Raw genomic sequence first — 288,358 nt, 5'->3', positions numbered from 1 at the left:
GGCACCATTTTGAAAAAATCTAAAACAACTTTATAGAATCATTGATTTAAAACTGCAAAGCAATTGTAGAGATCTGATTGTAGCCTACTCATCTTACATTTATATTTTAAAGAAAATGAAACCCAGAAATGTTCATAAGACTACAGAAACTCAGAACTTAAGTACTGGCAATTTATTCCAATCTATACCTAAAAGCATCCCTAGTATAAAACACATTTGGCATTCGATTATCCATTCTCTGTATGGATGCTTCCAATGAATAGTGTGGACTCACCACCTCTTAGTGAAAACCTTTCCATTTTTTTGAACATATCTAATTGTTAGTAAGGAGTGTGTGTGTGTGTGTGTGTGTGTGTGTGTGTGTGTGTGTGTGTGTGTGTGTGTTTTCCTCCTTAAGAGGTTGTCACACCAAAGTCATCATACATCTAATATTATTTTAAACTATTAGATTAATGTATTAGAATAAATCATATCCATGTGAAATGAACTTCATTTTTTTTGCTCGATAAATATAATGCAGTATTTCCCCATAAATGTTTCAATAATGCATTTACTGGATAAATTCATAAACACTTGGTAGCAGATAATAGGCTCTAAGGACCCTGTTCCCCAACAAGACACAAGTAAATTGATATCTGATATCACAACTATCAATGTGAATAGATGATTCTCTGATTAGCTTTCTATATTTTTGACCCTCCCCATAGACTTTGCTTTTGAAAGTCAAGGCATGCCATCTAAAAATAAAAGGCATGCCTCTCATACTAAAGTAGAAAAGTTGAATCCCATTTGTTTCCCTCAACATGTTTTCTCATTGAAATCCATTTTCCTTTCCACATAGGTGAATAATAATGGCATGAAAAAAGAGTCAGTACAATCTTAGCATTATTCATCCATGTTAATGTTTGTTACACTATGAATGAGAATAGGTTAATAGGTCTCTTTGTCAGGTGCAATTAAATTGGTGTGCTGAGAACCAAATAATACAAATCATAAATGGTAGCTGATGTTGGCTTGTAGCTAAGAAGGTCTATAAAGGTTTATGGAAAACTTCCTTCCCAACTTGTAGTTTTGGAAATAACAGTATAAGACTTTTTTTTCCTTAGTTGTAAACACAAAAAAATGTGGTGAAGAAAAGTGTGGGGAAAGAATGAAGGGAATGTTGGCAATCAGTTGGCAGTCTTGTATATGCTAAGTTGTAATTTCCAAGGAAACCCAAATCAAAAAATACATATGAAGGTTTTATAGACCTGGGAGAAAATGAAAGTCTTAAGAAAATAAGGCTAGGTAAAAAGTACCAGGAAGAGAGAAAAAAAATCTACGTTTAGAATTAGAGGACTTAGGTTCATATTTTTCCTCTGAAACTAGCTGTATGACCTTTGTAAAATTATTCATGCCTCTGGGTCTTGGTTTCTTTATCTGTAAGATAATAACTGATAAACCAAAATATATTCTTATAGTGTAAAGTGTATGTTGGACACAATTATGATGTCATTTGATCCTCCCACTTACCCTTGGAGATAGGTAGCTACTGTTATCCTCATTTTCCAGAAGAAAACACAGGCTTAATGACTTGCTCAAGGTCACACAACAGGTATTTGTGACTGGATTTAAATTCAAGTTCCAGATTTCAGGCCCAGCACCCTATTCACTTCACCACCTAGCTGCCCTCAACTAAACCAGATACCACCTAAGGGCTCTTTTTTAATATTAAATTATTTATTATTCCAACAACATGCAAAGATAGTTTTCAACATTCATTTTAGTAAGATTTTGATTTCCACATTTTTCTCCCTTCCTTCTTTCCTTCCCCTTCTCCTTAACAGCAAGTAATCTGATAAAAAGTCATGCATGTATAACTATGCTAAACATATTTCTATATTAATCATATTGTGAAAGATGAATTAGGACAAAAGTGAACAAAAACCCTGACTGGATAAAAAAGCATAAAGTACATAACAAAAATTTTAAATGAAAAATAGTATGCTTTGGTCTGCATTCAGACTCCATAGTTCTTTTTATGGATGTAGATGGTATCTTCCATCACAAATCCTAAGGTCTTTTTCAGCTCTAAATTAATTACTTTGTTTTTGTTTTTAAGTATGCAAATTTCCATGTAACATTATAAATAGATTGTTAAAAACTCATGGTTTATGGCATTTTAAGTCAGACACAGATCTTATTATAAAAAGATGTGAAAACTGAGACTTAAAGTTTCCTGGCCCCTGGTTATTTAGCTATTAAGTGTGAGAAGCAGAATTTTTCATCTCACTCTTCTGATTTCAAGATATATTTTCAATTTCCTATTTTAATAGTTTTGAAAAGAGTTTATTTGTTTACTTTTTTAAAAAAATACTGAATTTATAAGACACAAAATAATAATACTTTTCCATATAATATACATTGTAGAAAAGAAAAAAGGTATTCCATGTGAATGGCTCTTGTTTTCTTTATTCTCTCAAATTGTCATGAGGCCACATTTAACACAATTTAGATCTTGTATTTAAATGACTGTGATTGCATTAACTGAAATAAAGTAATAGTCCAGTAATACTTTGCAATCAAAAAAAAAACTTCTGTCATGAAGTTTTATAAATGTAGAATTATTCCATTGCTTCATTTAGTCATGAAAATATGTTATTCTTTAAAATAAAATAAAACACAACACCAGTGTCTTAAATTGATGAAGTCATGACATCCAATATTATGGAGGGTAATAAATGAGTTGGTGGAGAGACTGAAGATTGTTTTTGGATGTTGAGTTTCCTGCATTATGACCCCGGATAAGGCAATGAACTTAATTTCCTTATCTGTAAAATGGTACATAGATAAAGGACAAAAGATCCTTCCATTTCCATGATTTTATGAAGATCTACTATTTTCCTACATGTTTTTTGTTTAAGAAATTTCTCCCAGTCCCACAATAATATTTCACCTTCTTATTGATGTTTTCTCTACCCTATAACAACCTGATGTTCAAGGAAGCATGTTTTTGGTATTTGTTATTTGTTTAATACTAAAGTCCAAATTGCGTAAACAAGCCGATTCAGGTAAAAAACACATTTATTAAATGTCTTTTATGTACCAGACATTGTTATAAGCATTGAGATACAAAGAAAGGCAGAGAAAGGCAGAATTGAAACATCTCAAAGGAAATGTGACATGCAAAAGTTTAGCATACCCACTCCAGGTATTCATATGGACTATTTGTGCCTGACCTGTGATAGAGCATTCTGAACTTATATTGGTCTGATCAGCCACAGTCAGACACACTGTAATTTGTCTCAAACATAGTGATGTCATTTTGGCCTTCTTTGATAATGAAGGACAAGAACCAACTAACCAAACCATATACAAAGAAATAATAAAATAGTCCCTTCTCTCAAAGAACTCATAATCTATCAGAAAGAGACAACAGGTAAAACATCTATGCATAAACAAGATGTGTTTGTGTGTGTGTGTGTGTGTGTGTGTGTGTGTGTGTGTGTGTGTGTAGTATAAATGGGAGATAATCTCAGAGAGAAGGCACTTACATGGATGATGACTAGGAAAGGCATCTTAAAAAAATGCTATTTTAGTTGAGACTTGAAGGAAGGCAAGGAATGGAGATGAGCAAGTACAGAATTTCAAACTTGGAGGGCAACCAGTGAAAATACTAGGAATTGGAAGCTATCTCCCAATGTTCCAAATGTTCTTTATGTTAAGAACAGCAAGGAAGCTGTGTCACAGGATCATAGATTATGTTGTTTAATCATTTATTATCTCAAGACATAGAAGAAATGTTTAAGAACAGTAAAGATATTATCTATATATCTATCTATCATCTATAAAATTAAAAAAAAGAAAAGCTAACCAGGACTGCAAGATAACTTCCTATGTTGGGGGGGGGAAGTAAAATAATCTTTGCCTGAAAAGTATTTTTCTAATTCTATGTAAGGTCATAAAACCAAAGACAAACCACACTGGTCACCCATTCTATCCTATTATGATATTTTTATTTTTCTCAATACATGTACTTTTTTTGGTAAATGGAGTTTGGAGTACTTTATTAGCAAAAATGTTAATTTGCTAGACTTTAGTACTTTTATGAGTCCATTTCAGGAAGAGCAAGAAGAATCTAAATTTTAGGCTTTGTGCAATAAACACAATGAAAATTTGTAATTTTCACTCAAGTGAATAAAAATAATTGGAAAATTTTTTTCTTTTTCTTAGGATCCCTAACACTTATCACAATGCCTGAAACATAGTAAATGCTTAATAAATGTATAATGATTGATTGATGGACTTGTGGAGAAATGGTACAGTTATTCATTTTTGTAAGAATTATATACCTGAAGTTTTGTAGTGAATTATTAAAAAAATTATTTAAAAAAATTATTAAAAAAAATAAAACTGATCAATTGTTCAATTAATTGACATGAATTTATTAAGTACCTACTCTGTGTCAGAGATCCCAAAAGTCAAAAATTCAGCTCCTTAAGGGGCTTCTGTTTTTATTATGAGACAAGAAATACATTTAAAAGTATGTATAAAATGTGTATAAAGTAATTTAGTCTATTTTTTTACGGGTGATACTTCTTGAAGTTATGGATCGTGTAGAACATTTTCTTAAGTTTGAACTGAAGGAAACTAGTCATATAGGAATGTAGTAAATTGAGTAAAGAGGAGTAAAATAGAAAAATAGACTATAACCAATTTTGTTCAGCATTCTGAATGTCAAATAAAAGAATGCCCATTTTTTTGTAGATGCAGTAGAGGTTGGGCAAGATGCCTTCAAAGATCCCTTTTACCTTTTGATCCATGAGAATACTAGGTCAAAGTGCACAAATACATTTGTCCTTATTGTATAATTCCAGAATGATTTTTTTAAAATTGGTCAATTCAAAGATGGTGTTAGAAAATCACTCTCTAATACTCATGAACTCCTAGAAGGTAAACTTGAGAGCACATAGTGTCAATTTATTTTTGCTTTCTTCACGACACTGTTGTTGTCCTTAAATCCTCAAAAACTTTCCAGAGTGGTGTTGATGCTCTTGCTGACTTTGGTTGAGGCTACCATCTGTCAACTCTCCTGCTCACCTCTCCTCCACTTTTCTCTGCCATCTGCCAACTCTCTTACCCATCTCTCCTTCACTTTTCTCTTTCTGAAAGGATTTTATTATTCACTTATTTGTCCACTGTGATCTGATTATACCACATGCCTCATAACCTTGCTTTTAAGGAGACAGAAACCAAGTGGAAGTACAAAATGGCCTTGAGGCTTTTCCCTTACCCATCTCATTTCTTCCATAGGCAATTGAAATGAACTTCTAGTTCAAAGTGGTCAGCAATAGTGTTAGAATAGCAAAGATAGATATTAGGTAGGTAGCTATAGACATAGATATACAAACACATATGTACAATTTCACAGTGTGTTTATTCACATATATATCACATGTGTTGACATATATAAATATACATCTTCATGCAGTAATACATTTTTGTATATATACACACATTATAGCACATAGACAATATAGTAAATGAATGATACTGTACTGCTTTTACTTGTTCAGTTCTCCTATATTAATTATAGTTATAAATAGTAACTCAATTTTAGAGAAAAAAACCTTTAAAATTCTTTAAGATAGAAGTGTTCATACAAATCATGAGGTTAATTACATATTCTAAAATTATGCAAATGATCATTTCAGTGGTGAATTAATCAATGTTCATCACTTGAAAAAATAGCTTTTAAATTATTTTCCCCCATAGAGATGTGTCAGAATAGTTGAAATTCTCATAGTGAGCTTCCCTTTTTAAGATTTTTTAAAAATGGCAGATGAAGACTCCTTGAGTTATTTTGGTGTTGAGCAACAGACACAGTAGGCTATTAAATTACACACAGGTGTAAAATTCCTAAAGGGTATTCCAGGTTCTGCTTTGCCATTACTTCGGAATTATATGTCAGCCATAAGTGGCTCCCATCCTTTGTTGAAACTTGGTGACTTAAAGAGAAAAAGTTGCTAACATTAACTGCCATGTAAGAAGAGAAATCAATAAAGGAGCTGTCAGTATTTTATGGGCAAGATATAGCACACTTGGGGCAGCTAGGTGGCACAGTGGATAGAGCACCAGCCCTGGAGTCAGGAGTACCTGAGTTCAAATGCAACCTCAGGCACTTAATAATTACCTAGCTGTGTGGCCTTGGGCAAGCCACTTAACCCCATTGCCTTGCAAAAAAAAAACAAAAACAAAAACATGGACTGTTCATAAATAGCAAGTATTCTTACCTCCCCATCCACCTCAATTTCCTTCAATAACACCTGAAGCATCATCATTCACCTCAGGCCTCTCCTGATTCCCCCCACTACTAGCATCTTCTCCTCCAATAGCATTTATGAACTTTTTGTGTATGTATATTTTAAACATTTATATGTGTATACATCATCTCCCTTCTTAAGGAAAGGAACTATTTCATTTTTGTCTTGTAGCCTCAGAAATTATTCTTAGAAAACAAGTGCTTATTAATTTGTATTGATAAATTGTCAAAATAGATGTTAATCAGTATTATACAAGATCAATGCAATGAAGCAGCATGGGTTCTATTTTCTTATCAGTAAGCAGTTTGTGTAGTCATTCTTGCTCATTTAAGGTCATGAAATGACCTTAATCCAATGATTCAGGAAGTTGATTTACAATCTAGAAAGGTTAGATTCCAAAGGCCCCATACTGAATGGAATCTGCCAAGTTGCCTCACTCAGCTTTCCTAGATATGCTAAAGAAGTTGACTCACAGAAATACCTCCCCTCCTCTCCTCACTAATAGATAGATTGGGTCTTGTGTAATAGTTATACTTAGAGACTATGTTTTGGGGGACAAAAGTTGTCTTATTTTCTCTGAGAAATAGTTGGTGTTAGTATGGTGAAAAGAATGCTGGCTCTGGCATCAGAGGAAGTGCCTAGGTTCAAATTCTGACTGTCACTTACTATCTGTGTAGCTCTGGGAAAGATGGTTAGTTTTTCTGGATCTTAGTCTCCCCATCTATAAATAAAAGGGTCAGACCAGATGACCTCAAATTCTAAATATTAAACCAAAAAGTCACAAGCGATACATTTGCTTTCCCTCTTATTGAATGGGCTTATATTTTATTGTTAAATATGGTATTTTTCTCAGTTTGTATGATTTGTAACTTTGAATGATCACTAGATTTGGAAACATGGATCAATAGTTGTTCAGAAATATTTTATTTCTTCCTCTATTGTCCTTCTAAACAGGAAAAGACCTTATATGTTTTTGGATAATTCCTCTTTGATCAAACAGAATCTTGTAAATGCATTTGAAAATTGTTTTAAAATCTAGAATCTAATAAACAAAATTGAGCAGAATTTACTTCATTCAAAAGTAACTAAATATGAATAGATTGTTATCTGTAACTTCCTTTGCTGTTTTTGATTAATCATGTCTAACACTTCATGACACAATTTAGAGTTTTCTTGGCAAAGACATTAGAATGGTTTGTCATTTCCATATTTTACAGGTGAGAAAACTGAAGAAAACTAGCTTAAGTGATTTACCCAGGGTCATATAGGTAATGTGTCTGAAAACAGATTTGAACTCTTGAAGATTAGAATCCAGTTAAAAAACTCATCCACTGAACCACCTAGTTGACCCTAACTTCCTTAGCAAATAGGGACCCAAGAGACTCCAGAGTGGTGCTGATGCTCTTGAAGACTTGAAGATAACAAGTAACCATGACAAGGACTCCAGTGAGCTCTCCCCCAAACTACTAAAAATACATTTCAATAATGACTCTAACCAGATACTAGAGTGGCAGAACCCCCCAAAAAACTGAGTGAAACAATTTCCCAGCCTAAGACAACTTGGAAGATCTGTGGGGAGGGTCTGTTGCATCAGAGTTACAATGAACCTGCAGCACAGCCCAGATCTCTCTGGAGTAAACAGGTTCCAGTCATCCAGTAACAGATCACAGACACCTGATCTGTGGCAGCAGTGGAGGATTTTTATACCTCTCAGCTCAGGGATTGCCAAGAACAATTGTTCTGTCACATCATTGTGAGAGCAGAGCTCAGTTCAATGCAGGCTTCAACAGACCTGGCCCCAAAAGACCAGGAGCTGGCCTGGGGAGTCACCTGGCAGGGAGCCATCTCGCAGCTGCTTCCAGGGTGCTCAACCCAATGATGGTAAGGGGGTCAGGGGAGATTGCAGAGGTCTCTTTGCTAGCACTGAGGCTGGACTCTATTGCTTTGCCCATACTCAGATCCAGGTCACAATATGGGACCCCAGTGTCAGGAAAAGGAGCAGAAACAGAGCTCACTACTTGCAGTGGAGTGGGGACTCTCCTCACAATTCTAGGGAAGAAAGGATTACTTGTGGTTATCCACAAACTAGAGCACAGGCCAGGAGAACATTTAGAATCTCTCATAAGACCTTGGAGGAAAAAAAGGTAAAAAAAGACCTTGGAGGAATTGAGGTCCAGGGTGGGGGGGTGGGGTAGAGTTGGTCACTGAAAACAACAAACCCTCAAAACTTGGGAATGTATCCTCCACCCTGGAAGCAGAACTCTACCTTAATAAAGAGTTAAAATCAAGTCAGAGACTGGGGAAATGAGCAAACAACTGAAGAAAAAAATGCAACCATAGACGATTGCTTTGGTCCAAAGGAGGATCAATATACACACTCAGAAGAGTTATCACAAAATCAAAACATCTGCATCCAAAGCCTCCAAGAAAAATATGATTTGGTTTCAGGTTACAGAAGAGCTCAAAAGGGATTTTGAAAATCATGTAAGGGAGGAAGAGGAAAAATTGGAAACAGAGTTATGCAAGAAAATCATGAAAGTCAGTATCTTGATGAAGGGAGATACAAAAAATTTACTGAAGAAAATACATCTTAAAAAATCATCTTGGATCAAATGGAAAAAGCAGTCCAAAAGGCCAACAAGGAGAAAATTGCCTTAAAAAGCAGAATTGACCAGATGGAAATGGAGATACAAAAGCTCTCTGAAGAAAATAATTCCTTCAAATTTGAATGGATGACTGTGAGAAATCAAGAAACAATAAAATAAAACTAAAAGTTAAAAAAAACCTAGAAGAAAATGAAAAATATCTCATTTGAAAAACAACTAGAAAACAGATCCAGAAGAGATAATTTTACAATTATTGTACTATCTGAAAATCATGACCTAAAAAAAAGAGCCTCGACCTCATTTTTCAAGAAATTCTCCAGGGGAAAACCTACCTGATATCCTAAAAGCAGAGGGTAAAATAAAAATTGAAATAATTCATTAATCACCTCCTGAAAGAAATCCTCAAATGAAAATTGCCAGGAATATTATAGCCAAATTTCAGAACTTGCAAATCAAGAAGAAAATATTGCAAGCAGTCAGAAAGAAACAGGTCAAATATCATGGAGTTATAGTCAGGATAACACAAGATTTAGCAGCTTCTATATTAAGGGATCATAGGGATTGGAATATGATATTCTAGAAGGCAAAAAAAGCTTGGCTGTACAACCCAGCAAAATGGAACAATCTCTTTCAGGAGAAAAGATGGATACACAATGAAATAGGGGACTTTCAAACTTTTGATCTTCAAATATAAGATTCATGTGAAGCATAAAAAAGATAAACAGAAAAAGTAAATCATAAGGGACTTAAATTATGTTGAACTGCTTATATTTCTGCATGGGAAGATGATAATGATAACTCATGTGAATCTTCTCATTTATTTGGGCATTAGAAGGAGCATGATAGACAAGGCACAGGTATGAGTTGAATTTAAAGATATAATTTATTTAAATTACATTTAAAAATAAGTATTTTAAAAATAAAGATATTAAAATAATATATAAAAGGATGGGATTAATGGGAGAGAATTGAATATAGTGAGGGAAATGGAAAGGAGGGGAAGAATAGGTAAGTTATTTCACATAAAAGAGGCAAGAAAAGCTTTTCCAGTGAAATGGAAGACGGGAAAGATGAGAGGGAGTGAGTGACCTTTACATTCATTGGGATTGTCTCAGAGAGGAAATAACATATACACTCCAATGGGTATAGAAATCTATCTTACACTAGAGAAAAAAGGAAAGGGAATGGATAGGAGAAAGGGGACAGAGTAGGGAGGGAGAGTTTAGGTGAAAGAATGGAGGAAAGATCATGGGAGAGGGAAATGAGATGAAATATATTTTGAAGGAGGGACAGAGTGAAAGGAGAGAGGGTATGGGGGAATAGGATGGAGAGAATTACAACTAGTAATAGCAACTGTGGGGAAAAATATTGGAGCCAGTTTCTCTGATAAAGACTTCATTTCTCAAACATAGAGAACTGAATCTAATTTATTAAAAAAATTAAGAATCATTCACCAATTGAGATATGGACACTTTTCAGATGAGGTTATCAATGTAATCTATTTAAATAATTTTTAAATGTCATACCTCACTATTAATGAGAGAAATGCAGGTTGGAGTAATTCTGAGGTACTACCTTTTACCTATTGGACTGGCTAATAGCACAGAAGGAGAAAATGATAAATGTTGGAAGAGATATAGGGAAATTAGGACAATGATGCATTGTGGGAGGACTCATTAAATGATTCAACAGTTCTATAGAGAAATTTGGAACTATTCCTAAAGGACTATAAAACCATGTCTACCCTTTCTTCTAGCAGTCCTACAGTTGGGTTTATATTCCAGAAGAGATGAACTATAGGAAGACAAGAATCTGTTTAGGGATATTTATAGCTGCTCTGTTCTGGTGGTAGGGAGTTGGAGATTGAGGGGTTGCCCAGTTATTGGGAAGTGGATGAATAAACTGTGGTACATGATTGAGATCAAATGCTCCTCTATTATAGGAAATGATGAACAAGAGACTCTCAGTAAAAATCTAACACAAGAGGATGCAAATGTACCTTATACAAAGCAACAGCAATATTGCAGGATGATCAGCTGTGAATAACTTACCTTTTCTTTCTTTCTTCTAAATTGGTATTTTATTCTTCCAAATACATGTTATAAAAGTTTTCCAACATTCATCCATCTGCATATGTATATTTTAAATTTCATAATTTCCTTCCATCCTTCCCCCCCATCCCTTCAATGGTGAACAGTAAGGTTAATATTGTAAATACACATTTGTGTTAAAAAAAATATTTACAGATTAGTAATTTTCAGTGTGAGGAATTAGGATTAAGAGAAAGAACTAAATAAGAGAAATTTTTAAAAAGTGAATGCAGGGACGGCTAGGTGGTGCAGTGGATAAAGCACCAGCTTGGAGTCAGGAGTACCTGGGTTCAAATCCGGTCTCAGACACTTAATAATTACCTAGCTGCCTTGGGCAAGCCACTTAACCCCATTTGCCTTACAAAAAACCTAAAAAAAATGAATGCAGTGTTCATCAGAATCTGAAGGGTTTTTTTTTAGTTTTGTTTTTCCTCTTCTGGATGGATTTAGCATTGTCCCTAACCGTTCTCCTAGGGTTGTCCTTGCTCTCTGAACTGCTGAGAAGAGCTTCATCCATCAGGGTTGATCAACTCACAATGTTGTTAATATGTATAATGTTCACTTGATTCTACTCTCTTTGCTCAGCATCAGATCCTGTAATTCATTCTATGCTTCTCTAGAGTCTGACCATTTATAGTTTCTTATAGAACAATATTAGTCCAAAAAAATTCAAATATCATAACTTGTTTAGCCATTCCTTAATTGATAGGCATCCCCTCAATTTCCAATTCTTTGCCACTACAAAAATAACTTCTATAAATATTTTGTAGCATGTAGGACCTTTTTTCTTCTTTTATGATTTCTTCTGGATATAGGCCTAGTATTGGAATTATTAGGTCAAAGAAATGTTCAGTTTTATTGCTCTTTGAGCATAATTCCATATTGGTCTACAGAATGGTTGGATCAGTTCACAACTACACCAGCAATTCATTAATGTCCCAATCCTCCCACAACCTCTCCAACATTGATCATCTAAGCCTATCTGATGGCTGTGAATTGATATCTCATAGTTTTAATTTGTATTTCTCTAATCAATAATGATTTGGAGCATTTTTCATAATATTACATATCTTTAATTTCTTAATTTGAAAACTTCATATTCTTTGATCATTTATCAATTGGGAAATGACTTGTAACCTTATAAATTTGGTGCAATTCTCTATATATTTTAGAAATGAGACCTTTATGAGAACCTCTAGCTATGAAAATTATTTCCTAGCTTACTGTTTTCCTTCTAATTTTGGCAGCATTTGTTTTATTAGAGCAAAACCTTTTTAATTTAATATAGTCAAAATCATCCATTTTTACAATTTATGATGTTTTTGTTGTGGCTAGGTAGTGCAGTGGATAGAGCACTGGCCCTGGAGTCAGGAGTACCTGAGTTCAAATGTGGCCTCAGACATGTAATAATTACCTAGCTGTGGGGCCTTGGGCAAGCCACTTAACCCTACTGCCTTGAAAAAACTAAAAAAAAAATTATAATGTTCTCTATTTCTTGTTTGGTCATAAATTTCTTCCCTTTTCATAGATAGAGTATTTCTTCATCTATTAATTTATCTATGGTGACTCCCTTTATGTCTAAATCCATACCCATTTTGACCTTATTTTGGAATAGGGTGAGAGATGTGAATCTATGCCTAATTGTTGCCATACTATTTTTCAGTTTTCCAAACAATTTTTGTCAAATAGTGAGTTCTTATCCCAGAAGCTAATGTCTTTGGGTTTGTCAAATGTATTATTGTAGTCATATACTACTGTTCCTTTTGAATTTATCCTAATCCACTGATTCATTACTCTATTTCTTAATCACAACCAGTTTTGATGACTGTCCCTCTATAGTGCAGTTTTAGATCTGATATAGGTAGGCCACCTTCCTTTACATTTTTTTCATCCATTCCCTTGATATTCTTGACCTTTTGTTGTCCAGATGAAATTTGTTACTATTTTTCCTAGCTTAGTAAAATAATTATTTAGTAATTTGATTGACATGGCATGAATAAGTAATTTAATTTGGGTAGAATTGTAATTTTTTTCATACTAGCTTGACCTAATCATGAGCAATTGACATTTTTCAGACTTTTTAGATCTGACTTTATTTGTGTGGGCACATTTCTAAATTTGGGAATAGTTCTGTATTTCTCTCCAGAATGGGTAACTCAGTTCACAACTCCACCAGCAATACATTAATTAAAGAATTGCTTTGTGATTGTGTTCAAATGGTTTCTGGGTTTGTCATGGGAGGTTGATTCCCAAGTATTTAATGTGGTCTGCAGTTGTTTTAAATGGAATTTCTCTATCTCCTACTCTTGGGCTTTGTTGTTCATATATAGAAATATTGATGAATTATGTGGGTTTATTTTATATCCTGCTACTTTGCTGAATCTGTTATTTCAAGTAGTTTTATAGATGATTTTCTTGAGTACTCTAAGTAGACCATCATATCATCTGCAAAGAGTGAAAGTTTTGCTTCCTCATTGCCAATTCTGATTCCTTCAATTTCTTTTTCTTCTCTTATTGCTAAAATCAATATTCTTAATACTATATTGAATAGTAAGTGAGATAATGGACATCCTAATCATGATGTATTATCCTAGTAATTACTTGCTATAATCACTTTGCTAAAATTTTATTTAAAATTTTTGCATCAATGTTAATTAATTAAGGAGATTGGTCTATTATTTTCTTTGTCTGTCTTGGCTTTTCCTGGTTTAGGTATCAGCACCATATTGGTGTCATATAAGGAATTTGGCAGAACTCCTATTTTTTAAAAATAGTTTATGTAGAATAGGAAGTCATTGTTCCATAGACGTTGAGTAGAATTCCCTTTTTTTTTTTCAGTTTTTGCAAGGAAATGGGGTTAAGGCCACACAGCTAGGTAATTATTAAGTGTTTAAGGGCAGATTTGAACTCAGGTCCTCCTGACTCTAGAGTTGGTGCTCTATTCACTGCACCACCTAGCTGCCCCTAGAATGAACTTTTAAATCCATCTGGACCTGGAGACCTTTCTTAGGAAATCTTTGATGGTCTTTTTTCAATTTCTTTTTTTTTCTAAAATTTAAGTAATGTATTTCCTCTTTTGTTAATCTGAGAAGTTTGTATTTTTGTAAATATTCATCTATTTCACTCAAGTTGTCCAATTCATTGGCATTTAGTTCAGCAAAGTAGCTCTGAATTATCTCTTTAATTTCCTTCTCATTGGGGGTTAGTTCACCCTTTTCACTTTTGCTGGTAATTTGGTTATCTTCTTTCTTTTTTTAAATCAGATTAACCAAAGGTTTTTCTATTTTATTAGTTTTTTCATAAAAACAACTTATAGTTTTAATTATTAGATCAATTATTCTTCCAAATTTAATATTTATTTATTATTATTTATTCCAAGTTATTGATTCTTCCAATTTAATTCCAATTCTTCCAATTCTTCTTCCAATTTTATTAATCTCTCTCTTGATTTTCAGAATTTCTAACTTGGTTTTAAATTGGAGATCTTTAATTTGTTCTTTTTCTAGCTTTTTTAGTTGCTTACCCAATTCATTGATCTATTGATACGTTGATCTGTTATATTCTTATAAGCATTTAGAGATAATATTTCCCCTCAAAACTGTCTTGGCTATATTCCATAAATCTTGTTATGAAGTCTCATTGTTATAATTTTCTTGGATATAATTATTGATTTTACTTTGATTTGTTGTTTGATCCAGTCATTATTTAAAATTAAGTTATTTAGTTTCCAACTAATTTTTGGTTTATCTTTCCATGACCCTTTATTACATGTATTTTTAATTGCATCATGATCTGAGAAGCATACATTTGTTATTTATGCCATTCTGCATTTGACTATAAGTTTTTATGCCATAGTAAATGGTCAATTTTGATGCACTGCTGAGAAAAATGTGTATTCTTTTCTATCCCCCATTAAGTTTTCTCCAAAGATCTTGCATATCTAAGTTTTCTAAGATTGTATGCACCCTCTTGACTTCCTTCTTGTTTATTTTGTGATTAGATTTATCTAGTTTTGAGAGAGGGTGGTTGAGGATCCCCATTATTAATGTCTTGCTGTCTATGTCTCCTTGTAAATCACTCAACATTTTCTTTATGAATTTGGGTGCTATACCACTAAATGCATGCATATTTAATAATGATATAGCTTCATTACCTATCTTTTAAGAAGATGTAGTTTCCTTCCCTATCCTTGTTAATGAGATTGATTTTTGCTTTTGCTTTATCTGAGATCAGGATCACAATCTCTGACATTTTTACTTCATCTGAAGCATAACATATTTTGCTCCACCCTTTCATCTTTCCCTGTGTGTATCTATCTGCTTCAAATGTGTTTCGTGTAAATACATATTGTAGGATTCTGGTTTTTAATCCATTCTGCTATCCTTTTCTGTTTTATGGAGAGTTCATCCCATTTACATTTACAGTTAAAATTTATTAATTCTGTATTTCTTGCCATGCTATCTTTCCTCATTTATATTTTTTCTCTTTCCTTTTCTCTTACTGCTCTTCACCAAAGTTTTACTCCCTTTCCCCTATACCTTTTCTTTTAAAATTTCACTTAGAGTTTATTTTTCACTTAAACCTTCACCTTCCCTTTTATCAGTCTTTCCCTCCTTATCTTTCCCTTCTCTGGCCCTTCCCTGTAAAGTAGGATAGATTTTTAAATCCAAATGGGAATGTATTCTATCTCTGGGTCAAATGTATTGAATAGAATTTACTCAGTGTTCATACCCTCTCTTCTTTCCCTCTAATAGATCTTTGTACTTCTTCACCTGGCTTTAGTTATTAAACAAGTACTATTAATCAGGTACCATCAATCAAGTTTTGATTAATTGCTTGATTGTTTGATATAGTCCAATCACAGGTTGATTGCTTGATTACTTTATTGTTTGGTAAACAATATTACCTCATAATCTCCAAATACCCTCCCCTCCCCTCTTCTATCTCATTAGAAATACACTTCTCAAGAGTCTTGAATTTCATCAAATTATAATAATTTTTATACCTCACTCCCTTTTTCCAAGTACCCTCCAAGGACATAAAATCATTATAAATCAAAGCCAAATCATTTCATGAACCATTTGTACCCCACCCCCAAGCATACTCTCTTCCAACTCCCCTCTTTAACTCCCCTACTAGGGTACTTAAACCCTTTTTAACGGAAGGATGGATTAAATCTAATCCTTCTAGGTAGATTCTCACCATACTACCTCATAGTTGCTTCTGATTTAATTAACTACAGAGTCTCAAAGTCCTCTAAATATTGGATCACTCCAAAGATCTTTCTTAAGAACTTTACATTTGATTGAAAGGTATGTGAGACAATGGCTGTCCATCTCTCAGAATATTATGCTTTCATCACAGAAAGTGTTAAGCTTTGTGAGCAAAGCAGAATTGAAGTAGGTCAAAGGAAACTGAGACATAAATTTAGAGTAAATATCCTTCTTTTATTCAAACATAGGATGTAATCTTGATCCTCTTCAATGGAGAAAGAAGAACCAACCATACTCATATCCTCTAAATCCAATCTCTTCAATTATATTCAACCTGTTCTCTATCCTAAGAGAAATACAGTTTTCAAGAAATTCAAGTATTATATCTTCCCTTAAATGGGTTGTATACCATTTAATGGTATTGACTAATATTTGTTTTGTTTTATTTTTCCTTTCCCTTTTCATTTACCTTTTTATGCATCACTTGAGCCCTGCATTTGACAATTGAATTCTTTGTTCATTTCTGGTCTTTTTATCAAGAAATTCTGATTTTTTTTTGCTCATCTTGAAATATTTGAGCTCTAATCCTGGGGTACAGGGAGTATAGATACAAGCTTTTTCTGTTGGAGCTGGGATCTGATCTCTGGCTTGTCATTGGCTAAGATGTTGCTTATGCAGTCCAGGCCTTGCATTTGCAGAAGTTTATTTCCTCCTTTATGCCCAGGTTTGTTCCCAACTCAGCCCTGTCTTTTGCCTTGGTGTTCCCAGGATTCAGATTTTGTTTGGGATTGGGACCCCTCCCTACCATTTTGCTAACTAGCTGCTGGGACCTATGCTGTTGTCAAGCCATCAGGACCTGAACTACAATGTGATTAAAAGCCCCTCACTGACTTTCCTGCTCCCCCACTTTGCTGGACTTTACTTCCCCTTTTCCCCCAAAGAGACAGACCTTCACTGACTTACCTTTTCTCAGTAATTCTGTGACCCAAGAGAACTCTGATGGACTTATGATAAAGAATGCTATCCATCCCAAATACAGAACTAATGATGTCTGAATACAGAGTGAAGCAAATTTTTTCACTTTATTTTTCTTGAGGTTTCTTTTGGTGGGGGGGGTGGTTATTTTTACTTTCTCCACATGACTATTAGTAGTGTTTTTCATGGCTACATATTTTAACCTATTCTCAATGAGGAGGAGTGGGGTGGGAAGAAGGAAGAGAATTTCAAACTCATGTTTTTGAAATGTAGCTTTTTTTTGCATGTAGCTGGAGGAAAAAAAAATTCTTTTTGCAAGTCATTGGGGTTAAGTGGTTTACCCAAGGCCACACAGCTAGGTAATTATTAAGTGTCTGAGGCTGGATTTGAACTCAGATACTCTTGACTCGAGGGCCAGTGCTCTATCCACTTTGCCACCTAGCCACCCTGGAAAAATTTTTTAAAAAGATTATAACCTCCTGGGTTATGGAACTTTGGTTTAAATAGTATAAATAGTATAAATAATTAAATATTATATTAATATACCATAACAAATAACATATTGGAATAGCAAGTCAATTTAAATAAGTGGGCTTGTATTAATTCATAACCGCATTATCTGACAGAACATAATCTAAGTTTTCCAAGTTAAAATGTAGAGGAAAAATGAGTGCCTTATTACTAATCTAATCCTCCACTGGATCTATGACCTTGAATTGTGAAAACTTTTTGCAGTGATGTATATCACAATCTATTTCTGCCTGGTCAATTTGTGTCCATGGCCTCCTATATTTCTATCATGGAGTATAAATTCAACATTCTAGGTATTCCTCATGTTCTTTTTGATATCTCATGCTCTATGGAATTGACCTATCTTTTTTTTCCCTGATTGATATTCTTCTATTATTAGCTACAGCTAGATAACAATGTCTAATATCTAGTGCTTTAAGAAGTTCTAATTAATTTTGTTTCTTGAGCAACTTTTTAAAAAAACTTCTGGAAAACATGACATATTTAAATTCTATCTTTTGATTAAACATTTGAGTTATTCTGAGAACCCCAAGAAGAGATTTTAAAACTGAGCCTGAAAAGAACTCTCCATGTTCTACAAAACTGACTGATTCAATGAAAACTTGATTAATTGATACCATGGGATTTATTTCAGCTAACCTGGATACTGGTATGATCCACTATCCCAAATACTTTATATTTCCTCTGATGGCATAATAGAAATCATTTCAGAAGTAAAAAAAAGATTTAATTTAATTATGTGCTATCTTTCCCTAAAGTCAATTTGACTAATTAATTTAAAATCTTCCAGGCTTACTTATCATATCAACTTTAGATTCAGGTATGTTTCATGAATTCAGTACAAATAAAATTTAAAGTACAAGATAGGAATTTATATTTTTAGACATTATTGAATGCTCACAAATATTATCTATTTTCACTCATATATAGTTTTTAACTTGCTTCATTTTATTTAAAAAAGATCTTACAATCACAATAAAAGGAAATATTTCATAAGCTACATTTTATTACAATGTTATTGATTATACAGACTATGAAATAATTTTTTCAAGTTAGTGAGGTACATGAAATGGCATATTCAATAAGCAGATAAAAGAATGTTTAGCATATTTTCAAAGGCAATGTTGGTAGAGTATCAGGCCTAGAGTTAAGAAGACTCATCTTCCTAAATTCAGATCTGGCCACAGATTTTACCAGCTGTGTGACTCAATCCTATTTGCCTCAGTTTCCTCATCTATGAAATGAGCTAGGGAAGGATATAGAAAATCATGCCAGTGTCTTTGCCCAGAAAACCCCAATTGGGGTCATGAATTGTCAAGATATGGCTGAAAAATGACTGAACAATAACACTTTTTCTGAGAATGTAAATTCAAAGACTCTTAGCAAGTCCTAGACATTATAGATGTTTGAATGAACAAGGGAAGCAAAGGGACATGCTCTGAAAAAGTTACTGTAGCTTTTGATATATGTCATGATATATTGCTTCTCATAAGAATAGTTTCTGAATTGTGTTACTTATGTCATGATGAGAAATGCCATTTAAATGTGTTAGGAAATTAAGTAATGAAATGATTTGACACATGAAAGAAAATTTAAAACTGTAGTTTTTCTTTCAGCTGTCACAACTCATTTAGATAACAATTGTCTACAATTGCAAATCTCTGATTCAAAATGTCAGCAAATGTCTTACTGAGGAGAAAAAACAATGGCTCTAAGGTGAATATAAATATTAACAGCTGGAGTTTATCTGTCTCCAATATGCTTATTGGTTCCTTGTTCTACTAATTTTGAACAAGCGTACAACAGTGTTGAAAGATAGGACATTGAGAGTGGGAAATACTGAAAAGGCATGAACTAAAAATATTTACAAGACTATTCTGAGTAAAGTCTGATGCTATCCTGAAGACTTGTCCCTTTGCCCCAATATTACATCACATGTGCTCCATAAATTTTTTCATTACTCTTCTTGAAGTATTTTTAATATATCTGTGAATAAAGGAACTAGATAAGAAGGGAATTCCAGGTTTTTAAAATTTCCTTGCCTTTGTCCATTTATGTTACAGTCTCATTGTTACAGAAACAGCCATTATATGCTTTAAAATGTCATTTTTTTCTTTTAGTATAATTTTTGTAAAAGAAAAAAATCATTTAAGTGTTTAAGAATTGTCATGATGAATCTTGATGAATCAATTCTTTCATGATCATTATGGGGTATAGAGATAGTCAAAGAGATACTCCTATCTAGACAGGTACTTGTAGTGAAGTTATAATGAAAAAGAACTACTTTTAGAGTTAAGTATCAGCAGAATGTTACATATGTATATGTGTGTGGATAAATATGTGCAGCATGTATATATGCTATCTGTCAATAACTTAAACAAATGGAGATTTATGTTAAAAACTATAAACATAAGAAAGAGAAGATACACATTTAATTTTAATTTGTTCTTTAGCACACCCTATTGAAGAGTAAAACAGTCTTGCTAGATTGCTTTTAGTTTTATAAATCAACCTGAGGCAACACATCCTTGAACAAACTCAATTCCAGAGCTGCTTGCTTATTGATAAATAGGATGTTGATCTTGTGTTCTAATGTATTTCCTTTGTTGGGAAAATAAGCCTTTTTTGGTGGAGAAAGATACATCAGATACATTTGCAGAAGATTAGATATACTAAAAATGTTAACCAGATCCAAGTTACTGTGTTTTTATAAGAAAACATAAAGTAGAAAAGAGATCATGGCAAGAGACACAGGGGATGAATTAAACCAAAATATATATTCAGAAATTTAGAACAGAATTATAGGCCAGAGCCCAACAAGAAAAAAATATTAACATTAAAATGGAATCATGAAATATGTAATAAAATAAATAAAAACAAAATAGAACATACATAATGTCAACATGTATTTGTTAATTTGGTTTTTAAGTCAATATGAACCTATAGAGATCCTTATGTATAGTTGCAACCTTCATTTCTACTTGTTTGACACCACTTTTCTATAAGACAGCAATTTTTCCATATACTTAGATGCTGTCATATAGAATTATAAGGAAGAAAATTATACTTTCTTTTGATATTATGATAATTTCCCAATATATTTCTGCCACTTCATCTTCCCAGGCTCAGAATTTAATTCTCCCTAGAACAAATAAAAACAGTTAAGCAAATCTAAGGGAAACCTTGGTAGAAAGCATCTTATGATATAAAGACTAAGTAGGACATGAAGGGATCGAATCTTAGGAGTTCTCTGATAAAAACTCATAAACTAAGGACTATAAACTTTCGAGAGACAGAACCCACAAAGGGACCCAGTGAGGCAGTTTTCCTACTCAAGGTAACCTGGAAAAGAGCAGAAAGGCTCTGCTCCCCCGGGGTCAGAGGGGCGGCCTGCCAGAGGGGTGGCCTGCCAGAGCCAAAGAACTTCAGCCTCCTGGAGGCATCCCCAGGGCGCTGGGAGCCTGCTCACAGCAGCAGGGAGTCTCCTGAGCTGCACCTCGGGGAGCACCCGGCACAAAGTGGGGGAACAGCAGGGGACCTCTGCCAGAGTGAGCACATGGAGCCCAGCCCTCAGGGCACACAGCTAGCAGCTTGGTCTTTCCACAGCCTAGACCAGGAAACAAAAGCAGGTGGAGCCAGTAAGCAGGAGCCCCCAGGGCATGAGCCCATTGAGCTGAGGGAGGGGAGTGAAGAGAGAGAGACTAAGGAGCTCAGTCCTCTGCCCCTGGAACAGGACTCTGGGGCTCTGACCACAATCAGATCCTGATCACAATCTAGGCCCCCCCCATAACAACAGGGCCCCCACCACCTCGGCCACATGGTAGAGGGGGAGCGCTTATGGTCATTCACAGACCAGGAGGGAGGACAGAACCTCACACACTGAGACCCTTGTGGGAGTGTCCCAAAAGCTCAGGAAGCACCCCAAAAAACAGGCTTAGGCTGGGAAAATGAACAAGCAAAGAAACAAGAGGAAGACCATTGAGAAACATTTTGCAAATGAGCCCAAGAAGGATCAAAATACTCAGTCTGAAGATGAGGAAGCACAAGCTCCTGCATCTAAACACTCCAAGCAAAACAGAAATTGGGCTCAGGCTATGATAGAGCTCAAAAAAGACTGAAAATCAAATGTGGGAGTTGGAAGGAAAAACTGGGAAAAGAAAGGAGAGAGATGCAGGAAAAATGAAGTCAGCAGCTTAATCAAGGAAATCCAAAAAAAATGCTGAAGAAAATAGCATGCTAAAAACCAGCTTAGGTCAAATGGATAAAACAGTTCAAAAAGTTATTGAGGAGAAGAATGCTTTAAAAAGCAAAATTGGCCAGATGGAAAAAGAGATAAGAAAACTCTCTGAGGAGAACAAATCCTTCAGACAAAGAATAGAATTCAGGGAGATTGATGAATTTACCAGAAATCGGGAATCAATACTTCAAAACCAAACAAATGAAAAATTAGAAGAAAATGTGAAATATCTCATTGAAAAAACAACTGATATGGAAAACAGACTTAGGAAAGATAATTTGAAAATTATTGGAATACCTAAAAGTCATGATCAGGAAAAGAGCCTTGACATCATTTTCAAAGAATTACTACAGGAAAATTGCCCTGATATTCTAGAAGCAGAGGGCAAAATAGAAATGGAGAGAATCCACCGATCCCCCAGAGAAAGAGATCCCACAAAACCAACCCCTAGGAATATTATAGCCAAGTTCAAGAACTCCCAAGTCAAAGAGAAAATATTACAAGCAGCCAGAAGGACACAGTTCAAATATCGTGGAGCTGCAGTCAGGATCACACAGGATTTAGCAGCAACTGCAGTGGAAGCTCCTAGGGCTTGGAATACAATATACCGGAAGGCAAAAGAGCTTAGAATGCAGCCAAGAATGAACTACCCAGCAAGGCTGAATGTCCTCTTCCAGGGAAAAAGATGGACTTTCAATGAACCAGGGGAATTTCAAAGGTTCCTTTTGGAATGGCCAGAGTTGAACAGAACGTTTGATCTTCAGATACAGGACTCAGGTAAAGCATGGAGATTGGAGGAGAGGGGGGGAAATATGAGGGACTTAATGAGGATGAACTGCATGTATAGAAAAATGATACTGATAATATTCATATGAACCATCTCAATTAATAGAGCAGGTAGAGGGAGCTTTTATAGTTGAAGCGCAGGAGAAAGCTGAATTCAAAGATAAAATATGGTGTAAAAATGGAGTCAATAGGAAAAAAAAGGGAAATGGAATGGGAGAAAGAAAAAGGAGAGGGAGAATAGGCCAAGATATTTCACATAATAAGATTTTTTTTTATTACAATGAGCTATTGCAATGATATGGAAGTGGGGAGGCAAGGGGGAATGAGGGAACCTTTGCTCTCATCAGAGATGGCTAGGAGAGGAAACAGCAAATATACTCAATGGGGTATAGACAACTGGAGTAAGAAGGAGGGGGGAGCAGGGGGGGGAAGGGGTGGGGATGTGAATAAAGGAGGAGAGGATGGACCATGGGGGGAGAGTGGTCAGATATAACACATTTTCTTTTTCACTTCTTGCAAGGGGCTGGGATTGGATGGCCTGCCCAGGATCATAGGGCAAGGTGGATTCTGGGCCTAAGGGGTAGTATGGGGGCTCAGGGCTTCTTGGCCCCAGGACCAGGGATCTGTCTGCTGCGCCACTCAGTGACCCTACAGCAGAGTCATAGTGAAAGGAGAGAGAAAATAGAGTACATGGTAGTGGAGAAATAAGAAAGGAGGGAGTTGCAATCAGCAATGGCAATGTTGGAAAAATATGGAAATAATTTTTGTGATGGACTTATCATAAAGAATGTGATCCACCCACGACAGAGTTGATGGTGTTGGAACAAAGACTGAAGCACATTTTTTGTTATTATTATTTGGGAGAGGGTGCAGGGCAAGTGGGGCTGGGTGGCCTGCCTGGGGCCACATAGCAGGGTGATCTTTGGGTGTCTGGGGCCAGATTTGGACCCAGGTGCTCCTGGCTCAAGGGCCAGTGCTCTGTCTGCCACCCCTACTATTATTACTATTTTATTTTATTTTGGGTCTTTTTTTTTTTTTTACTTCTTTTTGGTTTTTGCAGGGCAGTGGGGATCTGGTGGCTTGCATGTCACATGGCTGGGTGATTATTGGGTTTATGAGGCTGGATATGGGCTTGGGTGCTCGTGGCTCCAGGGCTGGTGCTTCGTCCATTGCACCACCTGGCCATACCTACAATTATTACTATTTTTTTTTTAATTTTAATTTTTTTTCTCTCCCCTTTACTTTTTCGCCCAAGCAAGTCTATCTAAATTCATGGGGGGAGGGGTATTTTGTTTACTTGTAAACAAATATATTTTATTAATGTAAAAAAAACATTTGTACAAAATGAGAATAAAAATAAATTTAAAAAAAGACTATGTAAAAAAAATTTTAAACAAATATCTAGGAGCAGAATCAAAATGGTGGCATGAAGCTAGGAAGCTTCCAAAGCTTTTCCTGAAACAACTCTAAATGAAGTCTCTACCCTAACATGACAGAACCCATTAAAAAAAAAACCAAGAGAGCAATAATTTCTTAACTCAAGACATTGTGGAGGAACTTTGGTAAAGGTTTGTCTCACATGATTAAAAAAAAGAGTATAGCCCAGCATAGGGAGAACTGGAAAGACAGAATGAGGCTATTAGCCACAGTGCAATTCAGCTTGGGGCTCAGAAAGCCAGTGGTACAATAGGCCAGCAGTGAGGGTTCCAACAGCAGCTTAGAATACAAAGTTTAAGCCCCAGTGATATAGGGGCAATAGGAGAGAAAGGGTTGGGTTACTCTAATATAAGGTACAAACTGCTAGGACCTGAGACCAGAGGCAAGCTGTAAGTCAGGGACCAGAGCCCTGATTCCAGCAGAAAAAGTTTGGAACTGTGCCCCTTTGCCTTAGGAGCAGAATCAACTATCAAAATGAGTAAAAAAAATATAATTACTAGCCATAAAAACTACTATTCTGTTAGGGATGATAAAAATGCTATCTCAGAAGAGGAAAGCAATAACAAAATACCTACATATGAAGCCTCAAAGGGGTTTATGACTTGGTCTGAAATACAAAAAAAGATCTATTGAAAGAACTCAAAAAGAATTTTAAAAATTAAGAGAAGAAAAATAGAGAAAAGAAATGAAAGTCATATAGGAAAATTATGAAAAAAATTGATTGAAGAAAACAATAACTTTAAAAGTAAAATTCCAAATGAAAAAAGAAATCAACTTCTTTAAAAGTAAAATTAACCAATTGAAAAGGAAAAATAAAAGTTAAATGAAGAAAACAAAGTCCTAATAATTAGAACCAGACAAATGAAAACGAATAACACCATGATATTCCAAGACTCCATCACACAAAACCAAAAGGCTGAAAAAATAGAAAAAAGTAAAGGACATATTAGAAAAAAAGTGACCAATCTGGAAAATATATCCAGGAGATAAAAATTTCAAATTATTGATCTACCTGAAAGTCATAATCAGAAAAAGAGGCTACATAACATCTTGCAGGAAATGACCTGGGAAAAGTGCTCTAATTTTCTAGAACAAGAAGATAAAATAGTTCTTGAAAGAATCCATCATTTACCCTGAGAAAGCAACCCCTAAATAAAACCTCCAAGGAATATTATGACCAAATATCAGAATACTCTGCTAAAGGAGAAAATACTTTCAAAAAAGAAGCAATGAGCCTAGTCAGGAATACACAGGATTTACCAGTTTCAATATTAAAGGATCAAAGACCTGGAATATGATATTCTGGAGAGCAAAGAAACTTGGATTACAACCCATAATCAACTACCCTGCAAATTCAGCATATTCATTCAAGGGAAAAGATGGATTTTCAACAAAATAAAGAATTTTGCAACTTTCCTGATATAAAGACCAGAACTGAACAGAAAATTTGATATTCAGATAGAAGACTCTAGATGTGTAAAAAGGTAAACAGAAAGAAGAAAAATGATAGCTGATAATACTAAGAAAAACATTAGGTAAATAAGACTAAATGGTAAGACTGTAACTCTGAGAATTGTATTTCTCTTAGGATAGTTGAAAGGAAGGCAATTAGGCAGAGGGTGTGGGTATAAAGTAATCAAGATGCAATAATTTATCTCATGAAGGTTGCATCTCTATCAGAATAGTGTGTTCTCAGAGTGTATGGGGATAAATTGATCATGAGGTGATGGTACTTTAGCTCTTGAAGGTTATATTTCTATAGGAAAGTTTAAAGGAGTATACTGGAACACAGTGTGTGAGTACAAATTAATTATGGCAATAATGCTAATGGTTCTTGAGAATTGTACTTCTATCAGGTAGTTGAAATAAGTTTACTTTGACTGAGGGTGGGATTACAAGACAGACATAAAACTAGACATGAAAAAAGTGGAGAAGGTAGAGGCATTAGAAATAATTACCACATGAAGAGGCACAAAGGAAGAAAAGAGAGTGTAAACACTGAGTAAGTCTCACTTTCAACAGAGAGAATTCTCAAAGAGAGAATGATATACATTCCTAATTAGATTTAGAAATTTATCCTACCTTGCAGGGAAGTAGGAGGAAAAAGGGAATGGACAGTTTGAGGCAGGTAGCAATCAGAAGCAAAACAATGGCAAGGAAAGATAAGGAGAAAGAAGAAAGAAAACAACTGGGGGAAGATAGAATGGAGGAAATTAAAAAAGATTTTGACGTCAATTTTTCTCTCTCATAATATTTCCCCCCATGCCTAATATGAAAGTATATTAAATAAAATTATAAATATACAACTTATATTAGATTGTTTACTGCCAGGGGGAAGTTGGAGGAATGAGAGGGAAGTAGAAAAATGTGAAACACAAACACTGGCAAAAAAATGAATGTTGAAAACTATCTTTGTATGTAATTAAAAATAAGAAAAATCATGGAGTTCAGATTGAATTCATGCAAAAACAATTGAGCAGAACCAGGAAAAAATTGTACACAGGAACAACAATATTGTAAGATGATCTACTGTAAATAACTTTGCTATTCTCAGCAATACAATGATCCAAGAAAATTCTGAAAGACTTATGATGAAAGGTTCTATTCATCTCCAGAGAAAGAACTGATGGAGTCTGAATGAAGATATTTTACTTTCTTTATTTTGTTAAGGTTTTTGTCCATGTTTTCTTTCACATCATGACTTAAAATTTGCTTTTCATGGCTATACTTAAATAACTTACGTTAAGTTTCTTCTTCAATAGGGGGAAGTAAGAGAGAGACAATTTGGACTCAAAATTTCAAAAAAAAATGTTAAAATTATTTTTATATATTTTAGAAAAAAATAATGAAAATTTTAAAAACTTTTAAAACTTTTAAAAACAATTAGATTTCTATATCAGGAAGCAAGTTCTTTACCAGAAAATTTATTTGACAGAATTTATTCATACTTATATGAGACAGAATTTATTTGATAGTAAATTCTCATGTATTTCTATAAAGTTTCCTATAGCTTTAGCAAATATGTGCTTCTTTTTTATTCTTTTTTTACTACTACTACTACTACTACTACCATTTTGTGTTTTCTCTATCAACTTTCAGCCCAAATCAATATCCAGAAATTCACTAGCTTTGCAATAAAATTCTATTGAGTTATAAATGGACCAATAACAGAAATCTACATCTAACCAAGCCCCAAAGAACATTTATCTAAGGAGGCCCCCATCACTGGGGCAAAGAGTGATTAGTGATTTCAGTAACCATTGTCTGCTTGAGGAGTAGAATTGGCAAAGTTGGGGGGAAGAAGAGATTCTTGGTCTTTGACTTCCAGCTTTGAGAAAGAAAATATAGTTTTTCATTCTCTTCAGGGAGAGATCCCAGAAGGAAGAGAAATATTCTGAGAAGAGGCTGATATGTAGAGAAGCAGGTACCTCAATTATATCCCTAACTCCAATTTATTATTATCAGATACTTTGGGAAATTTCCTTTGTATGAAATCTGGAATTTTTTTAGATTAGCTGATATATTTCATTACTAATGGAATAAATCATTTACTCTCTGTATTGTTTGATATATTTTCATCTATATAACTTCCCTGATTTCTTAGTTTGGAAAAATAGGGTTTATTTGCTATTCACTATACTGTGGGTTTTATTTCACTGGCAGTTACTCTCTGAGAAAAGAGTAAATTCTTAGATATGTAGTATAGGGCAATACTTTCCCATTAAGAGGCATTGCTGAGGATATCATCTTGAAATTAAAACTATTTCCTTTAGAGTAGCAATATTTAGGGAGGCAGAGAGACACAGATGCACAGTACAACCTCTGTGAGCAAAGTAAAATGATCATCTTCATGGCACCAATCTCTTGTTCCCCTCCTGGATTTCTATGAAAAGATTGGCAGAGGACTGTTTAGAGATAGTTATCCATTCACACCTCAACGGAACCGTTTGGGAAAATATAAATATGTATACATATGTATATATATATATATATATTCATATATGCATACACTCATACATCACTTATGTGAAACAGAAAACTTTGAACTGATAGAGTGAAGTAAACAGATTCTCCATAGGAGAAATATACACAATGACTACAAATCATGTTAAATAAAAATAAACATTAAAAAACAGCAGGACTCACATTAACTATAATAATAATAATATTGACTGTGTGACTTGTTCAAATAAAGTACCCTCTCAGTAATGTAGGTAATTCTCAATTATTGTAATAAATTTCAGAGTATCTGTTAAAGAGTAGCTGTTGGAGTAGTGGATTTGTTAGAGTGTTTGACATAGAGGCAGGGATATCTGCATTCAAATCTTACATCAGAAGTCTACTTTTGGAGTAAACCAAGGCAAGTCATTTCTGTTTGTCTCGGTTTCCTCAGTATAAAATAAGCAGTATAATAGGAGCTACTTCACTGGGTTGTTGAAAAGATCAAATGAGAAATAACATTGTGAGATGAACAACCTTGATGGAAGCAGCTCCTCTCAGCAGTTCAGAGAGCTAAGACAACTGAATTAGATGAGATATGGACAATGTTATCCACATTCAGAGGAAGAAAAACCAAACCAAATCACACACACACACACACACACACACACACACACACACACACACACACACATACACACCCAACCCTTCAGAATCTGATGAACACTTCATAAAAATTATTTCTTATTCATTTCCCTTAATCCTAATTCCTCATACTGAAAATGACTAATCTGTAAACATGTCTATCCAAAAGATCAAATGAGAAAACATTTGGAAAGAACTAAGCATAGTGAACTGGTACAAAATACATACTTTTTAAATACTTATTCCCTTCCCTCACCTTTAGGGAATTTCCTCAATTGGAATTAAAAGTAGAGGTCCAGACACACACATACATATATGTGTACATCATTTAGTCAATTATTACTCTATGTCCACATTTTATCCAGGATTATCCTTTGCTCAGATGGAGCAAGTTCAAACAGACTCATGAGCGTCAACTGTTAAGTTTTTAGTGTGAACATTTAAATAATGCTATTAAACCAGTGTTTGATTTGACATTTTGTTAATTGTCTAATTTATACATGAGAAATTGTGAATAAATATTAATAATACAGATTAATATTATCTTGAGTTTGTCATATGCATATGCTATTTTCTTTTCATGCCAGTTGTTGTTAAACATTTTATCAACACACCCTTGCCTCAATCATTTTTCTTAAAAAGACTAAATAAAATGGATGTTGATTTATAAACTAACATTAAAAAGGTAGATTAGCTGATATATTTTTAGATTAGCTGATATATTTCATTACTAATGGAATAAATCATTTACTCTCTGTATTGTTTGATATATTTTCATCTATATAACTTCCCTGATTTCTTAGTTTGGAAAAATAGGGTTTATTTGCTATTCACTATACTGTGGGTTTTATTTCACTGGCAGTTACTCTCTGAGAAAAGAGTAAATTCTTAGATATGTAGTATAGGGCTTTAGCTGAGAATGGCAGCAAATAGCTATCTGACCCCATAATTTGTTGCTGTACTAAAAAAACTAAGCAAACATCAATGGCATTTTCAAATGGAGAATAGCTACCAGACTCACCAAAAGGCTCTTTGGGGATACTGCATAAAAATTTGATTAAATATCAGATATTGAAAACTAGAATTCTTCTTTATATATAATATACTTCTAGACCTGGAAGAGATCTTAAAACTCAGTGTCAACATTTTCTACATAAAAAAATAAAGAAACTAAGAATCCACAAAGTTTAAATGTCTTCTCTAAGTTTACAAACATCTTAGCAGCAAAGAGATCTACCAGATCTCTTTTCACTATATCCCACTATATCCCATTTTAAAGGGTTCACCCTTTAAAAACATATTTATACTAATAGGGTCTTGCATCTCTTTTTTTCCCTCTTTTAAAATTTTCATCCATATGTGCATGTATATTTTTAAGTTATAAAATTTTCTTCCGCACTCCCTTCAAACCTTCCCCCACAGCAGTGAATAGTACATACACATTTTGATAAACATGTTTACATATTAGTAATTTTCAGTATGAGGAATTATAATTAAGGAAAAGAGATACATAAAAGATAATTTTATAAAGTGTTCATCAGCTTCTGAAGGGTTTTGTGTGTATGTGTGTGTGTGAGTGTGTGTGTGTGTGTGTGTGTGTGTGTGTGTGTGTGTGTGTGTTTTGTTTTACTTTGCTTTTCTTCTTCTGGATAGGGATAACATAGTCCATAGTCCATAGTCTATACAATTGTCCTAGTTCTCTGGACTGCTGAGAAGAGCTGCTTCCATCAAAGTTCTTCATCTCACAATGTTGTTATTGATGTGTATATTGCTCTGATTCTTGCATCTCTAAGCTTTGCTTGTACTTTTGATGGAATTAAATGCTGCCTTCTTGCTGTGAAACCTGGACAGTCTATCAGTGCCATGCCAGGAAACTGAATTGCTTCCATTTAAATTGTCTTAGGAAGATTCTGTAGATCACCTAGCAGGAGCTAAGCTTCCTAGCATTCTAACATTACTACAGAGAGCACAACTATGATACACTGGGCATGTTGTTAGAATGCCAAATTTTCACATGTCAAAAAGACTATTTTATGGAGAGCTCACATAGGGCAAGTGCTCACAGGGGGGTCAGAAGAAGCCATACCAGGACACCCTGAATTTCTCTTTTTAAGAACTTTAGAATTGGGGCTGGCTAGGTGGCATAGTGGATAAAGCACTGGCCCTGGAGTCAGGAGTACCTGGGTTCAAATCCAGACTTAATAATTAACTAGCTGTGCAGCCTTGGGCAAGCCATTTAACCCCATTTGCCTTGCAAAAACCTAAAAAAGAAGAACTTTAGAATTCATTATGCTGCATGGGAGACACTGCCTAGCATGACGTGCCCTCATCAGTGAGGTGCTGCACTCTATGAGCAAGGCAGAATTGAAGCAGTTCAAAGGATACATGACATCCATAAGTTTAGAGTACCCGCCCCAGGTGTTCACATGGACTATTTGTGCCCAACCTGTGGCAGAGCATTTCAAGCTAGTATGGTCTGATCCAGCCACAGTTGGACACCATATAATTTGTCTCTAGCATAGTGATGTCGTTTGGTCTCCTTCAATAGCAAAGGACAAAAGCCAACTATGCTCATAGAAACATTTTTAGGAAAACAACTCGCATTAAATTGGTAGGTTAAAGAAAGCAAACTAAATAAAGTCAATAGAAATATGAAGCTAAAATGTTTATCATTTTTATAGTAATATTATCTGAGAAGTCACATAATAATGGGTAACAGAAACTCTTACCATTTTATATTGGGAATTTTTCAAATTCTCTCCAATGTCAAATGCTCTAATATCAGATGAAGAATTTACTTCTGCCTTGAATTAAAGCTTCAATGTGTACAATGGTTAGATTAATAGAATTGTTATATACTTTATACCTCAATTCTTCATGGATTTAGGGCTTCATTCATAAGGTTACCTGTGCTCCTCATTCAGATTGCAACTATCTTGACCTTAATAGCTGTCTTCATGAATTGCTCTAGATGAAAACATCCCCATTGTTAATTTAGTGGTTATGAGACTGAATTTTGCTAAGCTAAAACTAGAGAAATGGAAGACATATAGTCTTCCTACTTTTCCAGTATGGTAGGACATGATGGAGCTTTTTCTAACTTTTACTTACAAGGCTGCTTTTTCCTTTCCCTCATTTTAGAGAAAAAAAAATCATTGATTTTGCTTTGACACAGGAGTCTGTTTGAAACAAATTCCCTAACTCCTTCCTGCTTTTGAGTTCAGATAGGTCTATGATAGAGTACTGAGCCTGCAGTCAGGAAGAGCTGGGTTCAAATCCAATCTCAGAACATTTTAGCTATGTGTTCTAGATAAAGCTATTTTTCCCCTTTGCAGTTTGTTCTCTGAAATGCCTGCAGCATAGGCATCAAATTCACTTAAATCATGAATCATTTCCTTTCCCACTTTTTTTCCATCTTTGACTTTCACTAAGTCCTGACTCCCTGATGATAATATAATCAGTATGGTCTCCCTTTTTAGTTCCAAGCAAACTTGTAGTCATTCACCTTACATACCATAAAGAGGGTAGGAAGTTGGATCACTTACCATTGGCACTTCTAGGTTCTTCTTTCATTCTCACTTCATAACCAACTCCTCTCCTTCCCTGTGGTTCACTTAACCATATCTATCACCCAATCAATTGCTTTTAATTTTCTGCTTATTTGTGAGTTAATAAAATGTCGTTTGGTTTCTTAGTTCCTTTTAAGATACCCATCTATCTCCTCCACATCACTATCCCAGCCCAATCCCTGACTCACTGCCTCTATAATTAGATATTTTCCCCCCTTTGTTTACTCAGCCTACACAAGAGTACAAGTCACAAAATCTTCACATCTGCTTCAGCTATGATTAAATTATATTCACCTGCTGTACCTGATTTTAATAGATACTAAATCCTCTCCTCTTCCTACCCTCTCCTGGCTTTCTTTTTTCTTTTAAATATATAGACCTCCTAGTCTGTTTATACTTCCTGGTTGCTCTAAAAAGCAAAGTACACCTCAATCTAACTACACCTCTCAAGGGATAACAATATTCTCTACCCTTTTCAGAATATAAAGAAAAGAATACCTGGGGGCTGAATTAATAGCAGAGTAGAAGAAGCACTCCACTGAAACCTCCCAACATTACCCTCCCAATAATGTGAAAATAATGCCTCAAATTAAATTCTGGGATGACAGGACCAACAAAATATTGAGTATGAGATACCCAGTGTTCAGTGTGAGAATGTGAAGGTGAGGCATTCTTCCAGCCCAAGATCACCTAGGAAAATAGGAGAGATCTGTGACATTGAGAGTTGGGGGGGGGTGGAGTAAGGAGGATATTCTGGAGCTCTGTAGGTGAAAAACCAATTTGGGGAGTAGTGACAAGATACAAAGGCAGAAAAGAAGGACAATGGTCAGAAGCAGAATAGACTTTAAAGGAGGGACAGAACAAAAAGAGAAAGAAGGATAAATTTAAGAATATAGGAAGGAGGAAAATGCACAACTAGTTATCATAAATGTGAATGTAAATGAAATAAGCTCACTCCTAAAATGAAAGCAGACACCTGAATGGATTAAAAGTCAGAATAAAATAATATGCTGCTTGTAAGAAACACACTTGGAACAGAGAGACACAGAAATTAATTCAGAAATTAAAGAGCTGGAAGAGAATTCATTATGCTTCAGCTGAATTAAAAAAGGCAGGAGTAGAAATCATGATCCCAAACAAAGCAAAAGCAAAAATAGACCTAGTTAAAAGGGATAAGATGGGAAACAACATTTTGCTAAAAGGAATCTAGAAAAATAGACTAATATTAATACAAAATGGCATAAGATCCACATTATTAAAGGAAAAGTTAAATGAATTATAGAAGGAAATAGTAATACTGCACCATAGTTGATGATCTCAACTTTCCCCTCTCAAAACTAGATAAATCTATCCAAAAAATAAATAAGAAGGAAGTTTGGGAGAAGAATAGACTCTTAGAAAAGTTAGATATTAAAGCCCCCTGCAGAAAACTGAATTTGAAAGTCATATTTTTTTCTCAATGAAACATGACACTTTCACAAAAATTGACCATAAAACATCACAACCAAATGCAAGAAAATAAAAATATTAAAAATGACCTTTTCAGACTACAATGCAATAAAATTACATTTAATAATCAAAGAAACATAGAGTAAAACATTGGAAACTAAATAATATAATCTTAAAGAATGAGTGGGTCAAAGAATATATCATAGAAATAGCAATTTCATTAAAAAGAATTACAATAATAAGACACCATATAGAAATTTGTGAGATGCAGACAAAGTAGTACTCAGAGGGAAATCACATCTCTAAAGGCATAAATCAACAAAAAGAATACAAAGTAGCTCAATGAGTTGATATTCAATTTTAAAAAATCTTTGAAAAAAGAGCAAATGATATATATATTTACTTAAATGCCAAAATAGAAATCCTGAAAATAAAAGGAGAGATTAATGAAACAAAGTTTAAAACATGAACTCATAAAAACCAGTAAATAGTTAATTTTTTAAAAAATCCAATAAAATAAATAAGCCATTGATTAACTTTTTTTTTAAAAATGGAAAGAAGGAAACCAAGTTGCTAGTATCAAAAATTATGGTTGTCCTTGGTTTTTTTCAAAGACCAGGATATCAAGGAAATGATGCCATGATAGGCACATGAATTGAGATTTGAGTGAAAGTCATGATGTTCTAATTCACCAGCTTTACTTTCTCAGGACCAGATGGATTTAAAAGTAAATTCTACCAAACATTTAAGGAACAATTAATCCCATTACTATATAAACTATTTGGAAAAATAGATGATGCAAAAAATCAAAGAAAGCAAAAATAAAAGATCAATTTCCTTAATGAATATTGATGCAAAAATTTTAAATAAATAACAGAAGGAGATTACAGCAATATATCACAGACATCAAAGGATTTATAACAGGAATGGAGTACTGGTCCAATATTAGGGAAATTATTAGTAAAACTGGCCATTTCAAAAATCATATATCTGAATAGAGAAAAAACTGTTAACAAAATATAACCCCCATACCTATTAAAATATGAACAAGCCTAGCAATTAATGGAGCCAATTTTTCTTTTAGTCTGAGGACTCACTTTTATTGATAATTAAAATATCTGGAAATTTCATTATCTCTTTCTAGCCTCTGAACAACAATAATAACAAAAATAGAACCTTCTCATGTGATGAAAGAAAACCAGTAAGAAAGTGATTCCCAAGATAGCTAGGGTATCTTGTCTGACAATATATACCACACCCTGCCCTCATGCATTTCATTATGTGTTCTCTAGGACTCTTAGTGGTATTTCACTTAGAGAGTTCTTCATTCACATTTTTATTATTTATTTTACTAATTATATATAAAAGTAATTTTCAAGATTCATTTTTGTTCAGTTTTCAACCCTCCCACCTTTCAATTCCCTCTCCCACCCTAGGACAGCAAGTAATCTGATATAAGTTATACATGTATAATTGTACTACACATATTTCCCTATCAATCATACTGTGAGAGAAGAATCAAAATAAATAGGGAAAACTACAAGAAATAAAAAGCAAAAAAAAAATGAATTCAAAAAGGTTTAATGTGCATTTAGATTCCTTAGCTCATTTTCTGGATGCTGATGGCATTTTCATTGCAGGTCTTTAAGACTTCTCTTTGGTCACTGTATTGCTGAGAAAAACTAAGTCTATCATAATTGATCATCACACAATGTTGTGGTTTAGGTGTATGATGTTCTTCTGGTTCTGCTCACCAAACTCAACATCAGTTTATGTAAGTATTTTCAGGTTTTTTCTGAAATCTGCTTGCACATTGCTTGTTTAGAATGATGATATTCCATTATAGTCATATACCATAACTTGTTTAGTCATTTCCCAATCAACTGGCATACAATTGAGTTTTTTCTTAAAATGGTTAGCAGTATTTACCTAAAATCAAGAACATTATCTGTAATAGGGGATGAGATTGAAATCTTCCTGAGAAAATCAGAGATTAAACAAGGCTGGTTTATCATTGCTATTATTCAATATTGTATTAGAAATACTAGCTATGGCAATAGATAAGAAAAAGAAATCAGAGGAATAAACATAGACAATGAGAAAATAAAACTATTGCTCTTTGCATATGATACTATGATATATTTAGGCAATCACCTAAAATAGTTAAAACTATTAACAACTTTAGCAAAGTTGCAGAATATAAAGCAAATCCAAATAAATTTTCAATATTTCTACATACTATTATGCAACTCAGTAAGAAGATATAGACAGCATAAAATATGTGACTGTTTACCTACCAAAACAAATCCAGGGGCTATTATGAACATAATTTCAAAATATTTTTCAGTAAAGACATATAAACAATTGGAAAAATATTGATTACTCATGGGACAATTCTACATGAGTTGATTTATTTAGTACTATATTGAATACCAATCAAACTTCCAAATAATTATTTTAGAGAATGAACAAAAAATTACAAAATTACAAAAATTTGTGGCAGAATAAAGGTAAGGATTTCAAAAGAAACAATATGAATCATTCCTCAATTAATAAATAAACTGTCAAAATATAAGAACAGGCAGTTTTCCAATGAAGAAATCTAAACAATTTATAGTCATGAAATGCTCTAAATCATTACAGATTAGATCATTGCAAATTAAAACAACCTTGAGATATCATTTTATATGTATCAGGTTGACTAAAATGATTGCAAGGAAAAGTGACAAATTTTGAAAAGGATGTAAAAAAAATTGGAACACTGGTTCATAGTTGCAATAATTGCAAACTTATGCACCCCTTCTGGAAAGCATTTGGGAATTATGTTGAAAAAGTTATTAAAGGGGTGGCTAGGTGGCACAGTTGATAGAGCACTGGCCCTGGAATCAGGAGTACCTGCGTTCAAATCCGGCCTCAGATACTTAATAATTACCTAGCTGTGTGTGCTTGTAGATAAATATATATATTAATGTGTGTGTGTGTGTGTGTGTGTGTATATGTGTGTGTGTGTATGTATATAATGTACATATATGTGTACGTGTGTGTGTATATGTTTATGTGTCTAATGGTAGCCATCTCTAAGACAGGGAGAGCAAAGGAAAAAAATAGAAATTTAAATCATAATATTGTTCTTTTTTAGAAAATAATAGAAAATTGTACATAGAGGGTTTACAGTATCATGTGCAATCATATTTTTATTGTACTATATTATGGAAATGCTTGTTTTATTCCATACATTTAAAATAAAATAAATTACAATAAAAAGAAGAAAATAGATAATTTTATTACATGAAATTAAAAAAGTTTTGTATATACAAACAAATGTAGCAAAATTAGAAGGAAAACAGAAAACAGAAAAACAGCAAATTTCTATAATAAAGTTCATTTTTCAAATATGTGGAAAATTGAAATAAATATTAAAAATAAATGTAAAAAATAAAGTTAAAAAACATTCTTCAGTTGGTAAATGGTCAAACTGGCAGTTTTCAAGTAGTCAAAATTATTAATACTCCATAAAATGCTCTAAATCACTATTGATTAGAGAAGTGCCAATTGAAACAACTCTCAGGCACCATTTCATACTTATCAGATTGTCTAACTTGAAAGGAAAAAGACAAATGATGGGGAGGATATGGGGGTTGGAAATGGGAATCTGATGCCTTGTAAACGGAATTGTGAAGTGGTTCATCCGTTCTGGGAAACAATTAGGAACTATGCCTAAATGGCTACAAAATTATGCATGTTCTTTGACCCAACAATACTACCACTAGGTGTGAATCTTAAAGAAATTAAGGAAGAAGGGAATGGAACTATTTTTATCAAAAAAAAATTGTAGCAGCAATTCTTTTTGTAGTGGCAGAGAATTAACAATTGAAGGCATGCCCATTGAATGGTGAACAGTTGAACAAGTTTTGTGCTATAAGAGGTTACTCACATTTTGGTTTCAGAAAAAAAAAAAACTTGGGAAGATGTATATGAACTGACACAAAATGAAGTAACCACCACTAGAAGCATATTGTTCACAATATTATAATAGTAATCAATTGTGAAAAACTTAGCTACCCTAATTAAAGCAATGTCCCAAGATAATTCCAAAAGACCCACAATTAAAAATGCTATCCACATCCAAAGAGAAATTTGATGAATTTGAGTGTAAATTGGAACATAGCTTTTGGGGTTTTTTTACTTTGTTTTATTCTTCTGGGGTATTTTAATCTGTGTTTTTTTACAGCATTGCTAATATGGAAATATGTTTTCAATAACTCTGCATGAATAATTGATATCATTTTGATATCAAGATAGGGAAGAAAAAAGTGGTATCTCCAAATTGAAACAAAGTTTTTTTAATTGAATGTTAAAAAGGTTTTACATGTAATTGTTAAAAATAGTTAAGCATAAAATAAAATAAGATATCTAATCATTGAGTTAATAAATTGAATTTACCTTTTTTTATGTTTATTATATCTACTTCACTATTATTTCAAGGACTCTGCCACACTTGTTTCCTCTATAGAAATGTATAGAAGTCATCAGCTCTGTTAAAAATGCTTTTTTCCTTTCCATTAGTTTCTGATCCAGTTTTTCAGGACAAGTCTTCCTTGTTTTTAGAGCATTTCCATACACACACACACACACACACACACACACACACACACACACACTCACACACACAAACACACTCTCACACACACACAAGTAAATCTACATGCATATATTGGGGGGAGAGAGAGAGAGAGAGAGAGAGAGAGAGAGAGAGAGAGAGAGAGAGAGAGAGAGAGAGAGAGAGAAGAGAGAGAGAGAGAGAATTTTCTTTCAGAAATGTTCATTTCTTGCCAGTTGAGTAATCCTGAATAATTTTTACTGGCTTCTTACTATATGATATGCCTTTTGAATTTTTGTAGTAATTTCTCTTTAACTCCTGTATTAAAGTGTTTTGCAAATAACATTTTTGTGTTGGTTAAACCTCAGATTCTTCTTTGGAATTACACTGTAAATTATGACAGCTTTTTTTTATACTTTCAGTTTTTTAAGTCTTTAAAAACATTTATGATTTCCCAAATTATAATTTTTAGTGTTTTATTTCATTGTCATTTTTTGATGGAAAGTGAATGTTTCTTAAATTATCTCTCTTTAAAATAATTTTATTTTTGGTTATTAGCTTAATATCACAATAAAAACTCTGCATACAGTCAATATATAAAGTATAAAAAAGAAGATTGTATGTGAAAATGTGAAATTCTATTATTTATAATAGAGTTCTGAAAACTATTTTTAATTTCTTTTTATATTAGAGAAAATACAGTTTTTAGTTTTCCTTTATTTTGAATTTGTTACAATAATTCTTGTACCACTTTAATTTTAAGTTATATTTCACTCTTATTTTTTCTATAGCCTCTACTACTTTCTTGGTTTTTTTTTTGTTTCATCTTCTAAATTATTGACATTCTTTCAAATATTTTAATATAGCATCTCATTTTACTCATCTTTCCTCTATATTTTTTCACTGGGCTTTAAAGGATCTTCTGGAGTCTTCACTATGATGCAATTCTTTTTAGTTTCTAGTTATAGTTATTGCACAATTTTTCTATTCATATGGTGCCTTCTAGTATTTATCTCATAAAATGAGAACTGGTAGGGACCTTAGATGTCACCTAATCCAACCTTATTCAGAAAGGGAGTTCCAGAGAAATGATTGACTTGCCCACAGTAATGGAAGAAGTAGGTAATTTTACTTTATAACTGAAATTAAGATTTCTGGGGCAGAACCAAGATTGCAGTATGAAGCTAGCATGCTCCCAAACTTTTCCCTACACAATGTTAAATTATATCTCTACAAAGACAGTAAATCTACAGATCTCGCTAAAAAAGGATCAAAAAAATTTTCAACTATGGACGTTGTGGAGGATCTTAAATGAAGGTAATGGAAGGAAATGGGGAAGTAAAGTAGATCTAAGCAGGAGAGTTGGAAAGTCAGCTCAAGGCTTTAAGCCATTTTGCATTCTAGGTCCTGGCAGTTAGATAACAGCACAGGACCTGACAGCTAGATAGCAAATCAGTAGAAAGGGTCACAACCCCAAATCAAGTCTGAATCCTGGGAACATGGGGGCAAAAGATAGGACAGGATTGGAAACAAACCACTGCAGACCCTGGAAATAAAGGAGGAAATACAACACCTGAGCTGCAAAGGTAATATCTTGGCCAACATTTAAGCTGGGGATTAGACTCTAACTCCAGCACAAAAAGCTTGTCTCAACATGCCCTGTACCCCAGGAGCAAAGGTCAAATAATTAAAATGAGCAAAAAACCTAAAAGAGTGCTAACCATGGAAACTATTATGCAGATAGAGATGACAAAAATGTTACTTCAGAAGAAGGAAGCAGGGGAAAATTACCTATATGGGAAGTCTCAAAGGAGTCTAGCAATTCAAAAATCCAAAAATTCAAATTTCAAAATCTAAGAGATCTTTAAAAAAGAATTTAAAAACTAAACAAGAGATGAAGAAGAAAAATAGAAAAAAAAGAAGTGAGAGCCATGCAGGAAAATTATGAAAAATTGACCAAAGAAATCAACTCCTTTAAAAATAAAAATAGCCAACTGGAAAAAGAATGCAATTCTTCAAAAAACAAAATTGATTACCTGGAAAAAGAAAGCAATTCACTTGAAACTCAAAGTGAGCAACTGGAAAGGGAATGCAATGCAGCAAAAAAGTAAAATTAACTGACTGGAAAAAGAAACAAAAAAAAAGGTAAGTGAAGAAAATAAAATCCTAAAAATATGAATTGGACAAATAGAAACCAATGAATCTGAGATACCATGATTCCATTAAACAAAGCCAAAAGCTTGAAAACATTGAAGAAAACATAAAGTATCTTTGAGAAGAAAACAACAACCTGGAAAAAATGGTCCAGGAGAGATATTTATAAATCGTTGGTATACTAGAAAGCCTAGATCAAAAAGAGTCTGGAGAATATCTCTGAGGAAATTATCAAGGAAAACTGTGACTAGATCAAGAAGACAAAATAGCTATTGAAAGAATATATAGAACTCCTTCAGAAAGAGACCCCAGAATAAATCTCCAAGGGCTATTATAGCCAAATTTCAAATTTCTCAAATAAAGGAGAAAGAACCACAAGCAGTCAAGAAGCAGCAATTTAAATACAAAAGAAACATAATCAGAATTACAGAGGACTTATCAGCTTCAACACTGAAGTAGCAGAGGGCCTGGAATATGATTTCAGAGGGCAAAGGACCTTGGATTTCAACCAAGAATTTACAATCTTGCAAAACACAGCATATTCTGTCAGGAGAAAAGATGGATGTTCAATGAAATAGTGAACTTACAAAATTTCCTGATAAAAAGATCAGAACTTAAGAGCCTTCAGTCTTCAAATACAAGCCTCAAGGGATACATAAAAAGGTAAACAGAATGGGATTAAAAAAATGTTAGTCAAGAACATTAAATTATATACAACTCTATAACACAAGAAAGCACTCGTAACTCTTGAGAATTATATTTCTCTTAAGATTGTTAAAGGATGGAATTTAGCTGAAGTGATTGTACTTGTCCTTCCTTAGAAGACCAAAATGACATCACTATGATTGAGAAAATTACAATACATCTGATTGTGATTGATTGATCAGCCCAGTACAAACTCAAAATGCTCTACCACAGGTTGAGCATAAAATAGTTCAGGTAAACACCTGGGGTATTTACTCTAAACTTATGTGTCTCACATTTCCTTTGACCTACTTTAATTCTGTCTTGCTTATAGAGCTCAGTACTTTCTCAGATAAGTGCATCCTAGGACTCTCATATCTCACAATCATTTGTAAAGTTCTTGAGAGACCTTCATTGTATTCCAGTACTTAGAGTACCTAGAGGCTCTATACTTGATTAAATAAGAAATTACTTTACTAGATTACTTTATTAAATGACTTTACTAAATTTGGGGGTTTATAGTACCCTAGGGACAGAGGGTGGGAATTTATTTAGAAGGATTAGACATAGAGCTTAAGAAATTATTTTATCTTAATCCATACTGGTTAATAAGGGTTTAAGTGTCATGATTGGGAACTAAAGGCTGAAAGTGTGGGAGAGTTTGGTTTGAGTACTATAGAGATGGAGGGAGAGAGTATATTTATAGGGACTGGAAAACATCATAAAATGATTCTATTTAGCTTGACAGTTTGGCTACAAGCAGAGAGAGTATGCTTGGGGGGGTGTTAAAAATAGTTCAAGAAATTATTTGACTTTGCATTCTGCTTTGGTTCATGAGGATTGTGTGTTCATGGAGAATACTTGAAAAGGGGGTAAGGGATAAAGTAATTATAATTTGATGTGATTCATGACTCTTGAAAAGTATATATTTTTTCAGATTTTTGCAAGGCAGTGGGGTTAAGTGGCTTGCCCAAGACCACACAGCTAGGTAATTATTAAGTGTTTGAGGCAAGATTTGAACTCAGGTACTCCTGACTCCAGGGCTGGTGCTCTATCCACTGTATCACCTAGGTGCCCAGAAAGTGTATTTCTAATGAGACAGAAGATAGTTATTTAGTGATGATGAGGCAATGCTGTTTATCAGTCACTCAATCAACTTTTGATTGATTGCACTTTGATTGTTAGTACTTCTATCAGGTCAGATAAAAGGAGTATAATTTGATCAAAGGAATGCAAGTATAAGAAAGGGTTAAAACATTGGAAACATAAAATGAAGGAGGCTAGACATTAGTGTATAAATAACACCAGGTGTAGAGGCACAAAGACCTATTATAGTAAAATGGAAGAAAGAAGGGTATGAACACTGAGTAAATCCTATTCAATAGATTTGGCTCAGAGAAGTAATAATATACAATTGGATTTAAAAGTCTATCTGACCCTACAGGGAAGAAGGGACTGATAAAAGGGAAAGTGAAGGTATGAGTGAAAGTAAACTGAAAGTTAAAAATTTAAAGAAAAGTTAAAAGGGAAAGGGAGCAAAACATTGGTGAGAAGGAATGAGGAAAGGAAAGAGAAAAGTGCAAATGGGAAAGATAGCATGGAAGGAAATAAAGAATTAGTAATGTTAACTGGAAATATGGATGGAATGAATTTTCCCATTAAACAGAAGCAGATAGCAGAATGGATTAAAAATCAGAATCCTAGAATTGGCTGTTTACTAGAAACACATTTGAAGCAGAGAGATACATATAGTGTAAAGGTAAACAGCTGAAGCAAAATATGTTGTGCTTCAGCAGAAATAAAAAAAAAATAAGGGTAGGAATCCTAATTTCAGACAAATCCAAAGCAAAAATAGTTCTCATTTAAAAGCATAAGGAAGGAAGCCACATCTTCTTAAAAGGAGCCATAGGCAATGAAATTATATCATTATTAAACATATATGTACCTAATGGTATAGCATCCAAATTCTTAGAGGAGAAGCAGAATGAATTACGAGACCTAGACACCAAAACTTTTAATAATGCAGACCTCAACTTGCCCCTCTCAAAACTAGATGAATCTAACCACAAAATAAATAAGAAGGGAGCTAAGAAAATGAAAAAAAAAATCTTATAAAACTTATAGATGATAGCCCTCTGGAGAAAATTGAAAGGGAATATAAAAGAACATACCTTTTTCCCCTGCAGTACATGGCATCTAACAAAATTTACAAAGAACTAGGATATAAAATCTTACAATCAATTGTAGAAAAGCAAAAATACTAAATGCATACTTCACAAAACATGATGCACTAAAAACTACATTATTAAAGGCCTTGGAAAGATAAACCAAAGCTTAATTAGAAAAATAAAAAACAATTTTAAAGAATAAATGGATCAAGCAAAAATTATAGACATAATCACTGATTTCATCCAAGAAAATAATAACAATGAGGCATTATACCAAAATTTATGGGATCAATCAAAACAACTTTAGGGGAAATATTATATCTCTAGATATTTCTATTAATAAAATAGAGGAAGAAAAGATCAATGAATTAGGTATGCAACTAAAAAAAAACAAGAAATAGAAGAAATTAAAGAAATTAAAGATGCTCAATTAAATACCAAATTAGAAATTCTGAAAATCAACAGAGAAAGATTAGTAAAATTGAAAGCAAGAAAACCATTGACCTAATAAATAAAACTAAGGGTTGGTTTTATAACAAAACCAATAAAATAGATAAACCTCTGATTATCGGATTGTAAAAAAAAAAAAAGATTACAGCAAGCTATTATTAGAATAATACACCATACACCATTATCAGATAGAATTTATACCAGGTAGACAGGGATAGTTCATTATTAGGAAAACTTTCAACATAATTTAACATATCAATAAAAAAACAAGAGAAATCATATGATTATCTGAATAGATACTGAAAAGGTCTTTGTCAAAATACAACATTCATTCCTATTAAAAACACTGGAGAGTATAGGAATAAATGGAGTTTTCCTTAAAATAATAAAATCTATCTAAAACTATCAACAAATATTATATGTCATGGGGATAGACTCAGAGCTTTTCCAATAAGATCAGGGATAAAACAAGGATGCCCATCATCATTATTATTACTATTCAGTATAGTATTTATTAGAAATATTAATTTTAGCAATGAGAAGAAAAAAATTGAAGGAATTAGAATTGGCATTGAGGGAGCAAAACATTCACTCTTTGAAGATGATATACTTAAAGAACCCCAGAAAATCATCTCAAAAACTACTTGAAACAGTTAACAAATTCAGCAAAGCAGCAGGATATAAAATAAACCCACATAAAATATCAGCCTTTCTATAAATGAACAACAAAGTCCAAGGGCAAGAGAGATAGAAGGAGAAATTTCATTTAAAGTAACAACAGACAACATTAAATACCTCCCAAATCTACCTCCCAAGATAAAGCCAGAAACTGTATGAACACATTTATACTTTTCACCCAAATAAAGTCACACCCAAATAAGCCCACAGTAGAAAATTTTCAATTCTACTCAGATTAAGTTCTATTCAAAAATGACACAGTTCTATTCAAATTAAATTACTTATTCAGTGTCATACTATTCAAACTACTAAACAACTATTTTACTGAGCTAGAAAAAGTAGAAAAAAAATTCATCTGGAGTAACAACAAATCAAGAATTTCAAGGAACTGATGAAAAAAATGTAAAGGAAAGAGACCTTGTCCTTCTAGATCTAAAAGAAAGCTATAATGTGGCAGTCATAAAAACTGACTGGTACTGGTTAGGAAATAGAGTAATAGACCAGTGGATTAGGAAAGGTTCAAAAGAAATAGTAGTAAATGACTATAGCAATCTACTGTTTGACAAAATCTAAAGATATTATTTTCCAGAATATGAATTTACTTTTTGACCAAAATTGTTGAGAAACTGGAAAATAGTTTGGCAATAACTAGGCCTAGACCTACACTTCACAACCTATACTAAAATAAGGTCAAAATGAGTACAGGATTTAGACATAAAGGGAGATACCATAGTTAAATTAATAGATAAAGAAATACTCTGTCAGATCTATGGAAAAGGCAAAATTTATGATCAAACAAGAAATAGAGGACATAATAAATTGCAAAATGGATGATTTTGACTATATTAAATTACAAATGTTTTGCACTAATAAAACCAATGCTGCCAAGGTTAGAAGGAAATAGAAAGCTGGTAAATAGTTATCACAGATAAAGGTTCTGATCAAGTCTCTCTAAAATATATAGAAAATTGCATCAAATTTATAAAGTTACAAGTCATTCTTTAATTATAAATGGTTATAGGATAGGAACAAACAGTTTTCAAATGAAGAAATTAAAGCTATATATAATTATATGAAAAAATGCTACAAATCATTACTGATTAGAGAAATACAAATTAAAACAACTATGAGATACCACTTCAACCTTTTAGATTTGCCCAGATGAGAAAAAGGAAAGATGATTAATATTGGAGAGGTTGTGGGAGGATTGGGACATTAAGGCATAACTGGTAGAGTTGAGAATGGATCCAACCTTTCTGTAGAGCAATATGGAACTATGCCCAAAGAGCAATAAATTGTTCATACCCTTTGACTCAGCAATACCAATATTAGGCATATATCTAGAAGAAATGATAAAAATAGGAAAAATCCCATATGTTCCAAAAAGTTCCTAGCAATCCTAGCAAATATGGAAATTGAGCAGATACCCATCTATTGGGGAATAGATGAACAAATTATTGTATATGAATGTTATGGCATATTATTTTTCTACAAGAGACCACAAACTCTAGAGTAGCATGGAATGAATTAGAGGATATGATGCTGAGTGAAGGGAACAGAACCAAAAGAACATTGTACACATTAACAATAATATTGTCAATTGATAAACTTTGATGGATGCAGTTTGTCTCAGCAGTTCAGAGAGCTAAGACAATCCTGGGAGACCTGTTATAGATAATGCTATTTACATCCAAAGGAAGATAAATAAAACAAAACAAAAACCTACAGAATCTGAATGAACACTTCATTCATGTTCTTAAAATTTCTCTTATGTTTTTCCTATCTCATTATCTTCTTTCTTTTCCTGTAGACCTAATTCCTCATACAGAAAATGATTAATCTGTAAATGTGTTAAACACAAATGTATGTACAATGCTCACCAGACTGTTCACTGCTAAGGGGAGAGGGGTGGGAAGAGAGGGAATTTTATAACTTATAAATATACATATACATGTGGAAGAATGGTGAAAACTTCCATCTCATGCATTGGAAAAATAAAATAAAATATTAATTGGGAAAAAACCCAAAGGACAAAGGACAAAAAAAATTTACTTTAGGGTATTTTCCATTGTAATGCATACTTCTCCTTATCTACTCATTGACCTGGGTTTTTCTCCTGGTTGTCTGTGTAGATTGTCTTATGAGCGTTCCTTTTCTTTCTTTTTAACCTTGCAGTGCTTTTTTACATCATTTCGGCAGGTCTTATTACTTGAAGTGATGGGGAAAACTGGTCTTATTTACAATTTCTCTCTCAGTCATCTTTTACATTCAAGTGACATGTGATTAATAAAAGAGAAAAAAACAAGACAAATTATACCAGGGAGAACTTCAGTGGTATGATTTACAGGTGTTTTTGTTTGTTTGTTTGTTTATTTTTAGTCAGAATTTCTAATTTCTTCTCTATAAAGCAATCCCCAGTCAGGAAATTTATACCAGTGAAGACTGAGGAATAATCCTCAATTTAAAAAGTGTTGCCTAGGCACCTGAAAAGTGAAGTGATTTATCCAGTGTCACAGGGTCGGTTTATATTATGGTAGTACTTAAAACTTGATTTTCCTTACTCTATTTTTTGAACTATTCTTTCTTTCTAATAAAAATGGTATTAATCATTTGTTATATGATTACTTTAAATATTTTGCTATATTCATAATACATTTTAATTAGCCAACGAACTGTATCTAAGATACAAATGAAGTTTTGAAAAGTGAAAAAAATAATTCCTACTAGTGAATTTTTTGTCAATTAAGCAAATAAAATGGGGGTAACTAGGTGGTGCAGTAGATAGAGCACCAGCCCTGGAATCAGGAGGACCTGAGTTCAAATCCAGCATCAGAACTTAATAATTACCTAGCTGTGTGACCTTTGGCAGGTCACTTAACCCCACTGACTTGCAAAAAACCAAAACCAAAATAAAAAAAAAACACTCCAAAAATAAAAATGGTTACTCAACTGAGTTCACCATTAAAACAAGCACACACACCCCCACACACACACACTCACAAACATAACCCAAAGAAGCCTGAGTTCATTTTAACTTGATCCTTTTGTATCATTGCAACCTGAAAAGCTTCAGTCTCTTCTTTGTCCACTTTAGCAGTAGGGGTGAAATGAAACACTTGTAGTAGCACATTTTAGGATGGTCTGAGTTATACAATTATACATTATACAATAACAGTCATAAAAAATAATTCATCCAATAAATCACTTTCACAGAAAGTCCCAATCAAATAATCAATTAATATATACAATGGTGTGTAAGGCACTGTTATACATGCAATTCACAAAACATAATACTGTCAAGGTAAAGGATTATTTAAGGGCAGCATAGAGTTTCAAAGTGCTTTATTTGGGAAAGAAAACACATTCAGTTAGGGATTATCAGAATATGCTATAAGAACAAGATAGTACTTAGACTGAGTCTTCAATGAAGAAAAGCATAGAGTAGAGAAAAGACAAAGAGAATATAGAAAGAAATAAAACTGGATTCCTGTCTTCAAAGCAGTTCAGTTGAGTAAGGGAGATAGAGCATTTATACAATGAAAATAGGGAATAGAATATAACAAATGAATGAAAAGCACAAAGTAATGCTTTGATCAGCTCTCTCTGGGGATGACCTTATAAAGGAAGTGGCATTTAAGTTGGACCTTGAAGAATGGGATAGACAGATGAGGCTGAACAATTTATGAGTAATATATTTTTGAAAGAATAAAGTTTTCAAAACAAACAAAACTTCATGGCCATTGAGCATAAAGCAGATAGTTATTTACAAAACTGGAGTTCTTTCTGCCCTTTTCTGCAGAATTCATTACAAGTCCAAAACCAAATTACTCACTCAAATATCCAAATGCCAAGTTCTGCAGTAAATGCTATCATCAAATTCATCTTTAGCCATTTGGCTTCAGTAACACTGGCATAAAAATGCAGATGACATGTGAAAATAAGATGCCAACTTTTTGAATATTCTTTAGAGCAATGGTATAAAACTGAAATATAAATAGGAGCTATTAAACCATACATAATAGTACCTGAAGGCCACATATTAACTTAATTTTAAAAAATTTTAAATAAATTTAAGAATGCTTGTTTTATTTATTTTTATTTATTTTATTAAATATTTCCTAATAACATTTTAATCTGGTTCTGCTTCACTTGGTATTATTATGAGATGCATGTTTGACAGCTCTGCTTTAGATAATTGAACATCATGATGCTGAATGGGCACTTAATACTTTCCAGCCATCTTTATGTTGTGCTGCCTTCTGAGGATCTTTCACTTTATTTCATCTTCTTTCCTCATGTATGCTTTCTGCTAGTTCTGGGATGAGTAAATAAATAATCATCATTACTAGTCCTTGAAAAACCAACAATGAAATGTTCTCTATAATAAGTCTAAACATCATATGACTTCCCAGATAAAAATATAGTGCTCTGGTCATCATTTCTCTATGTGTATGCTTTTTTTTCCCTTGTTAAATTTTAAGCTCCATGAGGTTAGGGACATTTTACCTTTTTTTGATTTTTGTATCCACAGTTGTTAGCATAGTTCTGGGCACATAGCAAACAAATATTTGGTGTTTTTTTCCATTTATTCACTTTTACAAGCAATAGACAAGATCTAATGCCTAGTTAGAATATCCTTAAGAAAATTAGCTCTTTTAGGGAGGGGATATAAGCTGCATTTACCATTGTTCTTTGTAAATCCATGGTTTCCTGGATGTGAGAAGTCTATTCATTGGTGCATATAATAAATAATGCACACCTTCTCATCTCATGTCATTATCTTTCAGAAATAAATAATTCACAGAGTACATGTGAGGCCCTCTTCTATTAGTTTTTAGTTTTGTTTAGTTTTGCTTTAATGCCTCTGTTACTAAGAGCTTAGATACTTCATCCTTTGTCAGTGATTTTTGCTAGTTGACAAACCCAATGTTTTGCATATTATTTTGATTTATTCATTGTTAGTGATGAACTGTAGTTAAATTATTTCCTTTTCCTTCTAATCAATCAATTACCAAAGTAAAATTATGAACTACATGGTTAAGATGACAGAGAGAAGTCAGAAAGTTTCCTGAGTTTTCCTGTTTCCCTTGGAAACAACATTAAATTAAGCCTCTAAACAGATTGTGGAGGAACAGAAGTCAAAAAAGACAGAATGAAATACTTTTTCAGCTTAGGATAACTTAGAAGGGCTTCAGTAAAGATTTATCTCAGTTCAATAAAAGGGGAGCATGGCCCATCATAATGTCCCAGCAAGCCAGCGGGAGGGAGTCTCTTAACCACAGCACAGTTCGGGGTGGGGGGTGTCCTTTTGTCCCAGTTCAGTAGTTCAATGGCACAGAAGGCTTTCAGCTACAGTGCAGAAGGAACTTGTAACTTCTGAAGTTCAGGCACAATTAGGCCAGACATTCCAGGGCAGTTGGCAAGTCTCTCTCTCTCTCTCTCACACACACACACACACACACACACACACAACACATACTTGAGGCCCCCGTGTAGAAAGTCAAGGACAAGTACCCTGGTCTCCAGGATAAGCAGCTTGGGGCAGTGCCTCTTGGGTCCTGGGAACAAACCTCAAATTTATAATTCAAGAAATCGACTGAAAATGAGTAAGGAAAACAGCCATGATGATAGAAAGTTACTGATAGCAGTGAAGATCAAAATTAAGAAGAGGACATGCAAAACTTCAAAGGGGAATGTGAACTTGTTTCAAAAATCTTCTTGAAAGAGCTCAAAAAAGTATTATAAAAATCAAATTAAAAAGATAAGAGAAAAATTGGGCAGAAAAAATGAGTTATACAAGAGAATTATGAAAAGGAGTCAACAGTTTAGAAAAGGAAGGCCAAAAATTGTCTAAAGAAAACTATGCCTTAAAAAAATAGAATTGGTCAAATGCAAAAAAAAGTCCTCCGAAGAAATCAACTCCTTCAAGAATAGAATTGGCCAAATAGAAAAGGAGATACAAAAACCTAACTGAAGAAAATGATTCCTTTAAAATTAGACTTGAGCAAGTGGAAGATAATGATTCCATGAAACATTAGGATTCAAAGAATAAAGAATGAAAAATAGAAGAAAATGTAAAATACTTCATTGGAAAGACTACTGAATTGTAAAAATAGATCCAGGACAGATAATGTAAGAATTACTTGATTACCCAAAATTCACGATTCAAAAACAAAGAGTCTGGCTAGCATCTTTCAAGAAATTATCAAGGAAAATTGTTCTGATATTCTAGACCAGAGTGTAAAATAGCTATTTAAAGAATTTACTCATTACTTCCTGAAAAAAGCAATATCAAAATGAAAACTTCAAGGAATATTGTAGCCTAATTCCAGAATTATCATGTCAAGGAGAAACTATTGCAAGTAACCAGAAAAAAAAAATTCAGATATCAAGGAACCACAATTGTGATTACAGAGGACTTAGCTTCTACATTAAAGGATCAAAGGGTTTAATATATGCTATTCTGGAAGGCAAAGGAGCATGGATTACAACTAAGAATCAGAAAAAGTGAGCATAATCTTTCAGGGAAAAAGATGAACATACAAAGGAACAGGGAACTATTGAATTTTCCTGATATAATGACCAGAGCTGAACAGAAAATTTAATCTTCAAATATAGGAGCCAAGAGAAGCATAAAAAAGTAAACTGGATAGAAAAACATATGTTATTCAATAAAACTAAATTGTTCACATTTGTACATTGAAAGATGATACTTGTAACTCAAGTCTATATATGTATAATTGTAACATGTATCTGTATATATGTAGTAACTATAACTATGCTATTAGATGAAGACTAAATAGAAAGGGGGATAGGTATAAATTGGCTTTGAAGTGATAATATTTAAAAAATAAGGGGGGGGGTGAAAAAAGAAGTATACAGAAGTGGAGGAAAAGGGGATGCAGAATAGGGTAAATCATATGACATGAAGAGAAGCAAAATACTTTAAAGTAGAGGAAATTGAAGAAGCCATTAATGAAGTCCCTAGGAAAATATCTCCAGGGTCAGATGGATCCACAAGTGAATTCTACCAAAATTTAAAAAAACAATTAACTCCAATCCTATAAAAACTATTTGAAAAAAATGGGTATAGAAGGAATTCTGCCAAATTGCCTTTATTATATAAATAAGGTGTAAATACCTAAATCAGGAAAGTTTAAAACAGAGAAAGAAAATTATAGACCAATTTCCCTAATGACTATTGATGTCAAATTTTTAAATAAATTATTATCAATAAGATTATAGTAATAGATCACTATTTTTTATTTAAAGTGATGCAGGGTTGCTTCAATATTAGAAAAATGAGCATACTTGACCATATTAATAATAAAATTAAGAGAAATCTTGTGATTATCTCAATAGATGCTAAAAAAGCTTTTTACAAAAGATAGCATCCAAGTCTATTGTAAACAATAAAGAGCATAGGAATAAATGAAGTATTGCTTAAAAGGATAAGCATTATCTATCTAAAAACATTGACAAATATTATATACTATGGGGCCAATTAAGTTAGAATTTCAATAAGATCAGGAATGAAACAAAGGTGTCCATTATTACCTCTGCTGTTCAATTTTGTATTAGAAATATTAGCTTTAGCAATAAGAGAAGAAAAAGAAACTGAAGGAACTAGAAGAGACAATGAGGAAAGGAAACTATAACACTTTTCAGATGATATGATGGTTTACTTAGAGATCTTAAATAGTCATTTAAAAAACTATTTGAAACAATTAGCAACTTTAGGAAAATTGAAGGCTATAAAAGAAATCCTCATAAATCATAAACATTTCTCTCTATATATATTAAACTACTAAAATTATTTTATAAAACTTGAAAAAATAAAATTAATCTGGGAATTAGTTAAAAATATAAATAAAATTTATTATTATCAAATTAAAAAATAAAATAAAACTGAATTCATTAAAAATCTATTTGGTAATGTCTAAAAAAATAGAGTGGTGGATCAATGGAATAGGTTAGATACAGAAGGCAAGGTAATAAACAACTATAGTTCTTTATTCTTTGATAAACCCAAAGACTCCAGCTTTTGGAACAAGAATTCACAAAAACTTCTGGTAAAAATCAGAAAATGGTATGGTAGAAATATGACATAGAACAATATGTCAAACTCTATATTAAGCTAAGTTTTTAAAGGGTATATGGTTTGGATTTGAAGGGTGATACCATAAGTCAATTAGGAGAGCAAGGAATAGTTTGCCTATCAGATCTATGGAGAAGGGAAGAATTTATGATAAAAAAATCAAAAGTTAGAGAACATTATGGAATGTAAGATGGAAAATTTTGGTTACAATAAATTGAAAATGTTTTGCACAAGCATAACAAATGCAAGCAAGATTAGAAGGAAAGCAGAAAGCTGGAAAACAATTTTAACAGCCAAGGTTTCTGATAAAAACCTTATTTCTTAAACATAGAGGATTGAGTTAAATTTATAAGAAAAAGTCATTTCCCAATTAATAAAGTCAAGTCAAAGGTAGTTTTCAGATGAAGAAATTAAAGCTATCCAAAGCCATATAAAAATATTATAAATCACTATTGATTAGGAAAATTCAAATTAAAACAACTTTGAGATACCACTTTATACTCATCAGATTGACTAATATAATAGAAAAGAAAAAAATAAATAAATGTGGAAGGAATGTGGGAAAATTGTGACACTAATTCATTCTTTGTGGAATTGTGAACTCATCTAACCATTCTGGAGGGCAATTTAGAACAAAGTCCAAAGGGAAATAGAACTGTACTTACTCTTTGATCTTTCAATACCACCAGCAGGTCTGTATCCCAAAGAGATCATAACTACATGTGCAAAAATATTTATAGCAGCTCTTTTTGTAGTGGTAAAGAATTGGAAACTGAGGAGATGCCCATCAAGTGGGGAATGACATACCAAACTGTGATGTGTGAATATGATGGAATAATATTTTCCTGTAAGAAATCATGAGGGGCAGCTAGGTGGCATAGTGGATAAAGCACCGGCCTTGGAGTCAGGAGTACCTGGGTTCAAATCCGGTCTCAGACACTTAATAATTACCTAGCTGTGTGGCCTTGGGCAAGCCACTTAACCCCATTTGCCTTGGGAAAAAAAAAAACAAAAACAAAAACAAAACAAAAAAAAAGAAAGAAATCATGAAAAAAGTAGGTTTCAGAAAAACCTGGAAAAACTTACATGAACTAACATGAATGAAATGAGCAGAACCAGTAGATTGTTTCACACAGTAACAGCAACATTTTGTCATGATAAACTGTTTTAGATTTAATTCTTATCAACAATATAGTGATCAAAGACAATTCTATGAGACTGTTGATGGATAATGCCATCCATATCCATAGGAAGCTAATTGCAGCTCATAGCATAATATTTTCACTTACCTTATTTCTCATTGTTTTTACCTTTTGTTCTGATTCTTCTTTCACACCATGGCTAATATGGAAATATGTGTAACATGATTATTCACGTTGTAGCCTATATCTTCTTGCTTTCACCCTCTTGGGGAAGGTGAAAATCTTGGAACTCAAAAAAATTACAAAATGAATGAAAACTATATATGTAATTGAAAAAATAATTTACTTTTTCAAGTTCCAAGAAACTTTGCATGTTATCTGACAACAGGCATTTGTTTTGCTTTTTTATGTGAACATGATAAATCTACTAGAAAGCAGAAATCTTCTTGTTTACAATGGAATTGTATAGTTAAATCACAGGATTAATTCTAATGGTATTGACGTACTCCTTGTAGTAGCAAGTTATCATTATTGAAAACCAATTTCTCCAATTTCAGTTATCTATACTATTTTTGTACTATCAGATAGATCACTTACTTAGAAATGATCATTCATCTTTTCAAGTTTTCCCCTATCTGAACATAAAATTGAGTTCTAAATAATTATTTCTCTGAAGAAGTAATGCAAACACCTCACAGAGTGGTTTCATCTGTCAAATAACAAAACCAGTTCTGTCTGACACAACTCAGGAAAGATTATGTAAGTCTATGCAAAGCATCATATTGTGTTCTGATGAACAGTGAAAGAGATTCTTTTGCCATTTTTTGGATCACAGCCATAGACATATTATGGGATTTGTAGCCCCATGTGCTAATGCTGACAAGGCAACAGGGTCTTGGAACTGGGTAGTGCTCAGCAGGGAACAGCTGCTTGTGAGTAATTGTAAGAGTCTTTCCATGTATTTGTTATTCTATGGGCAGCTGCTCTTTGTGATCACATAGTAGCCATATTTTCCCCCTTCTGTTACAGAATAGCCAGAGGACTGAGAGTGTTTCTTAGAAATTGTCTACAGGTGAAAAAAATTGAAGTCCTGATTGGCTAAAGGACTTGACCAAAGTTACTTAGGGGGAAAAATAGTAATGGGGGGAGGGGTTTGACTCTAAATCAGTCAAAATGATTTATTAAGCACTTTGCTATACATGCATATATATATATATATATACACACATATATATATATATACATATATGGGACACTGATAAGCTATGGTAATTCAAAGATTAAAAATGAAATTGTTCCTGCCATCAAGCTTGTATTCTCTCAAAGGGAGCAATATATATATATATATATATATATATACATATATATATATATATATATATCCAATACTCCTTCTACTATATAACATCGCCTGATAATTCAATTTACTATAGGTGTCTTAGTGTCCTCTCTTTTGAGAATAAATACTTAAAAGAAAGTCAAATTGGAGAGTTGGTCTCTCTAAAAGTGTGCATATCTCAGGGGGTGCACAAGAGATGCATTCAAGTTCATGAAGAGAATATCTGAACTAAGAAGAGTAGTACAGATGTCCAATACTGGTAGATACTGTCTACCTCTGCTCTTCTCCTCACTGCCAGGACCTAGCGAATCCTGTGTTAGCTAATCAACCATGGACATTCTTCCCTAGGAAGATGGGTGTCATTCAGGTAATAATTCTCATCCTGGATCCCACCCTCCTTAAAAGGCGGTCATTTTAAGACTGCATCCTTACCTGAGAAAGAATGGAATGTACACACTGTATGCCAGCTAAGAGTAGGAGCACTTCATGGCTGAATCTTGGGTCAAAATATCCTTCTATAGGACCTCACCTACTTCTTTAAGATGTAGATTTCTTATTGTCAGCTGGAACATTTTTCTTCATTTCACCTTAGAGAAATAAGTGAAACTCATGCTGGGTCTATGAGAAACTTTTAGAAAAACTAAGGAAAAATTGGCACATCTGTCCACAGTTTAAGTGGGAGCAAGCAGCAGCAGAAGCAGCAACAGAGAATAATCCCGACTGTGATTATAAATAGTTTTGGGGCTCAAATAAACAATGACAGAACCTTCAGGTTTATAATTCAGCTCCCAAGATTCTTTCTGTCCTCCTCCCAGCTAAAGCCTCAAGCAATTGAACTTTTTAGAATCTAATGAAAAAGGCCATCCATTTACCATCAGGAAATGACCTCTCCAGATAAGCTGCCTTGCTAGGATCATTTTTCTCTACCTGAAATGTTACCCTCTTGAACTAGTACTTGAACTCAAAATCCATACCTTTCTTCTGACATCAAGGAAGATAGAAATTCACTAGCAAAATTTCAACAAGTTTTGTATTTAGTTGTGTTTGACTTTCATGCCCCAATTGAGATTTTCTTGGTTATAATACTGGACTTTTTTTTAAAACCATTTTCTTCTGCAGCACACTTTATAGATGGGGAAATTGAGGCAAACAGGGTTAAGTTATTTGCTCAGGGTTACACAACTAAAGTATTCAAACTTGAATTTGAACTCTAGACTTGATGCTCTGTCTACCTCACCATCTACTTTTGCAACATTAATGGATGAGATTTTAAAAGTAGTATCTTAGGTTAGCAAGCAGATAGCAATGAATTTCCCCAATTTGAATCTGCATGACTTTTGATCTGTCATATATGACAGTCATTAAAAGCAAGTATTAAAATAAACTTAAAACCTGATCTTCAATGTCATAAATCAAAGTATTGAAGTTTTTTAAAAAAGAAGCAGTCTCATTCTCACTGAAAATGTTAATTTTTGAATGAGATTAAAGGTTTGTACATTAATAAATGAAATAATTTTCATTTAAAATTTTTGTCATTTTTATCTTATCTATTAAAATTTCTACATTTTAGAAATTCATAATGTACATTAATACATTAGTCCAATAGTATGTGAACATAACTTTTAAGCAATTGTGCATCATTCAAAGTGGAAAATGTTTTCTTGATAGGCCTACATGATTAAAATGTTTGAAGGCCATTGATACAGAGGATTTATAATTTTGACTCTTTATGTCTTCCACAAGTAAACAGATACTACATCAAGCAATCTAGTCTCAGTTGAAAGAAACAGATCCTAGCAAGAAACAAGAAAAATAGAATAAAAGAAATACTATTGGGGCAGTTAAGTGGCACACTGGATAGAGCATCAGCCTTGGAGAGTCAAGAGGACTTGAGTTCAAATCCAGAACTAGACACTTAATAATTACCTAGCTATATGACCTTGGGCAAGCCATTTAACCCCATTGCCTTGCCAAAAGAAAAGAAATACTACTTTGGGGGTGTTTTTTGGTATTCAAAAACTGACATGACTTAGTTTTAGAATGTTGAATAGGATATTGAATCTTTCTGATTCAAAAAGAAGTTGATGTCACATTATTCAGAAGAAAGAGAACAAATTGTTAAGTGACAAAACATTTAATACTTCTTCCTCTGTCCTTTAAAAAAAATTCTCTTTCTATGTTTTTCCTTCCTTGGAGCATTTGTACCTGCCATTCTTAGCTCAGTTTCCCTTGCATTTATGCTTATGAAAAAAAAAGAAAATTACAAAATAGAAGAGTCATATTTAGATATTTGGATGAAAGATTAAAATCCCCAATGCAGAAGGATATTGACAGTTCTGACAGATCCTGCTCTGACTTTAACAGTAGAAGATGGTTGCATGGAAATAACACTCAAAAATCACTCTTTTTGTTACAAAAATAATGAGGGGATGAATTGAAAGGCTTTTAGAACCTAAACAAGTATCATGAACTATTATTTTGAAGTTTTAGACCTGACATTTTGTCTATTAATTTTCATTCTAAAAAATTCAAAATAAGTTCCACTGAAACTTGCATCAGAGTTTTCTCATTTAAATTGAATAAATGTTATGATACCTTTGCTTTGTAGATTATTTTAAAAATCGTTAACATATCCTCTCAAAGTCTACTTAGTTCTGAGTCTGGACTTTTAAGTCTTATTTTGTTTAATAAATAATTTATTTCTCCCATAACACTATACTGGGTTTCATTCTCTTCAACCTCTTAAAGTTCAGTCACTAGTTGAAAATTGGTTCATGTATAGTCTTCTATCCAATTTTTACATACTGAAGTACTTTAATGCTGCATGAAATAGAGTGTGAACCAGAAGTGAATATGTGCATACATCCCCAAAACAATAAATAAATTCAGTGATATAGCAGTCAAACTGGTTATTTGGCATGGACTAAATGGTTAGTTACTATTCTTCCCTTCCCCAAAGAATTTTCAAAACTTGAGTAGATAGCCTATTGAAGAAGATTTAGTTCTCAAAAAGTTAGAGATTTGATAAAATATGGATACTTTATGATTATAGTGCAACTTATTTCCCATAACTATAAATAACTTTTTAATAAAATTTACCTTTTCATGAATTCTATTTATTTTCTCCACATGAAAGTCTATCTGGTGCCCATCTCTCATTAATATTCATTGGAATTATTTAGTACTTTAATTTATTTTTCCTTTTTTATTTCTTTCCTCTCCAAGCATATTGTTATATTTGGAGAACCTAAGATCCATTAATTTCAAGTCTTCCATACTCTATATCTCATTTCAAAACATCTACATAGTCCTTTTATAAGATTGGGCCCAAGAACATGACTTCTGAAATCATTTCCTGGTTATTTGTGATTGTAATGTGGGTATTTGTATATTTATGCTTTATATGCAGAAAGAGTAAACAAGTGAGCCAGTTTGAATTTATTATAGGGACAGTAGAATATATTGCAACTAAAAGAAAGGAACATAGAGCTTGAAAAGTTAAGACTTTGCAAAATTTTGAAGGTCATCTTCATTAGATAATTTATAATTTTCTAATAAATAAGGTTTATAGTATGATTGTTGATAGAGTTCATTCAAACATAATTTTTTAAGAAAAGATTTTCTCAATGTATGTGCAAATTCATTGTTGAACGTTCTTCCATTTCATATATATAAGAATTTAGATAAAAATATTAGAGACCTATTTGTGTAAGGCAGTATGTGTGTCTCTGGGAATCAACAGACAAATGGAAAATGAAATTATAGTAAAAACAATTTTTTATAAAAAAATAGGAAGAGTGACTAACAAAATTCTTTCAATAATTCTGTCATTCCCTGAAAACAAATCATATGTAGATTTAACAAAGACTATCATGTAGCACCATAATTCAATTCTGTTCAATTCAATTTAACAGCCATTATTAAGGATTATACAAACCCATTTAGTCCATATTTCTTGTATCTACCTTGCACTGTCTCTCACTCCCTACCTGGAATCAACTCTTTCCCCAGTCCTAGGAAGTACTAATCCTCTGTCCCTGGACTCAACTTATTGTTGAAAGCAAATTCACCTAACCATATGAACACATTAGTATGGGGGGATGATATTCTACTTAGAGGGGAGGGGATTCTGTTTTTTTTAGATTATTATAAGCAGATCAACCAATGCTGAAATCATAATAAGAAAAGGATAAACTATAGGAAAGAAACCCTCCAAAAAGGTTACATCACAGTGAATATTTTTATTAATTTATTTGAATGAAAGCAAATCAAAATGAGGTCAGAAACTAGAAGTCCAAAAAAGAAAGAAGCTAAAATGTAAATATTTTAGAACATATTATAGAGAAATTCTTCATTGTACTAGGGACTTTGAAAGGAAAACATTAAATCTGGAATGCAAAAATATAAATTTGAAGGAAGCTAGTGAGAAAAAAGACAACTTTGAAGGAATATATAAATTGCATAGAAGATAACACAACTTTTCTGAACACAGAGAGATAACTGTACTGTGTAGGTCTTCAAGAATAAAAGAGGTATATGTTTAAAAATATATGAATTTGAAAAGAGAAAATAATTCAAGAAACTTCTTAGAATTTTTGAAAACAGATAGCAAATTGTGAATTGCTAGAATCAATAAATTGCCATATTAGAAAATGTCCCATGCTTAAAACTCACTGGAATGTAATGGTAAGTTTTAGAATTTCAACAACAAATAACAAATTTTATAAATAGTCAATGGAAAAGCCTCCAGCTATGAAGAAAAACAAATTAGGATCATATTAATTTTCATCTACAAAAAATAAGAGAAGGGTCAGAAGGCAATCACAAAATCATTCATTATGAAGAAACTACATATACAACACCAGTCATAGAGTCAAGAAATTTGAATCTTGTTTAATATACTAGCCAATTGACTCTGGGCAAGTCATGTAATTTCTTTGATCTGTGTGTGTGTGTGTGTGTGTGTGTATTTGAGTGTAAGCATACATTTATGTATATACATGTATATATATTTATAATATCTATGTCTGTCATCTGTCTTCCCCATGTTTGATAACACTTTAATAAAAACTTTCTTCAACATACTGATCTTCTTGATGACTAAATAGAATAATAGAAAGGGCAAAAATAATATTGAATTTCTCATTAATCCAAATGCTTTGTAAGTCATTCATTCATCAGGACTTATTTATAATTTGTTTAGAATTTCTACTCGGTTTTAACTGAATATGACTATATTCAAGTCTCTTTCTTCTCCTTTCCCAGATAATGCTTTTGATCTAGTTTTATGGTTACCTGTATGCAGGGATTTCATGTCTGGATATTGCTGTAGCATTATTTTGTGTCCATTCAAGCAAGATGTTTGAGCCTCAATTCTACCTCCCTGCTCCTTGCCCATCCCTGGTGTCTTATGACAATCGAGGAAAATGGAAAGAATTCAATGAGGGTAAATATAATAGAGATAAGCATAAAATCTTTCTCTTGGGTTCAAATAGTCACTAACTACATGAATACAGAATGGGAAAAACAGAAGTCAATGTGATAAAAGATACTAATAGTTAATGACTTTTATTTAGGATTTACAAAATAGTTTATGTACATCTTTTCATTTGAGTTTCACAGAAATTGTATGAAGTGGATCCTATAGAGAATATTGTTCTCATTTCACAGACGATGAAATTGAAGATATGAGAGGTTACTTTAGCATTCTTATATTTAAATGGTTAATGCTAGAGATGGAATTTGAACCTACATTTATATGATAGAGTCTACTATTTTATTTTATCACACTGCCTCGGGGGAGATTTAATGAAGTATATACTCAATATGAATCAGATCTTGGCACTGCATTTTTGAAAGGTCATCAACAAATTCTAGTGCATCTACAGGAGGGAGAAGAGATTAGAAAGAAGAGAGAGATCATGACAAATGAGGTTTAGTTGAAGGAACCTATCATGTCAAGTTTGGGGGGAAAATCTTAAATAAACTATTAACATATTTTAAATGTTATAATGCAGAAAGAAGGATGAAACTTGTTCTATTTGGTTATAGGGGTAAGAATTTGGAAAAAGTAGAAATAGTGGAGGACCTGGGGCACATCTATTCCCAATTTGAGCTGCTCTGTGAGTCAGTATTCATTCAGCATCATACTTTCTGAATTCATACTCATGTTTTACTTTTACCAGTCAGCAGAACCCATTAAATAAAAACAAAAGACATGTAATCAGACACTTAGCAAGTAAAGTGACAATAAAATATGCTCCCATCTACATAATGTGAGATATATTCTCCCACACTTTGCCACACCACCTGTGAGAAATGGTACATAAGCAAAGAAAACTTGTTACCTGGAAACATCTATTGAGGGTGCATATGCTGAGACATAAATGACTGAGATAATCCATAGCTCTGATACTGCAGAGCTGCTCATGTTTTCTGAAAACATCAACGCAATGATGTCTACTCAGTGACTTCTGACGGTGAGATCATTGTGCTTCTCTTGTATGTCTCAGATGAGTATTGTATTTCCACCATCCACTGGGCATTGAGCCATCTCTGCCTCCCCAAATAGTGACTACATAAGGGGGAAAAAACCTCACTATTTAACTATTGATAGAAGTATGATTTGGTCTAACTATTCTGGTAAATATTTTGAAATAATATAAAAGGGAATAAACAGTGAAAGGAATAAGCATTTATTAAACATTGACTATAAAAAATGCAGAGGCAACTAGGTTATGCATTGGCTAGAGTGCTGGACGTGGAGTCCAGAAGACCTGAGTTCATGCGTGACCTCAAACACTTGCTAGCTGTGTGATCCTAGCAGGTCAAGTTGCTCAACCCTGTTTGCCTCAGCTTTCTCATCTGTAAAACAATTTGGAGAGGAAAATGGCTAACCACTCCAGTATCTTTGCCAAGAAAATCCCAAATGAGGTAAATGAAGAGTTAGGGACAGCTAAAAATGGCTCAATAATGACTGGCCCTCAAGGCATGGTGTTGTTTATAAATATTATCTCAACCTGATTTGATTCTCAGAATGATTCTGTGAGGGAAGCAATTTTATTAGTCTTATCTTACAGTTGAGGAAACTGAGGTAGATTAAGTGACTTGCCCAGGTTCACTTGGCCAGGCTAATAGGTGTATAAGGCTGAATTTACCTCTTGCTAATTCCAGGACTAATGCTCTAGCCATTAAAAACAAATATCTAAAATGCTCATACTCTTTCACCCAGAGATCCTGGTGTTTGGCATGTACCACAAAGAAATAATTAAAACATTCATTATATGATATCCCTGTATAACGTGTATTGTTGTTGTTCAGACATTTTTGAATCATGTCCAGCTCTTCATGAGCCCCTTTGGGGTTGTATTGGCAACTACACCACAGTGGTTTGCCATGTCCTTATTCAGCTCATTTGACAGATGGGAAAACTAAGACAAATGGAGATAAGTGATTTGCTTAGGGTTACACAGCTACTAAGTGTCTGAAATCAAATTGAAACTCAGGAAGGTGCATCTTCCTGACTCTAGACCCAAATGCACTACTTAACTGAGTAATAACATATATTAAATATAGACTTTTGAGATACAAAGTCTTTATGTAATTAATAATCAATTTATTAATTAAGGTAGCTAATATACAATAAATTGATGATCTTCGGTCTCTCTTATTAAACAAAGACCCAAAACATTGAAGACTGGAAATCTTCATCTACTTTTGGAAAAGGAGAGGTCTGAGAGAGATGAAAACCAACCCTGATATATTCATATATACTTATGCATATATGTATGTATATATATATATATTATGTATATTTATATATTGATCCTCACAGCAATCCTGTGAGTAGGTACTATCTTTATCCCCATTTTACAGAGTAGGAAGCTGAAAATGATACATTAAATGACCTTAAAAGAGTCACACTGCTGTCAATCAGGAATCAAAAGCAATCCTCATGATTTTAAATCTAACGCTTTAACCATTGTAACTCAGATTCCTGGATCAGACATTCTTTAGAGTAAGACACTGGCAAACTTCTTGGCACAATGGATAGAGCACTGGTCCTGGATTCAGGAGGATGGGAGTTCAAATCTGGTCTCAGATACTTTTCTACTTATTAGCTGTGTGACCTTGAGCAAGTCACTTAACCTTGATTGCCTGGCATCCAGGGACATCTCTAGTCACCCTGATTCGTATCTGGCCACAGGACCCAGATGACTCCAGAGGAGAAAGTCAGGCTGGTACTTAGCACAGCCCCCTCCCTCTCAATTCCAATTCACATGTCATGGCAACACCACCCTGATGTCACGCTCTTCTTTGAAAAATGAAGGACAAAAACAATGTGGATAACTGAGAAAAAGATGTTTGACCTAAGAATCAAAGATTTAGAACTTGATGAATCCTAGATTAAAAGATCAACAAATGTAGGTCCAGGATGGCTTTGTACCTTACAAAGGTACAAAGGGTTTCACCAATAGTATGTACATAGTAGATGCCAGATTGAAACCTATGTCTATTGATGCCAATCCAGATTTCTTTTCATTCCACTAAATCTAATATATTTCTTTTTTTTGTCCTTTTTGACTGATTATATTTTGAAATGATAGCACCATCCAAGTGCTTTTAGATGACAGATATATTTATTTATTCTTTTGCCCCTTCATTTGTTTTTAAAAGTCTTTCTACTTAAAGATAAGTTATGCTACTAGATTAATCCAGTGGAATCAAGATGTAATCAGTGGTGAAATCAAATCTGCCTGGAGTCCACACAATTTTCAAAACAGAAACCAAAATATATTTGCTACTCATTTGACTAACTAAAGTAATTGCTGATTTTTTTAGAAGCCATAAAATGCTTTTTGTTGATGGGCCTAAGGGAAAGAACTGGCTCTGCAGTTACCTCACTGGTCACTTGTATTAGAAATAGCATAATATACTGGGAAGGGCATTGGTTCTAGAGTATGTAGGTGTACTCAGAGGACCCAGGTTATAGGAACACCCTGGGACAAAATTCTCAAGGAGAGGGGAATAATTTTTTAATTTAATTTTTTATTTAACACAATGGGATTAAGTGACCAAGGTCACAAAAGCTAGGCAAGTATTAAGTGTCTGAGGTCAGATTTGAACTCAGATTCTTGAGAGGGGAATAATTAATAATAATAATAATAAAAACAATGACATCTAGGACTTATTTTGCATTTTAATGTTTGATCTCAACAATGTTGAGAAATAGTTGCTATTATTATCTCCATTTTACAGATAAGGAAATAGGAAAGTAAAAGTTAAATGACTTGTTTAGAGTCCTACAACTAGAACTTAAGACAATATTTGAAATCAAGTCTTCCTGACTCAAGGTCCAGTATTCTATTGAGGTACTTGGCTACTTCAATGATTAAGGACTTATTAAGTTATCTCCTAAACATTGCCAAGGATTTAAGTGTTCTCTATATACCAGGCACTTGAAGGAAAGGCTAAACAAGAACAAATATTGAATCCACACTCTAAGCACATTCATAAAGTGCAATTATCGACTTAGGTTTATTACCTATGTGACCTTAGATATAAAACTCAAAGGTCCTGAATTCAATTTTTAAAAAAAAATATATTTTCCAATTACATGTAAAGACAACTCTTAACATTCATTTAAAAAAACTGATGGATTTTTTCCTTCTTTCCCTTGCCTCCTCCCTCACTAAAATGTTAAGCAATTTTATATAGGCTATATACTACACTTATATTCTGACTGACATTTATTAGTCATGGTACAACTTTTCCTGCATCTAAGTTTCTTCATCTATAAAATGAGAGAATTGGTTTAGATGGTCAATGAAACCCTTTACAACTCTAAACGTATGTTTAGGTCCTATTTAAGACCGAGGAAATTGGACAAGGGAGTCCATTCACCTTCTGTCACCTTCTCTAACTTCATCTCAATCAATCACACCTCCACAAAGTGCCAGCCCCTGAGCTACTATATTCTGTCTCTCCTGATGTGAATGAGCAATATTGCTTAGGAGGTACACATATTTTTAACAGGAACTTTATGGAGACAATGCTGTCATTTAAAGAATAGATCTCTAAGGGTTTGCTTTTCAGGCAGCCTAATGGAGGAGCTATTTTAGGACAGGTCCTTTTCAGGCAGCAAACCTCCTATCACACTATCTATTCTACCACCACATGAGGCAGGCTATGCAGAGATCTGTTTATTCTGTAATGTCTCTTAGGGGTTCAACTTTACTCTTTGCTTACAGGTAACTTTCATTGTTTCCTAGTCCTGTTCTAAATGTAGAGTCCATGATTTCTGTGTGGGATGCATCAGTTGACAAAACAAATTCTTCTATTTCTAATGCAAATACTTTACAAGGAGTGACTTTCAGGGAGCAAGGTTGAAATAGCTAGGGGATGTCTAAAATAGAAAACAATTTTGGGCAAATGAAAGAAAGAAGAAAAAGGGTGGGGAAGCATATTTATTTGGTTAAATGAAAATGTTTGATATTCCTTTGCTTTATTTTAAAGATATTTAAAACAGAATAAATACAGGATTTAAATGAGGTCATTCACCCAAGACCGCAGCCTGAGAGGACTTGGACGTCATAAGTAATCTTGTCAATTTCAATGTGGCAAATTGAAAATAATGACTTCAAATGGGTAATGAATATAAAAACAACAGACATTTCTGAAAATAGAATTTTGTAATAAAGTGATGTTGAATATTTATGATTAACAAATTAGAAGTGATGTGAAGTACAGTAGTGAACTGACATTGGAGTCAAAATGGCAAGAGGTCAATTATTTAAATAACTACCACAACTACATTAAGACATCTAGATAGTGCAATGGATAGAGTCAGGAGTCAGGAAGATTCATCTGTTTGATTCTAGGCTACTCAACCCTGTAGGCCTCAGTTTTCTCATCTGTAAAATGAGCTAGAGCAGGAAATGGCATACTATTCTAAGATCTTCACCAAGAAAACCACTAACTGGTGTTATCAATGCAGCAAGTCACCTAATCCTTCAATCCTTGCAGAACAGCAGTGATATTTCCTTCCCTCCCAGAAATTCTCCAAATCAATGAAATGACAGGTTAGGATAAATAACAAATGTAGATCTACTTATTCTCAATACTTGTGGTGACAGTATATTACTATATACATCCCAATTTCTTAATCTGAAGTAGGGATAGAGCCTGGAGAAATATATTCAAGATATGTTTTTGTATGTGTTTTGGAGAGGATATGTGATTTTATTGGTCCAAGGATTGCCTTGTGAGGTAATTACTCCCACCAGTGAAAAATCAGCAAAGTTTCTGAAATGTAGAGATTTGTATGGGGGTAGTAATTGGTTCTAGGGCAACTAGATGGCACAGTGGAGAGAGTACTTGGTTTGTGAGTTTATATCTGGCTTCAGACGCATCCTAGTTTTGTGACCTTGGGCAACTCACTGAAGCCTGTTTACCTCAATTTCCTCTTTTGTAAAATGAACAAGAGAAGGAAATAAATAACTCCAGGATCTGTGTCAAGAAATCCCCAAATAGGGTCACAAAGGGTCAAATGAAGCTGAGCCAACGACAATAAAAATGATAGCTTGAGTGTATTGTTCAGGGTCACATAGACAATAAGAGGAAGGATTTGAACTTCTGTTTTCTTACCTCCAAGGACATTATTCCCATTCACTATACCATGTATAAGGTATAGGTATGCACTCTTAAATTGTTTACAAAAAGTAAATTCACCTATATATATATAGATATACATGGTCATTTCCTTAAAAAAAGATTTTATTTTTGCTAGGATCTTTTTGATCCATCATGGTAAAGTCTCTTCTTGTTATTATTGTTTTATAGGCTATTAATGATGCAAGGATAGGGAAGCTAAGCTTAATACAAATCCCAAATATTGAGGGCTGGAGGGAGTAAGAGGACTAGAAATGTATGAAATATAAAATGACTTCCTTATTGTTGGAGATGCTCAAGAAGAAGTTAATGACTCTAATCAGCAATCAGGAGCACTAAACCAGATTCAACAGATTGTGCAGTTAGTGATGCAAACTGTCATAAATATAGAAGGCAGCTTGGTAAGCAATGAAAAAAGGAGTCTATAGGAGTTTCATTTTGTAAGAGAAAAATGACCTCTCAGAAGTCATTCATTTAAGACCTTTTCATTTCGTATGCTGACCTTTATAAGGAAGAGATTAAAAAGATCATAAATTGCTCTGAGATGAACAATATCCCAAAAAACAATAAGGACAAAAAATAAAGCAAGGAAAAAACTAAAAGTCATACTGCCTTGAGGAGTAGTGACACTGGCCTCTACTAAACTCCAGCACCTTTCTCTGGCTGACCCTCATGAATGGATTGTTTTCTTCTCCTTTCACTTCTTCTTTCTGGCTTTCTTAGTTTTCTTCAGTTGTCAACTAAAAATCTCATCTTCTTCCAAATAACCTTTCCAAGTTCCTCTTGATTGTAGTGTCATGCCTCTTTTAATTCATTCCTATTTTTCCCTATCTGATATGACTTGTTTGTACACCTTCCCATTAGATTATGAGGTCCTTGAGGATAAGGCCTTTTCTTTTAAACATCCTGTGCTAAGTACAGTGCCATCCTGGCACATAAATGATTTTCACAAATGTTTATTGATTGACTGAGATGAGACATACCCATTACAATTAAGGATCTCTTAGCAGGCAGAAGCCAACTAACTTGTAGGACTAAGGTCCTACATTGAGGACCTTAAAAAGAGGAAAGAACATTTAACACCTTCCTTAACTGAACATTAAATTGACACATGCAATTTTCTGAAAGACTTTTTTTGAAAGTATCAAATACCACTGAAGAAAGATGACTGATATAGGAGACTAAGCTATTTATGTGCCAGTGTTAGGGAGAGGAAAGTTTTTAATTGCAATGGAATGCCCTCTGTCATTTGAAACAAGTTTAGATTGTACAGTTTCCAAATGATTAGACAGTGGACCAAAATTTGGAAGGGACTTTCACCCTTGATTAAAGAAATGAGGATAGTTCCTTTGGAGTAATTAGGTTTTTTTTTCCTTAAACAGAATTTTTTTAAAAAATTGAGCATTAGAAAAGTAAACTATACCTGAGATATGGTGTGATGATAGGATAAATAGGTCAATTGGGCTTGGTTTTTCTTATGCCAGGGTAATTTAGATACCATACTTAGAAGCTTGAGGGGATTTAAGGGTAAGTTTTATATTAATTAACAGACAATCAAATTAGATATTTAAAAAAGCATTTGAAATGAGGCCATTTGAAAGGGAATCTATGGATGATAGTTGCTATACATTTAGTGTGGGAAGTCAAGAAAAAGTATAGGTTTCAGAGTGAAGTGGATATAAATATTACAAAGCATGTCCCTAAATGATTTTTTGAATTTTTGAAAGGAAATCAGATTTTCTTTTATAGTTGTTTGCTCTAATGATTAAATGAAATAACACTTTTCCCCCAGTTACTTTGTCCAAACAAATAGTGCTTATTCTCAGTTTTAAAGGCTAAATGTACAATTATTACCCATAGATTCTCTTCAGTGAGCTGCTTTAACTCAGATGCTTTGTCCAGTGCCTTATTTTGTTGGCTCTTGATTAAAGAAGGTTCTTAAGTGGTGACTCTCTCAGTCTCTTTGAAATCATTCTGTTTGGCTTGTCATCTTTGTTTTCTGCTAGTGGAAAAAGAACAACAACAACAAAGCAAAAGTAAAAGCAAATGGATTTTAAATTCAGAGTATTAAGATTGTGCCAAATCTCCTTTTAGGACTCAGACAAGGTAGCATATCCAAATGCACTTGGAAATTATTCAAATTTATTTGTAATCTGCCTATGATTATTTTGTATTTTTGCTACATTCTTTACTACATCCTATTATTTCAGACCTACTGCCCCAGTAGTCTCTTGAAGTTCAGATTTGTTACTCACTAGTTTTATAAATCAGTATAAGTATGTGTATATGTGTATGTACCAGTATATATATACATATATATGTATATATACATATATATGTATATATATATATATATATATATGAAGATAGACAGACAGACAGACAGACAGATAGATAGGAACTTGGCTTTTGATTTCATCAATTAAAGACAATACCTAGATAAAGAAACTCTCTCCACCAGTGAAGATAATCATCCTCCTTGAAATTTAAATTCTTATAAAGTTGCCATAAGCATGGAAAGGTTAAGTGACTTGCCCAACATGGTCCCATCATCAGAATGTATTAGAGACTGGAATTGCACCTCTGGAACTTTTGTCACAGTGCCTCTTTTATAGGATATATGGAGAGAGGGGAAAGCATCCTCTTCACCTTGAGTGAAGGTTTCCTGACAGAAGATAAATTAGGGAGACAGAAAGCAGTTCTGTTTGACTGGAATATGTCATAGAATCTGTCAACAAATTTAATGTCAAAAAAAAGGCCAACAGAAAGTGTGGACTTTCTAGGGACATTCCAGAGGTGCAAAGGAATTAATAAATATACTGTTCATATCATGACAATCATTATGAATTGATGTTTTGGAATTCAGTTATACACATAGCCCCATACTCAACTTGACAGGTCAAACAAATTATCAACACTCATTTTGAATTTCTAATTTAAGCAAAATTCAAAGATAACTATAACCCCAAGTGATCTTAATATCTTCTTAACTGCTAAAACAAAAACAATTAAAAATTAAGAAATCCACTGTACCACTAATAGCATAACTAAAAGTAATATATAGGAATATACATTCACAGAATGTACAGGTATAAGGTGAATTTGAGGGAATAAAATTTTAAAAAACAATTAAAAGATGAGAAAGAGGAGTACATTCATTGCAAAAGAAAGGGAGAGGTAGAATGGGATGAATTGCTTCCCATGAAGAGCAAAACAAATTCATTAAAGATGAGAAGGTGGGCAATGGGTATCTCTTGAACTTTACTCACATCAATATAGGTTCAAAGAGGGAATGATATACACAATCAACTGAATATGGAAATCCATTTTACCTAATAGGAAAATAGGAGGGAAGGAGATTAAGAAAAGGGGGAGGGGCAGCATCAGAAGGGAGGATAGATGGAGGGAGTTGGTAAACAGAAACAAAAAGTAGAGAGATGGGAAAAGGTGAGAAGAAAAAAGGAGGAAAATATCATGGATGGAAATACACAGTAATCATTATTGTGAATGTGAATGGGATGAGCTCTCCTATACAATGGAAATGGATGGCAAAGTAGATCAAAAGCCAGTATCCTACAATATGTACTTTTACAAGAAACACGTTTGAAACAGACATAAACATACAGAGTAAAGTTAAGGGGTTATTTTGCTTTAGTTGAAGTAAAAATAATGCAGGGGGGTAGTAATTCTCATCTCAGACAAAGCAAAAGCAAAAGTAGATCTAATTAAAAGAGATAAGGAAGAAAATTGCATCTTGCTAAAAGATACCATAGAAGTAAAGTAATATCTAGACTAAATATATGTGCACTAATTAGTATAGCATACAAAATCTTAAGGAAGAAATTAAATGAATTACAAGTACATGACCAAGCCAGATAAAACACATCATGAAATGTAAAGTGGGGGGGCAACTAGGTGGCCCAATGGATAAAGCACCAGTCCTGGATTGGGGAGGACCTCAGTTCAAATCTGACCTCAGACATTTGATAATTACCTAGCTATGTGACCTTGGGCAAGTCACTTAGCCCCATTGCTTTACAAAAACCAAAAAAGAAAGAAAGAAAGAAATGTAGATAATTTTGATTACATTAAATTATTAAATTTAAAAGCTTTTGCACAAACAAAACCAAGGCAACCAATATCAGAAAGACAGGAAATTATGTTTATAACAAGTGTCTCTGAGAAAGGCCTCATTTCCCAAATACATAGAAATGAAACAAATTTATAAGAACACATACCATTGTCCAGTTGATAAATTGTCAAAGTATAGGAACAGGAAGTTTTCAGATGAAGAGATCAGATGAAAAGCTATCTATAGGCATATTAAGAAGTGCTCTAAATCATTTTTAATTAGAGAAATGCAGTCTAAAGAACTCTGAGGTACCACCTCACATCTATTAGATTTGCTAATTTGACAGAAAAAGAAAATGACAAATATTAGAAAAGTTGTGGGAAAACTGGGACACTGATGCTTTGCTAAGAATTTTTGACATATAATTGGGAAAATAAAATATTAATTTAAAAACAGGAAAACATTTGGGGAATCCTATTAGATGCTGGTTCTGGGATAATACAATAAAAGGTAACAGTCCATTGCACAGAGCAAATTCTTAAGAAATGTTGAATTCGAGGTATAATTGGATCAGAGAAATGGCATGATTTAAAGGAGTGAAAGGTATATTATAGAGTTAAATTCAATTTGAGATCCATATAGACATAGTCCAGGTATAGAATTCCTTTATTTCATATATTTTTTCATTTCTCAAAAACAAGGATTTCTTTGTTATCACTGTTTTGTCATAGTACTCAAAGTACCATGGGACTTTTCCATTTGATTTGAAGCTGCAACTTTCCAAATGTGTGGTTTTCTCATTACAATGTGAGCTCTTCCAGAACATGAACTGTCTTACTATGTGCAAAGCAAAGGAGGCACAAAAGAAAAGCTAGTGCTTAATATGTGCTTCATTCCTTCATTGAATGTCATCTTATAATAAATAATTGATCCTTGAAAACAAAGGGTTGCTTTCTTTTTTTTTTAACAGCTGGTAATACTGCCATATAGGGTAGGGGTATAATAAATGCTGGTTGGGGATTGATTGAAAAGATGAAAATTAACTGGATATTGAGAAGAGAATTGTTCACCTTTTAGACTGAATGATGATTCTCAATTATATGGCACTTTAAAGGGCAAACTTCACAGGCATCCTCTAAGGGAGATAACATAAATATTATCATTCCTAGTTTACGGATGAAGAAACAGCCTTAGAGATGTCAAATGGCTTGCCCATGATCACGTACCTAATAATGCTGAAGAGCTAGGATATGAAACTAAATCTCCTGACTCCTTCTTATTTAAGTCTTCCAGGACTTTTATAAAATTACAAAATCTCAGAGTTAGAAAAAAAGACCTTGGAGGCTACCTAGTCCAATCCACACATGAACCAGAACTCCTTCTATAATATCCCACATAAACTGCCATCTAGTCTCTGCTTAATGACCTCAATCCACTGATACTTAAAACCACAACCTGTAAATTGACCCTAATGGTTTAAGGGTTTAATGAGTGTTTCAAAGCGAAGCAACCTATTCTCTGGAAAGGTGTATTCATTATTTGAGTTTTCAGGAGAAAGGCATTATACACACCTACTGAAATGCTTGATAGATACTTGTTTGCTGACTGATACTTTCCTTGAAAAGAAAGTCAGCTTTTTTTCTTTTTTAAGGTATCAAGTGAGCTAGTTTAGCATCAAAACTGCAATTTACCTAGATCTGAAAAGGGCTCTTATGCCTTTTCAAAATGAGAAATACATTATATTTTCAATAAAAGAAATATATTCATAAGCTCTTTTTTGTGAGTAAGTTAAGAAAATAATATTTTAAGCCAGAACATAATGTGTTGTTGTTGTTTTTAAAACCAAATTTTTTTTTGTCTGAAGAAGAAAATGGGAAACCAGTATCTTTCCCAGGAAAACCCTAAGTGGGGTCATGAAGAGTTGGTCAAGGCTGAAAGGACTGAATAGCAGCAATTTGTTTTGTTCTCTTAATTGTCATTTTCTCACAATTACCTTAAGAATGAGTTTGGGGAAGGGGCAGATAGGTGGCACAGTGGATAAAGCACTGACCTTGGAATCAGGAGAACCTGAATTCAAATATGACCTCAGACACTTAATAATTACCTAGTTGTTTGACCTTGGGCAAGTCACCTGACCCTATTCCCATAAATAAAATTAAAAGAATAAGTTTGGGGATAGGAAAACTAAGAAAGAATCTTGTAAGCATTATTCTTTGGTGATTCCAGTGTGGAAAATTCCTCTTCTGATAAATGTAAGCTCACAGTAAGTGCTTAATGAATCATTACTGACTGGAAATAAATGGAAAATTCTACATTTTCTTGAAGTTGGTTAATGTATTCCTCAGATACAGAGCCTAAAACCATTTTGATTAGTGCTATAGATAAAATTTAAAATTTATGTTTGACAATATTGACTGACATGAGGTTGTTTTTTTAAGGGAGGAGAATTGTGGCAAAGGTAATTTGCTTTAGTTTTGACTAGCTATTTTATTTAAGGCATCTAAGTGGTACAGTGGTTAGGGCTGAAGATAGAGACAATCATTTGTGTTACAGTCCTGTCTCACACTCTTAATGGGTGTTTGACCTTGGGAAAGTCATTTAATCTCATTTAGCCTCAGTTTCATTTTTTTATCAAAGGAGGGGATGGGGTTCAATGGTCTCTAAGGTAATATAAAGTGCTTGGTACATTGTCTGACATATAGTATATACTAATAAATGCTTAGTCCCTTCCCTTTCCCTCTTAGGAGCCTTCTAGACCTAAATCAGTGATCTTGTCATTTTTCAGACCTGGAAAAAATTGATTCTATTCTGTATTTTTATTTGCTTAGATTACTGTACTGAGAAGCTATTAAAATGTTTAATGAATTTAAATATTAAGCCCTATTTTCTCCAAAGATTAACAATGCTTGAGTAAAATTGATTGAAAAGAGCCTTTGGGACCTAGAGTGGGAAGGAACTAATTTCCCTCATATATCAGATTTTAGGCCTACTGGCCTCTGCATTTGCCTTCAGAGCACCCTGATTCTTCTGGTGAGCCAAACTGTGGCACCCACCATCATCTGCAAGTACTAAGAATGTGAACCCCACTAGAGATTTTCATAATGTAGAGCCCACAACTTAATTAGAAACTATACAAATTCTAGCAGAAAAAAACCCAACCAAAAAAACCCTAGAGCAGAATTGGTTAGGAGAATGAAAAATGATCCAGAGATACTGTCAAGGACTTGGGACTGTCATGACTTGAGAATTATTTATGGATTATCAATGGCCTTTGAGTCTCCTTCCCCCACCTCTACTATCTGTCATTAGAATATTTCTCTGCTCATTATCACCTTAACATAGATGGCAAACTGAAATACAATCAGCTAATTTGGTTAATTATTGGCAGCCCTGATCTTAGACGAGAAAGACTAGAGAGAAGAAGCTTGAAATTAAAAAGTTAAGTTTGAGAATTACTTGTAAATATAACCCTCTCTTCACCTGTCCTTCTCCAGGATCGGGGCCAAGAGCTTTAACTTTTCTGTGAAGTACTCTTATTGTATGTATATTCTTAGAGTGCATGGATTTCGCAGTATTGTCCAGTAAATTCAAAAGGTGTGGGTTATTTATTATTATTATTATTATTATCATTGTCTTTCAGCATTTAACAGAGACTATTAACTTGAGGAGGAAGCTACAGGTTTTCTGAGCTGTGACCTTACATAAAAGTGTAGAGTCACCAAGGGGAGCTGGGACAGACAGGGACTCAAATTGGAGAGAATTACCTAAGTCTGTCCACCCCTTTGGCTCTGGGAGACAGCAGGGGACCCTCCCCAGCCCAAATAAGGAAAGGAAGAATGTACTCAGCCTTGAGTGCACTAAGAATAAACCTGAGCTCCTGGGGATAAGGTTACTCTCAACACATTTTGTTTTCTGTGACACAGACCCCAAAGATCTGTAATTATCCTGGGATTGCTGTGGGGGTTTGCCTGCTTCTTCCTAGTTATTTTGCCTGTATATGAGCACGTGTGCTTCTGTTTGTACTTGTGATCTTTTCCCTTTCTCAGCTTTGTTGTCCCCCTGTGGCACTGGAGAGCTGGGGTGTGTGTATGTGTGTGGGGGGTCTCGGCAGTGCCAAAAAAGATCTGTGGAAGAGTCCGAGGGAGGCAGGCAGGGCTATTTTTGTTCGAAGCTGATACTTTTTGCATGAGTTGAAGTCGCTGCCTGGAAGAGGGCTCAGGTTGTTTCTGGGGGACAACTGTGCAGAACAGACCCAAAGTTCAACGAAGCCCAGAGAAGCAGTTAGACCATCAAGGAAAAAGCAGGGCCCCCAACAAGTAAACAGTGCACCCCCTAACTGGGCCAGCTCCGGGACCCTGAAGCATTCTTCAGACTGCCATCTTAAACAGCACCTTTCTAAACTAACACTCACCCTTGCCACCATGACTGAGATCACAGCAGAAGGTACTGTAATCATTTTTCTAATACAACTGTAGGGAAAAATCTAGAATTTGATAGATGTCATTAATTGATGTCCAACATATGGAAAGAGGTTCCTGTCATTTTCAGATTAGGGTACACAGGGTGGTGCAGGTTATCTCTGATTGGGGTGGGGGCTGGGGTCTCAGGGGAGTTTGTTGTGGGGGTGAGATGGAAAAGGTTCTAAATGTGTTTGTTTTGTGTGGGGGAAATTGTGAAGGGCTGGCCAGTGATCCTGCTAGTTAAAAAACTTGTTGCCCCCAAATTCTATATATAGCCATGTATCTGTAATATGAGAGCAGATGCCTGAGTGTGAATCTTCCATGTCAGTAGGTGGAGTTTATGTTAAATTTAAGCCATTAGACTTAATACTTATCCTTTAAAATATCTTTATTTGCAAACACACACACACACACACACACACACACACACACACACACACACACACATATATATATATATAAAATGTACATTTATATAAACATGTACACATACACAGAGCAGAGTTAATGAAATTAATACTTTTCCCCCTTTCTTATAGCTTTATATATATATATATATATAAACATGTATTTATATTGATATGTTCATATGTGTATGTAAGTATATACAAAAATCTTAAACAAAATAGTGTAAATGTGTTAACAGTTTAAAACTGTACTAAAGCTTTTGGCATATCTTGTCTATGTAGTCACACAAACATGAAGATATGCTTAGTTTAAAATAGGCTTGAAATATTTTATAGTCCAGTTGAATATTCAAATTATGGTAAAACAAAATTACTTCAACAAGACACACACACACACACACACACACACACAGAGAGAGAGAGAGAGAGAGAGAGAGAGAGAGAGAGAGAGAGAGAGAGAGAGAGAGAGAGAGAGAGAGAGATAGTTTAGTTTTCAAAAATCCAAATTCCCTGTCTACAGTTAAAGAAATAAAGATTGAAAGAGGAAAAAAATCACCTCTATTCTTTAGGGAAAAAATGAGTACACATTTAATATAGCTTTTGAGTTTCAGAGTTTAGAGCTAATCTATCTATAATTTGCTTCTGGCAGTTAGAAGAAAATGAAACAGGTGGTACTTACTGCTCAACAGTTTCCAAATTGGAGTGCTGGCCAGAGGAGCTAGTGAAATAGGTTTGTGATCTTGGCTCTTCATGAGGTTATTAGGCCAGGGTCAAATGTTCAATTCCTTATTTTTCTTTGCAAGTTTGTAACTGGTGACTGGCATGAGAATCTAAGAAATACTCATTTGAATTTTCAAAATGTTTTATACCTCATGATTCCATTGACACCAAAATTTAGTCTTATTCAATTTACAATTCAGAATTTGGGAGCTGAATGTGAACAGTTCTGTAATATTTTGTTTTTCTATTCTTTGAACAAAAACAACAAAGACCAGCATTTACACTGTACTTTAACATTTGTAAAAACCTTTATATAGGGGGCAGCTAGGTGGTGTGGTGGATAAAGCTACAGCCCTGAAGTCAGGAGCACCTGGGTTCAAATCCGGTCTCAGACATTCAATAATTACCTAGCTGTGTGGTCTTGGGCAAGCCACTTTTAACCCTGTTTGCCTTGAAAACCCCTAAAAAAAACCATATATATATATATATATATATACATATATATGTATATACATATATATAATATTTCAAATACATTTTAAGCTACTTTATACATTATTATCCACATTTTATATATTAGGGAATTGAAGCATAGAGAGTTTAAGTAACTCTTATGATCATAAAGCTTTAAGTATCTGAGTGGAGAGTTGAACCCTGGTTTCCCTAACCTGAAGTTCAGTATTTTTTAAGTATTGGATAAATGTTTATTGACTGATTGATATACTACTCATGCTTGATTTAGTTTATTCTGGAGAAGGCTTTGCATGATAATTCCACCTTCAGTTCTATGCATGGTTTTTTAGAGACACATGCTTCTGAATATTGTTGACCTTCAACAGAATTATAATATCAAGTGACTAAAATAAACCATTCCTTACTTGTGCTTGGAGTAGGCTCAGTATATTTTTGTATTTGTTTAATGAAGCCTTCTGCAAATGAAGTCTTGGAGATATATATATAGATTATATATATATATATATATATATATATACATATATATATGCTAAAATGATAGTTCCTACCATTGCCCAGTATGCAGTAAATACACTAACTAAAATTTAGAATAAAAAATTTTAAACACCCCTCAACCAGAACTCCGAATATTGTCTGTTTCCTGACTACTTCAGCTCCATTGAATTTTAAAACCTCCACATCATCATTCCTAGCTTTTTCTCTCTCCTTTTATGTCTTTCATTTCAGTGATAGTCAAATGTCATTCTGGCTGTCAGCTAAAGAGAGCCAGCCCTGAAGATAGGTTCTGGACTTAATCCTTAAGGGTGTTCAAGGTGCCCTCTCCAACTATTGAGCTATGTATTATGCCACACTTTCTTTGCCATAGCTCCTGTACATATCTTTTGGAGTTGAACTATTTATCAAATGACCTTCTTCTTTTGTCACATATCAAGTAAAAGGATCATGGAATTTTAGAGTTGGAAGAGACCTCACAGACAATCTAACTTACCATGTCTACTGCCTAACTCTCATTTTATTTCTAAATGAGAAAAATGAGAGCCAGAGAGATCAAGAGACTTGTCCACTGTCACAAATAGAGTTAATTATTTGTGGAAAGACATGTCATTGGTGCAAGTGATATTGGAAATGATTTAACTGTGTACATATCCCAAGACTCTGATTCCACCATCCCCTGCCAGTCTATTTCTCCTCAGTTACCATCTTTCCACAGATGACTGCCAGATTAATAAATCCAGTCATATTTTCTCTCTCAACCTCCAGTTCTACATAATCAAATATCTAGTGGATAAAAATACTAGATATTCCACTAGCATCTCAAAGTTGACACGTCAAAACTGAAACAAAACTAAAACCCATCAACATGCCCTCCCATATCATGTTACACTTCTGAGCTTCCCTAAATCTGTTAAATGAACTTCTATTTTTCTAGTCTCAAAGAATATGCAGCCTCATCATTCAATTCCTCTCTTTCCCTCACCCAAGATATGCAAGAAGCAGCAAGTTAAGTAATGTCTACCTCCACAGTATCTTTCAATCTGTCCTTTTAAGTACCTCTCAAATGACTAAAACCTTATGTCATCCATCCCTTCAGCCTATTGTAATAGTGTTATCCTGACTGAAATCTTTTCTCTTTCTCCAATTCATCCTCCATAAAGCTCCCTAAGTTGATATTTGAAAATTAAGAGCCTGATTATGTCATTCTCCTGATCAATAGACTCCAATGTCTTTCTATTATCTCTTGGATCATATGCAAACTCTCTTAAGATCTTCACAATCAGGTCCCTAGATTTATATAATTGTTCCCTTTATATACCATGCAGATCTTATTACCATTTATCATGTATACATTCCATCTTCTGTCTTCATACCTTTGTATAGCTATGCTTTTCATATATAGAATATCTTCCTCTCCTTCTCCCCCATCAGAATCTCTAGTTTCCTTCAAAGATCAGCTTGAATTGTATTTCCTACATAAGACAAAATTGACTGATCCACCCTTGTACTTATGCTTCCTCAATAAAATTAACTTGTATATACTTATATATGTGAATGTTGCCTGCCTTGATAGATTGTAAGCCATTAAAGGTAAGAATATTACATTTTGTCTTTAAACTAGTAGTGCCTAGTAGATTGGAACAAAAATCAATAAATGCTTCTTGACTGAGTGACTTGATTGACTTGCAAAATTTAGGTAACTTATGAGAGGTTTATAGACTATTTCCTAAATAATTAGTCCACTATATCCTTTATGTTGAATCTTCCTGATATGAGAATCAAGATCACATGCAAATTGTATCAGACTTCCAAAAAATCTAGAACGAGAGACTGGAACATCTACTTCCCTCTTATGGTTCTAAACATGTACTGACATATGACATGAGCATTTGAACTGTTCTTTGAAACATAGTAGTTCTACTTTCATTTTTAAGATGCTCACCAATTTTAGTGACATATTGAGGTACCCCATATGCGATGACAGTAAGGGTCATCTACACCTATAAGTAACTTTTTAGGAAATCTTACTATAGAGCTATATTCCTTCTAGATATTAGGTGAATTTAATGTATGAATCCCATTAGTCTTAAGGCTAGTAGGGGAGACCTTTCCAAACGTGTAAAAGTCATAGAGTGAGACATGTAGTAATTCAATGTTTCTATCAAAGATAAAACATTATAAACATGTATATATTTATATATAAAGCATAATTTTGTGTTATAGAATTGATAAAAGAGTAGAGAAAATAACTAAGGATTACTAAATGAGAATTATTAATAAGAATTTGAAAAAGGATTATGACTGATACTAATAGTCTCTCAGTTACATGATCTTTATATTAATCCTAAAATACCACCTGTTTAGAATTTTACTGAACAGGAAGGGTAGTATAATTTAAAAAATCCATTATGGGTATAAAGAGACTATAGGAATATTATCAAGAATTAAAATAAGAAGTGAATTGAAAGACCATTTAGGACATTCATAATAAGAGAAAAGGGTAAATTGGTCATTCAGCAAGAAGAAAGGATAACAGATAGAAGATGTGAAGAATAGTAAAATTAAGTTGCCACCAAGGTTTCTAACCTGGAAAGCAGTTTTTATTGGTAGAAGGTGAACACAATGTTTTAAAAAACTTGAGTTTAATGATATAGTAAACTATTGAAATGAAGATGTAGGCAATTGAGGCTTTGAAAATATTGGAGTATTAAGGGAGGTTTAAAAAAGCATTTGAATATAGAAGGAAAAAACTTGTGAAGAAAAAAAAGAATAATAAAATAATTTTAGTCCTATATTTGAATTAACTTTTCCATTTATAATCTTGAGATGGGGAAATCATTTAAATCCTTTGAGTTTTAGTTGTCTAATCTGGACAGAGAGAGTCAGATTAGGTAATATTTAATTTTTTTTCCATCTCCAAACCATAGACATTAGAATATTAAAAATGTAAATTTCTTGTCTTTGTATTCCTATCACTCAGGAAAATGCTTAAAAACATTGTAGGCACCTTTTGATTAACTAAAGGACAGGGACTGAACCTCTTTTCAATGCCTACTGACTTTTCCCTTCATTGTATCCACACCTTGCATAGTTTTTATTTAGTTAGGTTCAACATTTGTCTGGTAATCTCCCACTATGTGGGAAACACTATGATAGATAGATAAAACTGTTGCTATTTCAATGAGCTTTCATTCAAAGATTTTATTCGAAATTTATTCAAAGAATTTTAAATTGAACTCTTGTGCTAAGGAGTCAATGAATGATGAGTGAAATAAATTCTAAGAAGCAAAGAGGAACAAGTTGAAGTTAAAAAACATAAATCTGTATTAAACTGGATGGACAGTTCTCCATCTTCCTCCTGAGCAACTCTTTGTCACCAGTTAAAATGTGAACTCTGGGGAAGCAGGCACAGTGTTTTTGACTTTCTTTATATTTGCAATGCTTAGTATGGTACCAGATGTATAGTAAGTACTTAGTGTCTGATTGATTTATTGAAGGTGTCTAAGAGGGCAAGAATCAAGGTTAGTTGTGGTAGGAGAAATGAGGAAGGAAATGTAAAGTAAGGAAGTTGTGATCAGAATTGGGGTTGTTAAGATATAATGATAATGAGACCTAGGAGGTAACCACTCTTTTATATGGCTGCCATAATGCAGAAGTCTGGAGATTATAGACTCAGAGAAGTAGTGAATGTAGAAGTCATGAAACTCAAACCCTTCCAATTTAAAGTGAGAAAACTGAGGGACAGAGAAGTTAGTGACTTGCCAAGGTCACAAGGGTAATAGCTGACAGAAGTATGATTTGATCTCAGGTCCTCTTACTCCAACTTCAGCTTTCTTTCTTCTGTAACACAACCTCACAAGCAAAGTGAGACTTATGGTATTAAGTAATGAAGTCTGAGTAGAAGAATGTAAATGAGGTTCTGTAATCCTTTGGAAAAAAATATGTTGGGGTTTGAGGGGAAGTAGTAAACATTGGTAATAATTTGCAAAATATTATGGAATCAAAGAATATTGCTTTTTGGGTAGAAAATGGTGAACTGGTTGATTTAGAAAACCATGGAAAGACTTAGATTTATGAAAGAAGATGCTATCCACCTTCAGAGAAATATGATAGGTGGAAATAATCATAGTATGGTCTTGCATATATGTTTGTATATCTCTGTTTATAGATATCTATGTAAAAATCTATATATGTGTGTGTGTGTATGTACCCATTCTTAATTGTAGCCATCTTTAGGATGGGAGTGAGGAAAAATAAAGTAAAAAGTGCATGGAAGAGAACAAAAGAAAACCAACAAGGAAGCAAAGAAAAGCTGGTACCTGTGAAAACATAAATCAAATTAATTATATAGGTTTTCTTGAAATGAAAATTATTTGTTTTATATTGAATCCCCTCTTATAGTCTGCTGTAGACAGGACTTTTTCCCACCTCTTCTTGTTTTGTATTTAGGTGCAAAATGAAAAGAAAATAACCAAAAAAATAAAAGAGTGTCATGTAATCTATTTGATTATTAAAGGGGTGGTGGTGGTCCATAACATTAATAAATTGTAGTATGAAATAAGGTCATTGTATTATTTTGATAAGGGAAATGGGAAAAGATTTAGTCTCTAGGGGAGATAGTAATGGATAATAGGACTTCCTTTTTGACTGATTTTCAGGGAGAATAAATTAAGTAAAAAAAAGGGAAATTTTACTTCAATAGGATGAGATTTTATAAGGAATAATAAAAGGAGAGCAATATGGATCTGGGGAAGGGAGAAACAGGATCCAATTTTAAAAAGGTAGAAGTGGAATGCATAGAGTAGATTGGTATTCTGGTTGTTGATGTGAATACCAGGATAAGTAGAAATATTAGGATGGTTGGCAAGATAGAGGACCTCTTACAGGTAGGAGAAAATGGAAAATTTGGAGGTATGAAGCTGTAATATAGGAGATAACAATCATCAGATGAGATGAGAAAATCTCACATAAAGGCACATCCATAAAGGCACACACACACACACACACACACACACACACACACACACATAAAGTAAATACAGGGGTGGCTAGGTGGGGTAGTGGATAAAGCATTGGCCTTGGAGTCAGGAGTACCTGGGTTCAAATCCAGTCTCGGACACTTAATAATTACCTAGCTGTGTAGCCTTGGGCAAGCCACTTAACCCCATTTGCCTTGCAAAAAACCTAAAAATAAATAAATAAATAAATGAATGAATGAATGAATGAATGAATAAGTGAATAAATGAATAAATAAATAAATAAGTGAATAAATGAATAAATAAATAAAAATGAAGTAAATACATAGAGGTACTTCAAGTCAGACCCCAATATTCAAAATGAAATTATAATGTACAATGTTCTTCCTTATCGAGTGAATGTGTATGTGAGAAATTCCAAATAATTATTAGGAATAGGAAAACTTAGGACACAGTGAATTGACCCTCCTTGGAATTCAAGAAGAGGCTGCTGTCTGACAGTTGTAGGATTTCTTTCTAGTCTAAGTTGTAGGAGATGGTCACTGGTCAATCAGTCATCAAGCAATGTCTAAGCCCCTACTGTATGCTAATATATATTTAATAATAAAGGGAAAAAAAGGAAATAGGAAAAGGAGGGAAGCTATTCCCAATCTCAAGGATCTTTATAAGCTTCTTTACTTTGAAATTTTGACTCAGTGAATATAGCTCTTTTAATTGTGTGTCTTAGGTGATAAATTGTAAGTAGGTTAAAAAAAAGCTTAGTGTCTTGATAGAGAAACACACACACACACAGAGACAACTATTTGCACAACTTGATGACTGACTTATTTCTTTGCTGAGGGAGCAATCTTTGCCTAGTCCATGATAAATAATACCTACTGAATCAAAACAAAAAGTACTTTAATTCATTTAAAAGTATATTTTGCAGTGTAAGCCTGACCATATTCTATTGAGTGGTATTCTCTATGGGTTTAAAGAATGTTTTGTAATATTCCTCCCCACCCCAATGTTTGGTTCTATTTAAGCAAATGGTAGAAATGGAAAATATTTTTCTTATCAGCTTAAATGCTTCTTATTTTTCTATTTATTTTCAGTCATTGTTGTAATTGTAATTTAAAAATCATGGTACTTTACAATGCTGGAGTGAATTGAGAATATTCAACCATTATATTAAGGGCTTAAGGATCCTTGGAGACTTTGGGCCTCCAATGTTGTTTGCATTAATGTTTAATCAGTTAACAATATTTAATACCAGAGAAGCATAAAATAGTACAACCAAGCACTTTTAAAATCATTTCTATTGACCTTTGGGTTGAATATATCAAATTGAAAAGAGAAGGCATGGTATACCAGTTTAGTTTGTATCTTTACAAATCCATTTAGTCGGAACTTAAAGGTAACATTTATTAATTACTGTTTTCATTTTTCAGACTAGAGCAAGAATTCTTTGGGGATATACTCATTGTATGAAGTTACATGCATGCATTGTATACAGCAGCATATTTTAATAAAGCAAATGGGAGAAAAACCATTAGCTATTATGTCTTAAAGCAATTCAGTGGATTTCCAGTTTGTAGATTTCCATCATTAAAAACAATTCGAATGTGAAACCCCAAAGCAGAGTGATCTAACAATGACAACAGAGAGATATCAATCAAAAGTTCAAGGTGCTACTCTCCTAAGTTGTCTATCTGCTCCTAGTTGTCTGTCTAATTGGATTAGCCTGGACACTAAAGCACAAGGTAGGGGATAACTAGGTACTCTCTTTTAGCGTCATGTGAACATATTTTCCCCAAAGTGAGACTTATGCAGAAATAGATGAACTTCCTAATCCAAGAGGACTGTATCTTCTCTCTTCAAAGAGATGTTAAAAGAATATACTTGGCATATATGTAATGAATAAAGACCTGCGTCTCTCTCTCTCTCTCTGGCTTTCTTTATGCTGTTCTTCAAGCATCAAAAGCATCCCCATCTCTATGCCTGAAGTCAAGTTGTCAAAGGCACAATGAATCTAAGACTTTGTGAGATCCTTTGGTATGTAAATGAGCTGACTCCCTCTATAATTCAAAGAGTAGATTTAGGTTGTAATTTCATTTAAATATCAAAATATGAACCCAGTTTAGACTGTTTGTTTATAATTTGGCTCTGTGTAATTAGCCTGATATTGCAGGGAAAAATGGTATTCTGTAAAATATCATTTTGACAAATACTAATGTAGATTAATTATAGAATTTTTTTGTATATAGAAAGGACTTTGGAGATTATCTAGTCAGATATTTTATAAATGCAAATGAAAACAGTCCAGAGTTACTGATTCTGACCCTTAGGGCTATGTTTTGACTTGGCAGAGAGGACAGGAAACCTAAGAAAATGACACACCAATTCTATTCTTGGTCTTCTACTTACTCATTTTGCCATTCCACCTGTCCCTGATATAAAGTATCCATCTATTAAAGCAACTCATAGGGTTTTATTGGACAGTAATGATAGTTCCTTGAAAGGGGAAATGTGCTTGTGTATAAAAGTGAGCCGGTGAACACAATACATTTAGACTTGCAAATTTGACTTCACAAATGAAAATTATATTTAAAAAAGATAGTATACAGATTATTATTTTAATTATGTAAGAGACACCATGCTAGGAATGGGGAGAGATAAAGATAATTAAAACATGATCCCTGTCTTCAGGGACTATACAGTTTAGCAGGAATAACTACCTGAATTTAAATAAATATAAAGCAAATTATTCCATGAAGGAGTATGCAGTTCTGTGAGTTTAAATGAGCGAAAAATTTCTTTTGGAATTTCTGGAGTGGAAATCAGAAAAAAAAAATTCATTTCTATAGAAGAATTTGATTTAATGAGTCCTGAGAAGAGGGGAATTCCAAGGGATCCTCAAAGGTAGAGATATTAAAATATGGATTTTTGAGTTTATATTTTCAAGAATGTAAACTGCATGATTAAAGTAGCATGAGACAAGATTAGGAAAGCAGACTGGAACCAGATTGCAGAGGACTTTAAATGCCATCCAAAAAATTTTGGATGTTTTTCAGTAGGTAATGGGGATCATTGAAAGTTTTGTATTCATGAGATAAGGAAATCAGACCTGTGAAAGGGGATATTTATCTTGCAGCATTATACAGACTGACTTGGAAAGCTGACAAATTAGAGGCAAGGAGACCTGGTAGGAAGTTATTTATAGAGACTAGGCAAAGGGTAAAGAGGTCCTGAATAAGGGTAGTCAAAGTGATAATGGCAAAGAGGGAATAGATATGAGAGAGATTAGGAAGGTAGAATCAAAAGAATTTGGCAACAAATTTAATTCAGTTAATTTGTCAAATGCCTAAATATGTAGAATGTACTGGAAACACAAAGATAAAAATGTTGTGGGAGTTTCTCAGTCTGAGTTCCTTGAGAGCCTAGAAAGAAGTTAATCCTCTTTCATGACTGCAATAGTTAAAAAAGTGAGGAGTGAAACAGTAAGGAAAATAAATTTTTTAATGCACTCAGGACTGCTCTATGATAGCTACTCCAGTGTCTTACAGTAAATGTTGGGTTTTTAATCATTTTTTAAACTTGCTTATAATATATGATCTATTAATGACATTCTGAGAAAGAATGAAAGTGAATGAAGCTTGCAATTTGGGGTCACAGAAGTTGATAAAGTTCACATTTGAAAATGAATTACCTGGGGATTGATCTTATCATAATTCCCTATACTGGTAGGAAATCTCTAACATAGTGGTGGATATCTTTTAAAACAGAAATCATTCTTGGGGCAGCTAGGTGGCATAGTGAACAGAGTTCAAACACTTGATATTTACAAGCTATGTGACCTTGGGACAGTCACTTAACCCCATTGACCCATAAAAAAATTAAAAAAGAGAAAAAAGAGAGAAAAATAAAATCATTTTTGTTCATGCTGTTGTTGCCAGGAAGGAAACTGAGGTTTTCTATCCTCACAATCCCATTTATCTTTTCCTTTAGTGCCCAGGTTACCTTAACCAAGGAGAAAATGTTTCCCTACCTAGTGTTCTTTTTTCTTCTCTGTAAAACAGTGTGTAGTCTCTATTTTTAAATAGCTTGGTAGGGTAGTATAATGCACATTTGAGAAGTTACAAGAAGGTTTATTTCAGAAAAACCTGGAAACACTTACATGAACTAAAACAAAGTGAGCAGAAGAGAACATTGCATACATTAACAGCATCATTAAGCAATGATAGACTGTAAATGGCCTTAGCTCTTCTCAGCAATATGTTGATTCAAGACAGTTCCAAAGAACTCATAATGGAAAATGGTATCCACATCCAGAGAAAGAACTGAAGAAGTATGGATGCAGATTTTCCCTTTATTGTTTTGTGTCTTTTTTTCTGTTTGGTCTGTTTCTTCTTTCACAACATGATTACAGTAAAAATAGTTTTTACGTGGTTGCACATATATAAGCTATATCAAATTGTTTTGGGGAGGGAAGAAAGGGAGGAAGAAAATTTGGAACTATTTTTTTCTTAATAAAATGAACATTGAAAATTGATTTTACATGTACTTGAAAAAATTAATGCATAAATAACTTGTGTCTAAGTTATAATTTACTAAGTGCAAAGAAAAAGCTCAAATATAATTGTAAGATAAATTTGAAAAGGGAGCTATGACTAATAGCTTTTAACTTAATATCACTTAAAAGAAGGAGCAGAAAGGAAAGAAATCAGGAATGATTTTTAGAGGGGAAATTGCAACTGAATTGAGCCCTGAAAGAACTGAAAGATTTCAGAAGATCCTGGCATTCAGGACTTAATTTTTTTTCACTCAGAACTTCTAAGAATTTTGAATGTTAACTTTAGACATGTTTTAGACAATCACTTATCATTATTACTCCTTCCTACAGCTTCCCCATGCAGATAACTAAGGCTTCTCCTGTAACAACTACAAAATAGTTGAGAAAAAGCAACTTAACAAAGAGCTACTTATGATAGTTATAGTTTTATTGTGTCCTACATCTCTACCAATATTTCCATATAGTTTCCTACTTCTCTTGCTCAAAGTTACTCTCACCCTGGTGCATATTTTTTATTTTGTTTTGTTTTGGATAAGTAAAAGTAGTTATGTTCTTTTCTGCAATTGATTTCTAGATTTCATTCATATTACTGGTAAGGTGAACAAGCTCTTTCAAAAAACTGGTAATATAATATTCCCTGGCCTAAAATTTGGGGGGGGGGGGTACAATATCCCAGAAGGGATGAAAAGTTCTCTAGAATGAAACCATGAAGATGAAAGAAGCATTTCCAAAAGAGAAAAATTTATCAAAAGCAATTGATATAGACATATAGGAAATTTTATCAATCAACTTCTATCTTAGAGAAATTCATACAAAAAAGGAGATGGAATTAAATTTTTTTGCTTGTTTTTGTTATTGTATTTGTTATTGACAGGAAAGAATAAAACTATTGCCATTAGAGAGTTGAAATCTAAGATAATGAAAGTACCTACCTATAGCCTCCCTCAAAGAGTTCAGGTCACCAAGTCCAGATAAAGCATATCCAAAACTATGCACGTGTGGGTGTGATAGCCAAGCTACTGTCAGTGAGTTTTTTAAGATTTATTTTAGGCAGTGGTGTTAAGTGATTTGGTCAAGGTCACACAGTTAGGTCATTATTAAGTGTCTGAGGTCAAATTTGAACTCAGGTCCTCCTGATTCCAAGGCCAGTGCTCTATCTACTGTGCCACTTAGCTGCCCTCTGTCAGTGAGTTTTTAAAGTCATTGAGCATAAGGCTCCAGTACAGAAAAGAAAAGAGAGGAGAATAATAGTTTCTATAATGACTTGGGTCAGGTAATATACAATATGACTTTTTTAGAAATTTCTCATTTGAGTCATACAACAACCTACTTTTATTATCCCTGTCTTAAAGTTGGGGAAAGTGGAGCTGACAGAAATTGTGACTTGCCCAGGATCACACACACACTAGTAAATGTCTAAAACCATATTTGAACTCAGGTCTATTTTTGACTATGGGAACAGCACTTTATTTTCACCTGTCTCTAGGCAGGAGATCAAATTCTTGATTTCTGGAAAAGGGAAGAGAGACTTAATCTGGAAAAAATGGGAAAATGACATTGATTTAATTCTTGGGGAAAATAATTATAAAACATTACTAGAAAATTATTTTTGGACAAGATTACTAGATTGATTAAACTGGATAATGCATCAGGTACAATTTACATAGATTTTTTGGAATTTTTATTTATTTATTTAAATATTTATTTATTTTACAAAGTCTTTAATGATCTTGTTTTGTACAAGAAGGAAAAAATTTGGTCAGGTGAAAGTAGAATTAGGTGGATTCAAAATGGATTAAATAATTAAACTAAATATCAGTCATTAAGAAGTCCACATCAAGATAGAGGATGATTTCTACCAGTTTTCTTCTTCTACAATCAAGAAAAATTTCCTGAAACTAGAGCTAACCAAAAATTGTCCCCCATTGCAAATTTTCAAGATCTATTTTCTTCCCCCCTTTTTTAAATTTATTTTTTTATTCTCATTTTGTACAAATGTTTTTTTTTACATTAATAAAATATTCTTGTTTACAAGTAAACAAAATACCCCTCCTCCCCCATGAATATAGATAGACTTGTTTGGGTGAAAAAAGTAAAGGGGAGAGGAAAAGACTTAAAATAAAAACATAATAATAGTAATAATTGTAGGTATGGCCAGGTGGCGCAATGGATGAAGCAACAGCCCTGGAGCCACGAGCACCCGAGTCCACATCCAGCCTTGTAAACCCAACAGTCACCCAGCCATGTGACATGCAAGCCACCCGATCCCCACTGCCCTGCAAAAACCAAAAAAAAAAAAAAAAGAAAGAAAAAAAGACCCAAAATAAAATAAAATAGTAATAATAGTAGGGGTGGCTGGGTGGCAGACAAGCATTGGCCCTTGAGCCAGGAGGACCTGGGTCCAAATCCGGCCCCAGACACCCAAAGATCACCCCACTATGTGGCCCCAGGCAGGCCATCCAGCCCTACTTGCCCTGCACCCTCCCCCAAATAATCATAACAAAAAATGTGCTTGAGTCTTTGTTCCAACACCAACAACTCTGTCATGGGTGGATCTCATTCTTTATGATAAGTCCATCACAAAAGTTATTTCCATATTTTTCCACCCTTGCCATTGCTGATAGCAACTCCCTCCTTTCTTATTTCTCCACTACCATGTACTCTATTTTCTCTCTCCTTTCACTATGACTCTGCTGTAGGGTCGCTGAGTGGCACAGCAGACAGATCCCTGGTCCTGGGGCCAAGAAGCCCTGAGCCCCCATACCACCCCTTAGGCCCAGAATCCACCTGGCCCTATGGTCCTGGGCAGGCCTTCCAATCCCAGCCGCTTGCAAGAAGTAAGAAAGAAAATGTGTTGTATCTGGCCACTCTCCCCCCATGGTCCATCCTCTCCTCCTTTATTCACATCCCCACCCCTTCCCCCTGCTCCCCTCTCCTTCTTACTCCAGTTGTCTATACCCCATTGAGTATATTTGCTGTTTCCTCTCCTAGCCATCTCGGATGAGAGCAAAGTTTCCCTTATTCCCCCTTGCCTCCCCCCTTCCATATCATTGCAATAGCTCATTGTAATAAAAAAAATCTTATGTGAAATATCTTGGACTATTCCCCCCTCTCCTTTTTCTTTCTCCCCTTCCATTTCCCTTTTTTTCTATTGACTCCATTTTTACACCATATTTTATCTTCGAATTCAGCTTTCTCCTGTGCTTCAACTATAAAAGCTCTCTCTACCTGCTCTATTAACTGAGAAGGTTCATATGAGCATTATCAATGTCATTTTTCTATGCAGGAATACATGCAGTTCATCCTCATTATGTCCCTCATATTTCCCCCCTCTCCTCCAATCTCCATGCTTCACCTGAGTCCTGTATCTGAAGATCAAACCTTCTGTTCAGCTCTGGCCATTCCAAAAGGAACCTTTGAAATTCCCCTGGTTCATTGAAAGTCCATCTTTTTCCCTGGAAGAGGACATTCAGCCTTGCTGGGTAGTTCATTCTTGGCTGCATTCTAAGCTCTCTTGCCTTCTGGTATATTGTATTCCAAGCCCTACGAGCTTCCAATGTAGCTGCTGCTAAATCCTGTGTGATCCTGACTGCAGCTCCACGATATTTGAACTGTGTCCTTCTGGCTGCTTGTAATATTTTCTCTTTGACTTGGGAGTTCTGGACCTTGGCTATAATATTCCTAGGGGTTGGTTTTTTGGGATCTCTTTCTCTGGGGGATCGGTGGATTCTCTCCATTTCTATTTTGCCCTCTGCTTCTAGAATATCAGGGCAATTTTCCTGTAGTAATTCTTTGAAAATGATGTCAAGGCTCTTTTCCTGATCATGACTTTCAGGTATTCCAATAATTTTCAAATTATCTTTCCTAAGTCTGTTTTCCATATCAGTTGTTTTTTCAATGAGATATTTCACATTTTCTTCTAATTTTTCATTTTTTTTGGTTTTGAAGTATTGATTCCCGATTTCTGGTAAATTCATCAATCTCCCTGAATTCTATTATTTGTCTGAAGGATTTGTTCTCCTCAGAGAGTTTTCTTATCTCTTTTTCCATCTGGCCAATTTTGCTTTTTAAAGCATTCTTCTCCTCAATAACTTTTTTAACTGTTCTATCCATTTGACCTAAGCTGGTTTTTAGCATGCTATTTTCTTCAGCATTTTTTTGGATTTCCTTGACTAAGCTGCTGACTTCATTTTTATGGTTTTCCTGCATCTCTCTCCTTTCTTTTCCCAGTTTTTCTTCCAGCTCCCTCATTTGATTTTCAAAGTCTTTTTTGAGCTCTATCATAGCCTGAGCCCAATTTCTGTTTTTCTTGGAGTCTTTAGATGCAGGAGCTTGTGCTTCCTCATCTTCAGACTGAGTATTTTGGTCCTTCTTGGGCTCATTTGCAAAATATTTCTCAATAGTCTTCTTTTTGTTTCGCTGCCTGCTCATTTTCCCAGCCTGGTTTGGGGTGTTTCTTGAGCTTTTGGGACACTCCCACAAGGGTCTCAGTGTGTGTGGCTCTGTCCTCCCTCCTGGTCTGTGAATGACCATAAGCGCCCCCCTCTGCCAAGGGGCTGATGGGGGGGGGCTGCTGTTCTATGGGGGGCCTAGACTGTGGTCAGGATCTGAATGTGGTCAGAGCCCCAGAGTCCTGTTTCAGGGGCAGTGGACAGAGCTAGGCAGTCTCTCTTCCCTCCCCTCCCTCAGCTCAATGGGCTCATGCCCTGGGGGCTCCTGCTTAATGGCTCCGCCTGCTTCTGTTTCCTGGATCAGGGCTGGGGAAAGATGATGCTGCTTGCTGTGTGCCCTGAGGGCTGGGCTCCATGTGCTAGCTCTGGCAGAGGTCCCCTGGTGTTCCCCCACTTTGTGCCCGGTGATCCTTGGGGTGCAGCTCAGGAGACTCCCCCGCTGCTGTGAGCTGAGACCCCCAGCACCCTGGGGCTGCCTCTGGGAGGCTGAGGTTCTTTGGCTCTGGCGGGCCACCCCTCTGGTGGGCCGCCTCTCCAATCCCAGGGAGCAGAGCCTTTCTGTTCTTTTCCCGGTTACCTTGAGTAGGAGAACTGCCTCCCTGGGTCCCTTTGTGGGTTCTGTCTCTCGAAAGTTTCGTTAGAGTCCTTAGCTGATGAATTTTATCAGAGAGCTCCTAAGACTTGATCCCTTCTTGTGGCCATCTTCGCTTGGCCCTCCAAGATCTGTTTTCAAGGGAAATTGTCAACAAGTTTCTCAGTTAAGTATAAAATGGATGGTTTTTGAGTTGTCTTCCAATATGAGAATTCTGTGAAGTTGTTTATACAATAAAAACACAATGATAATAACCTATTTAATATTACATAATGTCTGTGATTTTCAAGTCTTTTCTTTGTAACAATCCTAAGGAACTGATAATTTTAAAAAATTCCTCTTTTTACAGAAGAGGAATATGAGAATCAGAAAGGTAAACTGACTTGGCCACATTTAAGCAACTAGCAAATTTGGACTTGGATTCTGATTTATTTTTTTCTATTATGTCAGCTCAAATTTAAAAAAGCCAATTGACATTGACTTTGTATATAGTGCTATGCTAATCAGTGTCAGACAAATAAACCATTGCATTCTGATCAGCTGAACTATTGACTAGGGGTTAAACATACTTGTTCTCATTGAATCCCAGAAGAAAATATATTAATCACCAAAGTCAAGGAAGCAGCATCATTAGATAGACTGGACACTGCCAAGTAGCAGGATAAAAGTTGATACAAAATACCTAGTCAAAGGTTTTGAGGTATCTATGATCTATCTATGGGATTGAATCAGAACTGGGGTCAAAGGACCTAAAAGAGGCTTCAGATATGTATGGTCTGGGGCAAGAGTGGCTTTAAGAGTAGTAAAACTCTTCTGCTACATTTTTAGCTGGAGTAGCACATAGATACTTGATTAGTTCTGACCTCACTGGCAATAATAGCTAATATTTATATAGCTCTTTGAAGTTTTCAAAATGCTTTAGCAATATTTTTCCTTTGATTCTCACAACCACCTTAGAAGGTAGGTATTATTATTCCCTTTACAAATGAGGAAACTGAGTCAAACAGAGGTTTATGACTTCCACAGAGTCACACAAGTAACAAGTGTCTGAAGTCAGATTTTTTTTTTTTTTTAGTTTTTGCAAGGCATTGGGGTTACATGGTCCTTACTCCTGGACCAGTGCTCTATCCACTGCACCACCTAGCCGCCCCTGAAGTCAGATTTTAAATTCGTCTTCTTGACCCCATATCCATTATTCTTTTTTGATAGAATATAGCTCCCTCTTATTTTAGGTTAACTCCTTGCCTAAGGCAGATCTCTTTATTATCAATGAAACCTATTTGTTATATATAAATAGTTTGCTGTTCAAATGATCGTGCTTTGTAGAAAGAAACAAGACTCATAATTATATACAGGACACTGGGATTCAGAGGGGATGGATGCGATGCTGTCTCCTTAAAAAAAAATCAGTGAAAAGTGATAGCTTATTTACTATGTCCTTAAGCTAATGAGCTGAGAAGTGACAGCATAATTTGAGTAGAGGCACAGGTGGGAAGAGCACTTGTGGATAATCTGAAGGATAGTACTTTTGAAAAATTGCCTCATATAATTTTACAGAAGCTAAAACACAAACCTTAGAAGTGATTGGATTTCTTTTCCTAGTATGGGAGTCACTGTAATGTGACATAGTGATTTTTACATTACTCATTTCTCTGACAAAATTCTTTTATCCTTTATAAGAATTTACTGAAAAAATTGTGAAAAGAGTATATGGGTCTTTTTAGAGTTAGTCTTTATTTAATCCTAAATTAGGAGCAAATGGGGAAATATCACTAATAATAATGATTCATTGCTCAATTGTTTCAGTTATGTCCAACTCTTTGTGATCCCATTTGGGGTTTTCTTGGCAAGGATATTGGAATCGTTTGCCATTTCCTTCTCCAATTTGTTTTACAGGTGAGGAAACTGAGGCAAACAGGATTAAGTGACTTGCCTAGGGATAGCTAGCAAATTTTTGAGACTGGATAAGAACTCAGGTATTCCTAACTCAAATCCCAGTGCTCTATCCAATACAGTGTATAGGTGGTCACTGCATCATTGAGCTACCCAGCCATATAATGATAAATAATTAATTATGATAATATCTTGGTATAATAATTATTACTAATAATAACTTCCATTTGCATAGTACTTCCAGACTTATGTAAACTATACCATTTAAATCTGAAGTGGAGAGCTGAAGCATCTATTTGGCTAACACAATCCTAAAGATTCTCATATACAAAAGTACTTAGGTATTTAGTCTATACTGCTTATCATTTTGAGAAATTTCATGGCATAATAAATAGAAAGCCAGCCTCAAAATCTGTAAGAACAAGGTTCAGTTATTACTTAGTATCTCAGTTCTCTAGAGAAATTTTTAAAATAACAAGTTAGATGACACTCTGTATTGGTAAAGGGAGTAAACTGAAATGGAGTTGCCTGTAACAATGAAATCAAGTACCCAGTTTAACAAAATATCTTATTTTACATATATGCTTTCTATTTATAATTAATCTGTTTTATTTTTGAAAATAAGGGTTTCCTAATTCCATGCTAAATTACTTGAAAGTAGATATTTTACTCTATGTTTATTTTTATTTCAACACTAATGTCTTGCGCATGACAGATACTCAAATCTTTATACCACATAAGACAGGAGATACATTTGTAATTAAATGATAAATACCTTATTATTTTTATTTTTTAAGTTTTGAAAAATTCTGTCCCTTTCTACTACACCCTCAATTACTTATTCTTATATGAACAGTATTATTTAAATCATTAACATCCTATATGTATAGAAAGATGTAAATAACTATCTTGATCATTATTAGTATCTCCCTAGCATACATATTTCTCTCTCTCTCTTTCTCTCTCTCTCTCTCTCCCTCCCTCCTAGCTTGGTCACAAACTGGAGTACTATATTACTGTACTACAGATGTGAGTTTCAGTCTTCACAAAATGGTCAAATAACTGTGTTGTGCTCTGGGTTTGAATGACATAGCTAATGTCAACCAAATACTTTTCAAATGTTTGATGTTGATCATAGGGGAAACTGTACTGGGCTTTGTTCAGTGAATGTGAATGGATCAATATAAATTCAACAATCTTAGGAAGGACAAAGAAATACTGGAAATGTTAGAAAGTCATCTTTGCTTTAACGTTCATCATAAAGATATAATTAATTAGGCTAATTTTAAGATTATTATTATTATTCTCCCATTAGAAATAGTAGAAATCATGTCTGCTTGTGAATATATTTGAAAGGTCACCCCTCCAACATTAAATTTTCCTTTTGATTTCACATGAATCATAAATATAATAATTCATCTGTGGCTTGGATAAGAATACAAAAACGTAGATTAAAGTTTTGTGTTCTAAAATTAGATTAAATAAACAGTTCAAAATAAAATTATAATTTCCTTAACAGTAAGTATGCTTCACAAGTCATCCTTATTATGGTTTAATTAAAGATTAAACACCTCAAATATATATATATATATATATATATATATATATATATATATATATATATATATATATCTCACATCACATAGTAATTACATCTGACATTATGAGCTATCTTCATATATTCCTGAAATGGGGATATAGAGATTGGAGAGGAACAAAAAAGAATAATAAGAAAGTTGGAAAATCTGGGACAGACTGCATGTAGACAATGATATCAACTCAAAAGTTAACATCCATAATAGAGTTCATCAATTTTTCCTCACTTAAAACATCTCAGCCATTGTTATTCTTTGTTTCCTATTTTCTTCTTTTTTTTAGTCTTTTTGCAAGGCAGTGGGGTTAAGTGGCTTGCTCAAGGCCACACAGCTAGGTAATTATTAAGTGTCTGAGGCTGGATTTGAACTCAGGTACTCCTGACTCCAGGGCCAATGCTCTATCCACTGCACCACCTAACCACCCCCTCCCATTTTCTTGTTTTTTAAAAAAATACTTATTATTTTTATTTTTCAAGGTTTTTTTCCTTTTTTTCTATTTTTCTTTTTTTATTTATTTAAGGCAATGGGGTTATAAGTGCCTTGTGCAAGGTCATACAGCTAGGAAATCAAGGTTTTTTTTTTTAATTCTGTCTCTTCCATTACCCCCTCAGTTGAGCAAATGCACAAAAATTTCTAAAATCTTCATTGCATATATATATATATATATAGTCCTGCAAAACATACTCACATAGTCATATCTGAAAACTTATATCATTTTTCTGTATTTTTGAGTTCATAATTTCTCTGGTAGTAGGTCAGAGGTGTATTTTATCCTCAGTCTTTTGGTTTCATACTTTAACATTATACTGATTAGGGTTCTACCATCCTTCAGTTGTTTTCTCTACACTGTTAATATAATTATATAATTATTGACCTAGTTCTGCACACTTCAGATCTTCTCAGTTTCTCTGTTATTGTCCAGTTCATCATTTTTAATGACATAATGTTATTCTCTGATATTTGCACTTACCAATACAGGTGAATACATCCATAGTTTACAGTTTGGTACTATAACAAAAAAAAAGAGCTACTATGAATATTTTTATACATCTCCATTCTCTTCTTCTTTAACTTCTTCAGGGTAAAGACAGTATTGTCTAGGTAAAAATGTATGCAATTTGGTAATTTGGGAAGCATAGTTACAAATAACTTTCCAGAATAATTGAACCATCCACTGCTCCATCGATATATCAATTTCCCCCATTGACCTTCTATTATTATCATTTTTTCTCATTTTTGCCAATATGATAGAAATGAGATGAAACTTCAAAGTTCCTTAATTGGAATTTCTAAAGTTATTAGTGACAGAGCATTTTTATATGATTATTGATAGTTTCTTCCTTTGAAAACAGCTTATCCTTTCACCATTTATCCATAGTGGGAATAGCTCTTAGTCTTATAAATTTGAGTACTGATTCAGTATTCAGGATATTCCCAAAAGTCTTAAGTACAGTTTCTTAAAACTGTATATTTTGGAAGATGAGAGAAACTTGTTGCAGGCATGTTTTTCCTCAACATAATCTTCCCCTCTGTTAATACATTGGGCATGTTTATGCAAAATCTTTTAAATTTTTATCCCATAATTAACCCTTATTTTGTCGTGTACTCTTCCCTTATCAATACATGCAAAAAGTATTTCCTTCTTTTCCCCCACTAATTTTTTTTTAATTATACTATCTTTTTAAAAGCAACAGAAGTCAGCAGTTATATACCACTTTGAGATTTGCAAACATTATCTCACAATGATTCTCACAATCACCATGGGAGGTAGATGCTATTATTATCCCTGAGGAAAGTAAGGCATAGAGAGTTTAAGTGACATGGTCATCTACTTTCACATTGCCATTTGGAACTTGGTATGGTATAGGGTATGAACTCTTAACACTGCCAAACTGATGTCTTTTTTTCCCAATATATTTTTTTCTCAAATAGCAAATGCTTCCCCTAGTCACCAGTAACTAATAACTTTGATTTTATTAAACACTATGCTAATATGTTTGTTTCACTGTTATATACTATATCTATTCCATTCACTAATGATTCTTTTTTTAAATTAGTATCAAATCATTTTAATGACTACTGCTTTTAATTTAAAAACCTGACAAGCTCTCTTCCTTTTCATTTTCATTATTATCCTTTAATTTCTTGACCTTTTATTCTTTTTCAATTTTGTTTTTATTTTTCTAGCTCTATAATTAATTCTTTCAGATGTTTAACTGGTATCATACTGAATAATGTAGTTAACACTCTCATTTTCATTATATGGCCTTGATCTGTCCAAGATCACTTAATATTTCTACAATTATTTGAGGAAACTATCTTTATTTTCACAAAAAGCATTTTGTATTTAAATTTATATGCTCCTTCTCAATGTTATTTCAGCAATATTAACACATTTCTATAGAAATATCAGGGTTTAAAAATACTTTCCTCACAATAACTCTCTTGAGTAGCATAAATATCATTATCTATATTTTGTACATGAAGAAAGTGAAGGGGGGCGGCTAGGTGGTACAGTGGATAGAGCATTGGCCCTGGAGTCAGGAGTACCTGGGTTCAAATCCGGTCTCAGACACTTAATAATTACCTAGCTCTGCGGCCTTGGGCAAGCCACTTAACCCCATTTGCCTTACAAAAAAAAAAAACCTAAAAAGAAAGTGAAACTCAGTGATTTGTCCAATATTGCAAAGTTGTTAAATGGATTTGAACATAGGACTTGTGATTCCAATCAGCAGCACACCACCCACTATGTACTAATTAATAACGTTCATTCAATAGCATTCACCAGTCATTTATTGATTTCCTCCAGAGGGAAAAATGCTTTTGCTGTAGGATAGATGCAATGTTTAGATAAAATGTAGATTTTTGCCTTCGTGGAACTTAAAATTTGATAGAAGGGAGAAAGAAATTCTTTATGAATCAACAGTGTAAAGGATTCTTGGTAGGTATCTACCTTAGGCATCAAATCTGTCATTTCAATTGATCACATTTTTATATGGTATTGTCTGGTTAATCATTCCAAAATATAGTTTTATATATTTTTTACTTGTTCAAAAATAAATAAATGTTTATTAAATGCATACATAGTATGTGAATCTGGACATAAAAAAGATAAAACAAAACCATCTTTTCCCTTGAAGAAATTACATTATTTTGGAAGAAGACATATTTATATACAAAAATAGAATAAGAACTGAATAAGAGGTAATTTTTGGAGGAAAACATATATAATTTGGGATATTAGGAAATGTGGCACCTAAAAATATAAGTTTTGTTGGAAATCAGGTATTCTAAGAATTAATGGCTGAACTTTGCCCAATCAGTAAAGTTTTAATTTCTGATCCTATCCTTCATTGTTTTCTATATGTTCCACCCTTTACCTTTTACTGATTTTCCCCATAGTCCTGTACAGGTGTTTTATCAAAAAATTCTGTATATTGCTTTTTATATTGAATATTTTCAAAAAACCTTGCTGATAAGTAGAGACATCAGAGAATTCATCTGATTTTTATAACTTGCCTCTCACAAAGTAAGAGACAAGAATACAATAGATTATTTACAACAGAGATAGGCTAGAATCATTCAAGGAACACAATGGGGCTTCTAGCAATCAGGTTCCATGTCCATTTCCCCTTATCTATGAGACTTGCAAAACACTTTCTTTATAAGGATTCTCTAGAGTAGCTTGTACATTTTTCATTCTTATATTGCAGGTGGGGAAATTAAGTCTCAAAGAGGTTATGTGATTTGCCCACAGTCACATAGTTAGTGGACAATATATTATTAATGTATTTTACAAAGATCTATATTTTGAAATTTTTATGTATTTTTCAGAATTCATTGAAGTTTGTTCAAATAGGAAGGTGATATCATCATGTATTTTAGGAAGATAATTTCAATATCTGAATGGAGGATGGAATGGGGAGGGGGAGAGACAAGTAGCCAAACCAGAATGACTATTGAAATAATCCAGATGTGATTTGTAAGGTCCTGTGCCAGAGTGGTGAATGTGTCAGAAGAGAAAAGAAAGCATATATGTAAGACTTTGTGAGATAAAATTGACAGATTGTATACTGAAGAATGAGTGAGAAGCATTATGGATGACACTTGGTTTGTAAGTCTGCATCACAGGGAAGGATGATGATGACCTTGACCTCAATAGGGGAAATTAGGAAAAGGCTAAGTTTTTTTAAGCAAAGATAATGAGTTCAATTGTGAACACACTGAGTTTAAGATGTCTATGAGACATTCAAATCTTAATATTTAATGGGTGGATGATAATTAATGTAGGTCAAGAAATTAATGTTTGTCCTTCATTTTCAAAGAAGACCACAACACCAGAGAGGTGATGTCATGACAAGTATGTGAATTGGATTTGAGTGAGGGGGGCTGTGGTAAATCACCAATCTCACTTTCTCCTCCAGAGCCAATGTCCAGATCTGAATCAAGAAGAGTAGAGATGGCCCTGGATGTGAAGCAATCAGGGTTAAGTGACTTGCCCAAGATCACACGGCTAGTAAATGTCTAGTTTCTGAGGATAGATTCGAACTCCCACTCTCTGACTCCAAGACCAGTGCTCTATCTACTGCACCACCTGGATAAGTAGATCTGACAATAATTTTCATTGATATGATAGTTGATCTTTGGGTGTTGAAATTAGCATGTGAAATTATATAGAGGAAGAAGATTGGGTCCAGCTATGAAATTTGGTAATATTTAGTGTTAGTAGATATCATCTAGATGAAGTTCTAGCAAGATCATGCCTTAGAAGGCATGTTCAGACACAGCCAGGGAAAAAAAAATATCATAAAAACTTAGAGAGAAAAGATTATAAGTAGAAGTGGGTGTTTGATTGTGTCAAGCACAGAGGTCAAGAAAGACAAGGATAGAGAAAAGGCCATTAGATTTGTTTGTTATTGTTGTTTGTCCTTTGAGCTTGAAGAAAATCAAAATGACATCATGACATCTGGGTCAATGCACAGTATGTCCAGCTATACCAATATAGGCCCAGAAGTCTCTATCAGAGGTCAGACACAAATAATTCATATGACCACTTGGGAGGGAGTTGACTAAAAATATCTTTGGCTATTTTGGAAAAAGGAGCTTCATTTGAAGGATTAGATTAGAAGTCAGACTATATAAAGTTAGGAAGAAAATGAGCAGAAGGGAAATGGAGGCACTGACTGTAGATGGTCTTCTTAAGTTTAGCTGAGAAAGATAGGAGAGTTATAGGCTGATTATATCAGATTTGGAGGAGGCATGGATATGCTTTTGGGTAGCAATACCTGGCCAAGTCACTTAACTCTACTTCACTTTCCTAATCTCTAAAATGAAATGGAAGAGGAAATGAAAACCACTGCAGTGTCTTTGCCAAGAAAACCTAATGGAGTCAGAAAGAGTCAGACACAACTGAAAATGACTGAACAAAAGAATTTAAATAACATTTAAATTTGTAAAGTATTTTAAATAGATTATCTCATTTGACATTCACAACAATCCTGTAGAATAGAATAGATCATTTCCATTTTTTAGATGAAAAATAGGTTGGGAATTAAGTGACTTGACCAGGGTCACACAGTTAATAAACACCCCAGATGAAAGAAGAAATTGAAATGGAAAAAATTATTGTCTTTTTGGGTGACCCTAAGGGCTATAAGACTGCTTAGGCTGATTCATTTACTGTTTGCCTTTTAAATTATACAAGCAAAAGAATTGAATATCCTCTGAGGTAATACATAAAATCAGGAAAAATGCAGATTGAAAAAAGATCATAGAGCTTATAACATAGAAATCATGTAGTCTTCCCTATCCTTTATTTTATAGATGAGGAAAATGAGGCCCAGAGAGATAGTGACTTCACCAACGCTCTATATGTATATGTGTTATGCATGTTAAATGTATGTATGGGTATACTGTACATGTATGTATGTATGGTGTATAAATGGCAGTCATAACTAGCAACCAGGCATTCTTATTTTTATTCATATAGTTAGGTGGCAAAGTGTACAGACCAGTGCACTTGGAGTCAAGAAAATCAGCATTCTGATCCTTCCTCAGATATTTACTAGATAACCCTGTGTAAATGACTTTAACTCTTTGAGTCTCAGTTTCCTTAAAATGTGGAAAAACCTAACACTTTTCCAGCCCTTTTGTAAGGGTCAAATAACATAGGCAAAATTCTTAAAAATTATTGCTATTCTTCCAGTCTAGCACATTTTTCACTATACTCAAATTCCCCTATTGTTTATGGATTTTTCTCTAAGATCTGTAAAATAAGTGTAGACATATTTTATTGGGAAATATAGCATTTTGGTTTCTTTTGTGGAAACAATAATACAAACTTTTAAAAATTTATTATAGGAGATAAAATTTTATTTAAAAGATAATTTTAGTTTTTTCCTCTACTTGAACTTCTTCACAGGGTTTTGGAAATCTTAATCCTAAGTTACTCAATGGCGCTCTTAAAAAAAAAATAAACAATTTCTACCCATGTCCATTGGGTTATATCAAGAAGAGCTATATATTCTTTACTCCTACAAAGTACTTCTTTGTTCTAAAATAGATGTCCAAGGGTTCCTTCCTCCTCTTGATAAGTCCACACATTCATCTGTGGTTCTTGGAATCCTCTGGTCTAGGTCCTTGCAGTCTTCTTCAGAAGAAACAGTTCTTTATTGCCTAATGATCATAGCTGACATTTGTGGCATTATTTTTGTTTTGTGGTATTTTTAAAGTTTACAAGAATAGTTTCTTATAACCACCATGTGAAATCAATTACTGTTCCTTTTACAGATCCCGTGAATATCAAGCTCCATCAAATTTCTTTCAAATTTCTATGACCAAATCTTTCTATAATCAAGCCTTATAGTCCCAGTAGACTACACACAATAGTAACCATACTAGTCCCACTAGTCTTGTAGTTCTATCAATTCAGTCATGTCCAGCTCTTTGTGACCTGTGTACCATGCTGCCCATGAGATTTTCTTGGAAAAGATACTTGGGTGATCTGCCAATTCTTTCTCCAGTTGATAAAAGTAAATAAAGGGTAAATGGTTTGCTTGAGTACACACCTAGTAAGTATCTGAGTCCAGATTTGAATTCTTATTTTCCTGTCTTCAGGTCTAGCTCTCTAATCATCCAGCCATCTATCTATTCGTCTTCCATTTCTAGCAATGACTGGATTCCATAGTTCTTTCAGATGATGATTTCTCCAAAAACAGCCATTTAGAAATCTGTGAGGCAGTGGGATCCTATGAAAAAAGAATTGCTCTAGGACCAAGTTATCAAACACAAGATCTGCAGTTCATCTGCACCCTTAACATCCTGATGTAGCTGGAACCAGATTAAAATATAATTGTGAAATATGTAACAAAATAAATAAAATACATTAATATTTAGATAATATTACATTTTTAAACTAAGTCAATATGCAGCCCATAAGGGATCTTTATATGGAATGGTGGCACCCATTTCTACTTGAGTTTGCTACCACTCCTCTTGTCAGAGACCCTGCATTCGTATCCTATCCTTATTTGTTCAACTTTAAGAAAATTATTTAATATCTTTGGGCTTCACTTTCCTCAATCGAAAAACGAGAGGGTAGACTGCGTGTACTTTAAGGTCCCCTTTAGCTCTAAATTTGTTATTTTGTGATATTGTGAAATGACATGGTATAATGAAAAAATACTTCATTTGGAAAACAAGGATCAGGGTTCAAACCCTTCTTGTATTATTTAATATATTATGATGTTTAACAAGTCAAATAACTTCCTTTAACTTGCTTTATTTCTAAAATGTGATGGTTTTAATCATTGACCTGTAACACCCATTTGAAATGTATAATAGCTAATGTGGGAAACTAGATGGCTTGGTGGGTAGAGCATTGGCCCTGAAGTGATGAGGACCTGAGCTCAAATCTGGCCTCAGACATTCACTAGCTCTGTGACCTTGACCAAGTCACTCAATCCTGATTGTCCTTTCCCCATCCAGGATCATCTCCAGTCATCCTGATTCATATCTGGTCACTGGACCCAGGTGGCTCTGAAGGAGAAAGGGAGACTGGTGACATAGCACTGCATCTCTCTCACTCAAATCCAATTCACATGCATGTAATGATTTCACCTCCCGTGATATCATAGTCTTCTTTGAAAAAAGACAAACACCAGATAGCTAATAATTATTTACATTTATTTAGCATTTTATAACATAGCAGGCACTGTGTTGTATATATGATAATTATCTTATTCAATCCTCACAACAACCCTGGGATGTGAGTATTATTATTATTATTATTATTATTATTATTATTATTATTATTATTGTCCCCATTTTACAGATGAGGAAACTGAGGCAAACAGAGGTTAAGTGAATTACATAGGGTCACATAGAAAATTTCTAAGGCAAGTCCAGATCTCTAGTCATTGTACCACTTGTCATCACCATCATCATCTTCACTGTCACTATCATCATCATTATTTTCACTATCATCACCATCATCTTCCCCACCACCACCACCACCATCATCATCATCATTGTCATCATCATCAAAGCAAGCTTGTGTAATGCTTCTGTCTCTCCCTATAGCCTCTTTCACTGTATATTGAAGCAAGAAGGAAATCCTGCATTAAGATCATATTGATATTTCTTCTTTCTTCCCAAATGGTCCTCCTAGAATATTGCAATGTGTATTTAGTTCCTCTTTCCCTTCTAGTTCTGATTGAATGAAGATCATAAGATCATAGATCTAGGGCTGGAAGGAAGAAAGAAACTAGCCCAAGATGGCTTAGCAACCTGTCCAAGTTCACAAAGAGGGAAGGATCAAAAAAGGATCAAATTTTGTATTACCTAACTACAGTCAGTGATCTTTTCACTAATACCTCACCAAATTCCTTCATTTAATAATTTATTAATTGAACATTGTTGATTCTAGAACTAAATATTAGGGAGGTTAAGTTGTTTACTTAAGGTTGTACAACAAAAGCCTCAAATGATTCATTTTAGGGGCGGCTAGGTGGCATAGTGGATAAAGCATCGGCCTTGGAGTCAGGAGTACCTGGGTTCAAATCCGGTCTCACACTTAATAATTACCTAGCTGTGTGGCCTTGGGCAAGCCACTTAACCCCATTTGCCTTGAAAAAAACCTAAAAAAAAAGATTCATTTATAACATATAGCTCATAGGAATAGATGTAAAAAAAATCAAACCTTATAACCTGTATAAGACAAATAATTAAACTTTAGGAGGTCACAAATATCTTTTTAAGATCATACTACATCTGTAATAAAAGCAAACTATATGAAAGAGAAATAGCATCATCACTTACTATGAATGAGACTGAAATGTTGCTGTACACCTTGTTGCTTCAATTCAAAACTGAAGTGTTTACAGTCTTCTTTTTTGAATGAACTGTTATTTTTCTGGACAGGTGATGTCTTGAAAGGTTGTTTTTTGAAAGTCTCTTCATTTAGAATGACTGACTGATTCTTGGAAAAACCAAACTATAGTTTGATTATAGAAGGATTCAGCAACACAGAGAATTATGGAATTATTCGAATAGAGGATTTTTGGCCTAAGATAGTAAAATATCATGAATTAAGCCAAAGAACATAAAGTAGAAAGTTGGTTATTTTCAAAGTATCATCTGAAACCCATCATTGTTCCTTCCAAAAGACAACATTTAAAATAATGGGATGCCAAAGGTTACTCCCTAGTCATATACTCACTGTATGTAAAATTTCACATCAATCTCACTTGAGTGGCTTTCAATGCCATAACACTTAAAGAGGAATTTTTATCACCTTTTCAGAACATTGCTGTGAGTGTTTATGATGACTTAAAATTCTGAAGGGATTCAGAGAGGTGTAAAATGAGTTACTCTGAATCATTTAACACTTATAAAATCATCATTTATCAATTAATATTTACTGAATCCCCATTGGGTGTTTGACATTGTACTAGACATTTTAAAATCACTTCAGAGTTTTATTTCTATGTAAATAAGCTGTTTACTTTTAAAATAAAATCCAACATCCTGGTATAAACACATATACACAAAAACATTTGTTACCTCCTAGACCTAATATAAATGCTGTTATTTACTTGAATAATTGATCAGTACTAATAATCACATTATTTAGTTGATTGGGCTAAAATCATAACTACACATTCTGAAATGGATGCAAGAAGAGCAAGAAGTTTTGAATAAACATTGAGATAATTAAGATAAATTTTAAAAATAAACTTTCAGAGAAATAAATTTTCAGGCATCTGTTCTGATTCAAATTCTATATATTTGGCTCAGCTTAAATGAGAAATATTTTCTGGTATACATAACAGGTCAGATTTTTTTCTTTTTTCTTTTTTTTGATTTTTGCTTACGCAGGCTCTTGGATCACTTGGCATTTCCTGATTCATGAGTCTGTTTTCTAGTCCTTCTGGCACATTTTGTGAGCATTAGATTTGTTCGATGGTATGATATATTGCAATGCCTCAGTAAGTGAAGCATCATGTAATTGCCTTTCGTCCTTATTATAGGTCATTATTCACCAAGTACATTAATTTTCTTCATTACTCACTACACCTATTTCACCTATTTCGTGGCATTCGGTTTCTAAAGTTGCTCCCCTATGAAAAAGAAGTACCATAATAAAAAATATGTGTATGAGGAATTGTAGAAAAATAGTGTTGAGATGAACTTCAAGGCCAACTGTAGCAAGCACCTATTGAAACCCAAAAAATGTTCAATTTTTTTAAACAATTGATGTGAATGGACATAATTTTTAGGCTATCCCCTGCTTTTAATAGAAGGACTTAGGTTATCAGAAGTGAACAGGGAAAGGTGAATTTAGCATAATTTTACCACCAGTCAATCAAGAAGAATTCATTAAGCTCCTACTATTCATTATGCACTATGTTAAACTCTGGGGATATAGAGACAAAAGTGAAACAATCTCTACTTTCAGGGAGCCTCCATTGTAAAGTGGAGTCAATACAGGATCATATGTACCTATAGAAAGATACATAGAAGAAATGCAAAATGAGACCAAGTTAGTTTTAAGAGAAGGATAGTGAAAAGGATAAGAAGAAACAATGATGGGTTTCAGATGATACTTTGAAAATAACCAGCTTTCTACTTTATGTTCTTTGGCTTAATTCATGATATTTTACTATCTCAGGCTAAAAATCCTATATTCGAATAATTCCATAATTCTCTGTGTTGTTGAATCCTTCTATAAAACATGTTGCTTGAGCTAACTAAAGAATGAAAACTAGGATTCTACCTAGGGGCAGAAGAGGGAGACCTTTCCTGAAAAGGCTAAGAGATGGTAAGAGTGCTATAAAAGGAATAGTTATGAGGTTAATAGAGCTGGATCACAAAGTAAATGAATTGGGGTAATATGCTGGAAAAGTAGGAAAGGCCCAGGTGGTAAAGAACTTTACACATATGATAGAAGGTTTTATATTTTATTCTACAAGTAATATGGATTTGTTGGAATTTCAATTATGGTAATGATGTAGTCATATCTCTTTTTCTTGATCTGTGAAATAACCTCTCAAGGTTATTGTGAGGATCAAATGAAATAAAATTTTACTGTGCTTTACAAACTTTAAATTTAATGCTATATAAATAATTATATATTATATAATTTATTATCTTAATGTTTTGAGTGTTTAAAATCAAATTTATTGGATTTTTAAAAAGAAAGAAATTATATTGAAACATTAATTGAAAAAATTCACAGACTTCCAGGTAAAGAAAACTTGACTTATACTTGTGATGAAAAATATATCCACATCCAGAGAAAAAACTATGGAGTCTGAATACAGACCAAATACTATTTTCAATTTTTAAAATTTGTTTTATGCTTTAGTTTTTTTCTTCTCATCTTTTACCCCTTTGTTTCTTCTTTTACAGCATGACTAATATGGAAATATGTTTGCCATAGTTATACATGTATAACCTTTATCAGACTACTTGCTGTCAAGGGGATGGGAGAGGAAAAGAGGGAGGCAGAAAAATTTGGAACTCTTTTGCTTACAAATCTTGCAAAAAAAATGAATGTTAAAACTTTGCATGTAGTTAGAAAAATAAATAAACATATGGAAAAATATTTGTATATGTATGTGTGTGCATATATATAGAAAATGACCTATCCAGTTTTGTTGAATATTTTTAAAGTTCATTATCATTGTTTAAGGTTGACTTTTCCAATGTTGTTTCATTAGAAGACTCACCATAGTCTAAGGTGTTATCCTTCTTTAGCAATCAAAAGTTGGTTTTGCTATCTCTTCAAAGAATGAGCAATACCAAGGTAGTGAATATGTTCTATAGGCCAACTCACAAGAAACTGCATAGTATAAATAATGGAAGATACACCAGACTTGGTATCAGAAGATTTTCACTGTCATTCCAGAGACGAATGATCTAATGCATAAAACACACACATAGCACACATACACAAATTCCACATACATCTGTAGGCAATTAAGGAAGCCATGCCAAGGGTGGAACTAAGGGCAAATAAAAACAGCTCTGAAGTCCCAAAAGCTAATTAGTATAGTAGGTAGAATGTTTCTCCTGGAGTCAGGAAGACCTGAGTTTAAATTTAGTCTTGGTCACTTAATAGCTATGTGATTCTGGGCAAGTTACTTAAACTTTTATTTACCTTAGTTTCCTCAGCTGTAAAATGAAATTGATAATAATTCCTACCTATCAGGGTTATCTTGAGGAACAGGAATGGTTAAATAAATGTTAGCAATTATTGTCATAAGTTATATTAATTAATATATCTACCAAAGTTGCCTGGAATTAAGTGGTATCCATAACATATGAACAAATTGCACTGTGTAAATTTGTTATGAGAATGAACTGCATGTCTCTTCTTTAAATTCAGATAATACATTATAGGTGCTATGTAAATATGAGAATAAAATTGGAATATTAACTTAATGAGAACTGCAGTGGAGAATTATTTCCTGATTGTCCTTAATACTTATGCACTTTAACTAAAACACCAACCTGCTGGTTGTTGAATCTATGAAACTGAATTCTAAGTAGAGGGTAGATTGCTTAACATGGAAAGTTAAATGATCTTAGCTATATTCCATTAAGACTAGTAGAATCAAATGACCTATCTCTTACTAGTGATCAGGTAATATGGATCAGTTCCATATGGTGTGACTTCTGTGATGCCTTGTTGAGGCCTTTAAAGGGCTGCTCAATCACCTTTGGTGTCTACTTTCACCCACCTCTCACTTGTGACTCCAGAAAGCTATAGCATGAATAGGGGATTCCCCCTTGGTGGGGCATATCTACCTTAAGCAAGCGAAGACTTTCCCTAGTGGAATGTGTGTCTGAGAACAATTTGTTTTAAAGGTCATATTGGCAACTGAAGCAGGCACTATAGATCCCTTAGAGGTTGATCAGATGAATAAGTTAAGGTTGTCCACAGCATCCTGGACCACTGCTGGCCATCCTGACTTTTGTCTTGCCACTAGAATTTGATGACTTTGGAAGAGAGAGTGAGGCTGATGCCTATTTCACTTAAATCCATTTCACCAGCTAATGAAGACATCACCCCTTGATATATTTGTCCTCTTCAAAATGAAAGACAAACACCATTGGGTAAATATGGAGGGTGGGGGGGGAATGGATTCAGAAACAGAAGGTAACTTAAAGGTTAATTCATACTCTCCAACTTTCTCTAGGCCCCGTACTCTTCTGGTTCTATTTAAAACCTTCTATCTCTCCCCTTCATTTCAGCAAAATTTTTAGATGTTTTAGAATTCCCATGTTAACAGATACTTTTTCACTGATCATTTTCTAGGTTGGCTGCTTCTCAGTGACATGTGTATGGAAGTAACAAAGTCTCTCCAGTAAATTAACTACAAATTTCATTTTAGTATATGTTTTCTTCTGGGAAGGCTTCCTGTTGCTATCTATCCATGGTTTGTGGATTTTTGTTATTTTCATTTCTAAAGAGAAGCAATTGCTGACTTTGACCTTAGATTCAAGAATACATCTCATTAGGGGAGGGAAAGTAGGAATTAATCCTTTGTTCATCACCTCATGTTCTTTTTTGCTGACAATGAATCTATACTTCCTTTTGTTCTTAATTAGTCCCTTTATTTTTATTTTCATGAGTTGCTTTATTCTTTGCATTAGTTATTATGACTTATTTTATTTTATCAAATGAGATAATAATGATAAAGCACTTAGCATCATGCCTGGAAAAAATAAGTATTATAAAAATATTAACTTTTATTATTATCACATTACCTTTTTTCTTTTTCTTTGGATACCTTTTTTATTTTTTCATTGAATAACTATCCTATTTTGTTATGATGACATTATGCCATTTTCTATATTCCTTTGTGAAAATATTATTTTTAAAGCATAAATTGCCAAAAATTAAATGTTTGAATCAATGTAACCTGTTTCTTATGGTACCAAATCTTCCTTTATCCTTGTGAATGGTTATAGTAGTTTAGAAATGTCGCATTTTAAAAAAATGTCTTGAAGTCTAGCTCATTCCTTTATTTTCACTGAAATTCTTTTAACAATAAATTTTAACAATAAATTTCATTACTTTCCTGACTGCCATCTTGATGTACCTTATTGCAACTGATACAATACTTTGCTTCTGTTATTGTTGCACAGTCATGTCTAACTTTTTATGACCTCATTTAGATTTTCTTGTCTAGGATATCAGAACCATTTATTTCTCCAACTCATTTCAGAGATGAGAAAACTGAGGCAAATATGGTTAAGTGACTTGCCCAGGGTCACACAGTCACACAGACTTTTGCCAGATTTAAAACTCAGGAAGAGCAGTCTTGATGACTACCTTGCACCTAGTAGATAATAAATGTTGAGTTGATTTATTCCTGAGGTGATAAAGAATATTGAAATAATCAATTAACAAGCATCTATAAAGCACCCACTAATGTTCCATTCTAAAAGGATAGTACACATAATAGGTAGATTTCCTTGAGAAATCATCTTTTTAAAAATTGGTGGTTTTCTGGTTTTCTTCTCCCAGCATTGATTCTTGCTTATGAACCCCTAAAAGTTTTTGAAGTAAAATGCATTTTGCATCTAATAGCAAACCTTTATATAATGCTTTAAGATTTGCAGAGCATCTTACATGTTTTTTTATTTGATCTTCATAAGTTTTTGAATAAACAAGAAAAAAATGAAAACCTGAAGCTAGTCATGTCAGGATATAATAATTGACATTTGTAGAGCACTTTAAAATTTGCAGACAGATTTACATAGTTTATCTTTTTTAAGCTTCCCACTACCCTGTGAGGAAATCAGGAGTGTCAATCCAATTTTATAAATAAAAAAAAATAAGGCTACAAAAAATTAAATGACTTGTCCAAGGTCATACAATGAATAAGAAGAGTCAAAAGGATTTAAAGTCATATTTTCCTATTTCTAAAACTAGAAATCTATACACTGTACTACAATGACTGCATCCTAAGGTCATTAGATTTAAGATAGATATTTTACAGCTGTTTTGTGAAAGCTAGAATTAATGGATATTTTATAGATGAAGAAATAATGGGAGGGATGATGTGGTTTACTGAAGCTTCAGCATCTACTAGTGACATAAGAGAAGTGAAATGGAATTTTTGGTGCTTAATTTCTTGTTACTATATGATTCTGACATTTTAGACATGTTTATGCTTAGTAAGAAATTTTGAGACTGATCTATATTACCTGATCACTTACTTAATTATAGTGGAAATGATACTTAATTCATAGAATAGAGAAAGAAATTAATAAAGAAGGATGTATGATGAATAGCCATATGACCAAAATAGAACTGTGATGTCCTGAAGCAATGTACAGTGAATGGGTAAGTAACTCTTCCAGAAGATTAACTGAAAAAATAAGAAAGTCCAATCAAAATTTGAATATGTAAACGGTTCTACATCCATTTTCATTATGCTGTTTTAATTCCCAAACTGCAAGATTTGAATCAAGGAAAGTTTCTGAATAGTTCTGAAAATCTCTCTGAAACTAAAGAAGGACAGCTAGGTGGTGCAGTGGAGAGCACCAGCACTGGAGTCAGGAGGACTTGAGTTCAAATGCAACCTCAGACATTTAATAATTACCTAGCTGTGTGACCTTGAGCAAGTCACTTAACCCCATTGCCTTGCAAAAACCTAAAAAAAAAAAAGAAAGTAAAGAAGATATGGGCCTTCTCAATTAAACCGTAACTTAACCCCATTATATAGAGAGAATGGTAAGACTGAAGGCAATATGGGAGAGATCAAAATTATTTGAACAGTTGGTAGCTGTAAAGATTTGAAAATGATTTGAAATATATAGAGTAGCTTTGGGGAAAAACATCCTCAAATGTTAAAAATACACTAAAAACACTTTTCATTATCCCGTAGATCATGATCATTTGGGTATAGATCAGAATCTAAATTTGGAATGTGCATTTCTTTGGCTTCATTAATATATTAATATTGCTTTCTAATGTGAGGTTCTACTTTATCACTCTCTGACTGTAATAAGTTTGTAATAAGTTTGACTCTATTATAGATATTTTCTGACTTTTATGGTATTTAAGTTCATATAGAAATGGAAATGGAATTTCAAGATTCTGAATCAATATCAATATTAATTTGATAGCTAGATATCATATAACAAAAGCAAAATTCTAACAATCATTTATGAAAGAGAATTAGTAAGATAAATTCCAAATTAATAAAAGATATTTGAAAATCTAGTCACATAAAATAACTATAATGCCAAATAATCTAGAACACAAAATAACTCCATTGTGCTTTTCAAAAAATGATATGGGTTTCTGGAAGTCTATCAAGACTTCTGGTATTATTAGGGGAGAAAGGAGATGCTCCTATAAATGTATAGGTAATAGATTCTCCATGGTGATCATAATTATTTACAACAAAACTGTGAGAACCCACTACATGCAATACATTGTGCAAGGCAATAAAGATTCTGGGAATAGCATCCTCTTTTTACTAAATAAATATCATTGTGATGGGGAGATTATAAACTCATTGGATATGGACTCAGTGGATATAATATTGAGTCTGGAGTTCAGAAGTTCCAGGTTCTAATCTTTAGGGCCTCAGACTCATAGAATCTGAATTTGACTCCTAGCAAATCAATTGACCAATTTGTCTTAGTTTCCTCAAATGCAAAATGTTGATGAAAATTATAATATCTATCTTACAGCTCTGTTGAGAATATATAAATACATATGTATGTAGGTATATATATGTATATATATATATATATATATATATATATATATATATATAAATATATATATACATATGTGTGTATGTGTATTTGGCACCTTAAAATGCTTGTTCCTTTCTTGTTTTCAGCCTTCCTGCTTTAAAAATGTATTTTCACTTCTCACATTTGTTCTTGCTCTCCACCCTTCTGATCTGACCTGAGGCAGTTGTTTTCACAAATCTACCTTTGTAAATCAGATATTAACTAAAATGCATTTCTTCTTGGACCTTCAAAAGACCTGGAATACTAATTATTTATTTAAAAGTTGTAGTACAGATCTAAATATTGATTTTTACACATTAAAATATTCTTATATTTTTAATATGTGAAATGTAGCTCATCTAGTTAATTATTAGTTCATTGTATTATTCAAAAAGCGTGTTCCCTATAAAAACCCTATAAAATTGGTGACTCATGCATTTCAATCTCCATTTTATAGATGAGGAAATTGAAACTTGGAAAAAGTGACAGCCTTGATCATGGAGCTAGTGACTGATGGGAATGGAGCTCAGATCTTACTCCAAATTGTTTGTTTTTAATTACCCATATTGTTTTTTTCTGCAGTACTCTTTCTTTAATGAAAGCTAATTTTTTAAGAAAATAAATTTTATCTAATATAATAAAAACCTTGAAAGAGGTAGCATATTGACATTGGATGGATATTGAAGTCCACAATACCTGGGTTTATGTGCTAACTTTGCTACTGTTGGTTGTGTGAAACTGCATGGCTATGCAACCATTATTTGTTCCCAATTTAGGCTTGGAACTGGGACTGTATTCTATGGAAATGAGGCTAAACTGTGACTTAATTCCCTTTCCAGAAACTGATAAAAGGTTGGAAGGGGAATTATGTCTCCCACTGTTGCAGAACTGTTTTTATATTTGTGAGTATTCCTTTTGATGTAAATATCCTTTGATAAAAGCTAATTTGACTGTTAGTGGGTAAATGGAATTGGGTTGCTGGGGACCCACCCTCTATAGTTGGGAGAACACCATTACTAGAGGCTGAAGTCATTTGCAGAGAGCCTGCATATCTGACTTCTTCAAGGTATCAGAGAATCCTGGTGGAGGAATGAAATCTCATATATTTAGGCTTAGAAAGTAAGGACCAGGGTGGCAGTATTACTCTAAGTGTAAGTCATCATTGATAATGAACAGGCAACAACCTAATTATGTTCACCTTTGTCTTAAGGTTCTTCTACTTTTGATTCTTTTTATATCATATTGTTTTAGAAATAATTTATCTAGTAGAAAGCTCATGGGTGAAATGAATGAATAGATGGATAAAAGACAATTTTTTAGACATTTACTATTTTACTAGGAATTGTGCTAATTTCTATCAATACAAATACCAACAAACAAGGTAGCGTGCCTTTAAGAAGCTTATTTTAAAGAGGGAAAAACAACATGTAAAAGGGAATTATAAAGGGAGTGGATAGATGGGTTGAAGAGGTTAACAGAAAAGGAGGCAGCCTGGTTTGGAAATGGAAACCCAGTTCAGGGCAAGACAAGATGAAAGCTAACCTGTCAGAGACCAGAGTCCCAGGGGCAGAATATGAGTATTTTTAGTGAGAGGGAATTGAGGAAGATGATCAGAGCAGAATAGATATGGTCTGGTAATGACTGGAAAATGGAAGCATAAGTATTGCCCTCTTTTTAACTGTGAATGCAGTCAACCCAAGCTTGTGATCCTTGGTTGCCTACTCTATAAAGTGGGAATACAATTTACCTCACATACTTGTGATGAAAGTGCTTTATGAAGTTTAAAGTACTACATAAATGTGAGCTCCATAAAGTAAAGCCATCTATATCAGATTTCTTGCTGTCATGGGGGAGGGGATGTGGAGGGAAAGGAAAGGGGTAGAAAAATATGGAACTTAAAAAAAATTGAGTAAAAAGATAAATGTTGGGGCGGCTAGGTGGTGTAGTGGATAAAGCACCAGCCCTGGAGTCAGGAGTACCTGGGTTCAAATCTGGTCTCAGACACTTAATAATTACCTAGCTGTGTGGCCTTGGGCAAGGCACTTAATCCCATTTGCCTTGCAAAAACCTAAAAAAAAAAGATAAATGTTGAAAACTATCTTTGCTTGTAATTGAAAAAATAAAATAAAATATCATTCAAAATATAGTAAAGTCACATCACGGGTCACTTAGCGTGAAATATTCTCTTGGAGTCTGATATGGTCTATAAATATATTTCACACAGCTTTTCTTCATTGGTAGTTCAAGGGTAAATTCCAGAGTACTCCAGTTTAATGATAATGACACATATTAATGAATTCATTATTGATAATGTTTTAGCAGTATTTGTTATTATCTGGCATCTACAAATACAACAATATATAACAAATATAACAATCAATTTTTCCATAAAAAATCTGCCATTATAAGTGATTCCAAGCAAAAATTAATAAGAGAAACTAAGAAAGAAAATTTTCAAAGGAGAGAAGATTTGTTAATCATGATGATTGAAGCTATTACCAAAAGTGTAGTTATGTGGTTCTTTGGGGGTTACAAAACAAGGAAGAATCCAGACTTGTTATTTCATAAATATGGGAGACTGATGAGGAAATTCTCTCTACTGGTGAAGATTGTGAACTCTTGAAATCTGTGGGTTTAATTAAAATCTTCTCTTTCACTAGATTGAGTGACTTGCCCATGGTGACATTAACAGTATCAAAGAGACATATCAAGCCTAGGATTTGTTTTGTTTAATTTTTTGACTCCAAGTTCTACCCCCTCTCAACTGTTCTTCATTGCCTCTTAGAATCATACTAAAACAGTGAAAACACAGAAATGTATTATGGAATTTGGACTTACTTATCAATCAGATTTTTCACTTGAAAACTAGAATCTGTACAACATACCACTGTAAGTTAAATAAAATGTAATACATCAAATATCTAGAAAAAACAGCTAATTGATAAGCTAATTGATAACAAATACCTTTATTACAAATTCCCAAATGTTCTTGAGAATTTAACAAATGTACCGTACTGGAACCAGGTTATCATCTAAAAGCTCATTAATTTTTCATACTTTTCTTTGGAGAAATTTATCTCATACATAGCTTGTCTGTGCATAATTGTTTACATATTGCCTACCTTATTAGGCCATGAGTACCTCCAAAACAAGGATTGCTTCTTTGTATTCCCAGGCTTTAGCATAATGACTGATGTATGGTAGGCACTTCAGTGTAAGTTGAGTGATTGACTCTTCCCTGGGCTCCTGCAATGGCTTCCTAATTGATTACCATGCCTGAAGTCCCTCCCTAATAATAGGAGACTGAAAGGAACATTTGAGGCTGCCTAGTTCAACCCCCCTCATTTTATAGGTAAGAAAAATTGAGGCTTTGAAAAAGTTAAGAAACTTGTCTGACTCGTTCCAATTTTCTTGAAGTCACCAAAGGGGATACTCCTCAAGTATGACTTTAACTAGTTCTCTATACAGTTCATTGAAGTCCTATTTATTTTATATATTCAATTATAGATACAGAATTTTAAAAAAAGAAAGAAAAGAAAAGAATTGGTCCAACATCAGTATCCTAAAGCAAATATGCTTACTTTGACAGTAATGATGATGATGAGGATGATGATGATGATGGAGATAATACAATAATAATGATTTATTTAGCACCAACTATATGCCCATTATACATATTATCTCATTTAATAATGAAAACGATCCCACAATGCCAAGAATAACACACTGTTATTACTTACCTTTCACTTTAGAGGAAACTCAGACAAAAAGAGATTAAGTGATTTGCCCATAAGTTACCAATATCTGTATTCATCTTGTTTTTTCCTGACTCCAGATAGTGACTCTGTCTATTGTGTCACCTTTAAAAAAGCTGTGTCCTGCCAAGATTAATGGCATTGAGGGGCAGCTAGGTGGCGCAGTGGATAAAGCACCGGCCCTGGAGTCAGGAGTACCTGGGTTCAAGTTGGATCTCAGACACTTAATAATGACCTAGCTGTGTGGCCTTGGGCAAGCCACTTAACCCTGTTTGCCTTGCAAAAAACCTAAAAAAAAAAGATTAATGGCATTGAAATGTGATATTAGGTTCTGTGTTGAGTGTTTAATCCAGGCTATGCAGATTATAAAGGAGACAAAATTTTCTATATATGACATATACCTCACATAGCACTTTGCTCACATCTCTCATCTATTCACTATGTATCATTTTGATTTTAGTCATTTAGACATGTGCCTGATACTATACTATAAGCCCCTAATGTTAGATGAATTCCTGTATTTAAACTTTCTATCTTTCCCCATTATCTATCCAAGTATTTTGTAGCTTCTTAATAAAGTTTTGCTGAATTTGATTGTTAAATTGTAGTAGGGAAGAGCTATCAAATTTCATTCAACTTACTTTAAGGAAATATGTACTTGTTTTTTTCTTTTAAAGAGGTCTTTTCCTCTTTAGTTAAGTATTGCAACACACACACATACACACACACACACACACACACAAACACACACATAAAGACAAACTCACACATATACAAACACCTCTCCCTCACAATATTTCCCAAGAAGCATGCCTTTTAAACTTAAGTTGATGCAATTCTGGAACCAAAAAAATTCAGTCAAGATTAACCAGAGTTAATATAAGTTTTCCACTAAGTAATGTTAGATTTGGATATAAAGAGTAAAAACAAATGAAAGAAAAAAATTAAACATTTCTAATAATTATTTATAAATAATAATTTCACTAAAATAATTTAGCTATGAATCTAGTTTAGAAATTATAAATAATATAAATATAAAGGTTTATTTGATAAAAATTAATTGGATATTCTTATTTCCAATTGAAATCTTCACAAAATTATCTCAATTTAGTCTATGACTAACATTCATAATAAATCATACTCAAAATGAGAAGAGTTATCCTCTCCTATTCTATGGTGCCCTTTCAAAAGATTTTACGTTAAATCTATTAGAAAAATGTAGTCCAAGAGCAGTAGCAATGAGTGTCTGTTATGATTGTGATAAGGTTTCAGTAAGTTCATAGTCTGTTCATTGTGAATTAGACAATAGAGTAACACATATTTGATTTTCAAATATGTGAGAAACCAAGCTGATATCTGACAAATAAACTATTTCAAACTGAACCTGTGATTTTCTAGATTGGGTTTTGTACAAAAGCAAATTCACAGATAAAGCTAGGTTCCTAGATTGAAAGTCATAAATCTAATTCATCATTGCTCTATAGTCTCATAATGTTCTCATTACAAGTCCAAACACTATTGATTTTCCTTGAGAGCTGAACAATTATTTGCATTGAATGTTTTTGATAAAAGTCTGCTTTTTAGGATATGTAGTGAAGTATCAAAAGCATAACACTAAAAGCAATGATTCCCTAATCGATGAGATATAAATAAGTAGTTTTCTAAATCAGAATTGCAAACTTGTAATAACTATATCTAAACATCACCTGACTCACTTGGAAGAAGAGCATTGCAAATAAAATCAATTTTTGAGGTTTCACCTTACACTCTGAAAATTGACAAAGAGGCCAGAAAATGGAAACAGTCAATGTTGGTGTGGCTGAAGAGAGACAACCCACTAATAGACTCTTGCTTGAGCTATAAGCTGGTCTAATTAGTCTAGATATCAATTTCTAAATATGTTTTCAATGTGACTAAACTGTTAGACCTTTTGATTCTGTGATCTCATAATGGTCATATACCAAAGAAGTTTTAAAATACATGGAAATAAAGATCCAATATATATATATACTAGTCCACACCACCCCAAATCAGGGCAACATTCTCTGTGATTGAAAAACAAAATAATAGAAAAGCCTGGAAACAAAGTTAAAAAAAAACACACAAAATAAAGCAAAGATATATAATTATATAAATGTTAGGGAATAACATTGTGTTATTAATAAATGAATTTAGATATGAATAGAAAAATTGTATGAAGTACTGTAAATGAAACAATCAAAATCAATTGGGTAAAATTGAAATAAGTTGTAAAGAATAGATAATGAAATCTAAATGCCACATAATATTTTTGTTCTCCATTCTCAAAGAAGACCTTGACATCAGGGGGGTGATGCAACAGCAAGCACATCAATTGGGTTTGAGTGAGGGGAATACTATACTAGTTCACCAGCCTTACTTTCTCCTCCAGAGCCATCTGGTTTCAATGACCAAATGTGAATCAGGACAACTGGAGGTAACCTGAATGGAAGGCAGTCAGGGTTAAGTGATTTGCTCAGGGTCACACCCAATTAAGTATTAAGTGCCTGAGGTCAGATTTGAACTGAAGTTCTCTTTGACTCCAGGGCTGGTGCTCTATCCACTATGCCACTTAATTGCCCAAAATCCTCCTGATAAACTTAAGATAAAGATCTATTGAGACAAATACAATATGTAATGTTGCCTGTGGTCACAGTATTCAACATAAGCACTTAGCTATTTTTCTATATCACAAAGAAAGATTAAATTTGGAAGGCCAAAGGAGAGATTAAAAGAAAAAAAAATTTCTTTAAAATAATGGGATATAAATACCAAATACACCAATAAAAGATACTATATAACAAAGTAAATATAAAAAATTAAAGTGACCAGTTTCTATATTCTTTTTCAACTTTTTTTTTGTTTTTTGCAAGTCAATGGGGTTAAGTGATTTTCCCAGTCACACAGCTAGGTAATTATTAAGTGTGTGAGGTCAGATTTGCATTCAGGTCCTCTGACTCCAGGGCTGGTGCTCTGCCCCCCCAGTTTCTATATTCTTGAAAGGTGTGGCAGCCACATGGTACAGTGGATTAAGTACTGAGCCCAGAGTTAGGAAGTCCTAAAATCAAATTATATTTCAGAAAATTATTCCCTTTCCCTATTTTCCTCTCTCCAAACCCCACCACCACCACGACTACCACCATCACTTGCTAGCCTGTATGGAATTCTTTGGAGGTCAATCTCCATTTTGCTAATCATGTGAGATTCTTTAGAGTGCCATACCAATCAAACTACCAGATAACTACTTTACTGAACTAGAAATAATAGTAACAAAAGGGAACTGATGAGAAAAAATGCAGAAACTTGGAAATATGCATGTGCATATGGATGAAAATAAATAAATAATATTTTTTAAAAAGAAAGAAAGAAAAACCTTAAAAAAAAATGTAAAGAAAAAGTGACCTTGCTCTACCAGATCTAAAATATACTATAAAGCAGTAGTCATTAAAACTGTCTAGTTCTGGGGTGGCTGGGTGGCTCAGTGGATAGAGCACCGGCCCTGGAGTCAGGAGTACCTGAGTTCAAACTCAGACACTTAATAATTACCTAGCTGTGTGGCCTTGGGCAAGCCACTTAACCCCATTGCCTTGCAAAAACCTAAAAAAAACCTGTCTAGTTCTGGTTGAGAAATAGAGTAATGGATCAGTGGATTAGGATAGGTTCAAAGGAAAGCTCAGTAAATGACTACAGCAATCTACTATTTGACAAATCCAAAGACATAAGCTTTTGGCTTAAGATCTCACTATTTGACAAAAAATTGTTCAGAAAACTGGAAAATAGTATGGCAAGAACTAGGCATAGATCCACATCTCACACCCTATACCAAAGTAAGGTCAAAATGGGTACAGGGTGCAGACATTAAGAGTGACATCAAAGATAAATTAGTAGATCAAGAAATTATCTATCAGATTTATGGAAAGGGGATAAATTTATGACCAAACACAAATTAGAATACATTATAAACTTCAAAATGAATGATTTTGACTATATTAAAAAGTTTTGTACTAATAAAATCAATGCTATGAAAATTAGAAGGAAAGCAGAAAACTGGGAAACATTCTTCACAACTAGGAGTTCTGATAAAGATTCCATTTCTAAAATATATAGAGAATTGCATCAAATTTAAAATGTCACAAGTCATTCCCCAGTTGATCAATGGTCAAAGGATATAAGCAGATAGTTTTCAAATGAAGAAATTAAAGCTATATATATATATATATATATATATATATATATATATATATAATCATATGAAAATGCTCCAAGTCATTGTTGATTAGAAAAATGCAAATTAAAACAACAATGAGGTTTCACCTCACATCTATCAGATTGGCCAAGATGAAAAAAATGGAAAATGATCAATATGGAGAGGCTGTGGGAAGATTGGGACATTGATGCATTGCTGGTGGAGTTGTGAATGGATCCAACCTTTCTGGAGAGCAATATGGAACTATGCCCAATGAGCAATAAAACTGTTCATACCTTTTGACCCACCCAGCAATTCCAATTCTAGATCTATATCCAGAATAAATTATAAAAAATGGGAAAAGTCCTACTTGTTCCAAGATATACATAGCAGCTCTTTTTGTAGTGGCAAAGAACTGGAAACTGAGGGGTTACCAATCAATTAGGGAATGGCTAATTAAGTTATGGTACATGAATACTATGGACTACTATTGTTTTATAAGAAATTATAAATAGATGAATTCTAGAGAAGCATGGAATGACTTACAGGATCTGATACTGAGTGAAGGGAGTAGAACCAAAAGAGCAATATATGCATCAACAACAACATTGGGAGATGAACAACTTTGATGGAAGCAGCTCTTCTCAGCAGTCCAGAGAGCTAGGACAACTGTATTGGACTAGCTATGAACATATTATCCCCAAAACAAAATACACACACACACACACACACACACACACAGACACACACACACACACACAAAACGACCTTTCAGAATCTGATGCACACTTTATAAAAATTATCTCTTATGTATCTCTTTCCCTTAATCCTAATTCCTCTGACTGAAAATTACTAATATGTAAGTAAACATATTTATCAAAAATATGTATGTACATTGCTAACTTGACTGTTCACTGCTAAGGGGAGGGGGGTGGGAAGGGAGGGTGGAAGGAAATTTTAAAACTCAAAATATACATATGTATATGGATGAAAATAAATAAAAAAGGGAATTTTTAAAAATTATAACGATGAAAGAATTCTTATTATCTTGCCTCCATTAATATATGGAATAGATGCATTAATGAACCTGTGTCCAAGTATCAGAAGTGTGAAAATTTTGACTGTTCCAAGCATTTTCCTTGTTGTGTAAATTCTCACTAATTAAAGGCTAAAAATAATAACTTAATATTTCATTTTTAGTAGGGTTCTCCTACCAATCCTGACCTATTTTGTTATCATCTTTTACCCCACAGTCTTATGGTCTACCAAGGACAGGACCCAGACTTCTGATTAACTTTTGATCAAGATACTAATAAGGATAGTTTTTATATAAATTATGATTAGTTATATGAGTCAGCTGAATATTATAGTTTCTATAAGGAAATGAGATGGAAGAATGAATTTTATATGCCTCATTGTCTAATACTCCCCCACATTCATGCATACATGTCTCCTTTGTAATATAAAATAGTTTGTGCAAAGAAGGGATAAATATTTGCATTTGGAAAATAACCCACACAGAAGGAAGTGAGAATCTGTTGAAAAATCTACTTGATATAGCAGTTGTCTGGTCAACATCATGTGGTTGCTGAAAACTATTTTCTTTTTTATCTAATGTGTAAAATCTGTTGAGATCAAATTGCTTCCAAATTATCTATGTAGAAAATGGTTATGTTTCTGGGTTTAATTCAATTTCTAACTTATAGGTTCCCATTAGTTCTCGAAACCATAGACTTCAGAAAAACTAATTTAAGGACAATCTATACAACTTCTAAATGGGTTGCTGCAAATGCCCTTCTATGCTTCCCGATGAAGACTTTAGCTGCTACATATCTTCAGGCATGTCTTCATGTGTAAGACTAATACATTTGCATGATTGATTGCACTCCCTGATTTATAAAGCTTTCTGTGTGGTCTGGCAAAAATCTGGAAATTCTTTGTGACTTCCACTTTCATGTGTTGCCTATTGAACTGCTTGCTGGTGTGAGCAAAAAATAAGAGAAAAAAGTTTTAATGTTTTAATCCAAACATAACTTTGGTAATTTTATTAACTGTGTTCTTAAGCCCATTTTTGCCTTTTGAAGATAAAACTCATATGATGGAAAACCATCTTACTCCAAGTGTCCCAAAAGTTTCAGTGCAGTTTAAAGTGTTGTTAGACAATTCTCTAAGGCTAAATTGAAAAGTAGCAATCTACATTGGTAGATATAGATAATGCATCTAAATTAGACAAAATTCTTCACTCCCAACTCCATAATCTGAGGAAATCATAGGTCTTATGTTATTAAAAAAAAGTAAAGCTATAGATTGTTTAAATTGGTTTTGAAGCCATTATTAGAACATTCTCAGTGAGATATCTCAGTGAGAGATTTTTTCTCCCTATGTAGCTTTGTGTCTGACATATTTGAGATAAGAAACAGTGAATACTGCATTGCCCCTAGCAAAATGCATCATCTCTGTTGTCTGAGGTTCTCCAGCTATAAAATTCATGGGCTGTTCCATTTCTTCTCTGGGGTAATGTGAGAATTTGGTTAATATGAACCAAAATTTTCAGATGAATAGATGCAAATAAATGATATTCATTGCTTCATCTAAGAGATTTCAAATTAAAGTGCTTTAAAATAAACCTTTACTGGTTCAAATCTCTTTTGCTTCCAAATCTAATAACTGTATAGTTATTTGGGAGTGGAAGGGAGGTTGGGAATAGCTTAGAAAATTGTGGCAAATCTTTTTCTAAAATTTTTATATTTGCAATTTGTGTTCAAGTAGGCAATTAATGGGTATGAGAAGTAATAAGTTATTATAGCATTCCTTTAAAAATTTACAAAGTATCATAAATGTTCACTGTGCTGCTCAGTGAATTCAATTATGTTGAACAGAACCAGAGGCCCTGCCCTTCAGAGTTTAGAATCAGGACAAATACCACACAGATCTCCTTGAACTTTTGAATGACAGACTTAGAGACAAACCTTACATGTGAATAGCCTATGATCTCAGCACTGTAGTCCTGCCCTAATATGAGAAAGGCCCATATTGTCAAATGTAGGTGGTATTGGTAGCTAAGGTAGCTAAGTAGGGTAGCTAAGTGGCACAGTGGATAAAGTACTGGACGTGATATCAGGAATATTCCTCTTCCTGAATTCAGATCTGGTCTCAGACTCTTACTAGCTTTATGATCCTGGGCAGATTATTTAACTGTGTTTGCTTCAGTTTCCTCATCTTTAAAATGAGTTGGAGGGATGTTCCAGTATCTTTGCCAAGAAAACTCAAAAAAGATCACCAAGGACTCAGTCATGGCTGAAAACAAGGGAACAACAATTTTCTCCAGAGTTCGTTACTTAGCAATTTAGCTATTCCAATTTAAGCTTTTAAAAAAAATACAGTATAGAGAGAGAGGCATCATCTTAATTTAACCCTCATATCTTACTTTGTCATTTTGCTTTTATTCCATTGAGTCATCACTTCGGTCATTTCATTCACATTTGTTGAGACTCTTCTCCATCCCCATTCCCATGTCAGAATTCCCATCTTCTCTCCACCCTCAGTTTAGTCCTACTTGAATTACTATCATCTTTGAAACACTGAAAATGGAAAGGCAATCCCATTCTGTCCACTTGTCCCCTCTCACCCCATTCTCTGAAGAACTTTCAATAGGGAAGCTCCTTGTTCCCTTATGTGGAGGATGGCACCTGAATAATGGCATTCTTGCTGATAGGATTGACTACAGATGGGTATCTATTCCTGGCATCACTATCTGTATATCAAAACCCATTTTGGATAAAAACACTATTAGAAAAAGTGGATAGGACATATAGTAATATAACTCTCCAGCTAAATTTTATGATAAATATACCTTTGTGGGTTAGTCTGAGGATTTAATCCTCCTATTCCTGCATTGACCCTTAATAGGTATATGACCATGAACGAATCCTTTGATTTCTTAGAGATTGATTCTTCCTCTCTTAAATGGGCATAATGAAACTTGCATAGAGTAACCATGCCATGTCCTTATTAAAAAATATCTTCAGTAGTTCCCTCAGAATAAAGTATATATGTCTCAGCTTCTCATTTTAAAACTCTTCCTGGTTCATTGTACTTTACTGACTTGCATGCTACTCCCAGAATTCTGTTTTCCCTTGCTTCTTAAAATCCCTTTCTTTGTTCCAGGTTTGCCACCATATGGCACTTCTTATGGGAAGTCATTTTTCGTGTCCCTGTATTAAGGCTCCTTCTCTTCTTTCAAAATATGTATATTTATTATTTTATTTATTGTTTCCTCCCTGTCCCCCTTGCCATTCCTAGACTGGAAGCTACCTGAGGACCTTCACTTTGAAAAATCAAGACATTAAGAAACAGAAAAATTAAATGACTTGTACTTAGTACTTAAGTGTAAGAATTACAAGGATGGTCTTTAGGTCTCTGTTCTCGTAGGAATAGATAGGACCCTGATCCTGAAGTCAAAAAGACCTGAGTTTAAATGTCTACTCAGGTACTTACTAAGCAGATCACATGACTTCTGTTTGCTTCAATTTCCTCAACTATAAAATGAGGATAACAGGAAATATCCCTGGGATTGTTGTGAAGAACAAATGAGATAATATTTGTAAAATGATCAAATAAATAGTAGCCTCTATATAGAAGCTTATTCCCTACTGTCCCCTCATCCTCTTGACAAATACTTTCTTAACAATACAATTCTGCTATATTTCTAGTGTGTACTTAGTTGCCTTGTTCCTAATGATGCAAGACCTTTCTAATTATGTCTTTTCATATGCTGAATCTCTCTCTAAAAATGGGGAGAGGGAGGGGGAAAGAATTGCCAATGCTTGAATGCTTCTAATTTCTATCTTGGGTTTGCAAACCACTTTACAGAAAGTCCACTTAGCAGTGTATTCAGCCTTTCATCATCTTCCAATGGAATGCAAATTGATTTTGTCCCATTCTCTAATAGTTTGATTTAGGTAATAGAATATGAGTAGAAGATGACTTACAGAATACTCTATATGAAAATAATAATTGCCCCCTTTTCAGCAGGGCATCCCAACAGTAATGAGCTTTAAAAAAAAAACCTTTACTGGTAAAATTTCTGTAAGTTATAAAGGTGCAATGGAATAAATTAATAAGTGATTCCATTCTGCTTTACATAATCATGAGTTATTCTAGATTACTCCTTATTTTGATATTTCCTGGGAGACTATGCAATGCATTTGGAAATTACTATTTCAATAGCACATTTCTTTAGTCATTAAGCATGCAGGTTCACAACAAAAACATATAATAGCAACAAAATAAAAGTTGAAGTTTGGAAAAGGCTTTATATATATATTATTTTGGAGTAACCCTGTGAGATTATTCTTGGCAGTTTACAGAAGAGGAAACTGAGATGGAGGGAGATTATGTGACTTTCCTGGAATTATACATTAAGTTAGTGTTTGAGGTAGGATTCAAACTCAGATCTTCCTGCCTCTAAGGCTAACCATGCTACTTTACTGAATCTCTGGACAAGGCACAATTCACCTTGACTAACAGGTATTTCTTCTTGTCTTAGTACTGATGTAAATGATGTACTGATTATTATCTTTATTATATGTCATGTGTAGTTCTTTATATCTTTGTAGTTTGATGATGATGTTGTTAATGAGGATGCTAATGAGGATACGAATGAGAACTAGAATTTCCAAAGACCTTTAAATTTGGCAGAGGGCATTACATACAGACTTTCCAGTTCTCCATTGCAAGTTTTTGGGGAATGCAGGAGTATATCAATACCAAATCTTAAGCATTATTTATAGTAGCTATTATTGTTGATATTGTGCTTTTATCGTGAGACCTAATGGCCAGAGGGAAAGAAATGAGTCAATATTTTGATTCAGAATCCTATCTCTACCATTAGGCTAGGGAGAAACAATTTGGTCACAAAACCTGTACTAGACATAGTTTCCCATCTGCTAATTATTCATAGTCTCAGTTGTGACTGAAAAACAAAATGTTCATAGTTGAGAGGGGCTTTTAGAATATACCATACTATAACCTAAACTATACTTTGCTATACTATACTATACTGTATGACTTCATACTATGAATACTGTGTGATATACTATATAATACATTGTGTCATATAAGGCAGAGCTTCTAATAATTCATTAAGGGTATAAATGATTATTTCAGTAGTAAATATGTGTATTATATATTTATCAAAATGGCAATGTATTTAAATTTTTAACATTCTAGCATTCCATGAAAGCGAAGTAGTATAATGTGGTTTGACTGTGGCACAATCATATGGTATAGTATAATATAGTATAGTTTAGGCTGGAGTATGGTAAATGTGGTAGGCAGGATATGATTCAATATGGTATGGTACTATAGTAATATATGTGTGTGTGTATGTATATGCATGCATATAAATATACACACCTCATATTGTACTTATTCTATGTAATTTTAGCTTGTACTAACTCATTGAGAGTACAAATGAATTCTCAGTAGATAGTATATAGGTTAAATAGCTATCAAAATAACAGCCTTTAAATTTTGGCATCCTTGCACTCCATGAAATGGAACTGATATAATGCATCTTGATTCTAAACAGAAAGATGTATGTTTTCCTGAAAATTCCTCTGATGCAAAAAAAAAGAGCAATGTCTTAACAGTCTATTATATACCAATACTTGAATCCTTTTTCAAGATTTAGCATTTATTTGGACAGAGTAAAAAAAGCTTGCAATTTTTTTTATAATTGCATTGGGTAAAGGGTAATAAATATATATTTATGTCATTAGAAATAATAATGTTCCCCTTCCAAAAACCTAAAATAAATAAATAAATAAAAGGTTATAGTAGGATTGTCTTAGCTAAGTCCAAAGAAATTCATCACCCGTAGTCTAAATAGTCAGAAATGAGATATTTGGTTATGGAAACTTATGAGTAAATAGAAGTTTAAAAATTGCCCTTAGTGCTATGCGGGCATCTTTGTGTTATGTAATGAGGGTGAAAGAGTCACATAAAAGGAGATTAATCACACCAAGAAGCATAAATTAATCATACCAAGAAGCATAAGAAAAATGGTGGAGAGGAACATTATTGCCACTTAAAAAAGATAAAAAGCATCCCAAAATATTGACTGTTATTACTATAAAAATGAGATCTCTTGACAGTGACCAATAAGATATTCTGGTTATAGCTGAAGCTGGAAGACAAGAAGAAGTTATAATTAATTGGAAGATTGTTTAACAGGTCTTGCTTTGAGAAACAAGTGAGGGAGCTGGTGGAATTAGTTTTATGGTTCTCTTAGGGCAGCAAGAAACATCATTTCGTGGTACATTTGACCACATTTTGAAAACTCATCATAAGTATTCCAAAAAGTCAACCATGAAAATAATTTTAGCTTATTAATGATCAATATCAGTTGTAGAATATGAAAAGTAGAAAATGTAAATCTTGAAGTAGATAATACCTTCTAAATTAAAGTCTATGTGAACTTTGATATTAAGTGAATTCAATGCAAAGATGATTACAGAAAAAATAATTTTAAAAAATACAACCAATGATTAGTAGACTATCCAGAAGCCTTGTGCCAAGATATTAAGAATATTTTCTTCAAAAAATGGCTCAAGACACATTGGATCTGGCAAACAAAAAATAAGATCAACAAATGAATTTATATTGTATAGACAGGGAATAATTTATTGCAGATTTGCAGTTATGTCTAAATTATCTATGTACATCTGTGTACCATTGCATACAACTTGCTAGAGAAAAAAAACAAATGAATACAATGTTACAAGAATGAATAAAAATGAGAAAAGGTTAGTAGGTACAATTAAAACTAATTCATCCTGTACTACCTTAAATAATTATTAATGCTAGAAAAAGGAGGAAAGACCACAACATAGATAATAATAGATTTATATTAAAGTTTAATTGATGTAAATCAATAACTATAATGAGGACACCAAAGAGTCTAAAATTGAATTAATAGGCAAACGTTTTACCTTAATGTACAATGGAAAGACATGGCAACCATGGCAATGCTGACTTAAAATATAAAATCAGAACCTTATCAAGAAAAATGGTGGAAGAGGAACATTATTGCCACTTAAAAAGATAAGAAGTGGAAAAAGGAAAACCTATATAAAATACAGTACCTATATAAAAATACAGTTGGAAGGAGGATAGCAAAACAAAATAAGCTGAGATAAAGATAAAATGATCAGAAAAGATATATTTTTTTACCAATTCTTTTCCTTATTCAGGATAATGTATTCCCACATTTTGACTCTAATATACTTTCTTATATGTTTATAGAAGAAATAAAAAAGGCCTTTAAACAGAGGAGGATAGGACAAAACATTTCCATTTAGACTATATATATACATATAAACTACTGTAGGTGATACAGTTTTGAGAATGTTAAAATTGGTTGTCAAAGTACCTCATAGAGTGAAAGATATCAAAGATGTGGGGAAAGTCTTGATCCTATTACCAAACAAAAAATCAACCAAGAAAACATTGATAACTTTCAACTCATAAGGCTAGTAACCCAATTACATAAAATTTTTATGCGAGTAATCTACACATCTTTTATGAGCATTTCAGAAGGATAAAAGGACTTTATAAGCAACATTCTACAGTAGACCCCATCTTCGCTATAATAACATGAATTGAAAGAGGTAATGAATACTAGATACAACTTTGCTTATTGCTTTATTTAAAACAAACAAAAATATTTGATTGAGTAGAGCTAAATACTGTCATAAAGGTTCTGCAACATATCTTACAAATATATGTCAAATATATACATTGTTTCTTGAAAGAAATAAGAATGCAATGTTTTTCATTGATCCCTTATTATCATTAATATCAGATATGGCACAAAATAAGGAGATATATACTGGTTAAAAATATTTATCAAAGTCATAAGGAAGAATTAATTCATATCCCATGACAGGATCTTTTATATAGATGTTGAGGTCTTCCATATGTTCCTGTTTGTATTGAAATTATACCTATTGTATCAAGCCTCAGAACACTGTAGAACCTTCTAAATGAAATTCATAGTCACTCAAAAGAATTCCTGATTCTAAATGTCCACCTTCAGGAAAATTCAAAGGAATGAAGAATATGTGATTTTCTGATTATAATATGCAGTTGAATAGATTATCTAGCTAGCTAGCTATCTAGGGAAACAGAGCTTGTCTATCAGTATTTCTTATGTAAATTTGAATACTGTTCATTGAAAATGAACTGAGCACAGAAAGAAAAGAGGATAAGAATATACTATATTACTTTGGAAAATTTCAAAGTTCTTTTATTTCTCTCTGAAACAAAGGTCTATTTTTAAAAATTCTGATAAATTTACATTCTGTTATATTATATTTATATATCTATAGTCTAATAAATCAACACTATGTTTTCAATAAAGGAAGATGAGCATCACTTAATAGGGAATGAAAAGGCTGGGTAAGCATATACTCAAATACATTATAAACAAGGGAAAAAGAAATTTATTGTTGAAAATGAAGCTGATCTGCACGTGTAGTAAGAGTGAGGAATAACTGCAGGAAAACATGTCTATTCTGTTAGATAGATAGATAGATAGATAGATAGATAGATAGATAGATAGATAGATAGATAGATAGATATTCCTCATGCCATCAAAATGCCACAGGTGATTAAGGAAGACTATTCAGCACATTAAGTGGGTCTCCTTCATGGCATATTTATGGGAGAATATGGACGAAAATCCCATAGAATGAAAAAAGTCAGATAGGCTGCAATCAGTCTTTTCAGAAGGAATAATCACATTAATGGAATCATAGATCTATTTGAGTACTGTAGAAATGAAATTCTTTGTTATTGAATTATTTGATGAAGGTAATTTTTACTTTCCCTTAACTGTATTTTTTAAATAGTCCTTCAGATAGCATGGTTTTTTGTATCTTTCCCTGATAGAGTGCATGCAATCCTTGTCTCCTTTTCTCCTTAAATCTAAACATCTTTTAAAGTCTAATTCAAATGTTACCTTCTTGAGGAAGCCATTCGTGATTCTCTTAAGAGGAATGACCTTTCTCTCTTCAGTCCTAACAAACACTTTGTTTTACTCTTTTCTTTTGGCCTTATCATTTATTTATTTTTTTATGTATTAATTCAATGACTTGTATTTTTAGTACCCATGAAGACAGAGAACTAGGTATTTCCTAAACTTTTTTTTCTCCTTGATGTATATAATGAAGAGCTTTTCAAATACTAAGTGTTAAATGAATTTTATTTTTGAAATCAATCATCAGACTACACCAAAGGCTTAATATGTTTTCTAAGCATATCTGAGTAATTCTTAAGAATATATCTAGGGTGGCTAGGTGGCACAGTGGATAGAGCACCAGTCTTGGAGTCAGGAGTACCTGAGTTCAAATCTAGCCTTAGACATTTAATAATTACCTAGCTATGTGACCTTGGGCAAGCCACTTAACCCCATTGCCTTGCAAAGACCTAAAAAAAATATATCCTAATATATATAGTAAGAATATATATACTAATAAAAGTTGGCACAACCTGTGGTAGTTTGTTGTTGTTTAACTTTCTTTGGAAGGAAGGGAAAATGTAGAAGCTAAAATGTATATAATTATATAATTATCACATAAGTATTATTATAATTTTCTCATAGAAAAAAGGCATCTTGATTTGCTTAATTTCCAGGTTCATGTCTTATTCCCTCAAATGTGACATGAGATCAACTAAAAAGCTGAACTTTTTTCCATTGATTTTTCAGTTAGAAATAAAGTAAGGAAATGGATTAGAAGAGGGAACTCTCAATATCGAAATGAATTATTAGATATGCAAATTTTAATTATCAATAAGATTTTTTCCTTTCCTATATGAAATCAAAATCATAATATATTAAATATGAAAGAACAATGAGCACTACATCTTTTTATAGGTGAGTCAAGTCTGATCTCACATGTTTTTCTTCCTATTGTCTTCTAATACATTAGACAATTCCTCTACTGAATATCTCCCATGAAAATATATCACATTGTATACATTATTACGCAAGGCCCCAGAGCTGTTTTACTTAGGGAGAGATTGCTTCACAATTACTAAGAACCTGTGCTATAGGGCAACTACAATTTCATAAACCTTATTTTACAGGATCAGCTATAAGGCTTAGTGAAATTCATACCACTGCAATACATGAATAAGCTGAGTCAAATAAATGCTATTTTAAAAATGTATGCTCCATAGAAATAACTTCTCTGGGAAATCTAAGGGTCAAATATTAATGGTTATACAGTCTATCCCAATAATATATTTGAAACTTACATTTTTTGAGAATTATATGATTCTAGTCAAATACTGTCTGAAAGGCCATCCATCCAAAATTATCCAAGACTGGGAGTGAGAAAAGAATCTCTTTTCTCAACTCCACTATTATTCATAGTACCTACAAAACAAGAAATGTCATATAAATTTCTAGGAAAAAGGTACATAATCTTTTCCATCATTGGTCCCAGGAAAATGTTCTCTATGCAGGGATAATTCAATAAATATAGAATAAACAAGTATGACCAGGGCAGAATGAGAAGATGGAGAAGAGGTTGTTCTATTTTTCAAAAATAGCATTTGCATTCCTGTTTTTAAAATGTCTTTTGGTTTATAAGTGGAGTTTCCTCAATCGAAAGGCCCCTATTGCTTGCAAATGATTCAATCTTACCTGACCTCATTTTCATACCATTTTTGCATCTATGAAGACAAACAACTTGAAGGGAAGGGAAGTATTTGAGACCAAACAGTGCACTTCAGCTTGGAACTAAGTGACCTAGAAAACTTGTACTCTTGGGTTATATTAAATTGTTAACCTTTTTAAGGCTTTTCCTTTCACTATCACAAGGAAATAAAATAATGACTCCTCCCCCCTCTCTGGATGAGTATGTTTTTTTTTTAAATGAATTCTTGAGAAGAAAGGTGTCAAATAATGTATTATTTGTATACCTAATTGATTTCTGCTTGGTTTGTGAGTATAAAAAGCTGTAATGTTTTTTTCAGAAATGTATAAAGGAGTTTCAAGCTCACATTAAAGTCCTTTGAAAGGCAGAGGAAACTGTTTTTTCCTGCAGATTAAATGATAAAAATCTTAGTAAATCTCTGAGCTTCCTTAATTTTCAGGTTGCATTTTTGTCTTGGGGAATATAGATGCAAAGTACAAATTTATAGTAGGTAGGCTGTGGTGTTAAACTCTATAAAACTTTCATAAACTTCAGTGTATAATCAAGATTTAGGTCAACACAGATGAAACAATAAAGAATTAATAATTTTGATAATAAATATAATAGTGATATTGTTTTATTAATATAGTATCCATCACTAAATGAATTTTTGCTACATAGTGCAAGTTTTTTAATTATAAAAAAAGTTACTGAAGTGCCCTCAAAAACATCATGAAGCTCAAAGTTTTGACAACATATACCTGTTTCAATTATCTTCACTAATAATGATTTCCATTTACATCATTACTCATCAAATTACTTCTATAGTCTTGGATGTTTTCTAAGAATATTTCCTCTAGTAACGGGATTAGAGTAGAAGCCTGCACTTTAAATTGGCAAAAGACAGTTTCTTTTGAGTTATCCTATAATTAATGTTTTCTTCATTTTCATGTGTTTACTCAATGTTTTCTTGTCTACCCTCAACAACTACATACTTCCTTAACTGACGTAATTTTTGGTGCTAGTAAAGTTGCAATAATTTATATACTTCACATCTCTGAGAAAAAGAAGTTATCTTGTGTTCTTCCAGACTGTTATCTGGCTCCCTGTTTTTTCCTAAAAATGTAACATTTAAAATTTACTAGTAGCATTCACCTCCCAAATCCCATATAAAATCATTTCCTTAATATAACCTAAAATCATATTAGCTTTTCTATCTGTTTTTGGAAACTATTTATTTGTATTGAGCTTGTAGTACACCAAACTCCCTCGAATCTTTTACAAATAAACTCTAGTAGTACGTATTCCCTCATATACAGGTGAAGTTGACATTTGGGACTCAGATATGGGACTTTTCATTTATCTGTAATTTTTTTAATTTATCCATATTTTTTCTTATTGATGACTTCCTTGGGCTATAAATCCAGGAGTTGAGTCACTTTACATAATCTCAAATTCTTTCAAAAAAATAATTGCAACAGTTCTTAACTAGGTGGAGTGTTCTTAAAATGTTATGAGAGAGAGAATAATAATGTATTTAGATGGATAAAATCTTGAAAGCTTTTCTTAAACATTTGTAAATCTCAAATGGAAATATGTACATATTTTGAAATAAATCCCATAAAACACTCAATACTCCCCCAGAAAGCCAGAAGGAAAGCACCAGTGAGTCATCTTCTAGCCTTGTCAGTGTCTGAATGAAAGCCAATAAATTCTCCTATTTTTCTTGGACTTAAATATGTTAACAAGTAAGTTATTAGCCCATGAAAAAAATTACATGAGGACTCTATGTAAAAGGCAAAACCCCCAAAGTCTTATTTCTTGAATATCCTGATTTTCATTATGATAAATTTCTTAATAGTTCCAATGAAATATTTTAAATGGATTCAGTTTTATTCAGAAGCTTTGCATAGATTCTTCATTTTTATCATTGAAGATATTTACATTAAAATAGCAGGAGGTAATGTTTCTTAGGTATGCTCCTTCTCTTAATATAACCAAAATGGAAGTCATTGTGTTATCACAAAGGAAGGATTATAGCCCAGGGTGGGGTAGAAGCTGCTGGAGAAGAGGAATTCTTAAGAAAGAATTGGTTCCATGCAAATGTCCCTAGGAAAGAGAAAGTAAGAGAAAAGAGAATTACAGTCAACAAATCATACACAACTCATCATTTTGAATTACTTAGGTTAGTATTTTTTCTATTGCAAAATACCATGCTATGAAGTAAGATTTTAAATTCATTTTTTTTCTGTTTTAGTGACTTTATTTTTTTAATGGTGATAGAGTGATTGTGTCAGAGAGATAATGGGAAAAGGCATTTTTTTCATTACCCCATATTTGTCCTTGGGAGAGATCAACTACCTAAACAAAAAGCATTAAATTCAGAATCCTTTTGTTTCCTTCAGCAATCTGCAAGTACTTCACAGATTTTATATATGTGATTGTCCAATAATACTTTCAGGAGAGATAGTTATTTAACCCACTCACATCCTGGGTTTAACATTTTTACCTGAGTAAGACAAATGAAGAGGGGTCCTCATTAAGTTTTAGCCTGGGAAAATAAGTGTTATTCTTCACAAAGTTTGTCCTAATCAGGTACAAATATTAAACCCAGAGTTTGCCCAAAGAGCAAAAACAGAATTAGGTTAATATACACATTTATTAATATTTTTCTTTCATGGATTATGCAAGGGTGCTTGAGGGAGGTCTAGTTAAAGAGCTAAACTCCTCAAAATGGAACCAAATGGAGGAAATTTTAGAATTTTGACCATCAAAAGGCAGAATCTGAACAGTTACCTCTGGCTTGTCCAATCAAAGAAGGGAATGACCTCCCAACCCAGAATGGGGAATGGGCAACTCAAGAAGAGGAGGAAGCAACATCAGATATTTCAGTTAAAGGAGTTCCCCAAAGCTTGGAGATAGCCAACAGGGGCTAAGTTGATATGATTTGTTCTATTTAGAATTGAGGAGGCTTTCTCAAAGTGTAGCAGGGGAATTCTAAGGTCATGTATAGTGGAAAATCACATCTATACCAGGTGTTAGGTCACTCCCTAAACACCCCCATTGCTCTACCTGCCATCACTTACTCATTTGGCCTCTTTTTCCTATTGACTCAATGGTTTCTTCTTCCCTTTCTTCTTTCATTCAGCTCTATGAGGCTAGTTCTATGGTGATCTAAACCCAGACACAGCATTGTGGCTGTTTCTTTCCTTTCCCTTTTTTTCCCCTCTTTCTTAACTTGACTATCTTCTATTGCTATTCTCCATCTCTTTTTTGCTTAACTTTATTACCTTCTTAGAAGCTCACCGTCACCTCATTAAAATACCTAAACTTGATTCCCATGTGACTCCTCTCCTTCATTAGGGATCAGTGGTTTCCTACTTTCACATTGGTCTTTCTTCCATCACTTTCTGCTTATCATCCTGTCCCTTAAGAAACTCACTGCTTCTTCAAAGGACCTAATTTGTAAACTTTTTGACATAATTTGGGGACTTTTTGTGGTAACTTATATACCATATATGCAACCTGTGAATTAAAGTATGTCTTTCTGAGCTCCCTGAGTCAGAGACTGCTGAGTTCTTCACCCACAAAGGATCCCCACTTTATCTCCCCACTTCAGTTGCTCTGGCAACATTTTTTACATCCCTAGGTGAGTCACAGCTGTCCTTTCTGGCAACAAAAGCACTCTTTTTACAGTTGCTAAATGGAGCTGATTAAAACTTCTTTATAATTGATGTGAAAACTGACCTCACCCACCACCTTTGCTCTTAAAGACCCAGAAAAACAATTCATATTTATGTAGTAATAAGCTGTCTGAGAAAGTTTTAGAATCCAAATGATTTCAACGTTAGTACTCTATCTTATACTCATGAAGTCTTTCTTAAAACTATTGATTACTCTGAGTTCACTCTGCCTAAACCTGAAATTCTTGAAACCCTAGCCCTATTTTTCTGCCTGGGATTTTTATCTTTTACCTTTTCCAGTGGGATGGAAAATATGCTGGTTTGAGAGTAAAATAACTGAGTTAAGTTGAAACTTCGACATTAATATGTTGTACTGTTGGAGACAGGTAATTTTCTTTTCCTCCCTCAGACTTAGTTTCTTCATCTGTAAAATGAGAAGATTGGACCAAATGAACTTTCAGATCTGGCTACTATGAATTGACTTTGCTATTCTAGTTAACTTTCACTTCAGTTTTATTACCTTGCCATAAGCAGTGTCATTAGCTGGAAGCATTGTATAGTCAAAGGTTCCTTCAATTCAAATTATGTTTTGGACTGTGAAATTATTGAAATTTCTATCATGGAACCTTCCTTAGTACCCTTAGTTAGGTGGTCCAAGGAAGCAAGGGTCAGGAATTAGCTCTGGGGAAGGTGAAGAGGGACTAGAGAATAGCAACTCTACCATTGACAAATGTGATCTTTAAATTTATAGGTTTAAAGAAGTAATGACATTTGTTTGCAAATGCTCTGAAGGCCAATATAAATTTATCATACATCAGCTATGAGGCAATGCTTAATTGGGTCTACGTTCTTCATTTTTTCAAATAAATAAACTGGATCCTAGGAAGGTTAAATTACTTGCCTAAGTTTGCCCTGCTTGTGAGTAGAACTGAGATAAAAATCCATCCCAATGTAAAGTGTTCAATTCCAGTTGTGTCAGATCTAATGCTTCAATTCCTCTCATTCCTAGATGTTCCCCTCCTATACCATAACTCCTCTCTTTCCTGTGATCAGAATTTCTCCCAAATATGGGAGTTATTTGGCAGATGTATAGTTGATCCTCCACTAGCACTACACTGTTATTTAATGTGATGCTTTCATGCCAAAGATATTGCAGTGGTTTACCATTTCCTTTTCCAGAGAATTAAGACAAGGGTTAAATGACTTGTCTACTCTCACATAGCTATTGCAAGACTGAGGTCACATTTGAACTCAGTTCTTTCTGACTTCAACATCAATACTTTATCCACTGAGCCACTTAGTTGTCTATAAAGATATGTACATAGAAGCTTGCTTCTTTCAAACTTAAATTCCATTAGAACGTTTTTAAAAAGTGACAGTTGGGGCAGCTAGGTGGTGCAGTGGATAGAGCACTGGCCTTGGGGTCAAGAGTACCTGAATTCAAATCTATCCTCAGACACTTAATAATTACCTAGCTGTGTGGCCTTGGGCAAGCCACTTAACCCCATTGCCTTGCAAAAATCTTAAAAAGCAAACAAACAAAAAAACAGTGACAGTCCCTAATAACCATTCACTTTTCATTTCATTTGTATACTCCTATTGCAATTAGATCTGGGCAACCAATCCTGTACCTCAGGTGATGAATTTGAAAGGTAGGAGACACTATCTTTAGAAGTCAAGGACCACAATTTTTGAATTATCTTATCACTTATCAATGATAAGATATCACTTATTACATATTAGTCAAAATTATTAGTTAACATTGGAAGGTTACCAGATGGTGGACTGGGTTGAAATAATTTTCTGGCCAGGGAAGCATGAACTTTAGCTTGAGTATAATTTGTGGTACTGTAAAGATACAAGAAATAGTTCCAATAGCTATCTAAAATAATGTGGATACTATTAGATATGGGGGTGATAAAAGAGAAGATTTTGATTCTGATTAAAGGCCAACCTCAGGAAATGGAAGAAGTTAGAATAATAGATGGAAGAGAATAAAAGGGAACAATGTAGAATTAGCAGATAATAGTGGCCTGGAGTAGATGGCAGGATTGTCATACCAACCAATCAATCAATAGACACTCAATAAGTGTTTTCTATGACCAGGCACTGTTCTAAGCACCTGAGATACAAAAAGAAGCAAAAGATAGTTCCCGCCCTGGACATTACCATCTAATGAAAGAGACAACAAACAAATAAACATAACAAAGCAAATAATGTATAAGATAATAAATAATAACTGAGGAAAGGCACTGGAATTATGAGAAAATGGTGAAAACTTCCCTGAAGATGGTAGGAATTTAATTGGAATTTAAAATAAGCCAAGGAGGTCAGTAATAAGAGCTGAGAAGCAAAGGGAGAGCCCGGGAGGGGGGGAGAGTCAAAGAAAATGTCTGGAACTGAGACAAGGAATGCCTTGTTTGTGGAACCCAAGGAGGCCAGTATCCCTGAATAGAAGAGTATGTTTTGGGGAGTAATTGAAAAAGGTATACATTTATGAAAAATGAAGGAAGCAGAGAAAGATTCAGTATAAAAGATTAGAACATTTTAAAAAAGATTACATTATATATATATAATGTTCCTTATACCACACACACACACCTCTTCAAAGGAGCAGAGGGGCATAATATTGCCTTAACTTTTCTTTGGGATCAAACTTGTTCTTTACAACATTAATTTTTTATTGTGTTGTGGCTGTGATTCTTGATTTACATTAACATTGTTATTGTGTATATTGTTTTTCTGACTTTTCTTAAGTCTTGCTAACCCCTCACTTTATTTAATAGTTTCCTAATTGTCCTGTCCACTTCTATTATTTTTTCTTTTTAACTAATTTTTAAATTGAACATTAAGGAGATCAAGATGGAATAATAAAAAACACTAGAAGGAAATAGTACCATAGAAACCAAAGGAGGAGAAAGAACCCTTTGTGGAAACAAAGATATTTCATAGCAGGTACCTGTCTTATATTGGCAAAGTGAAGAGATAAAGAGATGTCAGTGTAACTGACATTTACAAGTACAGAGCATGATCCTGTTAAAATTTAGAAATGTAATATGTAATCATGATGAAGAAAAAACTATTCTTATTTTTTCTAAGCAGAGATATGTTATTATTTTAATCTCAGAATAGATTTCATAATATCCTAGCATTAAAAAAGCAGAACTGAAAAGAGTCAAGTACAGTATAGAACCTGTAGCCTCTTCTTTGGAGAGTAGATTCTGGTCATAAAATGATTAAATTCGAAGCTTTAGCCATTAGTATAAAGTCACCACTCAGCCCTAAATTTTATTTTCTATAACACAGTTCTTTACTAGTCAGGTCATCAATCAAAGAATCATGGAATCTGATCATTGGGAAAGCCCATGAGAGACTTCTAGTTCCATTAATACCCATATAATGTATTCTCTCTAAATATTCTTAAAAGTAGTCATCTGGCCCCTGCTTAAAGATGTGCAAAGATGGAATACTCTGCTTTCAGAGATAGCCAGTCCCCAAATTTACTTTCGAATGACAGACATTATTTGGAAATAATTGTCTTATATTGTGCTGACATCTTACTCTCTGTAGCTTTTAATCTAAACTTGAGTTCTGGTTGTGCCTTCTGGGACTTAGTATGACAAATTTTCAATGTGATATTATTTTGCAATTCCCTAAGTCTTTTCTTCTCCATGCTAGCTAAACATTAATTCATAAGCATTCATTAAGCACCAAACCCTGTTCAATCACTGGAGAAACAAGTAAGAACAATGAAACAATCTAAATTTTTAGAGAGTTTACATGAATTCATCCTGTATGTCCAAGATTCCATTCTCCTTAGTATCCTTGCTGCCATCCTCTGATCATGGTCCACCTTGTCAGCATTGTCTTAAATATGTGACCCCTACCAAAGTTGAACATAATTTTCCACATGTGTTCTGACCTCCCTACTTTCCTCAGTTGTTTAAAAATGATTTCTGTAAGACTGACAATTAAAATAGTTGTATAAATTCCAAAGTAACAGAAGGAAATACATCTCTGTAATTTTTGTTTCTAGATGTGAATGCTTATATTGAATTTATATCTATGTCTATAGATATATATCTATGGCTATATCAACCATATGTCCATCTATCTATGTGTCCATCTATTAATCTATTTTGATCAATCCATAATCTAGGTAATGCTCTAGGTAGAGAGTGCTGCGACTGGAGTCAGGAAGATTGAGTTCACATCTTCCCTTAGACACTTGCTGGCTCTGTGACCCTGGGCAACTGACTTAATTCTATTTTTTTCCCCTCATCTGTAGATGAACTGGAGAAGAAAATGATAAACCATTTTTCTTTGCCAAGAAAAACCACAGAGAGTTAGAAATGCCTGAAATGACTGAACAACAACAGCAAAAAATCGATCAGTCTACCCTCTCTCTCTCTCTCTGTCTCCCTCTGTCTGTCTGTCTGTCTCTCTCTCTCTCTCTCTCTCTCTCTCTCTCTCTCTCTCTCTCTCTGTCTCTCTGTCTCTCTGTCTCTCTGTCTCTCTCTCTCTCTCTCCCACACACACACACACAGAGCTTCTATCATACCTCCTAAGCAGCATGATTTCACTTTTGAGATTTTGATTTTTATATGATTCCAGAAATTTCTGGGGATTACTCAGTAATATTTAGCAATTCTGCTTTCAGCCATATCCATAATTGCCTTTTGTCATACTCAAAATTATTGTACCTATTAAATCATCTTATTACAAATACTTTTTTACAATAATGTCATCAAAACAATCTGGTACTGGTTAAGAAATTGATCAGTGGAATAAATTAGATATATGTCATGTAGCCACAATAATCTAATATTTGAAAATGCAAAGATACAAGCATGTGGGAAAATAATTCATTATGTGATCAAAAAGTGCAGGAAAGTGAATGGAGAGAACTCTTTACTCAAATTGATTGGTCTGGCACTTTGGTTATTGGAAATTTATACAGAAATGGAAAGATTAGAATTCATTATAGAATATCTAAAGCTATTCTATAAGTAACAGAAATCTGATTCATTCATTGCCGTATATTTGGTTTTCCTAAAATAGGATTTAACTACAATTATCTCTTTATTTATGGTTTTCCATTGGTTAATTAAGAATTGATTTATGCATCTCTGAGATTTTTCTCACAGACTAGAACAGGAACAAATTTTAAAATAAATAAAAAATATAAGCTGTAATAAAAACACATAAATTAAAAATATAAACCTGGCACTACAATCAATTGGCACAACCAATTGAGTTATACAAAATAATGCAGCATCATTGCCTCTGTAAAATTAAATTCTTGAAGTATGTTGTCTCACAAATGAATAATCAATAATAAAACAAGATTTAAAAGGTACTTTTTAAAAAAATAAATGCCCTCCAATTGATATTAGACAAAATAATGAAAAAAACAAAACTATCACTCTTTGCAGATGATATGATTGTATACTTAGAGAATCCTAGTGAATCACCTAAAAGATCTAGTTGAAATGAATATCATCTTCAGCAAAGTTGCAGGATGTAAAATAAATCCACAAAAATCATCAGTATTTTTATATATTGCCTGCAAAATTGAACAGGAAGAGATAGAGAAATTCCATTTAAAATAACTGTAGACAGAATAAAATAATAATGAGTCTACTTGCCAAAACAAGTCTGGAGATCTATGAACACAATTACAAGACACTTTTCACATAAATAACTGGAGAAATATTAATTGCTCTACTGAGATAATATAATAAAATTATATTTTCTACATAAATTAATTTACTTATCCAGTGTCACATCAATCAAACTACCAAGAAGAAAATCGTAGCAAAATTCAACAAGAAGCACAAAAAAATAAAGAATCTCAAGGGAATCAATGGGAAAAAAATGTAAAGGATAGTGGATTAGAGGTCCTAGATCTCATACTGTATTGCAAAGCAGTAATCATCAAAACAGTCTGGTACTGGTTAAGAAATAGATCAGTGGAATAGATTAGATATATGTCATGTAGTAATAAATGGTCACAGTAATCTAATATTTGCAAATGCAAAGATCCAACCTTATGGGCAAAGAATTCATTATGTGACCAAAAAATTCTAATTTGCAGGATGGCTACTATAGAATTATATTTTGCATAACTGCACATGTATAATCTATAACAAAGTGCTTATCTTCTCAAGGAATGGAAAAGGGGAAGGGAGAGAGAAAATTTGAATCTCAAAAATTATTTTAAAAATGTTAAAAATTGTTTTTACATGTAATTATGAAAAAATAAAATTAAACATTAAAACAAAAAAACTTGACTTAGATTTTAAAAAAGAATTCAAACTTTGGTTTGTAGACCTTTTAGAATATCATGAATATTTACTTATTTTGCACAATATTGCATTAACTCCAAATTCTTCCTTTAATTTTAAATTGAGATTTCTTTGTTTTTAATCATGTGATTTGAAACAAATATTCATAAGATCTGATCTTCTTAAGTGATGTTTAATCTTACACCTTCTAAAATGAGTTCTGAATTAGTGAATACAATTACTGATGTTTCTATCTGAAGTTACTAAGAGGCCTTTTTAGATTTAGAAAACTGGAGATTGACTACATATCAGCTTTCAGATATGCTTCTGCTAAACACTCATAATTCACTTACTCTCCTGCAACTCATTACTCCGAAGGTTTGATTCACTTGTATCCCCACTTGGGTCTTAAATTGCATTTCAAAACACTCCTATCCTTCATCCATTTTCAGAATGACCATTACAGGTGATGGGAACTGGCCACAAAAATCAATGGTGTGCCCTTTCTAATTTTCCCTCCTTTGAGCACATTTTTTTAAAAAAAGTCTTTTTTCCAGTTTGCTATAGCTTTAACTTATTTGATTTCACAAACTTAGAAGTTATATTTTCATCATTTAAAAAAAAGATTCAATTCTCTTGTTTTTTGCTAATTTTGAAATTTTAACTTATATTAAAAGTAAAATCCTAAAATTTATCAGCATATGGAAAACATTGAATAATCATTATTAATGTCTGAAACTTTCTGAATACTCATAGAATCTATTATGTATTATCTCATTCATTTACCACAAAGCTCATTTGATGTAAATTGAATGATATTTTGTTTTGAATGAGGTCTAATTGATCTGGTTTTCTTAGGAGATCAGTTTTACATGGTTTCTTTTGCTGTTATTTGTTTTTGTTTTCCCAACACTGGAATAAACAATGACCCATGTAACTAGCATTAAATCATTAGTATATTGCTTACTTCAATGAATAAATGATCTCATTGATGTAAGTACTTGTCAGATGGATTTCAACCCTTTCTAAGCAATTCTTTACTTTTTTTTTTATTTTTGCAAGGCAGTGGGGTTAAGTGACTTGCCCAATGTCACATAGGTAAATTAGTACTGTCTGTGGTTGTTGGATTTGAACTCAGGTCCTCCTAACTCCAAGATTTGTGCTCTTTCTATCCAGCATTATCTAGCTGCCCCATCACCAAGCTATTCTTGATTCTTTTACAATATATTTTGTACATATATATTTTCTCTTCCTTGAGAGAATGCAAGATTCTTGAGGGAAAGGACTGTTTCATTTTGATTTTTTTTAATCACTAGTCTTAAGAACAATGCATAGAACATAATTTGCATAAATAAAATATTGATTGATTGATTGATATCTTCTTGTATATCCTAAATCTAACATTTGTCTCCTTTATCTGGAAATCTGTGGTTCTTTTAATATTTCATAGATACAATTGCAGCTCTTGGGATAGTCATTTGTTATTCCTTGCCCATTTCCTTTATGTAGTATGTATTCTCAATAATATCTTAGACGCTGACTGAGTTATATACTGTCCAGTGCACTGTGTTCACATATACCATGTGTCTTTTCACTAATTTTTTGGCCATCTATATTTTGTTTCTTCTGAGAATGTGACTTTCCATGATTGATAGCCTTAAAGTATCAGAGGCAGAACACTACTATTAAAAATGATGAACTTTGGTGACAAGATGCAACTTGGATTTATCCTTATATCGATCAGAAGTAAAATGGAATTCTGATAAAAAAAAAAATCAGGTTCTTCCCCCTTAAAGTGGGTTGTTTTTTTTCTATTCCACAAAGCATGAATGACTTTTCTAGGAGGAAATTTGCATCATATGGAGTAGGTGGTGCTTTATCTATTCAGAATGCCAATATGAATTCAGTTCATTTTGAACCATGTTGACACATGGGAATACAAGGGAAATAATACAAGGGAAATAAAACATAAAAACATTGAAAGAATTTTTAACAGATATGTTTGATCTTTAAAGACTTCAATCTTGAGAAAATTCCTGTTCGTAAAAGTGAAATAATTGACTTAAAAACTTTTCAGAGAAGAGGAAGTCTTGATATCAACTAGAAAAAAATCAGATGTACTTTAGAATTTGGTATAGGTAGTACAGTCAGGGGCTGCCAAAAATGTTCTTTTGTAAATTCAGGTTTTATGCAAAGTGCATATGACAGACTTTCATACCATAATTTCAATCATACATTTATCTTTACATAACATTCTTCATGCATTTAGGAATCAAATATTTGCTTGGCACTGTGTAAAACATTGGGGAGATATAGAGACAAATATGAAACAATCACTGTCCTTAAGCAACTTAAGGGCGGAGTGATTTATGAACATTTTGGTAAACATTTATAAAATAATTGGAGAGCACTAGCAATTGTGTTGAGCTGGACAAATCATATGTATAAGGTGATGCTTGAATTGGTCTTTGAAGAAAGCTAAAGATCCTAAGAGGCAGAGGTACGGAGTTGAATGGATATGAGAGGACCAACAAGTAAGACAATGTGTTTGGAATACTGAGTACAGGAAAGGGAATCATTTCTAAATAATTCTAAACTTACTTTGGTAGACTTAGAAATATATAGACCGAGGCCAGATTACGAAGACTTTTATAGCAATGTAATTTGCATTCATCCTAGAAAAAGTAGGGTGTCGTTTAAGGTTCCTGAGTAACAGATGTGAGTCAGGAACCTTAATTTGACCCCTGTGAGGAGAAAATGGAAGTAGAACCAAGAGACAGAACTTTCACAAAAGCCCAGAAAAGAGAATTGGTCAGTAGTGTCAAATGCATTAGAGAAGGCAAGAAGAATGAGATTTAAGAAAAGGTCATGGGATTTGGCATTTAGCAGATCATTGGAATTTCTAGAGAGAACAGTTTGAGTTGATAAGGTCACAAACCGAAAGGTGGGGAAATGAATAGGAGGATAGGAAGTAGAAGTAAATGAGTATAGGAAACTTTTTTCCTATGATTTCTGCTATGAAAGTAATTTAGATATAGAATGAAAGTTGAGAGATTGATAAGGTCAAATGTGGATTTTTAAGGATGAGGAGACCTTGCCATGTTTACAGGCATCAAGGAAAGAACTAGTAGATGGGGAGAGACTGAAGATTAATAAGAGAGAGTAGGATTTGGGGACAAGCTGCTAGAGGAAATACAGGTATACAAGATATATGCCAAACAATAAACAATGATATAAAATTACTGAAAATGAATGAGAAGCAGATATGAAAATAAAAAAGATGATACCAATATGGGAGAGTATAGCCAAAAACTATGTTCAACTTGTGAGAATACAAGTATAAAACAGCTTTTGACTAAAACTATAAAAATCAAATCATACTGGAACTATGTAAGGAAATCAATTAACAATACATAAGAGATATTTTTAGACAACACTGAAAATCCAATTGTTGTCAGACAGCTTGAATTTGAGAAGGATCTAAGAAGGGTGGCTAGGTATTAATTCTCTTTCCTTGTTTTCATTTATATTTATCTACTTTCTTGCACTTCTGTGGTAATATCTTCAATCCACCCTCAGTCCTTTACAGTCAGATTCTTGCTACTTCACTCCTAATATATATTATCCTCCAGAACCCAAACTTGACTATCCTGCATTACCTGCCTATTCCAGACTCTTGTTTTTTTTCTCCTTCTAGTCTAGCCACCTGTCTATTCCATACCTATATTAATATGTTTTCTTTCTCCTCCTGTTTCACATTATGGTGCTCTTTGGAATTGGGGGAAAAAAATGGAACTGATTTGACATTAGTCAATGTGTCACTTGACCACTCCACCAAGACTGCTCTACAGTAATTCTTACTGGAATTAGATTTTTCTTTACTTCTCTTTGCCTTCAATTTACCTCTTATGTTTTTTGCCTTTTGATAAATATCTTTTGACTTTTCCGTCTCTGCCTTTAATTTTTTAAGAATATATTTCTCAATGTTGAACATAGTTTTGGATATACTCTCCCATATTGATACCATCTTTTCCATTTTCATATCTGCTTCTCATTCATTTTCAGTAATTTTATATCATTGTTTATTGTTTGGCATATATCTTTGTCTTCATCTCCTCAGTTTTTGGATTCTCCCTCACCATTTCCCATTTTCTCATTAATGTTATTTTTTCTTGCCTTGGCAGTCAAAATTTCATTTTTTATGTTGCAGTTATATTTCTAAACATTATGTTTCAAAGTCTTAGCAAATGGGCTCAACTAAATGGGACAATCAAAAGATTGTCAGTACTTAGGACTGGCATGCTCCAACTTACTGTTGTAATGGATATTTCTAGCTCAGTCTTCTTGCTGCTACTGTGCTAAGAAAAATTCTGCCCTAGACTCTATCTTAAACCTTGTTTGCTAGAAAACCACAAGACATGCTACTAAAGTCTGCAAAATTAAATTTGGGACATAAATTTCAACTCCAATTTTGACCAGTTAGTTCCTTGAACTTCCTTAAGTAGATACTTATTTTCCCTGAACTTCCCTATGTAGAAACACGTATTTTCCCTTTTTTGTTGTATTTCCTAATATGTAAACTCTTACCTTGCTCTTGTGTTTTCTGCCAAATTCCAATGTGCCAATTCTTGTTGAAATTGATGCTTGGAAACTACTGCTTTTATATTTAGTGCAATCTAAACATAATAAACTACATTAACTGCTTCTGCATCATTGATTTGGTAATTGACATTAGTCCCTAAACAAGGGATCCTTGAGAAGTTTTCATTTCGCATTTATCAAGAAAGCCTTGGAACATCATCTTATTTCCATGAGTCTTCTTGAACTTTGTGCACATAATATAATCTGTTTTCCTGGTGTTTGATCTTGGCTTGTCCTATTAATTTCTCATCTAGTTCACATTCCTAGCAGCTTTATTCATTCCTTTGGTATAATTTATCTTAAGTACTCATTCCTGGTTTATCCTTTGGCTTTGGAGTCCATTCTTTTTTTGTGACTATGTTATATATTTCTGCTATCTCAGCTCCCTTCCCCATGCCCAGTTTCCATCCCTATATGACCAGACAACTGACACAGTCAACATAGATATCTTGTTCCTGCTAATATTAGCTATTAACTTTTGATTTCCTGCATCCTAATGGTGTGATATAATATTCAATCACTTTGGGACTATGTTTTTTTTTAATCTACTAGTTTTGGTCACATTCTTATTCTTTTCAAAAATGGAATTCTATTTCCTCTCAAATGTGACTGAAACATAGGTCCCTACAATCTATTAGACAATAAAATTAGGATTTATATTTGACTTGCATGCAGTAAATAATATTGAAACTATTCATTTTCAGTTACAAAAATGTGAACTTTTAAGTACAAAAAGGTGATAGTAGCTTGATGATAAATTAATACCTGATGAGGCACAATATTACATTTATTCTAACATTGAACAAATTTGGAATATCATTAAAAACTTAATTGGATTCTTTAAAGAACTTATGAAAAAGTTACTTGCATCAAAATTTCATCCAAATCTAATACATAACTCTGTAGTCATCCATTACCCAGTTCCAACATCCCAGTTCCATGTTAAACATCAGGATGGGGAAAAACAACAATCATGAGGCAGTGGGGCCCCTACCTGGGTAAAGACCAGAGTGTAGAGTAGGCAGGCAATGAGCAGAATTGTGTTTCAATCACACCATCTTGGAAACCTAGGATAGGATATCTATCTAAATAGATAGATCTAAACCTATCTAAAACCCAGAACAAGCTACAAAAGTTCAGTCAAGCCAATTCCCCAACCACCCTCTACCAACTCCCTGCGGTGAGTAGAGCTCAATTCTGTGATGAAGTCCAAAGACAAGAAATAAGCTAGCAAATGAACAAATAGCAACAACAACAAAAAGGAATGTGACCATAGAAAGTTTTTATGGTGACCTCAAGGAAGCTGAAGAGACAGGTGAAAAGACAATGACATGAATAGATCTACAAAACTCAAAGAAAAATGTTAATGGGAAAAGAATTGAATAAAAATTCCTAGAAGAGTTAAAGAAAGAGATTTTTATAAAGAATCAAAAATACTTTTAAAATCAAATAAGAACTCAAGAAAAATTGGGGAAAATAATAGGAGGAATGCAGAAAAGAAGCAAACAAACATGAAAAGAGAATTACTCTGTAAAAGAGGCATAAATATACATGTGTGGGGGAGTATATCTGACTACCATTTTAGAATGGTGTTTTTAAATAAATCATGAACATTTTTTCCTAAGGAATTCAATTTATTCCAATAAGCATTTTAAAAGATCTTATTATATGTCAAATGCTATACTAGATGTTGGATACTATGCTAGTATAGGATGATGTTTTTTGATATAATTGAGAGTATGATTATATTTTTATGGATATTTTATTTTATTTTTTCAATTTCATGTTTTGAAAATTTTTCAACATTCATCCACAAGCATATTATATATTACACAATTTTCTTCTGCCTTCCCTTCCTACTCCGTTCCCCTCAGCTGCGAATATTGTTATATGCATTTGTGTTTAACATGTTTACATATTAGTCATTATCTATATGAGGAATTAGGCTTAAGGGAAAAGAAAGAAAATCATGACATTTGAAGGAAAAACATAAGGGAAGTTTTTCAAAAGCCAACATAGTGTTCATTCAGATTCTGTAGTTTTGTTTTGTTTTGTTTTGTTCTTCTGGATATGGATGATATTGTACATAACAGATTGTCCTAGCTGAGAGTATGACTATAGTATTTGAGACCTTAAACTGATCATAGATTATAGATCAGTTCCTCAAATCTAAGTGTCTCATTCAATAAATGAAGGAAATGAGAATAAAATAGTTAAGTGTCTAGTCCATAGTTACAGTGGCTTTAAAGGACTTGAATTCATTGGTTCCTTACTTCAAGTACAATACTTCTCTGTTTTTTTTTTTCAATACTTCCTCTCCATGAGTGAGTCAAGTTCCAAATTTTCTTGTTTGAAGTAGCTCCCTTTGAACAGTTACCTTTCCATTACCCCTGAATCAAAATAGCATGATCCATAGGCCCCAAAGCAGAAATGTTCAGGGGATGATGAGTAGACCAACTTGTTTGAAAGGAAGGAATGATATTGAAGATTGATGGTAGATCCATTTGGGAATATAGTTTGTAGGCACATTGCAGAATGTCTTCGAATAGATTTATGTTAAGTTTAGATCTAATCCTTCAGACAGTGGTGAACCATTGAAAGTGTGGGAAGTTACATGTTCTGACTCATGTTTGATGACTGATTTTTCTCTGAATCTTCTATCTCAGTGAAAAATTCTTATAGGGAAATTGTGGTACTAGTTCTGTCCTTGGTGGTACATACTCTACCCAATGTCCTAAATTAACATTGGTCTTATGACCCTAGCACTACACACTAGACCTGGGTTATTTCCTGAGCCTGACTTTTCCCCTGATTATCCATCAGTACATATTTACAAAGAATGTACTATGTTCCAGATATTTTGCTAAGCACTGGGGATTCAAAGAAACATAAAGACAGCCTTTGCTTTCAAGAAATTCATAGTCTAATGGAGAGGCAATATACAAAAATCTAAGTTCAAATAAACTAAACATCTTATATTTGATAGTAGAAGTGAGAGGGATTCATTAGAGTTTATTGAGTAGGGAATACTATGGTTCAACCTGTCCTTATGAAAGATTACTTTGAAAGTTGAATGAAGGATGAAGGGGAGAAAGTTGTGAGGGATGTTGTAGTAGACCAGGCAGGAAGGGCTTATAGCTAATTGTGGTAGTAAATAGCCCTCTAAGACTACAGATCAGTTCTATCTGATTGCAGCACTGTTATGAGTTTATGCTAAACTACTCTTTCATTGTCTTAGATGAAATAAAAGATTCTATTCTCTCTCTTTCTTAGGTTCAAGTCAACAAATAATGTTTAAAGAAATTATAATATAGAAATTCAGGAGAATACCATACACTTTTGTGTATAAGAGATGAGAAAAGGGACAGTTTCAAAAAAATGGGAAAATTTGAATGAATTGAGAAGTAAAGTGATCAGAAGCAGGAAAATAATTTACACGATAAAAACAATATTGTAAAAGTGAGTAAATGAACAAGGCTAAAGAACTCCTGATTAATGCATTGACCAGCCAGGACTAAAGAGGACTGATGATGACAAATGTCATCCACCTCCTAACAAAGAGGTTATGAACTTAATATGTCAAATGAGACATTTTGAGTTGCTTGATTATGCATATTTGTTATGAGAGATTTTGGTCTTGCTTTATTTTTATTTTCCTTCCCTTAGCATTATGGGTGAGGATAATGACTAGAGAGATAAAATTAATATAAAAATGTTTATTAATCAAAAAAGTAAACTTAAAGAACTAAAATAATCATTAAACACCTATCCTGATTCCAACCACTTCAGTACTCTAGTGTGCAGCATAGTGCACATGTGATTCCCTCTTTTTAAAAAAGAAAAATGTACAAATGAATAAAAGCTCTAATTTAAAAAAAATTATAAAATACAAAACACTCATAAGGAGATTCTCAGTCTTGTTCAACCGTTTGTGCTTCCTTTTGGGTTTTCTTGACAAAGATAATACAAGTGCTTTGCCATTTCCTTTCCCAGTTCATTTTTAACAGATGAGGAAACTTTAGCAAACTGGGTTAAAATAACATATCCTGGATCATACAGCAAGTAAGTGACTAAAGTTAAATTCAAACTCAGGATTTTCTGAGTTCAGGCTCCATGGTCTTTACATTGTATCACCTAATTACCTCTATAGGAATGTGACCTGATCCTATATATTAATTTGAAGTATCATGGTAGGATTAGAAATAGAAAGGGAGGGATGTGAATGACATTACAAAGGATTAGGCAATTGATAGGGAGCAAAAAATCTAAGATTATAAAAAAGTTTATGAGAATTTGGTAATTACGAAAATGATGGGGCTATTGACAGAAACTAAAAAACAAATTCAAAGGGGAAGCTACAAAAGGATTGTAGCTTTCATTTTTATTCTTCCTCGGAATGTAGTTTAGCATTTTCTAAGCAATGAATATAACCTCTATATTCTTCATTATCTTTAAGATAGATTTCTAAATTATATTTTCTTCTGTTATTATTCTTTAATGTTTGTATAGGTCACACATCTACAACCACCACGGTGATAGATGGCAAAAATGGATCTGTGCCTAGGACATCTGGAAAAATGCTGAAAAGATCAGTGACAGAAGATATTGTCACAACATTCAGCTCTCCTGCTGCATGGCTTCTGGTTATTGCTCTAATCATTACCTGGTCAGCTGTGGCTGTTGTTATGTTTGATCTAGTGGATTACAAAAACTTTTCAGGTAAGACACATGGAATTTTTTTTTTAGGTTTTTGCAAGGCAAACAGGGTTAAGTGGCTTGCCCAAGGCCACACAGCTAGGTAATTATTAAGTGTCTGAGACCGGATTTGAATCCAGGTACTCCTGACTCCAGGGCTGGTTCTTTATCCACTACGCCACCTAGCTGCCCGACACATGGAATTTTAATGTAGATGTCTTAGTTATGATTTGCTTTTTTATCCACCACTTTAAAAAAAATTTGTCCCTGCTCAGTTATTATGCATTCACTAAATAGTACATATGTCCATACTAGCAACTGCAACCCGATATCCCACAGTCCTACAAGGGACTATCCATAGATTTCAGGAATTCATAAATTAGAATGAGAAAAAAAATTACACTTTGATTTTCAATGATGCCTAACTGAAATTTACCACCCCCTTCAATTATGCTTAACATTGTTATGAAGGATCCATAGTCTTTTTACCACACTTGAATATCAGAGGTGTCAATTATGCATCTATATATAGATATGTGTATGTTTTGTATATTATATATGTATATATTTGTGCATTTGTATATATGGATATGCATATATAAATAGTATATAATATGCAGTAATTTGATAGAATATGTGATATAACTAATCATTTATATAACATTTTAAAGTTTGGAAATAATTTATATATATATATATATATATATGTATGTATGTATGTAAAAATCTCAGTTTATCCTTTCAACAACTGTGGGACGTCGGTGCTATTATTATCTCCTTTTTATAGGTGAGGAAACTAAAGCAGACAAATTAAGTGACTTGCCCAGGATCATAATTAGTATCTGAAGATGAATTTTACCTCAGGTCTTATGGATTCCAGTTTCAACACTCTATTCTCTATATCATTTATCTTTCAGGAGAGACAGAAAAGGTTAAGAACCCCTGGAAATGTTTAGTATATCCTTGTAATATTGGCTTTTGAACAATTGTTACTATAATTAATTGTATTGACTCAGAGTTTGAGTATTGGGAGAGAGATGGTGCCATTTGTAGAATTATGGAAGAAGATCAAGTTGGAAGTAGGAGGTGCAAATGATTAGTTCATTTTTGAGGTTGGCATATTGAGTCTGAGGTATAGGTTGGACAGATAGATTGGATATGACAAATAGGGAGATGGGACGGAACTCAGGGAAGAGACAAAGCCATCTTTTCAAGAATATGTAGGTAACTTATAACCTTGCCATATTTAATATTGATTGATTAATTAATTGATGCTACTCAAAATCTGAAATAATTTGAAATGAAAGGTCTTCAAAATAACCTAGCAAGGCAACGTAGATGAGACTTTGTGCCATGATTATATTTTTTAGAACCCAAGTTCTCTTTCCCTTCCAAATTTTCAGTTTCTTGATCATCTCTCCCCATTGGTTTTAGCCTTTTTACTTTTCCAGCAAGAGTAGAGACAAGAGGATGGCAGCTGCAAGTATCATAGCTTCAGCTTCAGACATTTGGCTCCCTCATGCTCATTGTGACATTTAACAGATGTGCTACTGAAATCATCAAGTGAAATAATATGAACAAACAATTTTGAAATCATGAAGTTAGAGACCTGTATTGAACTAATAAATAAGATCAAATAAATACTAGGTGCATTTCAGAATTAGAAAAGAACTTATTTTGTAAATGATAAATTAATATGAAGGTGACATGCATGACAACAGTGATTATAACAAAACAAAAGACCTTCATATATTTTCATCATAATGATTAACTGGGTTTATTTAAATGGAGGAATGATTTCTCTGATAACTATGTAAAGACCTCTGAACCTGAAACAGGATTCCTTAGATCACATCACAGTTGCTGATGTATGAAAATGGGCAAGTCTTTTAACCTTGCTAAACCTCAGTTTTCTCATTTGCAAAATAGAAATAATAATACTTGTACAGCTTCCTTAATGGTTTGAAATTCTCCCGGTCTACTGAAGTTTGATTGATTGATGTTTGCCTTTGACCATGGGACATCAGGGAAGTAATGCCATGACATCCAAGTGAGTTGGATTTGGGTGAAAGGGGTGCTGTGCAAAGTCATCAGCCTTACTTTCTTTTCCAGAGTCATCAGGACTTGTTCATCTGTTCATTGATGATGTTTACCTAAATTAAATGAACTAATTTAAATGGATAATTTAAATTAACTAAATTAAAGGTACATTTGTTAAGTTCCTGCTGTACACTGAATTCCATGTTGGAACTTTGAGAAATAGAAATATTAGCTAACACAGCCCACTTGGGTGGACTCTGAAAAAGACTGAGGAGAAAATTAATCAATCCCATGGAGCTTAAAGTATATTATTTAAATAAGATACATGCACAAAAGATTATTTAAAAATTCTTTTCAATTAAGGAATTACTATTTTGCAAAGTACTATGCTAGGATCTGAGTAAAGAAAAATAATTAAAATAAAAATGAAATCATTCCTCCCCTCAAAGAACTTAAATTCTTTTTAAAAAAATTCTTTTTATAAGCTTCATTTTTCTGTCAATAGCAATTACATGTAAAAATAGTTTTAAATATTCATTTTGGTAAGATTTTGAGTTCCAAATTTTTTTCCCTTCCTCTCTTCCCTCCTCAAGGCAGCAAGTACTTTGATATTGGTTATACAGGTACCATTTTGTCAAACTTATCTCTATATTCGTCATGTGAAAGAAGAATCAAAACAAAAGGGGAAAACCACAAGAAAAAAAGATTTTTTAAAAAAAAGTGAAAATAGTATGTTTCAATCCACATTCAGAGTCTGTAATTGTTTCTCTGTATATGGATGGTATTTTTCCATCAAGTATTTTAGAATTGTCTGATTATTGTATTTCTGAGAAGAGCTAAGTTTCTCATAGTTGGTCATCACACAATGTGTCTGTTACTGTGTACATTGTTCAAGGATCTTAAAATCTTGTGCAGTTAATAATATGTACATATAAAAGAATGAAGTAGTTTCACATGAAAGAGAATCCCTCTTTATGAGGTTCCTACAATTAGTAAATATTGTAGGTAGGACAAGACAGTGCTACATCTTTGCTTCCACCATTCCTTTTTTGTTATCTTATTCATTCCCTATTCTAAGTCACAGAGGTGAGGAGATAAAGTGTTCACATGGGATATATAAAGACTTAATTTCCAGGTGATTAAAGATTTTACTAATTATAGCTAGTGAATCATTGATAAAAGGATTGGTCATTTGACTGTCTCTCTTAAACTAAAGATTGTTTGTGGTAGTTTCTTGATGCTTATATGCCCTTGGAAGAAAGGGTATTCTGAACAGGTGGCAATCAGCTCTGATTGATTAGAAATTAATGAGAAGATTCAATATTATAATATTTGAATTTGATTATGTCACAAAAAGAGTCTGTAGATGTAGGTTTGAATAAAACCGGACAGTTTAAAATATTAGGCTCCAGGCTAGAGATTTTTAAATTCTATTCTAAAGTCAATACAAAATCACAAAAAAATGAATAGAAGAACATTCTGGCCTCATCTCTCATTTAAGATTATTTTAAGAATTCTCTGGAGGATAGCAAAAAAAGAAAGATTAGAACTAGACAGACTAATCAGGAGACAATTGTGATGCTTAAGTCAAGAGCTGATGAAAACAGGAACCAGAAAACTGACTGAGTAAAGACAGATTCAAGAGTTCTTCATTGATTTGGAACTCAGATATCATCTAGTCCAACTTCCGATTCTTCGAGATGACAGAATTAGTACCCAGAGTGGGGCGGAGAGTATTTCACTTAAGGTCACCCAGCTAACAAGTGGCAAAGCTGAGATTTGAATCTAGGTTTCCTTTGTGTCACACAGATTAAATAAGACTTGGCAATAGATTGGTTATAGGGGTTGGGACAAGGGAAGAAGACCAAGTGAGTGTAAGGTTGAAAATCTGAGGGACTGGAAGAAGAAAAGAATCAGGTGTAGCTTTAGTGGGAAGATAATTTATTGTGCATATATTGAGTTTGAAATGACTAGATGTCTGTGTAGAAATGTTTGCAGGAAGATGGTGAGATAGTGCTTTAGTTCAGGATAGAGATGAATGCTCAATATGTAGGAATAGAAATAATAATTGAAACCATTGAAGTTGAAAAAATCATTGAGAGTCTAGATCTGGAAAGGAGAAAAGAAGACCCAGTATATACTTAGGGACAATAAGTATACAATAATACATGAATTTATATATGTAATATGTTTAATATTAATATGAGGTAGTATTAGTATTATTAATGATAATCATTGTTATAACAATACATTGTGATCATTATAATTATGTCATATGTGAATGTGTGAATATAATTTACATATAAATTTATATTTGTGATAGTAAATGACAATAATAATAGTACTATCTCATATTTACACTATATAATACAGACAGATTTGCATATTATTACATATATAATATCCCTAAGTATATTTGTTATTTGTTTTAAAAACATTATAATAAGCTGATTACTGATTAGTTTACAGCATGAAGTTTTTTTATTATTATAAATAATTCCTATAAACAGAAAGTTTTGAAATGTTCATAGTATCCTAATGTCCATAAAATAAATTTTGAAATGCCTATACTATTTGTTCATCAAAATAATAAAATGAACTTATAAGCAGAAAATATATGGTATTTTTTTGAAAGAATCTAATTCCCTTGAGTCTGTTCCTAAGTGTAACAGCATTATTCCATTTATGTAAACATTTGAATACAATATCTATCATAAAATAGGTATTCCTCTTTATTCTATTGAAAAAATGTACTGCTCAAAAGTTAAATGTAAAAACACAATGTACATAATTGTATTAAATATAATACTTATATTTCTATTAAAAATTAAATGTAAAAGCAACATTATATATTTATATACACATAGATATGTATTGTAAACACATATATATGAGTATGTGTGTATGTATTCCAGATCCATGCCACACTGTAAGCTAGAATGAATTTTTCCTCATCTCCCCTCACCTGTACCTTTAGTTCCCCACACTCTCCTCTTTGTCTGCATAGATACAACCTGTCAAATGTAACCTCTTCCTTGTAACCTTCTCTAATGAATCTTATATTCTCAACTCAGTCCCAGGAAGAACTAAACTCATATTTATTCGAATGTTTGAGTTCCTTTTCCTCCTGCCTTTTTTATTTTATTCTTACGTTCTATTTTGTATTCTAATTGTGTACAATGCTTTCCACCCCTAGTTCCACCCCAATGTATTATCTTTTAAAAACCTGGAGTTCAGTACCATGTTTAATTTATTTTTGTATTTTCCTGAACTCAGTGTTTTCACATAGTAGGTGTTGAATAAATATCTCTTGAATGAAAGAAATATTACACACACACACACACACACACACACACACACACACACATCAATCCATGTGATGGGAGTACATTTTACACATTGTATTTGTTCATTTGCTGAGAGTTTCTGAGAGTTTTTAAATAAAGCATTATTCTAAGCACTGTAGGGATGAAAGCCTCCAAGAATCTGATGATCTAGTAGGATTAACAAAATATATACAAAAATAAACATAATTAAAGGCATAAATTCCATAAGGAAGGTGCAAAGTACTATAAATTGAGACTAGCATGGTGAAGGCTCTGAAGATCTCTTCAGATGAGGAGCAGTTGAAAGAACTGGAGATTTATATGCAAAGGAGATAAAAGGTTTAGCAAGAGTCAAGATAGCTCCCTTCAAATATTGGAAAGGCTGTCATGCATTAGATTTGTTTTCCCTGGTTCCAGAGGTAGAACTAGGAGCAAGGAAATAAGATGACAAGAGATAGAGACTTGAAGTAAGAACAAACTTCCTACAAATGAACTTCTTCAGAAGGTGTTGAGTTCCACTTGATTCACAAGATCAGAGATCCACAGAAAGTGGATAATCATGTGTCAGTGATGTTGTCGAGAATGCCTGTTCAGATATGATTTGGATCACATAGTAAAGAATCTCAGAAATGGGAATAGCATGCACTTTATTTTGACTGGAATATTGAATACATTTTAGGTAAAGTTGGGATGTGAGACTGCAAAAGCATATTGAAGACCTTTCAATATCTGTATAAGAGTTTTTTTAAACTTTGTTTAAGAATGTCATAATTGGGTGGCTAGGTGGCATAGTGGATAAAGCACTGGCCTTGGAGTCAGGAGTACCTGGGTTCAAATCCAGTCGCAGACACTTAATAATTACATAGCTGTGTGGCCTGGGGCAAGCCACTTAACCCCATTTGCCTTGCAGAAACCTAAAACAAAACAAAACAAAAGAATGTCATAATTTACAGCTTTATGTGACCATAAGTAAAATCTGCAAGTATCACCTAAATTAGCAATTGAATAAATGTAGATTTTTTTAATAAAAAATAAATGCAAAAGTCTCAAAATCTTCTTGAAATATTCCCAGGCTATGTAGATATTTTAAATCATACATTGAAAATATTTTAAAAATCACTTAAAGGTATAAATATTTTGAATCTCAGTAGTCATTTTCCTTTCATGCAATATATAAAAAAGTGTTTTTAGACAAATTTTCCTTTTTTAAATTGAGAAACAAAAAAAATCTCCATAGCCTTAAAACCTTATTTAATATATATAATTCTACAGAAAATTTCATAGTTCAATTTTGAAGCTTTAGAAAACAATTTGGCAACTATTTCTTACTCTTGTATTGAAATGTATCAGGCATTGTCACATGCCTCAAAGGTTTGAATTAGATAAAGGTAATCATATGTAGATTCTGTTCACAAAGTGGTCATGTATAAAAAAGATTAAATTTTCAGAAGTAACATTCAAATAGCTGCAGAGAATCAGTATAGAGTATTTGGAAAAGATTTTTACATGCCTCAAATTTTAAAAAAATTAGAACATAATTAGCTAATTAATAGGTATGTGATAATTAAAAGGGATAATATATCAAAGATTCAATAAAATTTGATCTAATCAAAAATTAAATGCTAAGTTCCTTTGAACAATAAAATCAAATATCACAAGATTAATGTAATAAATTTCTTTTATGTATAAAATGTGCTATTTCTATTCATCTTTAGAATTGCTGGACACATTTAATCCAATTCAGTTGCTAATTTTTTATTTCCATTTAGAAACCTCTCACCTGCCTTTTTTAATGTTGATCATAAGAAAGAGTTCCTTCATTTCAGTTGTAATGATTTGTAGGAGTGTAAGTAATAGCCTTCTGTTAGCAATATTTATTTTTGTTTACCATTTGACAACATTGATCCTACATTCATATTACAGATGAAAAGCTTTATTTATCACCTAATAAACTTGGAATTTCTTCCAATTTAACTAGTCATTTTAATGTCTACTATGTTATGCACAGAAACATTTGGTCTGTTAATTTGCTTAACAAATAGTATCAGAAAATCCAAAAAATATACTGAGGAAAGCTAAGAAAATTTTAGAAGTAGCCCAGCTGTCCTGAAAGCTTCTATTACTTGGGTGCTTAGAAAAGTCATTCACTTTTTTAGAACACTAAGGAATATCTTAGTGACCTTATTCAATATTTCTATAAAGAGCCACCAAATTGGATGTCAGCATGGCTAATTCAATCATTCTTGCCCTCTTTATGATCAATAACAATCAAGAACATTGAAGCAATTATTTGGCTACATGCACTGATTATTATGAGTAGTGTGAGCTGATTGTCCAAATAAGTATCTATTCATCTTGCCCATATAGGCTGTGCCTCCTTTATAAGTCTCGGATACTAAGAGAAAGTAGAGAATAGGATTAGGTTCATGAGATAAGGTTAACAGAGTGTAACATATTTATATGAAAGTCTTATAAACAACAAATGAAGTGCATTTAAAAAGTTTCATCATGAACCATGTCATTTATCTATTGCTCTTAAATATTAACTCCACTGATTTTTCTTTTCTTTTTCTTTCTGCTACTTGTCCCAGTTAAACAGGTGTGTTATTTGCCAGGGTGCTAAATTGGGAGAAAAGACCTTCAGGGTAACCCTCAATTCATGGTTGACTTTCACTTCTAATGCAAAAATTAAGTACATAAATATGTGTCTACATATTTTATATATATATATATATACATATATATATATATCCATTATACATTTCTAAAGTAGATATAATGTTTTAAATATCTAATTATGTTGAAAATAATTACATTAATTCAGTATAATCTCCCCAAAGTCTAAGGATTGTTTTCTTTTAGTCATTCTATCCTGCAGGATAGCATAGTGACTTTTACCTAGGAGGTAGGTACTAAAATGTTTAGCTAATTGAATAGATGCTTCTCTTTAAAAAAAGTATTAGAGACACTAATAGGGATAAATGTAGAAAAAATGTGGGGTGTTTTCATTTTTCCCCAAAAAATTCTTCTCTTGATAATTGCACAAGGCATCTCAACCTTCAGAGAGCCTGCTTCCTCTGATATTTTTGAAGCTGTTAATGTCTATACCATGCATTGACAAAACACTTGCTATTATGTATATGTGAGTGTGTATTATATATGGTTGAATACATATAAACACATATCTCTGAATTATCACTGTATTGTTACCTTTAAGTAAATCATGAGCCTCTTTAGGGCATCAATTCTTTTCACATGAGGACATCACAGTATCTGTCATGTTGGCAGATGTTCTATAAAAATATATTCATAATAGAGGTGGGAGGAGAGGTACTTAGAATTCAAGCTATTTGATAATATTATGATGTAGCAGGCTAAATTTCATGGCTTTAAGATTAGTATTGAAATTTTTCACTAGATTCCTGTTACAGGTGCTTAATTATAATTGCTAATGTTGATTGTAATTTATAGGTGCCGCATATTTTAAATTTTGATGCCTTTTGTTCTAGATTGTATACTTGTATGTGTTTATAAAAAGGATATAAGACAATCCAAACAATTCCTCATGTGTCTGGTCATTATACATGAATAAAACTCTGTCTCATAAGAGAATTAACCCTTATATGAAATAATTGTCATTTGTTTTGCTATAATTATTATGGTCAACTCATGCAATTGCTAAATATAATTAGCAAAAGAAAATCAAGGAATTCTTTAAAACAAAACATTTAAAAATAGCTTGGTTGGTTAAGTAATGTCGATGATAATTTCTTTCTATGACTTAAGTTCATACACTTTTAGTTATAAAGTTGGGAAGGTGCCTTAGAAACCAGTGTGTTCAATTCTCTCATTTTACAGATGAGGAAACTATATAATGTAGTGATTAAATGATTTGAAACCCAGTCTTCTATCTATATTGTCTTGTAGCTGCTTCTTTGTTTACTCCTGAATGATGTGGTCTATATTTTAATTTAGTCTTCATGATATCATTTTTTAGTACTTCAGTGAGATGAATAGATTTTATCATCTGTGATCTTTAAATGTCTTATAAAGTCATGGGAATATACTAACATATTCACCAACTGCATAGTCCTTTTCCAAAATCTCTCCTGGCAAAGGAGATAGTCTAATTAATCTATGGAATCCTTTTAGGGTTGAATAAAGGAATAAATAAAAAATTTTAAACATTTCTTATGTGTCAATAATTCTGCTGATTATTTGAGATGCAAATGCAGAAGTGAAAGACTTCCTGACCTTGTGGACATATGATTAGGGAAGAATGTTATGTGATGGCAAGCTATATATATATATATATATACATATATATATACATATATATGTATATATATATATATATATACTGCCATTACATAACATTTTTAGAGCCTTTTATGAATATGAATTGTAATGTTGATAGTGTGCCAGACATTTTTTATTTTAGTATCACCAGAGTGACCATCATAAAAGTTTGTTCATCTAGAAACATGGAATAGAATTTTTCTGAAAATATATTTACAAGCTGCCAAGGGCCCCTGTGAACCCTGATGAAGGATTGGGCAAGCAGCCACCATCCACCCTTCTTGATTACAATGTAACATCAAACCATCAAGAACTCCAGCATAGCAGTAGGAGAAAGGCAAGGTCCACTTGCACAACACTAAGTTGGCACCCTGGCACACAAAGCTTGGGACAGTGCTCCCTCTATCCCAGGAACAAAGTTTATCATTAAAAGTAACAAAATAGGTTGGAAAATTAGTAAAGAAAAAATGACCATAGAAAGTTGTAATGATGACAGGAAGATGAAAGCACAAATTCATAAGAGGACAATAATGTCAAAATGTTTGCTTGAAAAGCCTGAAGAAAAAATGGAAATTGATCTCAGGCCCCCAAAAGATGCTCTGTAAGGACTCAAAAAGGATTTCAAAAAATGAAATAAAAGAAGGTAAAGAAAAAATAATTGAGGAAAAATGAGGAATGCAAGAGAGGCATGTAAAAAATAGTAAACAGCTTGATAAAGGAAGCATAAAAAATGGAAAAGGACATACAAAAATTTACTGAAGAAAACAACTCCTTAAAAAGTAGAATTGACCAAATAGAAAAGGAGAATTAAAAAAGCTTAAATGAAGAACAAACTTCTTAAAAATTAGAATTGTATCAATGAAAGCTATGGTGTACATAAACATCAAGAATCAATTCAAAAAAAGCAAAAGAATAAAAAAATAGAAAAAAATGGAAATCAACTGATTTGGAAAATAGATTCAGGAGAGATAATTTAAGAATTATTAGATTGTCTGAAAGTTATGATTCCAAAAGGATCTGAACATCATACTTTAAGAAATTATCAAGGAAAACTGCATTGATATTCTAGAACTAAAAGGTAAAATAGACATTGAAAGAAATCCTAAAGTGAAAACTCCCTGGAATATCATAGCAAAATTCCAGAACTTCCAGGTCAAGGAAAAAATATTATAAGAAAGAAATTGTGGAACCACAATCAGGATTATTCAAAATTATCCAAGATCAGAGAACATGGAATATAATATGGAAGGCACAGGATCTAGGATTAAAACCAAGAATCATCTATCCAATGAAACTGAACATAATCCTTCAGGGAAAAAAAATTGTCATTCAGTTAATAAAGGACTTCCAAGTATTTCTAATGAATACTTGAACTTGAGATGCATATAAAGTTAAAAGGAAAGAGAAAAATAAAGAATGTAGGCTAAACTATTTGAATCTCTATGTGAGAAGATAATATTTGTAATTCTTAAGAACTGTATGTCTACTATTATCTTTAATTTTAAAAAAGTTATCTTATGTAATTTTGCAATCTCTTATATTTTATTTTTTCCTTAGGGATATGGTTTTTCTCTCTCAACACATTCAATTTTGATGAATGTATAACATGGAAACAATGTAAAGACTATCAGACTGCCTTCTCTGGAGGATTGGAGGAGGGAAGCGAGTTTGGGGAAAAACTGTAAAATTCAAAAAACAATAAAAAAAAGAAAAACATATTTTTACCAAAAAAGGAAAAAGGGAATTGTATGTCTATTAGGGAAATAAAAAAGAGTATACATCAACAGAGGGCATGGGTACAAGATGACTGATGGGTTAATATTCTCCCCCCCCCCAAAAAAAAGGGACAAGAGAGGATTACAATGGAAGCAGAAAGAAGGGAGAAGTAGAATGTGATAAATTATCTCACATTAAAGACCTGTTACCAAGGAGGAGAAAGGAGAGGGTAGAGGGCATTGCTTGAAACTTACTCTCATTTGGATTGACTCTAAGGGAATAAGATAGACAATCAGTTGGGTTTTGAAATCTACCTTAATCTATTGGGAAGTAAGAGAAGGTATTAAAAAAAAAGAAAGAGAGGGAATGGACAGAAGGGAGGGTAACTTGGAAGAGGCAGTGGTCAGAAGAAAGCTATTTACCTATTTACCACTTTTATGGCAATCAAAGATAAGATATGAGCCATCTGAATTTACTGAAACTAAATGTGATGGTCCTTTTGGTACCAGAGAAAATTTATCCCTTTGAAAGTTTACCCATTTTTTCTATTTTTGCAGTAATAATGTTTACAATATAAACATTTACTATAATCCCAAATTATTTAAGCCTCATGAAAAAAATATTGCAAATCTATTTTATTTATAGCAAAATTTAAACTTATTACATGTTTTGAAAACAAAATAATAATCACATTTATATGTAGCATGATGAAGTTTACAAAGAAATTTTCTCTTAATAAAAATATGAGAGTTTGCAAAAAGGATCATCATCCACATTTTATAGATGAGTAATCTCACATTCGATAATATTGTTACCTATTGAGAGTTATATTGTTAGTAAATGTTGCAACCAGAATTAAAAGATAGTGTTATTTCTAGGTTACCACCTTTTAACTTTTGTTATGTTATTGCTTATTTCTTATCCAATTACTTTTTCTACAAAATTTTATAAATATTTCTTTCAAAGGTTGTTCAAAAATCTCTGCATTTTTTCCTCCACAGATACAATGATTGAATTGTAAAAGTCCTTAGAGTTGTGATTAGGATCAGTTTTGTCAAGACTTTACTTAGGAATATAAATGCTTTGCTTTTGACATGGCTTTGGCTCCAGTTACTTGGAAATGTTCCAAGCTCAAACATCTGCAAGGCAAGTTTGCAAGGGGAAAAATTGGTTGATTAGGGTCAGATTGAGAAAAACAGGTGAAGTGTGCTGCTATTTGCATTCAGTAAAACTGCTGGTAATGCTTCTCAGAGTAGCAAAAAGCAGCCTTTGAACAGGAGCATGGGCAGAGCAACTGGGAAATGCTATAAGGGGACTACTAAATAGAAAAAAATGCTTCTATTAAAGTGAATAGACTTAGGTTTTTGAATTTTAGCATTCTCTTTAAATCTCTTTAAAGCTATTTATATAAATGCAAAGAGGTGATGACTTCAGGAAAATGACAGCATGGAAGTCTAGGTAAAGGACCCACACCACTGAGCTAATTTTGAAAAAAATTCATAACCATTCAGATGCAAATTAGAGAAGTGCCAGCTACTTCTTGCTATAGCAAAGACAATCAGTGTCATAAAATGCTTATAAATTGGATAGTTAGATTTTAATAAATTTAAAAGCTGTAAAATACCCAACATCTGTTAGCACTGAATATATTCAAAGGAGTTCAGATTTGTTTTAGAACTTGATGAATTGCATGAGTTTTCAAATCCATCCCCTTGCTTTCTGCATTCTTCATCCTGAAGAAGTAGGAAAAGTCATGGCATACTTATGTCCCACCATAGTATTATGATGATATTGAAGATATTTGGCATCTGTATGTGGCACAGGGTATAGTTTGAGAAATTCTAGATCAACCCAAGAAAAAGCCCATTTAAAAAAATTCTAATGACATAATGACCTATGTGCATGCTTGTATTCTTATGTATATTCAAGACAGAAAAGATGGCATGCCTTACATGTTCAGAACCTCTTTCATTTTTCCTAGAATTTCTTGAATTAAAATCCCATTGGAGTTATAAAATGCAGGCCAAGATGGCAGAGAGAAAACAGACACAGTTAAACACCCAAATCTTCCTCTCATCAGACTTGGCTTAAAGTTAACTTACACATGCATTCAGTTAACTTAAAAAACATCTTACTTTTCAAGTATTAAAAGGGGAAAAGGGGAGGGGGAGTCAGAGACAGGAAGGGGGAGAACAAGTGTAACTAACAGAAGGAAGGAAAGGGAAAAAGGGAAAGGGGAAAGAAAGGGGCAAATACACTGAAGGGGGTGATATTCAGAAACAAAATACTGGGAAATATGGATAAAGTGGAAAAAAGGAGGAAAATACAAACAGAGGGAAGATAGCATGGAGGGCAAAAAAAAGGTTAGTAAATATAACTTTGAATGTGAATGGGATAAACTCTCCCTTAAAACATAAGCAAATAACAGAGTGTATTAAAAAACAGAATCCTACAATATGCTGCTTACAAGAAGCTCATTTGAAGGAGAAAAATACATATAGAGTAAAGGTAAAAGGTTGGAGCAAAATATATAATACTTCAGCTGAAGTGAAAAAAGCAGGGCTAGCAATCCTTATCTCAGAGAAAGCAGCTGCAAAAATAGATAGCTTTAAAAGAGATAAGGAAGGAAAGCGTATCCTCCTAAAAAGTTCCATAAAGTGATTTCTTTTTTTTTAGTTTTTTTTTTGCAAGGCAATGGGGTTAAATGGCTTGCCCAAGGCCACACAGCTAGGTAATTATTAAGTGTCTGAGGCTGGATTTGAACTCAGGTACTCCTGACTCCAAGGCCGGTGCTTTATCCACTACGCCACCTAGCCGCCCCATAAAGTGATTTCAATACTGAATATGTATGCACCCAATGGAATAGCATCCAAATTCTTAGAGGAAAAGCTGAAAGAACTACAAGGAAGACAAAGTCCGCAAAACTCTACTAGTGGGAGACCTCAACCTCCCACTCTCAGTTTTAGATAAATTGAATCATAAAATAAACAAGAGAGAAGTTAAGAAGGTAAATGTATTGTTAGAAAAACTAGATAGGGTAGACTTATGGAGGAAACTGAATGGGGGGTTAGAAAGGAATATACCTTTTTCTCTGTAGTACATGGCACTTTTACAAAAATTGACCATGTACTAAGGCATAAAAACCTTATGATCAACTGCAGAAAGGCAGAAATCGTGAATACATCTTTCTCAGATCACAATGCAATAAAACTCATATGTAATATTGGGCCAGGGAGATATGGACCCAGAACCAATTGGAAACTGAATAACCTCATTCTAAAGAATGAGTGGATCAAGCAGCAAATTATAGAAAGAATTATTTCATCCTAGATAATGACAATAATGAAACAACATGCCAAAACCTATGAGATACACTGAAAGCAGCTGTCAGGGGATTATTATATCTTTAAATGCTTACATGAATAAAATAGAGAAAGTGGAAATCAATGAAGTAATTATGCAACTAAAAAAATTAGAGAAAGAACAAATTAAAACCCCCCAATTAAATACCAAATTAGAAATTCTAAAAATTAAAGGAGAAATTAATAAAATTGAAAGCAAATAAAACTATTGAATTAATAAAACCAAGAGTCAGTTTTATGAAAAAGCCAATAAAATTGATAAACCTCTAGTCAATTTGATTTAAAAAAAAGAAAGAAGACCAAATTGCTAGTATCATAAATGGAGTTATAAAATGCAACCAAAGGAAATGAAAACCTTAAAAGATCGTATTAGTTTTCCTAATATATGCTGTTCTATTGGATTGGATTTTGTCTTGGTCCATCATAGAAATCTGTAGAAACCTATAGAAAACACTTACTACAGCAAATATATATGTGTTTATTTAGATCACTTACCAAACAGATTTACAAAATTCTAAAAATTTTGGATTTGGAAGGAACCTTAGAAATCACATGGCACAGTGGATAGAGCACCAGTCCTGGAGTCAGGAATGCCTGAGTTCAAATCCAGCCTCAGACACTTAATAATTACCTAGCTGTGTGGCCTTGGGCAAGCCACTTAACCCCATTGCCTTACATTTAAAAAAAACTAAAAAAAGAAAGAAAGAAAGAAAGAAAGAAAGAAAGAAAAAGAAAGAAAGAATCTAATGTAACCCTGTTATTTTACAGAAGAAGTGAAATTAAGGAAAGCAATTGCTCAACTTAAGTATAATGGTGAAATAAATAGTTGTGTAGAGCCTTATTTAGAATGTTTTTCTCGTATCCTCCTTTTTTTTTTGTTTAATTCAGTTGTTTTCCAATTTTTTGTGACCCTATTTATGATTTTCTTGACAGAGATACTAGAGTAGTTTGTCATTTCTTTTTCCAACACTTCACAGAAAACTGAGTCACAAAGTTAAGTGACTTGCCTAGGATCACACAGCTAGCATGCATCTGAGGCCAAATTTGAACTCAGGATAATGAGTTCACCCTAGGTGCCACCTAATTGTCCTGCTTTCCCTTTTTATACTCTATTTTATAATTGGCTTTATACTGGAAAGATCTGGGTTCAAACCCTGTTATCTAGATTTACTATATAAGTGACCTTGAACCCTGAACTTCTGGGCTTCAATGTTTTGCTTTCTAATATGAAATATTTTCCAACTGGCTTGAGTCCACTGACATATTTTGACACAATTATTTTAACCTTTATGTCAGAACTATTATGAAAAGCAATTACTAGCCAGGGTCATTTTTTGTATTATTTTGCTTAAGAAGCAAATGTATTTTTAAGTTATATAGCAATTTAGGGAGTCCCTTAAAATCATAATTCTTCACTAAAGTTTGGCATATTCTACATGAAAACTTGCAGCTAAACTGTTAAAATGAGACTTTACCATATTTATTTCTTTGAAAATCTGACACTGATAATTTACTTTAGAAATAAATTTAACTCCTTTAAAAACTGAGTTATTTAAGTAAATAAAAGCATATTTCTATTCAAAATATCTGTCATAAAGGTACAATGGGAAATAGGAAAAAGAAATCCTTTAGACTGAAGATTCAATTAAAAAAAACCAGTTGTTTCATGAGTTTCAATCTTTCTTAATATGTGACTATACAAACCAAAAAAAAGTAGTATATAAGGGACTTTAAGGAAAAACACCAAAGGATATGGATTTTATATAGGAGACATGTTTGGTTACATTGACCAACTTCATCAAATTCAGTAACTTCTTCCCTTTGACCTAAAGAAAGATTTCAAACCCAAACCCATGCATATACTTCCTGATGATTAATTTTTTATAAATCCATTTATTCAAAAATAATAATTCAGAACTTGGCTGTACTATTATTTAACTATGTTTAATATTTAAGTATAGTGTTCAAACACTTACTAGGTGATGAGAGTTTAGTTAGGGCATGCTTTTTTTTTTCATGGAGTTTGCAGCCACAAAAAAGTGAGAGGCACCAAATAATCATTGATAACACTAAATTCAGTATTGAATGACGAGTGACATTTAAAGTAGAAAAGGAAGTAACAAAGAAAGTCTAAAGGAAGTCTTAAGATAGGGAAGGTCAGGGAAACTATGGAAGAGACATTTGAGTCAGTCTTTAGCCAGGGTGTCCAACCTTTTAGATTCTCTGTGATCTATTGTCCAACAAAAATCAGTCAAGGACTGCGTACAGATTTCAATATCTATTCATGAATACCATTTAACCCATACTACCAAGAGCTCAATAACAAATGCCATAATATAGCAACTAATATCTCTGAAACTCACAGAATATTTTTACATAGGTAATGGATGGTCCTTTTAAGATTTCTTTTTAAAAAAGAACACATCTCTCTCTCTCTCTCTCTCTCTCTCTCTCTCTCTCTCTCTCTCTCTCTCTCTCTCTCTCTCTCTCTCTCTCTCCCTCCTCTAAAATTTTTTCTTAGGTCTGGAAGTACATGTGAGACTGTTTGGAATTACCAAAGTTTTAAAGAGTTCTGCTTACCCTAAAGGCAGAGACTAAATGATTTCACTATATTGTGTGGTGGCAAAGTGTTGTGGCAAAAACTTTTTGATTAAAACAGACAGCAGAAAATAAAAAAGTTGTAGTCAAAGTTAATTTGGGAATACAATAATTGTATAAATTTTAAAGAAGACTAAAGGGGACATTTTTGATTCAAAGAATTTTTTTAACAATCAGATTTTGAATTAACTATTTTAAAATAACAATGTTTATGTGTTCTTACCATGACTGTATTGCTGCATAGCAACAATGAGATTGTTTCATTCAATAACTAAATTTATAGCTATATTTAAGCTAAGCATATTTAAATTTATAACTAAATTTAAAAGATTCAATGAATTTTCTTTAAATAACTTTGCCTGTTTACATACAAATGTTTTGCTATACAAAAATATGATGATTCTAAAAGTTATCTCTTATATAATCAAAGTTGTGTTAAAGGAAGATTAAATTAGGATCATATTTAAAATGAGAAGAGAAATTGAATATTTGGGGAAATAGTATTATTAAAATAAGGTCTCTTGACCTCAAAATAGCATCTATTGAAAATGATGATGAAGAGATAACTCGTAGAAAACTTTCTTAGAGAATCTAAGAACTTGTAAAACTTGTTCAACATATCAGATGGTATTAATAAAGATATCAGAATAGTCGAATATACTTTGAGATTTTAAAAAGGGATCTGTGTTCACATTACTTTAAATGTTAACTTTAAAATAGCTAGTTGGCATAGTCATTCAAATGTTGGATTTTAGAGTTGGGACCTGAGTTAGAAATCTGATTTAAATAGTTGTGAGCTAAACTTCTGAAAGTCAAGATGTTGGCATAAACAGTAAATTTCTACACTCTCCCATATTCACTTCCAAATAACCATAAAATCATGCCACAAAACAAATCCTGGAAAAACAGAATCAGCAAAAAAAAAATGAGGTAAAACAATCTTTGAACCCAAGAAACTGGGAAGATTGACAGGAAAGTTCTATCTCATTCAGGTAAAAGTGAAGCACAGTCCAAGTTAGGAAGTATCTCAGCAAGTGAGTTTCAAGCCCCACTTTAGCCAACCAGCAGGAGATTCTGAGTTTCAATGCAGTAGAGTAGGGAAACGCCAACAGAAGGACCCCCTTATGTGCTTCAGCATAGCCAGGGAAACAGTCAGATTCCAGTTCTGAGAACCAACATGTGTTTCAGTGGAACCCAGGACAAACAGGTAGACACCAACTTATGGGTACCTAGGCAAATAAGCAGAATCTATCATCAGTTCCCACCACAATGCATCAGTATAGCCCTGGTTAAATAGGCAGCTACCAGCAGCCAGACCAACATATACTTTTAGTATATCCCTAAGGAAATGAAAAAACACCCCATCAGCCTCAGCACACACGAATACCTCCATCAGGAACCCAGCTCAGCAGCAGTTAAACTGCCAAACTCTGTGACCTGCATCAGCACCAGCCACCTCCTGCTCCACACTCTTAGCATGGTATGAGGCATTACAGTCCCCTGTGGGTCTCAGGGCAAAATCAATACAGCACCAAGTAAACAACCATGACCTACGGAATCTGACACAAGAAGTCTGATAGAGTGTCCCTTCAACTCTAGAACCAGAGCTCAAATTTAAAAGAAAGGAAAAAGACCAAAAAAGATGATTTTAAAAAAGCATAGAAAGCTATTAGATCTAGGACAACAGGGAAGAGAACAATAATGCACACTTGAGTAAAATCTCAAAGAGAAGTCCAAGTCCAGAAAGTTTAATGGAAGAGTACAAAAAGGAGTTTGAAAATCATATAAGAGAGGTAAAAGAAAAATTGGGAAAAGAAATGAGTGATGTAAGAGAATTATAAACAAAAGAATCAATAGCTTGGAAAAAGAAAACAACTGCTTAAAAAGTAGAATCGGTCAAATGGAGAAGGACATAAAAAAAATCCACTGAAGAAAACAATTCCTTAAAAAATAAAATTGACCAAATAGAAAAGAAAGTAAAAGAGAAAATTGAGGAAAATAGCAACTTTAAAGTTAGAATTGAGCAAGTAGAAACTAATGCCTTTATGAGACATCAAGAATCAATCACATGAAAAAAAATGAAAAAATGTAAAATATCTCTTGAGAAAAACAACTAACCTGGGAAAGAGATTCATAAGAGACAATATCAGAGTCACTGGACTCCCTGAAGACCATTATCAAAAGGAGAACCTGGACAATAACTTTCAAGAAATTATTAAAGAGGGGCAGCTAAGTGGTACAGTGGAAAGAAGCACAATCCTGGAGTCAGGAGGACCTGAGTTTAAATCCATCATCTTAATAATTACTAATCTGTGTGACCTTGGCCAAGTCTCTTAACTCCATTGTCTTGCAAAAAAAAAGCAAAAAAAAGGGGGGGGGAAGAAATTATTAAGGAAAATTGCCCTTATCTCCTGGAAGCAGAGTGCAAAATAAACATTGAAATATCAAACCAATCAGCTCAATACAGAGATCCCAAAATAAAAACTCCAAGGAACATTATAACTAAATTTCAGAAATATCAGATCAAGGAAAAAAATACTGCAAAGGGACCAGAAAGAAACAATTCAAATGTTGCAAAATCACAATTGTGATGACACAGGATTTAGGAGCTGCAACATTAGAATATTGGAGGGTGTGGAAGATGGTATTCTAGAAGGTAAAGGAGCTAGGATTACAATCTACCATCACTTACCTTGTGAAATTAAGATAATACATCAAAGAAAAAAGACATCATTCAAAGAAATAGGATTTAAAATTTAATAAGAACACCAAAATTAAATCAGAAAAGAGGGAAAAGTAAACATTAAGTATTCAATTCAGCTAAACTATTTAAATTCCTATGTGGGGAGATTATGCCTATAATTATTTTTTAAATTTTATTTATTTATTTCATCCATATGTACATGTATATTTTTAAGTTAAAAAAATCTCCTTGCACCCTCTCTTCCCACCCTCCTCCCCTCGCTGACGAACAGTAAGGTTAGTATTATATATAAATATTTTTTATAAACAGGTTTACAGAGTAATCATTTTTGGTATAAAGAATTAGAATTAAGGAAAAGAGATACATAATAGATTATTTTTATAAAGTATTCGTCAGATTCTGAAGGGCTGCTTTTGTTTTTCTTTTTGTTTTATTTTGTTTTTCTTCCTCTGGACAGGAATAACATTATTCATAGCTGGTCTAACATGTTTGTCCTAGCAATGCCTATAATTCTTAAAATTAATATCACTAATAGTACAGGAAGAAGACATATACATTTAACAGATGGCATGAGTATTAAGTGAGTTTGAGGAATGACATAAAAAATAATTAAAGCATGAGAGAGAGAAGTACATTGGGTGCAGAAGGAAGGGGGACATAGAATTTAATAAATTATTTCACATGAAAAGGCACAAAAGACCATTACAGGGGAGGAGAAAATGAGAGGGTAGGTGATAGGCATTACTTGAACCTTATTCTCATCAGTACTGGCTCAAAGAGGGAATAATATGAACAATCAATTGAATATAGAAATCTATTTTACTTAACAGGGAAGTAAAAGGGGAGATTAAGTAAAGGATGGGGGAAGGGACTGACAGAAAGGAGAACAGATCAGGGGAAGTGACAGACAAAAGCAAAACACTGGTGAGGAGAGAAAAGGTGAAAGGACAGAGAGAGAACAAATAGGAAGAGGAAAAGGATTAAAGGAAATATGCAGGTAGTAAACATAATTGAATGGGAATGGGAAAAACTCCCCCATAAAATGGAAGTAAATAACAGAATGGATCAACAACTAGAGTTCTACAATATGCTGTTTGCAAGTGACACACTCAAAGCAGAGAGAGAGACACACACAGTATATAAAGGTAAGGACCTGGAACAGAATCTATTATACTTCAGCTGAATCAAATAAAGAAAGAAAGAAAGAAGCAAGGGCAACAATGTTGATCTCAAAGTAAAAGCAAAAGAGACCTAATTAAAAAAGGAAGAAATAAAACTCCATCTTACTAAAAGGCACCATAGACAATAAAGCAATATAAATGCACTAACTGATACAGCATCTAGATTCTTAAAGAATTACAAGAAAAAATAGAGCAAAATTATACTCACAAGGTACCTAAACCATTCCCTCTCAGAACTTGATAAATCCAAGAAAAAAAAAAAAACAAGAAAAAAACTAAGAAAGTAAATAGAAAGGGCAGCTAGGTGGCATAGTGGATAAAGCACTGGCCCTGGAGTCAGGAGTACCTGGGTTCAAGTCCAGTCTCAGACTTAATAATTACCTAGCCATGTGGCCTTGGGCAAGCCACTTAACTCCATTTGCCTTGAAAAAAAAAAGAAAGTAAATACAATATTAGAAAAGTTATAACATATTTGGAAAAAATTGAATTTGGATAGAAAGGAATATACCTTTTTTCTCAGTAACTCATGACATCTCTACAAAAATTTACTATGTAATAGGGCATAAAAAAATCTCAAAATCAAATGCAGAAAAGCAGAAACCATAAATATATTCTCTTCAGATCATAATACAACAGAAATTATATTCTGCAAAGGGCAATGGAAAATAGATTAAGAATTAATTGGGCCATTAGTGAAATCCCTTAAAAAAAATCCCCAGGGCCTGATGGATTCACAAGTGAATTCTACCAAACATTTAAGGAACAATTGGTTCCAATCCTATATAAACTCTTTGGAAAAATAGGGAAAGATGGAACTCTGCCTAACTCTTTCTATGAAACCAATATGGTACTGTTACCTAAACCAGGAAGAGTTAAAACAGAGAAAGAAAATTATAGACCTATTTCCCTTATTAATATAGATGCAAAAATCCTAAATAAAATCTTAGCAAAATGACTACAACAAGTCATCACTAGGATAATACATTATGATCAAGTAGGATTTATTCCAGGAATGCAGGGTTGGTTCAATATTAGGAAAACTGTAAGTATACTCAATTATATCAATAACAAACCTATCAGAAACCATATGATCATAGAAAAAGCTTTTGACAAAATACAGTATACATTCCTATTAAAAACACTAGAGAGTGTAGGAATAAATGGAGTATTCCTTAAAATAATTAGCAGTATCTATCTGAAACCATCAACAAGCATTATACTCAATGGGGAGAGGCTAGAGGCATTCCCAATAAGATCAGGGGTTAAACAAGGGTACCCATTATCACCCCTACTATTCAATATTGTATTAGAAATGTTAGCATCAGCAATTAGAGAAGAAAAAGAAATGAAAGGAATTTGAATTGGGAAGGAAGAGACAAAACTCTCACTATTCGCAGATGACATGATGGTCTACCTAGAGAATCCCAAGAAATCATCTAAAAAACCACTGGAAACAATTAGCAATTTTAGCAAAGTTGCAGGTTATAAAATAAACCCCCATAAATCCTCAACCTTCCTATATATGACTAGCAAGAAACAGCAGGAAGAGCTAGAAAGAGAAATTCCATTCAAAGTAATCTCAGACAGTGTAAAATACTTGGGAGTCTATTTGCCAAGACAGACTCAGAATCTTTTTGAAAACAATTATAAAACACTTCTCACACAAATTAAATCAGATTTAAATAACTGGGCAAATATCAACTGCTCATGGATAGGTAGAGCTAATATAACAAAAATGACAATTCTACCAAAACTAAACTATCTGTTTAGTGCCCTACCAATCAAAATTCCAAAAAATTACTTTAATGAGCTAGAAAAAAATTGTAAGTAAATTCATATGGAGAAATAAAAAGTCAAGAATTGCCAGGAGCCTAATGAAAAAAAATGCAAATGAATGTGGCTTAGCACTACCCGATCTAAAATTATAAAGCATCAGTCATCAAAACTGTTTGGTATCAGCTAAGAAATAGAGTGGTGGACCAGTGGAATAGACTAGATGTAAAAGCAGGAGAGGATTATAGTAATCTGCTGTTTGATAAACCCAAAGAGTCAGGCCACAGGGATAAAAACTCCCTCTTTGATAAAAACTGCTGGAATAATTGGAAGTTAGTATGGAAGAAACTTAGATTAGACCAACACCTCACACCCTTTACCAAGCTAAGATCCAAATGGTTACAGGACATAGACATAAAAAACAATACTATAAGCAAATTAGAAGATCAAGGACTAGTCTACCTGTCAGATCTATGGAAAGGGGAACAGTTTATGACTAAGGAAGAGTTGGAGAACATCACTAAAAACCAATTAGATGATTTCGATTACATTAAATTAAAAAGTTTTTGCACAGATAAAACCAATGTAATCAAGATCAAAAGAAAAGTAGTAAATTGGGAAACAGTCTTTACAACTAATGATTCTGACAAAGGACTCATTTCTAAAATATACAGAGAACTGAGTCATATTTTTAAAACAAAAAGCCATTCCCCAATTGAGAAATGGTCAAAGGATATGCAAAGGCAATTTACAGATGAGGAGATCAAAACAATCCATAGCCATAAGAAAAATTGCTCTAAATCATTAATTATTAAAGAAATGCAAATTAAAGCTTCGCTGAGGTACCACCTCACACCTCTCAGATTGGCCAGTATGACCAGGAAGGATAATGATCATTGTTGGAAGGGATGTGGGAAATCTGGGACAGTATTACACTGTTGGTGGAGCTGTGAACTCATCCAACCCTTCTGGAGAGCTATTTGGAACTATGCCCAAAGGGCAACAAAAATGTGCATACCCTTCGACCCAGCAATACCACTACTGGGTCTATACCCTGAAGAGATGAGGAAAAAGGGTAAAAACATTACTTGTACAAAAATGTTTATAGCAGCCCTGTTTGTGGTGGCAAAGAATTGGAAATCCAGTAAATATCCTTCAATTGGAGAATGGTTTAGCAAACTGTGGTATATGTATGTCATGGAACACTATTGTTCTATTAGAAACCAGGAGGGACGGGATTTCAGGGAAGCCTGGAGGGATTTGCATGAACTGATGCTGAGTGAGATGAGCAGAACCAGAAAAACACTGTACACCCTAACAGTAACATGGGAGTGATGTTCAACCTTGAAGGACTTGCTCATTCCATCAGCACAACAATTGGGAACAATTTTTGGTTGTCTGCAAAGGAGAATACCATCTGTATCCAGATAAGGAGCTGTGGAGTTTGAACAAAGTACAAGGACTATTCCCTTTAATTTGGGAAAAAAAAAACCCAGATGTTTTATGGTTTGATCTGGTTACCTCTGAGAATTCTGTTCTCTTTAAGGATATGATTTCTCTCTCATCACACCCAATTTGGATCAAGGTACAACATGGAAACAAAGTAAAGACTGACAGAGTGCTATCTGTGGGGTGGGGGTGGAGGGAGGGAAGCAAGATTGGGGGAACACTGTAAAACTCAAATAATATCTTTAATAAAAATTTAAAAAAATAAAAAGAAAGAAAGAAAGAAAGAATTAATTGGGCACTAAATAATCTAATCTAAAGATTAAGTGGGTCAAAGAACAAATTTTAGAAACAATCAATAATTTCATTAAAAAGAATGACAATGGGGTGGCTATGTGGCACAGTAGATAGTGCACCGGCCCTGGAGTCAGGAGTACCTGGGTTTAAATCTGGCCTCAGACACTTAACCCCATTTGCCTTGCAAAAATCTAAAAAAAAAAAAAAAGAATGACAGCAATGTGACAACACACCAAAATTTATGGAATACAGTCATAGCAGTTTGTAGAGGAAAATTTATTTTCCTAAATTTCTTTAACAAAAAAAAAAAGAAAGAAAAAGGACTGATAAATTAATTATGCATGGAACTAAAAAAAATAGGAAAAGGAAAAATTAAAACCCCCCAATTGAGTATCAAATGGAAAATCCTGAAAATCAAAAGGGAGATGAATAAATTGAAAATAAAAACAAAATAACAGCAACAACTATTGATCTAATAAATATTGTTAGGATCTAATTTTTTTGAAAAAATAATAAAATAGTTTTTTAATTGAAAAAAGAGTGCTAAACATTCAGTGTAAAAGTGAAAATGGTGATACCACCAATGAAGAAAAAATTTAAGCATTATTAAATATTTTCCCAATTATTTGCCAATAAATCTGAAAATCTGAACAAAATTGATGAATATTTAGAAAAATAAAAATTACCCAAATAAAAGAATCTGGAAATATAATGCCTAAATAATGTTACCTTAGAAAAAGAAATTGAAAAAGTCATTAATGAACTCCCTAAGAAAAAATCCCCTAGGGCCAGGTGAATTCACAAATAAATTCTGTCAATCATTTAAGGAACAATAAATTTCAATACCATATAAACTGGGAAAAAATGGGCAAAGAAGGTGTTCTACTCCTTTTATGACACAAGTATTGTGCTTTTATATAAACCAGGAAGAGCTGAAACAAAGAAAGAAAATGATAGACCAATTTTCCTAACAAATATCAATACAACAATTTAGAACAAAATACTAGCATGGCAATTTACAGCAATATGTTTCAAGAATTATATATTATGAGCAGTGAGATTTATACCAGGAATACAGGGTTGATTCAATATTAGGAAAACTATCAACATAATTGATTATATCAATAGCATAAGAAATCATTTGATTATCACAATAGGTGCTGAAAAAGCTTTTGACAAATATACCACCCATTCCTGCTGAAAACAGTAGAGGTCATAGGACTAAAGAGAGCATTCCTAAAATGATAAGCAGTATCTATCTAAAACCATCAGTAGACATTATCTGTAATGGAGATAAATTAGAAGCATTCACAATAAGATCGGGGTGAAACTAGGATGCCCATTATCACCAGTATTATTCAATATAATACTGGAAATGTTAGCTATAGCAATAAGAGAAAAAATTAAATAGAAGGAATTAGAATAGGCAATAAGGAAACAAAACCTTAATTCTCCACAGATGATATGATGCAGAAGAGAAAGAACTCTAAAGAATCAACTACTCAAAATGATTAAGAACTTTAGCAAAATTGCAGGACATAAAATAAACACATATGAAAATTATATAGAAAGAGAAAATTCATTTCAAATAACTGTAAACAATATAAAATACTTGAGAATCTACCTGCCAAGACAAACCTAGGAATTATATGAACACAATTATCAAGCAATTTTCATACAAATAAAGCCAGATCTGAAAAAAAGAGGTCAAATCAATATAATACAAATTACAATTTTTTCTAAACTAATTTACTTATTCAGTGCCAAACCAATGAAAGTAACAAAAAACTACTTGATAGAGGTAGAAAAAATAACATCAAATTCATATGGAAGAACAAAATGTCAAAAATGTCAAGAAAAAAATACAAAGTATGTTAGCAATACCAGCTCTCAAACTATACTCTAAAGCAGTAATCATCAAAACTATTTGGTACTGGTTAAGAAATTGAGTGATCACTGGAAAAGACTAGCTATGCAAGACATTGACAGTTATCAAAGACCATTGTAACCCCAAAGACCATAGCCTTTGGGTTAAGAATTCACTATTTGACAAAAACTGCTGGGGAAAATTGGAAAGTAAAACCATAGACCAACATCTTACACCATATTCCAAAATAAAGTCAAAAAGGGTTTATGATTTAAACATAAAAGGTGGAAACCCTCAGCAATTTAGAAGAGCAAGAAATAGTCTACCTGTCATATCTATGGGGAATGAAGAATTCATGATGGGAAAAAAAGGCAGAAAGTATCACAAATTATAAGTAGACAATTTTGATTATGTTTTGGGGGGGGGGGTTGCAAGGCAAATGGGGTTAAGTGGCTTGTCCAAGGCCACACAGCTAGGTAATTATTAAGTGTCTGAGACTGGATTTGAACCCAGGTACTCCTGACTCCAGGGCCAGTGCTTTATCCAGAGTCTTTCTTCTAAAACTGTGGATGTAAGTAATATTTAAGTTGCTAAGTATGCTTGTGGAATATTTTGTTTTTTAAATTATGAGAAGCAGAATCAGACATGTTTATACAGAAGAATTCTCCAACTGTCATATATATTGGAGTTTATTGGAGAGGTTTGGGATCTACAGTAGTATTCTAAGAAAGAAGTAATAAAACTCTGAATGAGCTAGTAACAGTGGGGAGATAGGAAAGAAGAGATGCATATGGTATTATAACAGTCTCAATGGAATTGATGATATATAATGAAGGAGAAACTTTAAAAAAGAAATCTTTAATGAAAGAAAAGAAAAAGTCAAAGATTTGAACCAAGTGGGATGAAATTGACATAAGGAAGTAGTGAAGCAATGCCAGTTAAACAAAAATGATATTTAATTCAGTTTTACTGCTACAATTGAAGTATCCACATGGACGGTTTTCAAAACATTAGACCAGTACAAATCCTATTTGGCTTGAAAATTTGCATCTGTCCCTCCTACTTATATTTCTGCCAGAATCCCAATTCCCCATACCTACCTATTTTTTTCCCATCTCACTAGACTAAAAGATGACACACATCTGCCAAAGGCAGATTAATTCAGAGTTCCTCTGCAAACAAATATTCCCATGAAATCCAGAGTAAAAGGGATTAAAATAGAGGCAAGCATAAATCAAATTTACTGCCTTTAGGTTTTTCTGATGCTTTTAGTCTCTGGGACTATGGGCCACTATTTTCATTTTCATGATAAAATTTGGGTATTTTAAAGTAAGGAGTAATTCATCTTGCTTGTGCTTTGGTAATATTTCATGCTACCACATTCATTCACGTAGCAAATATTTGTTTAATATACTCTTTGTATACAACAATATTTAGGTTCTATGGGAAATAAAAAGATGTAGACCACTCATTTATTTATTTATTCTTTCATTTATTTGGCAAGCATTTAATGAAAATTTATTTAAAACATTATTCTCAACATAATTCAAAACAATACAACAAATATTATTTAAGCACTTGCTATCTGCAAAGATAACAGACAAGGGACTTAGAATATAAAGATTGTGCCTCCTCTCAGGATATTAGAATCTATTAAGGGGTATAAATTGGGGACAAAAATAGCAATGAGCATTATATCTTTTATTTAACTGGTACTAGAACTTCCTCAAGTAGAGCAGATCAATCTCTAGTCTACAGTTTATAGTCTTATAGTTGTTTAGAGCACAGAGAATTTAAATGACTTACCCAGGCTCACATAGTAATGTGGGACTTGAAACTAAGCATTTCTGTCTACAAGGTCATAGGTCTCACTGAAATAAATATGAAAAATATAAAATGTGGTCAGTTCAAATGAGTTACTTATACAAAGCACTTAGAGAAATTTGAATGGAGAGAAATTGTTCTCAGATGAGAGAAATTATACTATAGGGAAGAAAAGATCAGAGATAAAGTTTGAAAAGAAGAAAAGGGTTTTATTATGCAGAGCCTTTGGAGGTATTTAGTGATTGTCAGATAAATAGGGATTGGTGAGTAAAGCAGCACCAAGATAACTGAGGTGGGTATTTAAGGAGAAACTTTCTGAGTAAAGTCAAATAAATAGAGTCAAGGTGTGTCTTGGGGACATTGAATTGACCAACTGATTAGAAGAGAAGGAAAGTTTTGGAAAAGTCTAGATTTGAAGTTTGAAAGGGAACCAGATGATGATGAGCTTGATTGCTAGAACAAGATAGATTGCCACTAGATTGAGGGATCATCTTGAATATTGTTAAATTTGAACTTTTTCTCTCTTTTTTAAATTTTTATTTAAGGCAATGGGGTTAAGTGACTTGCCTAAGGTCATACAACTAGACAATTATTAAGTGTCTGAGACCTGATTTGAATTCAGGTCCTCCTGACTCCAGGGTTGGTGCTCTATCCACTACATTACCTAGTTGCCCCGAATTGGAACTTTTTCTTGGGTGGAAACTTTTAATAATAATATCTGACATTTTTGTAGTAATTTATACACATTATTTATTCTTTGGGTTTTTTATTCTTTGTATTTATTCAATTAATATTTCCTTGTTACATGAAATTTTGAAAATAATCCTTTAAAATTTAAGTTCAAAATTCTCTCCTTTCCTTCCGCCCTCTTGGGAAGGTAAGAATTTTATATTGATTAAATGTGTGTAATCATGGAAAGCATATTTCTATCTTAGTCATGTTGTAAAAGAAAAATAAACAAAAAAAGGAAAACAAAAAATAAAAATAAAAAGTATTCTTCAATCTGAATTCAGAATTCATCAGTTCTCACTCTGGAGGTGGAGAGAATTTTTCATCATGGGTCCTTTGGAACTACCTTGGATCATTGTATTGATTATTATTAGTTATTAAGTACCTATGTCTGTAACAACTGATCATCCTTACAATATTATAGTTGCTACGTATAGTGTTTTGTTGATTCTTCTCACTTCACTTTGAATATGGTCTTAGTTTTTTCCTGAATCATTTTTCTCATAATTTCTTATAATACAATAGTATTCTATCATAATCATATACCACAATTTGTTCAGTCAATTCTTTATCAATGCACAGCCCTCAAAATTGCACAACTATTCTCCAAAATAGTTCACAACTCCACCAATACTCATTAATATCCTAATTTTTCTATATACCCTCCAGCATTTTTCATTTTCCATTTATCTCATATTAGCAATCTAAAAGATATAAGGTGGTAGCTCAGAATTTTTTAAATTTTCTTTTCCCTAATTAAGAGTGATTTAGAACTTTTTTATATATGACTATTTCTTGCTTTATTTTCTTCTTTTTGTTCATACATTTTGATGATTTATCAACTGAGTATTGGCTCTTGTTTTAATAAATTTCACTCGATTCTCTATGAATTTGAGAAATGAAGTTTTGAGAAAAGATCAGAGAAACTTGTTGAAATATTTTATCCAAGTTTCCTGTTTTCCTTCTAATTTTGGCTTCTTTAGTTTTGTTTGCACAAAAGCTTTTAAATTGCATCCAATCAATCTGAATATTCTATTTTACTTGTTTAGATCTAAAATCTTCCCTTCTGCAGAGATATGACAGGTATATTTTTCAGTTACATTTAATTTACTTATGATATCACCTTTTATCTAAATCATTTATTCACTTTGACTTTGTCTTGGTACATTGTGTGAAATATTGGGTTATGCTTAGTTTCTGTCAAACTGCCTTTCATTTTTCTTGCAATTTTTGTCAGATGTGTTTTTAGCCCTTAAGTTTGGACTTTGAGTTTATCAAACACTAGATTATTATGGTCATTTATTACAATGTATTCTACTGATACACTATTCTGTTTTTCATCAGTGCCAGATTATTTTGATAATTGCAGTTGTAATAAAGTTTGAAATCTGGAATTGTATTAGATTTCCTTCCTTTACAATTTTCCTCCATGAATTCACTGAATCTTCTTGATATTTTGTTCTTTGAGATGAATTCTGTTGTTTTTTCTGGTTTTTTAAACAGTTCTTTGATAGTTTTATTGATATAGCACTGAATAAGTAGAGTAACTCAGAACTACCATTTTTAATATATTGTCTTGGCCTACTGATGAGCGATTAATATTTCTCCAATTATTCAGATCTGTGTTATTTATGTGAAAAGTGTTCTATAATTATCTTCACGTAATCCTTGTGTTTAATCTTGGCAGGTAGACTGCTAAGTATTTCATGTTGCTAAAGTTATTTTAAATGGAATTTCCTTTTCTATCTATTGCTGTTAGATTTTGTTAGTATTATGACATATATTATTTCATTTGAGCCTCACAGAAACTTTGAGAAGTAGGTATTATAAACGTGATTATCCCTTATTTCAAATGAGGTTACTGAGGATTAGAGAAGAGACGTGCCTATCACCATAAATTAATAACTATCAGAGGCAAGTTGAAGAATAGTATCTTCTTATCTTCAAGTTCAAACACTATGCTTCTTAAAAATTCTGATCATATTGTTCTGAGATAGATAAATTCATAGGAAAATATCTTTTTGAGATTACTGTCCACTTCTTAACCATAGTAAAGATTATTCTTGAAGTCCTATCTGAGAGATAAGAATATATTCTATTTTAAAAGACCTGATTAGATGCCACAAATTTTAAAAATATATTTTATTTGTTTTCCAATTATAGACAATAGCAGTTTCCACAATCATTTTTTCTGCAATGTTTTGAATTTTACAATTTTTCCTCCCCCCCCACAGAAGGCAGTCTGATAGTCTTTGCATTTATTTCCATGATATGCATATATCAAAATTGAATGTGTTGAGAAAAAAAAAGTATCCTTAAGAAAGAAAATATTAGAAATGGCAAAATTATGTAATAATTAAGGCAACTTTTTATAAATTGAAGGTAATAATCTTTAGTCTTTGTTTAAACTCCATAGTTCTTTCTTTGGATAGAGATAGTATTCTCCATCACAGATCCACTAAAATTGTCCCTGATTATTGCACTGATGAAATGAGCATGTTGTTGTTAAGGTGTATACTGTTCTTCTGGTTCTGTTCATCTCATTCAGCATCAATTTATGCAAGCCTTTCCAGGCTTCTCTGAAATCCTGTCCCTCATGATTTCTAATAGAACAACAGTGTTCCACCACATACAAATATTATAATTTATTCAGCCATTCTCCAATTGATGGACATCCTTGATTTCCATTTCTTTGCCATTACAAACAGAGCTGCTAAAAATATTTTTGTCGTGTGGAGTTTTTAATCCCTTTTCATGATTGCTCAGGATACAGACCCAGTAGTGGTATTGATGGATCAAAGAGTATGTACTTATTTATTGCCCTTTGGGCATAATTCAAAATTGCTCCCCAGGAAGATTGGATCAGTTCATAACTCCACAAACAATACATTAATGTCTTAGATTTTTCATTGACCATTGACCATTATCCTTTCTGGTCATATTGGCCAATCTTGGGAAGTGTGAGGTGGTACCACAGAGATGCTTTAATTTTCATTTCTCTAGTCAGTAATGATTTGGAACAATTTTTCATATGACTTATCTGAAAATTTCCTTTGCATATCCTTTGACAATTTGTTAATTGGAGAATGACTTTTTTTATATAAATTTTATAAATTTGACTCTATATATTTTATAAATGAGTCCTTCATCAGAAACACTAGCTGTAAAAATCGTTTTCCAATTGACTACATTTCTTTTGATCTTGGTTAGAGTGATTTTGTTTGTGCAAAACCTTTTTAATTTAATATATTCAAAATTATCCAATTTGTTTTTTATGATGTTCTCCATCTGTTCCTTGGTCATACACTGCTCCCCTTTCCATAGATCAGACAGGTAAATTCCTTGTTCTCCTAATTTGCTTATAACATTGTCTTTTATGTCTAAATCTTGTACCCATTTTGATCTTATCTTGGTATAGGAATGCCACAAATTTTCTTATAGTTCATTTTTTCAACAAACTGTTCCTTAAATTTCAATTCCAGTTCAAACACCTTGTCTTTTCATTTTCATTCAGAAGGACCTAAGTGTTCCTCCATTTAATAATGATTTTCCTAACACTTATTGTGACATTATGCTGAGCATTTTATCTTATTTGATTCTTTGATGTTAAGCTTGTATTTATTCACTTTTATTATTTCTCTTTGATTTTAATGGCATGAGTTTATTATTACATTTACATTTCTAAACAACCTAAAATGAAGTTATAGATTGAAGAACATTTAGAAAGTACTAATAAGATCAGTTTTTTTAATTCATAGAATGATAGGACATTAAGTATTTTAATCAATTATATGATAATACTATTCCTATTGATATCCATATTGCAGTTGTACCAATAATTACAATATAAAAGTTATTTCTAAAAGTGTCCTTAAAAGTAAGTCAACAGGGTCGGCTAGGTAGTGCAGTGGATAGAGCACCAGCCCTGGAGTCAGGAGGACCTGAGTTCAAATCAGGCCTCAGACACTTAATAATTACCTAGCTTTGTGGCCTTGCGCAAGCCACTTAACCCCATTGCCTTGCAAAAAAAAAAAATAAGTTAACAAGCACTTTGTAGCAGTTTAAAAATATAGAATCACAGAAGTTAATAATACTACATAAGATTAAATTTGTAATACTTTGTAGACCAAAGAAGCATAGAATCTTAGGGCTGCAAAATACTTAAGGCTTACCAAATAAAATTTGCATATGAACAGGAATCCATTACATATCACTCATTACAAATGATCATTTACCCTTAATTTGAGGATCTCTGGGAATGGTTCTCCACTTCTCAAGGCAGTGCATTCTATGCACTTGGGAGTTTTTCTTCTATTAAGTCAAAATTTGGTCCTCTGCAACTTCTTTGTATGGCTTCTAATTCTGACTCTGAGACCAAACAAAGCAATTTTAATTTCTTCTCTATATGACACAAGTTCTTGAAGACAGTGTTCATATCATTCTAAGTCTTGTCTTCTCTACACAAACTTCATCACTGTCTTCCACTGAACCCCAAGCATGACAGCCATTCCTCTCTTCAACCTGTTAGCCTTTTTCCAAATGAACTCTGACTTTTGAATATCTTTAAAAGTGTGGTGCCTGGAGGTGAATAGAATACCCCAGGAATTGTCTAAGGGGAAAGGAGCACATACAGGGCTTTTATCTACCTAGTTCTAGATGCAGTGTCTCTGAATGAAGCCTCAAGTTTATATTAACTGTTTCAGAAGTCAGGTCACAATATTTACTAACTTTGAGTTTGTAATTCCCTTAAACCTTCAGTGCTTATCAAGTTGTTTATTTATATATTTAGATTGTCTTAGTAGCTTTGATCTATTATCTTACTCCAACAAAACAATTTTGACCTGATAATATTGTTTGTTAACTATCCTTCACCTCAGCTATATGTCATGTGAAATTAGATAAACTTCATCTAAATTATAAAAAGAAATACGGAGAAAAATCATGACCATGGACAGGTCACTAGAAGACTACAATAGAGATATTGTACTAAAGTAGAGATACTTTTTCAAGGTTACATTGGTCAGTTACTGACTACCTATTGACTTCTACCATTTGTGCTATTCTGAATCTACTTAACAGTACTATAATCTAGCCAAGATTTCTCCATCTTTTCCATAAGGATATAAGAAAAGACTTTATTTAGTACCATGCTAAAAATCAGGTATACTATGCCAATGACATTGCTCTCATTTACCAATATAGTAATCTTGTAAAAAATAAAAAAATGAAGTTAGTCTAGATGATGAACTGATACTGTTCTTTGTGATCATCATTTCCCTTTTTAAAAGGCTCCAAAACCACTGCTTTCTTTAGTTTGCTCCAGTGTTTCTCTGATAATTAAGGGGGAAAAGTATCAATGAAGTCAAACATATTTCCTTATTTTAATATTTCCAGTTCACCCTGTTTATTACTCAAACTCAGTTTGTTTGTATATGGAAGTTCAAGGACACAAAACTTATTATCATTGTCCCTTTTCTTAGATACTGTCTCTTGATAATTACTCATCTTCTCTATCAATGCTTTTCTTCCTAAGTCATTCTATTCTCAAAAGAATTTGGCTTGATTGATGAATGTGGTGAGATTTCTTTTCCCTTTATCTTTATTTTTATGCTCTCTTAAGCAGATTTACTCATCTCCAAGTAAGTATATGTTATCTACCTTGTTAAGGTAGCCCATCCCTGGCTAAGATACCATCTTTCTCTCATTTAATTTCAGCCTATGTAATTTTTTTAAATTTTTTTCTGCCTGTTTCTAAGTGGAAGTTGGCCCTAAAACTGGCAGTTATATGGAGGAACATTGTCTTATGAATCTGGTTTTAATGCCTGGAAAGATTCCTCCCTGCCAAGAATAAATACTGTAGCTAGAAATGTAGGTAATTAAACTGATTTCTGTTTAATTGAATTTTACTGTTAAACTCTTCAGTTAAATTTTAGGAATTGAGGGAATGGGAGAAAATTATTCTCAGCATAAACATTCCATTTAGTGTGTCCTTACAATCTGATTAAGAATATGCTATTCCTAAAATATTTTGAGATGTAACTCAAATCCAAATCATAACATTCTCAAATAATGTGTCTTGTGTCAGGCAAACTATGTAGATAAGTCTGTTATGCCTCCCCTGTGTCTCCCCTATACCCTTTCTCTTTTAAGCATGTTCTCTTAAATTATTCTATTAACCTTGACTGTAACTCACTTTTAACTTCATAACCTGGAATTTGTCTGACTAAAGTTGTCCTTCACAACTTCCCAAACCTTCACTCAACAGGAATTATGGAATTCTGGTCTGAGGCAACAGTTTGTCTTCTCTAAGCTTGGTCATCATGGGTCTTTTCACCATCAACTTCCTAGTTAAGATCTTGAAAAATCTACTTTTCCCAATTTAATCCTTCATTGAGAAACAAGTTTTCTCTTTCTTTTCTCTAAAACTATTCCATCTGAGCCTTTATTATCTCACATAGAGACACTTCTTTAAAATTTCTTTTTGTTCCAGTAAAACTTAAATCCATATCCTGAGTCTGCCCTCCCAGGTGAATCTACTCCAACTCCCTCTCCACCTCCATTTATCTCCTCTTGGTGAAGTTAAATTTGTGTATTAAAGAATCAATAGGGATTAAACACTTTCCCCTCATTCTCAGTTGGGGATTTTCAATTTCACATGCTACAATATTGAGATATGGTCCTAACTTGACTTCTCTCTTTCCCCAGTGATGAATCCTTAAAACAGTGGTTAGGGTTGAAGCCACAACTTGATGGTGCAATTACAAATAACAGTATATTGCAATATTAAAATATAAACATATTATTTGAACTCTAGCATCCAGTAATGGGCTTGTACTAACCCCCTTAGATAAAATTGATAATAAATATATGAAATAGAGGATGGGATAGCATTATGATGTCATTCACTTTACTTGTATTGTCTTTGTTCATCACATAAATATCTCATCTCTTTTATTTGACAAGTAGGTTTGATGATGAATTTCAAACTTTGCTAATTCTATGAAGAGAAGAGCAAACAGTTTATTTAGTGAGGATACAGCATAATAATTGGACCCTAAACTCAAATATTGTTCTTAGTGAAGATGAAGCCCATTAGGTACTCAGCCTTCTCCTAATAGAGTTGTAAAGAAATTAAGTATATGGATCTAAATTTACCAATCCTATTGAGAATCTTGGTTTGCAAAATAAGTGTCACCTTCTACAATTCTAAGCTAGAGTTCACTTTGGTCTTCTTGATCTCTAATACCACTTGCTGCTTATTCCACACTTTGAATCACTTAATTGGTTAATTGCCTTCTGTTTCACATATGAAAATTTTCTAAGCCAGTTTTTAAGCTTCTTGAATGTATCAGACACTTTGTATATGTGTCATATCTTGATATAATAATAGCATTTATGCAGCACTTCAATATTTACACAGCATTGATGTTGGACTAATTGTGATGTGTGCTACTTTGAACCCTTTTAAGGAACAATAAAATATGTGTTATATGGTCTTTTAAAAAGATTTTTAAAGCATTTTACAAATATTTCTCATTTTTTTTCTCCAAAACAAAGAAGGAAAGTGCAGGTTATTACAAATGAGACAGCTGTAACATAGAGAAGTTATGTGACTTGTCCAAGGTCATGATTATAGGATTTCTGAGGTTGGTTTTTCTGTGCAATGTAGTGGCAAGTAAATTATTGTGCACATAGTAGGCAGTCAATAAATACTTGTTGATTGAATACACATTCATATGAAACCAGTATAGTGGAAAGAATGAAGGAAATATTATTAAAATACCAGCTGTCTAGTATTAATTTTTCTACTAAGTAAATATGACCTTGGTAAAATACTTTGAACACTCTGGAACTCAATTTTCCCATCTATAAAATAAGAGGGTTGGACTAAAATCATGAAACCATGGATAATTAGAGCTGCAAGGTACCTAGAGATCATCCCTGTGGTTAAATTGAGTCCTATAGGGGTAAACTTGACAAACTAGTAAAGTCACATAGGAATTTTTTACAAAGTCAAAACTAGGACATCAGACTAGGTTGATTCTCAGCCTAGAGTTCTTTCCATTATATCAACCTACTTTTCATTAAGTCTTCTAGACTAAAAGTTTATGATTTTTCAGTTGCATTCCATGAATACTACAAGAATAGGAAACAGATATTTTCAAGTTTATAAAACTTCTGTCAAAGATCAATCAAAAAGAAATATTTTTCTTTGATTTTTTATAGAGAATATATATATATATATATATAAATAAATTATTCATCTCCTTTTGTCTTAAATTACTTTTAGCAAGCTCTATTTCCAAGATTGGCTCTGACCCTCTAAGAATTATCCATGATGCTGTGGAAGAAACTACAGATTGGATCTATGGATTTTTTTCATTGCTGTCTGATATCATATCTTCTGATGGTGAAGATGGTGACGATGATGATGATGACACTGATGAAGGTAATATGAACAGGGGATATTTGTACTAGAATTCTTTATGTATTATTATTGCATATTCAGCTTTAACCACATGTGACACAGGTCAAGTCAGAAAATAATGAAATGGATATCTAACCCAGTACTAAGAGCACATCAATAGACTTCTTTGGTCAGTAAATGAATCTCTATTTAGCTTTCATCTTACATTCGAATTTGCCATTACAGCACCAGAGAAAAGGGTTAGATCATTTGATACTGGAAACCCATGATAGAAATACATTTCCAGATGCTTCTTAGGATAAGACTTAATTAGTCCACAACTTTTTCTCTAATCTTGAGACTGGAAGGATCAAAAGAGCATCAGTGAAAAAAAAATGTACACATAACATTTAGGGAACCTGGAGACTGTCTTTTCATTCCACTTAAAACAGGAGGAAGTAATTCTGCCAAAATCTCAACTAAGATAGCTGAACTGGATGGATCTTAGGAAAGCAGAATGTGATTCAATATGTCATAAATATGTAACTAACCTAGCTTTTCTATTATATGTATCAGGGGAAGAGAAGACTTCAAATGTTGATTTAAAAAAAAATCTATCTAGTATATTTTGAGAAAAAAGGAAAGAAAAAGCAAAAATTCCCAGGTTTTTTACAACTGTCTTTTTAAAATGATGGCTAAGTAGCTATTTCCATGTTAACTTTCAGAAGTAAAAGTCATAGGCAGTGGCCTACTATGATTTGTTGAGTGTCACAGTCTTGTCAAGTAAGCAGGTGTTTATTATAGAAGCGCCTTCTTGAACTCATTTGATGGTTTTAAAATTTTCATTCCTGATTCATTTGGCCCCCTGGAAAAGGTCAAAATGAAGATCAGAGACAAACTGAAGAAAGCATGATATGAACCTATTACTGTCTGAAATGATTCCCTGCCATAATTTTGTTAAATGCACAGAAGTGAAACTGCCTTAAATGAATATGTATAAACCAGGACTATCCAATGTTGAAAAGCTTTGAATTTGGGAGACAGAGGTGAAGGAAGTTATGTACAGAAACAAATAGACTGCAGCTCATCTGTACTTGCTTGTCAAAATTAGAAATGGAATTTAATATGTACATGAAAAAAAAGAGAAAATAGAGACAGCCTTGTCATGCTGAATGTTTTCTAATTTACTCTCTGTTTTTGGATTAGGAGAAGAGGAAGAGCCTCCCTTGAAAAAAAAAGGTGAGCTGTTTTCATTTTTATAGAAATTTTTTTTCTTTTTTTGGTAATGTTAATGTTTGTTCTCAAGAGGAAATGAATATATTTTTCTGTTATTTATGACAATGTTTACCTGTGTTTATATTCTTAGATTATAATTTGTAGATGAGAAGGGAGAAGTGGTATATCTTTTATATACAGAGGATCTAAAACAATGTGCAAGGAGGGTTTGCTAGGGGTTCACTAGGCTGGGAGTTTGGTTTTCAGGCTTCCAAGTTTTCTAGCAATGTGGCCTTGGGCAAATTACTAAACCTTCAGAGTTTCATTTATTTCATTTGCAAAATGGGGGGGGGGGACATACATGGCCACTCTATGTTGCAAGGGCATGATAAGAAAAAAAATTAGACCTTAAAGCATCACATAAATAGGGATCTTTTTTACAACTTGACCTACTATAAGTATGGGGGGTGTTTATTTATTATCTCCGTGATGATATGATTATTCAGGCTTGTTTCCTTATTCATTTGTTCTCCCTTCCTTTGTAAAATAACTTCCTGGTTTTAGGATTATAGTCTCTGACCTTGGAAAAGCTTAAAGCTATTCAGTTCACAGTTATTTGTTAGGAGCCTACTCTAAAAAATTTGACTCTTCCTTAATAACCAATTCAATAATAAGCAGTCTTTAAACTTTAAAGATGCACTGAAAGAAATGATAACTAAATTCGAAGAGAAATTACTTTGCTAATATACTATGTTTAAAAACTTGTTCAGTCAAGAGAGAAAAAGATACTTTTTGTGAATTATATTTATGAAACATAAGAAATTTTAGAGATGGACTTATATATTCACTAATGCCATCCTGAAAGTCATTTATAACTAGAAAGGCAACACAATATGATAGATAATTAGTCATGAGGTTGGAGCCAAGATGGTAGAGAGAAACCAGGAGCTTCCCTGAATGCTTCCCAGATTCCCTCAGAAACAACAATAATAAAATCTCTAAACAGATTCTGTAGAAACAAAACTCACCAAAAAGATAGATTAGATCAATTTTCCAGATTGATATATTTTTGGAGTGACTTCAGGAAAGATCCATCTCACTCAAATGAAGAGGGAGCATGGCCCAGTGCAGGCAAGTGTTGGGGAAGCCAGAAGGAGGCTCTCAGTGCAGATCAGCAACTGAGGTCCCTTGGTCTTGGATCAGCATGACAACTAAGAGACACCCAGACTCAGCATAGAAGGCAAACTTGGGAACCCCAGAACACCAGCACAGACTGCATGACTAAGTCAGGCAATCACAGTGCAGTGGGGAAGCTGCTGATTTCTGAAACCCCTGTACTTGAAACATAAATGAGCAAGAAACTGACTTCTATCTAGCCCAAGAAGTTTGGGATGGTGCATCACTGTGGCCTAGGAGCCCAGTTCAATTTTTAAAAACTATTAACTAAGCTAGAAATGAGTAAGAAATAGAAAAAAAACCCTACCCATAGAAAGCTACTATGGTGATAAGGAAGATTAAAACACCATCTCAGAAGAGAACATTGGAAAAAAGTCTACATGTGAAAACACAGAGGGGAATATGACTTAGTCCCAAGTCCAAAAAGTACTCAAAAAAGGAATAGAAAAATTGGAGGGGGGGATGACAGTTATGAAGGAAAAGAGTAAAAAGTTTGGAAAAGGAAGCACAAAAATTGACTGAAGAAAATAATTCCTTCAAAAATACAATTAGCCAAATAAAAAAAAACAACTCTTTAAAAAATAAGGTTGGGCAAATTGAAAAAGAAAAAAACTCCTTAAAAAATAGAATTGACCTAATGAAAAAGGAGATGCTAAAAGAAATTGATGAAAATAATTCCATAAAAATTAGAATTGGATCTACTAGAACAAAAAAAAATGTAACTACTGAAAAAATACACAGCACCCCTCCAGAAAGAGATCCTAGGATAAAAAACTTCAAAGCTTTTATAGTCAAATTCCAGAACTCTCAAATAAAGGAGAGAATATTGCAAGTAACAAAAAGAAAACAATTCAAATAAAAAGAAATCACAATCAGACTTACACAGGAGCTATCAGCCTCAACACTGAAGGATCAAAAGACCTGGAATAACATATATCAGAGAGCAAAGGATTTGGAATTACAACCCAGAATATACTATCATGCAAAATTCAGCATATACTGTCAGGGAAAAAAGATGGATATTCAATGAAATAGAGGACTTCCAGAATTTCCTGACACAAAGACCAGAACTGAACAGAGAATTCAATCACCAATACATTACTCAAGAGTTGCATAAAAAAAGGAAAATAAAGAGGGAAAGGAAAAATAATTTAATTTAATCCCACTGTGTTTAGCACCTTGACTAAGGCAGGCATCATAAATTGAAAGGATCTGAGCCAGTGACTCTGTAATTTATAATCATTTGTAAAGTTCTCAGGTCAGAGCTCTAGAGCTTCCCAGTACTTAATGCCCTTTAAGGTTCTTACAGTTAACTAGATCAGGGTTTGACCTAATCCACCACTTAACAAGGGATTAAATATCCTGGGTGGGGAGGGAAGTAAAGGATGAAAGAAAATGGACCTTGCCTCATTTAACAAGACATTAAAAGCCCTGGGTGGGTGAGTTGGAGGTGTAAAGTGTGTGAGAGAGAAAATAGGCCCTGCATCACTTAAATAGAGGTTAAATTCTGTGTGTGTGTGTGTGTGTGTGTGTGTGTGTGTGTGTGTGTGTGTGTGTGTGTAGGGGTAAAGTATGAGAGAAAATAGACCTGGGGGAAGGAGCACAAATAGTTCAAGAAATGATCTGGCTTTGGATGATACTTTAGCTCATAAGGAAGACTATGTGTCCTTAGAGGGTATTTGAAAAAGGGATAAGGTAAAAAATGATTATAAATATAATTGGATATAATTTGAGACAATTCTGCTTATCAAGCAATCTGTGATGAGACTATGATAATAATATTAGCTTATCAAGCAATCAATCAAACTGTGATTGATAATGCCTGATTAATAGTACTAGTGTGATAAATAGCACCAGGGGAAGAAGCACAAAGACTTATAATTTTATTTTATTTTATTTAGTTTTTGCAAGGCAATGGGGAAGATTTATAATTTTAGAGAGAAAGAGGGGAGGGTGTGAACTCTTGAGTAAATCCTATTCAATAGACTTGGCACAGAGAGGGAATAAAATACATTGACACTTAGGTTTAAAAATTTATACTAATCTACAGGGAAGAGGGGACTGGGAAAGGGAAAGATAAAGGAAGAAAGGGCTGATAAAGGGGAAGGGGAAGGTAAAAGTGAAAATAAACTGAAAGTTAAATTTTTAAAAAGAAAAATCAAAGGGGAAAGGGAATAAAATTTTGACAAGCAGGAATAAGAGGAAAGGAAAGAAAAAACACAAATGGAGAAAGATAGCATAGAGGGAAATACAGAATTAGTAATCTTAACTGTAATGTGAATAGAATGAACTGTTCCATAAAACAGAAACAGAATAATCAGCTGAAATAAAAAAAAAAATCAGGGGTAGCAATCCTGATCTCAGATAAAGAAAAAGCAAAAATCAATCTCATTAAAAGGGGTAAGAAAGGAAAGTAGATCTTCTTAAAAAGCACCATTGGTAATGAAGCTATATCATTACTAAACATGTATGCACCTAGTGATATAGCATCCAAATTCTTAGAGGAAAAGCTGAGTAAATTACAAGGAATCATAGACAGAAAGACTTTAATAATGGGGTATCTCAACCTCCCTCTCTCAGAATTAAATAAATCTAACCAGAAAATAAACAAGAAGGAAGTTAAGAAGTGGATAAAATCTTAGAAAACTTAGATATGATAGGTCTCTGAAGAAAACTTAATGGGGTTAGAAAAGAATATACCTTTTTTTATTGACAGTACATGTCGTTTATAGCAAAGTTGATCATGTACTAGGGCATTAAAAACCTCTTTGATCAAATACAGAAAGGTAAAAATAATAAATACATACTTCTCAGACCATGATGAAATAAAAATTACATGGAATAAAGGTACATGGAAAGATAAAGCAAAGATTAATTGGAAATTAAATAACTTCATCTTAAATAATGGGTAGATTAAATAGCAAATAATAGAAATAAACAATTTTATCCAAGAAAATGATAATAATGAGACATCATACCAAAATTTATGCGATGCAGCCAAGTCAGTTTTGAGGGGAAATTTTATATCTCTAAAATGCCTATATGAATAAAATAGAGAAAGAAGAAATCAATGAATTGGGTATACAATTTAAAAAAAACTAGAAAAAAGAACAAATTAAAGATCCTCAATTAAATGCCAAATTAGAAATTCTGAAAACCAATGTAGAGATTAATAAAATTGAGAGCAAGAAAATCATTGATCACATAAATAAACTTGAATTGGTTTTATGAAAAAAAACCAATAAAATAGACACACCTTTGGTTAATAACAAAATTACCAGTATCAAAAATGAAAAGGGTAAACTCACCACCAATGAGGAGGAAATTAAAGAGATATTTTGGAGCTACTTTGCCAAACTGTGTGCCCATAAATTGGATAACCTGAGTGAAATGGATAATATTTATGAAAATATTTTTGCCTATATTAACAGAAGAGGAAATAAATTACTTAAATAATCCCATCTCAGACAAAGAAATTGAAGAAACCATCAATAAACTACCTAAGAAAAAGTCACTAGGTCTAGATGGAGTTACAAGTGAATTCTACCAAATATTTAAGGAATAATTAATCCTTATTCAATAAACTATTTAGAAAAATTGAAGGAGTTCTGTCAATCTCCTTTCATTATACCAATATGGTGTCGATACCTAAACCAGTAAGAACTAAAACAGACAAAGAGAATTATAAACCCAATCTCCCTAATGAATATTAATGCTAAAAATCTTAAATAAAATTTTAGCAAGAGACTACAGTAAGTTATTACTCAGATAATACACCATGATCAGGTAGGATTTGTACTAGGAAGGCAGGGATGGTTCAATATTAGGAAAGCACTCAGCATAATTGAACATATCAATAGCAAAACCAACGCAAATCATATGATTATCTCAATATATACTGTAAAAGCCTTTGATAAAGTACAACATCCATTATTATTAGAAACACTAGAAAGTTTAGGAATAAATGTTTTCCTTAAGATGATAAATACTATCTATCTAAAACCATCAGCAAATATTATATGTAATTGGAATAATCTCAGAGCATTTCCAGTAAAATCAGGAATGAGACAAGGATACCCATTATCACCATTTCTATTCAATATAGTATTAGAAATGCTTGTTGTTGCAATAAGAGAAGAAAAATAAATTGAAGGAATCAGAATTGGCATTGAGGAAACAAGCTTTCATTCTTTGCAGATGATATGATGGTATACTTAGAGAACCCAAGAAAATTATCTAAAAAACTCTTTGAAACAATTAACAAATTTAACAAAGTAGAAGGTATAAAATAAACCCACCTAAATCATAAGCATTTTTATATATAAACAACAAAACCCAAGAGCAAGAGATAGAAAGAGAAATTCTATTAGACAACTTTAAATACTTGGGAATCAGGGCAGCTAGGTGGCACAGTGGATAAATTACTGGCCCTGAAGTCAGGAGTACCTGGGTTCAAATGCGGTCTCAGACATTTAATAATTACCTGGCTGTGTGGCCTTGGGCAAGCCACTTAACCCCATTTACCTTGCAAAAATCTAAAAAAAAAAGATACTTGGGAATCTACCTTCCAGTACAAATCCATAAACTGTATGAACACAATTAAAAAGAACTTCTCACTTAAATAATATCTTATTTAAATAATTGGGAAAATGTTAATTACTCATGGTTAGGTGACACTAATATAATAAAAAAGATAATTCTACCCAAATTAAATCACTTAATCAGTGCCATATCAACCAAACTAACAAATAACTACTTTTCCAAGCTAGAAAAAATAATAACAAAATTCATGTGGAACAACAAAAGGTCAAGAATAGCAAGGGAACTGATGAAAAATATGTAAAGGAAGGTAGTCTAGCTCTACCAGATCTAAAATTATATTATAAAATGTCAATCATCAAAACTACCTATACTGGTTAAAAAATAGAGTAATGGATCAGTAGATTTCAAAAGAAACCAGTAAATGACTACAGTAATCTCCTATTTGACAAATGAAAAGACATCTGCTTCTGAGATAAGAACTCACTATTTGACAAAAACTATTGGGAAAACTGAAAAATAGTATGGCAAAAACTTGGCATAGACCCACATCTCACATCCTATACCAAAGTAAGGTCAAAATGGCTACAGAATTTAGACATAAAGGATGATATCCTGGCTAAATTAATAGATAAAGATATACTCTATCAGATCTATGGAAAGGGAATACATTTATGACCAAACAAAAGGAGTACATTGTTAAACTGCAAAATGATTTTGACTATATTAAATTAAAAAGGTTTTACACTAATAAAATCAATGCTGCCAAAATTAGAAGGAAAACAGAAAGCTGGGAAACATTCTTCACAACGAGGATTTCTGATAAAGTTCTCATTTCTGAAACATATAGAGAATTGCATCAAATTTATAAAATTGCAAGTCATTGCTCAATTGATAAATGGTCAAAGGATATGAATAGACAGTTTTCAAATGAAGAAATTAAAACTATATTCATTCATATGAAAAACTGTTATATAATTATATATAATTATATAAAATGAGAAAAGTCCTAAATGTTCCAAAATATTCTCAGCAGCTCCTTTTTTGTAGTAGCAAAGAATTGGAAATTGAGGGAATACCATCAATTGAGGAATAACTAAATAATGAATACTATGGAATATTATTGTTCTACAAGAAACCATAAGTGGTCGGGCTCTAGAGAAGCACGGAATGACTTAAAGGATCTGATGCTGAATGCAGCGAGCAGAACCAAGAGAACAATGTGTACATTAACAACACCATTATGAGATGTTGAGATGTTCAGCCTTAATGGAAGCAGCTCCTCTCAGCAATTCAGAGAGCTAGGACAACCATAGTAGACCGGCTATGGACAATGTTATCTCCATCCAGAGGAAGAAAAACAAAATAAAAGAAAACAAACAAACAAAAAAGAAAAACCAACCCTTCAGAATCTGATGAACACTTTATAAAAATTATCACTTATGTATCTCTTTCCCTTAATCCTAATTCCTCACATCAAAAATGACTAATATATATAGACATATTTATTCAAAATATGTATGTACAGTACTAATGTGACTGCCACTGAGGGGAGGGAGGTGAGAAGGGAGGGTGGAAGGAAAGTTTGTAGCTTAAATATATACATGTGCATATGACTGAAAATTAATTAATTAATTAATTAAAAATTAGAGTTGGGAAAGCAGAAACTAAAGACTTTATGATAAATCAAGCAAAGTAAAAAAAAATGAAAAATAGCAGAAATACCTCTTTGGAAAACCAACTAATCTGGAAAATAGATCCAGAAGAGATAATTTAAGAATTATTAGATTTTCTGAAAACCAAAAAAAAAGAGTCTAAACAACATTGCAGTGTTGAAAAAATCAAGGACAATTAGAGTCACAAGACCTGAATTCTAATTTTGATTGTAACTTCTTCATTGCATTACCATAAGGAAAGTAAACTCTTCAGTTATTTATAAAAAGGGAATAAGAAGACTATAGACTAATGTAGCCTTGAAAAAGTGCAAAACTCTTTGAGTATCCCTTTTATTATGTAAAAAATGAGGATAAGAATTCTTGCACTATTTTTTTCATGGAATGACTTTAAAGGAAGAAAGTACATTGTAAAATAATGTACTATTCAACAACAATAACAACTACCAGTTATTTTTATAACTTAACCCACAAGGTTGTTATAAGGAAAATATGTAGAAACTTTAAAGTACTCTATAAATGCTATGGGTGGATGAATAGAATGCTAAACTTGGAGTAAGGAGTCACCTGGGTTAAAATTTCATGTGATTGTATAATAGTTATTGACTATGGGAAAATCACATTATTTCTAAGTAGCACAGACAACTTATGCTTTCATGAGACCATATAAAGTTTTCACATTGACATTTCCTCTGAACTAATGAAACCAAATTGAACTACCATTCCTCAAAAAAATGTAAATATAATCTTTTAAAAAAATTTTAGAAAGGTTTTATTTGAGTTTTACAATTTTCCCCCAATCTCACTTCCCTCCCCCACCCCATCCAACAGAAGATAGTTTGCTAGTCTTTACATCATTACCATAGTATGCATTGATCTAAGTTGAATGTGATGAGAAGAAACATATAGTATGAGATGTAGCAGAATTACATAAGACAACATTATTTTTAAGTTAAAGGAAATAGTTCTTGGCCTTTGTTCAAACTCCACAATTCTTTCTTAGGATACAGATGGCATTATCTGTCACAGGATACCCCTAAATTGTGCTGATTGTTTCCCCTGTTGGTATGAGCAAGTCTATTAAGGTTGATCATCATTCCCATGTTGCTATTAGGTGTACAATGTTCTTCTGGTTCTGCTCATCTCACTCAGCATCAGTTTATGCAAATCTCTCCACGCTTCCCTGAATTCCCATATCTCCTGGGTTCTTTAGTTAATGTAACTGTTTTATTATGCTGAAGAAAACAAGATCCTATGAGACAGTATAATATAGTGAAAAACTACTGACTGGAATGAGAGAATTATGAATTAAATTCCATTTTATGCTTATTACTTCTGTGACATTGTAATAGGCAATAATCTTCTTGGACCTTAGTTTCCTCATCCCTAAAATGAGGAGGCTGTAAAATGGCTTCTGAAATCCATACTAACTCTAGAGATTTGATACCTTTTGATTTAAATAACTTGCTACATGTTATAATGCAGAAGGAAATGGCAATCTTTATCAAGAGAACTCCAAATGGGTGCACAAAGACTCATTACTGAAATGACTGAACAGCAAAAAGGTATTCTATAATGTGATAGAGGAAATCAGGGCCTAGAACCCAAGTCTCTTTGATTTCCAGGCTGATATTCTTCTCACTGCACACTGTTTCTAATAATGCTATAGTTTCCCTATTTGCTTTGCTGGATATTCATCCACATCTCACTATTGTACATTAGTACATGTCCAATAGGACTTTGTCCTGGACCCTCTTCTCTTCTCCCTTAATACTATATTACTTGGTGATCTCATTAGTTCCAAAGGATTCAGATAACACAGTTATCATCCTCTGTGCTAATGATTCTCAAAGCCTGATCACCAATCTTACATTTATAGCTGCCTTTTGGATATCTCAAGCTGGGTGCCCTATGGATATCTCAAGCTGGATGCCCTATGCATATCTTGGACTCTCAACAAGATTAAATCTGAATGGATCCCCTCCTCCAAACCCTACCCTCATTCTAAGTTCTGTGTTACTGGTGAAGGTACCACCTTTCTCTCAATATACCCACTTCTTTCCATTTCACTGCCACCATGAGCCAAAGACCTATCACTTTCTGCCTCGTGCTTCTTACCAAAAATCTCTCCCTACTACAGTTCAACCTCCGCACACCTATCAAAATGGTCTGCCTAAAGTGTAAGTTTGACCATACCACCCTCCCCTCAATAAACTCCAATAACTTTCTATCACCTCTAGGATTGAGTATAAAGTCATCTGGTCTTCAAAGTCCTTCATTACCTGACTTGCTTTTCTTATTTTTCTCATTTTCTTACTTCCAGTTCCCTCCAACCCATATGCTCTTTGCTGTAGTGACAGACACAATCTTTACTATTTTTGGAATAAGACCCTCCATCTCCAGACTCCAGATGTTCCCTCCTCCCTCATCCCAGCCTAACCTTTATGACTTCTTTCAAGTCCAGGTCAAAATTCTAATGACTTCACAATATTGATTAGCTCCAATTTATGATGAATATTGTTTGCTTATACATAACAGCTTGCTTTCTCCCTTATATGATATCTGAGAACACAGCTTTCAAAACACTTAGAACAATACTGGTATGCTTGAGTATGCACTTAAATATATTTATTTACTGAAAAGAGATATTTATTAACTGACCACTTATAATTTGTAGTTTTGTACTTATTTGCTTTCAGTGCTTAATATTTTATTATGTCTGTGTACCTGAACTTCTTTTGGTTGAGATCACTGCAGTGACCAACAAGCAGACTTTTTACATACACAATTATTTTTGCCTTACTTGAGTAATCATCAGAAAATGAAGTCAGTGTTTATTTGGATGCTTTCTCCCCACTGGCTTCCGTGGCCATCAGTCAAAATTAATAAACCCACTTATATGTTAGCTGTAGCCCATTTGAGTTTTCAAGATTTCACTCTGAATTCTCAGTTAAATTGGTTGTTAATGTTACCAAGAATTAGTTGTTTGATTATAATTATTCACAGGAAAAATATAATCATATAAAAATTTAGGGAGATTTTCATTGTATGATATTTTGATTTAAAATATTAAGTATTTTATAGACTGTCAACAATTAATTAAATAAAAACTTATAGAGAGTTTAAAGTTTGTGATATTAGTGCCCCCTGAACTCCTATGTTAGTATGTTAAGTCTGGTACTACTCTTCTTATGGAGTTGGAGGAGATGGACTGGGGAGGGTAGGGAAGAAGAGAGGAGGAAGTATATAAACAATATTCTTCTCTCTCCAAGGGACCTATTGCTTAAAAAATCCCCCTGTTCTTAGTTTTGCTTTGTTTTATTTTGTTTTTTTAACTTTATTCTTCCAAAAAACCAAGAGGGGCATTCATGTAGAATGTTCCTGAACACAAGCTTGCTGTGTAGAGAAAGAGATATATTGATTTTCTGGAGCAGTAAACTCAAAATATAACCTTTTATATAGAGAAGGGAAACTTCTCAGATGGTTCCAAATATTCAGGTTGCTTCAGAAATGAAGTTTGAGAGCCATAGCACTACTCATCTTCAGGTAGTTATATGTGACACATAAATTTCCTCTCAACATGAGAGTGTTACCCTGCTGGGAAACTGGGCAAGCCTAGTTTCAATACCATTCTTGGAAGAGTTTATGAATTACTGTGATTATTTTATGTTTCCTGAATCTGAGTTATAAACTCCCATGAATCATTGTTACCTTTAGTATTTTTATGTGAGATTAAATAAAGACTGTCCTCTATAAACATTTCTTACCTTGAGAATTTATAAAGGACTTTAATACTTTAAAAACTCAAATACAAACTTTATTTGGGGATTTTCCTTGAACAAATTCTGACTGAGGGGAAATAACCCTCCTGAGCGTGAATGAACCTTTAATGTTAATTCTAACACTGACTCTGGTCCATGTGATTTCAGAGCTTAAGGCAAGATGAAAATGAAGATGAAAAACATGATAACAAAATGTATAATAGCTAGCATTTATATAGTGCTTTAAGATTTGCAGTGAACTTTACAAACATTTTCTTATTTAATTCTCACAGTAATCTTAGTACATTGGTGCTATTAATTGTCCCTGTAATATGGATAAGAAAATTGATTCAGACAGAGGTAAAGTGACTTGACTAAGATCACACAGTATATAGGGCTTGGAAGTTTGGTACTTTATCCTCTGTCATCTAGCTACTTCCTACAAAGATATATACATATATTTATATATTTTCATTTATGTATATAGCATCTGTATTTATGCATGTAGCATTTGAGGTATACCAAGGTATGCAAGGGAGACTAGAACTTCTAGTGCGAGGATTGCTGGGTCCTTTTCAGGACTACTCATCTACCTTTAGTGTATACCTGGAATTCTACTCTCACCTCCAAGAAGCTGTATGTAGCATATGCAATGGCTACAACATAATAAATCATCTCAGCAGATGACTACACCAGAATGAGGGTTATGATAGACTTCAAATCTATCTGAGTTGGGGGATGTCTACCCCAAGTATGTGAAGACTTCCTCCAACATCTCATCTCTGGATAGATGAGACCAATTTATTTCAATAAGCAGAAGACACTTAAGTAGGTGGAGAGTTTAGAATTTGGTCAGATATCAAAGATGCTTAGATAATCCACTGCATCCCTAGGCCATCACCAGTTGTTCCGATTTTTGTCTTGGAATTGGACTTCAATGATTCTGTAAGAGAAAGTGAGATTGACAATTTTGTATAACTCTGCCTCACTTTAAACCAATTCATGCAAGAGACAAGGTTTCATACCATAAGTTCATTGGTCCTCTTGGAAAAACAAGGATAAGCAATAACATGTTTGTGGTATGGGAAAGTATTACCCCCAGACCAGTTGAGTTTGTTCAATCTACTTGATGAAATCACTTAAGAGTCAGGGAATGGAGATGATAAGGTTTTAAAATTTTGTTCTTTTATTGCTTTTTTATGTTAATAGCTTATAAAAGTCATCTGGTTCACACCCTTAATATCCTATTCTGAATGTAAATAAAACTGGGACCTTTAGGAGTCTGATGGGCTATTTCAACTTATGGTACAGGAAAAAACATTCTTTCTATATCATATAGATGCACAAAATTTCATTAATGGATCCCAAAATAACATTTAAGTAACTGCACATAGAAGTTTAAACTCAATTGTAAATATGAAATTCAACAAATTCAAATTTGAAAAATATGAGATCCAAAACACTTAATTTTGAGAAATCAGATTTCCAGGTCACCTTGTAAACTTTATTCTATGGGCCTATGATCAATATGGGGGTTCAGAGATATTCCTTTAACTAGAAGGTCTCTGTAGCTCTAGCTGTATTACTAAGCATCAAGAGTCTAGGAATGCACTATCCATAGTTTTCATATCAGCTCTTATCCTGGTAACTGACAAAGTAGAGCAACAGGACTTAAGCATTACAACCAATGAAAGTTATCTCAAAGCTATTTTTCAAATTTATAAAGGAAATATATGTATAAATATATGTATATCTATGTATAATTATAGTTTTAAAACAAAACATAATAAAATAATTGATTTCTTGTTCTCTCATGGGTCCCTACTAATGAATATAGCATATCTAAATATTGTCACATTTTAGTATCTCTTATGGTCTACTCCCTCACCCAATTCACACTCAACAGATTGGGTTCCCCAAGATACAACCACCCCAAGTTCAAGAAACTCTGTGAATCTAGACACCTAAAATTATAACTTATGAGTCATCACTGATATATTAACCATTAATACCAATCAGTGATCACGATTAGCTTAGAGTAAAGGCATTTGCTGAAATGGCATGTTAGGAATAGTAGTTATATCCGTATTCAAAAAATCTGTGGTACACTCTCCTACAGCTATGCATTAGATCAATGGGAAGCTTAGGCGTATGCATAGAATACACGAGTAGAAAGGTACTCATAGAGAACCCGTGTGGTCAAAGTGACCACTCAGACTTGAAGCATTATAGGACCCCACTGTTTTTATGTCTTTTGTATTACTTACACCCATCCAGCTATTCAACTGGACTCATTTCACCTGTTCCTGTCCACAGCTAAACTCTTATCAGATGCTGAACTCATTGGGTCAGTTTTCTAAGGGACATGGCTTCTTCTACTGCATGAATTAGTATATTGAAAGATGACATTGATGATGGGGGCAGGGAAAATGAAAAAGGGAATTCCCCTCCCCCATTGTTGTTTATTCAAGGGAAAAGGCATAGGATATGAGAATCTAGGTTCTTTGTCTCTAGCTGGGCTTCTCTTTGGCCACCCCAAATGACTGACCACCCAAACCTGGCTCATGTTTTTAAGGTTACCAGGGATATGGTTTTATCTTTTGGCAATGCCTTACCAGATAAAATTCCTTCAAGTTTATTGAGAAAATTCTTCACAACTCCTACAGGAATAAAGAAGTGTGAATGTATTTTGACACTTCCTTTGAACTAAATCCTTTAAAAAGTGTGAATGGATCTTTCTGTGTTTTAAGTTTACAATCTGAAACCAGGTCTGAGCTGCTAAAGGTATCTTGACCTTTTCAAACTGTGAATGTAACCACTCAGACCAAATGGAGCAAAACTTTATCATCTCATTGTCTATTGTCTCTTTTTATTTTCCCCTTATATCCATAAATTTCATCAGGTGGTTTAGTGGACTCAAGTGATCAAGGATCTCCCATTCAACACAACCTCCATACTTGCATATTAATGAAGATAGTAATAATAAATACCATTTACTGTAATGAGTTCCCAATATTTGATTTAAAAAACAAGAGACCAATATGCTTGTAACAGAGAAGGAAACAAATGCTAATTACAACTTCTTGAAAGGGATAGAATAAAATAATAGCATAAATTTATCTAGTTCAATTGAATTCAGTAAACTTTCATTAAGTGCCTATTATGTGAAAAAAATATTAGGTAGGGGGATACAAAATAAGATCTAGCTCAGATCTTGTTCTCAAGGACTTTACTGTTCTTGTGTTATAGTGGTAGTAGTTCCTTATTAAGGAACCAAAGGTAGAAGATGAGACAATTGGTTATAGTGGAAAGAATATTGGACTTGGGGTTAAATATCACCACTGCACACTTGGCATTTTGGGGGCAAATTAATCTCTGTGAGCATTAGTTTACTCATCTACAAAATGAGCTCTATCTGTATCTACATGTATCTGTATTTATATACACAGATACATATATATTACTACTACTATATATTTTCCTTATTTACACTATATATTTCACACATATCCATACACACACACACACACATATATATATATATAATTATATATATCATCTAATCATTTTGTTATTCTTTTGATAATGCATAAGCATTAAGAGATGTAGTTCAAGAGGGGGAAAAATGGACTAGTAAAACAAGCTTTAATAATATCAACCAGCATATGCTACAACTCAGTTTTCCACAAATAAAATTATGCTATCCTAGTGTTGATATTTTGCAGATTTCATTTTTCTAGATTAAACTGGCTTTTCAGGGTTAGTTAAACATTTACAGGGAACTCCATTTATTTTGTAGCCATATATCTTTTTTAATTTTCTTTCTAATGCTTCTAAACATCATGTAATAGAAGCATTTTCTTCTTTTTTTTAGTTTATTCTGCTACACACTAAATAAGCAGTATTATAAAGAACTAATCATTGGCTGTATAAGACAGATTTATTTCCTTTCAGAATTGAGATTTTGGAAAAGAATAACTGTTTTTCCATAAGTAAAATTATATTTTATACAATATTTCTAAGATCTTGCTTTGAGTTTAGAAAGGAAGAAAATGGATCTCTCTCTCTTTCTTTCACACACACACACACACACACACACACACACACACACACACACACACAGCTTTTACATAATCCATAACCTAATTGTCTTTTTTGTAAGCTTAGATTTTTCTGAGTTTGTTTAGAATCCCTGGCTTCCTTCAAACCCCCTCCTTGTAAAGCCCTTTCCTCTAAAGTGAATTTCCATCTTGTTACTATGTGTGTGTGTGTGTGTGTGTGTGTGTGTGTGTGTGTGTGTCATATAAGCTTATTTTTTCATATGTCATCTCCCCCATTAGACTGTGAGTACTTGAGAGCAGGGACTATCTTTTGCATTTGTTTTTATCACTAGTATTTAGCACAATGTCTTGTTTTTATTCCTAGTGTTTAGCACAATGTCTGGTACTTACCTGGTAGTCAGAACATTTGTCGACTGACAAACCAACATGAAAATACAAGCTACTTGGGCCAGCTAGGTGACATGGTACATGGCATAGGGTCCTGGATTCCAGCTTTAGATATGTGCTAGCAATGTGACCCTAGGCAAGTCCCTTCACCCCAATTGCCTTAAAAACAAAAATGTGAGTGACTTGAGTTTAGGGTTGTTTATTGCCCCTCAGTTTTCCCAATACTCCAGTTTCTGGTGCTTAGAATAGGTTTCATTGATTCCAGACCCCTCTCGATATGGTATTAACAGCTTAAAATGTCTTCCTTTTCAGCATTTCTACTTACTATTCCTATTCCCTATTATTCCTTCAAAACATGTACATTAGAACAGAAAAATACCAAGTTTCTGTGAAACCAGTTTGTTTTTTGTAGTTATTGATGGTGTTTCATTTTTGTATTTTTATGTTTTATTTTGGTTCTTTTGCTCCTAATGAAAATAATTCAATGACAGGAGAAGAGATTCTTCCCTTCTTAGGTCAAAATTATACTTTCTTTCTGTAGTATTTGTAAAAGGCTCTGAAGTTCCTCAAGATGAAAAGTCTCCAATAGATTCAAGCTCAATTCTCTCATCACATCTTTTTTTTCCCCCTTTAATTTATTCATGTCACTAAGAACTCTGTACATACATCAAGGGTGAATGAAGAGGAGATGGAATAATTGAGTTTCATAAATATTCAGGACTTGAGGATTGGTCCATTTAGAATGTTGTATTACAGAATGATAGAGGTGGAAGGGGGAAAAATGTGCGGTGATATTTTCCATCCTTCCTGGAAGTCTTACTACTTTTTACTAGGATGAACTTTAAATGTATTATATACTTCATGGTATACTGTGAAGTCATCAGAATGTATACTACTTTCTCTATCATTGATCATAATGCTTCCAACTTTCCTAGATAGTTGTGATGAGATATGATGGTATAAGAAAAAAAAACTTCACCTGGTGGGCCAACCTTTTAGTGATAAGTTTCTCTTATCTGAGATGTAATACTTCTCAGAAGATACAGTGGAGCCTTATCATATATATATATAAAGTCAGAAAGAACTTTAAAAGTCTCATAATGAAATTCCATCATTTCATAAATGAAAAAAGTGAAACTCAGAAAGTTTAGTGGTTTGTCTAACAACATATGGATAGTAAGTTTCAGAGGTAGGAATTTAAACTCAAGCTCTTTGTTTACCTTTTTACCCAATGGCCTGTGACTGAAGTCTTTTAATTTAGCATGATTTGTCAGAACTTTTGTTTTAATGACAAAGCCTTTGAGAATTCATACCATCATAAAACATTGGCTTAGAATTTGAGTTCTACAGAAGAATGGGAAATAAACAAAGAAAATATGTAGTTATAATAAAAAATATGGTAATAAATATCCTCAGAGGTACCTTTAGAAGATTAACAATGATTAATGGAGGAAATTTATTTTTGTTACCCTTTATTTTATGGATACATTCCCTATTTTCTCTATATTTCCTTATAACCCTACTTGTCCAATGCCTCTAGCTTCCCTCAAGGCACTTAAATGAAATAACCCTAAGTTTTTCCCTTTCTACCCTACCTACTACCAGCAGGATCATAGGTATAGCCAATATAGGGTGAACATAAAAGACAAGAAAACACTGAAACATTGAAATGTGAGAAAATAATAGGGAAATATTCTAACACTTATGGAATGATCAGAGAAAAACTAAAGGCATTAAAGAAATTCCACACCCTAATAATAATTTAATAAACTCTGCTGTCATCTCAAAGAATCAGGATGGTTACCTTGGTGATGAAAATTGTTCTTTCAGCTTCTTGATTCTGTCATTTTTTTCTACACATGAATTCATAATATTTTGGATTTATTAGCCATTTGAAAGTGATAAAGATAAATCACCTACTTTAACATGGCCACGGAAGTCTTTATATAAAATTACAACCTCTTTGTCAATTCAGCAATATTATAGGCTGTGATTATTAGAAAATTAAAACTATTTGTCATGAAGGATAAGATATATAATATAAAAACATGACTCTGTAGAGAGTACCATACACCATCAGAAATGTGTTCATAAGTATCATTTAGTTTAAGTCAAAGTCCACTGTGTTTTTAAATTGGTTGCATTCAATCTTTGTTAATGAATATGACCATTACAAAGATGAGCATTTTTAACTTTTAAGACTGTTGTCTATTAAAAAAAACATCCAATTCACAATTTCTTCTCATTAGGGAGAAGGAACTGGAAGTATTCTAAGAGCTTGGTATTAGAACACACAATTTTGAAACCAATTCTAAAATTGACTAGCTGAGTGAGACACTGGGGAAGTACCTTATCCTCTCTGCCCCTTAGAATCCTGAACTATCATAGAATCAAAGATTGAGAACTTCAAGAGACCTTTGAGGCCATCTTGGTCAATCCAATTGCTTTATACATGAGGAAACAGGTCTAGAAATGCCAAGAAACTGAAATTCAGAAAGATTAAGCAACTAGTTTCAGATTCAAAAGTGGAAAAACCAAGATTTAGACCAGTAATGCTATTTAATCAATCAGTCAACAAGCATTTGTTTAGTGTCTGTTATATGTGAGACATCTTAATACAAAAAGTGAAAACTAGTCCTTCACTTATGTAGCTTATGTTCAATCAGGACATACAACATATAAATGCAAAGTGCATTTCTCCCTATATATCTTTATACATACATACATGCATGCATGCATATGTGTGCACAATAAAACACAAGTTAAGTTTGAGGAGGTACAAAAAGTCAAGGATGAGATCAGTAGTCTAAACCTAGCACATATTTCCCAGTACCATATTTTGTGTTCTATAATGAATTTCTTAAAAGATAGTCTTGTATTTGTCTCTATATTTTTGGAGCCTTGAACTTTTGGCAACATGAAACATTGAAGTAACATTTCTATGATAAAAATGCATGTTTTGCAGAGTTTTTACATTTTTAAGTTATATTTGAAAAATGCATTACTCAAAATTTTCAAGTTTGAGTAAGTATTGAAAAGTATCCCTACTATAATTTGTGATACCAATGCTTATTAGAAACTCTAAAATGTATGTTTCTTTACTAATAGACAATTTGTTATACGACATTGGTGCTTTTTGTTTAGAGTGATATACCACTGCATTCTGTTAATTATCTTAGCTTTTTAGGTGAGGCTGATATTTTTAGTTTTTAAAAAATTCAAATTTCTAAATAACCAAAATAAAGTTTCTTAAAATTAAAAGCATCAGCAAAGTTTGAACTATCATCCTCTCAGCAGCATAGAGAGGAAATTGCCCTATGAGTTGTAAAGCATTACAGGAATGTGAGTTGTAGCCTGGGTTTCATTGATGTTATATATTTTATTAAAAGTTCTGTCTGAGATTTCTGGGGTGATGAATCTTACAATTACTCTTAGCCTGGACCTTCTGTGTTGGCTGCATAGTTTACTTTGTTTTCATTGCTCTCTTCATAAAGGAGAAAAATTATCCTTATAATCAAAAAATGTTCAGAGAAGGAATGGTTAATTTTTTATCCACAAATCTGAGGAAATCATTCTTGCAGCTTTCAGATATAGTAATTATTAGTTTGAAAGTGGTTTGAGAGTTGCACAATAGAGTGTAGATGAGAGATGATCTTGTTTCATAGACCCACCCACCACTCTGCAAATGGAGTGTTCAGGTAAAGACTTCATAATTCAGTCTAATTCCCTAACATGTCAGATATGGAAATATTTCTGCATAATTCTACCAATAACTCCATGTCTAAATTTCCTGCTAAAATCTAAAATTGTTTTTATTCTATTTGGTCACTGTGTTTTTGTAATGCCTTGATATGTGACAATATTTCTTTACTTTAAAAAATTAATCATCAGGGCAACTAGGTGATTCAATGGATAGAGCACTAGCCCTGGATTCAGGAGGACCTGAGTTCAAATCTGGCCTCAGACACTTAATAATTACCTAGCTATGTGATCTTGGGCAAGTCACTTAACCCCATTTGCCTTGCAAAAAACAAAAACAATATAAAAAATTAATCACCTCATAAGTCAAGTTAGAAGCAATATATTACATGAATATATTTTGAGTATTTTTGCTTTATTGTTGATGATCCTTAAACACATTTATTACCACCCACATGATTCTACATAAATGATGTTCTATTACTTAACTAATGGACAGAACCTTACCATGGACAAGTCACTTAATTTCTACTATTGGACTGCAAACTCTTTTTATGGAGAAATCTCTTGATGATCAAAAAAGAGATCTCTGGTATCTCTTTAATATCCATTAGAAGGTGACATTGATTATATCTCAAAGTTCAATGAGATCAATTAAACATAGGTAATTTCAACACTATTAATTTCTGCAGTTTCAAATATGTGTCTTTGTACTCTAAAATAATCTGAAATTGAAAAAGGAGGAATATTAGGGGGAAAAAGAGGACAAAATGAGCTCTTCCATATTTTGCATTTCTACCATATGTGTAGATGTTACAGAAACAGTATTTTAAAAAAATTATCATACCTATCATTGTTTGTGTCCTAATAGACTATTAGGTTAGAAATGGCTAAATTATTTTTTTCACCAACCTAATCCTTTACTTTTTCAATTTTAAAAATTTATTTTATTTTTAAATTATGGAATAAAATATGCATTTTTATAAGACAGTATAATTAAAAAAAGATGATTACCATTAAACTGCAAATTTACCATGCATAACTTTCCCCTCCTTTTAAATATACAACTAAGTTATCATGTAAATTTTTTCCCCACAGTCCATCATTACACACAAATAGATATATATATATATATATATATATATATATATATACAAAATCATTCTATACATATTTGTATCTATCAATTCTTTCTTTGAATGCTGATAGTGTCTTTCTTTATATTTCTTTATATTTAATTTGGGTTTTAATGATAGTCAATGATTCTAAGGATACATCTTTAGTGGTTGAGTACTGTTATTTGTAGGAGCATCTAGAGAACTATGACATCTTGCAAATTCAAATCTGCTCTCAGATACTTTCTAGTTTTGTGACCCTGAAAAATCACTTAATCTGGTTTGCCTTCATTTCCTCATAGAGAAGAAAATGGCAAATAAAGTCAGTGTTTTTCTAAGAAGACATGAAGAGTCAGACATGTTTGATTTATTCATTTGAAAACATGGTCTTAACATCTCAGTAACAATCACGATTGTGAACAAAGTTGGAATTTCTCAGAAGCAATTGAGAGACGCTGGAGTTTATTTAGTAGGTGCTATAAATGGCTTGTGATTTTTAGACCAGAGTGATTAAAATTTTTTTTATTAAGACATTTTAATAAATGGCACATCTCTCTCAAGGGGAGTGGGGCACTGAAATCCAGAACCTCTAAGGTTATATGCACTTTGAAAGGCTTTGTTCCTCCCTCACTACATGCCAATCATTGACTGCCAATCTTTGACTAGGGTCACAATCTAATTGATACATTTGTCCCCATAAGTTTTCCCCACTCTGTTCATTATACTAACGTGCAAGAACAGCTACCTTCTTGAGCATGCACAAAAGAGAAGGACACAGACCCTAGGTTAACTCAGACCTGGTTGGGGCAGACCTGACCTAACTCACAGATCTACCCATAGGCAGACTCCAATCTTTATAATGTAAACTAACAATTCCCTCTTTACATTCTTATGGAACCCAAACACCTATCCTCACAGTAGGTTAGGTTTGCATTTCAAGAAATTCATTTAACAACCATGTGAAAGACAGGTTAGAGGATAAAGAAGAGGCTTGAATCAGGAAAACACTTGGATCAACTAGAAGTCAGTCACAATATTGTAGGCAAAAGAAGATGTGGACCTGAGCAGTGTTTTTTATATTACCGGGTTTTTTGATACTCATTAGGTGGATCCAGAAAGAAGTTGGATTCTAGAAGTGTTGTGGAAGTAGAATTGTTAATGATTAGCAAATGATTAGATTTGTAGGTTAAGGATGTCCCCAAAAGTATAAATCTGAAAGCGATGCCCTGACTTGAAATAGAGAAATAGAGAATGGGAGGATTTGAGATGAATGATGAGATCTGTTTAGACATAATGAGTTTGATATATCCATATAATATCCAGTTAGAAAGGATCAATAGGCAATTGGCAATGCAAAGAATGAGTTTAGGAAAGAGACAAGAGTTGGACTTAAGAGATCTAGCAGCCATTAGTGGAGAAGATAATTAAACCCATGGTAGCTGATAAATGCACCTTGTCAGAGAATACAAGGTCACAAAGGAAGTATCAGAAACAAGATTTGAACTTAGACCCTCTTTATCTAATGCTTTTTTCCCTTGTACCCTAGAGTGAGAACAATCTTTTTGGTTTGGGGATATAAATGTTATTTACAAAACATAATGTTGTTTTCAGGATTACCTCTAACAATAAAGGTCTTCCTGAAGCTGTTGCTTAGAAATTTACTCCATTCTGAATGTCATTGCATCATACAATTATTTCTTTGTGTCTCATAGCTATTCCATGTGCTTGTACCAGATATCACCTCCTCAGTAACCTATAATATCTACAATGCCAAAATTACTTTTCCAACAGCATCCCCTAACCCTACCTTGTCCCACCCATCATGTCATTGCCATTGTATAATAATATTCCTTAGCAAATGTGCTCTGTATTCTCAGTCCCCTCCTTTTCCCAAGAACACTTTTTCATTTTAGTGGACTGAATTTTAGTTTTTAATGGAGTAAATTTTCTAAAAACAGTTATATTTGAATTATAATCTTCATCCCACACATGTCCATATATATATTCTGTCTTTCCATACTTACCACTCTTCCAGATTTCCCTAATACATCTAAGGTATCACTATCTTTTCAGTCACTCATATTTGGTGTCATCCTTGACTCCTCACTCGCTTACATGCAAAATATCCCAATGATTGTCAAATCTTGTTCCTACTTTCCATCTGTTTTCTTATCTCTAGTTATGGAGCCATTCTTACAGTTCAGACTCATCACTTATCAGTCATTCAGCAAACATTTATTAAATAATTATTTCTAAGAACTGGAGATGAATGATCAAAAAATGTTTTCTTTCCTTAAGTACGTATTCTAGTGGTAGTGGTGTTGCAATAACACAACTGTGTACTCTAAGATAGTGTAAATGGGAAGTAATCTCAGAATAACAGTGGTATGTAAGGGAGATGATTAGTTGGGAGGGAGCACCATTCTCATGGAAAAGGTAGGATTTCAGTTGTATTTTGAAGGAAACCATGGAAGAGACGAGGCACAGGTGAGGAGAGAATTATAGGCACAAAGAACAGCCAGTAAAAAGGCATGTGGTCTGAAGTTGGAATTTTGTATACAAAAACCAGCAAGAAGGTCAGTGCTGTTGGATATGAAAAGGGAGTGGCAAGGGATGAGGGAGGGGGAGAGCAAGGAGCAAGTGTATAGAAGATTCATCTTCCTGAGTTCAAATTTGGTCTCAAATGCTTATAGGTTTTGTGACCCTGGATAAGTCACTTGATCTGTTTCCCTCAGGCTCTTCATCTGTAAAATGAGCTAGAAAAGGAGAGGTTTGAAGGGACATTAGTAGAAAAGTAAGAAGGACCAGATTGTAAAGGAATTTAAAAGCCAAATATAGGATTTTATATTTATAAATCTAGAGATAATGTTGAGCCATTCTTGTGACTGCTTTTGAGTGTGTGTCAGAGAGACATGGGGTAGGAGGCTGTGGGTGGGGGAAACTAAATAGTGTACTGAATAGAGCACCAGCCCTGAAGTTGGGAGGATCTGAGTTCAGATTCAGATACTTGCAAACCACTTAACCCTAATTGCCTCAAAAAAAATTGTGGGTGGAAGATGGTTAGTTGTTTAGGGGAGGACGCATATATTATTATTGTTCATCCTTCATTCATATTCTCTAACCCAAAAATCTTTTCATATGATTAAGTAGTGTTCAATTGTAGTCTTGAGTTGCATGAGAATTGGAGCTGCTCAAAGTCAAGTCTCTATACCTTTAATCCATCCATTCATTTTAGTTTTCTCAGATGGATCAGAGTGAGGAAGACACAAAATTGGGAAACCAACATTAGGCTATTGCAATAGTCCAAGTGGGAGGTGATAAGTACCTGAACTAAGGTATCATCTACATATACAATGAGAAGGGGATTTATATAAAAGTTGTGAAGATATAAATGAAAAGATTTGACAGCACATTGCATTTATGTGAGGTGAGTGTGAGTGAGGAGCCAGGGATGACACCTGGATTGAGAACTTAGGTCACAGGGAAAGTGGTGACACTCTCAACATAAGTAGGGAAGTTGGAAAGGGGAGAGAGTTTGGGAAGAAAGATAAGGAATTGTATTTTGAGTGGCTTGAGTTTGAGGATGTTTTTAATATATCCAGTTTGAGATGTCCAGTTTTTATCTGGTGATGGAAGACCAGATATCAGGAGAGAAAGAGGAGGCCTGATTAAGGAGATATGAAAATCATCATCACTTATTGCAGTTTTTTCCTATTGATCTTCTTTCTTTGTCTCCTATTCAGACTATCCTCCACCCACCTTCCGAAGGAATTTCCTCAAAGTGCATGTTGTCTATGTTATTCTCCTACTTTACAAATTGTAATTGTTTCCATTTGTCTCTCAATCAAATATAATTTTATTTTAGATTCCTATTTTGTGCAAATTTTATAATGTACATAATTTTAATATAGTAGTACATTTATATGATTAATAAATAAACATACATATAATGATGATGTGAGATCAATTGATTTTATTTTTTCTCTTGACAATGGTATATGATCAAAAATGATTGGAGACTACCTTAATAAGCACCTACTTTTAGGGCAGGTAATTTGCCAGATATAAGAATTTTAAACAAAACAGCAACAGTCTCTGACCAAAAGAAGTTTCACATCCTAATGCTTTGTTCTTAATTTTCGAAGAAAACTATGGCTTCAGCGAAGTTATGTCATAATAAGCACAGGAATTGAATTTGAGGGAGGGCGTGCTGTGTTAAGTCACCAGCCTCACTTTCTCTTCCAGAGCTATCTGGATACAGTGACCAGATAGGAATCAGGACAACTGGAGAAGGCCCTGGATGTGAGAAAATCGGGGTTAAGTGACTTGCCCAAGATCACACAAGTGACAAGTGTCAAAGTGTTCAAGTGTCTGGGGTCACATTCGAACTCTAGTCCTCCTGATTCCAAGATCAGTGCTCTATCCACTGTGCTACCTAGCTACCTCACATTCTACTAAGGAAAGAAAAGATACACACTTCACTACCCTCCACAAATTTGATGATCCAGTGACACTGATTCCTTGTTCCTATACCATGAAACTCCATCTCTCAACTTGCCAGCATTTTCACTGTCTGTCTTCCATTCTTAGAATAAGCTCTGTCTCATTCCCATCTTCTGACTTTCTTGGATTCCTTCAAGTCCTAGCTAAAAGTCTACCTTCTGAAAGTGGTGTCAAACAAATAGAAATGAATCCTTGTAGATATCATTTTGACTTAGAAAATCACTAATTAACATATCTAGGTCATGGTATATTTTTATTTGTTAGTTATTTCCCAATTATATTTTAATCTAATTCAGTTCTCATGCAGCATTTTTGCCATATCATTAAAGGCTAAAAGGGATTATTATTTCTCTGTTTTACTGGAAGCCTTTCCTGGTTGCCCCCCCCAATTCTAGTACTTTCCCCTCTATTGATTATTTTCATTTGTCTTGTGCATAGTTATTTGAATTTAGCCTCCTAAACAGTAAGTTCTCTATATCCAATGCTCCATACAGAGCCTATCCTGTAATAGTTCCTTAATAAATGTTTGCTGATTTGATTCATTGAAATCATTTTGGCGATAGAGTATTCATAAATAGAGACAAAAGGAAAGTCCTTATGCAGAAGCTGGTTTCCCTTAGAGTTATCTTTTGATTTAATTCAAGATATATTTATAAAGTAAATTTTAGGAACCAGGTGCTAAATTATACTGATGAGGAAGGCAAAATGAATCTGCCCCTGTCCTCAAGAAGCTTACATTTTATTAATAGCTTCATATAGATAAATCAATATACTAATATAAATAAATGCAAAATATATATACAAAGTAATTTCCAGAGGGAAAACATTCGTCTAATAATAAAGGCAATTTATTAACATCAGAATAGAGATTGAAGAGTGAGATAGTAACAACTGAGACATGGGACTAACATAAATTGGAGAGAACGAGATTTTCTCTTTTGAAGAATTTGAACTCAGAAAGCTGAAAGGAGTCCAACATCACAAGAGGAAGAGATAGAGAACATTCTAGACTTAGAGGACAGTCACCTGTGTCTATGGAACATTTAATACACCTTTCTAATTAAATTTCAAAGAACAATATCACATCTGAGCTGTGTGACCTCAATCAAATCATATGATTTCTCAGATTTAGTTTCTGTATCCATGAGATGGGGGGGGTAATAATTCATTCATTACCAAAGGGACATTGTAAGGAAAATATTTTGTATGCCTTAAAATGCTATAGAAATGTGTGATATTTATTTCAAGGTTCAGATAAAATCTTGGAGCAGAAAATCCTTGCATTTAACAACTCAGTTTTTAGACAATGCCACTACTAAAAAACTGATTTGAAAGAATCAAGTATTTAATTAATAGGAAAAGGTAATTGAAAGCATCATTAGTTCATAAGAAATTACCTTTTATAAGACATGCCTGTAATCATAGCATTTTAGATAAGAGCCTAAATGGTTGTTATCCCTTAGCTAAGGAGTGGGAGAAAGAGTGGGCACGTTCTGTAGCAATTTCTTTTGACTGTTAAGTCACCTGACAGTTATAGACTAAAGCTGGTTAACTTTATTTATGAGATAAAACACAAAGCCCCAGTGGAACAAGACAAGAGCAAATAACTATCATCTAACTTTGACTGAATCATTAGAACTAGACCCTTATATCTCATATTCATGAACACAAAAATATAGGTTTATTAATATCTGATTGATCAAGTAATGCTGTTGGTAATTGGCTAATTTGGCTCTTAGCAATTAATTAACAAAAAGGAGCATGGCTGTCTATCAATATAACATTACTGCCCTACTGTTTTGTGTGAGGTTTTTATGTTACTTTCCAAGTCACAGTGATGGCCTTGATGACCCCACAGCATCTCTGAGCTTCCCTTTTGAACAGCAACACTCACTTCTGAGAGAGCCAGCTTCAGTTAGGGATTCAGAGGAGCAGTTTTCCTTTATGTAAAGCTGAAATATAGAAAAAGGATCTGCTAACTTGAGCTCAGTTGCATCTGTTTTAAACAACTTCACTAGTCAATTTAGGAATTGAGCATTTTGCTTGCAAAAAAAAGCCTATTCATGCACAAAGCGTGTCCCTAGAGGATGAGGGAAAGTCAGCTGGCATTGTCCAAGAAACTGGGACCATAAAAAAATGTGTACCAAATCCTCCACTGTTTATGCCATTAGAATGAAATCTCCACAAAACAGACATGACATACAAGTAAATAAATGTATTTGGGTAGGTACCTTTGTGGCAAAAGACAACATACCGGCTGGGGCAGTAAGTCCTTGGGTTTGGTTCTTGGGTTGGGTTCTTAGACTAGCTCCTCAACCAGTATGCTGTCCATTGCCACAAAAATAATCAAGTATATTTGTTTGTAAACCATGTCAATCTTGTGGTGATTTGAAATAGTTACACACAAAAAACGCAAACTGATTTGCTTAACTTTGTTCCATAATTGTTGCTGTGGGGGTGGCCAGGTGGCACAATGGATAGAGCACAGGCCCTGGAGTCAGGAGTAGCTGAGTTCAAATGGGTCTCAGACACTTAATAATTACCTAGCTGTGTGGCCTTGGGCAAGCCACTTAACCCCCTTTGCCTTGCAAAACCCTAAAATAATAATAATAATAATAATAATTGTTTCTGTGCAAAGTTAAACATGTCATTTTGGTTTTCAAATTTCTGATAAGTTCTAAAGGATATATTCTTATGGATATATTTTCTGCTGTTAGCCTCCTGCCCAAATTTCCTAGTTTGTTATATCATTTTTTTGTCTATTGCAAAAGCTTCTATGGTAATTACCTAATTCTCAAGAGAGCTACTCTGGGATAGGCCATCTGTCCAAGAGATAAAGTACAAAAAGCTTCCAAAGTCTTAAAACTACTAAATTGTCTGGTCTAAAATAGGAATCTCTCTCTCTCTCTCTCTCTCTCTCTCTCTCTCTCTCTCTCTCTCTCTCTCTCTCTCATCCACAATATTTTAGAAGGTGCAGAGGAAGACAAAATGAATATTTCTGATAGAAGTACATTAATCCGATTGATTATTTGATTTTCAAACTTTATCAAAGTGTAGTTAATTTAGATAATAATTCAGTTTTTAAAATAATGCTTTTTTTAGTTCAGATCTATTTTTTTTTTTTGGTAGGGTCCTCTTACTGAATAAACATCCTCTGCCAAGGCAATTTGCAACACTTTATGACTTGGGCCCTTAAAGAAGGATGTCTGGGGTATTGACAAGTTAAAGGATTTATTCAGGATCACCCAGATAATATTTGTCATAGGCAAGTTTGAACCAGATTTCTAGTTCTCTACTACAATCTCTCTACTACAATAGTCAATTTCTCAATTGCCTCAAAAAAATGACTATATTATGGATGAAACCTATCAACACTATCTTTAGGGTAGAAAAGGAAGAAACCAGTAATATAAAAATATAAGCAAAAAGAAAGACAATTCCTGCCTGGAAGGGTTTGACATTCTAATGGAGGATATCAACACACAAAAGGGAGCTGAAAAGCTAGGTTGGAGATTGGGATAATTAAAGTAGAGGGTGAAGGGATATGGTAATGAGTTTCAGAAACCAAGAAGAAAGACCATCAAGAGGGGAATGAGGGCTAGCTTAAGTCCCTCCACAAAATAGAGGTTTAAGAGAATCTCACCATGGGAGAGTGAGCAAACCTTAGAGAGGGGATATTTCAAATTGAGAAGGATGCAGGCATAGCTGGATGTTCTAGCATGAGGAATCTCCAGGTGCTAAGGAAATTCTAGAATAAAAGTGAGAAAACCTGAAATATAAGGTTGGCAACACTTCTATTTGTGTATCTAAAAATGTGCTTTGAAAAGCTGATTAAAATAATTTTCTTCCCCCCTCCTCTTTTTTTTTTAAAGTTTTTGCAAGGCAAATGGAGTTAAGGGGCTTGCCCAAGGCCACACAGCTAAGTAATTATTAAGTGTCTGACACTACTGGATTTGAACTCAGGTACTCCTGTCTCCAGGGCCAGTGCTTTCTATTCACTGCACCACCTAGCCGCCCCCACCCTTTAAAAAAACACAAAAACAAGTCTTGATATGCAGGTAGCAGATGAAAATTTTCTTGTAGAACCCCCTTTAAGTAAATATAGATATCCCTTCAGCATCAGGGGAGTTAGGTGCAAGGTGTCTGCTGCAATCTGAAAAATCCATATAAAATTTTTTGACTCTCCCTTCTTCCCAGAGCAGAAATCTAAATTACTATGATATTAAAAGATAAAATATGTTGAGTGATTATATAATACCATTCATATATTTTATGCATTTCTGAGCTTCTGAACTTTTTTTTTGTTTCATCTGTTTAACCTTTGTATGTTTTCTGGTGACCGGCAAAACTTGCAAAAAATTTATTTCTTATGCCAACCTGTTATATATCAAAATCAAGATTGGGAAATTCACAATAGGGAAAGTTATGATATGAAAGGGATAACTTCAGTTCAAATGTTGATACATTTTAAAAAATACCATCATTGGTAGAAGAAACTCTCAGTGGCAAAACACCTAATAGCAATGCTAATCAGTATATGCTGTACAATTTGTAGTCTTCGAGACTTACCTGGGTCTTATAACCAGTATGTCGGAGGTAGAACTTGAATCATCTAGGACTTTTAGCCAGATATCAAGGATACCTTTGTAGCCATTATATCACATTGCTTCTCTACAGTTAATTAGTTGACTTAACCAAGGTCACACAACTGATACGGGTTGGCTTCAGAATACTAACCCAGGTTTCCTGATAACAATCTCAGAGCTCCTTTCATCTCCTAACACTGCCTCTGTGCCTAGTGACTTCTGATAATATTTATAAAGATCCTAATCTGACATTTATTCTAGATTAAATTAATGGGAAATTCAGAGTTTATTTGCATTCCTAGGCTTATTCAATCACTGGGCTTTTCAATAGATGCAAAGCCATGGTAGAGGCACTTCCAATATAAAGTAATCTATCTATCTAGTCCCTGTAATTATTGGTTCAATGTGATAGCAAATGCTGATTAAGAAACTTGACTCAATAATTCTGAGCTATACTTCCTATTAGGTAGTCGTTACAGCTCATTTCACAAATTCTTAATTTAATATGTAAAAATTGTGTCTTACTAAATCTAAATTAGATTTCGATTAAGGATTCTTAATTTGTAGTGAGAGTAATTGAAATAAAATGTAATTATAGTCTGTGATTGGTTATGGCATTCTAACATAGTGCAAGCTTACCAAGATTTTTCTCCAATGTCATTTTCTTTATGGAACCACTAAAATTTCTCTTATTAGTAAGGTGGTATAAGTAAGAGAAACATCAATAAAAGTAATAAAAATGTTTCCCTTTTATTTGTCACCATCATGTTGTATATGATAATTCAGGAAATACTGTATAGCTCAGGGATTAACTTATATCTTAAGTTCATTTCTTCCTCCCTTCATTATTCAAACTTTTTTCTAAAGTGCAAATTATATTTTCCCCTTCAGAAATTCACAAAGAGAAGGTGGAAAAACAGGGAAAACCCGAAAAGAAAATAGCACCTAAAGGTAATTGTTTTTATTTGTTTTTCATTATTTGTGTTCAGGATTTATTCTTTTCATAACATCTTCTTTGAGCAGGTTGAAATATACTTTTTTTTTTCTTTAATGAGATACATAGGAAGGGAGAAAATAAATAAGACTATTTTGACTATTTTGAAAATATGTTACTTCAGAATTATGAACAAAACCATTGTCAACTTTCTGCCAACTATTGAGCGCAACATATCTAGCCATAGAATAATATTACTAGTAATGTGTCATTTATGTAAATAATGAAATAAAGAAAGTGAAAATTGATTTCTCGATCTTTTTATGGTAAATCTGTGGTATTCTAAAGATTAGTTGCTTTTGAATAACAGAGAATTGTTCTCTCTATGTTTAAAATAAAAAATGCAGATGATAACAATGATCATAATATCAAGTGTTTGCTATCTATCTATCTATCTATCTATCTATCTATCTATCTATCTATCTATCTAATCTAGTCTCATTTAATCCCTATAGTATATAATGAGATTATTTAAAATTCTGCTAGCAATTTTTAAGCTTCTACCTTGTGAAACTCTGGTAAAAGAAGAACCAAAATGAAGTACAATCTATGACTTCAAAATACATTCTATTAGATGGAAAGAGAATATACATAGAAGTAAATGTTATAAAGTAAATATTTTTGAAGGGAGCCCTAGCTATATGTGTCATTAGGAGATAAGATCGTATGTAGGGAACAGCACTTGAGTTGAGCCTTGAAAAGAACTAAGAATTTCAAGAAGAGGAAGAAGAGGAAGATAAATTTAGTTATGAGGGACATGTATGCCAAAGAATAGAGGCAGAAGATAGAAGATAGATAAGTTTGGCTGGCAAATGCAAAGCATGATGGAGAAAAATATAAAATTAATTTAGAAAAATGAGTTGATTGTGCATGGAGCTCATACATGTAATACCAGCTACTGGGGGACACTGAAGATTGTGAATTACTTGAGCTCAGGAAGTCTTTAATTACGGGACCTAAAGCTGAATGGTTGTCTACCCTAAGCCTGATGTCAATATGGTGAGCCTCCCAGAATTATGTCACCAGGATACTTTGAGATGAAAACAAGGAAAATCAATGTTCTTGTGCCTATCAATGATGGGACTGGGCCCATGAATAAGACCCTGGGAAAGATAATGGAAAGAGAGGGATCTGGAGAAAAGGAGCTAGAGGAACATGAGATAGAGAAAGAGAAAAACCATGAGAAAAAGAGGAAAATAGGAAGAAAAGAATAAATGAGGGAGGGAGAGAAGAAAGGCAAAAAAAGAAGATGGTATGCCTTATTCCATGGAAGTCATAGACACCTTTTCAGTATGAGAGTGACATGGAAGATAGATCCCTATCATTTATGAGGAACTTATAATAACTTCAAAATATATGACAGTCCAATGATTTTGAACTACTTATAACAGTATTATATTTGTGATGGGCATACAATTTGGATGAATATGCAACTGCTTTTTATGAAGGCCCAATGATAAACAAAAAAAAAAATTAAAAAAATCTTTGTGAATTGACTATATTCCTGAGTAATGATGGAACTTTCCTTTACTCTAAAAGTGCCATTTAAGAACCTTACTTCTTGTTTTCCAAATTCTGGAATTTGGAATTTCTTTTTTTTCTCCTGTTCTACACTATAATAATGTACCACAGATCACTGAAACACATTTTAATCCTTCATTTCCCATGCCAGGAAATGCTCTTGAAAATATCTGGAAAAAATGCATAAAGAGATTATATGATCTTATATGGACTTGCCATGTCCCATAATATTTCCTTTATATACATACAGTATGAATGTCTAAAAGTGACAATGAGGATATTCAATGATCCTTCAAATAGAACTTCATCCAGAAACAGTACTAGAAAACTACCCAGAGTTACCCTTGCCTTTACCTTCTTAACAGCTCCTCTCATTTATGGTGACTCTTTTGGCCATGATTATTTGAGCAAAACTAAATTATGATACAGTAATAAAAATAGGAAAAGCATCCAACCAATGACCATCCTTACTGTTGTATTTGCCAATATCCTTATCTAATTAGTGACTCTCTAATTTGGATGTCCTAATGAAATGAGGAATATTTAATAGCCATTACATTTGTGTGATGTGAGTAGAAACTGAAAGAAGTTCTAAGTGTTAAGCCTTTGGGTATAGTTCATTCTCACAGTATATGGAATAATTAGTATTGTGTATAATAGAATTGTGTACTATAAAGTTAATTGTAATAACTACCAAATCTAAGTAATACAAAACTAGTTTCTGATTAACCTTGAGCTATGTTAATATTTGTATTGTTGTTACAGCGCTCCACTTGCTAAATCATTTTTTTCTGATGAACTCAAAACATTTTACTGATATGGCCTCTTTAAGTTTAACAGTGCTCCATATGTTCCAGATTTTCAGCCAATCCTCATATAAAACAAGACATTAACCCTTACTCATCTGTAACCTATTTTTACTTTTACTTAAGGATTAATGTCTGCTTACTTCTCTTCTCTCTCACTTTCTCCTCTTTCCTCTCTCCTCCCTCCTCTTTCCACTCTTTTTCTCTTTGTTCTTTCTTCTTTTGTTCAAGGAAGTTTGACATAGCTTGGAGGTTCTATTTGCCTATGTAAAATAAATATGAATTTCCTAGTTTTGTGTGTTTCATTTGGATGAATGATCAAGGAGAAACACAGGAGTTTTTTAATTGTTTTTTTTTATCCTTCTCTAGGTTTTTACTGCTCAGTTAATGTTGTTGCTCCTGGGTTGTATGTAGCTATGCAGATGGCACCATTTGTTTTTTGGACCTGGCTCTATTTGGACCATGCTGTCAAAGGCTTCGAGCAGGGTACTGTAGAGTGGGTTTATTAAACTGTCAAAAGAGCTAGTGAGCATTGAATAATTAAAACAGTGAATTTGGCTGCAAGTCCCCAATTTCTCCAAGCCTTTCCTAGAGTCAAGGAGGTTGAGTAGCCTGGATAGGTTTTCTGAATAGTCCAGATATATTTTAGGATACCGAATATTTCTCAGTAATGAGGGAATGAAGTTTAATGATTTCATGACAGGGCAGTGATTAGATAGATGGATTTTACATTTTATTCTATATATTGGCTTCTAGTATGATTGAGGTTGAGATTTGAACTTTGTAAGGTTTCTCTTTTATGAACAGGGGTATATTAGAATGTCCCTAATTTTGTGGAAATAAATGTGTGTATTCACACATATACACACACACATGTTTGTATGTTATAGTATATGGAAGTCTATGCTTAACAGAACTTTAATACCCTCACAAAAATACATTGTACAAGATTTTAATAATAACCAGTGTTATGTAAAAAAGGAATGATGGATTGGTTGCTCATCAAAAGGTTATGAAGTAGATCTGATTTTTGAAAGGTATAAATACTTGTTTGGGGTATTTTTGAAGGAGGAATTTCTGATTTTGCAGAAATTACCTACTTCAATGTTTTTGTAGGAGAGCTGTTATTTTGGACAAATCAGATTTTTCTCTCATTATTGTATTAATTTCATTTCAATTTCCACGATTGTGTTTCATAAGATCTAATAATGGTTTTAGAAGTTTAGAAATTATCTAGTTCACTAAATTCCTTCTTTTTTTTTACATGAAAAAATGAATTGAAATGTTCATTTTCAACATAAGTAGCAGAACTGGGACAACTGTAACTAAGAGGGGATAGTCAAATTGTCCAAAGACTGGAAATTTGACCCAGGAGAGGAACTGAGAAGGGCCATTGGCAAACTATCCAGTCTAGTATAAAAGAAGGCAGGGGAAGGGCCTAGTAATAAGCAATAGGGTGTGTTATGGACAGTTTTAGTCAAAAATAAGATTGTGAGATGAGGCAAGGAAGCGTAATTGTGACAGAATGAAGAAAGGGGCCATAGCCTTTTTTAAAAAGGTCAAGTTCAAGTTCCGGCCTGTTCTAATTCTGTAGGCAAGGAGTTCAGCCAAGGTCTGGCTCATTAATGAAGTCTCCTCAGTGCAGACACCAAATTGTCTCTAAAACAAGCAAACAAAAACTAAACATTTTCAAGTATTTATTGAAATATAAGATCTTAAGAACCCTAATGAGAATTATGATTCCATTACAATTTGTTTAGTGTCCCAGACCTCTTCATGAAGACTAGGACTTCTCCATGGATTTAATTTAACATTAAGAAAATATGATTCATTTGACTTAGATTTCTCTCTTCTTCTTCTTCTTCTTCTTCTTCTTCTTCTTCTTCCTCCTCCTCCTCCTCCTCCTCCTCCTCCTCCTCCTTCTTTTAAGGTAATCTGGATTAAATGACTTGTCCAAGGTCACATAGCTAGTGACTGTAGACTTGAAACTGGGGCTGTGCTTTATCCACTGTACCAACTAGTTGCCACAGGGTTGCTTTCTTCTCAAGCTATTGGTTGACTCTGCAAGTATAAACAACCAAGGACCATAGTTAGCATGAAAACAAAAGCACAGAAAAATTAAATATTTTCAGTTCACACAAGCTCATTTGTGTAATTACAGGGAAAAAAAAATCACTGTAAAACTCAGGTTTTAAAAATTTATAATTTATTGCTCCAACTTTTTGAACAGTCAATGTATTTCTGCTCCATTTTTGAGAAGAAATGTGCTTACACAATTCCTTAATTGCAGAATCTTTCCCCTTTATGGCCAAGTTATTCATTTTATCATTATAGTGACATTATAAAATAAAGAGTAAATATTATTTTAATATTTCAGTAAGAAATGACTGAATACAATAGAGTTTACCCATATGTGGGGCATATCTATCAGCCTTTCAGTTTTCTGTACAAGGACATGAAATTAGGAAAAATGTTGAATTTTCATATTTTATGTTGGAGTGTTTTTGAATAAACATCAGAGTACATAAATATTGACTGCTGATTCTTCTTAGATCAGTAAAACATGAGAGATCTGAGCTTTACCTATCTCTGAGCTAACACATTACAATGTCTACAACATTACCTTTGAACTTTTGGTCAATCAAATCAAAAGTCTTATTGACTTTCAGTGGTCTATATAGAGCCACCTTTTATCATATTCACTAGGAAATAATTTTTTTGTCACCAAAGATTTTCTCTCAGCCTGATATTGCTAGTTTGATAAAACTCCTTTGACAGATTGTATTAGGTGATTTTCTGAAAATAGATCACTAATTGCCTAAATGTTTTTCCACCAAAAAAAAAATTCTGAAGGAATTTATTTTAAAATTTATTCCAGTGCTCTATTGGCTCCCAAATCTCTTGCTGTGAGCTCTCCCTTCACAAGCATATATGTTACTACACCCTTGCCTGTCAATCTTATTCAGTGATCTGTATTTTCAAAAGAGAGGATTTATTCTATACCTTAAAGCCTTTCCTCTAGTTGTTGTGTTACTTTGTGATTACTAGTATGACTGATTAAATTAAAAAAATAAAATAATCATCATTCAAATATTTAAGCTTTTATAATGGTAATTGAGAGCAGCTAGGTTATTCAGTGGTTAGCGTACCAGACCTGGAATCAGCAAGGCCTGAGCTCAAATCACTTTAAAATCATTTTTCCAATCATGAGTAAATGATTCATCACTTAATGCTGTTTTCCTTAGTTTCCTCATTTGTAAAATGATCTGGGAAAGGAAATGGCAGTATCTTTACCAAAAAAAGCTCAAATGGGATTCCAAAGAGCAAAGTTAACTAAATCAATCAACCTTTTCTGTTAAACATTTTGCAAAAAATTAAAGCTACTAAAGTGCAAAATTTGGTCATAAAAACAATATGTTCTTTTCAAAAGTAGTTTCCAATTTTGACTAAAAACTTTATTTTCAAAATTTTTGTTTTCATAAACTTTAGACAGAGAGAAAGAAATCAAAGTTTAGTACTGAGATACTGTTTTCTGTTTGAAGTGAGAATACTATTATTCTGTTTGTGAATATATAATAAGCTCCATTTTTTTAAAGTAGATGTGACCCAAGTAGGAAACCAGGACATTTTTTGAACCTTAATAAATATAAAGGATTAGAAAGACTTGTATCAGTTAAATTTTCTACAAAAGGTGACAATATTGAAGTCTATTAACTTTTTGAGCATTTTTTTTAATTTTGCCATGAAACTGGAGTAACTGCTTTCTTCATCTTTACAAGACTTCCTATTTCCTTTCCACTTTGCTCTAGAAAAAAACCCCAAAAAACAAATCCCAAGCAAACCATTTTGACAACTTCACAGTCTAGACCATGCACAGTAATTTAGTTTGAGAATCACAAGTGATTTCCTTTTAGATGAAGCATGTATCTATAGTGTATTACTGGTCTTGAAAATGCTTCAAGCACATGGTGAATTGCTAACCCACAAAAATATATGGCTAAAATCTGAAACTCTGACAGGAAGCCCTCAAGGGTGACATGGAAATTTGATCATTCATACATTCTGGAACATTTTGCCTTTGATAATCCTACTTTTATCCCCTATTTTCTATCATGGCATTTTCCTCCCTTTTTAATTTATTTATAACTATCAATTTTGTGACTTTTAAAAATTAGACTATAAAATCAGAATAGAGTTTTATATATATATATTTTTTCATAATATAGAACATCTGATAGAAAATGAGAATCTTCCTTGTTTATACATGATATGAAGTAGTGATTATTCAGTGAGCCAATTAATTTTACTGAACTAAGATGTTCCTAAGATTCCAATCAATGTCTGGCAATATATCTATTGCATGTACTATATTCCATAATCATAGTTGCTTGCCTCTGCAATGAAGGTATGGAGAAATGCTGAGATCAATCTTGATAATATAATTATTCAACTTTCAGTTTTGTTTACATTGTGTTCATTGTGTATATTTTTCCTGGTTCTGTTTTCTTCTCAACCATAAGATCTTCTCATGCTTCTCTTAAATTTTTATATTCCTTAAGGCATCAATTATGTTGCTGTATATAAGTATTTCACTATTAATTACCATCCACTTTTTTTTCCCAGTACTTTGCTTCCAAAAAAAAGTAGTTTTTTTGAATATTTTGGTTTATATAGGCTCTTTCTTGAACTTCTTGGGAATTATGCATAGCTGTAGGATTTGGGGATCAAAATAATTGTTAAAATATAATTTCAAATTGCTTTCCCTAATAGTTGGCCAATTGGCAGCTTTGCCAACAATATAACATTGTGCCAGTCCCCATGAAGCTCTCTAAAATTGATTCTTCCCATAGTTGGTCACCTTTGCCAATTTGTTAATGAAGCATAATTCCTGCATTGTTTTAATATTATTTTGCATTTCACTGATTACTAATGATTTGGAGCAGTCTTTATCCACTAAAGAATGATTTTTCATCTGTGTATTTTGTGCATGATATGAGATATTTGATTCAACATATTTTCTCCAATAATTTTCCTTCTAATCTTATCTTCATTGATTTTGCTCATTTGAAATCTGTCAAATATAATGTAAGCAAATTTTGTACCTTATTATTTGTGGCTTCTCATCTCTTTTTTCAGTTTAAGAGTCTCACCCAGCCCTGCCATAGTTATATATGAATTGTTAATTACCAGGTCATTGAACAAACTTATTTCTATCAAGTAATTTTCCACAATATTGATTTATTGATGGAAGACTCTTTCTGAAAGCTTTTTTTTTCTCTAGTACCCAAAATAAGATTTTGTATACCTTCCATAAATCTTAATATACAGCCTTCTCACTTTTTATTCCCTTTGCATCATGGACTTCCTTTGCATATTCTTGGAATAGGTCCACATACTCTTCCTTTCTTTGTTTTCTTTGGAGTCATTTATATTTTATCATGCTATGCATCAGAGACAATGTCATTATTGTCCAAATGCATTGATTCACTGATGAAAATTATAAAAACATAGTTTGTTGTTGAAATCTTTGCAAATCCTTTATATTTATCATCTTTATTTTTTCCTCCTTCTAGTTCCATCCACTGATTGAATGATTTTATATGTTTTTGTTTAACTAAGTATCTCACTCAACTTTTTGGTGAGCTCAATTACAAACAATCTACCAAAAACTCCCCAAATTTATGTTAATATTCATAGATGATCTAAAAATTTGATAATGATTTGTGTTTTCTGCCACTTTTTAAAATACTAGACTTTTGTGATGTTAGAAGCAGAAGGGGACTGCTCAAGACTGAAAGCTAATCTGAACTATGTTTTTCTTTATATCATGAATTGCAAGTTCAAAATATTAATAATAATATTGGTTATCCTAGTGAGGATGACCTTCCCCTTCATAACTAGTTACTCCAGTTGAAAATCTGTTGCCAGAATCTCTCTACTACCTTCCTGTACTTATATTCTTTGGGCACAATCTGTACATAAGTGACTATAGATTATTTATACCACAAAGAAACATCACAATAAGAATTTATAGTCAGGATATAAGATACAAGAATAATTGGGGAGGGAAAAAACCCACTTACTTTGTAGTCTAAATGTTTGAATGAGATCAAAGACATAATAGTATGTTTGCCAGTAGCTACTTCATAATAAGTATAGTTTTATTACAAAAAATAAATTTGCACCTTATAAATGGTAACCTCTTAACTATCAACTTTGAATTGTGGCAGTGGTGTGACATGACCCAGGAATGGTACTTATGAAATGTATAAAGAGTAACCGGACAAAGTTAGAAGAGTTTAGTCCCAATTCACAGTTGATTCAATTCACAGTTGAATAGTTTGACTAGTCAATTAACATTTATGGGCCTCTTTTATGTCATCTATAAGCAACTTGGATTATATGATTTCTAAGACCTAATTTTATGACATTCAAAATTGTGCATCTTCTTAGTAGATATTCTAGAACAGCAGTTAGCTGAAAGCATCTCCCTTTATCCAAACATAGCTTTCTTCCCCCACTAAGCTTCATTGGACTTTCTCTACTGGCGACTTCAAAAAGGAAGATTCTTTTCCTCTTAAAACCTGAGTGGGTCACCATACTTTGATAACTGATCTTGATAACTGACCACACATGTTTCCATTTGAAGATAAAGGAATTGGTGTCCAGAAAAACCAAATACCACTATATCCTTAATGTTTATACTTGTGTATATCCTTGCTGTGTTAAAGCAAAGTAAACCTTCTTTGTTAAATGTCCAGTTATTTAGGTAATCCTCATTTTGTCTCCACATTGACCCTGATCTAAGAGAGCGTTGGCTTTGAAACCATGCCAAAAATAGCAAGGAAAGCTAGGGAAATGTGTCAAAAAAGTTTCTGAATCAATGGGCCTGATAGGTTATCAGCTTTCACTCTTTAAATGTGCAAATCATGCATATTAGAGCCCAGGATTTGTCATGCCAAAATGGATTAGCTATCTAAAAGCATCTAGGATCATTTTCAGTGGTGAATCAGAACTGGTTCCATACCATTAGCATATTCTGGACTCACTCTTTCATATCTTTATGACTTTTCTTTAGTTTGAGTGAAATATGAAAATATTTCTTCAATACAAAAGCAAAAAGACTATTCTATTTTCAAAGGAAAATCCAAAAAGAAGGGAACCAAGGATAAGGAGAAAAATATTTTGAGTAAATTTAAATAAGATCCCATTGCAAAGTACTCACCTCTAAAATTGAACTTCTAAAGTAATACTTAGATTATTCCCTTCTGACTCTTGAATATCATCCATGTCTCCAACTTTGAGCTTGAAATGCAATCTTTTCCCTCACTCTTCTTAATTTACTTTTTTTGGTGAACTTTATTAGCAGACTCCTTGAGCCTGTGAAGACTTAGTGAGAGCAATCTGATGAAAGAGAACTTTGTTCATTTAAAATTAGTTGATCTTACATTGAAGAAAGATAATCCCTCAGAAAAATTCAATGTTCAGAAGGGCTTTTAAAATCTGGCTTGACACTTTTGATTCAATCATTAAGAAGAGAGAGGGAAGCAAAGTAGCCTGGTCGAACTCAGGGACCAAAATTCCTACTATTCCAGCTGTAGCTAGGGCTTGTGTCTGATTAAGAATGCCACAGCCAGACTCACTGCTAGCACTTAGTTCTATTTCAGCAAAGGACACCCAATCCGGTTGGCAAGCATTCGAGGCCAAGAACACTGTGAAAGAACCCAAGGCTGCTGGCAAATAGCTTCAGGGGAAAACCATATGGGGACAGTTAGAGGGAGCTCTGGGAGCTGAGTTGAGTTGAAAGTTCTGGTGGGGAAAGGTCAGCCTTTGGACAAGCAGAGCAATGCCAACTTCTTTGCCATTCCAAATGGTGGACTCCTTTTGTTTTTAATTAAAGCATGGCTAAGGGACTTTTGTGTCTTATAAATAAGGATGACAAACAAATTAAGCTCTAGCAGGTGCAAAAGGCTTATTTTGTCCTCAGCTAAAAATGTACCAGCTAAGATGTAACTTGTCAAACTGTGTCAGTAGCAAGAAGGATTGATGTTGTTGATGTTTTTTTGTTTTTGTTTTTGTTGTTTTCCCTCTGCTTTTATATTTTTAGATATTGAATCCAAGATAAGAGGTACAAAAAGAGAATGGTTTCCGCTGCAAAATTAGAAGGATTCTAGTCCTAAAGTTGGATTGGATTCTTATGATCATTTTGATGAGAGAAATATAACAACTTGGAGTTTGCTTAATCTCTCCAGCACTTGAAGTTTCTTCCCAAGATGCTGTAGTGGCTGGTTTCCATTTTGAAGAGCTCCCTGGGGTACTTAGGTACAGCTGCTTCTCTAAGCAGTATTATGCTGCCACTTCTGAGGATAATGAAATTTCTATGTACAGTAACTGTGTCTGCAAATCAAAACTTACACTGGGAGGAACCAGGCCTTCCCTAGGGCAGTGAGGATAAGGCATTAATATGCTAATCTGAGGTTGAATTCAGCCCAGTTGCTCTTTTGATTTTGTATTAATTCTCTCATTTATGTCCATGTGCCTGTCAATCTGAAAAGCCTTGAATAGAATGGACAACCATCTGTCTGAGGTGGGTTAGGGCCAGTCCTTCCTGGAGGCAAAAAAGATAGACAAGGCATTCCCTTGAGAATCTTTCTAATCAAGGTATAGAAAGAATGGCTTATCATAGCCAAACTTGTTACTCTTGGAGGAGCTTTAAAAAGGTTGTTCTTCACTGCTAAATGTTTTTAATTTATCTGAATCATATTAGAAAATCTAAGCTAAACAAGTCCTGTGTTGGTATCTCACTGGTGAACAATATGAATTTACAAGTTATAATCAAAAGAACCATAAGCAAGTCTGATGAATGGTCTAATACTAATGATCCTGCAAAGTGTCTAAGACATCCAACCCTATTTATATCCATGAAAAGATGTTAGAAATAGAGTTAAAAGACAGTCACTTCATTTCTTAGGGCCTCATTATCAGATCTTCAAAATGAGATGCTAATATTAGAGGTTTATCTATTTCAAAAGATTGTTTTGAGAATCAAAGGAAATAATGTAACCACAAAAATCCATATAACTATATTATTTCCCTTATTCTGCGACATGTTATTTTACTGGAAGTTTTGCCAAGTTGGTTTGATCTGGTGTAAAAATGAGTCTTTTGACTATAGAGTCAAAAGGGCACCTGGTAGCTGGTAGAGACCTGCAGGGAGAACCATATGGGTCTAGTTAGAGAGAAGTTTGTAGAACTGATTTTAAGATGAAAGTCCTAATTGGGAAAAAGCCAGTCTTTGTACAAGCTGGGCTATGCCAGCTTGCTGGCCAAATATTTTGACAATTAACCTTTTGATTTTAGAGCTAAAAGACCTGTGTATGAGTCATAACTCTGAGAGTTACTAGATATGTGGCTGAGCAAATATATAAACACTCTGCTTTTTTTTAAATGAAAATGTTTTATATTTCCTATTTTTACAAATAGGTAGCTTAAGGTTTATAAATCTTCAAATGTTGAAAGTATGAATTATTATTAAAAATAATCTAAAAGATAAAATGAGCAAAGAAAAACTAGATTTTAGTATATTTATATATCCTTTCTGTCCCTAACCAGCAGTTATGATACATCAATCTGTTTGTGTGTGAACATCCAAATCTGTCTACATTAACTGTTAAATGGAAATACAAGAAAAGCTTTTCTTAGCATCTTTCAGAGCTTCTCATTCTATTACCAGAAATGGATGAAGATTTGAAAAAAGCTGAACAGTATTCTCTTACTTTGTTGATCTCTTCTCTATTAATGTTGTTTTATTAATGCTTCCTCTTGATTCTTGGTTACAAGTGGAAGTGAGAAAAGCAATCCATAAATATCAGAAAAATCCCCAATGTCTAGCATCAACTAAACAGAAATTTCATGATGTCATTAGCATCATATGAGCTACATATAGTTTATTCAGCAAGAAAGTAATGAAATTAATGTATTTGGTCAGCTATCTTTCTATATTTTTCTTCTTTCTTTTGGTTATTTTAAAAAAGTGTTATTGAAGTGATGAATAGAATTACATATAGTATGTTTTACATATATATAATATGTAATACATTTTTTGTATTTAATGATTGATAGCCTTTTCTAGAGTGATTTGCAGAGGGAGGGAGAAAAATATACATAGCAGATAACAAAAGAAAACTTGGAAAGAACACAGAAAGGAAGGCTAATTGTGAAAATGATGTGTAATATTTATTACTGTTTTTAAGAAAAGCAGTGTGAACTGGAAATTCATGGTTTTATATTGAATATTCTTTTTATGTTGTATTGTATACAGGGAAGTGTTCTTTTTGTATTTATGTATTTAAGTTCAAAATGAATAAAAGAAAAAGTGCAATTGATGTTTTTTTACATATTATACTACATACTCCATCACTTCCTACTCTCTAAGAAGATAGATGTTCTCTCTTACAGATAGTATAAATCCACAAATGTCTGTGTTTGTTGATTATTATTAAATATACAATTTAAAAAATTATAGGACCCAGAAATCTGTATTATATCATCTTATAATGTATTATTTTCCTTATAATAAAATTATTATTTATTCCTTTACAGTAACTCACAAAGAAAAACCAGAAAAAGAAAAGCCAGAAAAGAAAGGTAGAGAAATATTTTTTGTTATATTATTTTATTTTACTTTTGAGGTACTTCTTTTTTTAAATCCCCCCCCCCTCTGTTTTCTGGTGCAAATATTCAGACTTTTTTGGCTACAGTCTCAACCTATAGAAGACTCAATAGAGTCTTATTCTGATGGTTTAGGGAAGTGATCTGTGATTTGTAAAGGTCATTCAAGTAGAGGACATGTTCTGGAATGTTCTATTATTCTGAAAAGTCATCAGTCATGGACCCATAAGCACAGTGCCAGAACTTACTAGGTGTTCTGTAATTGCATATTCCCTTAGCTTCCCCCAGTAACAAATGTGTCTGTATTATCCAGAGACCAGTCCATTTACTCAGGAGAAGAGCAAAATATAGTGGGAAGAACACTAATTAAAGAATAAGGAGACTGTTTCAAATCCATTTCAGACTTTTAGTATCTATATCATCTTGGGCAAGTAACTTAACCTGCCTGAGTTTTAGTCTTTCCATTCCTAAAATTGGAGAATAAGATTAAATGATCTCTGATAACCCTTCTATCTCTGGGCTATAATTCTTAGTCACATATTTCTTTCTTTCCTTCTCATCCTCCCTCCCTTCCCCCCCCTTTGTCTGTGTCTTCCTTCCTTTTCTTTCCTTCTTTCCTCTCTTCCTTATTTCTATTCTCCCTTTCTCCCTTCCTTCCTCCCTCCCTCCCTTCCTCCCTTGTTTACTTCATCCTTCCCTTCTTCCCTCCCTCTCTTCTTCCTTCCTTCCTTCTTTCTTTGGCTCATCTAATCCTTCCTTCCTTTTTTTCCCTTCCTTTTCTTAATTGCTTGTTAGTTCAGGACAATTTCTGCTAAGGTGTAGAGGGGTTGAAATCTGTGGCAGTGTAGAAATAATGATCTAAATGAATTGCTGTATCATTAAAAAATAAAAGTGTTCTTTTAGGGCTGAAAGCTTCTCCGACAATTAAAGATTTTTTGGAAGATATTTGCATCTTATTTCTTTTATTCACTTTACATTTGAGCATTTGAATGTGAAATGTTTGTTTCTTATTACTTTTTTTCTAGTGATGATCTAAATGGATTTCATATGTTCATCTTCAAATTTATTGAGAAAGGAGTTCCCAATTCTTTTTCTTAGGGAATTGTATCTTCCACCAAAGTTTTCATCTTATGCCTCACTCTGGAAACATTGGGTTCTCAAAGGTTATGCCAATGAAATATTATCTCTGGCAGGGCCTTCCAATTTGGAAACACTTCAAGTACTGGCATCAGTGAAAGATAATATTCATGTAATCTGAGAAACAGCCTTTACAAACTTAGATGAGAGACACATACCAGGTTGGAAATAGTGTAATAAAATGTTTGGCTAGAACAATTCTTTTTTTTTAATTTTTTTTTTCTAAGGGAATGGGGTTAAGTGGCTTGCCCAAGGCCACACAGCTAGGTAATTATTAAGTGTCTGAGGTCGGATTTGAACTCAGGTACTCCTGACTCCAGGGCTGGTGTTTATCCACTGTGCCACCTAGCTGCCCCAGAACCATTCTTAAAGACTGTGAAAATTGAATAGCTATAGTCTATACTATTTACCCTTATTAGATTCTGGGTTTTTGAAGTACTAAAATGAATTAACAATCTTTGCTTAAATTTCAGGCTTTTATAATCAGATGTAATGAGATAAGGAGTCTTTAATTACATGTTTTAAGTTGTTGACTTTTTGTAACCTCTAAGATGGTTGTAGTTTTTTTAATTCAAATAAAGGAAATTCAAGAAAAAGGAAAATTCAGTGCTCTTTAAATTGTAAATTTTTCAGGAAATTTCCCAAGTTATAAAAAAAAATGTGTTCATAGATATTGGATAAAGATCATGAATGCATATTTCTAGTTGCCAGATATTCCATAACAAATATAGTACATACACTTATAGCTTTTAAATATTGTTCATGCCTGTTTCATATGGCAGAATAAGCGACTAAGGCTTCCCTGATAGTAATGTATGAATGAAATCCTCTTCAATTCAACTTAGCTCAATCTTTTTCTAGCTCAGTTCTTTTCATTATCATATGAAGTAAAAACTGGAGAGTTAGGGAGGAGCAGTGGAAATGGTAGGTTAATGGAGATAAAAATTAAAATGGTGGTTGGAAAGCAGAGGCATTTTAATTCTGCTCTTCAAGACTCTTCAGCTAGCTACATTAATCTCTAAAACGCTGTGTTTTGAAATCAGTGGGGGTTTGACATCCTTGTCCTTGGAATGTATATGTATACAAAGAAATTTCCATTAAAACCTGAAATATATTTTTTTTCCATCAATACCTGGGGATAGCCATTCTAAGTATGATTTTTATTTAATTTTTATTGGTAACCATGAAACCTATTTCTATTTCTCTTCTTGAAAGATACAGAATTGGGTTCATATTACTGTTCCAATAATTTCCTAAATATAAGTAGGCAAAAGATTGAATGTAACACATTAATGAATCTGTCTCTGTCTCTGTCTCTGTCTCTGTCTCTCTCTCTCTCTCTCTCTCTCTCTCTCTCTCTCTCTCTCTCTCTCCCCCCCCCAATAATTTTCTTGTTTTCCTCACATATGCATACCGTGACTTTTAAATTTCCTTTCCCATTTCTCTTCTCCACATATTCTACATGAAGTGAGAAGATTTAAAAACTATGGTTGTTTGAAAATGGAATCCTAAAAGCTGAATACAGTTTAGAGACTCTGAACTGCAAACAGAAAGAGTTTACTGCATGGTAACACCCAACACATCTTTCATTTAGTCACATGGATCCCAAGAGCTGGTAGGATAGCAGTATATAAAAGCAAACCCTTTTAGAATCCTGATGTCTAAAATTCATCATGTTCTTTCTGTTTTTTTCATAAGGTAAAGATTTATGAGCTAGTTATTTTGATTAGAATTTTAGTAAGATCTACTGGAAGAAATATTTTATATTTGAAATAGAATAAAAATCACTGGACATCACAATTTATAATACACAACACACAAATTACATTAGCAAGTTGTTTATTTTCCCAGCCTCTGGAGATTTACTCTGTTTCAGAGAGTTTATATAACTATCTTGGCAAAATATTACTATCACAAATCATTTATTTGTGATATTTTCCTAAAGGACTAGTCATTGAACTCCATTTGAATTCATAATTTGTTATTATTCTCCCACCAATTAAATACAATTTAGGCAGTAGTGCCATTGATAATAATAATAGCAACAATATTAGCTAGCAGTTTAAGGCTTGCAAAATGTTTTTTGCATATTTACTCATTTGATTCTCACAATGACCCCGGGAAGTAGGTTGGTATTATTTTTTCCATTTCACAGTTAATGAAATTGAGTCAGGGATAGTTTATATATTTTCCCAGGCTTACACAGCTAGTAAGTATTTAAGGCAGGATTCAAACTCAGGTCTACCTGGCTCAATCCACCATTTCTACTACCTCACCTAATTGCCAAGTTTATTGACCTTCCTAATTATTTTTTTCACCAAAGTTAAAATCACCTTAAGATTCTTGTATACTTCTTGATCACACCAATGAACATGGGGAGAGAAAGCATGAATTTATCAGAGAGTATATTAAAGAACCTAAGGAAATCAAAATCAAATTTAAAAATTACTATAGGTATGTGGAAAATTTGAGATATTACTGAATAACCTGATTTTTACAAATGTAAGAGAATAAACTATTTCATTTTTGTAAAGATTTTCTCAAAAATAGTGAACAACAAAAATAATCAAGTAATCAAACATTTCAAAGTTCACAAAAGTCAATTGATGGGCACTTTTCATGGAAGTGCCATCCTTCAGTCATCATAGTTATAATTGCAATAAGATGTTCATTTCCTATTGGTTCTAGTAGTTGTTAATTTGATGTAAATAAGTGATTTGAGTATCATCATCCCCTAGACACTCACTAAATACTAAGGATTATCATTTTTTTGATACTGCAAAGTAATGTTCTGCAATCAGATCCTACCAGCTTATGAAAGCCGATTATTAAATATTCATAGTGAACTGTTTATACCTCAGAAATCAGGAAATGCTGCAATTCAGGTCTTTATTTATTTATTTGATTGGTTGGTTATTTGTGGACAGTGGAATTATTTAGACTTAATAAAGTGCTGAAGACAATGTTAATATTCAGATTAAATTTAAAGGTGTAACACACATACATTTTCCAGTATATTCCTGGCTTTAGGGAGAATATAGTTGAACCCTTTTCTTTAAATAAATAAAAAAGAAAAGCCCAGGTAAGTCAAATGATGAATCTGGCTTCATATTATTACTTAATAAAAGATTGGAATTATAAACCATGTTTGGATAGTGCCATTTTAATGAGTTCCCATACTTTCCAATTCACTTTGAATGTATTTATTCAAATACCATTATTATAGTGCTTGATACTCATAATTTCTACACTAAACCAGATGGTTGGAGGAACCTGTGAGATAATACTGAAGGTTGATGTATGGATGATTAGATACTGGAGGGACTCCAACATCTTTTATGTGACTGAAATAAAAATGTGCATGAACAAAAATTTCTCAAACTACAATACCCATCAACTAATCTCTCCTATCCAGAAGCCCTACTACTCAATCCAAGATAATCTTTTACTTCCTACCCCTTTCTGCTTAAATTTTTTCTGTTGGTTTAAATTTTATTTAGTAACTCTAGAATACTATTAATTAGTTTACTGAGGGGATGTATCCATACGGATGAAATTATAGATTCTAAACTGAAATATATTAACGTGTAGGCGAAGTTTATCAGTTCACATACAACAACTATTGCATAATACATATATACTATAATCCTCTTGACTCTCACTCTGCTTGATTGTTACTGACTTTGTTTAGATGTGGGATTCATATCTAGGGACTTCATTTGCCTTGTCTCCTTCATCTACTATGATCCTCTCCTCCTTGTTATTCTTTAATATAATTTAATATACAGAAACATTTGGTTCAGGAACATTGAAGAGTACCATGCTAAGTTTTACAGGTTCTCTTCCTTTATTTGAGGAGAGAAAGATTCATGATTACTCTCCTTCACTAAAAATAATAGTTCATGTTTATAAAACATATAAGATTTCCAGAGTGCTTTTCTTGTCCAGGATCACATAGTTATTATCTGAGAGAGGATTCATGACATCATTTCCTATGTTTCATCCACTAAACCATGAAGTTTCTCATTAGGAATAATGCAATGATTGAGACTGCCCTAAGGTTTCCTAAAAGTGTTTGAAATGCAAGAAAGGTCTATTGACAGAAACTTATGAAGGATACAGTGGGAGTATTGTTTGGGAAAAGATGGATTCTAGTAGCAGGAGGAACAAACTTCCCTCTGTAATCATAGAAGCTGACCCCAAGAACAAGTTTATGAATTAGTTGAGCAGTTCATTTTCTAACTTTGAAAGTATAAATATCACCATTCATTCTTAAATTGTTTTTATCTTTAAGAGTCACTGGTTTTATTATCTACAAAAAGGCAAAAAAAGTAGCATCTTACTGAAATGAAATATGTGTAAAATATTTTACAAAACTTAAAATACAATGAAGACATTAGTTATAATTAATATGAGAAAGTATTTTTCTTACATTACAAATTCTTTGTATTAATTCTTAAATTTAAACTCAAAATCATTTCTTTTTCTTTCTAGCAAGTCACAAGGATAAACCTGAGAAAAAAGAAAAACCAGAAATAAGAACACTCCTTAAAGGTGATCACTAGTGAATCTTTTATGATTATATATTTTTAACAAAAAATTTGAAGTGTTTATTAGACATAGCATAATAGTTATATGAATCCATTTACAATTCAGGATAAGTTTTGAAAACTGATATAGATCAATGTGTATAAAAGCATTCCAAACTCTTCCTTAATGCTAGTGCCTTCTCCCTAGTACTTATCTTCAATAATTATGTGCTGTTGTTCTTCCTCCCTTCCCCTTTTAGGCATGGAGATCAATGAGACCAGGGATTGTGTTTTACCATTTTTGAATTCCCCAAGCTCAGTCTAATGCATGGAGTATAGTAGATGCTTAGATGCTTATGAACCAACTGATTCAAATATGTCCAAAATAAAGTTTGCCATTGAGAACATTTGAAAAGCATATTTCAGAACTGCCAAATATGGTGACTCTAATAATGAAATGGTTATACTAGATCGGAAGTTAGAATTGTGCTTTTTATATTGTTATTGTAATTCCCATTTTTAATAGATCTGTAATACTTAATAGACATTGTAAAGTCCATTAATTGATTGTATATTGATCACAGATAACCAAATAATCATATAATTTAAAATGGTAGACTGAAGAAACTAGGTTACTTTATTCTCACTCTATCTATTTATTAATCTATCTATAGGATTAATCTAGATATAAAGAAAGAGATAAATATTTTTATCAATAAAGATATAAAGCCAGAAATAAGCAGAAAAAAACAAAGTGAGATAAGCTCAATTCAAGCTATAGAAATATTATTGATTAAATCTATGGATAGATTTGTATATATGTGTATATATGTATAATTTCTAGATTTAAAGAAACAAAAATTCTAAATTTAACTGAATAATTGTATTGTAACATTATTAAAAATTGGTACCACTTTGCTTTGAACTAGTTAATGTAGAAAATAATCAACCTCAGACATCACAAAATTGAGGCAACATGCAGCTAAACATTTATATGAAATCTAAAAATGTATATATATATATATTTATAAATTCATAATTTATATATTTTAAAAAACACTATGGGACTGCTAGATGGCAAAGTGGATTGAGCACTGGTCCTGGATTCAGGAGGACCTGGGTTCAAATCCAGCCTTAGATACTTAATAATTACCTAGCTGTGTGGCCTTGGGCAAGCCACTTAACCCCATTGCCTTGCAAAAACCTTACCAAAAAAAAAAAAAAGAAATTGCTTTTAACAACAAAGATGCACTTATTCTACAAATTGAAATCTTAGAGAATTAGGTGTCTGAGATCCTGAGAGGTCATAAGACTTTTTGTAGGGTCATATACCTAGCATTTATTAGAAGTGGGACTTGAATTCAAGTCTTTCTCTCTTTTAGTCTTACTTTTTTGGGGCAAGGAAGTGATCAGGTTTAAGTGACCTGTCCAGGGTTACACATTTAGTATGTATTTTAGGCTGGATTTGAACTCCTGACTCTAGGAACAGGGTTCTATCCACTGTCCCACCTAGCTGCCCCTAAGGCTTATTTTCAATCTGCTTTGCTATGCTATGTCTCAATAATATGCTATATTTATTCATTAATAGGCCACCTGTCCTTTCACCATCTGGACTGTCTACAACTTGATTGTTATCTGTGTTGTTTTTCTATAATCTGTACTGTTTTTCAGTGTATATTTATATTTTCTTTGTGTTTCAAACCAAATTCAAATCAAAATAATAAAGTTAGCCTGCTTATTATGTTTCTTCTGAACATCTCAGAGTACTTTTGCATTATACATTATCATAAACATCATCTCAACACTCTTATAAAAAGGAATCGTTTTACCATGACCTCCCAGATGGGAGCACAAAAGATATATAAACCACATTTTTTAACCCTGAATCTCAGGTTTTATTTATTGGACTCTACTGCCTCCACATACTGTTGATTTGGTAATGTATTACATTGTTTTGACATACTCCCTCCCTAGTGACTAATTCCAGTAACATGACTGAAATTATGTAAAAAATTCTTGTTTTATACTAGCAATTTAATTTTTCCTAGAATGAACTAAAAATGTTTCCATAAGATTGTCTATAAAGAAAAGTTCTAATATTATGTTGGTTAATTAAAACAAGCTAACTACCTCTAAGCTCAGTACACAGCTTTACTTTTTTAGTAAAATTCACATAGTTTTATAAGCTCCCTTTTCAACTTCTTTAAAAATCATATTCTCAAATCATTGATATGCCTTTTAATAGACTTTTCAATTTGTCTTGCTTATTTAAAATACTAGTAATGTTCCATTTGCATCATTGACAATATATTTAAAGATTTTTGAAAGATATTTGATTAAAAGCCCTTCATAAATAAATGAATAGGCTACTTTCTGAATATGAATGTGTTTGCAATCTCTGTATATAAATATATGTATATATATCAAAATTACATTTTAAAAACTTGATTGGCTTGTTGGTGCTACTGATTCTGAAATAAGTATTTATTTTTATAAATCAGTTGACAGAATAAAGTCTTGAAGTCAAAAATAAGCAATAAAGAAACTGAAGTTTTGCTATAGAGTTCTTTTTCAATATATGTACTGATATTTGAAATATTGATTATGTCAAACCTGAATAGTTTATATCAATCTTATTTTCACTGCTATTTCCCTTAATTTAGGGATGGAGATTAAATATAGATCAATATAATAATATTTTACTATTATTCTAGTTTTATTTTTTGCATTAGATTTTTATTTTATTTTTTTCTCATTGACATGTAAACAAAAAGTTTGGGCTTTTTTTAAAATTTAATTTTGGGTTCTATATTCTTTCTCTCTCTCCTTGAGAATGAAAGCAGTTTTATAAAGATTATACATGTGCAGTCATGTAAAACATTTCCACATTTGCCAGGTTGCAAAAGAAAATGGAAACCAAGAAATATAACATAAGTATAATATATTTAAATAATAAAAAGTATGCTCTATTTTGCATCCAGATTCCATCAATTCTTTCTCTGAAAATGGATACCATTTTTTTCATCTTAAGTCTTTCAGAATTGTCTTGGATTATTGTATTGCTGAGAATAACTAAGAGACTCACAATTGATCATTGCACAATATTGCTATTACTGTGTATAGTATTTTTCATTTCACTTTGTATCAATTCATGTATGTTTTCCCAGATTATTTTGAAAGAATCCTGCTTGACATTTCTTATAGCACAAACTATTCCATTATAACAATATACTACAATTTGTTCAATTATTCCCCAATTTAGGGTCATCTTCTTAATTTCCAGTTCTTTGCCACCACAAATATGTCCTTTTTCCTTTTTCTTTGATTTCTTTGGGGTGAAGACCTAGAAGTGGTATAGTTAGATAGATAGATAGATAGATAGATAGATAGATAGATAGATAGATAGATAGATAGATATAGATAGATAGATATAGATAGATAGATATAGTTATATAGATATATATTCTAAAGGGTTCAGAATACTTTTGCATGTTTTATTATAATGATCTTTTCAACACATTTGTAACTAGTAGTTTTTACTTTAATCTTTCATTTTGTTTACCTTATTTATTAAATCAAAGAAAAAAAGGAGATATGCTGTTTGGTAGGAAAAGTTGTTTAAATGACCATTTCTGCTATTTGCAGATGAAAAGAAGAGTAAAGGCTCAAAAGCTGAAGAAAAGAGTAAGAAGGAAGTGAAAAGTGGAAAACCAGAGAAGGTGAAGCAAGCTGATGCCAAAGCAAAAAAAGTGGAGAAAACACCAGCTAAACCCAAAGGCAAAGAAGAAAAAGGAACTGCAGGTGTTTCAAAGAGTGAACAGAAAGGTAAACATTTCAAGGAGGAAACATCTGAAGATTCTAAAACAGTAGTGGGAAAGAAACAGAGACAACAGCAATGAAAGCTTAGAAAGACCTAGAATCAAACATCATGCACAAAAAATAAAGACTAATAAAAGTAAATCCCTAGGGGTCCCGATATCACTAACTGGAAATGCAGAACTAGGAATTAAAATTTTAGATCCATCAGGATGGAAATTTGTTCTCACAGCTAAAGATTCATTTTTTATATGTTTCCTTCAGCATAATTGAGCTGAAAGATGTGGTTATTGGATTTATAGAAGCAAATCTTAAGCTTTGGTGATTACTATTAGATGTGTGCTCACATATGGTTGGCTTCTTTGTAACCTATTGTTTGATAGGATCTATTCATTCAGGTTTCACAGAGGCCAAAAAAAAAGTAAAGTAAAAATATATCTATAAAATGTGCTTCCTGGAATGACTCATTATGCAAAATTTGGGAAACATAATATATGTGATCATGATTATAATATATTTTACTAGCTCAAGTATTATATGTGTAAATTGAGTTTAATGAAAAAAATCATAGCAGCTGTACATATATTATAGTTGTCCCAATTATGCAAACTCTTTCAGTGGTACCATTTGAAAAATATATAATCTTATGGAAATGATATATAATCTTAAAAGTGACTAATAGAAGGAACCTTGAACTTTGGATTTAGATTCCAGTGATTCATATGAAGATATTAGATTCTAGAAGTGTCTCAGTATCCTGTCCTGTAAAAAATTAGAATGATGATATGTGGGCAGCCACATAGTATAAGACTTAGAGAATGGTCTGCAAAGTAGAATATTTCATTCCTGTGTCTGACAAAACCCAACTTGTTACTTTGGAAAAATCACTTGATCTCTCAGTTGCAAAGCAGATGCTGCTTCCTTTGGCAAAGGAAGTCTGATCACTGGGAATTCTATATATATATGGAATGATTGATTTGGACCTTAAATAAAGAAAACATTTACCATTATTTGAATATTTGTGCAGACATATAGCAGTATATATATATATATATTTATATGCACAATATGAAATATAATTCATATATATCCTTGAGTTTCTTGAGCTTCCTATGCAGATGCAAAGAAGCAGAGTTGTTAATTAATCTGTAAAAGTAGATTAGTATCATTCTTCTGGTCCCTACTGATTCTGTCCTCATTCCAGCCTTGAATTAAGTTCCCTTCCTACGTGCTTGCCACAAAACCCTCCATTTCCCCCTCAGACAACAAATTTTTCTCCTTCTAGAGCAGGAGTTCTTAATTCATGAACTTGGGTTTTTCAAATATTTTGATAAAGGATTCATTATGATTAGTTTCCTTTGAAACCTTATGTATTTTGTTTTGTGAAAACATTCTTTGAAGAGGTTCATTGGCTTCACCAGACTGCTGAAGGGATCCAAGATACAAATAAGGATTAATAACCCCTCACCTAGAATCTTCTACGCTATCATTAGCAACTTTCTCCTGGTTTATTTTAAGGCATTTCAATAAAGGTCTTTGAGGGCATAGGAGAAAGAAAATTATCGACTTTTTACTTGGTTTCATTGCTTGATCAGTTTTGTTTGAGGACCAATTTTTCTTGTTTTAGATTGAATAAAAGAGTAAAACAGAAAACTTGGAGTTAAATGCAATTTAAGTAACATTGATAGCAACTAGTACAATTTGGAGAGTGAAAATCTGGAAATTAATGGAGTCCCCTTCCCTTTCAGGAAGCAGTGCTGTGTTGGTTGGGAAGAAGGGGCAGGTGGTTATATATCTGAAACTCCTGTTTGTTATAAACCAAAAAAAAATATTTTTCCTGTATCCACGAATGATCTAAGATTAGAAATGGTAGTACAAAAGCACCCTTTTCCACATTTCACTAGAAGTATTTTAAGACATTTAGTATTTGTTTTTGTTTTTATTTTTTAAGACCATTTTCTCAACACTGAACTATTGACTGAAAGCATGGAAACATCAGTTGCCTGTTTTTGTCCTTGAGGCTACTGGAAACATTTATTCCCCCCATTTTTAAATTAATCTAAGCTGAGAAAGAAATAGAAATCACACTTGCTATTTCCATCATTACTATTTGAGTCCTGAAATGTTTGTGCTCCCTATAAAAAATACATAGAAAATAGATTATGAACAAATTATTAATTAATACCTGTTCTACTATAGTGGAGAATAGTCAGGTACCCTTTAAAGCTGTCTCCTACTTAGCTGATATTTTCATAGATCAAAATTTTATTTGTCAGTTTTCTAAAAGTCTTTGTGTTTGGGATAGCCCTCAATAATGGAAAATTATTAAAGAAGATAGGACTTTTTTTGTTACAAACTGTTATTTGGGCAGTTTTGCTTCTTACTACAAATATAGTAAGTGAAATATGTATTTCAGAATGTATAACAAGTAGTTCCAATTCTGTCATAAACATGTGTTTTGAAATATGGTTACATTTCTAAAATTTAATTGAAAGTATTTTAGGGTTTCTGCATTTAGAGTTCCAGTATTAGATATCTGGAACTCTTGAAAATTATAATTCCTATTCACATATGTGTCTTTGATATGGATACAGAGTGATAATACAGAAAAATATAGAAAGGGTCAATGATGCTCTGCTAGGGAGTACTATCCTAATTGAAACTGATTTTTTTTTGTCTGTTGACTTATCTTGCATATAAAGACTTTGTCTTAACTGCCCTAAACCTGGGATTACAACCAAGGCAACAACTGAATGCTGTCTATCATTATTCCCTGAGAACCTAAAAGGATTAAATGGGAAACAAAATTGTTTTCTTTCTTTTCTAGGACAAATTTATTTGAGCAGGGAAAGAAAAGAAATCCAAATTTGATGATTGAATAAAAAATTATATATATATATATATATATATATATATATATATATATATATATATATGTGTGTGTGTGTGTGTATCTATACACACATATTGCATGCACATTTACATATAAGTATATGTATGTTTCTAGATACATATATATATACTTTAAACATGTATACATATATATATATATACATTTCACACACATCTAATTATATATCAAAAGAGGTGATGACATAAAATTATATCTATCTCTATATAACATATAAGCAGATATGATATGAAATAATAAATGAATATATATATATATATATATGTGAAATTGTAGTATATCTTCAATAAACAGAAACATAAATTTGCTCAAAATCCCCTTTAGGGAAAAAAATTCTTGATTATAATTCTGCTTATAAAGGTATGGATTTCATTTGTTTTCCTTGACTTTTTATTATCATCACCTATTCTCTAACCTAGAATCCCTCCAATTCTAAGGAGACATGGCACAGATCATAGACTCTCCTCTACTCTCCTTAAGCTCCATAGATGATTACTGATCTACTTCTATCCTAAGAGGGAGTTACCTTTATTCAATAAAATCCTGAGTCAGGACTAAATCAAGTAAACCAACAACTTGAGTTAAACAAACTAGAATATAAATAAATTAGGAGTGTTAAACTATCAAGTTAAAATAAGTCTACGGAATATATAAGAGTAGATTGTCCAATTTTGAAACTGAAAATGTAAATAGTTTTTTCACATTATTATTATCATTATATTAAAAATTCATTTATGCATGAGTCAATTTACCAAATATTAGTAGTCCTTTTTCATTCTCTGAATTCTATACATCAAATCTCTTGGATTTGGAAGGGTAAATTCTACCATAAACTTTCACAAAAAGACCTATGGTAGAACCATGGAGACCGTGGCATCTTCTAGTGTCAAAACTTAATTTCTTTTTTAAGTTTTTTTTTTTTGCAAGGCTAATGGAGTTAAGTGGCTTGCCCAAGGCCACACAGCTACAAAACTTAATTTCTTACAAATGACTTTTGGAAAATCTTTTTTTTACACCATAAATCTGGACTGCTGGCAGCAATATCAGTATCTGTCTTAATTCATATTTGAAAATTATCACTTCACAGCTAGTTTTGATGTTTTCTTTATATTCTAGTAAGATTGAGAAAATACATATATCTTGGTCAAAATACACCATCCAACACAACTATTGCCCAACAATTCCCTACCTAGGAATCTGTAGGATGATGGAACTAATCGGAGTTGAAAAAGGACCTTAAAGATCATTTTTATCTAACCTCTTTACTTTATAGAATAGTGATTGAACTTTGTATGAAGTCATAGAATAAGATATTCAAAAGCCTCCTATTTAAATCAGATTGCTTTCTTCTTCCTAATAGCTAGTTGAGGAAGCTGCAGTGAGGAAATGAATGTGTTAAAATAAAGAATTTCTTAGGACTTGGAGTCAGGAAGACCTAAGTTCAAATGTGATCTCATACATTTTCTAGGTATATGACCCTCAGCAAGTCACTTAACCTATTTTCCTCACTTTCTTATCTGTAAAATGGAGGCATCCTGGAGGAGGAAATAAATTACTCCACTATATCTTTGCCAAGAAAATGCTATACAGAGTCCATGGGATCACATAAATTTGGACAAGACTAAATGATTGAATAATAACAAATGGGACTGGACCATCTACTCTAACTTGAGTAGCTAGACTTATCCATAATCCAATATATCATTACTTTGACATAGGAAAAATAACTACAGTAGGTACAGAAGATGGAAGCTCTCTCTTCTCCTTTATCACATGATTTCCTAGTCACTGGAGTTATTTCACAATAGTTTAAATAGACAAAAATGGGGACTTGATTATCATCATTTCTATATGATTTGAATTTCAAAATAAGTGAATCAAAAACTCTTGGAACACCCAACCATTAGTTGTATTTAAGTAAACATTAATAGTCTAAAAGATTTGCTTTTAAAAAACCAATTGAGGGGAAGCTAGGTAGTGCAGTAGATAGACCACCAGCCCTGGAGTCAGGAAGACCTGAGCTCAAATCTGATCTCAGATACTTAATGATTGCCTAGTTGTGTGACTTTGGGCAAGTCACTTAACTCCATTGCCTTAAATAAATAAAATTTAAAAATAAAAAACAATTAAAACTAACAATTGAAATATATCTATTTCAATTGTTACAGTAGTTTAGTGTGAATGTAAAATTCACAGGGTTATTTTTTTGTCATGGACTTAAGATGATTATAGGATAACTAAAAGCTTTTTTTAACCATCTTAAAATTTAGATGTCTAATTCTCTAAATTTGTATCCATATGACTTCTGATTTAATGTATCAAAATGTGATTTATAAGATAATTTATTTATACATAGTTAAAATTTCTAGTCATAAAGCAGTTTTTGAATGTGAAGTCAGATTCCTGCTATACAAATATTGTAAGCTATTTTTTAAATGACCATAAAACTGATACAAAATAATTAATTCCCAAAATTTTCTTTTAACTGTGATTTAGACAACATCAATCTAAGAGAAAAACAAATATTTTACTGTGAAAACAAAGCAGTCAGTGTCAATCTGGAAAAACACATAGCAATCATCATGATTTGTTAACACCTTGGGACTGTGGCTACACATAATTGTCAAATCATGTGTATATATATACATACATGTATATATGTGTGTGTGTGTATAGACAGCTCTGTGTGCATATATGTATAAATACACACACATTCATACAAAGAGTAAAACACTATAATTATATTGCTAAACCAATATTGATTTATTTATTTATATATTTACATTCTTCACTGGAAATAAAGTAGATTGATCATAAGATGATTCCATTTGTTTTTGAAAATGGTTTAACTCATCTAACTACTCTATAGTTTGGTACTTTAAGAATGAAGAATACCATTATCATCCACACTGTAGAGGATTTTCCATAACAAAGAATTGTTGGTAGGATGTCAGTGGGTTATCATTTTCTGATTGCTCTCTAGATATATTGGGAGAAGAAGACTTGAGGCCAAACAGTAAGGTTTAGAAAGACTTGCCTCAGGTAAATTCTGTGATTGATTATCTCCAGTCTACAAAAGGACACTGAGGATTTTTGCAGAAATATAATGACTTTCTCATCAATGCTGCTAAATGATGGGTGATTCTCACAGTAAAATTACAGTATATTTCTTTAATGAGTTTATCACAATTTTCAAGTCTGTTACCCTTAATGGAACTTTTTGTTAACATATATTTTCTTATATGTGGTATATATGTGTTAGTGCAAATTAATTTCTGAAAAAAGAAGTTGAATGACCCAGAATCACGGCTGTTGGTTTTCTTTGTTTGACTGCTTCTTCCCTGAAGAGCAAAAACAAGGTTGTTAAACTTTCTTCATTGCTCTTTTTTTCTTTCCACTCTGTTAGATCAGTATGCATTCTGTCGCTATATGATTGACATGTTTGCCCAAGGGGATTTAAAACCAGGTACTCCAAACCAATTTTTGCACTTTTCTGTTTTAATAATCTTTATTTCTGAGGTTTTCTGCTGCTCTGTGGACTAATGTGTTTCTTTTTGTGGTGGTTGTTTTTGTTGTTGTGGAAAAATGAAACAAATGAAACAGAAATACTCATTACTGCATGGTTTATTGCAAACTGAGGCAATTGAAAGCTACAAGTGCTAATATCTTTACTAATCTCTTGAAATGAAGCAAAGAATGATCTTAACATCTCAGTAGAAGCAAGCAAGAAAAAAATCTTGAGACAAGTCTCCTTATTTTTAATACTAAGGAAAAGTCATATTTTGGATCTTCACTAGATAGATCCCTTTCCTTTCATTCTAATTGCCATATATGCCTAATAGAAGAATTTTGATAACTTCTCTTGACAGTTTATATGTAATCTCACAGGTAATGTTGAAAGGAATAGGGACAGTTCTTTTCATTAAAAGTTATTTTAACTCACATATACTGAGCTTATCTCTCAGAAACACCAATAAAGAGTTATTTTATTAACATCTATTAAAATGATTAATATGTTACATATATTTAGAGCTATTTATTTTAGTAATAAATTGTCATTACTGACATTTATTGAATATCAAATTATTGCTGAATTGAATTTAATATCTTTTTCAATTCAATAAAGCATCCTTTTCAGCATCATATGATTGAAAATACAAATAATTCTTTTGATAGTTTTCCAAAAAATTAACTTGATTAATGATTCTTGTGTTTTCTTTTTAAAAAAACCTTAAACTAGAAATATCTTTTCCTCACTAAACTTTTAGAACTGCATACATTTTAAAGTTTAAGCTATCTTAAAACTTTATCCGTTAGAATGATTTGTTTTTCACAACTTCTGAATAATCAAGTCTTTATCATAGTAAGATGTCATTTTAAATAATAGAAACACAGAAATCTCCATGCCAAGAGAAATTTCCCTGGTGAGGTGACTAGGTGATGTAGTAGTTAAGATACTTGGAGAGAGGAAAATATAACATCAAATTCAGCATCAGACATTACCTAGCTTTGTAGGTACACTTGGATAAATTACAACCTTAGATTACCTTATTTGTAAAATAGATAATAATAACTCCTACCTTGAAGAGTTGTTTTGAAGATCAAATGAGTTGACATATATTGAGCACTTTTCAAATTTTGAAATAATATATGCATATATATTATAAACATGCTATTATTATTATTATTACTTAGTAAATCCTTATGTCAAGATTGATAATAATGAGTAATTTCAAGAGATATTACTAGAATACACATATTACACAAGACTATTATCTTTAGATCTGATTATTTTCCTAGGAAGAACATAGCTCTAGTACTGTTTCTCCCATGGCTCATCAAAACCAAGGGTTCTTAATTATTTTTGGACCCCTTTTTGCAATTTGATGAAGTCTAGAACCCACCTTTTTCAGAATAATTTCTTTAAATGCATAAAATAAAATATATAAAATTGCAAAGGAAACCAATTATACTGGTATATTTATGCATGGGCAACTAGGTAGCATAGTGAACAGAGTATTGGGCTAAGAATCATGAAGCCTCATCTTCGTGAGCTCAATATGACCTCAGGCATTTATGTGACCCTGGGCAAGTTGCATAATTCTATTTGCTTTAATTTTTTCATCTACAAAATGAGCTGAGGAAATAAAAGGCAAACAACTAATATTTTTATCAAGAAAACCCCATATGGGGGTCATAAAGAATTGGACATGACTGTAAAACAATTGGGTGGCAAAATTTATATGTATGTGAGTATATATATATATATATATATATATATATATATATATATATATATATATGTATATTTAAAATCCACAGATCCCATGGTGACAATACATGTATATGTGTATATATAGTACATAACTTCATATAAACAGCTATTTGTTTGCAACAGGAGTGTGAATAGCATATAGTGTGTTGGCAAAGATAAATGATGATTAGCATGAATTAACAAATGACTAATGTGTATTATTAATTTTGTTATCTATGTATTTCACTAAATCTTTTCTGCATCATCTGCAAGACATGATAATCATGATATTTGCCAAGCTAATACTAGTAGTTAGGGAATTTGTCATAAAATTATGAATTGTCAAATTAACTGTGAACCATTAGAACTCACTTGCTCCTGACTAAAAATCAGTCAGGGATATATAGAGTAGAATATTCATAGGACTTATCTTTTTTTTTCCTAGCGTAGTACAGTAGATAAATATCTGCTAAACAAGAAACAACTATAAAAATTTATTGTTAATGTGTATACATAAAGTACTTTTCTCCTGGCAAAATGATGACCATTCTTTTGAATAAAGTAATGACATAATAGTGATAACATTTTGTTCACTATGCCTGACTGAGTAGGACCTGTTTTGGAACTTGAAAAGGGGATACTCAACCAATTATTAATTGGGCTTATGTTTTCCATGTACATGGCACACTCATATCCTTATCTATCTAACTTTTGCTTTAGTTTTCAGTTTTCCTTCTTCTATTTCCCCAGGGACAAAACTTCTTGTGTTATTCAGGGAGCAAGCACAGAATATCATCCCTCCCCCCAATTCTCCATTGTGCATATGATCATGATAATGTATGGGTCTGGCTAAGAGAAGCCAAAATCAAGAATTGGTTGAGACAGGAAATATCTGGTAGATTTAGAACAATCATAGAATTAGAATTGGAAGTGGCCCAATAATTCATCTGATATAAGCTCCTAGTTTTGCAGATAAGACAACCAAGACCTTGAAAAGTTATTTTTCACGTCATCAGTATAGTAGATAAAAAAAATTATGTGGCAGAGATCCACTCTACCAGTAGGTAGAGTAATAAAGTGCAGCAAAAGATGGCCTACAAGTTAAAAAATGCAGTACTTAGTGTATAGGATGTCAGATAAATAGTGAGATTATCACCTGCAAAGGTGCTAAAAAAACACTTGTGACCCCCTTACATAAAATTTTAGTTTGATATTAGCCTAAATTTTGATCTAATTGGAGTGTTAAAAAATGGAATCAAAAGTTTTTAAAGTTAATGAGTTTGCAGGCACTGCTGGGGATTTTAAGTGGCAGGTCATTAGTCATTAGTTAATATAGGAAGTTAGGTAGCCCATGAGTATAATACTGGATTTGAAGTCAGGAAAACCTGTCTTCAAATTCATCCTAAGATCTTAATGCTAACTGTTACTTAGGACTAGTTTTATCATTTATAAAATGCTAATATCTAAAAAGTCTACTTCACAGGGTTTTGTTTTAATTAAATAATATAACAAATAAAACTTTGCAAACTTTGAAGAACTATTTAAATGGCAGTTATCATCAACAGCATCATCTTTATCATAAGAAAGGTTCCCAGTCATATATATATAACCACCAAAGACCCTTGCAACTTTTTAGATATGTGCTTGTCTTCAAATAACTGAAGGACTATAATAGGGAAGAAATAATAGACCTGTGTTTCTTGTCCATAGAGGACAAAACAAGAACATTCAATAAAAGATAAAATGAAGTAGATTTCACTTTGATGTGAGGAAAAGTTTCCTAACAATGGCAGCTATCCCCCAATGGAATCGTTTGCCTTTGAAGCAAGTTCTCCCACAAAGGGAGGGTCTTCAAGCAGAGACTTAACTAACCACTTGAAAGAGATGTTGTAGAGTATTTATACTTCCAGTGGAGACTTTAGTCCTTAACATCTATGTTTATTTATGTCTGTATACTATTTTTTATTTTGCCTATTTTATTTATATGACTTCTAGATGACTATTATCTTTTCCAGTTTTTTCCCAAATTCTCTATTTACTCTCTCATTATTTTCTTCTTCATTATCATGAATGGTTTGAATGCTTATGATTCACAAACATTTCACAATTGGTATACAGGCTATCCCCAAAGTCTTAGGGCAATTTTAAGTTTTAAAATCAAGAGTTGAAAAACCGCAAAAAGACTTTTGGGACACTTTATATTTAAGCTAAGGTTATCCCTTTAACTCAGCTCCGATATAAGACTCTGACTCTGATTGACAATTACATAAAGGAAAAGGGGAGGGGGAATCCTTTCACTAAAGTTTATTGCTCTGCTTGTAGTTCAGTGTTTACTCAACATTTGTGTTTCCATCTGTTTCTGTTTGGGATTAGTAGAGCACCTGTTGTTGCTTAGCTAAAACTCATTATTAATTATTTATAATAGTTCTTTTTTTTTTTAACTAAAATGAGACTTTCTCTCTGGAGTGTAGTATTTACTTTGGAAGATATTGTCACATCAGCAGCAATAATCCAAATCATTATTTAAATTGTGAATACATTATTAGTGAAATGTGCCAAATGTCAGTTTATGAGATGATCTTGGAATTGCATACTACTATTTATTATACTTTTCTGAAGTCTGATATATTTATGAATACATAGACTATTTCATGGTTGGAGATTTTAGAAATTGAGGAAATTCTCCCAAATTTAACCTAAAGACATTGTGAAATAATCAACAATGACAAAGTAATTATTAAGTTCTTACTATATGTGGACACTGTGCTAAATACTAAACGTTCAAAGAAAAAATATTCCTTGCCTTCGGGAAGTTCATATTTAATCAAAATAAAGTCAGAGGACTTGAGTTCAAATCCACCTCTGCCACTTGCTACACTTAGCTCTCAGTTTATTGATCTACAAAATAAAAAGAATGGACTGATGAATGATATGATCACTTCTATCTCTAGATCTATGATGAGGTATAATGGATGTTAAGAATGGACTAAAAAAAAAAAAGTGAACTAGTACCTCTGGTGGGTGAAGGCCTGCTGAATCCTTTTCAGCTTGCTCATCCAACTTTGCTGTCTACCATCACCCAACTCTCACCTGTGGATCCAAGAAGCTGTAGTGTGGTCCATGGCTACACTCTACTAACACCATTTTAGCAGATTGAGGATAATCAACAAGGCTTAAATATAAGCTCCACTGTGAGTAAGGGGGATTTTTATCCCAAATATGTGAAGACTTCTCCTGGCAGAATGGTTAAATGAAAGCAATTTGTTCCAATGGCCATAAAGGTGACTGAAGCAGACACTATGGAGTGCTTAGAATTTGGTTAGACATTGAAGACACCAAGATCAGCCACTGCATTCTGGGCCATTGCCAATCATTCTGACTTTTTTCCTTGCCACTGGATTTTGGTTATTATGGAAGAGAGAGTAAGGCTGACAGCTTTGTGCAACTCTGTCTCACTTAAGTTCAATTCACATGAGAATCAAGACTTCATGCCATGATATCAATGGTTCACCTCAAAATGTAGGACAAGATTAAATAAAGATCTCATGCATTGGAATAAACAGTTATAAAAAATGCACATGAATTAGATGGACATTTTTATTTTCCATAGTCTGCACATGCAATCCTATGAAGAGTAGAAATTCAGATAAGTCCATAACTGCAAAAATTCAGACCTTTATGAAATCAAAATTCAAAAATCAGGAAAGATCTTAAATGTCATGTACTCCAATTTTATTATCCTATAGATGGAAAAATTGGGGTTTACATATATATATATATATATATAAAATTATTTGCCTAAGGTTACACAGGTAGAAAGTGTCAGAGGCAACATTCAAACTCAGATCCTCTGATAACATATTAGTGTTCTTTCATTTTACAAAGTTTTCTTATTCAGTGGCAGCAAAAAGACCTGGAACCCCAGATCTCCTGAATACTAGTACAATATCTTTGTCAACACACTTTATTGCATCTTATTCTGATTAAAATGTGTTTGTTTTAGTTCATATCTATTTGAAGGATGTATTTCATCAAAATCTTTAACCTATAAATAAAATTGGAGACTTTTATGATATTAACTAGGTTTACTGTATATGCAGTTAAGATATGGTAGTAGATATTAATGACAACTTATCTGCATGGTATAAATTATGGATCATTATTCTTCATCTACTCCCCCAATAGATCTGAAAAGTCATTTCACTTTCCAAACCCAGATTATTGAATGTAGACTAGTGGTCTCCTAACTTTTGACTCATAAAAAAACAATTTACATGTATTTACATATTTATAATATATGCTTTTCTACTAATAATTTTGAACATATTAAAAAGAAAGAGCTTTTATTAGTGATTTATAAATATTATCCCATTTGATCTTCATAACCCAATATAAGGTAGGTGCTATTATTACCATCATTTTTGTATTTGAAGAAACTGAGACAAATATGAGTAAAGCTTATAGTTACATAACTAATAAGTATCTGAGGTTGGATTTTAATGTCAGTCTTCCTGATTTCAGGCTCAGAACTCTATCTATTAAACCACCTAGTTGCTTCCTAAAATTTAAAGAAAAATTCAAATTGATTAAAATGGTGTAATAACTGTTCTTGAAATCAATAGGAAGTCAGTGGAGCTTGTTGAGAAGAGTAATATGGTTAGATCTGAACTTTATCAAAATTGTTTTGCTAGTTGAATGATGGATTGGAGTGAGGAAAAACTTTAAGTAGAAAAACCAATTAGGAAGAAAGAGCTATCTAAGTTATGAGCCCTGTTGTAAATTGAACACTGGCAAGAGGAGACATGATAAGTGGGAGAAAATGAACGAATTACTAGGTTAGGAGAATAGAAGAATGTATAGTAGATTGGGTGAGAGTCACAAGAAATTGCATGTGTGGGGAGGGAGACCTCTGATGAAAGATACAATAGCCAATATGTTAGAATGCATGGGAGAAAAGGTATAAGTAATTCAGGGGATAAGTGATTCAGGGGAAATAAGTGTTTGGAGAAGTACTATCAGTAACTAGATAATTATAACTAATCTGATAGGCCCTAGAACATATACTGGAAAGGATATACACAGCACAAAGGCTGATGTTAAGCCATAAGAGAATTTATGACTCTTGAGGACCTTGTCTTCAGAATAGAACCAGAATTAAGAGGACTCCTTTTAAATAGTGTCTGGTTTTAAATTGGTTTTCCTCACTCTCTGCTGTAGATAGGAGATGGTGAAATTTTTATCTTCAAGTGAAAGGATTCGAATTTGACTTACATTTGAAATGAATTTGATATAAATCACTGAAACTTAATTTTAAGATTTCTTGAAAATTAGCAATGACAATTCATCGAATAATTGATCCTAACTATCTGAACTATCTAAAAGTGAAATAGGCTTCCTTGAGAAATAAAGAGTGTCTCCTTACTAAATGTCCTCTATCAAGGTGCTAGATGACATTTTTTTAAGTTGTGTTGAGATAAGGATTCCTTTTTGATTATACTTTGGACTATATAGAGTTGGAGAACCTTTCCATTCCTGAAACTGATCCAGTAACTAGATGATACATCTTTTAGCTTTATTTTCATAAATCTGTCCAATTTCTCTCCTTCTTCTCCCTCTAATGTTCAACAGATTTTTTTTCATGGGATAGCTGCTCAGACTCTTCCAATTCTCATAAGTATAGTCATTTTTTTGGAATCCATTTTTTTCCAATTTGCAGTTTTTAGGTTATTTCTCTTTAGGCACCCAGTGAACTTAAGTTGGGGGTGATGTCTGAGTGTGAAATTAATCATCTCTTATAGATAGGATCTGGGCTCTTATTTGGACTTATTGTGCTAGTTATAGAATAGACATGCTTCTAAATAAGAGTAGTCACCTTGCTCACCAAATAGGATGGACACACTTGAGCTATTTAGGTGTCAGATACAAGTACCTAGCTTTGGTCTAGTTAGATGATTGACTGGACACTAAGTACACCTTCATCTACACAGCAATCACAAGTTCAACTTAAGTTCACATTTCTCTTGGATAATTTTTTTTCATCCCCATTCAACTATTGAATGGCTTCCTTTTCATCTGAGCCATGATTTGATGTCAAGACAATTTAACACACTTGGTATGTCATTTATGACCTTAAAATTGAGGATATTCTCCTGACAAAAAAAATGTCCTTTGACTCTAATAAGGTATTCTCTAGCAGTCTCCTTGCCAATTCTAGGGATTTGAATTTCCTAGCTGGAAAGGGCCCACAGGGAAAAAGTTAGCTTTCTTGTTTTATTATGATCCTCTTCATGAACTTTAGTGTTACTTAACTACATTTTGGTAGGATCCTGCTGAGAAGATGTCAAACTTAATTGTGATGTGGTGCTTGTTATTTAATGGTTTAATAAAATCCATTTCCAGAGTTAAGTGCATGTGTTAGAGAAGGCAAATCAAATATAGCCATGCCCTTTGTGTTCCAGAAAACCCTACTGAAAGAAGTGAATGTTGAAGATAGGCAGATCATTGTATTAGCAAAGAAAACAGGTCCTGGGGGGTACTTGAATGTTCCAGTGAGTTTATATTCAGGCCTTGAAAGGTCTTGAAGGTTTTCTCCCTACCCTGTGATAGGTCTGCTTCCATATTTACTTTGGCTAATAATCTTTTTGATATTCACAATTAAAATAATCAAATCATTAAAACTCCCTATCTTCATATTCATGGGGTTATAAATTAAGAGCTGCTAACAAATTTGGATGGAGGCCATGAAATCTAGCCTCTTTATTTCATAAATGAGAAAACTGATACTTATAGACATTAAATGACTTGTTTGGGTGGTCACACTACTAGTCAGTAGCTAAAGTGATTTTGGAACCCAGTTCTTTCTATCTCCCAACTTCACAACTCTATCCCATACTCTCTCTCATATTGAGTCCAATTAACTTTCAGTGAGTTTTTTAAATAGTTAAAAAGGTTGTTTGTGTGCTTTTAACTTTTCTGCACCTTTTTATTTACTTTGTTTTAATTTCTCAACATTCAGCATTCACAATCAGAATGCAGTTCAAATTAGGAATAAAATTCCTAAGACTTGTGCTCATCATTGTCTTTCTTTTTTCTTTTATTTTTTCTTTCTTTTCTTTTCTTTGCTTCATTTTCTTTTCTTATTTATTTTTTCTTTTCTATTTATTATTCTATTATCTTCTTTCATCTATTTTACATTTCCCTTCATTTGTTCTCCTCCCCTTTGCTTTATTATGCTTTTTCTCTTTTAAGGCATCTACATTATTTTACTTATAGTAAAATAGCCTTTAATTATTCTCATTGGTCCTTTCTATGTGGGGAAAGACAAAACTCAACAGAAAATTATATTTAGATAGGTACAATATTATGTTAAAATCAAAGTTAGAACATGTAACCTTAGCTAGTCATCTAGATTCCTTTTTATATTGACTGGAAATGCCACAACATATAAAGTACAATCAGGAACTGGTCAACTCTGCTAAGATTGCAAATTAATCTGAATGAATTCTGAACAATGAACCTAACTGCACTATATTCAGAAAAAACAAAGGGGACTGGATTCCTTTATGAATTCAGCAAGCTAAAGTAAGCAGTCCCAGGTACCTTTGCCTGTACCATTGTTGAATATCTGAGAAAAAAAGGTATACATAGGAAGACAGAGTAGTATGGTAGAAAGATTACTGATTCTGAAGACAGAAGACTAATGTTCTTATCCCTCTTCTTAGATTTATTATTTTTATGACTTGAAGTAAATCACTTAATATCCCTGGGTCTGAGTTTCCTTATCTATAAAGTGAAATGCTTGAACAAAATGACTTCTGTGGTTCATTCCAACTCAAAATCTGGTCTTCTGACCCTAGAGCTTGTTGAAACTCTTTTGATGATCAGTAGTAGTTCCACTAAATGCAGAGCTAGGTGGCTCTATGGATAGAGTGCCATGTCTTGGATGATGAAGAGTCATCTACATGAGTTCAAATTCAACCCCAGATAATTGCTAGCTATGTGACCCTGGGCAAATCATTTAACATAATTTATCTGTTTCATCATCTGTAAAATTAGCTGGCAAAGGAAATAGCAAAGAACTCCAGTATTTTTGCCTTGAAAACTCTCAAAAGGATCACAGAGTTGGACACAACTGTAATCACAGAGCCACAACAAGAACAAATGGCATTAAATGGATTCAATAACAAATTCAGTTGTTTTTGACTTAAAATTCTACCTCTTCTCTTGGCAGAAAGCAACAGGGTTTCAGTGAATTGCTTCAATGCATGAGAAAATGCATTGTACCTTTCTTCCTTCTTTCTCATCATCAACTGAACTCCTTCTGCCTAAATCTCAGTTTCTAGGTTATATTTTCAAGTTTTATTTGGCTACTGAAATCATTGAATTTGAAGTTAAGATGTTGTGATGTTCTTTTGGCTTAAATACTGAAATGCAGGAAAAAAGAGGGAATCATTTAATATCCATTTTGAAATATATAAAGTTTTATTTTTTAGAGGATGCTAATCAGGTAGTGATGAAGCAACAAGTGATGAATTTTCCTTGATGTTGAATATTGAAAGAATTCAGAGTAGGTTGACAACTCCAATAATGGAACATTAGCATGTTGCCCTTTGATCTTGGAATTGGGATGAAAAATTAATCACTAATTTTTAATGTACAGATTCCTGGAAATTACCCTAGGTACCTGAGAAGACAAGTAGTCATTCTGGTTATTGAAGTGTAAATGACAGGAATTTGGAGAAAGAGTGACTTTAGAAAGCATATTTAGGGACTTCTGGGGGCAGAGCCAAGATGGTGGTGTGAAGCTAGGAAGCTCCCAGAACTTTTCCAAAAGCAACTTTAAATAAAGCCAAAAAGACCCTAAAATGACAGAAACCACAAAAAGAGAAAGTGAAACAAATTCTTAACTCAAGATATTGTGGAGAAACTTCAGTTAAGTTCTGTTTCACAGAAAAAGGGAATATAGCCCAGCTATCTGAAGAGCCAACAGGAGGTTCTTAGTCACAGCATAGCTCAGGTCTGGGCTCAGCAAGCCAGCATGAAAATCCAATGCCAGCTCAAAAGACAAAGTTTGGGCACTAGGAATGCTGGTGCAACAGGAGGTATTGGGCTACCCTAATACAGGGAACAACCCACAAGCAGCTGAAACACTATAGGCAAGTGGTAAGTCAGGGACCAGACACCAGCCTCAGCACAAAACATTCGCAACCAGGAGCAGAACTTGATTATCAAAATGAGTTAAACAAAAAAAGAAAAAGAAAAAACACTAACCATAAAAAGCTACTATTTTGATAGAAACAATAAAAATGCCATCTCAGGGAAAACAGTAACAAAATGCCTACATGTGAAACCTCAAAGGAGTTTTTTAATTGGTCTCAAAGACCTCTAGGAAGAGCTCAAAATGGATTTTCAAAAACAAAGAAAAGAAGAAGAAAATTGGAAAAAAGAAATGAGTCATGTAGGAGAATTATAAGAAATTGACTGAAGGAAAGAATACCTTTAAAATTAAAATTAATCAATTGGAAAAGGAAACACAAAAGTTGACTGAAGAAAACAAAACTCTAAAAATTAGGATTGGACAAATGGAAATTAATGACTCTATGAGTCTCTAAGATTCCATCATATGAAAGCAAAAGGCTGAAGAAGATAGAAGAAAATGTAAAGTTCTGCTTGGGAATAAAGACTAACCTGGAAAATAGATCCAAAAGAGATAATTTATAGGTGATTAATCTACCTGAAAACCACAATCAGGAAAAGAACCTGAACAACATTTTACAAGAAATCATCATGGAAAACTGCTCTAATATTCTATAATAAGATGTTAAATGTCCTTGAAAGAATCTATCATCCCAAATAAAAACTCAAGGAAATATTGTAGTCAAATTTCATAATTCTTAGCTAAAGGAGAAGATACTGCAAGCACCAAAAAGCAGCAACTTGAATATCAGGGAGCTATAGTTAAGATTACACAAGACTTATCATTAAAAAAAATAGGAGGGCCTGAATATGCTGTTTTGGAGGGCAAAGGAACTTGGATTACAATCAAGAATCAACAACTCTGCGAAATTTAGCATATCCTTTCAGGGGGAAAAGATGGACTTTCAAACTTACCTAATAAAAAGACCAGAACTGAACAAAAAATATGATCTTCAAATTCATTACTCAAGAGATGAGTAAAAAGATCAATGGACAGAAAAAAATGTTAGTCAATAAGACTAAATGGGAAGATAATATGTGTAGCTCTTGATAATTGTCTTTCTCTTAGAATAGTTGAAAGGAAAATAATGCTTATTGCTCTTGAGAACTGTACTTCTATCAGGGTAGTTGAAAAGAGTATACTTTGACAGGGGGTAGGGGTACAAGACAAGGGAAAAAACTATCCTGGGAGAAGATAGAGACATTAGACAATTAGACACTGCATGAAGAGGCACAAAGGACCTACTATAGTAGAAGAAAAGAGAGTGTAAACACTGAGTAAATCTTACTTTCCATAGATTTGGCTTAAAGAGGAAATGATAATCATTCCCAGTTGGATTTAGAAATTTACCTCACCCTAAAGGGAAGTAGGAGGAAACAAGGAAAAGGACAGGCAGCAGTCATAAGGAAGACATTGATGAGGAAAGATAAGGGGAAGGGAGAAAGAAAAATACAAATGGGGGAAGATAGGATGGAGTGAAAGAAAAAGTTTTGCATAAATAAAACCAATGCAACCAAAATTAAAAGAAATGCAGAAAGCTGGGAAACAATTTTCACAGTTAGTATTTCTGATAAAGGACTCGTTTCTAAAATATATACAGAAATAAATCAAATTTATAAATACAAGTCATTGATTGATTGTGGTCAAAGGATATGAATAGATAAATTTCAGGTGAAGAAACTAAGGCCATCTACAGTCATATAAAAATATGCTCCAAATCATTAGTTATCAAAGAAATGTAAATTAAAACAACTCTGAGGCACCACCTCACAGTTATCAGTTGACTAAAAAAATGACAAAAAAGGAAAATGTTCAACTTTGGAAAAGATGAAGGAAAACTGGGTCACTAATGCATTGTTGGTGGAATTGTGAATTGAACCAATCATTCTGGAGAGTAATTTGAAACTATGCCCAAAAGGCAATAAAACTGTGAAATAGTTGATCCAATAATACCACTACTAGGTCTATCTCCTAAAGAGATCATAAGAAAAAGGGACAAGGATGGCTAGGTAGCACAGTGGATAGAGCAATGGCCCTGGAGTCAGGAGTACCTGAGTTCAAATCCAGCCTCAGATACTTAATAATTACTTAATAATTAACTGTGTGCCCTTGGGCAAGCCACTTAATTCCATTGCCTTGCAAAAAAAGAAAAGAAAAGAAAAAGAAAAAGGGATGTGTATAAAATTATTTATAGCAAATCTTTTTGTAGTGGCAAAGAATCGGGAAATTGAGGAAATCTTCAATTGAGGAATGGCTGAACAAGCTATGATATATGAATGTTATTGAGTACTATTGTTCTATAGGAAATTGTGAGCAGCTGGACTTTAGAAAAACCTAGAAAGACTTGCATGAATTGTTGCTGAGTGAAATGAGAAAGTGAACTGAACCAGTAGACTAGTGGACAGGAGCAATGTAAGATGTTGATGACATTACTTCTCTTGTTATGGAAATGACATTGTTGATGCTATTACTCCTCCTATTAAGGACAATGCCATCTTCATGGAATCTGAATGCTGAACAAAGCACACTATGTTCACTTTTTGTTGTTGTTTTTGTGAGGCAAGGAGATTAAGTAACTTGCCCACAAAGTTAGCATCAAGTATCTGAAGTCACATTTGAACTCAGGTTTACCTGACTCCAGGGTTGGTGCTCCATCCACTATATCACCTATCTCAGTGTTCATTTTTTTAAACTTCTTTTGTGTTGTTTCTTTCTCTCCCATGATTTTTTTTCACCCTCTTAGTTCTAATTCTTCTTTCACAACATACCTAATATGGAAATATGTTAAAAATGATTGTATATGTGAAAAAAAAGAAAAGTACATTTAAAAAGGGGGGGGGGGGAGAAAGCATTTCATGAAGATAGACCAGGAATTAATAAAGCAACTTAGTTCTTTAAAAGACACATATAGAAAGAAGATGGAAGTAATAGCAGATAATGGCAAATTAATTCAAGAGTGATGTATTTCTGCTCAAATATTGCCAGAAGTCCTAAACCTCAGAGGGAACAGAGTCTAGTAACAAATACTAACAGGATAGAGGGTGGGGAAGGCTTTTTAAAATTAGATTGAGTGAAATATCAATGAAGGGATAAGATCATTACTTTGGAAGGATTGAACAATTAAATTTCAATTCCCCCCAACACACATATTTACATACATGCAATTTACACACACACACATACATACACAAAAGAACAGAAGTTGAAATAGAAAGGAAAACAAAAAAATTTATAAAAAAATGAAAATGGTAATCAAGAGGATATCAGTAACATTAAAAATGCAAAAAAATAGCAGGTAGAAATCCTTGATTCAGTTTCATTTTTGTTGTTGTTTTGTTTTAAATAATTTTTGAAACACCAAAAGAAAAGAAGGGATAAAAATTTACTATGGTGCTTCAAAGTCAAGAAGAAGGAGGAAGTGATAAGGGACAGTCCAATTCCTAAATGAAACCAAGTTGCTATCCTTGGATATGCTGTATCCTAGTATTCTGGAAGTATACTGTACATGTGACTGCTGAGCTGCTGTCAGCCGTCACAGAAGGATTGTAGAGAATGAGATAGTTGCTGTGAGAACACAAATGGGAAAATGTTCTACTATTCAAAAAAGGGGAAAGTGAATCTTAAAAACTAGAACCTTGGCTTTGATTTTTGACAAAATAATATGCTTGATCTTATTGTGCTGCATCATTATAACTTAGAATTTTGCCATGAATCAAAGTCAAGCTTATTATTTTAGGTAGTGACTACCAATGTACTGTATGAGGAAATAGAATCATCATATCACAAAATCCTGTAAGAACTTGTATGAATCTTGGAAGCCATTTAGTATCACCTGTGCCAATTATGTTATCACAGTCTAAAGAAATATCTTATTTGAAATGTCATTTAAGAAAATAAATTCAGGAAGAGCCACTGGTTCTCACAGAAGATGAAAGTAGTAAGTTCTCTAGGTCTTCTACTAGAAATTAGGTACCCTCCTGACTCCAGGACCGGTGCTCCACTGGGCCACCTAGTTGCCCCTTGATGATGTTATTTCGAAAGAACTGAAGAGTCAGTTCTGAAGATATCTGAAAGAGAAGGAGGTAAAAAATTGGAAAAAGAAGATGAACAATGTTTTTGATATCCAGAAAGGCAATCATGGGAAAATTAGTAGCTAGTAAACTATTTATCTTGTTCCACATCACCTTGGAATCTCTGGGAATGATTTACTCATACTGGCTTAAAAATGTGAGATTGAAACAAGAAAAAAACTTACAAATAATTTTTTAGAACAGACAATAGCAAATGAAGCAGAGATAAAATCTTCCAGTTTTTCTTCTGATGATCCAAACAAAAACAAATAAAAATCAAACTTGTAACTCTGCCTCTCTGGTTCTTTTGAGCTTCCCTGACTTCTGTCTCTTTATCTGTAAAATGAAGATTTTGTGTTATGTGGCTGCTGAGGTCCCTTCTAGTTCTGGACATATGGTTCTTTTAATAAAAACTGGCACATGAGGCTTTTAATCAATTAAAAATGTATTAAACACCAGCTACATGCCAGACACTGTGGCCTGCACTGGGGATGCAAAGATAGAGAGAAATCATATTCCAATCATTTGTTCTCATCCCATATTCAATTTCTTTATCCCCAAACCTATTACTTTTCCAAACTTCTCTATTTCTGTTGAAAGCATCTCCATCCTTCCAATCTCCTGAGTCCCAAGCCCAGATTCAAGTCCTGTTTTCTGAAATATATTGACTATTTGACACCAGGGAAGCATTTAATATGACAGCACTCTAGGCAATTCTCCAAGAGCATAATTTACAGAGAAGTTGTTGAACTTCATTGGTAGAGGGTACCTTACCTGAAAGTTTCTTATTTCAATAGAAACGATATTCCAGTCCCTATCCATTTCCTTCAAAGTAAACAGTTTTTGTATTAGAAAGGAGAGCATATATATATATATATATATGTATATATATATATATATATATATATATATATATACATATATATATATATATATATGATGGTGGACTTAAAGATAAGGAGATGGATATGAAGTGTCCTAATAACCTAAGTATTGCTTTGACTCTTCTTTCTCCATCATCGCATATATCCTTATCAGTTGGCAAATCTTGACATTTCTACCTTCATAATGTCTCTTGAATTTGACCCCTTCTCAATACTTGCACAGCTACCACTTTAGTTCAGTCCTTTAACACTTTTGCCTAGATTATTGCAACACTTCCTAATTTATGTCTTTGCCTCAAGTCTTTTCCTAATATAGACCATTTCCCACAATTCTACCAAAATTAATTTCCCTAAATACAAATTTGACCCTGTTCAGTTAACTGAATTACTTCTTATTGCCTCTGGGACAAAATATGAACTTTTCTGTTTAGTTTTTAAAATCCTTCACAACCTTGGTTGAATCTTTCTTTCATCCTTATTGTTCATTACTCTTCCTGTCCTTGCCCTTCTACTCTATCATCCCTCCAAAGTGGTCTTTTCTTTGTTCTTCACATAGAACACTTTACCACTTTCCTTATCTTTGTTCTAGCCATCCCACATGTTCTCTAGTTTCAATTACAAAAGATGCTTATATTGGGGGAAAGGGAATAGGAGCTAGAATAGTTTTACATTTAATATAGGGAACTCCCAGGAAATGAAAGTCCCTCTACCAAGGATGATCATCAACTTCTTTGCAAATTATAGTCGTAGAGAATTGCCTAGAGCTTCCACTGTCACTTAGTCAATAGATTTAGAAGTGAAATTTAAATACAGATTTTCCTGGCTTGGACATCAACTCTCTACAAAATATGCTATTCTGCCTCTCTCTTGAGAGAGAAAACAAAACCAAAATGAAAAATGAATATTTTGCTTTTCCTCCCAAATTTTCATATAAGCAGACATCTTATTCTTTCATTAACCTTTTTTTCAATATATAATTTTAAAGAATTTTTTTTTTTGTCTTAGCATTCTTCAGCTTTCCCGGTTCATTCTGAGCTTTGGGACCTCTGACACTCTTCTGACAGAACTGTGCCAAATTTCTTATATTCTGTCTTCTAAATATGCCTTTGAAAATGTCTTTTTATTGAGAAATTAACAAAAATAAAAAATTTTAATATGTAAAGATGAATAAAAAGGGCATTATAAAATCAAATTGTTATTTTAAAAACTAAGTTGGCAATGACCTCCCTGTGCCTCTGTCATATTAATTTTTAGTTAGAATTCGCACTTACAGTAAGACACCCCAAAAGGGAAAAAATAACAACAAAGGTAGTCACAAGAAAGCTTACAACAGGGGCGGCTAGGTGGCGCAGTGGATAAAGCACCACCGGCCCTGGAGTCAGGAGTACCTGGGTTCAAATCCGGTCTCAGACACTTCATAATTACCTAGCTGTGTGGCCTTGGGCAAGCCACTTAACTCCATTTGCCTTGCAAAAACCTAAAAAAGAAAAAAAGAAAAAAGAAAGCTTACAACAAAAATAACCAATGATGCCTAAGAGGATTATAAGCATGACAAATACAATTAAGATAATGAAAGAGATAGGAAACATTATTAAAGATTAACAAAAGAGATAGAACATTTTCCCAATAGATAATCAATCAAATGATCCGGTGATCTTCCAGTTCCTGAAAGAAACCTCAGACTGGGGAATCCCAGTTCAGCCTTTTTCACAGTCCTGATTAGAAGGGTCCCAATCAGACAAATGGGTGAGATTCCAACAGGATCAGAACAAGATTTGTGTAATCATAGAAGTCTAAACAAAGAAGACATGGTGCCACGTATCTACATGACTCTGGACCTAGAAGAATGTTGTGCTCCAGACAATTGAGGAAAAGGGGATGCACTTCCAGGACTGACTAAGTTCCCTGTAAAGGACTCCTCTCCTTATCAGGAACTGGCTAAGTTCCCAATAATACTAGTGTTTTACTACATGCCCCTAACTTCTTTTATTATTTTTGTTCAGGGCATATTAGGGACATGGAAGAGCTTCATTAATTAATCATTCAGCATCCAAAATAAATTCTCTAGAACCTCCTCTCTTTTCTTCCTCATTGTTATTTTTTTTTCTCAGAGTTACAAAAGATGCTCATATTGGGGGAAAGGTAAGAGGATTGCATTCTTTTTTTTTTTAGGTTTTTGCAAGGCAAATGGGGTTAAGTGGCTTGCCCAAGGCCACACAGCTAGGTAATTATGAAGTGTCTGAGATTGGATTTGAACCCAGGTAACTCCTGTCTCCAGGGCCCGTGCTTTATCCACTGCGCCACCTAGCCGCCCCGAAGATTATACATTCTTGAGAAGTCATTCTTCCTGGACTAATTATCCTACAAATAGTTCTCATTCAAAAACATATAAGCATGTTATTGATGATGTCCGATTCTTATATCATCATAATTTTCTCAAGTATTCTCCTCTCAAACCCCAGAGGGATTCCATTAAAGAAATAGAGTTTTAAAGAGGAAAAATATAGGCATAACTGATCAATGCATTGAAAATGGTGTGGCAGCTAGGTGATGGGATGGATAGAGCATCACCCTGGAGTCAGGAGGACCTGAGTTCAAATCCCACTTCAGACACTTCATAATTACCTAGCTGTAGGACCTTGGGCAAGTCACTTAACCCTATTGCCTTGGAAAAAAAAAACAATCCCCCCCAAAAAAACAATGTTTGAATATATGTGCAAGGTTTATTACCTGTGAACTTCCCACTTCTAAGAAGAGGTAGTTGGAGATGATTCCTATCACTTCATTTGAATCAATTTCTGCTTGTTCTTTGTAATTTTGTAATACATTTGATGTTATGAGTATATAGCTATTTTTTCCATGTACATTGTTGTAGTTATGCATGTTTTCTTGGCTCTTCTTCACTCTTTATCAGTTCATACATATCTTCCCATGTTTCTCTCTATTTGTTATACACATAATTTCTTTCAATATAGTAATATTCCATTGCATTCATGTTTACATTCAATTTGTCCAATTCAATGTACATCATAATACATTCAATTTGTTTAGCTATTCTCTAATTGATGGCCATCTACTTTATTTCCAAGTCTTTGCTATAACAAAAAGTACAAATATTTTAATATATATGAGGATTTTCTTTTATGTCTTCCCTGAAGATTGTCTCTTTTTCAAATGGACATTTTTAGTCACTTTTCTTGAATGATTAAAAATTTCTTTCCAAACTGGTTTTAAACATTTCACAGCTTCACCAATCATTTTTGTGCCTGTCTTTCCAAAAACCCTCTAATGTTAAATATTTCCATTTTGTATCATTTTTGTCAGACTATGAGGTGAAAACCCATCCCTTTAAACATTTAGTTTAGGAGTATCGTACTTATCCTTTCTTTTTCTGTAATATTTCCCTTTTTCCTCTTGAAATCATTTCTCCAAAATACTCAGTGCACTTGCACATTTAACTTTCTTTTTCCTTGTAAATTTTATTATTTATTTTATAACTAAATACAAAACAAGAAAAGTAGGGTACATTGCAATATTCGCATCAGGACATGAGAGAATTCAATATGAAACAAAAAATTTCCATTTCAAGAAAACCTATATAATAACTATACATTATTTTTGAAGCTATACAACTTTTTTTTGCTTTTGTTCTCTACTGTGAAATTTCTGCTTTATTTTTCCCTCCCTCTCCCCAACCCCTATAAGTACCCTAAATAAGGCTAAAATTAATCATAGTAATAGACACACACAGATGTATATATATATATATATAATATAAATAGATATGTGCAATTATATACATATATATACTCATACACATATATATAAGATCATACTCTGCTTATTTCCACTTACCATCTGCTTCTCCAAAGGTACCTAGCATCTTCCTTTGAAAGTCTATCCATGTTTTTCTTTTTATTGTTTTTGTTTTTTACAAGGTAATGGAATTAAGTGACTTGCCCAAGGTCACATGGCTAAATAATTATCAAGTATCTGAGATCAGATTTGAATGCAAGTCCTCCTGATAACAGGGCCTGTTCTTTATCCATTATGCCATTTAGCTGCCCCTACTCATGTTTTTCTAAAGTATCCTGAGAAAATGTCTTTGAAAGTTTTTCCTCCAGTTTTCTTTGTTCCTTCTATTCTTGACTGCATTTGTATTATCTATGTAAAAAAATTTGAATTTAAAATAATTTAAATTATCCATTTTATATATCAACAATTTCCTCATCTTATAATATTATTTAAGGTCTGATACTGCTGAATCTGCTTCTGTTACTTTTTTTTTGCCTGGCTTCTTTAAACTTTCTGATCTTTCTGTCCTTCCATATGAACTTTTATTTATCATTTTTTCAAACTTGGTTTGAACTGAGCAGAGAACAAAAAAAAGATTTTTCTTTATTAATGTAATTGGAATGGCATTGAATAGATTAGTAAGGTAAAATTGTCATTTTATTATATTGGCTTTACCTACCCATAAACGATAAACATTACTTCAATTATTTAGATCTGATTTTATTTGTATAAGGAGTGTTTTATGTTTATGTTCAGATAGTTCCTGTGTCTGCTGGTATTTTATTCTGCTTAGTTATTTAAATGGTCTAAAGAAATATTAAATAATATTGCTGACACATAATGTACTTTCCCTAATTTTCTCTTTTGATTAAATTTATTTTGGCTTTAACTTTGTCTGAGATCATGATAATTACCCTTTTTTTGACATAATAAAATCCACTCCTGACTTTTATTTTATCTTTATGTGTATCTCTCATTTTTATAGCATTTCCTGAAAGCAGTCTACTGTTGAATTCAAAATTTTAATTTGCTATTGCTTTCAATTTTGTGGGTAAAATCATCCCAATTCACATTCTAAGCTATAATTACTTGTGTATTTTCCTCCTTCCTGTTTTTCCTCACTATATTTCTCATCTTATTCCTAACCCTCTTCACTCCTCTATTTCTACTATCTTGCCTTCCTATTCTTTAACTTATCTACCTCTCCAAGAGCCTTTCTTTTATCCTCTTCCCCCGTAACCTATCCACTTACCCTCTTATTTCTTTGTGTATTTAGATTTTTTTATACTTTTCTATATATATATCTGTTATTCACTCTTTAACCCATTCCTGATGAGAGTAAGATTCATCACAATCTGTTCTCCTCTCTACTAGTTTCTTCTTGGTAATTATTATTGGCAATTATACCAATAATTGGTATAATTACTTCCTTTCATCTCACCCTATATAGTTTTGTTATTTCAGAATAACCTCATCATATACAACTCAGCCTAAACCTTTTTCCAAGCTATTCATTTCACAGTAGTCATAAAAGTATATTTTCAAAAATAAGAAACAACTTTTTTTGAATCTCTTTTTAATTCATCTTTAATGTTTATCTTATATTTCTTCTGGATGTTATTATGTCAAATTTTCCCTTAAGTTCTGCTGTTTTTGTCACAAATACCTGAAAGTATTTCTTATTCTTTTCTTTTAAGGTTTTTGCAAGGCAAATGGGGTTAAGTGCCTTGCCCAAGGCCACACAGCTAGGAAATTATTAAATATCTGAGACCGGATTTGAACCCATATACTCCTGACTCCAGGGCGGGTGCTTTATCCACTGCACCACCTAGCTGCCCCCTACCTGAAAGTATTTCAGTTCATTAAATGCCCATTTCTTTTTCATTCAGAATTATAGTTGACTTTGCTATTTAAGTTATTTTTGTTCATAGCCCCAGACTCTTGCTCTTCCATATAAAGTATTCCAAGTCCTACAGTCCTTCAACATTCAACTATGAGGTTTTAAGTAATCCTTATTATAGCTCCATGGCATTTAAATTGGGTTTTTTTGTAGTTTCCAGTATTTTCTTCTTATCGTGGGAGATTTAAAACTTGACTGAACCTCAGTCACTAGGTGCAGTGGATGGAGCACCAACCCTCAAGTCAGGAGGATCTGAGTTCAAGTTTGGCTTCAGAGATTTACCAAATGTATGACCTTGGGCAAATCACTTAACCTTCATTGCCTCATATCCAGAGTCATCTCCAGTCATCCTGATTCATATCTGGTCACTGGGCCCAGATAGCTCCAGAGAATACAGTAAGGCTGATGATTTGGCACAATACCCTCCCTCACTCAAATCCAATTCACTTGTTTGTTAGGTGACATCACCTCCCTAATGTCCTGGTCTTCTTTGATAATGAAAGACAAACATCATCAGATCATCATAGCCGCTGAAAGTCTTAGGGTTTTTCCTGGAGTCTTCTCAAATCATCTTAGGAAACAATGCTTAACCCTAACTTTTTTATTTCATGTTCAACATTCCCTTTGAAGTGATGTTCTTTTTTTTTTTTTTGAGGAAATTCAGAAAGCTGAAAGTTTTCAGACCTGCTCTGCTATCATCCCAGAATTCTTGGGAGACAACTTTCAAAGTTGTCAAAAAATGACCTTGTCTTTTCAAGATTCCCATCATTTGTATATTAATTAGTTCAACTTTGCTGAAGAAAATCAAATTTAGAATTAGCAGCACCCTTCTTTTCTTCCTTCAAGCAAAAAAGGATAAGACTAGCATTAAGATAAATGAAAAAAACTTATTAGTTGTTCTGATTTTCAATGAGAGAGAACACCAATATCTGGATAACTGAAGTCCATCATTATGATAATAATTTTCTATGCTAGTATTAGATCTCTCATTTTTTTCCTTTCTTTATATAGATGACCTTTAAATATTCTCAATCACGTCTTAATCTTTTGATTCTAGGTTTTCCTCTTTACATTCTTAGAGAATTCCCTGTTATACTGAGAGTTTAAGCAATTTGTCTTAGTGTCACACAGTACTTGAACCTTGGTCTTTCTGACTTTGACATCAGCTCTCTCTTTGTTGACCAGTCTTTCTCTTATATAAGTTCCTTAACATATAATGCTATGCAACCTACTCTCTCTTTATATAGTTTATACTTTTTTTCTGTATCTTTTTTTTCCATCCATATGCACATGTATATTTTTAAGTTAAAAAATTTCCTTACACCCTCCCTTCCCACCCCACCCCCTCAGTGGCAAAGTCAGGTTATTGAACATACATAGTTTTGATAAACATGTTTACAGATTAGTCATTTTTGGTATAAGGAATTAGTATTAAGGGAAAGAGAATAAGAGATCATTTTTTATAAACTGTTCAGATACTGAATGGGGTTTTTTTTGTTTTTGTTTTGTTTTGCTTTTCTTTCTCTGGATGGGGATAATATAGTTCATAGCCAATCTAATACAGTTGTCCTAGCTCTCTGAACTGATGAGAGTAGCTGCTTCCATTAAGGTTGATCATCTCACAAGGTGCTGTTAATGTGTACATTGTTCTCTTGGTTCTGCTCCCTTTGCTGAGCATCAAATCTTGTAATTCATTCCATGGGTCTCTAGAGTCTGACCAGTTATGATCTCTTATAAAACAATAATATACCATAGTATTCATGTATCATGACTTGTTTAACCATTTGCCAATTGATGAGCATACCCTCAATTTTCAATTCTTTGCCACTACAAAAAGAGCTGCTATGAATATTTTGGAACATGTGGAAATTTTCCCATTTTTTTATTATTTCTTCTATATATAGACCTAGAATTGGAATTGCTGGGTCAAAGGATATGAACATTTTTTTATTGCTCTTTGGGCATAATTTCATATTGTTCTCCAGAATGGCTGAATCTGTTCACAACTCCACCAGCAATGTATCAATGACCCAATCCTCCCACAACCTCTTCAGCATTGATCATTTTCCCTTTATTCTCATCTTGGCCTGTCTGATAGGTTTGAGGTAATACCTCATTGTTGTTTTAATTTGCATTTCTCTAATCAACAATGATTTGGAGCAATTTTTCATATGATTATATATAACTTTGATTTCTTCATTTGAAAACTGTCTATTCATATCCTTTGATGTATAGTACATGGCAAACAGAAAGGATGGGGGGGGGGGGAGTCAGGGAAGCATTTATTAAGTGCAGCTACTGGTCCAGTGGATAAAGTGCTGGGCCTGGAGTTAGGAGGATTTATCCTCCTGAGTTCAAATTTGACCTCAGATACTGACAAACTTGTGTAATCCTGAGCAACCTGTTGGTCTCCATTTCCTCATCTGAAAAATGAACTGGAGAAAGAAATGACAAATCATTCCAGTATCTGCCAAGAAAATCCCAAATGGGTTCATAAAGAGTTGCACATGAATGACAACAAAGAATATAGTTTTAAGTCTAAAGAGGACATTGCATGTATTATCTCATTTGAACCTCACAACAGCCCTATATGATATATGTTTTTATACCATTTTTATTATCCTCATTTTAGAGATGAGAGACTGAAGTCAAGAAAGGTTATAACTTTCCCAGAATCATCTAATAGTTAAATTTTGAGTCAGGCTTTGAATCTATGCCCTCCTGATTTCTAATTCAGCACCAAACTGCTTCCTGTCAATGGCTCCTTGAAATAATATTTCTGTTTAAATTTTTGATAAGAAGAAATATCTGGTCATATGAGTAAATGACCTTGAAAATAAACTATATTCAAATATGGAATTTGAATAAATTTACTATATGAATATGACTGAACATTGTTTTATACTTGGTCTAAAATTTTCTAGAATGTCTGAGGGAAAATAGGTACCATTATAATGAAAGAAAATTATCTATTAGTTCATAATTTTCATAAAATAATGTTTTATGAACTTCTTACTTTCTTTTTTAGGTTTTTCTTTGCAAGGCAAATGGGGTTAAGTGGCTTGCCCAAGGCCACACAGCTAGGTAATTATTAAGTGTCTGAGACCAGATTTGAACCAGGTACTCCTGACTCCAGGGCCAGTGCTTTATCCACTGTGCCACCTAGCCACCCCGAACTTCTTACTTTTTAAAGAAATTACTTTTTAAGCTTACTTTTAAAGAAGTCTTTGGTTAGTAATGAAAGAAAATTTCAGCCTGTAGGAAATGTAAAATCCAGCATGGTAGCTGCATGATTCTAATAAAAATGGCAAAGTTTTAGAAGCTAATTTGGTCCAAACTTGTAAAATTACAGAATGATGAGTATTCCTAAAAATCTAGCATAAAGATATGTAATAGGGTCTTTACAAATAAATTTTTCATCTTGGGGGAGAAAAAAACAAAATTAGGCTCTGATTTATGCCACATTGATTTATTTTTTATACTCACAAATAAAAATAATGCTTTCATACGTCAATTCAGTTCAATTCAGCAAATCCTTATAAAGCATCTCTTATTCCCAAAGAAATATATTAGATCTTGGGGAAAATTCTATTGAATCTCCCTTGGTAATCTTATATTTACAAGGACAATATCAAATGCAAAAAAGAGAAGTAAATATCAGGTCATTTGAAGAGGGCAGGAATATGCAAAACTTGGAGGAACAAGGAGAAGTTCAAACAAGAAACAGAATCTGAGTTGAGTCTTGAAATTAAGTTAGGAGTAGATTCAAGGCTTTGCAGGACATCTGGTCTACATGCATAGAAGTGGGAATGTAATGCTTAAGATAGAAACCCAATTTGGTTGGAACATCAAGCATGTGAAAGGAAATAATATGAAGCAAAACTAGAAAGTTAGGTATTCAGGTAAGCCCTAAACATACCCTTTATATTCAATTACAAAAACAATTTTTAAGATTTAAAACATGTTAAACATCATCTAGTGTTAAAAATGGAAGCACAAAAAGAATGAAATGTGGCAACAATTTTAGTATTGAATGGGAAGAAATTTGAGAATGGGTAAATAAGTAAACATATCTCCTAGCAGAGATTTTGTTTTTTCCCTTTCACAACTATCTTCCTCTTCTAGCTCCTCAAATACTATCCACTTTCTCTTTTATTACTGCTGAAAACAAGTAGCAGCCCAGGTATTCACTTGTCATTCATTCTCCCTCAGTCCTTAAATCTTATTTAATCGAATCTTCGGATTTTGCCATAATATTTGTCACATATTCTCTTTGCTATTCTTAAGACTACATCCTTATCCAAGGACTAATGAAATAGGCTTCCTTTGGATCCATGCCTCCTCTTTTTTGGCTCTCCTTTCTCTCTCTTGGACTTCTAATTAATATGCCCTTTGAATCTACAAAAGCAAAAGCCTATGAACATGTGCAGCAGTGCTCCACACATGGCCAGTTCTACTGACCTTTTGGATAGTTTTCCTAAACAGATTTCCACTTGAAATCATTGCCCTGCAGGAGGAACAGAAATGGCAGTCAGGACCCAACCAAAGACCTATATATCAACTCTTCTTCCCTCAAAATCCCTCTAAGAGGATTGATGTGGCCTGTCTGATCATTGATCTATGTTTAACAAGGCCATATGACTTCATTGGCTTCCTGAATGTGAAAGAAATACTCCATAACTCTTACATGTTGTCATATGACTTGAACAGCTATGCTGTCAACCACACCATGACAATAGCTGTCCACTGGACATTCTTAAGACTGCAGGCAACTAGCTATATCATTTCTGCTATATTTACTACTTGAAAATAAAGAGAAAAAGCAATCTCTAGATTGCCATCTCCCAACAAGGTTCCTTTCCCTATGAAGATAGTAAAGTGAAAGAAGCTCCAAATAAAACACAAAACTGCAGAGAATCTATAATGCTTATGAATATTAACAGCAGAAATTTTCCTGTATCCAGTCTTCCCACTTTTAACACTGTGTCAGAGGAAGAATGAAGTAGAACAAAACCAATGGGCATGAACTTAAGGGGAAGCTTACTCTCTTTCTTGATCTTGAGAGTGAATCCTATTCTTCCAGGATCTATGTTCATTATAATATATGCCCAAGAATATGCATTTCTCTTCTTCCTCATGCCATTGTTGCCTTATATTAAATCAATTCTGTACTTGTAATATACAGCTTATGGAAAGTGTTTCTCTTCTGTCCTCTCCAGACAGTTTCCTAGTCATCAGGACATAGATCCATGTCTTCCTGTCTTTCTCTAGATATATCTCTCTCTGGCTTAATTTTCTTGAAGGGACCTCAGAGAGCATCTAGGTAACTATCCTAAGTGAGACATCTGGATGGCACAGTAGATTGAGTGCTATACCAAACTCCTCCATCCTTATTTCAAGTTTAATTGACAGTCTGGGTCCCTTGACCACAGACCACTGATTTTTAAACTAAGGACAATTTAAAATAAGAGAATAACATTTTAAAATCAAGAGCTTGAATTGGAAAGATATGAGAGACTTTTAAAAATAGTCAGGATGTGGTACAATAACAGTAAGGAGTAAAGTATGAAAGGAAGAGATTGGTAGTTCAGACAATAAAAATGTGGCAAAAAAAAGATATCTCTTAATCACCTTGAAAATTATTTCTGTCTCTTCAATGGGAACTTTTCACCATGTGACTTTATTGTAGTTTTACTTTCCCTGCCCATACCTTGTAGAAGAATTCATAGACATTGACTTTACTTAATCCTCTTTTTCAGTCATTTTCTAATATTCTTACTCCCAAATGAGCCCAAATGAGTAATAGGGAATCTTAATAGCATGTTTGACTTTGTCATATATTTGGGGTTCAAATCCTGCCACAGAACTTCACTAGCTTAGTCATTATAGGTAAATCACAATTGTTTATAGTCTTAATGTTTTCCATCTGAAACATGGAACAAATAATATTTATGCTATTTATACATAAGGTTGTTGTAAAAAGAATTTTGAAAACCTGAAAGTGACTCATCAATATTGAATTGCTATTACAAATCACTTCAAAAAGTAATTTCCATTAGCTTCACTTTGATTTTCAATCTCCTCCCTGGGATCCCTAAAGTGGCTTCCTATTTCCTTTCTTATTTCACTTTCTATCTTTTAATAATATGGCTTTGGAATGTTTCATTTAATGTAATTGTTCTTTTCTCTTTCTCCACCTAGGCCTGTACTTTGTGCTCCCATAAGGCAATTTCCCCATACATACCTTCAAGAAAAACATTTAGATTGCTAAACTCCAGAAATGATCTATCTATCATCTCTGCTCATTATTTTTCAATCCATGTTCTAAGTTATTTGAATAAAAGTTCTGAAAATTCTGGTTTCCCAAAGAAGCAAACAAACAAAAATAACAAAATCTCTCTCCAAGTCACATTCTAGTCAAGCATCTTTATCATACACCTTAAGGATGTCCTATATATAATATCAGAAAAGTACAGATGGTACTTTCATGTGTTATGATAGCTAGATATTTCAGTATGCTATTGGAGAGAAGTCTTTTTTGTACTTACAAAGACTGGTCCTCAGAAAACAGATATTATCTATAAGGATGTGTCAGACAAGTAGCAACAATGAAGGATGGTCAGCTTGTATACTCTACTGATATCCTTGGATCATCAGGAAAATCAGACCCCTGGTGATGAACTTATCAGAGGACAAAAATGAGATGCATAGGATAGACATGATCATTTGTAATTTCCTTTGTTGGAGGGAATTATCATATCAATGAATTAGAGCTTCACTTGATTATTAGAATATGCATGATAATTACAGCTATGATGTACCATTAAAACAAAGTGACCATTGTTTTTTTAACTACATAAATTGGAAAGAATTTGTTAAGCATTACAAACTCCATCTGATTAAAAGATCATATTTAAAGATGAAAGTTTATTGATTTATTTTGCAACTACTTATATGCATTTCTATGGAAGGTACCATAGGGACCATATCATATATGGTAGCAACTCAATTGATATGACACTGACCATCCTATTCCTTCTGGTTTCTCATACAAGTCACAGGTATAATCACTTTCCTTTCACTATGGTATCTACCATTTGTGCCAGTAAAAGACTTTAAAAAGCATCTCAGGGCAGGAAGGTAACACAACACACTTTAGATAACTTCCTAGAAATAAATAATCTTGTTATCTAAAGGGATGACAGGTTTCTAAGCATTGCAAATGGGTCCCATTTAAAGATTACTTTATATAGTTCTGCAAAGAATCCTCCTGAGACAGGTGCTCAGAATTACCAAAGACTGATCTGATAAATGCAGCAATAATACATGGGCAGCATACAGAATTAAGCAAAAGTGAGGGGAATGAGAGGGAAGTCTAGCACTCAAATATGAGAAAATATAATCCCCAGAACAAGTGCTAAATCATCCCCATGCTTCTACTTCTCACCCTAATCCCAGCACACTTTCAATAAGGGTTGACATTTGCAGACTGTGAGGATGTTTAAGATAAATGTATTAGTTTGTGGTATTTATCTAAATTAGGCCAATTAAAATGTCTAGCCACACTGAAATAGTTTGGAAATATACAGTGAGCAATAGAATTAACTTACTACAGAAAGAGAGCAGAGCTTCTGAAGGAAGTTATGATTTTTTTGTTTGTTTTGTTTTGCTTTCTCTCTCCCCTCTTTGAAAGTCTGTCTCATTGAACTTCTGACTGTCATGACTTCTAAAGGGGAAAACTTTTCTACTTCTTAATTGCTTATAACATGGCGTGTATGTTTCTTTACCTGCAAATGCTAAAAAGGTTGAGATACAGAGGGTTGGGGCTTTAATGATATACTTGCTTTGCTAAGAACTAGGGATAGGAAAGGTAGGCAGCATCTGTCAAGAGTTAAAAACCTTATGGGGTTTAGAGAGGTATAGAGGTTTTTTTAATGTCAATTTTTAGAAATATATATTATTCATATTTTAATTTCTAAGCAATTTCCCTCAGCATGCTACAGCAGAAGAAGCATTGGTTCTTAACTAAGGGAAGCCAAGTTCAAATCTCATCCTTGGTTATCATCACTATTTTGACCTCAGGCAAGACACTTAATCTCCCCAGGCTTCAGTTTATAAAAGTAATGTTGAGTAGTGAATAGAGCTCTGTTGTATGCAGTAAGAACTAGATTCAAATCCTTCCTAGATATGTATCCCTGAGCAAGTCATTTAGCCTTTGTTGACCTCAATTTCCTCATCTCATAAACTGTTCTCTTTTCCTTGATATTTGAATCTCTAATTTCATTCAAATCTTGTTTTTTTTGTAACTCCCAACCTGTTGTCTTTCCACCCATTCCCAAATTACCTTATTTTTAAATAGATTTTGTTTATAACAGAGATTTTATATATCTACATATTGTATCTATGAGAGAAGAAGAAATTCTTAAGAGTAAGGATGACTTCCAGTTCCTAACAAAAAACTAGTACTTAATAAATGCTGATTGATTGATCAGTCCTCCTCTTTTGGATTCTTCTCTTCTTTTATGGTTCAAATCAAGTCACCCTTCTGCCAAATCTTCCTGAAAATTTCTCTTCTTCCTCCAAATTTTCCCAGAATCCTTGTTCTGATTTCTCAATTGCCCCCATCACAAACCTCTTTTATAGTTCATTGATTTAATTGTGAGCATGTCATGCCACCCTTAGCAAAACACAAGCTCTGTGATATTGTCATTTTTTTTGGTCTTTATGTCTCTAGTATCTAGTACAATGTCATCTATACACAGGGTAATTATTTAATATTTATTGAATTGGCATGCCCATAAATTTGTTCCATGTCTGACCCTTCATTTGCCTTCAAAAAGGTCTTCATTACCTGAGCCTGGGTCAGCTGTATCTGCCCACTGAACTGGGTATCCAGTGTTAAAAGAATATCTATGAGGTGCAAAATTGCAGGTATACAATTACAGTTATAAGACCAGAAAGAGAGGAAAGGGACCATGTTATGAAGGCCTTTAAATAGGGCTTGAAATCTTGAAGACCAGAGTTCATATCTAGCCTCATGGCTTCCAGCTAGGTGACCCTGATCCAGTCACTTAAACTTTGCCTCAGTATCTTCAATTGTGATAATGATAGTATCCAACATTGAGGGTTGTTATGAGGATTAAATGAGATAACATTTAAAAAGTGCTTATCCTAGTTTCTGGCACATAGCAGGCACTTAATAAATACCTGATCCTTTCCCCTATTGGAGTAGGCTTTTATTAAGGCATCTCTCTTAGCTGTCACAGGTCTGTCAGGGACTTGCTGTCAGACAAGAGTCAATTTCTGTTTGAGTAACCTTTTGGGACTATTCAGAGCACGTTCCAAAACAGTCTGAAAAGGAACAAAAAATAAAGAATAATATGAATAGTTACATGAGAAGCACAGAAAATTAAGGCTTAATCACAGAATAATCTCTGACTAATTACGGTGTTATTTATTAATGAGCCATGTCTTGTAATAATCTCATCTGTCATCTAATAACAGGGAAAGGGAATTTTTAAAAATTACAATCAGTCATGTGAAAGCATAATAATATCCTGGCTCAGATGCTCCATCTGGGTGGTCTAGTAGATAAAGGAGAGACTTTAGAATGATGATACTAGAAATCTTTCAAGCCAGCCAATATAGTTAAAGAAAATTGTCCTCTTCTAAGACATAATCTGAAAAGGGGGAAAAAGGATGTTCCCCATATCTGTCTTATAAAGATAAACTATGTTGTCTTCAAAATCCTTTCATTTCTGGGGGAGAAAAAATATAGACTTTAAAAGCAAAAGCATTTATTTTTACCATTATCAGTTATTCACCATAGAATTTTTCTATAAAGATTTTTAAGCTATATTTGTACTAATTAAATAGAAATTTTAATGAACTTTATGATTACTAATTTAATGCAAGTGGACATGATCATATTGTGTTATGTAGTATAATCAGAGATTAGTCATATTGTAATATATTCTTACATTCACATTCAGAATATTTTAACAATTAAAAAGCATGTTTTATTGGTATTTGATAAGGTTGATAATGGGTATAAATAACTATGCTCAAGGTAATGAACCCTCTGCTTATATTAAAGCAATATGTGTTCATATAACATTTTAAATTACTCATTAGTTATTTATTTTCAACAACACTGTGAAGTGGGTTGGTACTGTGAATGTTATCCCATCTTACAGATAAAGAACCTAGGTTTAGAAAGGGGAAAGGAGTTGCTTTTGGCACACAATATAATCAGTTGATCAAAAACCAATTATTAAGCACCTACTATTTGCTCAACATTAGGGATACAAAGAAAGGCAGAAAATAATCTCTGCTTTCAAGGAATTCACCATCTAGTAGGAGAGACAATGTAGAAAAAATACAACCAACAAATTATCTAAAATAAGATACACACACACACACACACACACACACACACACACACACACACATGTACACACACACACAAAATGGAAGTTGTATAGTGGATAAAAGCCAGGATTGGTATCAGGAAAATACAATTTCTTGAGTTTCCTCATTTTTAAACTGAGTTGGAAAAGGGGATGGCAAACCACTCTATCTTTGCCAAGAAAACCCCAAATGGCATCATGAAAAGTCAGGTATAATTGAACAGCATAACAATCTTAGAAGGGAGGAACTAAGATGAGGAAGCCTGGGGAAAAGCTTCTTGCAGAAGATTAGACTTTTACTGAGACAGAAGAAAGTCAGGAAAGTCAAAATGTGGAGATGAGGAAGAATGTACCTGGCCTGATGGCCAACCATGGAACATCGCAAGTATACAGAGGGGGTATAGGATATAAGACTAAAAAGGGAGAAAGTGACCATGTTATTAAGGGCTTTGAAAGTAAAATAGGGGATATTATATTTGCTTCTGTAGCTAATAGGGAAACATTGGAATTTATTGAGTGTTGAAGTCAATAAGACCTGATTTGGAATCCTGCCTCACAATTACTTGATTTCATTTAACCTCTTGGTCTCAGTTTCTATATCTGTAAAACTAGGATATTAATAACATCTACCTCTCAGGGTTGTGGAGAAGATCAAATGAGATAACATATATAAAGCTCTGGGCATTTTATATATAAAGCCTATATAAATACCAGCTACTGTCAGGATCAAAGGAAGAAGTGGAATACAAATTCCAGTTCTTGGTCCAAGCACCAGTGATACAAATCCACTGGTTATTCTACCATATCATGCTGCCTTTCTATGTGTACCAATCTGCTTTTAGTCAGTTGAAATCCTGCTATTTGTCTAATTATTGAGGAGAATGTAGAAGTGATGATGCTCTTTTATTGGTGTTCTCTATCTTCTTGGAGGAATGCACCTTTGTAATCAGGTGTGATTTCATCTCCCACATCTAATTTATAAATTGAGGTGGTTGGACTAGGAGGACTCAGAGCTATCTTCTAGGTATAGATCTAAAGTTAGATGATGCAATTCAGACATAATATTGAGAACTGTTATATCAACTACTTTGTAGTTTGTAGTCAAAGATACAAGAAAATAAAAATTCCATAATTAGGAAGACTTCTTGGAAAATGAAACTACTGTATTATCATCTATACCTCTCATCATTTATATTTTCCTTTTGTTATACAATATACAACTATGATTTCATAGGTATAGGATATCCTTCATGAGTTAATTTCTCTACTTATACATAACAGAAATTTTTCTTCAAAATTCCATCATAATTAACTAGTTTATTTAAAACATTGAATGACTTCTCCATTTTCACACACACACACACACACATACACACATACAAAAACACAAAGAAACCATATGTGTTAGAGATAGATCATGAAACCAGACCTTCATGATTCCAAGATCAGTTATCTTTCCATTAAGTTTGCTGCTTCATTTTCCTAAGTTCTATACTTGCTGTAATTTAAGTGATTATTATAATAATCAATGCTATTTTTAGGACAGAGGGGAGCACAATGGATACAGATTAGCTTGACCTGAAATCAAGTGAACTTGTCTTACTGATTTCAAATATGACCTCCTCAGACACTTTCCAGCTGTTTGACTGTGAGCAAGTCATTCAACTCTGTCTCAGTTTCCTCATCTATAATTAAACTGGAGAAGGAAATGGCAAACCACTCCAGTATCTTTGCTAAAAAAAAAACCCAAATGAGATTATGAAGAGTTGGACACAACTGAAATAATTCAATAGCAAAAACAATAAAAGGAACAACTAGAAAGATGGATGTTGAGGTAGTTTTATATATTTTATAATTATGATATAAGAAAGAGACTACTTATATTAATAAGATAAATTAATCAAAAAATATCTATGTGCTTACTATTTGCCATGCACTGTTATAGATCTGGAGATAGGGGTATGCCTATGTATGTATATATGTATATACATAATGAAACAATCCCTACTCCCAAAAGCTGCATTATAGTGGAGACACAGGTGCATATGTAAGTATATACAGAATAAATATCTAGAGAATAAATACAAATTAATATATAGAGATCATGGAGATAAATGAAATATTGTTATTTTGGCAAAAAGACAAGTAATTTCCATCATTGCAAATGAATGAATGAATTTTTTAAAACTGATTTTGTAAAAACTGTAATATGCAAAAGTGTAATATGAAAATAGAAAGAAGAAAGATAATTCTTGCTCTCAAAAAACTAAAAGGAGATAATACATAGAGAGAAGTATTAGCTAGGGAAAGGCAGGGTGGGTAAAAAGAACCACAGGAGAACAAATGATGCTTCTTTTTCAAAACAATTTTCTATTCCTAATAATATCATTTTATTACTATGTACAGAACTAGAGGTAGATATCAGAGGTAGAAAGATGGAGAGCAAAGGAGAGAGATATGGAGAGAGGGTGGGAGATAGAAACAGAGAGAGAAAGAGAATATGCATGATGTCTGGGTCCAATTAGATATAGTGAAGAATCAACTTCTTTATGGAGCTAGAGATCCAGTTGGAAGAATATATGGCTTCAAAAAAATTACAGCTGGAATCAAGATGTTGGTTCCTAATATTCTACACTTGTTTGCTTCCAACACTGTTCACATTTCATAGTATTTATCATATTTCATACAGGTATATTATTTAGTTCATTATATTTCAAATCCCAACTCATTATTTATCAAATAGTTATCACCATATCCTTTATGTGCTACTTTCCAGAAGAATTTTTGGCACCTAAAAATTACGTCCTATTTAATTCACAATAATTAGATTGTGACTATTGTCTCCATGCCAAGACTCATTTTGTGACAATTTTAATGATATGCATGAAATGAGACAACATTGAGAATATAAGATATCTTATTCAACTATCAATAAAACAATACTTTAAGGAGGCTAGGTGGTGCAGTGGATAGAGCACTGGCCCTGGAGTCAGGAGTACCTGAGTTCAAATCCGACCTCAGACACTTACTAATTACCTAGCTGTGTGGCCTTGGGCAAGTCACTTAATCCCATTGCCTTGCAAAAAAAATGATGCTTTAAAATTTTACAGGAAATCATCTTGCATAAGGCAAAGATATATTCTTATACTGCCTTTCAGCAGTAGGGTGGCTTAGTGAATAGTGAGACAATGTAAGTATAGTATCTAAGAGTTGAACTTGTATGGACTATTTGTAGCTAGTAAACATTGAAGTGAAGTCAAGTCAGGTTAAAATATATTTGAGAAATGTTTAACAAAATTAATAAAAATAGAAGGAACATAATATTAACTTGTGGTTCTCTAAGTCAATATGTTGTTCACAGCTAGAATTGGAGTTACCATAACCAGGTCTTTGAAACATACTCTTAGACCAGGATCAATGATTTTTAATCTCTCTAGAAACCAAGCAATTACATTAGAATTTACAACAATGAAATTACAAATCACTGATGTATCATCACCATCATCAGGCAATCATTGGGCAAGCACTTACTAGTTGTCTACTAAATGCCATGACACTGTGATAAATTTTTACATGCCAAAATGTAACAACTTCCACCCTAAAGAAGCTGGAATATGGCTTTTTTTATATAAAGATGACTAGTGAAGTAGTAGATGTAATGGATTTTAAGGCAGTAAGACCTCCATTTAAATTGCTCCCCACCCCTGGAACTTGTTCTCTTTTTCTTTAAAAACTATTTCAAAATGCAATTTATACATCAAAAAAGAGCATTTTTATACATTCACTAGAACACAAAGAATTCTATATGAAACTGTGGGTCTCTCATATTGCTTGCTATAAATATATATGTATACACATATCACCTTTATTTCCTTTCTAGAGTTTCCCCCAATCCAAACCAAAAAATACCAACTTCATAACAAATAAATATTAATAGAAAAAATAATAGAAAACAAGAGAAAGATAAAAAAGGTGCTAAACCAAAACCCATTCACCAATGAATCAACCATTTAGCAATATATGTGGTAGTCTACATCCATGATTTTTCTTTTATGGAAAACAAAAATAACAAAAAATATAGGGTGCGCAAGGCATTTTCATATTCAGATTTAAATGTTCAATTTTGTTACATAGCATACCATTTATTTGTTGGTTCTTATTTTTTCTATTTACATTTTATAATCATTGTATATATTTATTGTTCTTCCTGATTCTTGTTTTTTTGTTTGTTTTGGTTTTAATCAGTTTTGCATTGATCAGTTCAGTAGTCTTCTGCAGCTCCTTTGTATATTCTCTGTATCTATCATTTCTTATAGCACAGCAGCATGACATTTATAAATCACAATTTGTTTAAGCATTCCTTATTGGTGGATATTTACTTTGTTTCCAGTTCTTTGCTACAAAGTTTTATTCTTAAAACATAGGTCTGATCAAACACTTGCTGAAAACTTTGCAGTAGCTTCTTATTGCCTCTGGGATCAAGTACAGGCTTATCCATTTATCTTTAAAACCCTTTATAATTCAGCTCTAGCCTACCTTTCCAGACTTATACATTATAGCAAAACTCTCTTTCACACATGATGTTCTATTTTCCATTCTGGTGAAATTTTTGCAGGCTTTCTCTCATTCTTTAATGAATTTTCTTCTTACCTAAGCACCTTAGAATGTTTCACTTGTTTCAAATTTCATCTCAAGCATTTCCTACAAAATGCTTTTTCCTGATCCTTTCCAACTGTAGTGCTTCGCACTGAAATTACATTTATTTATTTATTTTGCATATGTTTTGTTTGTGTACAACTTGCCCTCTTCCATATTCTCAGATAAAAATGTAAACTTCTTGAGGCTGTACACTAATTTAATCTTTATTTCTTCATTTTTCAACTTAGCCCAGTGCATGCTACATACTGATCACCCCTATAATAAATTTCATACATTTAGGAATTAATTTCTTTTAAAACATTTGTTCAATGTCAGACAGCTAGTGGGTCTGAGAAGATAGACTTAAATCTAGGGTCTCTCTACCATGCTAGTCTTTATTTACTATGTCATGCATTCTTTCTGCCTGGAACATAATCCAATAAATTTTTGTTGATTTGATTAAATGATATCTTATCTCAATTAACTCATAAATTGTGTGACTGTACACAAATCATTTAACTTCTCAATAACCTAATACAATCAATACCCCATCTCAAAAAATGGGGATGATAATAATACAATATATCTTGCAAGGTTTTTCTAATGATCAAATAAAATGATCATTGTAAAGTGCTTTGCAAATCTCAAAGCATAAAATTAATATCACCTATAATTATTATTCAGTATTTAACTAGGATGAATAATTATTTTGGAAGAAATATTCAGTGTTGTAGAATGCATTAAAATAGTGCATATTGTTCTGCTAATCCTTATAATAATGTCAATCATAAGTTAGCAGCTAAAATATGGATTGTTTATAAATTAAAACATGCTCATGAATGTACTTGGAATATTAAATGTTGCTAAAGCTACTAAACATTATCCTTTGTTTAATTTTATTTGAGACTGATTATTTTGATTAAAACAACTTAAAATTTTCTTTGTTAACTTAGGGAATTTAAAGACTTTTTTCTTCTTCCAAGCATAATTACAAATATAAAGTTATTCTTTAATTGGGCTCCAATAATATGAATTTTTTGTAGCTTTTTCTTTCTGAATTTCTCATCAGTGTGTAATTTGATGTACTGTATTATCCAGAATGTGCTCTTCTTACTTAAGAAGGTCATTTACTCAGTGAAACAAATTAAAATCCCATAATATTGTGCCCAAAATAAGATTGTGGAACCCATAGGGTTAACTACGACAACATTATCATAGTTCTGGACCACAGGTTTCACTGAAATGAGCAAAGAGTGAAGTGACAAACTGGTAAAGGTAGCAAACTCACTGCTGAAGCTAGACAACAAGAAACATCAACAAGGTTCAGGAATAAATTACAAACTAGAGCATTTAAGTCAAAAATAAAGGGAAGAAAGCATCAGATTCCCTTTGATGGTGCCAGGACACCAGCCAGCACTGTTGGCAGATTGAATACAGAGCCAAGAAAAATAGGAGAGCTAAAGCAGTATTTGGAATAGGAGACATGATCAAAGTCAAAAACAATTAAACTTTTGGAGGTTATTTGTATGTTTATGTAAATGGGGAGTAATCATGCTCTTTAGCCAACCAGGATAGCCTAACATCCACCTCTTTCTTAAATTATTTTTAAAGGGTCATTAATCTATGGGACTTAAAACCTGAAAATGGGATCCATGTGACTCTCACTATATTCCTATTTATTTATTAAGAATTAATGTCTGTGACTAATATGGAAATGTGTTTAACATAATTGTGCATGTTAAATCTATATCATATTGCTTGCTGTCTTGGGGATGGGGGAAGGAAAGGAAAGGAATGAGGAAAAAAATTTTACGAAAATTATGTTGAAAACTATCTTTTACATGTAATTGGAAAAAATC

At 33.2% G+C, this 288,358-nt stretch overlaps 1 protein-coding gene and 2 long non-coding RNA genes across 6 annotated transcripts; 2 read left to right on the top strand and 1 right to left on the bottom strand.

Annotated features, from left to right (window-relative positions):
• Nucleotides 1-9,701: 9,701 nt before the first annotated feature.
• Nucleotides 9,702-60,533, top strand: LOC141489878 (uncharacterized). Its single transcript, XR_012469017.1, has 3 exons — nucleotides 9,702-9,765; nucleotides 35,420-35,553; nucleotides 60,358-60,533. It is a non-coding gene; the product is annotated as an uncharacterized LOC141489878 (long non-coding RNA).
• A 14,186-nt stretch (nucleotides 60,534-74,719) lies between these two features.
• On the top strand, nucleotides 74,720-266,806 carry LOC141487900 (triadin-like). 4 transcript variants are annotated; one of them, XM_074187490.1, is made up of 10 exons: nucleotides 74,721-75,277; nucleotides 151,499-151,708; nucleotides 189,137-189,295; nucleotides 190,460-190,492; nucleotides 220,860-220,919; nucleotides 233,892-233,936; nucleotides 239,592-239,651; nucleotides 243,272-243,451; nucleotides 249,760-249,819; nucleotides 266,763-266,806. In XM_074187490.1, exons 1-10 carry the CDS (start codon nucleotides 75,256-75,258, stop codon nucleotides 266,789-266,791), a joined length of 858 nt encoding a protein of 285 aa, XP_074043591.1. In that variant the 5' UTR covers nucleotides 74,721-75,255; the 3' UTR covers nucleotides 266,792-266,806. The 4 variants fall into 4 exon arrangements, with proteins under 4 accessions (XP_074043590.1, XP_074043591.1, XP_074043593.1 ...); XM_074187492.1 differs by lacking the exon at nucleotides 266,763-266,806 and adding an exon at nucleotides 254,559-254,581; XM_074187489.1 differs by lacking the exon at nucleotides 266,763-266,806 and having other exon boundaries at nucleotides 74,720-75,277; nucleotides 249,760-250,366.
• On the bottom strand, nucleotides 251,676-280,885 carry LOC141487903 (uncharacterized). The gene is made up of 3 exons (XR_012468540.1): nucleotides 280,660-280,885; nucleotides 267,146-267,234; nucleotides 251,676-264,870 (listed from the first exon to the last, which is right to left on the bottom strand). It is a non-coding gene; the product is annotated as an uncharacterized LOC141487903 (long non-coding RNA).
• Between the last annotated feature and the right edge of the window lie 7,473 nt (nucleotides 280,886-288,358).

This window comes from Macrotis lagotis, chromosome 5 (assembly GCF_037893015.1).
Source record: "Macrotis lagotis isolate mMagLag1 chromosome 5, bilby.v1.9.chrom.fasta, whole genome shotgun sequence".
Taxonomy (NCBI): Eukaryota; Metazoa; Chordata; class Mammalia; order Peramelemorphia; family Peramelidae; genus Macrotis; species Macrotis lagotis.
This window is presented reverse-complemented; position numbering and strand designations above follow the sequence as displayed.

Bases quoted from the DNA above. Each gene is read 5' to 3' on its own strand.
- LOC141487900 (XM_074187489.1), top strand. From the start codon at position 75,256: ATGACTGAGATCACAGCAGAAG. The intron at 189,296-190,459 runs GTAATATGAACA...TTTTTGGATTAG, and splicing joins TGATGATGACACTGATGAAG to GAGAAGAGGAAGAGCCTCCC. The intron at 220,920-233,891 runs GTAATTGTTTTT...ATTCCTTTACAG, and splicing joins AAAGAAAATAGCACCTAAAG to TAACTCACAAAGAAAAACCA.